This window comes from Perognathus longimembris, chromosome 11 (assembly GCF_023159225.1).
Source record: "Perognathus longimembris pacificus isolate PPM17 chromosome 11, ASM2315922v1, whole genome shotgun sequence".
Taxonomy (NCBI): Eukaryota; Metazoa; Chordata; class Mammalia; order Rodentia; family Heteromyidae; genus Perognathus; species Perognathus longimembris.
The window spans coordinates 24,752,057-25,040,414 of NC_063171.1; the positions used below are offsets into that span (position 1 = coordinate 24,752,057).

General features: G+C 38.2%; 1 protein-coding gene and 1 long non-coding RNA gene across 3 annotated transcripts; both read right to left on the minus strand.

The window, feature by feature from the left end:
• Positions 1 to 1,214: 1,214 nt before the first annotated feature.
• On the minus strand, positions 1,215 to 235,025 carry Pappa2 (pappalysin 2). Of its 2 annotated transcripts, none has more exons than XM_048356418.1 (23): positions 234,844 to 235,025; positions 231,551 to 233,355; positions 210,783 to 211,842; positions 153,127 to 153,272; positions 140,535 to 140,828; positions 138,344 to 138,536; positions 136,037 to 136,158; positions 133,261 to 133,750; positions 129,554 to 129,682; positions 129,010 to 129,101; positions 126,191 to 126,381; positions 124,262 to 124,408; positions 101,027 to 101,162; positions 100,644 to 100,851; positions 78,361 to 78,532; positions 74,334 to 74,508; positions 72,977 to 73,190; positions 52,913 to 53,081; positions 50,550 to 50,685; positions 48,522 to 48,631; positions 36,128 to 36,199; positions 4,583 to 4,681; positions 1,215 to 2,327 (listed from the first exon to the last, which is right to left on the minus strand). In XM_048356418.1, exons 2-23 carry the CDS (start codon positions 232,458 to 232,460, stop codon positions 2,253 to 2,255), a joined length of 5,340 nt encoding a protein of 1,779 aa, XP_048212375.1. In that variant the 5' UTR covers positions 232,461 to 233,355; positions 234,844 to 235,025; the 3' UTR covers positions 1,215 to 2,252. The 2 variants fall into 2 exon arrangements, with proteins under 2 accessions (XP_048212375.1, XP_048212376.1); XM_048356419.1 differs by lacking the exon at positions 234,844 to 235,025 and adding an exon at positions 233,853 to 233,930.
• On the minus strand, positions 201,055 to 202,635 carry LOC125358995. Its single transcript, XR_007212468.1, has 2 exons — positions 201,460 to 202,635; positions 201,055 to 201,127 (listed from the first exon to the last, which is right to left on the minus strand). It is a non-coding gene; the product is annotated as an uncharacterized LOC125358995 (long non-coding RNA).
• Positions 235,026 to 288,358: the final 53,333 nt, after the last annotated feature.

Consider the following 288,358-nt stretch of genomic DNA (forward strand, 5'->3'; position numbering starts at 1 on the left):
AACACATCCAGGAATTTGGTTGGCTGTACCACTCCAGAAAAACCATTTTACAATGTGCTTTGTGTTTTGCTTTTTAAACAGAGAATCTAAAGCTTTCCACATTGTTTTCCATACTAAAGACTATCAGTATCACAGAAAAAAAGTGTTAATCATCTTCCCAGGACTACATAAGCATAGATTACATAGTGAATTCTACTAAGGCTATAGTTTCCTTTGTGGTTAGAAACAGACAATAAGGGAATTTCAGATGGACTAACTCTGTTCTTTACCTAGTGATTGTTGCTCTCATACCACATGCCTACAAGATGAATACATGTGTATGATTGTATCTTTGATTTATCATTCTACAATATTTTTCTTCATACATGATATTGTGGGTAATAATTTATTAGTAACACATAGTATTTCCTTTTTGAAAGGACATTGTTTCACTGTTGATGGGAAGAGTGAAACAACTTATGAGAACTAAGAGCACATTATGTGGAGAAACTGAAGTTGAGCTCTAAGTTTGGTTCTTTGTTTCTATTAGAAAAGAAACTGGGAGAGACATGGCCTATATCTTTTCTTAAGAAGGTGATAAGACAGGATGTTGAACAGGAACTTCTCCTTACTGTCTCTAAGGCCTAACTCCAAAACTGTTAAAAGAAAACAACTGAACTGATCACATACTAAAACAATTAATGAAAATGGAATGTATATACACAGAAGCAAGGTTAAAATGGCTGCGCCATATGTAGCTCATCTGAACAAGAGGAAAGATGACAAAATGGATCCTAAACAGTTGAAATTCTTCTTTCTCCCCACAGAGTGTCACCCTTGCTCCACATGTTTTCAGAATTTTCTCAACTTGAAATTTCTGGGGCACAGATGGTATAAGTTGTGTTTCAGTACAATTTATCTCAGCCTCTGCATTGCTTTGAGAAACCACTTTTGGTCCTCGTTGAAGACTTGGAACAACAAACAAGCTCCTTTGTCTCATTTTATCCCATTAAACTCAAACCTGGTTTCACCCTGACCTCTCATCGCTCTTTCTTTGATCTTATTTGGCCTGTGCCTCCCTGTCTTCCCACCTAGATATCATCTTATTTCTAAAGTACTTTCTCATAGAAAATCAACAGTTGGTGAAATGGCTGTGAATGATGGCCAAGGTTTGGACGTCTAACAAGGAGTGAGACCATCACTTGGTATGAAGATTGTGTAAATTCCTGTTTCTGGTATTTAGAGACTGAGTCCTAATAAAAACTTTTTGACTGGCCGACTACCTGACTGACACCCACACTTTGAAGAGGTCCAAAGAGAAGTAGAGAAAATATTGCCTCACCAACTCCAGCTTAGCATACTGAGAAATAGAGAAAATTTCATATGGAGATTTTATAATAGATACTTCTAAATCATTGTCTAGATCTCCTGGACCCATCACTAATGAGTTCTCATGCCCCATTTTCCATGTCTCTCTGAATTATTTTTCCAGCCTGCATATCATTTTAAATGGGTTTAGCTTTCTGCTTATGAAAAGATGATCAGCTGACATGCTAGCATCCTGAATTCCATTTATTCTCCTCTCTTCCCACTTCCCATTCAGCCTGCCAGTCTCTCTCTATAAAAAGATGGCAGGAAAACTTGGTGTTTGTGTCCTCAAAGCCTCAGCATTAATTTTGGACGTGGACTTCTCAGCAGCATGTGTGGAACAATGGATAATCTTTTTAGCTTAGTAAAGAGCAAAAAATAGAATATTTATAGAATTATGTTTAAATACTCATAAAGAATTAATAACTACCATTATTTAAGAGACTACACAAAAGAAAGAGAAAGGGCCAGTTTAGAGTAGACAGACCCTAAAAGATGTTAATTGATTTGAAGCCAGTATTAACAGTGTCCCTTTCAACTTCTCTCCTGATGTTTTGACATGAGTGTACACATTGGGTGGGGCTGAGCAATTGACAGGGTACAATTGGGGAGTAGGGAAAAAGTTGAGGATAGGGTTGAGTAGAATATAGTCAGGGGAGGAGGGTGTTGTTTATTATATTTCTCCTTCCATTTTTAACCCATTGACACTTAAAGAAAGTTTAGCTTATAATTCTTCACTATTCAGGCTATTCAATGTATTAGTTGGCACCTATACACATCCTCCTCTATTTCTAAACAAGCCATCCTATAATCTTCCTCCACTACATGGCCTCTTTTCTTCATTTGCCCTTTGTTTCCTCTCTCTGGTGGCCTCCAGGGTAGAGGAGGGAGGAGGTTGCTCCCAATTACTGATTTTCTTCTGCCTTGGGGTCTCGGCAGGTGCATTCATCCTGATCACAGTTAGCAGCAAATGGAATGACCTAGGGGAAAGAAAGGCAGGTTGAAATAATGCATTGTGTGTGTGTAAGAGTGCATGCACACGCGTACACGTACGTACACATGTGTCAAATTTCCTCCTTTTCAGCAAGTTTGATTTTCTCACTTAGTCTAGGAAGAAGTAGAAAATTGTTTGTTAATATTATGAGAGTTGACACTAACACTTGCTTCTCTCATTTATGCATCATGTCATTCTGGACAAAGTAAGCATCCCTTGCTTGGCTTTCTTTATATAGAAAGTGAGAAAGATAACAGATACTATCCCAGAGACTTCTTGTGTGGTTGAAATAAATGGATGGTTTTTTACATATATTGTCAGGCACTTATAATTAGTTTCTGTTCTAATATTCCTACTGATGTCTAATATTATCTTTGTTGCTGTTCTCAATATAACAAAATTCCTTTAAATTCAGGAAATATATACACTACTATTTTGTGTTTACTTAGAAGGCCGGAGGTTGAGTGGCTTCATTTAGAGTAATGACAATATAATGTTAAAGCTCAGAATCTACAGGCTAGTTCTGTGATTTTGACTCCTGGGCATTCTCTAGGCATTGAAATCATCTCTGATGCCCTAATAAGCATCATGTTTTGTGTTACTTGTGTATATAATACATTTTGGCTTTACTACCCTCGTTTTACATAATAATCCCTCTTCCATGCCAAAGATACTTCAGCAAAAGTTGGTCTTCTCCTGTTTACCTTGCTACCAACGCACCTCTTTTTTTCTTATTATTGTCAAAGTGATGTACAGAGAGGTTACAGTTTCATACATTAGGCACTGGATACATTTCTTGTACTGTTTGTTACCTCCTCCCTCATTGCCCCCTACACACCTCTTTTTGTGTGCCCCAAACTCCCACCAAAAAGAACTGGAAATTTTGGAAATATGATCAAAGTGGCTTGATTTCCATGTTTCACAAACATGGAAAAGTAGCAAAGGTTATATTCTTTGGGCATTGTCAATGAAATATGATTTTTGAAAAAACGGTCATATAAGACACAATTCGAATTCTAAATACATTTTTAGTGATGGGTTTATTTGCTGGTTGGGCATCTAGGTTAGAGAATGGATGGGGCTGTTTGGGGAAATTTCTAAGTATATGTGTACATTGACATAAAATGTGACTTAGTAGTTATAGCAACAATCTTGAATTTTGTATATATTGGCCCGAGGCACTGAAATCAATGAGCAGGTTTACAGAGTGTGAGATGGGAGAGAATTGTTTGCTTTCCTCCTAAGTGACCATGTCTTCTTGTACAGGAATGGGAGCCTTGACCAATTACTTTCACAAGTGAGAAGGAAAACTAGGTAGCCTGATTTCTCACCAGTTGTCCAACATCTTAACCTCTTTCTCTTAGGTCACAATTTATTGTTCTATTTTAGACAAAAGAGGCCCAGATTGGATAATGATATGAGAAACCATTATGTGCTCTGCTCTAAGTAAGTTAATGCATATATGTGTTCAGAATTGTGTCCTGCACATTGTGAGTGATCAATCAATATTTGTGAAAAAGAGAGTATTCAAGTCTGCTTATAGACAATCATCTTACGCATGTAGAGAAATGCAAGGAAACAGCATATGTCCATTTTTGATTCATCAAATTGTTTGGTCAAACAGCTTCAAATATCTTTGGAGTACTTGAATATCTACTCATATTAGTACAAGATTTCAGTCTACTTAATTTTGCAGACTTGACTGGAGACTCTCTGCTAAGAATAATGATTATAAAGCACATCAAGTAAAGGGCTACTGCTCAGGATAGGGGCCAATGAGTATTCTAGGTGGCTTGTGGGAGCCATTCATTCAACATGGGCTGTTAAGGTACTATCTAATGTTATTATGTTTAGATGAATAATAAATAGAAGCATTTTGTTGGCAATCCCGAATTCTCAAGCGGAAGAAGAGACCATTATTATTCTGGCCTACAGATTTCCCTGGAGTGAGTATGAGACTTCCAGCAGCAAAATTTATTGCTTTAGCATTGGGCCACTGGGTTGACAAATTAGGATCAGTATTCTCATACAGTGTTCTCACTCTCTATTTCATATTGGAAATGGCCAGAAAATATCAGGAATAAAGAGACATAGTACTAATGTTTCCTGAGGATTCACACTAAATATCCTCAATCCTGTCAAATTTAGAAGCTCCCATATTCATTCATTATACACCATAAAGGAGAACCACCCAGGTCCTAGAATCACTTTGCCTCCCCTGAGTCCCAAGTGCCATCTTACCTTCTTGGAGGAGAGTGTGGAAGAGCAGCAGTCACCCCCGTCATAGTGGCAGTAGGCCCGGTTGTTGATAGTGTCACACCATCCATCTGCTTGGAAAGGCTGTTAAGGAGACAGAGCCAGTGGTCTCTAAGTAGCCTCACTAGACCTCCCCTTTCTTTCCCACTCACCTCTACCACCCTCCAACCCAATCTGTAGAATTCCAGACAGTATGAGAGAGTACCCAAGGGCAGGATGGATTCTCAAGAAGCGGAAAAACCTTGAAGTAAAAACCTGGGTCTCCAGAAATGCCCAGTTTCAATTATAGCATGAGGTTCTGACTTAGTGTAAGGTCTGGGATGGGTGGTTAAACTCCTTGACCAATCATTTTGCTTTCTTGTAGTAACTGGTCTTTGGAGTTACATAGATTACACATAGTCTCACACATTACAGCTCTTACTACCTTCAGAAAAAACTTGAGTTTTAGGTAAGATTGGTTTGAAAACTTCTATCTTATTTAGATGCATGGAGATGATAACTCTAGGTACTGCAAAGCTAGAATTAGACAGAATTTGGCACTAGCTGTCATATGTCTTGGCTTTGAGCTGCTTCTATTAAGCTACAACCTCTAGCCCTTTGCCTGGTGCACTGAAGCCTTTACTTAAGGACTCTAAAAGTATTTAAAGGCTACAAAGACTCAGTTGGTGCCTGTCTGCAGTGTGTTGTCCAAAAGATGAGGACACCAAGGTTGAAACTGGAATATCCCCACATGTGTCACCACATGACTCATGGACGCTAGTCCTAGGGTTAGAAGAGAAAGAGCTAATACTCTTCCTATTGCTGCCAGCTGATGGGAAAGAACGTGGGAAAGGCATCTAGGCTACACCAGAGCTAATGGACTGTTTCACCCCAAAAGGGAATGTGTGATAAGAACAGCAACCAGCAGTTAAAAAAATAGTTCAGCGGGGATGGGAATGTGGCTTAGTTTTAGAGTGCCTGCTTAGTATACATGAAACCCTAGGTTCTATTCCTCAGTACCAATAAGAAGAAAAAGCCAGAAGTGGTATAGTGGCTCAAGTAGTAGAGTGATTGCCTTGAGCAAAATATATTGCAGGGAAAGTGCCTAGACCCTAAGTTTAAGCCCCAGAACTGGCAGAAAAAATTCAGTGGTGCAGTACATTGCTTCTACACAGACAGGGCTATCTCCAAAGAGAAACATGATCCCACTACATCCAGGAGGTTTTATTATCCAGTCCATCTCTTCCAAAACATTGGCAGATCATCTTTCCAAGCAAATGCCCAAATGCAAAGCCTCAGGAAAGGTCTTATGGTCAAACACTTTGGGTCCCAGAACTATAGCATTCTGAGGTTACTTTCTAGTTTACATGTTCCATTCACTTCTCTTCCCTGCCCTCCTTAAATGTCAAATAGAAATAGTCCACTGTGCTTTGAGGAGATAGATCATTCAACTAAAAAATGGCCATTAAATAATTTTCAGTAATTGAGTTACATCAGAACAAGCTCATCCAAGTCATTACTTCAATGTTTGATTTATTCTATGAGGTCCTGAAGTCACTTGAACATTTCATTCCAGTTGTATACCAGTTTGCCAACCACTGAAAAGCTGCTACTTGTGGGTAGGTCCCATCTCAACAGCTATCCCCCAGCTGTACAGCAATGCTCATGAGAAGGAAGAAGCCAAATGAACTTTTTTCCACACAGGCTTCACTGGGATAAAAGACAAAGATTCTGAGATAAGCATATGTCCTTAATACTTGAGCCAGTTACTCTGGCTTTAAAGAACTTGGAATAACTATACAGTCAGGACGTAGGTCCAAAATTGCAGCCGGACAATGAGAGATGAAATAGAACTAGTGCATCCTTAGCATCTAGGGGTTCTCTGAGAGGACCACCTACATTTTCTGAGGTTTTTCCAGTTTCTTTTCTCTTTCTCAAAGATGTTGGGAGTGTCTTTGACACATCCAACATGACATCTGTTACTTTTCTTCCAACCTTGACTGACTCATTGGCAAAACTTAATCCATCCCTCCTTTCTGTCCCATGCTATTATCTATAAAAATCCAAAGGAGCTCTCAAAATACTATTTAATACATATATAAATATGTTCTTCCTAATGTATTACTAAAGGTACCTAAAGATATATTTTCATAAGAACAGCCTACACCTTTGAATAGGTTTGGTAAAGAATCCGGGATAATATTTCTTTGCAGAGTTTATAGCATGAATGTTTTTCATCTCGAAAATACGAAGAAAGCTATGTCAAAAACAGCAATCACAGCCTAGGTGACCTTCCCAAGATTCCACTGAGCTTTTACTTTGAGGCCCCCAAATAATTTCCTTCCCTTCAAGGATCATCAGGAGAGAGAAGAGGGTTTATAAAAGACAAAAAATACAGAGAAAAGATCAGAAAGTCCCAAGTGCCTAATGCACTCTATACCTATTAGTATTCATTGATTCCCCACCCTTGAACCTGCCCAAAACAACCACTCCACCCTCAACAAACACAGTCTCCTATGGAAACATATACCTGGGAAGTCTGACATCTTGAATCCAAAGTTACAATGGAAAAAAAATAGGAAGGGAAACATGATTAATTGATCCAAAATTTGAAAGTATCTGAAGGCTGAATGTAGAGGAGATTTTAAATCTTAGAATCCAAAAGGTGTCGGATTTAGGTCATCACTTCTCTTGCAGGAAACATTCCCAAGAGAGGATGTCAGGCTTGGTTTCTAGGTCCATAGTGCATGGGGGTGAATTTTACCATCCACTAGTGCACCTTACTTACCCCAAAACAACAGAAAATGATATTCTAGGTGAGTCTATGTTTCAAATTCCCTAAATGAATAAACTTCTCACTTTCATTGTATCTATGCTAATGAAAAGAAAACATCTTTGGAAAATGTCTGTTAACCTGACATTTAACTACTTACACAAAAAAGAAGTCACCAAGATGAATATTTATTATTTTCACTATATTGGTAGGCAAGGCTTGATAAATGTGCCTCTCACCCACATGTACTCATATACACACACAGACAAACACACATAGACACACATGCAGATATATACACACATTTTGTGACTTATCTTTGAGGCAAAACTTTTAAGCCCTTAGAATTTAACAAAAGTGTCAGATGCAGGTGGCTCATGCCTGTGATTCTAGCTACTCAGGTGGCTGACACCTGAGAATTGTGGCTGTGAGACTCATATCTCCAATAAACTATCTACAAAACCAGACGTAGCACTGTGGGTCAAGTGGTAGAGCCCCTGCCTTGAACAAAAGAAGCTCAGAGACAGTACCCATGCCTAGATTTCTATTCCTAGGGTGGGGAAAAAAAGAATTTAGAAAAAGTAAATAAATCCAAGAGAGTACCTGGACTACCATCTTATGATGTATAAACTTTACACCTACTTTAGGTGTTACTGTAAAGCTCATGTTTCCAGCCTCCTGGGGGAAGTTGTTGCCTAAGAAATTGAGACAACAAAACAAGTGACTATAAAAGATGAAGCAAAAAGAGAAAAAGAGGAAATGGTTATCCTATATGACCTCCACACCCTTGGAAATTACCAAAGATGAACATAATTTCTTCTTCATGTATAAATGCTATTATTAGAGGAGAGAACTTTTATGATAGGATAAATTCAACCCTTCTCTGTCCAATGACATTTCCTTTTTACAGTGGTTATCATAGTGACAGCCTCAGATATGGTGGCTCTCTCTGTTTTCTCTGCTTATACTAGTTATGTAGTTGCTCAATATTCTTCACTCCCTATCAGTGTCTATACCACGTACTGTTGTAAAGATAAAAAGGACTTTAAACATGATTCTAGTCCTTGAGGAAACCCACTGAAGCAATCTTAGCTGAGTATAGTAGCTCAATGCTAACACTAAGACACAGACATGAAAAAAGGATCTAACCTACATTTCTTAAGGAGGAGAAATCTGCCTTAAGAGATTGCTTCAGTTATATCTAGCCCCTATATAGAATAGCATAGCACTACATGGTTTTGTAAGAAACAGGAGTATGAGAAAACTCCTTAAGGGAAAGAACAGGATTAAGAAAAAAAAAAACCAAAAGGAACAGGTCTTTAAGACTAGCTACAGAAGCTGGGTGGTGGTGACTCCTGCCTGTACTCCTAACTACTCAGAAGGCTGAGATCTGAGAATCATAGTTTGAAGCCAGCCTGGGAAGGAAAGTCTATGAGACTCTTATCCCCAATTAATCACACAAAAAATCAGAAGTGGTATTGTGGTGCAAGTGCTAGACCACTAGCCTTGAGCAGAAAAGCTCAGGTACGGTACCCAAGCCTAGAGTTCAAGCCCCAGGACCAGCAGAAAAGAAGAAAACGACTACCTACAGAGTCCACTCTCAGAAAAGTTCCATAAAGGTTGACTGATGATTGGTAATATCTCTGTTCCTTGAATCAGACTAAGAAGATTATTTTTTTCTATAGTTCACAATAGAACTCAAGACCACAGGTATATTGTAGGAAGACAGTTTGGACTTCAGACCTTCTGCTCTGATACCTTGCCAGTTGGAATCTAAGCCAAAGGGTTCTGAGTCCATATTGGTAAAGTTTGAAGCCAATTCTTACTTTATTACCTTGAGGAGTATCTTAGACTGGAAGATGTTATGTAAAACTTTTCTTGCTAGCAAAATTTTTTTTCTCTCCATATTATTTTCAAACAAACTATCACATTATGAGAATGAAAAATCAGACCCTCTCTATTTATCCATATTGTTTGGGCTACACTATGCTCCAAAGGAGCTCATTTCTAAAGAAGCTCGGGTGCAACTCATAATAGAGCCCTCACAGCAGAAAAAAGCTGTGTACATGGAGACAAATCAAGGTACCAATTTACGGTTGTTTCTGAATCTTCACCTAAATGATGATATCTCATCTGATCTTCATTTTCTTGTGTTGAGCTTGAATATTTATTTCCTCCCAAACCAATCAAGTATTAACAGGTGAGACCTTCAAGAGGTGACAGGGTCCTGAGGGCTCTATTCTAATAAATGGTGTCAGAAAAGAGTTCTTCACATAATGACCAATTGGCCTCTTCTCGTTCCTTTTCTCTTTGTCTTCCCCTTTCTCTGCCCCTTTTTCACTTGCTCTGCTGGGAGTCAGTGGTTCATGCCTGGAATCCTAGCTACTAAGGAGGCTGAGATCTGAGGAACACAGTTAGAGGCCAGCTCAGGAAGAAAAGTCCCCGTGAAACTCTCTTATCTTCAAATTAAAAACAAACACACAAACAAACAGAAGTGGTTCTGTGGCTCAACTGGTACAGCACTAGCCTTGAACACAAAAGAGGCTCAGGGACAGTGCCCAGGCCTTGAATTCAACCTCCACAACAAACAAAAATATTAAATAAATAGATAAATAGATAAAAAATTAAAAGGTACCCCCCTCTCTCTCTCTCTCTGTATCTTTCTCTCTGTCTGTCTTCCTCTCTTCCATCCCTACTCTCTTCTATCTTCTACCATGAGATAATGTACCAGAAGGATCATCAGCCCATGCTGACTCCTTGATCTTGGACTTCTCAGCGTCCAGACATGCTTTCAACCAATAAACTTTCATTCATTATAAATCACTTGTTCTTAGTCTCTAGATGCAGATAAATAGACCAAGACTCTATAGTTCTGCTTAGTATGATCATTTCCTGAGCTTCATACCCAAAGACTTTAAAAATCACAAATATTGAAGACCTGTTACAAGCAAACATTGGGAGGTCTTTGTACCTCTCACTGATGCCTTGTTACTAGAACCCTACCTGCTTATCATTAACACAAAAAAAGATAAAACATGCTGGCAATAGATATGGGGCAGAGGGAACTATTTCCTGTGATGGGAACCTGACTTTGGACAGTAGTATGGGGGTTCCTTGAATTATCAGGATTCAGCAATCCCACCACAGGGTATATGTCAGGAAATGAAATCACAATGTTTAAAGAGAGATTATTTTGCTTGTTTGCTTGCTTATTTATTTTAAAGGAGTATGCACAGATGAAATCCAAAAGACAGAGGAGATATTGAAAACTACTCAGTACAAAATCTCCATTTTACAAACGACACAATGGAGCTTTGAAAGGTAAACCATCTTGCTTTCATGGCTCATTAGTGCTATCTGTGAAAAGAGCCTAGATCTATTCTAGGGTTCTAATATTCTCCTTGCTATAGTATACTCCTATTTTCTGATGATTGTAGTCATCTCAAAAAAAATGAATTTGCTTGGGCCCCTCTACCAAAGAGGTTAAGGTATGCACCCATTAACTGAAAGTGAACACAGCAATCCATTGTAAAGATAAAGAATAGGCCATATAGTTAATCTCAATTCTCCTGCACCCTCACAACATCACTTCTCAGTGCCTCAGCTGTGGGCTAGATTTATCCTAAAGAGGATCTTAGCACTCTAGTTACTCTGAAGTTTGGCGCTGGAGAGACCCATATTCCCTGGAGCTTGGCATTCCCAGGAAGAAGCAACACCATGCTCCAAGCACATGAACAGGTGCCTGCAACACAGAAGCATTGACTTCTGGGACTCATAGCATTAAAGTAAAGCTCTTTTCTCCTCACCGCAGTCATCTGACAAAATAAATAAATAGAGTTGTTCTACTCCTCCAGCATTCACCACCTTGGGATAGGAGGGCTCACATTTGTAGGATTGCTACAGTCATCTTGTAGAATGTTAAATATTTAAAATAGATATCATTTTGGTGTGTTTTTCTGAATTCTTATTTATTGTCAAAACGATATACAGAGGGGTTACAGTTTCATATGTAAGGCAGTGGGTACATTTCGTGTACACTTTGTTATCTCCTCCCTCATTTCCCCCCTTTCCACCTCTCCCTTTCTCTCTCCTCCCATGACTTGTTCAGTTGGTTTACACTAAATGATTTTGTAAGTATTGCTTTTGGAGTCATTTGTCTTTTTATCCTTTGTCTCTCAATTTTGATATTCCCTTTCCCTTCCCTAGTTCTAATACCAGCATATACAGTATCCAGGGTACTCAGATGAGATACAGTGATAGCACGGGGACAACCACAGGAAGGGGATACAAGAGGATCATTAACAACAACAAAAGCTACGGTTTCACATGGCATGTTGAAAGTAATTACAAAGGTGATATAACACTCGTTTCCATAACATGGGGTTCATTTATTTCACTTAGCATCATCTTATGCGTTCATAAGGGCATGACTATTGAACTCTCGTGATCCTCTGCTGTGACTAACCTGTGCTAATTATTCCCTATTAGGGAAACCATAGAGTCCATGTTTCTTTGGGTCTGGCTCACTTCACTTAGTATAATTTTTTCCAAGTCCTTCCATTTCCTTACGAATGGGGCAATGTCATTCTTTCTAATAGAGGCATAAAATTCCATTGTGTATATGTACCACATTTTCCTGATCTATTTGTCTACTGAGGGGCATCTGGGTTGGTTCCATATTTTAGCAATGACAAATTGTGCTGCGATGAACATTGTTGTGCTGGTGGCTTTAGTGTGTTCTTGCCCCACTCTTGGGCATCTACCCAAAAGGTTACAAATAAAATAGATATCTTGAGATGGATCTTGCAGGAATACTTTTAGATATCACCTCTGGGAAAATTTCATCTGCCTTCTTGCATCCAAAGAGTTCTTCCAACCTCGGGGTTAAAATGGGATATTTTGTGCACATGTGCTGCAGACCTTCGTATTATGAAAGACTACTGCAGACTCTGGATCCTATCATCTTTGTAGTTCCAGCCAATAATGCTGTGCCAGACACAGCATTTTCCCAGAAAATAACCATTTCCATAACAGCAGAGTTTATGACCAGATCACTCCTTTTCATTATTCCCCTAGAATGATTCTACTAGGCATGTTGTTTTATGACGATCACAAAACATAGACTCATCTCTAGGTTTTTTTGTTTGTTTGTTTTTTGTTTGTTTGCCAGTCCTGGGGCTTGAACTCAGACTAGCACTCTACCACAGCACCACTTCTGGCTTTTTCTATATATGTGGTGCTGAGGAATTGAACCCAGGGCTTCATGTATATAAGGCAAGCACTCTACCACTAGGCCATATTCCCAGCCCCTATATCTAGCTTTTAAGAACATCCAGTACTGTGTTTTTTTTCATTCTTGATCATAAATATAGATAATAAATATAGAGTTGAGAAAGATTCATACACATGCATATTTTAATTGTATAGGTGTGTTGTATATTTATGTATTTTTTACTAGAAGCAGAGTACTGGTATACACCTATTTCTGGAGGTAGGAGGAAGTAACTGTATACACCATCTGAATATTCTTCCTCTGTAAGCTATCTTTTTTTTTTTTTTTTGGCCAGTCCTGGGCCTTGGACTCAGGGCCTGAGCACTGTCCCTGGCTTCTTCCCGCTCAAGGCTAGCACTCTGCCACGTGAGCCACAGCGCCGCTTCTGGCCGTTTTTTCTGTATATGTGGTGCTGGGGAATCGAACCTAGGGCCTCGTGTATCCGAGGTAGGCACTCTTGCCACTAGGCTATATCCCCAGCCCCTCTGTAAGCTATCTTAAACATGTGGAATAAAATTTAGTAAGCACTCAATAAATCAGCATGATGAATGTTTCAGGGAAACTTCCACTGCTTTTCCTTTTGCATGCTTGTATATGAGTTCCCTGAAAATAGACTCTAGTCAGAAAACACTGGAGATTCTGTCACCAGCACCTCAGAGGCAAAGTCATGTGTTTTGTCATCTTTGATAGTCTTCTGCCCATTTGTCTCAACTATGAACACACATTTTGTGAAGGAGCGTGGGTCAAGTGCATTGGAAGTGAGTCTAGGACGTGGAAAAAATGAAGCCAGGGAAAGCCTGCCTAGGCTCTGGGAATTAGGCCAGTCTTCAAAATCATAAGGATTACCTGGGTAATCTTAACCTATGCGAAAATACAAAACATCACAGGCATCTCTTCCCTGAAAGACACCAGAGAAAGACAGAAATAAAACTTTCTGGAATTTACTTTCCACCCCTAAATAATCTTCCCCTAGCCTCTTTCATGTAGCTATAGTAGATAGAGCTCAGTTACACAAGTTCCCCAACTCAGGTCCAAATACACCAACCTACTCCACATATATAGCCCAACAAAATCCAACATGACTGGCTTTTGCCTACTATTAGGCAGGGGTGGGCAGAATTGGTTATTAATGGCAGCAAGGACAGGATAGTTAGGGGGAGGTTCTGATGGAGCCCACATATGTCAGTGCCAGAACTATGTTGCCTCAGCTAGCATCCTGCTTCTTTAGGTAGGCAAGAGAACAGCATATCCCTCCACATAGTCACACACAAGTCTGAGCAGTCTTTGTCCGTCCTTCCACCGAAAGCCCTGCTGTAAGCTATTACTGTGAGGCTCTCCCAACACCCAAATGATCACTAAGGAATGCTCTTCCATACCTTTTGCCTTTTGTCACACCCCACCTGTCATTAAAACTTTACAGAATATGAAAGCACCCAGTGCTCCATTCCCAGGCCTACTCCATTCCTTATACCAATCTTCATGATCACTGAGTCACTTCTTGGCCTTTCTATAATAAAATCTAAACTCTATGACCTAAAACAAACAAATAAAAAATACCCCACCCAAACACCGTTTTTCTCTTTCAGCACTAGAGCAGTGATGATTTCCCTTTTATCTGGGGCAGATGATTCCATACACTCAAGTATAGATTTATGCCAAAGATTCCTCATTCTTTGTCATCAAAGTCTTTATGGTAGGATCATCCTCTCTCCTTGAACCACACAGAAATATTTCTCAAAATGTTGTCTAGTAATGGCTGGCAGTAGACCTTCAGGTGGCCTGATTGTTGTAAGAGGTCTGAGGTTGAACTCACACAAGAATTAACAATGGCACACTGTCAGAGCTCTATGTTGTCTTGCTTGTGAAGATGGCCAGCCTACTACTTCTCATGATTTTGTTTTTCTTGTTTTCACAACAGATGTAAAATGGGCGTCCTGACACTGTCTTGCTGCATAGCATCTGGCTTTCTTCTTTAGAAGAAAATGGCCTAATGACTGTTTGTTCAGGGAGTTTTCTGCCTCCAAGTAGCAAATTGAAGTCAGCCTACTGTGTTTCTAGGTTAGAAATAGAGACGTTGAACACAGGAGGTTCTAATTCTGAAAGGACCAAAGAAGCAAGGTCATGGCCATGTTGCTCTCCCTTTTTCCACTCCTTCTTCTCTCCATCTGCACTGAGCCATGTGCATCAACACTTACCTGACACATTATGGTTGGTGCTCAAGGAATGTGTGGGAATTTTGGAAGAGTGGAATCTCCCCAGAATCAACTATGTAAACTAACAAGTCAGTTTTTACTTCCAATTCATCTTACCTTCCCATTAGGACAAGGTTACTTCTCCCTGTATTGTCCCATAACCTCCACAGATATTAGATTTTATTATTAATAATTATCCCTAAAATGCATTTGACCTTCCAGGTCAATCAAAGTAGACTTTTACAGACACCAAGCTTAAAAATTCAAACTAAATCTCTGCGTTGATGGCTCATGCTTACAATCCTAGCTACACAGGAGACTGAGATCTGAGGATTGCAGTTCAAAGACACCCCAGGCAGGAAAGTCTGTGAGACATTTGTCACCAGTCACCACCTAAATCTGTATCTGTGACTGGGAGTGGTGGAATGTTAGCCTTGAGCACAAAAACTCAGAAACAGTGCCCAGGCTCTGAGTTCAAGCCCCATGAGGAAAAAAAAAAGCAAACAAATGAAACATACATTTCAGGTACTCTAAGCACCTTGCTGAGAGGGGTGGGACCTTCTGGTGCCTGCTTCTGGCCACTTGTGTAAGTGGCCAATCCTTCTGCTCCTTCTTTCTGGTCCTTGTTCAGTTATTCTCCATATTCTTTTTTTTTTTTTTTTTGCCAGTCCTGGGGCTTGAACTCAGGGCCTAAGCACTGTCTCTGGCTTCTTTTTGCTCAAGGCTAGCACTTTGCCACTTGAGCCACAGCGCCACTTCCGGCTTTTTCTATATATGTGGTGCTGAGGAATTAAACCCAGGGCTTCATGTATACGAGATGAGCATTTTACCACTAGGCCATATTCCCAGCCCCATTCTCCATATTCTTAAAACATTTAAGGACACATGCTTTGCTCAGGAACCCATGTCACTGTGGGATGCATGGATGATAGGAAACCTGAGAAGTAGGCGTAATTCAGAGTTACAATCCTGCCACAGAGGGACATAAAGGAAAGTTGTGTGGGCCTGGAATCAGGCCTAAAGCAGGCTCTTAGGGTCCTGCATGGACTTTGAGCCTATACTTCCCTGAATCTGCTCTTCTAGATCCTTGGACAGCCTTCAGTTTATGGGAGATTGGGGCAGGCTGAACTGGCCACTGGAATGTTCTACCACATCCCGGAGACATGTGCTTGCCCCTTGCCCCCTTACCACACATACACACATGCCAGGCAGCTTTGCGTTTCTTGGCTCCCCAAGTCTGCCTGTGGAAGATGACTGGGGATGCAAACTGTGGGAGAAAATGACATTATTCATTGTTTGGATTAAATATTTTTCTTGGCTAGATTTCTGTTTGCTGAATGTCTTATTTTTTCTTTCCCATTTTCTCTTGTTCTTTCCATCCTTTTCTCCTCTTGCCTCTCTATCTTCCCAAGCAGGCAAAACCACTAAGGGAAATACTAAGTTGAAGGTAAAGATTCCTAGGATGAGAGGAGTTGCTGAAGGAAACCAAAGTAGTTGATTTCCCATTTTTCTTCCATAGCCAACTCTCCACAGATCACCATGTTCTGCTTTGGGTAGAACCACATTTAATTTCTTTGAATTTTTGTGTCTATTGCTCATCATAGTACTCCTTTTCTTTCTTCTGTTCTTTCATATATATGCAATACATATATGATATGTACATATGGAATCGCATGTACATATATGCACATATGTGTATTGAACTCAGGACCGTTGTGCAGTCAACTACTTGAGGCACACTCTTGCCCACATGTTTTTATTTGACAAACATGTATATACACACACATACACACATACACATACATACACAATTTCTTTATAAGTCCAAGACATAAGGAACAAACCTATCAGTGAAACTATTTAAACAAAATATAAAGCATCATATATTTTAATTTCCTATGTGGCATATGCTGTATACTATGAATCCTTATAATTATCAGTGAAATGGGCACCAGGATTGTGCTTACTTATATGTGAAAAGACTAAGGACCAGAGCTATAAAGGAATGTGCCTGTAGCCAAGATATAGAGCAACTGTGATGTCCTGGCCCGTACTAGCACCATTCTGACACTCGTACTGCCTCCAGCATTAGTCTTCTAAGTGGTTTATATTTGTTGTTGTTATTTTCAATGTAGCATATGAAATTATTTCTTTTTCTTTTGTCTTTCTTCCCCATGGTTTTACCCATGATGTCACTGTAATTGACTTTGGTACATTGGGTATTGTATGTACATTTATCAGAACTAGGGAAAGGGAGCACCAAAATGGAGAAACAAAGGGTAAAAGGTGAACCAATGCAAAAGCAATACTTACAAGACAATGTGCTGTAAACCAACTGCACAACTCGGGGGAGGGGAGGGAGGAAACTGGGGAGGGGGGAGAAAAATGAAGGAGGAGGTAACAAGTTTGACAAGAAATGTACTCACTACTTTACATATGAAACTGTAACCCCTCTGTACATTATTTTGACAATAAATTAATTAATTTAAAAATACACTTTGTTCTGTTTCTCAGTACAGCATACATGGTCCAATCTCTCACGAAACTTACATTTTGATGTTGCCCCCTTCCATCTTAGGAAAGGTTAATGTCTAGAAATTCATGACAAATGTATAATGTAAGATATTTAATGGCAAAACGTCTATGCTGAGCCCAGCATGATGTTCCTCATGAGAATCCTGGGATACTCCCTCAATCCAGGCTTAGTGACTCTCCTGTACATGCCATGGTGGATTCTATTAATGATAGTGTCTTTGCCTTGAAGTGGCTTTTGTAGCATGAACTCTGAGTAAGATAGAATTTGGACATTATTTGATATAGAAGAGAAGAAAGCACAAACAAATGAAGGGTACATTATCATAGTGATCAATGGCATCACTTAGAAGAGCTATTGAAGTACCAAAAGGGACAAGGCATAATAGATGGTGTCTTGTATGAAAGCTTTTAAAGTATATGGGATTCATGCTAATCTTTGAAGGATGGATAGGATTTGGACAGAGAAGTGAGGAGAATAATCCCGGCAGGAAGGTAAATATCTGCCAAGATTTGAGATAGACAAAGAAAAGATATGTCTATAGTTTTCTGCTTTCAGTATTAATGATCAAAGTTGGGAACTATGTCAAAATCTCCATCCAGAGGAATCATAGCCATATGATGAAGACAATAGGAAGCAACTGAAGCAACGTTTGAGCAGAACAACATGATAAGAGTTATGACTCAAAGGTTGGCTCCAAGGACAGAAAATATTCAATAAAAGAATTCAAGGGGCCCAGAGCAGGTAAAAGTTAACTTAAAGCAATTCAAACTAAGAGCAGAATTGGCTGCTTATAATATGGTACAGAAAAAATGGGAATCAGTGTTGTGAAGTAAGATCATCAATAGTGTTGAGTACTTATATTGAAATATAGTAATATTAGAGAATATGGATGGAGACTGAGGCTTATGACACTTGGGCTATTGAAACTGTCATGTACTTTCCTCAGAAAAATTGCTCACTGAAAAATGAACTAGAAAGAATCCTGAACATAATCTGAGAATGGAGTCATGAGACAGATCACAATCAGACAACAGACCCTGTTCTGGCTCATGGTGAGATCCTGTATGTGTTTTGTTTTGTTTTGTTCTGTCCCATAAACAGAAGTCTAGAGGGTCCCAGCATATGCTGTTTGCCCACAACTTAGATGGACTATTTGATCATCCCCAGAAATATCCAGGTCCAAGCTGAGTTGAGGAATGGCGAGAGGGAGGTGTCATGTTTATTCTAGAAAACTTTCTTGCCAATAGTCTTGTTTCTTTTAGCCTCCGTCTGTTTTGTAAGCTCTTGTGTCTATGCACAATTCAATTTGTGAGGCTGATTCTTGTGGTTCTCCTTTTCAACCTGTCACGTCATCCTGGGTTGTCAACCCGGCTGTTCTGTTTTCTGTTAATTGGTTGGTCTTTCCAGCCTCACTTTCACCCATATGGAACCTATTCTCTGTGCAAGTGTCTTGTTTACATTCCCTTTATCTACGGGATGCTGGTCTGTGTATCTTATCCACTCATCTTCTGATCAACTGCATCTGTTTTTACAACATGTGCTCTTGTTTCTGATCCTTGCTAAGCAGAGTTCCTTGACATACCTCCTCTACCCTTTCTTCTTCTGTTTTAAAGCTTTCAAAGACAAGGAAAGTTCTTGAGCAAGTAATCAGCACCCCAAATTCTTCTAAAATTTCACATTCCTAGTTTACATTGCATGCTTTCATTTTTTTCTAGTTTGACTCCTCCTACCAGTTTAGGAATGGGCACTTTAGCAACCAGACTCCTTGGTTTCATCGATTGGTTCCACATTTTCTGGCTCTGGTGCTTTGGGAAGAAAAACTTATTGCCATCTACTCAGTTTCTTCATCTTTGTAATAGTTCCTCATTAAATGACTCTGACATAGAGAAAACACTCAATAATGCTATTAAGTTTACCCTGTTACCAGTAGCAAATTCTGCCATCATTTTCTGAGCAGAGTAAGCCTGGTGAGATTCTGAGTAACACTGGCTCGTTGCCTAGGAAGGTGAAACACAAACCTCATAGGGGAGGCTGCTATATATCCTCCCCATTCTTCCTCTCTTTCCTATGTTCTGTAACTCACAGATACTACCATTTGCCTTGCTCAATATAGGGCAGAGAATAATGCATGAAATAGACATTAGGTGAACAAAATTCTTAAGCAAAGCTCTGTATGGAAAGTACTGAGCTTAAGATTGTGTGCTCCATTAGTTACAGTTGACTATCAGCAGCAGTGCTGTATCAAAGTTTGTCTGTCATCCCTTGGCCTCTCCATTGTCCTTCATCACCCCACTCTCCACATTGGACTCTGCCCCTCTGACAATTTTAATAACCAATTGATCCATCCCTGTCACTGTATCTGCTCTTCTCCCTATTTCTCTGGAAAGGAGCTAACTAAAACCTATCTGCAACTTAAAGAAAAAGGTAAGATATTAAGGCAAAAAATGGCTTTTATATGTGGTACTTTCTGAGTACCCTATCAAGAAGATAAGGTTTAGGGGGGAAATGAGAGCACGCATAACACTCTCAAAATGACGTAGAAGTAAATATCTTCTATATAAAGCTGGAAAACCTAACTCTAACTGGCAGGGTATTTCCCACTAATTGATCATGGGCCAGAAACATGAATAATACAGTGGATTTATCATTTTAGCTATTTCTCTTATTTATCAACTTCCCAACTTTCAGTGATGTGTGAAAAATATGAAAAGTTAAAAAAAAAGAAGCAGAAAGCAAATGTCAGAAGTAAAATGACCCTTGGATCCTATTATATTGTTCCTAAGCCATTTGGGATGGCATCTGGCTAGGCTTAAAACCAGGGAAGGGAAAATATGGCCAATACAGGCAGGCTACAGGTACCCTCATCTTAGTTACAATGATGTTTGGGTCACAAGTAGGTCCAGAACTAGAGACCCATGCTAGAATTATTTTTGTTTACCAGTACTGGGACTTGAACTCAGGGCCTGAGCACTGTCCCTGGCTTATTTTTGCTCAAGGTTAGCACTTTACCACTTGAGCCATAGCGCCACTTCTGGCTTGTTCTATATATGTGGTGCTGAGTAATCAAACCCAGGGCTTCATGTATATGAGGCAAGTGCTCTTGCCACTAGGCCATAGTCTTAGCCTCATGCTAGAAATTTAACAGCATTTCAGACATGCATCACTAGCTTCAATATTTCTCACATTAGAAAGACTTCAGTTGAATCTAATCCCATTTTTAATTAGTTATCACATCACCTGGTGAGGCAGATTAATTTCATTATCCATTTTCCATTGATGGTAAAAGTGAGACAAAGGGTTGTGCCCCAAGGTCACTTGGGGAATGAGCAATAGAGTTGAAAATTAAGCTTACACATTTTAAACTTCTGAACAACAAGGTAGAGGACATTGGCATATGTTTTATCTTTCTTTGTTCAGAGCCTTCACATTTGCATTATGCATATTCAAGATGCTTCTTGGCTTCTCTATTAATTCTAATACTACTTTTAAATCTGAATCCAAATAATTCTATTTTTAAAGCTGAAGGCAGTTACCAACAAATACATGATAAGAACAGCCAAAAATGAGAATAAAATGAGCAATACGTAGTCAAATGGGAATATTTATGGAATGCTTAATACTAAGTTATCAGTGGGGAATGGTTATTAACACAGAAAATTAAATATGACTTCTGCCCCCTAGGAGCTGATGTGACCGGCCATTCAAAGTACGAATATCAGGGTTGGAGCAAAGCTAGTGGAAGTGCACATGCCCAGCATGCATGAGGCCCTGGGTTCAAGCCTTACATTGCAGTATACATACATACCTTTGTATATACGTGTGTGTGTCTCATATATGCACAAATACATCTATTGATACATAATATATACACATATTATGAGTATTACACATACGTACACACACATTAATAAAGCACTAATATAGCCTGGCACTGGTGACTCATATTTCTGTAATCCTAACTGCTTAGAAGTTTGAGATATCTTTGTTCAAAGCCAGACCAAGCAGAAAGGTAGCAAGGCACTTCTCTTCAGTTACCTAGGAAAAAGCCAGAAGTGGATGCATGACTTAAGTGGTAGAACACCAACCTTGAGAGGAAAAAAACAACAAGCATTTGTGTATATAAAGTACTGCAACCATATTCACTGTTATTTCTCCCTCGTCCACTGACTTCTTGTCTTGCAGTGGTGGCTTCTCCCACCATTCCTGTCATACATTTTAGTGTACATCAATTTTACAAAGGAGTTAGTCACACTGTGAAGTTTCACGCGTGTATATATTTTATCCTCCCAACACTCTGTTACTGAGGAATTTTCAAGGTTTTCCCTATGTCATCTTTGTACACAGGTGCAAGGTATTTCAATATTATTCACTTTGCATTATTCTCTTTCTCTTCCATCTCCTCAGAACTGAATGTCTGCAAAGCTTGGTATAAACATGCATCCTACAATCAGTTCTCCATGGCTATTGAGAGTCAATATTATGGAGTTGAAAATTGCTTTATTTTTTTAATACTCCAATCATAAAATTTCTCTCTCCTGTCTTTGTCCTCTGTCTCTCTTGTCTCTGTCTCTCTGACTTTGTCTTTCTGTTTCTCTCTCTCTCTCTCGCTTTCTCTTTCTCTCATCCTCCTGCCCCCTCCCCTCTAGCCCAGGCTGGCCTTGACCTCATTAGTTCCTTTCTTCAGCCTCCCCAGTGCAAAGATTACAGGTGTATGCCACCATATCTAGGAAGTCATTGAATTTTTAATAGTTGATATCCCCTCCCAACTCTGCTCATTCCTTTTTGTACGCCTTATGAAATAAATGTATTATCCACCCACAAACCCTAATAATAGTCCCCATGTCTCTTTACTCAAAGTAAATTATACATTAATAAATATTCTGACCTACATGTTGTAACAATATAATTAAACCATTTGTCAGGACCTTTGATTGGGTGGGGTAGTACATAGTAGAACCTTGCAGTTAGTAAAATGACTCCTGGAAAAAGCAGTCACATTGCTGACCAAGAGAAGACACATGAGCAGAATAGCAAGTTAAATCTTGAGAGAGACAGAGAGAGAGGGGGCAGAGAGACAGAGATAGAGAGTTAGAGAGAGAGGAGAAAAAAAGAGAGACAGGGATGGAGAGAGTTCTTAAAAAGACTTACAAATATAATTTTTGGCATATGAATTAGACTAGAATTAAAATATGAATACGCCATAAAGCTTGTGAAGAACTAAGTTGCCAAAATCACCATTAACTTGGATTAAAGGAGATTTACTGTAAGAGAACACAAAAAGACCTTTTCTGTCTTTTGACAGGAGAAAATAGATTGACAAAACTGTTCAGCTTCTCAAAAGCTCCATTTATATGACCAAAGAGGATGAGAAGACAAGAGCAACTTCCAATACGGCAAAGACAAAAGCCAAGAACCACGAAGAATGATCAACTGGGAGCTGCACCCAGGGAATATTGAAAAGTTATTACCCTTGAAACACCCCCTCCCCCCACCCCCTCCCCCCACACACAACAGAGGCTTTTGCAACATTTGCTCAACAGAATTTCAGAATTTCTGTAAATCAATGACTTTCATATGACTCTCATTACTCTTCTTGAATGGGAATGTTTATTGTGGTTGTTTTGTTTCTGCTCTACTTTGTACCTGGACTGAGTGGGAGACAGGGAGTTCGAAGTTTCACCATGGAGGATCCAGATAAAGAGAAAGACCACTGAACCTGATGTCAGTCTCCTGAGTCTAGATATCAAACTCAATTCTGAAACTTAGTAAGGATTTTACAATGTCTTGGGGTGGAATGGATTTGATTCTACATCGATTTTTGTGGCTCATTTGTGAAGCATGATTATAACAGAAAACAATAATACCTCAATGTCTTCTTGATGCCATGTCCCACCTCATTTTTAAATTTCTACATGCTCCCAATTATCTTTCATTCTCACATCAGATGGTGATTCTCTGTAGGTCCTTCACCAAGTCATTTGGTTAAACTCTGCTTTCTTCTCCAGTTTCATGTGGATTTGGTTCATATCTTTGGATTTTTACTGCTTAGATAGCAAGCTTATTAGTCTTTATTGTATATACTGTTTTGGAAACCTCCTACTCACTTCGATAATCTAAACCCGTAGTAGGCACCCAGAAAATACTATTTGAAGTGACAAAATGAAGAAATGGCCTTGAAGAAGTGACTGTAGTTTTGTTAACATGGAGTGAGTTAGGAAGAGAGAGGCAGTGACATTTCATACCTCTTAGCCATGGTGAGGAACAGCAAACTTTGAGACTAAGAATTTGTATGAGGTTCATACCAATGAGGCTGGGAACATTTGCTTTGCTGTGTGCTGGAATTTGGAGCCCTGTAGCTAATCCTAGAAAGGTAGGAATATATTTCCCATGCATGCATTATCATAAATTTCTGGATTAGAACATGAAAGCATCTAATGTGTGTAATAAGAATAATGACAATAAAAATTTGAGGTTTCCCAGTATGAATCAGGAGAGAATTTGTATAGACAGTGGGTATAGGGAGAATGAGAATGTGAGGGCAAAACAGAGAGTGAGGGTAGAATGGAAAACATAGTTATCCAAAGTTAAAAGACATGCTATACATGGCATGGGTTGGCCCTATGGATACTGACATCTCTTGTTTTCATGAGAATCCCATGTATATGTGTGTGTGTGTGTGTGTGTGTGTGTGTGTGTGTAATGAGACACCAGGCTCCCTGCTGTAGGAAGGCTGCTGTTAGCTTTAGATTCACTAGTCTGAAATGCAGCCTCAGTGTGTGTGTTAGATTCACTAGTCTGAAATGCAGCCTCAGTGTGTGTGTGTGTGTGTGTGCCTGTGTGTGTGTGTGTGTGTGTGTGTGTGTGTAATAAGACACCAGGCTCCATGCTGCAAGAAAGATGTTGTTGGCTTTAGACTCTCTAGTCTGAAATGCAGCCTCAGTGTGGCCTCTCACTATGGTTTAAGATCTCAAGCCAACTTATTCTTGCAAAGCATCTTGTAGGCTAGAATCGGCTGTGGAAAACACGCTTGGGAAAAGCCACAGGGGCCTCCTGACCTATTGGAATGATTCTCCTGCCAAGTTTTTAGGGCTGATCTTAAATAGGGTGGAAAACAATATATAAGGTTGAAGAAATCATGAAGAACCTATTGGTAAATTAATATCTCAGTGTCATTGGGTTAAGAGTATTGAGACAAAGGACAGACAATAAGACTGACTCTTGCCCAAATAGGTGCATGGGTATTGTTTGATTAGTTTGGCTTGACTAAGCTTTCAAGGCCTTGTTTTTCTCTCTTGCTACTCAGTTTAAGGAACTAAAGGCAAAATGTGATGAAGAGTGTACATCTGGGGATGGTGACACACTTAAAGGAAACTCTATAGGGAGCTGTTTGGTTGATGCTGAGATGCTACTAGGAAGCCTCAGATTGTAGCTGTCATGAGCCAGATTAATCAAGGTCTGCTATACAATTTGAGTGTCTGCCTATGTACTAATAAAATCAAAGAGATGCAAAAACTGCCTCACAGAGGTAAGACTGAGAGGAGTCTGATGGAGTTGAAAGGAAACAAGCAGGATATCTGTTGCCCCTGTGTGTCCTTGCTGTAGCTTCTCATGCATGCCTCCTGCAGACCCTTCTCTTCCTTGGCAGAAACTGCCAGGGGGTAGCATGAGTGATATGTTACTTCAAGAATTGCCCTGTCTCAGCCTTGGCTTGCATTTAAAGACTTCTCACACACAGGGATGATAATAATGATGTTGGTCCAATACATGTGTGTAGCATTTTACAGTCTACACATACTTTCACAAATTATACATCATTTGAGAGTCAAAAGAACTTTCTAAGACAACTGGGAGAGATTCTTTTCCTATAGGAGTAAAATGACTTTGGTGTGGGTTATGCAGTCTGTGGGAATTATGTCCTCTTCGTCCAGTACAAAAACAGTCTTCAAAAGAGCTGAAGGGATCCTGGGAATCTAAATTTCACCCCTACCTCCCAATGTCTTAGCACAAGGAGATACTAACTCTTAAGAATAACATAAAAAATGTGGAATAGAAAAGGCATTTAAAGGAGTCATACAACTTAGGGTTTCTTGGCAGTCTTTATTCTTCACATGTCAGCAAAAGTTTTTCTTTGCTCATGCTTGCTAGGCTGCTTCTTAAGATTTTTTACTCAATCGAGAGACAAAGGATAAAGACAAATGACTCCAAAAGCAATACTTGCAAAACCATTTGGTGTAAACCATCTGAACAACTCATGGGGGGAGAGGAGAAGGGGGATGGGGGAATGAGGGAGGAGGTAACAAACAGTACAAGGAATGTACCCAAGGCCTAACATATGAAACTGTAACCTCTCTGTACATCAATTTGACAATTAAAAAAAGATTTTTTTACTCAGATGCCACCCTGTGGATATTCTTAGATTATCAAACTCACTTGCTCAAAAAATTATGGGCATATTCTATATGCTAGTCACTATAGTGCCCCATTAGAGGATTAATATATACCAGTGAATGGGATTAAATAACATCTCCCCAAGAAGACACAGTGGAGAAAACTGACATTAAAGATAACAACAAATGACATAGGAGGTTAGAAAGTAAGATATGTAGCAGTGTTAGAAATTCTATGGTGCTATGTGTTAGAAGATAGGCAGAGAGGAAGGGTGAGAAATTGTTTTGGTCAACAAATGATCATTGAGGACATTTTTGGTGGAGTGATATAAGCCATTGTAAGGACTTTGGCCTTTACTCCCGATGAAATAAGGACTTGTTGGGTCTTTAGTAGAGAAGTGCTGTGACTTAACTTACATTTCAGCAGGATTTTTGGCTACTATGTTGAGAGGAATGTATAGGTAATCAGAGGAGTGACACTAGCCAGGAAGATTTATGTTGATCTAAATGCCGGTAAAGCTAGTTCACATCAGGTGGGCAGTAGCAGAACAAGAGAAAAGTAGTTGGATTGTGGAACAATTGTACAGGTACAGTCAGTCCAGTGAATAGGACATGGAAGGTAAAGAAGATAGAAAAATGGTGTCATCCTGAGCAACTGGAAGGCGAAAACTGTCAAGAAAGATGGGAAAGTCTATCCAACTAAATGAGAAGCTGTTTCACATGCCATATCTGGCTGGTATTTCTAAATTTTACCTCCTAGTTTACCAGCTTTATAGTAATTGTTATGCCCTTCCCATGAGACTCGGAAGCAGTAGTATTTGTAGTCCCTTCCGTCTCCTGTACCTTTGGTCTCCATGTTCTCCACCAGATTGACACCAATAGCCAGTAGGTGTGTTCTCATCTACCCTAATCCAAAGTCTTCCTAAGGGACACTGTTTTACACTCATTGCTACTACTACTACATTGGACAACTTTTTAGGGGAAAAAGATTCTTCTTGCTGCTTCTCTTTCTTATCTGTTTGTCCAATGATAACAAGGAATAAAAAACAGGAATGCACACAAGAGACCAAAAGAAATGATGGTAACCAGTAGAGAATTCAACATTGAAGAAACTTAAAAATGGATGGGCAAGGGCTGGGGATATAGCCTAGTGGCAAGAGTGCCTGTCTCGGATACACGAGGCCCTAGGTTCGATTCCCCAGCACCACATATACAGAAAATGGCCAGGAGCGGCGCTGTGGCTCAAGTGGCAGAGTGCTAGCCTTGAGCGGGAAGAAGCCAGGGACAGTGCTCAGACCCTGAGTCCAAGGCCCAGGACTGGCCAAAAAAAAAAAAAAAATGGATGGGCAAGTATGGGCTGACATAATAGGTTCAAGGAAACGAGACCTAGGGATTTGAAATACCAAGTACCCACAAAGGCAGGATTGTGTGTGTATGTGTGTGTGTGTGTGTGTGTGTGTGCGCACGTGTGCACATGTGATGATTTCAGAGATAAATTTCATCTTTTGCATTGTGATGTCAGTAGATAAATCACAATTTCAAACTTGTAAAAGTATATTACATGTAGACAGAGAGGTAGACATATAATAAAACTTGTATACTAATTTCAAGGGACAAATATAAGAAGTGACAAAAGAAAAGCAAAATATGTGAAATGTGATCCCAGGGAAGGAGACAGAGGTGAGGAAAAGGAGCAGGGAGTGCTGGCCCTTTAAGTAAACCTAGGAAAACAAACAATTTTCAAACTTGATGTATGTATTTCTTTTATAGAATTAAAACTAAGTTAAAAGATTTTACAACTAAATATGTCTAATATGGGTGGAGCTGGAACTAAGATGGTTCAGACCTGAAATGTGCATTTGTCCACTATAAATGCTGTTTTCTATAGTGTGCAGACATCTCTAATCAGTGAACGGTATCTATTTCTCTTGTCAGTCTACTTTTGTTTTGGTTAAAAGAGCCAATATATAAATATACACATATGTGTACCTATGCACATACACACACATGGGTGTGTGTGCATTTGTATATAAACATATATAAACATATAGTGTTGTCGTGGTGGTGGTGGTGGTGGTGGTGGTGGTGGTGGTGGTGTGTGTGTGTGTGTGTGTGTGTGTGAGTTTGTCAGTTCTGGTGCTTGAACTCAAGGCTTGGGCACTGTCCCTGAACTTCTTTTGCTCAGGTAAGTGTTCACTCAAACACCTGAGCCACAGTGCCACTTCTTTGAACCACAATTCTACTTCTTTGAACCACAATCCTCAGATCTCAACCTCCTGAGTAGATAAGATTACAGGCATGATTACAGCCACTGGTTCCTGGCTATAAAAATATTCTTTATATTTCTAAAATTGAAGTACAATAGAGTCCAAGGTTTTGCGAGGACTTAGTTGTATAATAGAAATAATTCCACTTGAAAGCATATCTATTATACCAGATAATTAGAAATTCAAATTATACAAATTTCTGAAAGACTTTGTCTATAGGACCATTTAATGAAGGAGTGATGCCAGTTACTCTGATGGTAAATGGAAGAAACACTTAGTGCTCTAGAAGATTCAGCTATTTGTGTCATGGTTAGAATGCACTTAAAATACGTTTTGAAAACAAATGTCTTCATGGAGCAATGTACTAATGAAAAATGGAAAGGAGAGAATGATTTGTAGATATAACTTAGTTTATGGCACATTCTTACAAGCATAGAATAATCTTTGAGACATAGTTGAAAGGTCTGGCAAACTAAATACAAGAAGAGTGTTCCTAAGATGCCGAGCTCCAGGTATTAGTATTAAATATTAATTCAATACTTAAATGATCTGCAAGTATGGGCTAGAAATGGAAGGGCAATGAAAAGAGACAGAACAGAAATATGAAGGGAAGAACAGAGTACCTGATACAAAGGGTAGAATGAGAAAAGGAAGAGGGATGATCTGTGTCTGAAGAGAGAGAAGAGGGTGAAAGTAAAGTGGTCCAAGGACCACCAGGATGTCACAGCAAGGCTCCAAGGGAGGTTTAGACAAGCACAGCCTTTCATAAAATGTCCTTCATCTAAATGAGGTTTTACAATTTGCATGGTTGTGCTTTTGAAGTTTTACTTAAAAAAAAAACCAGTGAATTTAAAACACACACACACACACACACACACACACACACACACACCACAATGGTTTTAAATTTCAAAGAGAAAATCTAGTCTTAATTAACATTTGGAGTCATATTTTTAGAGATTCCAGCTAGAGACTCTGAAGTGGAGCCCCAAACCGAATGGGAGTCTGGATAAGCCTAAAGACATGCTTGGATTCTCAGGCTGGTGCAGTTATTGCACAAAACTGGCAGCAAAATTCACAAACAAATCTCAAAGGGATTGGAATTTGGCAGCTAGTACTCGTGGAAGACAGTTCCAACTTAAGCTAATTTTCAATTTCTCTTTGGATTTTAACATGTCTAACACATATTTAGATTTAGATCTGTCAGGACCTACAGTATCTGAACCAAAAATCTAGTAGCTGTTGCCATTATTGTTTTCTAGGACATTATCATCCCAACTCTAATGATCATTTTTCTAATTCCTTCTTACCCACAGATCCTAAAGAACTTGGCATGAGTTAAAAGAAAATCATGCCCAGAAGATCTGCCCTCTGAGAAGCAGGGAAGAAAGAGTTATAATATCTGGTTTGTAAACAGCTAAAGCATAACAAAGAGAAGTTTTAATTTTGTTGACTATTATTTAACTAAGAATATACAAATAAAGAGGAAGTAAGTTACTTCGTAATTATACAGGGCAGAAGTGATAAGGGCAGAAGTTAGAATAAAGAATTTGACTTTCTTATATCCTACATATGAGTCATTTTTTTCTCTTTTTAATACAGAATTCATAAAGACACACTCAGGTAAGAGTGCTTTCTGAAAGATAAGTAGTAATTCTATCTGCTCACTATCTGAATTCTGTTTGAGGTTGTTCTAATACTATCAAGCCATGGTGTTTGTTAAGAGTAATTTGGGATAACCAGTGAGGAAAATCATATTAACAAGGCATAGTAATAAAGATAAATATTGAAAGTAGCAAATATTATGAAAACAAACAACATTTGAGCAACTTCACTACAAAGCTGAGCAGAAAAGAGAACAGAGAGATCTGGGACCAGAGAAGGATTGTATTCTTCATTACAATTAGCATTGTATTCTATTTTCCTGAGATGGCCTTGGATACAATGGAAGGCTTTAAGAGTGAGGAAGGACTATACCTCTAGATTTTTGGATTAACAGGTCCAGGGGGAAACCTAACAGGTTTTCAGATGGGGCCGTTGTCCTATATGGGAACCACATCATAGTTCTAGACCATTCTGGTTCTTTGTGGACCTAGGTTGTTCTTATTCAACAGTCATGTGTAAGAGATCCATTGTTGAAATGTAGAGCTATCTGCCTCCCTTGCCATTTTGAAATATTTAGTCTTGAGAAAACTTCATGCTTTCCTCGAGGTTTCCTCAGGATTACTTCTGCTGTCACAGGAAGGCAGCGCAATGAAGTCTGCAGGCACTTATACATTTCAGCCCTGCTTTTTGAACAGAGATCTCAAATTCATGGTAATTTTGACATCTTACTATGGAGCCTCACATGGTCTAATAAGAACACACACACACACACACACACACACACACACACACACACACACACACACACACACACCCCATCTTGTCTTAAAAATATACTGGACCAGAACTCTAACAATGCCCTTCTTTCAAAAGGACCTTAAAATGTAGAAACCCACAATCACAACTATTCACCAAGCCATATCTCAAGCAGGTTTCGCCTTATCTCTGGCAGGTTTCCCTGTCCTCACTTTTCACTCTTTCTCTGACTATGCCAATTCTACATCTGCATGTAGATATGCTGTACCCCCAAATAAAACGTATTCCCTAAATTTTGTCTTGTTATTAGGATTTAGCTAATTTCTTTTTTCTTGCCCTGTGTTGGCTCAGATTCTGGGTGAGAAAAAATAGTGCAAGAAAAATACAATTTTCATGCCACTGCTTTCTACCTCATGAGTTATATTTTGGTCTCTGTAACCAAAAGATACAAAGCAAGAAAGCTGGGCAGTGCCCCTGAGTGAAGAAGAAGCCCATATTCTGGATGCTAACAGGACTGCCATCTGGAGTACAAATAATAAAAGAGAACAGAGAGATGTCCAAGACAACAAGAAGAAAAAATCCAAGGAATGGTGTAGCAGATGGAATGAATTAGTGATGGAAGCATTGTTGGTATGAGCTACTAAATGTGTAAAAACGCTACAACTCCCCACCTAGGTTTTAATAACACAGCTACTCAAATGGAGTTAAATTTGTCTCCAAAGCTCCATTTTTCACGCCCAATTCCCTCTTGCGTATATTCTAGTAGAAGTAGTACTGTCATGGTAATGACAAATAAAAAATATAGCAACTAACTACTTTAACAAAACACAATGTATTTACATTAAAATCCACAATGTTAGTCTTACAGAGAAAGAGAATAGAGGCTTTCTTGTTTGAGGCAGGAGGAAGTACTTATCCATGTCAGAAAAAGAAGAAATGAATCTCTTTCAAACTCTCCAAAGACTAGTGTACTTTTGAAACATTTCCATTTATAATCCTGTAACAAGGTTAAAACATTCAGGTTATCCTCCCACAGATTTATTTTTAAAACTTAGTTCATTCTGTATTTAAAGTCTACTATTTTCTGCTCTGTTTTTATTGGGGCAGGGATGACTGTTAGTTTTGCTCTACATAAAATATTTACTATGTTACTCTTTTTCTTTCTTGTTATAGGCTGTAAAAATACCAGTTCTTTTGATTATTTTACGCTAAATGTATTAGCATCCAGAGTTTCATACAATTTTTATTAACTCTCGCTACCTCTGTGGTTTCCACTGTCTGTGGAGTGGAAGCTAGACACTGAGAAAATGAAATTGGTTAATGATGAGAATACTGATATACAGGGAAGTGTGCAAGCTTTCTGAGAGGCCCACTGAAAACCTCTTAGTATGCAGTTTGTTATTTGAAGAATAGAGCTATGCTATTCTTTTCCCAGGATGAACCATAATCATTTTGTTTCATTTTCTAAAAAGAATCAACCATATTTTAAAGCAACCTATCCTTTTCTGGTTTACTGCAATACCAGCCTTAACCCTATCTCTCAGATGTTTTTACCTCTATCTTGAGCCCTCTAAACTGTATTTTATTTCAAGTAATTCTAAAAATTTATTCTAGAACTCTTGTAAGAAGTATTATTTTTTCCCTGGATATGAGCTGGAGTGAAATGTGAAAACAATGGGGAGTTCTTGAGCTATTTTGTAGCAAAAAAGAGACATAACAGAAAGAATTATGTTGTAACAATAGAGTAAGGTGAGGGTATTTTTTTTGCCAGTCCTGGGGCTTGAACTCAGAGCCTGAGCACTGTCCCTGAGCTTCTTTTGCTCAAAGCTAGCACTCTACCACTTGAGCCACATTGCTACTTCTGGCTTTTTCTTTACATGTGATGCTGAGGAATCGAACCCTGGGCTTCATTACAAGGCAAACACTCTACCACTAGGCCATATTTTCAGGCTCAGATATGTACAATTTTTAGACACAAGTCTTAAGGATGAGGGAGAACTGCTGTTATAGCTAATGTGAGCAAGGTTAAGGCCTAAGTACAAGTGAGTAGAGTTATTTATTCATAGTGAGATGTTAACTACTTAGTAAGTGGCTGATGTACACAATAGACAACTAGTTATCTCCAAGTGACTGGTGAATTAAAAATCTCAGCAATTCTAGGTGGAAACTATTTCCTGTTGCTGCTCATTTCCTTTCTTTGAGTTCTTTTTTCCTGATTATATTGAGGCCATGCCATCAGCAATGCCCCGTTTTCTTTTTTACTTATTTGGTAAACATTTACACCTGGCTAATTGCTTACAACAAATGATACCACTTTATAAGGGCTAGACATGACAGTAAATGCATTGTGCATGTTAATTTCTCCTAACAAGTCTTTAAAATAGCATGGTGTCTCACTTCCCAATCGAAATCAAGTCCTTGAGGCTCATGCCGCTAGTCAACCCAGGCTATGAATCTGGATTTGTTTGGCTTCCAACTTTTTGCTGTTCTTGTCCATTTTCAACTTAAGAAAGAAACAGAAAATACAAGGCATATTCAGGTCAAGAATGTTAAGTAAAGCAAACAGAAAGAACCTGACATATGAAAAGATTTGTATTGCAGATGTGTAATGCCCACATATTCTTGCTCAAACAATGGAAACACAAGTCACAATAAGAAGAGGAAATTATTTCGACAAGATTTTTAGAGGAAGCCCTATAGGTGCCTCTTAAAGAACCCAAGAAGCACAGTAGTGGAAAATAGGATGCACAATGTGTATGGCAAAGGAGAAAAGGCACAAACAGGGTAGAAGAGACAGGAAGCAGCCAGTGCACTGGGAACAGTGAGGTGATGGACTAAGTGCCTTGAGCTTCCTGGGAGAAATAATGAATGACACACCCCATGCTTACAAGGATGAGTGGCTAAAGGGGACATCTCAGAATTATTTTCAGCATTGGAAAGCAAAACAGAGAATCCCCTCTGGATACTAGGTTGCAAAGTGTCTAATTTGAGCTCAAATTTCTAGGCTGCTTAAAAAATTTTTTTTTAAACTTCCTTTTGCCTTCCAGGTCTCTTTTGCCTTATCTTGCTTCAGGGCTTGTTTTCCTTCTGTCTGCTGTTGATGCTTTTCAGTTCTCCCTAATATGTTTAGCTCATTTTTCCAGTAAAGAATTAAGAATCGGCCAACTTGCCCCTTGTACATGCCAGTTTCAGCCTATTTTCTTCTTTCTTGTTCTCCCTGTTCACATTTCTTCTTGTTTGTTTCTTCAAAGCTGTTTCTCTTCTTCTCCTGTCCAGGTCCCTTCCCTTTCCTATAGGTATGAACTTTCTTTTTATTTGCTTCTTCCTTCTTATCCATAAGTGAACTTTCTTGTTCCTAGCTTTGCTGGGTAAACTGAAGCCAAAAAACAGACTTTCAAATCTTCCTGACACAGGGAATTGGGAATAACAGTGTAGAAAGAATCCAAAATAACATGGAGAAATCAAAATGTAAGTAATATTGGCTAGAATTATTTGTGGACAATGAAAACTTCCAAATAGGGGTTACCTAGGTTAGGAATCTTCCTGTCTGCTCCCACAGTGATTAGGTGGTAGTTCTCTAACTTTGGTGGTCGGAGAATCCTCCAGTGGGCCTGCTTGTTAAAATGCAGACTACTCGGCTCCATGCCCAGAGTTTGTGAGTCAGTAGGCCTGGGGTGGGGCCTGAGAATGTGCATCTTTAACAAGTTTCTTGATGATGCCAGAGATGCTGGTCCAGGGGCCACACTCTCAGACCCATTGGTGTAGGGGACTAAAACCTCTCAGGAGGTTAAAGATCAGCTGATCAGGATATGGGCAGGATGGGGGGGTATAGGAGAAGCAAAGGGGAAGGGAACTTTACTCGTTGTCAGAGCAACATAAGGTATAGAGCAGCCTGGGAAACTCAGGATGAGAGATCTGGACGGTGTACTGGGATACAGGGTGGAGGGGAGGACAAATGGGGAAAGCGTTGTATCATAACCTTCTGGGAAACACCAAAGCCAGCTCCAAGCCCTGTCATCCACCCTCCTGCTTGCCATCATGCATAGAAACAGCAGAAGGGAATTCTCAGGATCCCTTTGATCTCTTCCCAGCTCCCCAAGTCCTCTGTCTGTTTATCTCCATCTTTCCCTGGCCTCCTCTCCCCTCTTCCTGCCCCCTGCCCAGTGGATGATTCACTCCCCCTCTCTCCCCCTCCCCACCTCACTGCCATCTGTTTTTCTAATGATGGCAGAAGATGAGCTGTTTTGTTGGCCCACACCATAAAGCACACTCTCTGCTAGCATTTTCCCCCATGCACTCGCAGAACATTATTTTATGGGTATCGCTCCCCCCACCAAGTTTTCCCTTTTCCTTCAAACCCTGCCCTTTCTCCCTTTCTGGCTTTGTGTGGATCTCAGTTTCCCAGAATTAGAACAAGAGACACAGAAACACAGAAGAATAGAGGGACTGACATGCATGTGGTTGGGTGTGTTTTGGAGGAGGATGTTGGAAATCAATGGCAGTAAAACAGCTCTCACTAGTACACAAGGAGGGGCCAGAACTATTAGAACATTGCTGCTAAAAGACTTATTTACTTCCAGAGAGGTTTGGATGAAAAAAGAAAAAAAATTCTGATGTAACTGAGACTAGAATATTTGTATTTGTCATTGGCTATAAGGTGTGTGTATCTTCCTACTCTCTTCTAGATTCCTGGATCATCTTTTCCCTACAAGGTTTTGCCTTATTCTTGATTGTTCTTTGTTAAGTTAGTTCCAGACAACCTAGCCAGGAACTAAACTAACCTAAGCCAAGATCTCCACTGGGATGAGCATCCAAAGTAAAGTAGATGGGATTTCTTGAGGGACTTAAACTCTAGTCTGCATCACTGAACATAACATTATAGATCTACCCCGGGGGTTGCAAACATAGATGCTTGTAGGACTTGAGTGGGTAACATAAGGAGGGAAGTTCTCAGGTGAGTGGGAAGGAGTCTGCTAAACTAGAACACTTTCCCCTCTGAAGTTGCAGCTGCTCCTCAGCTCTAACTCACTGTGGCCATAACCACTTTTTTAAAAGAAAAATTTTGCCCAAATAATTTTTAACTCATTTTTATTTGTCATGATGTGTATAATACTATGAATGTGCATCTGAACTTTATGTCAAAAGTCTCAATTTTTAAACACTTGCAATTGAATTAAAGCAGTTTTAGACACCATGCTACACCAACAAAGGTGTCTGTGGGACATTTTTCATCTGCAAAAGCCTAATATAGCTACATTTAAACAACACTTGCTTGTAGAAACTCAAAGCTGTAATTCTGACTTACCTTAAACTTACATTTTTTTCCTTGCCAGTCCTAAGACTTGAACTCTTTACCTGGGCACTGTTCCTGAGCTCCTTTGCTCAAGTCTAGTACTCTACCACTTGAGTCACAGCACCAATTCTGGCTTTTTCTGTGACTAATTGGAGATTAGAGCCTCATAGATTTTCTTACTAAGGCTGGCTTCAAACCATGATCCTAGATTTCAGCCTTCTGAGAAGGTAGGATTACAGGTATGAGACACTGGCACTTGGTCTAAGCTTACATTTAGTAAGTCACTTGAAGTGGAACCCTGGAGATCTTTCTAAAACTAAAACGTCCAGAATCCTAACTTTTCTAAACTTGGGATTATGGACATAGTCACATTTTAGAAACCACAGAAAGAGCACAAGAGTAGGCGAGGGACCTGAATGGCGGGCTGGCCAGCACTCTCTAAACTGTGCTTGAGGAAGAGGATTGCTTACCTCACATGACTGGATGCAGTAGACCAGGGAGGGGTCTGGGTACCATTGGCGTTGGCCAGTACACACGATGCTCTAAAGAGGAAGGGAAAACAATGGCACAAATAAACACATCTTGTCTGTGAGACCAGCGTTCAGACCTGCACTCAGACCAGCAATCCAACCCATTTTGTCAGTAGCCAAGACTTGATTGTGTATCCTATAGAGGCCTTGGCATTCCTGTAGAAGCTGCTAATTCTGCCAGATGCCTTCAAAGCATAAATACTCCACATAGGGTATTTTTCCTGCATCTTCTTCCTCTTCTTACCTTTCTTAAAGTACGAAAATATCAATTATTGCAGATGTGAATCCAAGTCAACATTATATTGCATTTTATTGGGTCTGAAGCACAATATAGGTGGCATTTGGTTTGAATTTTTCAATTCTGTGATATGATATGTGAGATAAGAAGCACCATAAGCTCTTTTTTTTCTTTTTAAAAATTATCTTTAAGCAGTTGTATAAAGGAGTTGCCATTCAACAAAGAAGTTTATGAATGCAATTAATCCTGATAAATCTTGACAATCATCTTTCTCAACCCATTCTTTCCTTCACTTTGGTCCATTGTGTAGGATATACATTGAGTTATTAACTGCTTTCCACTCCTTCTTCTCTTCTACCCTTTTCCCCATTACGCTACCCCACCCCATTTAAGTACTCATTTCCCGGTATTTATTTTGCTGAACTATGAATTTTGGCTTTCCAAAGAATTACACTGAGCTCTACACTGAATCTATTGAATTTCAGTCAATACATTTGTATATATTTACATACCACCTAACATAGAGGGTGTACAGAAGTCTTTTTAACCAAAAATGAATGGAGTTATTTGGACTTCTTTTGACTATACTTCCAACAGGTTTATGTGCTGGAGGTTTGGCTCCCAATGTGGTAGGGTTTAAGTGAAAAAAAAAAATCTTTAGCAAGTGGGGCCTAGTGAACAGTGATTAGGTTAGAGAGCTATCATCCTCATGATGTGTTCTCTGGGACTCTGGCTAGTTTTCTTGAGAGCCAATTATAAACACAGCAACCCTGGTACATAAGTCTCTCTGGCTTCTTGCTTTATCATTTGCTCTCTCTTTCTTGAGGATGCTCCTGTACAAGGCAAACACTATGTTGAAATGAGGCCAGGAGACGCTCACTGGGAAATTGGTACAGTGTTAATGGGATCCTCTGACAACCAGGATCATGACACAAATAAATCTCTTATTTTATAAGGTTCCCAGCCTCAGGTATCTTATCCCCCTCCCTCCTGCAAAAATGGGCTAGTACAATGGATCAAAGAAATAATAAATCATAAAATACATGTGCCCTAGCTGGGACCAGAGGCCAAAATACACTCTGTGAAATTATTGTTAACACCATTTAGACTTTCCTTACTCGAAACAGGACATACTGAACAAATAATACTGTTGGTGTCAGCACTGAAAATGGCACCAAAATGAAGCTGGGGAGTGGTAGGGTGTAACATGAACATCTTCATTTTGAAACACCAGTGAATGGGCACTGCTAATGGTCATTTTCAGATGCACACTTCCACAAAAGTTTAAGTAGCAATCTTATCCTCAGTGACCTTTTAACTATTGTTATTTGCACTCTAAACCATTAAAGATATGCTGTAAAAAAAACAGAAAGTCTAGTAGCAGGTTTCAGGAAAAAAGGGTTCTCTAAAGCATGCAGACATTTTCTCTCACATTTCAATTAGTTCAATGAAAACTAAGTGCAATACTAAGAAATGTGACAAACAATGACATATAAGTCTTACTCTAAGTCTACAGTTTCTAGAAACTAGACATTCTGCATTTTAGGATGCATAATATTAGATATTATGCGGACAGTCTTACTCTTTCTTATAACACTGCCTTTAGATAGCATGCATTCTAGAATAGATTCTAGGATGTATACATCCTGTAGTTCAGTGAGAGCTATTTACATATATTAATATTTTAGATATATAAAATATACGTCATGGTCAGCCATGAGAATAAGAATTTGTAATATTTTAGGGAGTTTTACTACTAAAATTCCAAATTATTCTTCATATCTCCCCTAAAGAGGAAATAGAGTAAATTGGCGCAAAGTCTAATACTCAAATTTCCATACTGACATATATTATTAGAAAATGACTTAATTTGTTATTACTGCAATGAAAAAGAGATTGTTAAAACAATTATTTAAAGTAAACACAACAAGGATAAAAAACAATAGTGTACTAGTTTCCTGCACATAAAGCCATTTGAGCAAAACTACTTACATATTAACATCATCTCTGGTAACTAGAAATGATGTTGATTTATGTTCTGAAGCACAGTTCACTGGGTTTCCACTTAGGAGTGCTCATGATTATTACTATTTCATGCACATTGCTGTTTATGTTTCTCTGCTGACCTCAGATAGTGGGGAAAATGCACTAACTTGTCCCCTTGAAAGGCAAGGCAGATTCTAGCAGTCGTATTCCTTCCTATAATAATACTTCCTTTAGAGGTCTCTCACCCCAGAGCAGATGAATAATACAAGACTCACTTGTGAAGAGCCAGATTTTCAGTGAGCAAGTAGATGTATAAACTCATAGTGCTGTCCCCAAAGAACTCAAAAGTTTGGATAGAGGATACTTAAAGAATACCAGTTCTTCTAAATAAGGGAATCTTGCCCTTGGCAAACTCACATGGCCTTGACAGGCAGAAATTACCAGGATATTCTGATCTGTTTGCATCAGATTCTCTTATGCCCTTCCCACCTTCAACTTGTTCAGAGATTTTATGAAAATGCAGTTTTGTCTTCTAACAGTTCATAAATTTGATATAATATTGTAAAAGAAAGGAAAGGAAAATAATTTGCTTTCATATCTAACTTTTCCCCCAACGTTCATTTTTCCTAATTTTCTTACTTCCAATTTCTTTGGAAGTATTTGTATTCTAATGCAATTTATTTTTTATTAAAATGTAATAAAATGTTCATATAATAAAATATAAAAGGCATAAAATAACACAGCCTTCTCTTACTACTCTTTCCCAACTACCTAGCTTCTTCTATCCAAGTTTATTTTTTGAATCATACTGAGGAATTCTATGCATGCAAAAATGTATAATACACTATATATGTATAGTATATATTACACATATTATGTATTCTATACATAATTTGCTACACAAACTACAGACTGCTATAATTTTATTTTTTATTTTGGCTTATTATTATTGATGTTTTTATGGCTTTACTTTATCTTATGGCATAAATGTTATGGAGTTCTGTTTATTTTGTTATATCTGAGATGTTTTATTAAATGAATAGATATTCATCTCATAAATATACCCTAACTTATTTAGCTACACAAATGGATATTTTGTCAGTTTTTGATATCTTGCTATAACAGTCAAAGCTTATGTAAAATCATTTAACTCATAAAGCTATATTTATGAAACAAACTCATATAAGTAGAGTTGGCACCCATCTCACCAATATTTCAATGCTGTATACTTCAGTCTTGAGACAAATTCAAATGATACACTCCTAATCATTATTATAATCCTTTACCAGAGTACAAAACCCTTGGGAAAAACAACATTCCTACTCCTTACCTCTGACTTACAAAAAGACACTATTTTATAAGAATTTGCCAACCATGACAGGCAGTGCTAGATCTCTATCTTTTTCCTGTTCTGGCCTATGAAAGTCAAACATCCCGTAAAGACATCCCTACTCTACAAAGATATGCTTATGCTCTTAATTGAACTACTAGTTATTGATTCTAATTGGAAGGCAACTGTAAATGTTTTTCAGGGCTGAATTCTACAGGCATGCTTGAAAGACAAGAGGATAGTAAATTAAGAAAGGAACAGAGGGACAGACAGAGGAGAGCTAGCTAGCTCTCTTCTGGTGAGAGGGGAATTTGATTTTCCTTTCTGGAATATTGTTGGCAAATGACCATTACATGGATTGCATTTGGAAAGTTATAGAGAATAACAGAAAGAACAATTAAAAATCCTCTGCCCATCTTCACCAAGCCTTAACCTTTTCCTCTTTGAGCTTCCAGAGTGCAACTCATAGCAGATTCCAGTCTTGACTTCTATATCTGGCCCTCTATTATCATTCTCCATCTTTCCCCCCTATTGCTACACAACTATTCTAAACCTAATACTATTTCTAGTATAGGTATATCACTCCTATGTTATTAATAAGCAACTTCTTAGATGAACTGATAAGGAATAACTTAGAACAAAGGATTTGTTTTGCATTTTCCAAAAGGAAAATATTCATGAGCAAACCAGTTAAAATACTTTCCTCTGGTTGGGCCATATGAAAATTTCTTTAAAATGAAAGAGAGGTAGAAGGAGGAGAAAGGAAAGGAGAAAAGAAACAAAGGAGAGAGGGAAGAAATGAAGCAACAGTTGTAGATTATTTAGGATGGTCATTAGATATTGTGAAGGCAGTTTACCTAGTTAAATTTCTTGTAAAATGTCACACAACTGACAGTTCATTAAGATATTACAACCTAATAAAATGTCTCAGTTATTATTAGTAGTAATAGTTGTTTTTTCACGAATAGTTAAGTAATAGGCTGCTAGTCCTGTCAGGTTACAAACTTTTACATGTGCCTTGGCCTTCAGTAAATTGCTCATGGCTATAAATGTGTATGCCCCTAAATAAAACATAGTATCATTTGGCCTGTTCATCTGGCCCAAAACAATTGGCTTTTTGGTTTTCTTTTTCTAAAGTCTGTCTCATCTGCTCCTCCTACTGATGGGAAGTTGATGATTAGAGAGAATGGTCCCATGCTTAAAAGGAAGGAAAAACAAGGAGTTTCATGCCTCATGTCCTGTATGCACTCATTTGTAGCAGTGTCACTGGGGCTCTTACATCACTCACACAAGAGGACACTTTGGGGGCAGGATTCAGAACTAAGCCAGAAATATTAAGTACTGAGTACTAAACATCATGAAGTTGAAAGCTACATCTTTACGGAGGTACTACCTTCACCTTTTTTCCTTCCTTTCTGTTCTCATTACTCTATTCTATTTTTACTTAAAAAAAAAACAGTCCTTTGAGGATGAATTTGGGGAAAGAAAGTAAAAAATTCAGTGTGACCAGACCATTTTGTTGAAGATCTGGGAAGCAGAGAGAGCTTTCACACCGCATTAAAGACTCTTTGCAAAACTATCCTGTGCAGACACAGGAAAATCTCATTAATTTGGACCTAATTCATAATGATGACATTACTAAAAAAAGAACACAACAACATTGTTCAATCTATGAAAAAGGAATTTATGAAGCAAAATAATAGGGGAAGTGAGAGGTTATGATGCATGCCTTTGTACTTCAAGAAACACTTTCAAATACAATTTAGGCGATCTCATTTACAGACAAACTATTGCCACATTGTTTTTTTTTTTTTAAATCTCATGAAATCAGTTTCCAGAAGGATCACTGCTTTGAAATTTAAATTTCCTATTTCAAAGTCATAAAATATAATAAAGCACTCTTCTAACATAGTGAGTAAAGACAATCATAAAAAGTTCAACCTGACAGGTTTGGGTTTTTTATTTGTGTGCTTTTTTTTTTTTGTTTTTTTGTTTTTACCTCAGTGGTCCCACGGAAATTCTTCCTTTAATAAAAAGTATATTATTCATTCACACACAGTGAGACCAAAAGGGTATAGAGAGAAACAAAAAAGCATAATGTCTGCATGCCTCTTCATATATAAAATTATATATGTATAATATTTTTGATGATTTTGTCTTCTTTTATTTATACATGGTGTATTCAAGTATATATTTTTGTGAGGGTGGGAGAGGGTACAGAATTCCAGGGAAAACATGTTAAAAAAATGGAGCTCACTGAACAGTTGAATGTCAACGATATAACTTGTGGGTAGAGATGTGAGGGAGGGACTAGGAGTGAGGGAGGGAACAGATGACACAGAATGAAAAGAAATGCACTTATTAAGTAACTTATGTAACCTCTGTACATCATTTTTATAATAACAATGAAGTAAGTTAATTTTTTTAAAGTATTTAAAACGTATAATATTCTATGTAGGATTCTGACAGAATTTGCAGGAATAGATATCAACAGGAACCCCAATAATGTCAAATAAACTCTGTAGACATCTTTATAAAACAAATAAAATGACACATTCTGTCAAAAGAAGAATACTATTATATTTTTCTTCAACTGTCTTGCAGCAAGTTGCTCATGGCTATATATGTGTGCCACTAAATAAAACATAATATCATTTTATCTGTTCATTTGGACCAAAACAATTGGCATTTTGTTTTTCTTCTCTCAATTCTGTCCTGCCTGTTCTTCCCAGTGAAGAGAAGTTGACTAGAAAGAATGGTCCCATGCTTCAAAGGAGAAAAACCAAGGCATTTTTCTATTGCTATTATTTTTCTTAAATTATTTTTTCTTAGATTTCATGTTGGTGGGAAGAAAGGCTAGAAAATATATGGATGAGAAGAATGACTTACTTTTTATTTGGTAGACAAACTAACTCCCCTCGCCCCCAGGCCAATAACATAAAGGGTGATGTAGATGGTGTCATTTTCAGCTTGGAGTCAGAAGGGTTGATTACACTTCCTACTTCTTAGCAAATGAAATCTTGGACATATTATCTAACAACATGAAATGTATATGTAAAAAGAAGATAATAAAAATCTCTTATTCATGTGTGATGAACTTCAAAAACAGTAACACATAGGACTCTGAAGACAATAAAATATTATCCAAATATAAGTTACCACTTTTTACTATAAAGAATAAAGTCATTGGAAGCAGAATAGAGAAAATGATGCAGTTTGATCCATTGCTCTAGTCTTGCCAGAAAAAAATAGGCATTTGCAATAAGATAGATAGCAGTGATTTTCATGACATAGGCAAATACTATTCGTAAAACAATCGAACCATGCTCTAAACAGGTGTGCTCATACTTAAATCATTTCTGTTCTAAGTATTTTATTTTGTAAGTGTAGGGATTCTCAAAGAAATTGCAGTAAAATTACTTGGAATGGTTGTGAAAGTTATACAGTCCATATCATTCCAATGTTTCAAATGGAGGAAGCTATACTATTCCTTATAGAGTCCAAGTGACTCGAGGACACCCAAAGCCAGATGTGGTGGTGCATCTATAGTCAAAGCTACTCAGAAAGCAGAGGCAGGAGGATTACAAGTTTGAGGCCAGCCCAAGGAAATCTAGAGAGATCCTTATTCAGAAAGGAAACACAAGAACAAAAGTGATGGAATGTGGCTTAAGTGCTGGAGCTTTTGCCTAGCATGCTCAAGGGAATCTAGGTTTAAATCCTAGGACCACAAGAAAAACACACCTAGATTTAAGGTTTGAGTACCATATGAGACCACCCCAAGATAAGGCAATTTGAATGATAAAGATTTTGATGCATTATGGAGTTTCATACAATATATCTTCTTTGGTTTATTAGGAACTTTTTCCTATTTATGAGGGAACAATTTGGTTTTGTAACTCTCATGAGCCATTGAGTGCCATGGAGTAATAAACTTGATGAGCTCAGCTGTGATTGGGGTGCTGCCTCATTTCAGACATCCTGAAGATCTGATCATTTCCATCACCTCCATTGACTTCCTTGTTTTTCTTTTACAATAAAGTTTGGGTCTTAAATAAAAAGCATCTTTGCAAGCAAATTTTTGTCAGCAATGTTCCTTAATGTATTATCAATGAAAAAGCTGAGCCCAGGCAACAGCCTGCTTTGTTGCAGTATGATAATTTGTTACATTATGGTAATTATGATGAACTTTGTTTATTTGGTTTGGAAATAGGGGATATTCATTTGGGGTTCAGGAACACATAGAAATTTTATAGTATTTTTCTTTTACTCTGTTTCTATTAGCATGTATTAATTAGAAGGGTTTTATTGTGATTTTCCATGCATGCACATAATTTACTTTGATCAAATTCACTTCCTCTATTGCCCTTTCTTATTTTCCCACTCAAATAAGTATAATTGGTTTCATTATTATATTTTAATACATGAATATGAAGTACTTTCACCCCGATCCCTACTGCTGGTCCCCACTCCCACACACTTACCCTCTTTTACACTAATGTCATCCTTTATTGTTTAGTTGAGATTATACACATGAAAGGCAGAATATATTTGTCTTCCTCAGTCTGTATTATTATGCTCACATGAGTATTTTCAGTGCCATTTATTTTCTGACAAACAACTTAGTTTCATTATTTTCATGACTGAATAAATACCCTCTTGCATTTACATACCACATTTTCTTTATCTGTTCTTCAACTGATGGACACCTAGCTTACATAGTTTGACTAGGTGAATATTGGTGTGAGAATCATGACTATGTATGTATTTGTATTGGATGTTATCTTACATTCTTCCAAACATCTGCTTAGGAATTGTAGGGCAAGATAATATATTTTTAATTTTTTGAATATTTTTAATAATGTGATATTTTAAGTTTTTAAAAATAATCTCCATGTTGATGGACATTGCATATATATCTTCAGTGCCTTTTCTTATACTTTCCTCTAGTAGTTTCAAAAATTAAAGTCTTCCCCATAGATCTCTAATCTAATTAACTGAATTATTATGTAAAAGGAAAAAGAGGGTCTAGCCACTCTCTTCTACATGTGGATATCCAGTTTTCTCAGAACCATTACTCCAAGGTATTTGTGACATCTGTGGTGTAACAAGATTGCTGTGGATGTGTGGGTCTACTGGTAGGGCTTCTATTCTATTCCATCAATTTTTGTCTGTTTTATTGCTAGCACCATGTTGTCTCTGTTAGTATGGCACTCCAGCATAACTTAAGCCAGATATTATTATATTTCAGCATTGTTCTTTGTGCTAAAACTTTGATTTGAGGGAATCTTTCCTGATTCCATATGAATTTGAGGGTTCTTACTGGAAATAAGAAATGGAAATGGCATTTGGATGAAAATTGCATTGAATTGCATTGAATTTTCATATTGCTCTCAATAATATAACACAGAACTGTTTTCACAATACTAATTTCACTGAGCCATAAACATGGTAGTCCTTTCCATCTTCTAGTCAACTTTTCAACCTCATTCTTCGAGGTTTTGTGGTTTTGATTAGAAAGGTCCTTCAGTTCCTTTGTCAGTTTATTTCTAAGTATTTACTGTTTTGAGGTAATTGTGAATAGAATATTTTCCATAGCCCCTTTGTTGGTGTTACATAGTAAAGCTACTGGCTTTTATATATTGATATTGTATTCCACTATTTTGAAATTGTTTATCAGATCTAAGAGTCTTTTGGTAGAACCTAGGATCTTCAAATATAGGCTCATATCATCTGCATGTAAGGAGATTAACCTCTTCCTTTCCTATTATATACCTGTCATTTTTCTCAGTTTATTGCTCTGGCTAAGAGTTTGAGCAAAACATTGCATAGGAGTGGAGAGGGTGAACACCTTTCTTCTATTATTGACTTTAGTGAAGATGTTGTCTTGCTTTTCACTATTTAGTGTGAAGTTGGTTGTTAAGTTTATTGTAACTAGCCTTTATTAGGTTAAGGTACATTCCATTTCTTCCTAGCTTCTTCCAGGGTTTTGTTAGGAAGAGATAGTGAAATTTATCAAAGGTTGGTTTCTGTATCTATTGAGATGATCATGTGATTTTTGTCTTTGATTATTTTTATGTCCTATATCAAGTTTATTGATTTGCATATATTTAACAATGCTTTAACTGCTGGAGTAAAATCAACCTAATAATGATATACTATTTTTCAATGTGTTCTTGAATTCAGTTTGCCGGTATTTTACTGAGGATATTGTATGTCTGTTTTCATAAAGGAAATTGTCCATATTTTCTTTTTTATCTCAAGTGTTTATCTAGTATAATGTATTTATCTGATATCATGTGTTTATCAGAGCAATACTGGCTACTGAGGATGAACTTGGTAGGGCTCCTTTTTTTCTTTCCTTTTTATTTTATGGAACAATTTGCTTATTATTGGTATTGGTATTGGATAATTATTAGTTTAAGGTATAGTAGAGGGCTAGTGACATGGGCTAACAAGCAAAAATACTCAGGAGAGTATTGTCAAAAATAAAATAAAATGAAGGTTTGGTAGAATTCAGCAGTAAATCTGTATAGTTATGAAATTTTCTTTGTTAAAGAGTATTTATTAAATGTCATTGAATACAATGGATATATTTAACTGATTTTTATCCTCTTGGCTTGATTTTAATAGAAAACATGAATCTAGAAAATTACCCTTTTCTCCTAGATTTCCCAGGTGATTAGAATATAGGGTTGTTTTTTTTGTTTTTGTTTTTTTTTTTAGAATATAGGTTTTGGTAATATTTTCTAATAGTCCTATGAACTTCATTGGTATTTCTTTTTTTTTTTTTTTTTTTTTTGGCCAGTCCTGGGCCTTGGACTCAGGGCCTGAGCACTGTCCCTGGCTTCTTCTTGCTCAAGGCTAGCACTCTGCCACTTGAGTCACAGCGCCGCTTCTGGCCGTTTTCTGCATATGTGGTGCTGGGGAATCGAACCTAGGGCCTCGTGTACCCGAGGCAGGCACTCTTGCCACTAGGCTATATCCCCAGCCCTCATTGGTATTTCTTGAAACATACATTTTTCTCTTTTCATTTTGTTAATTTGGTTCTTCCCTCTCCCTGTTTTTGTTGCTTAGTTGTCAATCTTGTTGGGTCTTTTCAGAGAATTGTGGTCTCTTTTTTTTATTTTTCTTTTAGTTCCTCTGTTTTTAATTTCTAGTCTATCACTGTTCTCCATTTCCTATTTCTGAATTTGGCTTGTACTTGTTTTTCAAAGAGTTTGAAGTATATCATTGGGATATTTGTGATCTGATATTTTAATGAATGCCCTCATAACTACAAACTTTTGCAGTGCTGATTTAGTGGTCATGAATTGCTTTAGTTTTTATTGAGGAAGTTATTAAAATGTCTCTTTTAATTTTGAAGGACAGCTTTGCTGGGTACAGTAATCTAGGTTGGTGTTGGGATTATACCCTCCATTGCTTTTTTTAGGAATCATCGCATGTTCTCTTGTTTTTAAAGTTTCTTTTGAGAAATATACTGTTATTTGGATGGGTTTAAAAGCATTGCTGGAGTTATTACAATTCCAGTTTTACAGTTCCAGGCTTTAAAGTTCACTACAGAGCTATAGTAAAAAACAAACAAACAAAAACCCAGCATGGTACTGGCATAAAAACAGGCCTGAAGACCAATGAAACAAAACAGAGGGGATTGAATAACTATAATCTTGTAATATTTGAAAAGTTAGCCAGATACATAGATTGGGAAAAAAAGACAACTGCTTCAACAAATTTTATTGAGAAAACTAGATATCCATACCTCTTTACTAATAATAATTCAAATATGCATCAAGGTCCCCAGTATTAGATCTGAAACTTTGAAGCTACTACTAGAAGGAGTAGGAGAAACATTAGAATATATCAACGTAGGCAGGAACTTTCTGGGCAGAGTAACAGGGGCTCACCAAAACAAAGAGAAATGACAAATGGAATTGCATCAAATGAAGAAGTTTCTGGGGGCGGGGAATATGGCCTATTGGCAAGAGTGCTTGTCTCCTATACATGAAGCCCTGGGTTCAATTCCCCAGCACCACATATATAGAAAACGGCCAGAAGTGGCGCTGTGGCTCAAGTGGTAGAGTGCTAGCCTTGAGCAAAAAGAAGCCAGGGACAGTGCTCAGGCCCTGAGTCTAATGCCCAGGACTGGCAAAAAATAAAAAGAAGAAGAAGAAGAAGGAGAAGGAGAAGGAGAAGAAGAAGAAGAAGAACAACAACAACAACAACTTTCTGCACATAGTTAATAAGCTCAAAAGATAACCTACAGAATAGGAGAAGACCTTTGCCAGCTACATTTCAAACAAGGGCCTAATATTTAGGATATTCAAAGAGTTCCAGAAACTAACCGTCCCCCCCTGCCCCAAATCAATGATTCCATTAAATAGAAAAAAAGAAAATAAATATTTCTAATTCATCACTCTAATGCCTTCATCTTTTTATTAAAATATTTCTTATGTTTATTCTAACTTTTATTTTTTATTTTTTTAATATTCTAACTTTTAATGTGCAGGTTCAGTTAGTAATTGTTTCCTTCCCCATTCCTTGTATCTCTGAAAACTGTCTTTGTACCTTATACTTTTAAACTTTCCTTCAGATATGGGGAATTGCTTCCTCTTTTCTCCCTCCTTTTTCTATCTGACTGTTTATCTTTGGTTATACGAATGGTGTGTTTGCCTCAAGAATGCTTTGAAAGGCTCAAAATTGCCCCAGGAAATAGCCTACCAGTTGAGTACTGCTCAGCAGCCTTAATGTCTTTTGCACCCAAAGGTACTCCCTTCTTTTCTTACCTCAACTGTGACCGGTTCCATCCAGTGCTGCAAAGTGTCAATAGTGATGTTGCTAGGCAGTGTCACAGGATCTCTAGCGGGCATTACACAGGAAGGAAAACACACTGCACCTAAAGAAGTAAAGAAGTCAAAGCGGAGACATTCATTTCCCAACTCACAGCTTTTTAAAAAAATCTTAAATCAAAAGCTTTGATTTTTCAAAAATGGTATGAGTCATTATGGGTCATCAGTTTGTGATGCTTAAACTCAGGACTGATATTCAACTACTACATATGTTCTTAGGTACTTGTAGGAATATTTTCCATACATCCATAAAGAGTTACTATCAGAAGTTAGCTTTCCTTGCCCAAATCTTCTCCCTCTCCCCACTATCTAATGCTGAATATCCTTTTCTTTAAGACCTCATAGTCTCTCTACAATCTAGCAGTTAAAAAATCTATTCCTGAACCAAGAGGCCTATGCATCCCCACTCTCTAGCACTGACTTGCCAAACTCTGTAATGATTGCCAATGTCTTTTAAGCATAGTTAATATCGTTCCTGTGTATGTGGTCTCCTGTTAGCTTATCATCATCACAATGACTACTACCTAATAACTCAAATGTCTGAAAGAAAATGGTCCAACAATTACAAAATTACCCTAGAGAATATCCTGCCTGTTGATATAATAAAGATTGTTACATGGACAGCCAAGAAACCTACGTGATTGAAGAAGGAAGCAACAGAAAATCAGAAGCAGAGATTTTGGCTGCATGTTGACTCTCAAAGGAAAATTTATTTTCCTGTTCATTGTCATATGGGATCCTAATATATCCTAAAATTCTATTCAAAGATAACATATTTCCAGCGTTTGCTATTTCTTCATCTATTGATGTGATGTTATCCATGCTTCTCAGATCTCACTGACTGTATATTTCTAGGTAAATGTTATAATAATAAAAATTACATTACACTTTAGGGCCATGGATATGTAAACATGGTAGTCTTATGCAAAAATTAATAGTTCTAAGGATGAGAAATCTGTTCATGAAACATGACATAACATATATGGAGCCTCTTGATTCACCAGTTTTTTTTTTGTTGTTGTTGTTTTGGCCAGTCCTGGGGCTTGGACTCAGGGCCTGAGCACTGTCCCTGGCTTCTTTTTTGCTCAAGGCTAGCACTCTGCCACTTGAGCCACAGCGCCACTTCTGGCCATTTTCTGTATATTTGGTGCTGGGGAATCGAACCCAGGGCATCATGTATATGAAGCAGGCACTCTTGCCACTAGGCCATATCCCCAGTCCGATTCACCAGTTTTTTACCACAAGATACTATATATAATGCAAAACACTTAGAATATAGTAAGGAACCTGAACATAGTAAAGAACCATTTCAGAAATGAACAAATATCCTAATTAACACAAATATATTTATTGGTATTATATAGGTTTCAACGCCTTGTCTTCTTTGCCAATGCTATCCAGAAATTACAAGTACTATCCCAGTGCTTCATATAAACTGTTACTATTTGCTACAGAGTACCAACCTAGGCAAAACTGGGGCCAATATCTGTTTAAGTGAACCCTGGCCACAAAGACCTGTACTTGGAATGACTTAAAATAAGCAGCTTCTCACAGGCTTTGGAGCTTAGCCCCCTATAGAGCTTAATGGCTGAAGAGAAGCACAAGTAAGTACAATGTCAAACTGCCTGATTCAGGAATTCTCTGAGCCAGTAACATCTACAGAGAGAAAGGAGGAACTCAGAACACCTGTGGATGTGGCTTCATGTTCTTAACTTTCATCTTGGAGTTACTGACCTGCCACAAACCTCAGCTCTGGTAATCTGAAAGTTAGTTTAGTAGTGATAATGACATTGTATTTAAGTAGAACAATTAAGAGTACAAATTTGCTACAAATTTCCTTCTTACTGAAGTAGAATCAGTTTGCATTTCTGTTCTTTCCTCAGAGAAAATACTGATTCCATGATTCATCTGGGCCCAATAAATGGATGACTTTTGATCAGACACCCCCGCCCTTCCCGTCCTTACCAATCCCATATCCATCTTCACACTTGTACTCCACAAAATTCAGCTCTGAGGGTGGAGGGGGGCATTCCCCTTGCAGATTTTCACACAACTTGAACTCTTGAGCCCACTTTCCATCCTTATTGCAGATGATAGGAATCTAGAAGATCAACAGTAAAGCTCATTTCCATTATTGTTTTGTTAACCACATTATATATAGGGGGAAATGGTAGTATGATTAAATGATAAGATGCGTGAACGTCTAGTACTTATTCCAACAGACTTTATTGAGCCAGACATAGGGGACCAAGCCTGCAAACTCAGCTTTGCCTTAAATAGAAATCAAATGACTGGGGAGAAGGCAATACTGGGCAACAACAATGACACAACTGTAAACATATCATGAGGCTTCATTGCCATGAACGGCAGGGTATGGCAATGTGCACCTATGATGTTACCTGTGGAGGATGGCAGTTCATGCTGGCTCAGGTACAAAGGGAGATCCTATCTCAAAAAATGAATGAATGTAAAAATAGCTGGCAGTAGTGCAGTACCTGCCTAGCATGTATGAAGCCCCAATTTCAAACCCCAGAGCTTCAAAAAAGAAAGGAAGGAGGGAGGAAGGAAGGAAAGAAGAAAGGAAGGAAGGAGGGAGGGAGAGAAGGAGGGAGGGAGGAAAGGATGGAGGGAGGGAAAAAGGAAGGAAGGAAGGAAGGCAGGAAGGAAGGAAGGAAGGAAAGCAGGAAGGAAGGAAGGAAGGAAGGAAGGGACAAAGAAAGGAAGAGAGAGAAATGAAGGAAGAAATAAAAAAGGAAGAAAAATTTTATTGAAATGGCTTGTGTTGGAAATAGCAAAACAAAAGAAATTTTATACTGCTTCCATGGGAAGAAATCATGAACAATTTTACTATGAATGATATTTATCAGCAATGTATTTTTTTTCTTTGTCAGTTCTGGGGCTTGAACTCAGGGGTCTAAGCACTGTCCTTAGCTCAAGGCTAGCTTTTTCTATATTTGTGGTGCTGAGAAATCAAACTCAGGGCTTCATTATACAAGGCAAACACTCTACCACGAGGCCATATTCCCAGCCCAGCAATGTATATTTCATCAGATAGAAACCTATTATAGGATGTTGATGATATTCTGTATATTTTGAGCTATTTTTGGAAGATTTATCCAGATGGTATTCTTTTTTAGTTATTTAAATTTATTTATTTAATATTTTGTTGTAAAGGTGGTGTACAGAGTGGGTTACAGTTACATGAGTCAGATAATAAGTTCATTTCCTTTTGGACAGTGTCACCCCTCCCTCATCCTCTGGATGGTAATATTTTATATTAATTGATCCATACTCTTAAACTAATACTGCCAATGGCAAGTGTCACTTTTTTTCAAGAAAAGTTACTGCCATTGAAACTAATTCATAATTTTCTTGAAGGTGTGTTTTTGCCTTTCTACTTACACAAACACAGCACAGTTGCTTTTGATCTCACCAAAGGTTAATTTCTTTCTCCACATGTTTGCTGGCTTGTGTAGCTCTTGGCTTCGCAACTCAATAAACACAAAGCATATTCTAGATCACAGGGTAGTAAAAACTAACAAAAACCCAAGGAAATAAGATTTTAGAAACTCCTTTATCTGGCCAATTCCTTGGTCTTTAACCAATCAGCGCAAACAGATGGATGTGTTTGATGTATTAGAGTGTCATTTGATGGCATACTCCTTTCACATCTGTTGTAGTGCTTACCTTGGAGTGCTAGGTACTAAGGTAAAGACATATGCCAAGGGAATAGCCAAGATCATTGATCTTTGCCTAGGAAGTCTGTTTGACTTCCTGTCTCATGCATGTGTGTGGTACTTAAAAAGATTCTTAAAAAAAAAAACTGATTTTAGTCACACAACCATGATAAGGCTGTGGTTTTCATTTGATACTTAGTGTGCCAAAATTCTAGGGATTATAATAGTCCAAAAGTGCTTTCAGCCCTGCTTAGGAATTTGTGTTTCTGCTCAGGATTCTGTTCTATTAAAATAATAATAATAATAAACTATAAAACTAGCACTCCTAGCCAAGTTAAATTATGGTCACTTATAAAATGAGATTGTTTTACCAAATGAGAATTGTAGTAATATTTGGGATGTACCAGTATCCTACTCACTAGATTCTTATTTTTTCCCCAAAATGCTCTCAATTGGAGAGAAAGTATTCCAAAAACATGGTATCTTATCTGAGCTCCCTATGTAACAATATCAACATCCTCATTTAGAATCCCAACTGAGTAAAGCTTTGCCTGTTGGGATCCTTTCTGTTAATTTTTACTTAGCATTCTTGGCACAGCCAAGATCCAAGTACAGTTTGATCCAAAACAAAGCTCAAGGAGCCTTCCTTACCCGTTCACTTTCCTGGGTACAGTTGAGTACACACTGGCTGTCCAGATTGAACCCATTGGTACACTCATACATGCCCTCAAAAACGGGTGATGGAGGCTCGCACACCACAGGGATGCAACTGCCTTGCTTCCAGAGTCCACTTTCCAGACATTGTATATTCAGAAACTTACTGATGAGACATAAAACAAAATAGACGTTCTATCAGAGGAAATTGGCTTCTTAGTTATATATGAGAAAGATAGGCAAAGGGGCCGATAGGCAAATAGTTCTCTAAGCCAAAAGCCCTGCCAGCCCAGTCTGAACTTGAAGTTACCAAGTTAAAATAACAATGTCTACTGATTATCAATAACCATATTTGGAACATCCCTCTCAAAAGATTATGAAAAATTCTGAAGTATCTAGAATGTTTATAGTTAGGTTTTCTTTGAGATTTTCATGTTGGAGAGGTCTCATATGTAAGTAGAACAGGGAAGAGAGAAGAATTGTCACACAGATATTATATTGCTGTGACAATAATGTTGTTCTATTATTTACTGGTTCTTTGAAGAGGAGAAAGGTACAGCAGTATGAGTATTGTTTTAAAACAGATTCACTCTTATCTTCAGAAGACCAATAATCTCCCTGAGGTTAATAAAATTGTTGTTGTATATTTACATGGTTGTTTTTCCTTGGAAAAGATTTCATACTTTTCAATAGATTCTAAAGCAGATATGACTCAATACTGCCATGAAAGATTGCTCCCCTTCTTATGTGCACACATGGCCTCTAGAGAGGTTCAAGGTGGATGGAAGTCTAAAGAATTAGGGTTCATGTGCTTGCAAATTCCATTCCATTCCCTTCTGATCAATGCAGAGTGAAGGTGGCCTTTCAGGTTTATGGCTTTCTGTGTGTGTGGTGTGTGTGTGTGTGTGTGTGTGTGTGTGTGTGTGTGTGTGTGTGTGTGTGTGTGTGTGTTTACCAGTCCTGGGCCTTGAACTCAGGGCTTGAGAACTGCCCTTGGCTTCTTTTTTGCCCAAGGCTAGCACTCTACCACTTGAGCCACAGCACTACTTCCAGCTTTTTTTTTTTTCTATATATGTAGTGCTTGGGAATCGAACCAAGGGCTTCATGTATATGAGGCAAGCCCTCTTGCCACTAGGCCATATTCCCAGCCCTCCAGGTTTATGGTTTTAATATGCCCAATTCTAATTCAGACTCTTGGGGTTACAGATAAAACTGTGCTTCTCAAATAATAAATACCTTTTGGCCATCATAGCATGGTGGATATTTTTTTCATTTCTTTGTTGTCAAAGTGATATACATAGGGGTTAAAGTTTCATATATAGGGCAGTGCGTACATTTCTTATCCAACTTCTTACCTCCACCCTCATTTTCCCCCACTTTTCCCTTCCCCTTTCCCACCCCCCCATGTGTTTTACAGTCGCTTTACACCATACAGTTGTGGGGGTTTTTTGTTGTTGTTTTTTTTTTGCCAGTCCTAGGGCTTAGACTCAGGGCTTGAGCACTGTCCCTGGCTTCTTTTTGCTCAAGGATAACACTCTGCCACTTGAGCCACAGTGCCACTTCTGGCCTATATATGTGGTGCTGAGGAATTGAACCCAGGGTTTCATGTATACAAGGCAAGCACTCTTGCCACTAAGCCATATTCCCAGTCCCTACACCATATAGTTTTGTAAGTATTACAAAACTGTTGCATTGGTTTGTCTTTTTGTCCTTTGTCTCTTGATTTTGTTATTCCTTTTCCCTTCCCTAGTTCCAATACACATATATACAATATCCAGGGTACCAAAATCAATTACAGTGACATCAGGGGTAAAACCACAGGAAAGTAAGGCAAACGGCATAATTTCACATGGTATGTTAAAAATAACAACAACAATGATAAACCACTAGTTTCCATAACTTGGGGTTCATTTCACGTAGTATCATGGCAATATTACCAAAAGCTATCTACAAATTCAATGCAATACCCATCAATATCACAACACCATTCTTTAATGAAATAGAGGAAGCAATCCAAAAATGTATATGGAATGATAAAATACCCCAACCTGCAAAAAAAAAAATCCTAAGCAGAAAGAACAGTGCTGGAGGAATTTCAATACCAAACTTCAAGCTGTATTACAAAGCTACAGAAATAAAAACAGCTTGGTATTGTCACAAGAACATGGTGGATTTAAACTGCCATTTTCTTATGCTGTGATTTCCCTTCATAATTTAGATAAGACTACCCATTTCAGGCTTCTCACTAATAATTGCACACTGATATGTGTCTTTTATTATCTTACTTTATTTACATTATTCATATTGTTTTCTAAGCGTGAATATATCAGTCTTTGCCACTAGACTGGAAGTTTCTACAAGGTAGAAGATATGTCTTGTTGTTTTTAATTTTAGAATCTAAAATAATATCTGGCTTATTTTAGACACTAAGTAAATATTTGCTGAATTGAATCACTTTCTTGAAATTAACATCATCAGGCATATTGAAAGAAATTGCATCATAATAAGTGGATTAATCAAAACACTCCTAATACAGCCGTTTTTATTCCTACTTTGTAGATAAAGAAACACACAAAAAGCTTTTATGTTCTTTTTCCAAGATCTGAATCATGAAGTTGTATCTGATTTCAAATAGTTTTCATAATAACAAAAATACTTTAATAGCTTAACATGTTAATAATACCTACTTAGAAATAAATGGAATGTTAAATACATAATATAATATATCATTAATATATGGTAATATATTTATATGTATTTTACATAATTAGGAAATTATTTAAAGCCAGCCTTTATTTTCAAGACTATTTTAGGATGAAAATATTTAAGACTATGATTCTCTATCATCATAGGTGCAAATTTACTGTTTATTAACAATAAATACCATTTTGAGCAATATTTCCAATTACTTGGGAAAAATCCTATGCACATTATATATTTGATTCCTTCAAACAGCATTTAAAGGCAAATGTTATTCAGTTTTTTGAGAATACTGAGATGTAAAGCTTACGCACAAACCTACAGCAAAACCAATAGGCAGGATGTGGATCTCTGATCTATGTCTGCTTGGTGATGAAGCCGGTGGTCCTTCTGTGCCACATGAATGTTCTGGGCATTTTCTAATTCTCCCACTGATTATTAACAGTATCTCTATGTTACAGAACATCCCAGATGCCTTTTATGACAGCGCTACATGCTACATCCATAAGTGTGGCAGAAAAACAGATTACTGATTTACAATTTTGAAGTGAATAATAAATTATACACAGATATATACACATTAATATAGAGCTTGAGGGATTCTACATGTGAATACAGCTTGGTAACATCACTGGGCTCAAGATCCTGAACGTTTTCAGCTCTGCAATATTCCTCTTTGTGATCCTTCCCAATAAAATCTCCCACAACATTAAGTATTCTATAATACGAACATTCACAACCTAGATTAGCTTTCTTTGTTCTTGAATTTTATAGAAATGCAATAGCATACTATATATTCTTGGGCATGTGGCTTCTGCTGCTCAAGAAAGTCCTATCTAAAAAAAGTCTTATCAAGTCTGTTTCAGTGAAAGCTTTACAATTCTTTTGCCATAGAAGGCTCCTTTTTCTCTCTCTCCTAAGCTAGATATTTGACTCTTACTTGACAATACTGAGTTTAAACCCTCCCAGGAACTCTCTCCTTTCTTCCACATCCCACAGATGAAATCCTTCTTCTGCTTCTGCTGAATTGACAGCCCCCAGATGGAGAGAGCAGGCAACACCATTGACATCCTGGGAGAATCCCGGGAGATTTTACAGCAAGGCTGTAAAATCATTGCATATCAGCATGATTGTAAAGGAAACCCTTCCTTGGCCAGGATGATTATGTTTTTACTTCATGTGGTATTTCTCTCTGAATTGGTTAGAACACTTCATCCATGGAAATAGTCTTCCCTTGCCTTGCCCAGTGAGGGACTATTCAAGAATGCGGATTTCATATATTTCATTGCCAGTTAAATAACCTCAGGGGTGAGGGTAGACAAATCAAACTTGGATTAAAAAGACTGCGTCTGGGTGTTTCGACTGATGTCCAGACAATGTGACAGGCCGTGCACTTCAAACCAACAGCAACATACGGCAGCAAGAGAACAACACAAGCCATGTTGGAGCCTCTCGATCAGAGAGAGGAGGTTCCACGGGAGAGAGGAGAAGCTGGGTCAGCATGCTGATATCCTAAGAGATGTTATTTCCTTTTAACAGAAGCTGCTATATTCCATTCTATCTTATGAAATCTCCTTAAAGTTGATTCTCCCTTGTAGCAAAAATGGTCTTATAACAGCTAGCTATCTAGTGATATTTCACAGTCTCCTCACTTCTCTCTCATTTTTTTCATTTAAATTTTATTGTAAGGTGGGGTACAGAGAGGTTAGAGTTACATAACTCATATAATGAGCACATTACTTTTTGAACAGTGTTATCCTCTCCTTCATTTTCTCCCACTTCTCACTCCCACATTCTCCTTCCTTCAAGTTCTAAAGTTCATTTCCAACATATTGTCTGTTAGAATCGCTAATGTGTTGATTCGCCCTTTGTCCTTTGTGTCACCATTTTGTTGCTCCCTTCCCTCCCCTTTACCAATTCAGGAGGTGAGCACTCTTGCCACTAGGCTATATTCCAGCCCTTCACCAATTCAGATAAACATACATATAGACATAGGGTACCAAAATCAAATAATGATAACAAGGGATAAACCAAAGGAAAATATGAAAGAAAAACTTACTTCACACAGTGCATTAAAAACAACATCAACAAAGAAAAACCTCTTTTTCCATATCTTGGAGTTCATTTCACTTAGCATCATCTTATATGATCATATGTACATAGCTATTGAGCTATTGTGATCCTCCTTCTAGGACTATCCTAGACATACACTAATTATTACAAATGAGAGAAATCATGGAGTCTATGTTTCTTTGGGTCTAGCTCACTTCATTTACGGGAATGTAAATTTGTTCAACCACTCTAGAAAGAAGTATGGAGGTTCCTCAAAAGACTAAACCTAGAGCTCCACTATGACTCAGAAATCCCACTTCTGGACATTTACAGAAATGTCCACCCACAAGGCCATTCAAAATTACCAGCACAACCATTTTCATTGCAGCATTATTTACCATAGCTAAGATATGGAATCAATCCAGATGCCTCTTAGTACATGAATGGGTTACGAAACTGTGGTATATATACACAATGGAATTCTATACCTCCATCACCCCATTTGTAAGGAAATGGAAAGACTAAGATAGAGCCTTTTTATGGAATTAATGCTCTTAAAAGAAGAAGCTCAAGAGCTTTCCTTCTTTTCATTCACAAAAAAAAAACCATGAAAATCAAGACGAGTACTTTCAGTTGACCTTGGGATTTACAAACTCTGTAACTGTGAGACATAAATGTTTGTTGTTTAAGCCAATAAGCACATAGTATTCTGTTAAAGACACTTAACTGACCAAGATACAATAATGGTAGGACTCTTGTCTTCAATGGTGCTACTAAAATAAGATACATTTACCTTTTTCCTAGCTTAATATTGTTGAAAACCGACCTTTCACTTCTTTAAGGCTATTACTTCTGCAAATCAAGAGCTAAGAGACCTTAAATTCACGAGGTGAATGGCTATACAATTTAAAGAATGGTGACAATGCACACATGTAGTTCTTTACCAGAACAGAGATGTCACGACTTCTCTGATAACCCATTCCAAACACCTTTCAAATGGCACATTCTACTCCAGCCTATCTATTCTCTATCCTTTCAAAGTTTTCAATTTATAATATAACATCCCAACCATGTAAGCAATTGCTTCCTAATGGAATTTTCTTACCACAGCTATGTAGAAGCTGTTTTTGAAAACCTAGATTGTCAAGTTGACTGAACCAAATCTTCTGGGACTGGCTCAGGATTCCATTTTCTTTTTGCTTCCTTCTGTTTTCTTCCATTTTCTTCTTTCCCTTCTCTCCCCTTTTCTCCCTTTTCTCCCTTCTCTTCTCCCATCCCTCCCATTTGGATACAAACCCAGAGCCCTCCAATATTCTCTACCACTGACTTATATCCCTAGTTTAAACTCCCTATTTTTAAACTTGCCAATAGTTTTTATATGTAATCAAGTTGGAAAATACAAAATCTCTCTTCTTTAGCTAGTAGAAATAACCTATGAGTGTAGAGACCAAAGTAAGATCAAGCACGTAATAAGTCTGTGGTCATCCTGTTTGGTCTTTGATGAGCAAAGGCTTTTTGTCTGGGGTTATAACTTGAGCGATATTGCTGTATGGTTTCTTATTTTGTAAGTAGCATTATGAGGAGCTGGAGTTGGTGTAAGGTTTGTATTTATTTTTCCTCATGCTTCTCCAGACAAATTACTACAATTTCCAAGTTAGAAGGTACTTTCCCAATTTCCAGAACTTTTGGTATGAACCTCGTGCTGAAAATCCAGCTGTGCTTTTTCTGCTTGCTACATCATTGCCAGAAATAAAGATCTTGTAATCAAAAACTTGGCTGCAAGTTTGATTGATGTTGCTTAAGGCACACATTAGTCTACCCCATCTTTCTACCACCATTGAAGGTTTTTCAAAAGTAATATTAATTTTCATTGGAGAAAATAAAAACAATGATTTGTTGAGTTTGAGGGAATTATCGTGTCTTTTCCAATCAAGGGCATCTGGTGTCACTGATGGGTTTTCCCCCATGAAGAGTAATAATCACAGAAAAAATAAACTAAGGTATACATCTAGGTACTAGTCATGATGTACAAAAATACGTATCTATATAATTTGATCCTCAAACCCAACTTGATAGAGACTATTATCTGAGTCATTGGCTCCTATATCTTTATATATCCCCTTTCTTAGTCATCACCAACTCAGTAGATGGTAACACTATCTACAGTGTTGCTCAATTTAGGAATTCAGGAGACAGCACTGTCCTATTCTCTCCTTGTCTTACCTGTTCCTAAGGCCCCTATGATCTCATAACATCGACCAGGCAGCAATCTCACACCTCAAATATTTCTGGAATCCTCACATCTTTTCCCATCCCATCAGTTGGACAAAATATTCAAAACTAAGAAAATCAATTAAATGAGAACATTTGGAGTGCTTCTGATTGCTAAATAAATACATATATAAATAAGTAAATAAATTTAAACTTATCATGTTACACCAGTGAGGCCCTGTAAAATATGATCCCATATTCTCTGACTTCATCCCATTTCATAGTCACCTTCTTAATACACTTAACCACATCAACTATGGTGCCCAAGTACAAATCAGCATCCTCCCCATCATAGGATTTAAGTATCATTCTGTTTGCCCTACTTTTTTCTTCTTGTTCATCTCCTAATTGGGTCCTCCTATTTATTTCTCTCTCTATTTCTTATCATCCTTATTTTCCCCCCTCACTTAAAAAAATAAAGCATCTTTTCTCCTGTGATGGAATGTAGAGTCTATAATGTTTTTATTTATTGATTATTCTTGTTCATTAGCAGCCTTGCCTCTATTGTAATATCAGCTTAATGACATTATATACCATCTCTTCAGCTCCAAACACAATGGCTTGTACATAGTAGGTGCTAGTACATTTTCTTCAATGAATGTATAGAAGAGACAATGTGTAGATGAGATAATTAAGGTTTAGAAACTTAAGATAGCTTGCCAGGGGTAATCAACAAGTCAATATACCATGTTCATTCTGTTACTAATTATGGCATTATAACATTATGGCACTATTCCACTCCTGGAAATGAAGTTGCAAACAATTTTCCTTGCCTTGCACTTATGCACATGTTCGGTTCTACACAGGAGCTTTAAGAGGAAGAGAAAGCAGTGTTATTTCTATAGAGGTAAATACTGAAGTATTCATTGGCCAAGTGTATTTTCCTGCTACAGAGTCAGTTCGTGGACCAAAATTAAAGTCTCTTTATCTAAAATACAGACTGGTCCCTTACTACTAGCATTATATCTAGTAGCATTGCAATCCTTGAGAACTTCTAAGAAATACGTTTTAGGATATATCCCAAACTGATATATTCAGAATCTGAATTTTATGAAGTTTCTCCCAAGAGATTCCTATACATTTAACAGTGTCAGCAGTACTGATCTATCCCACCCTCATCCCTTCCAAGTTCCATGCCAATTTTCCTTTTTACAACTTCAGGACTGTCCTTAAAGGACAGCAGGCAGACATCAGACTTCATAGTCCAAAGCTGACCACAGTAACTGCAGTTTGCCGTACCAAGCTTCCTGGTGGCCTGCCCAATCCCTTTCTCCTAGAAAAAAAAGTGGTATCACCAGGATCATAGAAACGGATGTATTGGTTTTGGATTTCCTTTCTTCTTTAATTCAAAACAAAATGCTCCATTAGTAAACTACCCTCCCAACAAAACAGAGCACATCTGTCAGAATGAACAACTTGCTAATGCCTAAAAGTACATGGGCTATTTGTTCTATTTCTATGTACAACTCTTCCTTTCTGTCTGCCGCTAAAGCTTAGATATCCAAACTGATAGGTGCAATCGCACTTCTGTCACTACCATCGAATGCCACAATTCAGGGTTCCTTCTTTATCTTGCATTTCCCCTGTGTACCTCAGCTATCCTCACTTTAAGTTCAACAACTCTCACTATATCTTTTTCCATGGGTACATTCTCTTTCCATGGTACATTCTTCATGAAGCTGACAGAGTTTTTCCTGTGTGGGTTGCTCTCTGGCCTAAAACTCCACAAAGTAGCTAGTTTCTTCAGTGTATGCAAAATTTAAAGGTAACACAAAAAAATTACTGCAATGATTCCTCAATTCCTGTTGGTACATGTTTGAGGGACTTGAGAATGCACTAAAAGGCAGGGCTTAATTGAACCTAAAACAAAGAAACCATCATCACCATCTTACACCACTGAGTTATCTATCCATTCATATGTATATTCAGTACTTATTCACTGGGCACTTAAAACATCCCTGTGTGCTGGTTCAGGTCTTTCTATTTTAGAATCAAATAGAAATTCTCTTATAATGCTAGGTTATTAATACCCAGGAATCCAAAGGGACAGTATCTAACACTTCCTAAAGCTGTGAAGGATTATCAGATAAAAAATACTATGAGGTATAATAATCGAGGAGACAGACATGTAACTTGCAAGAATAAGTGTACATGTAAGATCATAGAGGTATAACAGTTAACACATATACAAGTCTTGGCAAAGTGAGAGTGACCGTTTTTCTCCCTGTAATAGAGAGGAATCAGTCCCAGAAGAGAGCCTAGATAGAGCCCAATGGAATATAAATATAATTCTTGCAGAGAAGGGCAATGAACTTTATGTACTCATTCCAGATCCTAAGTTCTCTCATTTTTTAGCAATCCGGTGGCCATATTAAAAAGTTTCAGCACAATTTTTTTTTTTAGTAGCAGAATTCTTCAAGGCATAGAGGTATCTCTGTTGGTCAATTCCACTCAAAGTGAAATGTTATTGGAAGTTCTCACAGGTACATGCACAACACACTCTCTCTGTCTCTGTCTGTCTGTCTGTCTCTCTCTCTCTCTCTCTCTCTCTCACACACACACACACACACACACACACACACACACACACCTCACTTAGTAATTAACTCATCTACGACCTAGACATTACAACCTTTGATGTTTGATGTGGGCTGAAGAGAAAAATGGATGATGAGCATTTTCTTTGCCAATTTTTCCTGTCTGAAGAGGAAAAGTCAGAAATCACAGCAACCCTTCAGCAGGCTTTTAGTGGCTATTCTGGGTGATTGTCTTCAGGAAATGTGTATGTCAGAGTGGCAGAAATCACATGCTGTGAAATAAAATTAATGCTAGAACTGTGGTCTAGGATCTTTATAAATCGCTAGCTTTAAGTAAATTATTTCACCTCTCTTGTCATCCATTTTCCTATCTAAAAAATACATACATCCTTAATGGCATTATTAGAAGATCATGTAAGTTAGTATACTTAAATCAGCACTGCATTTAATAACACATGCTCACCAAGCAGCAGAAATCATTATCCCTGATAACCAAAGGATCTATCTGCTCAGCCCCATACGACTCTTTCAGCCTATCTACCCATCTCTGTCTCTCTGCGTGTCTGTCTGTCTTCTTTCTCTCTCTCCTGTGTGTGTGTGTGTGTGTGTGTGTGTGTGTGTGTGTGTGTGTGTGATGAGTACAAGATGTTAACATTCTACTCAGTGTTCCCACCCTACTCAGTTCTTCAGATTTCTGTCACACCCAGAATCCCCAAGGGAGACAGTTTATGAATCAGTTTGGTCTGGTATGACTTCATCTTTAGACAGCAATGGAAAGATTACCAACAAAATGCTCACACATTAGGCTGAAGAAAGTGTTAGCAGAGCCTGAAACGCAGGCAAAGCAAGAATTAGGGGAAAAGTAAGGGAAACCATCAGAGTGTAAAGTTCTGGGTTAAGGAAAGTCTTATTCATTTATATGTAACAAACTCCTTCTCAAGATTCATTTTTTGATTAGTAGAAAAATGTACAATCAACATAGAACAGAAAATTATATAAGATGCTCTGTAGCTTAGGACCAAAGGTCAAAGAGACATTTACAAGTTCAGCAAGTGCTGTGTTAGAAATGAGGAGCTGTATGCCAATTGCCAGCCCCACAAAGCCTGCAGCTGGGATCTGGCCTGTGCCCAGGTGTGCATTTGCATAGCCAAAGCTTTGAACAGAGTTTCAGGCACTGAAATCAAACTAAGTTGCAATAAATTAGCTCAAAGCTCACGCTATCCTACAATGGCAGGAGAATTAAGAATTCCAAAGATAACTTTGAATGTATTTACTCTAAACACTAATTATAAAGCCAGACAAAGTCTTAATGGGCAGAAAACAAATTTATATTTCCTACAGATGCATGACCAAACAGGGATCAATGTTTTACTTTCTTGGAAAATCATAGATAGCATGCACATACTTATGCATGCATAAATGAATGTACATATGTATGCATACAAAGATATACAAAAGTTTGGCATCTATTCACATATATATGCACACAATATCTATGTAGCTATATTGCTGTAGCAACTTTTACAAGTTATAAATCCAGGATATTTAAATTTTAGTATTACCTTGATGCTGCTTTTGGTTTCATTGACCAACTGTCACTTCTTGCACTTACTATGGTAGCATAAAATCAACTGAACTTTAGAGGTTCAAACTATACTCCAAAAAGAAGAAGAAATTAAAAATCTGTATCACATATCTAAGACCCGTTTTGGTTCCTTGCCCTCCAGTCAAGCCTGACTTCATTTGCTACTTCAATTATTAAAGTATGTCCAGGTATATATTTACATTTGTTTAGATTGTTTTCCTCTACTTTATTCCTTCCATGACCACTTGAAGCCAATATAGTACTTGTACAACTCCTAAATTGACAATGGCTTAATATAAAGCATATAGAGAGGGTTCTTATTGGAAGAGGAAAGCACTTTTTTTTCATTTAATGAACTTTGTGCTGGGATGTGTATTTCTTTTAGGAAGGGAGACCAATTTTTCCCTTCTGGTAATCAAAGACTTGTACCCTCTTCCTTTGAATTCCAGTTCTGTCTTTCTGATCTCCATACTATTGTTCTATACTATAAGAACGAACTACCTTGGGAGAGAGAAGCCACTGATAAAAACACTAACAAAAAAACATAGCTGAGACTATTTCTTCTTAACCGTTTAACATCAGAAGCCTAATCTAGTAAGTAAAAGTTATTTTATAAAGGCCATTCATCTGCTGAAGATTATGTTGGTGATTAACAGATGGTAAGGATTCTGATAATGTTGGAGCATGTAGTGGTGGTAACAGTGATGACACTAATGGAGGGGGAAGTGGTACTGAAGATGTGCTGGTGTCACAGGTGGTAGTTTACTCTTAATAGTGGTGGTGATAATGGTGATGGGGGTGGGTCAATAATGATAATAATCATGATAATGGTTGTGACCAGGAGGTTTCTTCAGTATTTTTTGTCTCATTTAATTCTCAAAAACATGGACTCTATGGAATAGAGTCATAAGGAATAATTAGCACAGGTTTAGGCTAGTCACAGCTGAGGATCACAAGAGCCTAATAGCTATGCCCCTATGAATGCATAAGATAATGCTAAGTGAAATGAACTCCATGTAATGGAAATGACTGTTATATCACTGTTGTAATTACATTCAACATGCCATGTGAAACCGTAGCTTCTATTGTTAAGGATACCTCTTGTATCCTCTTCTGCACTATCACTGTATCTTATCTGAGCACATTGGAAATTGTATATACTGGTATTAGAACTAGGAAAGTGAAAGGGAATACCAAAATCGAGAGACACAGGATAAAAAGACAAATGACTACAAAAGCAATACTTGCAAAACTGCTTGGTGTAAACCAACTGAACAACTCATGGGGGGAGAGTGAAAGGGGAGGGGGGGGGGGGAATGAGGGAGGAGGTAATAAACAGCACAAGAAATGTATCCAATGCCTAATGTATGAAACTGTAACCTCTCTGTACATCACTTTGACAATAAATAAGGAAAAAAAACTGGTAAATACTCCTATTATCTCAACTTTGTAAGTAAGAATAATAATGTTCACTCTGTATCAGTGACTTACTCACATCCAAGAACTAATACATAGCAGAGTTAGGATTTAGATTTACCTCTCACTAACTCTAAAGCCTGTATAATTAAGTAGGCAGGATATAAATCTTGAAAAAAAGAAATTCTTCTTACTTTGACTACAATGCTTCTTTAGAACTTTTTATTGGGAATGGATGATTTCTAGACCCAATTCCATGAATCTCAAAAATTTTTCCTAGTAATTCTATTTTTCAAAGGAAACCTAGATCCCTTCCTTTTGGATATGAATGGAGAATAATTCACGAAAGTAAAGCCAATGAAGAAAATAAAATATTGTTTATTTAGACCAATAGTTCTCTAGGAATTATTTTAGTACTCTAAACATTTTCTAATAATTTAGCATTGAAGTATATAGTACTTGTATTTGTTACAATCACTGTTTTTTTCTCATGTTAATAAAGTATTATGTCAGTTATCTCTAATATGTTATAAAAATGTGCTGGAGTATCTTGGTTTACATAAATAGTTGGTTCTTTTCTGTTTTGTTGAGGATAGCCTCAACAAAGGCTGATCCTCCTAGCTCTGCCTCATAGGTTTTGGGATTATGGCCATGAAGTACCATGCCTACCTAATTTAGAGAACCTTCTCCTTATACATACCTATGTAGTACAGGATATTGGACCTTGGCCACATAGGCAAGCTCTACTGGATCGTCTTATTTGCTTTGTTGATAAAGAAAACAAATAAGAAGAGCTAATAAAGCTCTACTTGCTAAAAGTGTAATAGAACAAACTTTCAGAGTAGCAAGCCTTCAAGGCTTTGTTTTACACATGAAGGAAAGAGGTTCAGAGAAATGGATTGAGATATTTAAGATAAAAAGTATTGTAAGACAAAAGCCTAGGCTTCTGAGTTAAGATGGTTCAAAGCCTACATTTGCCATCTGTTGACTGAATGATCATAAGAAGGGTACTTGCATACCCTGAATCAGTATTCTCATATTCATTGGGGGATAATCATAATACTCCAAAAATATTATACAAAATGATATACCAAAATGTATTACATTACTACAGAAAGTTTTGCTAAAATTTCAATAATAAAATGTAACATTGCCATGAGAAATATATGGGATAATATATATGTACATATATATATATATAATATTTATCACACATAGCACACAGCAAGTTAACATCACTTCCATGTTTCTCAACAAACAGAATAGATGCCAAGATCTACATTTTTAACCATCTGCTGCAATAATTTGTGTGCATAGAGATGGGTCAAGGACATATGCAGGTTCTTCTCCTAAATTAGATCAGACAGAGCTCTAGTGAAGGCTTTCACCAGCTGAAAGTATGTTCAAAAATAAATAATTGTTGTTTAAGGCCTACTGATCCGAGTCTTAATCTACAGTTGTGTTTATAGAACTTGGATGGATTTGTATGCATTGGAAAAGTACAGACTAGTAGGAGAAACTAAAAAAGTATGGCTATTGCCAAGCAATGGTGGCTCCCACCTGTGATCCTAGCTACTCAGAAGGTTGAGATAGGAAAGCCAGAGTTTGAATCCATCACAGGCAGGAAAGTCCCTGAGATTATTATATCTAATTAATCACAGAAAAAACCAGAAGTGGCACAGTGGCACAAGTGGTACAGTGCTAGCTTTGAGTAAAAGGAGCTCAGGGACAGTGCCCAGGTCCAGAGTTCAAGTCCCAAGAACATACAAAAAAGAAAAAAAATTATGACTGTTTATAATTGCTTTTAAGAAGATCTGACTACTACAGCATCTGCGGATGACATTCTGATAAATGACTTAGGGAAGAAGAGAATGTCTATGTAAGTGAGAAAGCTGGAGTATTTTCTTTAGAAGCTACATTAATTATGGGCCCTAATGAGGTTAACCTAACCTTCACATGTAAAGATAACGTGTAATGAGAAAAAGCAACCATGAAAGATAAGAGAGAATATAATATGGTCCTTTTGATAAAATATAAGCCAAACACATTCCTTTTTGTGTCCTAGAAAGTCAGGCTAATGGAATTACAAAGGAATGATTAATGTTGATGTGTATGTGGAAGTAAATTGCACTGAAGAAAATGGAAAAAGTCTAAATGAAAGTACGTGTGCATTATATATTATGTAAAGGAGAAAGCTCCTTACACATGAATTTTTGCAAGCTTATTGGTTCCAGTTCTATTTGTATTTTCTCTGTTACCTTCAAAATAGGAATCATAAAACGTACATGCCAAAATCTGCTATACAAAAGGGCTGATACACTAACTTTGAAAATAGATGGAAGTTTAGGCTTTCCTTTAAAAAATGATAGTCAAGATCTGGGAAAGAGTGACATTTTTTAAAAAAAAATATACTTTATCTGACTTAGATAACTGTAACCCCTCCATACATCACCTTAACAATAAAAATAAAGAATTTTTTAAAGTTTTTATTATAAAACTGATGTACAGAGAGGTTACAGTTTCATATGTTAGGCATTGGATACATTTCTTGTACTGTTTGTTACCTTGTGCCTCATACCCCCCCTCCCCCCTCCCCCTTCCCCCCCCCCGAGTGTTCAGTTCACTTACACCAAACAGTTTTGCAAGTATTGCTTTTGTTGTTGTTTCTCTTATTTTACCCTTTGTCTCTCAATTTTGGTATTCCCTTTGAATTTCCTAATTCTAATACCAGTACACACTGTTTCCCATACACTCAGGTAAGATTACAGAGATAGTGTAGATACAATCACAAGAAGGTGATACACGAACATCATCAATAGTAGAAACTACAGATACACATGGGATGTTGAAAGTAGTTACAACTGTGATATAACAATCATTTCCATAAAATGGAGTTCATTTCACTTAGCATCATCTTATGTGATCATAAGGGTATAGCTATTGGGCTCTTGTGATCCTCTGCTGTGACTTGCCTAAACCTGTGCTAATTATTCCCAATAAGGGAGACCATAGAGTCCATGTTTCTTTGGGTCTGGCTCACTTCACTTAGTATAATTTTTTCCAAGTCCTTCCATTTCCTTACAAATGGGGCAATGTCATTCTTTCTGATAGAGGCAAAAAATTCCATTGTGTATATGTACCACATTTTCCTGATCCATTCGTCTACAGAGGGGCATCTGGGTTGGTTCCAGCTTCTCGCTATGACAAATTGCGCTGCAATGAACATTGTTGTGCTGGTGGCTTTACTGTGATTTTGTTTGTGGTTTTTTGGATAAATACCCAAAAGTGGGGTTGCTGGGTCATAGGGGAGTTCTACATTTAGCCTTCTGAGGACTCTCCATACTGCTACTGCTTGCCAGAGTGGCTGAACCAGTTTACATTCCCACCAACAATGAAGTAGGGTTCCCTTTTGGCCACATCCCCTCCAACAATTGTTATTGTTAGTTTTCTTGATATAGGACATTCTTACTGGGGTGAGATGGAATCTCAATGTTGTTTTGATTTGCATTTCCTTTATGGCCAGTGATGTAGAGCACTTTTCATATGTCTCTTGGCCATTCTCATTTCCTCATCAGAGAAGTCTCTTTGTATGTCTTTAGCCCACTTGATGTGTGGGCTATTAGTTCTTTGCGGTTTTGTTTTGGAGGAAGGTAATTTTTTTAGTTCTGCATATATTTTAGATATGAGGCCTTTGTCCGTTGAATGGCGGGTAAAGATCTTCTCCCAGTCTGTGGGCTTTCTGTTTATCTTGCAAGCTATGTCCTTTGCCGTGCAGAAGCTCTGCAGTTTGATGCAGTCCCATTTGTCCAACCTTTCTTTGATTTGTAGACTTTCTGGGTCTTTGTTCAGGAAGTTCCGTCCTGCGCCAAGGAGCCCCAGTGTTTCTCCTACTTCTTCCTTTAGTGTTTTCAGGGTGTCTGTTTTGATTTTGAGGTCTTTAATCCATTTGGAATTGATTTTGGTGCAGGGTGATATATAAGGATCTAGTTTTAGTTTGTTGCATGTGTTGAGCCAGTTTTTCCAGCACAATTTGTTAAAGAGGCTATCTTTCTTCCAAACTATTGTTTTAGCCCCTTAAAATAAAGAATTTTTTAAAAACCTCATGAGAGATCGTGTTTCAGAAGAACAAATTTTCCTTTATAACAGTGGTTCCTGATTTTATTTACACATTGTGTTGGCAGAGGAAGCTTTTCAAAATACTGCTGCATTGGCGTCAAGATCTGATAGAAAGATATCCTTTGACTTACAACAGGCTTGTAGCCCAATCAACCCATTATAAAAATTGTAGGTCAAAACCACATTCAAACACCAACACCTATAGAACATCACGGTTTGCCCACACAGTCCACCGCAGAGGAAGAGCTGTAGACTCTAGTGATGGTTTACTATCGTGAGAGGGCACTATAGATGCTCAGAGTATCTTACCACTTACTATATATAGTGCAGCAAAAGAAGACTATTGTTTGTATATAAAATGCTCCTTCAGGAGCTCACAGGATGAGATTTTGATATCCAGATGTTTGTGCTACTTAGTTGAGTGCTAGAAAGTTTAGGAGGTGGGATGTGGTTGTTTGTGGCTGAGGGCAGGTGCTTAGAAGATGCAAGGGTGATATACAGAGGGGTTACAGTTTCATAAGTCAAATAATGAGTACATTTCTTTTTGAATAGTGTCATTCCTTCCCTTGTTCTCTCCCAGTTTTCCCCTCCTCCTTACCCACAAGTTGTATAGTTCATTTTCAATAGTGTCTAGTGAGGACCACTGCTGTATTTGTTTATCCTTTGTCCCACCCTTTCTGTGTGTCCCCTTTCTCTCCCAAAGACAGATAAACTAACAAATAAGACTCTCTCTGTATGTGTGAATGTGTATGTGTGTGTGTGTGTGTGTGTGTGTGTAATCACACAACTGAATTCTACTCTTCCATTAGAAAGAATGTACGCTTCTGAAGGAAATGGAAAGACTAGGAAAAAATTATTCTTCCTTCTTTTACAAAAAAAATAAGCAAGGAGCTAGAGCATGGCATATGTGCTAAATTTCATAATTTATGCAATGATTTTGGTGAATTAAACAACTACCAGACTCAAAATAATGCTGCTGGAATTCATTTCTATCCTTTATATTAAAGAGGCAAAATCCAAGACACTTGAATGTTGAATAAATTGCTCAGTCATGTAAACAAGTTGTGAATTTAGCCATCAAGTAATTGTTTTCTCCCACTGTATTGTAGAACTGCATAACATAATCATACACTTGATCTCTCTGAGTTGATTCCTCTGCCCACTTCCTTGCACGCACTCATGTCCTAGAAAGAATTTCAGGGCCCCATCTCTACAACACTGGGCTTTTTCCACGTGGGAGGAACAAGGCTGACACAGTCTGTTAGGTAAACATAAGTGACAAGTGACAGTGATTTACACCCAACTTGTACACTTCTGATTACCAATCCCTCCCCTGTTACGTAAACAGGTGCAAACTAAGATTTAATCAGTTTACACAGCACAGTAAATAATTTAATCTGTCTTTAGCACAGTACTTGCAAATGTAAATGTTTAAGCCCTAACTGATGTTCATGTTGTGATGCAAGCGTGCACTTTCTCAACCAGAAAAGCTGTGTCCACAAAAGGCTCTCAAGTGCCTCTGCCCAGGGGGATGGACGAACAGGGTGAGGCAGAAAATCCAGAGGTCTGGATAGAGACCTCATTGTTCCCAGTATAAAGGCCAGCTCTCAGCTCAGAGAACTGTTGTTCATCTCTTAATTCTTCCTGATTCTGACATACCTCTGCTCCTCTTAATTATTCCTACTTCACTGTTCTGCAGATATCTGAGATGGCTGCTGGTCTATGAAAAGTGAGGCAAGAAGAGAAATGAGGTGGAAAAAAGCAAGAAAACTGCAGTCCTCAGGCCATTTGCAAGAACCTCTGAATATGATGTGCATACACACTTCCTGCCAGTGTGCCAAGCAAGGCACTCTGCTCCTAGAGCCTATGAAACATGTATTCAAATGTGCCCTCAGCTGTCAGCCTGCTTTCAATACCTGCTAGACTCCACTGAAGCAGAATGTAGCCTTCTATGTCTTTTTCATCAGTATTACTCATGTTCTCTTTGCCCCTGAGCTGGGAGAATCAGAAAGGGACTTAACACTTCATCCCTTATGCTTCAGCTATGGCTTTCTCTATTGTGGAAGACCCTGGGCCTTGCAGTGATTCTATGATAGACCCCATGTTAATACATCTGGAGTCATCTGGAGGAAGGGTGAGTGTGCTTCAGAGAATAAGATTCCTCATTTTCCTGTCTGCTGAGAGAAGACTAGTTTAAAGCAAAGTTTATATCTGCTGGCATCATTGGTAATGCTATGGATGAACCTTGTTGCTATTTCAAAGTAACCAACAAAAAGTTTAAAAAAAAAGAATACCTATTTGTCTTTTGACTAAGGCTTGAGTAATAGATGGATTTGATTTTTTGCTGTAAGTACATTATGAGTGGTAGGGAAAGAATAGCTCATATTTACTAAAAGCACAGAGTTTCTTTTGCTGAAAATTATTATTATTACTACTTGTTACAAAGTCTCTTTTCTGAAACCATTTATTAAATAGTTAGCATAAACCAGGTGCTTTACTGGATATGATTATCTCATTTAATCCTCAGCTCAACACTTCAGGGCAAGAGTGTCATCATCCATTTACAAAGGAGATTGAGAATCAATGTTAGGTAACTTGCCAGGAGTTATTCAACTGGTAAAGGAAGATTCTCTTGAACATCCTTAATCTTAACTTGTGCTATATATCCTTCATTTCTTCTCCCTAACCCTGTGCCCTCTGAAATAAATCTCTCCTCTGCATAGCTCTCAGAGTAGACAGCTAGAGATCAAGGAGAAGAAGGCATAAAGCTTATGATCACAATGCAAATGGTGTTGTGTTTTCTGTTTTGAAAATTAGCTCAGTGACTTTTATGTTTTCTACACATTAATTCAATGAGTCTCTATATCAGCTTTATCCGGTAGAATTTATTATCATCCAGATGTATAGATAAGACATTGAAACAGAGGATGAAACCTTCCCAGCATCATACATTTACTAAGTATCTGGGCCAAGCCTGGCATCTTCCCTGAAGTGGGATTGTCCTATAGATGGACAAGATAGTACTAGCACAGGATTGGATTTAGATGACAGGCTAAACACTCAGAAAGTTCCTGACACTTCCTTTGAAGGAAAACAATGATTAGGGCAGAAATTCTTTAAACTAAAACACCTAAGTGACACTCTGAAATTTCCTATGAGAGAATATTTTCAAGGAAAGCACTGGAGATCACTTTCCTGTCACTACTGGTTAATATATCTGTATTGGAAAAGAGACATTGCACAGACAAAAATGCACAAGGATTGAACAGCCCAGGAAATCTCAGTGTCACTTCCAGAACAGTGATTGATAATTTAGACATGACGGTAAGAGGGTCAAGGACACAACAGGTGAAGACTGTGAAGGTCCAGACAACTACAACTTACTTCTTGGCTTGACTTTCTGCACTTTCCAACACGTAGTAGCCAGGTTTGCATTCATATTTGCAGATGGTACCCACGTCCTGGTTGTTCTTGAGACAGTGAGGCAGGAGTAAGTCAGCATTTGGTATCACTGGGGGAGCATCACATTCCAATTTGCAGTAGACTTCAGGGAGAGACCAGAGCCCATCTTCAAGACAGGTTAGCCATGGATTTGGTCCTGATTCCAGAAAAGAAAAGCACAGAGTACTCAGAACAAAGAGTTCAGCAAAAAGAATAAAATCCTATAGATATATCAACATTCTTCAAGTCATCATATTGTTCTTTGCTGAGCAGTGCCTCCAAAATCTTGCATCAAACATTCATCTTATGTGTTGTTAGCCATGGAGCACCCAATGTAGAAGTCACACCTTGTGTAGAAGTCACGTAAGTATTGAATTTAATGAAAGAGTGTAGTTAGAACCAAATCATTATCTTCTTTGCTCCCTCCCACAAATAATAAAAAATATTGTAGTGGCAGTAACCACAGATAATACTAAATAATAGATGACACTTATATAGTGGTTATTATATCTTAGCCACTATTAATATATTAATTTGCACAGACTTCAAATAAAAAAACATATAAACTAGATTCAGTCATTATTCCTTGTTGTGTGGATGATGAAATTAGTTTAGTAACCTGCCTAGCACATGAAGGGTAGAGTTAGGATTAAGCCAGGCAGCTTAAATGCCAGAAGCCTCAGCGGTCTTCTCAGTTTCCCCTAGTACAAACCATGGACTATTCTCAATCGCCAGCCCACTCCAGATCCACTAAATCAGAATGCCTCAGAATAAGACTTGGGAATCTGCCTGGGTAACAAGTAATTGTTAGACACATCCAAATCTGAGAGGCCTGGTAAGAAAAAGAGCTAGGTGGGAGGAAGTAGGAGCAAAACCAATCCCATCTTCATAGTAGCAGTGTAGCCTGGGACAAGTTATATAACTAAATTCTTCTCAGTTACAAAACACAACAAAGCACATCCAGCCCATTGAATGATTGCAAATATTTAATTTTAAAGCAAACATGGTACAATATACCATGGTTATTCTTCTATAAAGACAATTGAGCTGCTTGGTTTGACTTGGGGAGAATATGAAAAGAAAGGAAGTCTACGTTTCCTCCATGTATGTGACCTTGAGCCTTCTAGATGATCAAGGACAAAGAATGGTTTGTCTTTTCAGACTTGCCTGGTTATCAGGAGGATGTGTGACAGTAGAGCAGGTAGGAAAGAAAGATGCAGGGATAAAGAAAGAGCCCCCCCCCCGCCCCCCAGTAAGAGACTAAAGAGAATTTGCATGCTCCTGGATGGCCAGACAATACCTTGGAGCTTGGCTGGTGGGATACAGGAGATGGAGCAGCGTTTCAGATACTCGGTGCCCTCAGGGCAGGAGAAGTTTGCAAAGTTCACCAAGGATGAGTCTGGAATACCACAGTCAAGAAGAACGCAGCTCACATTCCGATCCCAGTGCCCAGAGAAACATGTGAGCACAATCTCCTAGAAATAAGAGAGAATTTGTTTCTTTCAGGATCACACAAAAGGGGTTATGCTCCACCACTGAGCCACACCCTAAACATAATTTTCTGTCTCTGAAGAGCCCTAGTGATCATTTATGCCAAAATCTAATATAAATAAAACTATCATCCCTTTGTCTCTTCTTATGTCTCACCATTATAATACAGCATCTCACAACACTTGGGTGTAATGAGAGGAGCTATTCTGAACAAGAGAATCATTGGATGACAGTGCTGTTCCAGGACAACCTGCTGGCTTGCACTTGCACGACCAGATATATATCTGCCCCTTTCTACCCACCTCTACATGCAAAGACACTAGCTCCTGTAGGCTTTATGCTTCTGCCTTGTATTTATTTCTGCCCTAGGACACAGGGGCAGGAACCTGGAGAGGAAACTTGGTGCTTATTCTTCCTGCTTTCTCCTGAGGAAGTGTCTGCACACTGGGTCACCCTTGGCTATCATCTCTATTCAGCTGCTGTTCTTTCTCCTCATGGGCTCTGCTGTTTCCCACGGCTGACGTTTCAGGTCTAACAGTAACAGCTGAGCCCTTTATTCCCTGATTACTGTATATCTCCTGGATCCTTCCCAGACCTTTAGAAGAAGTCTTTCTATTAAATGTTCTCACGTTACCTGCTTTGGAGCTTGTCACTCATTTCCTGCGGGTACCTTATTAATGAGCCCATTGATAACAGTACATAGTGTCTAAGAACAATTGAACTTAGAAGGCACCCAATGTGGTTAAGTGGAAGCAAATCCAAGTATGTCCTGGGCCTGCCATTTCAGTCAGGCAGACATAGACCATTAATTAAACAAAGAGATATTTATTACATAGCTTGACATGGCAAATGTGTCATATTTAGAAATATGACTTCAGGAGCTAAAAGTTTACCAGGAGTGTAAATTTCATGCTGAGTAAGTGGCTAAGAATATATCTAAAGAAGAAAAAAGTTGGAAAGTGAGAGAAAAGGAAAGAAGGCAGAAAAGAAATAAAGAAAATACCACAGATATAATTTTATTTGTTATAAGGTAGCCCCTGCTCCTTACTATAATGCTTGGAGATAACAGAATATAAACAAAGCAAATAAAATAAAAAGAGGAGAAAAATGGAATTCTGAAGAAAGTAAACATAACTTTGTGAGGTCAAGCCACAGGCTATGATTGTGTGTGGCATGGAAGAAGGCACACAGTGGGAGCTGGAGGAGAGACAGTCTCTCCTGGGCAGGGAGGGAGAACATTTAGGGGAGTATCACTGAAGGAGCCACAAGGGACAGAAGAGATGGAAGAAGTAGGTATATGGAGTGGAAATGAGAATGAACAGGTCCTAGAAGCCAGAAGTTCATTGTTCCTTTGAGAAAAGCACAATAGTCACTTGAGAAACTGGGTTAAAGGTTAAAAGTGGAAAGGGGAGTTCCTATGCCTGAGACAGCCATTCTGTCAGGAGTCTACCATGGTACCAAAGCCAAATCCCCAATGACTGCTGAAGGCACCTGTCACTCCTGACACCAACTCCTGGCAAGCTTTTCTTCACTGCTTCCCAGTGTGTCTCTATTGTCTGCCAGAAGGACCCAAGTGAAAGCCAGACATATTTTTCTATTTAGCTTCAGTTCTTGTGTCAACAAAAAGCAAATGTCCCTACTGTCTTGTGATCACCAGCCAGGATTGTATAATTTCCTTCACGGGGCCAGCTTTGGCTGAGAGAGCAGCTGGTCAGCTGCAGAGCGCTGTTGCTGACTGTATCACATGGCTGGCAGAGGGTGACTGTCCATCTTTCTCCTTCCAAATGCTTCTGCTCCTTATACAGGAAATCTGGCTCAGCCCACCATAAGCCAGGAACCATTTAAAGATCATCACCAAATCCTGCAAAGATTGCTTGGGTGTTTTGACTTTGTTAAGACATGTCCATTGATCTTAATTTTAATGCGTTGCAAACATCACCTCCTCTCAGCTCTTCATCAGCCACCACACATTCATTCTGTCCCTACCTTTTTTTTTTTTTTTCAATATCTCTGCTTTATCTTTAGTGTGTACATACTGTTGTCTGAATTGCAAAACAGATGATAGATGTTCTTTTTTTTTTTCAACTAAAGCATACTACATCAAGGAATTGATCCCTCAATATAATTAAAATTGATTCTGTCTAGACAAGTATGAAGCCTTCTGAAACATAAGTAGGCCTTCCTTTAAATTCTGACCATCTCTAAGCATATGAAATTCTTGCACAGGTTTACCACCTGTTAAGCAATCAATTGCATAAGGTAAACAAATTTCCAGTCTTACAAACCAGTAACATCTGACCAATAATCATGGGTTCATTCTTTTCTCATGATAGTACACATCTTCTAATTTTCTACTTAAATACCATTAATCTGTGCCTGAAATAACCTTGCTTATGTATGTCTCATTATATTCTCATGTTTTTCTAAGAGTTGTGTCCCTGTTTAAAACTTCTGTGTATAGTATTCTAAACTCTCTAAAGGGAGTGACAGAGAACAAAGCTCTTATAGTTGGGAATATATAATCAGGCTCATAATAATGGCAACACAACAGTAGCTAGTGTCATTTTTCTATCAACTTTTAAATAACTGCCATTTAGGCACCATAGTAATCAATGAGTTAAATACTTACTTTCTGACTATTTTACAAATAAGTTTGAAGAGATTAGTTCCTTTTGTTTGCTTTTTTCCCCAAAATACATACCTACTACTTAGGGGAGCCAAAATTTCATCCAAATTGGTTTCTAAGTAATGCTCATTGTTGGGGCTGTTTCTCTGCTCCAGCTCAGATGCTTATTTCTTTCTCTCTTATTACCCTCGTATCGTCCTCTCCCCTAACCCTCGGCCTGCAGGTATGTCAAGGTGGGACGTAGGGGTCACTCCAGCCTGGCGTGAACGTGACCTATGTGGTAATGTGGCCGCTATCCTTCCCTGGGAGCTAGCGTACATAGACCACGGAGTAGGCTTCTGAGAGCGAACTAACTTTATTGAGGGAAGGTCAAGGGGAGATGATTCCTAAGGAAGGGGGTTGGCCAGGATTCCGATAGGCCATGAGCTGTCACGTGACCTCCAAGGGGCTGGGTCACTTGAGCCCACCGAACCCGGGCAGGGTTGGTGGGCGCCCGGCTGGCTGGCAGGTTGGAGGGCTGTTGGCCCAACCGGTTTCTCTGGATTCCAATCTAGAGGGGGTAGCAGGGCCGCATTCCCCAGGGCTGGGGGAGGTGCATCAAGCCCCTTCCATCTAGGGGGGAAAGATGGACCCCAACAGCTCATAACCAACATATTCTACTACATCGACCACACTTGAGATCTTGGAAATGGGTCAGAAGAAATTTGGGATGGGACTTCTAGAACTAAGGAAAATTCAACCAAAACTAGTATCCTGATAGAATCTTTGCCTTTGTGACATATTTAATGTGTTTGGAGAGAAATTCATCTGCATTTCTCTATTTTTATAAAAGAGAAGGGTGATAGTAGGAACAGTCAATGAATCATTGGCAAGTTAATTGCAACTGTTTTTCATAGAAATCATACACACATTTCGCATTTTCATCTTGAAAGAAAAAAGGAGACATACAATTTCTGAGTGGAAGATATTTAAAACAAAGGAGAGTGGAATGCACATTCCTATGTATTGCCCTCCTAGAGGGTAAATTTACATCCCAGTTAATCAGATTCACACATGCTGCTGGACACTTTACATTTCTTTGAATCCATACTTTTCTTTACTTGTTAGAGCAAAGATTTAAAACACCTTCTCCTCCATGGTCCAGCCAGCGAGAAGTGCATGAATAATTTCGGGAAAACCTGGTCCTACTAATCAGAGGATTCCAACTCACCTGCATAGGCTTGAGGTACTGCCCCCTGTTGGTCTGTAGGACAAACCCCTTTTGACAGGTGATGGCACATTCCAGGTGACCAGGGCTTTTAGAGGTGCAGTTCACCTTTTCCATATTCTCAAACAGTGGTGGTGCACAGCTGCGCTGGTACCCACAAGGCCGATGGACACAGCTAGAATGATAGAAACACAACATCTCAGGACTGGGTTAGAACCAACAGGCAGCTGCAAGGATTTCAGTGGTTCCTCTGAGAAATGCCTCTAACAACTTATTTTGAACAATGTATCCTTCAAAGCTCCATTTAACTAGTCATTTTCTCTGGGATTACTTGGAGCCATGACCCATCACATATACAGTGCCAAGTCACAATTAATTAACTTATGATGGCTCTTCCAGGAGAATCAAATGGTGATGGGATGAAGGAGAAACAAGATTCTAAGAGTTCTGGTTGATCTCAATTGGGGATGATATTCAAATTTGAACCAACAGAATGGATGGAGAACAAGCTAAGGAGTGGATCCTAGAGACCCTTTGTTGTGTAAACATCAACCTTTTAGATGCTTGATCACAGGTCTGCCCCAGGGTTCCTATAACAAAGGTCTGTGTATATGAAATGACAAAAACCATCTGCTGACTGACTGACATGGAAATATTTGGACTACTTGTATAGCCCTAGTAGTACACACCACTAAATACCAGTACAAGCTACTAAGAGGAAACTTTCACGTATTGAATCCCCATCACATGCTTGACAACGTGCTAGGTACTTTGAGAGACATTCCCTCAGCAGAAAGCTATTTCCTGGATCAGTAGGGCCAACCATCAAGAACAGGAGAGATAGATAAACTCCCTAGGGTTCAAGGAGGCTCATTCTGAACCACAAGATCAGTAAGAATGCAATACAGCAAGAAAAGGACAGCCTTCCTTCTATAGCCAAATCAGAGACTGGAAATTAACATAAGGCCAATGGGTTTGAATCCTGATTCCACCATTTACTGGAGAGAGTTACTCATTCCCCCAGTGTTCCACATCTTTTTTTTTTCTATAAAATGAAATAATTAGAATAATAAAGTTTTATTCCCATGTGAGTTCTATTTCTCTGCTACTCTACTGTCAATGTCTCCCCAGTGCTCTGTTGGCTATTTGCCACCCTGGCTTTTCAGTTCTCTGACATTTCCTTACCTTTGTTGGATTTACTGAAATTTCTTTCCTTTTTTTTTTCTTCAAATTTTTATTATCAAACTGATGTACAGAGAGGTTACAGTTTCATACGTTAGGCATTGGATACATTACTTGTACTGTTTGTTACCTCGTCCCTCGTACCCCCCCACCCTCTTCCCCCTTTCCCTTTCCCCCCATGAGGTGTTCGGTTCACTTACACCAAACAGTTTTGCAAGTATTGCTTTTGTAGTCGTTTTTCTTTTTTTACCCTGTGTCTCTCAATTTTGGTATTCCCTTTCAATTTCCTAGTTCGAATACCAGTATACAAGGTTTCCAATATACTCAGATAAGATTACAGAGTTAGTGTAGGTACAACCACGGGAAGGTGATACAAGAACATCGTCAATAATAGTAGCTACAGATACATATGGGACATTGAAAGTAGTTACAACTGTGATATAACAATTGTTTCCATAACATGGAGTTCATTTCACTTAGCATCATCTTATGTGATCATAAGGGTATAGCTATTGGGCTCTTGTGATCCTCTGCTGTGACTTGCCTATACCTGTACTAATTACTGAAATTTCTTAAAAGGCCTTCCTTCTGCAAGAATCCTCTTCAGCTATCTTCCTTCCATGAAGTTATAAAAAAACAACTGCTTTCTAAGATCTCTTCTACTTTCTGTTGTACTATATGTTATTTTATTGTTCTTCAATTAACTTCTTTTCTTAATCCACAAGATAATTTATATCTGAATGTCTCCAAATCTCCTATCTGGAGTGTAAACTTCTTGAAGAGAAATATGCCCTCTTCCTCATTTTTATATTCACCACATACCTTCCTGAAGTAGATATAAGAAATATTTACTGGTTAATTTGTTTGTACCATATTATAGATAACAGAGTAAGTTCCTAGCTATCAAAATGGAAAAAAAATTAGATTACATTTATTTCAAATGAGGATCTGAAATAAGAAAATTATCTAATAATGAAGTGGTCTATTACCTCACTCATACATTCATTAATAAACAGTTACTAAGCACTTTATTCTTTTCAAGTCATTGATCTCAGCACTAGCGATATAATAAGGCCTAAAGGAACTCGCAGTCTAGTGAAGGACATTAACAAGGTGTTTTCTTGTTTTTTATGTCATTGCCACTGGTCCCAACTATCCATCAAATTGATAACCACTTGTCCACAATAATGTGCTGTTTGCTCCTAGATTGTATTAGTCAGTGATTTTATCAATGAGCTGGGCAGTAATTTAAGAAATTGGAAAGTAAAATGTCACTGGATATGCACATAGTGGCTTAGATAATTGAGAGTTTATTAAAAATGCAGTATCTTCCAAAGGGCAGATTTGATCTGCCTGTGATTAATTTGCTGTCCTGGACCTTAAACTATTGGATTTAAATCATATTCCAGGGACATTCTCTTTCTTTTCTTTTTTTTCTCAACTTTTTCCCCTTTTTATTACTATTAAGTAGTGTACAAAGTAGTTGTCATTTAACAAAGCAGTTTATGAATACAGTATATCTTGGTCAATGTCACTTCTTTCAATATTCGTACCTATTCTTCTCCTACCTACCCCTTCCCTCAACTCTTCTTTTTTTTAAAGTTTTATTATCAAACTGAATTACAGAGAGGTTACAGTTTCATACGTTAGGCATTGGATACATTTCTTGTACTGTTTGTTACCTTGTCCCTCCCCCCTCCCCTCTCCCCCTTTCCCTTCCCACCCCCACCCCGCTTTGAGTTGTTCAGTTCATTTACAGCAAACAGTTTTGCAAGTATTGCTTTTGTAGTTGTTTGTCTTTTTTTACCCTGTGTCTCTCGATTTTGGTATTCCCTTTCAATTTCCTAGTTCTAATACCAGTATACACAGTTTCCAATATACTCTGATAAGATACAGAGATAGTGTAGGTACAACCACAGGAAGGTGATACAAGAAGATCATCAGTAATAGAAGCTACAGTTACACATGGCACATTGAAAGTAGTTACAACTGTGATATAACAGTCATTTCCATAACATGGAGTTCATTTCACTTAGCGTCATCTTATGTGTTCATAAGGGTATAGCTATTGGGCTCTTGTGATCCTCTGCTGTGACTTGCCGACACCTGTGCTAATCATTCCCTATAAGGGAGACCATATACATACTTGACAGGTAGAGAATGTAAGCATTGGAGGTAAGTGATATGGAGGAATTTTTTTGGTTTTGTTTTGTTTTTTGCCAGTCCTGGGCTTGAACTCTGGGCCTGAGCCCTGTCCCTGGCTTCTTTTTGCTCAAGGCTAGCAGTTTCCCACTTGAGCCACAGCACCACTTCCGGCTTTTTCTATTTATGTGGTGCTGAGGAATCAAACCCAGGGCTTCAGGTATACGAGGTGAGCACTTTATTACTAGGCCATATTACCAGCCCAGGAGGAATCTTTTTTACTCCTTTATGTTCTAGCTTTTCCTTGTGATGGTACAGTATCAATCATGGGACCTGATGAAGGGAGAGAGATATGAGTGGAGGGAGAGAGGGCTCTTATGAGTCAGCATATTTCCCCAAATCAAATGTTTATTATTGGGTATAAAGTATGGAAGGAATGTAAGTCTTTAGTGATGCAAAGAACTCTGAACTCCATAGATACTAATGACTGTTATGCCCAAAATACAGTATTTTCATCAAGTTGAATGGGAAGCACCAGAAAACCAAGTCATTAACACTCTGCTTCATATCAAATGATTACCAAGTAATTCCCGTGAAAGAGAATGTGCTGTTTTTAGTGACTTCATCTAATTAATCCACATAGTTGCTGAGGACAAACACATGCTGTGATAAGACAGAAAACAAACACTGCAGGAGCTCTCTCCCATGGATGAGGTGCTAAGCTGCACTGAAGCCTCCAAGGATGGGAAAAGTCCATCAATATTGATAGCAGGGAAAGAGCAAGACAGAAGTACATAGGAGAGGAAAGTGGCATGAAGTTTGACTAAGGCCAGAGAAAAAGAGAGTGAGAAAGATAGAGGAGGAACCAAAGTCCTATTTATGAAGTGAGAAATGGTTTTAGGGCAGTGGCTACAAATTCTTTCACTAGCTTATATTTCCATTTGCTTCCTTTTTTAAGGAATTTGTTTTATGAGGACGGTGTTTGTCAGGTCGTTAGTTTCTGGTGGCATCTGGTACCAATTGTAGACTTCTTTCCCTTGCACCCCAACCCTAAACCCAATTTTGTGTTTCTTTTGCACTACAAAGGCTGCTTCCAGAATGAGTATATTGTGTTCTCTTCTATTCCATCTTCCTATTATTCTCTCATTGTTCCTAACTCTATGCAAGTTCTAAACATGTAAAAATAATGTTAGCAGTACAAATCATTCACCTTACAATTCCTCTAAGAAAGTATTCCTATGGTCTTTTTCATAAAGTAAATGAAAGTGGCAGAAATGACACCTCACAATGCCCCCAGAGAGGCAGGAGGTTAGGTGTTTATCTTCATCTAATGTATGAGGAAACTAAAGTCATCTGGAAACTAGATAGAGGACCACACAGTGAGCCAGAGAAAAATTCTCAGGCTGGATATCAGGTCCTCTCAATTTCCAGGACCAGATTAGGGTTGTCTTCCTAGGTTGCCCTTCTACTGCTTTCTGTCCAGCTCAGAAGCAAGCATTATCAGCCATGTGAACCAAGGATCTCAGATTTAGAGGTAGGCAGGCACAAGCAGGGGGTATTTATTCATTCATCTTAGTTTTAAGCAGTTTTATATTAAAGTATAGCATTACAAAGTAGAAATATTTGTTCAAATGTTGCTACCTGCAAAATGCCCTGATAAATGCACTTCCTCCATTTGTTTTTGCAAAATCTCCTCACCCTTCCAGCCATTCTCAGCTCCTGCCAATCAGATAGGATTCACAGATATTTCCATTTTAACAAGTGACAACATTTCAAGCCAAAGGGTTGAATTGCTTATGTGATGAAGTTTTAAGTCAGGAGGTCCTTTGGAATCACATACAGAGAAGGCCACCAACCAATATTCTAGGTTTGCTCTCTCTCTTTGAATCCTCTATTCTCTTTCTTCTAGTTCCTACTGCAAAGTCATAGGATATTGTTTTGTTATTGGTAGTGGTGGTGTTCATGGAGGTTGAACTCCGGCCTGGGCTCTATGCCTGACTGTTTTTTCCTCAAGGCTAGTATTCTGCCACTTTGACCCACAGCACCACTTCTAGTTTTCTGGTGGTTAATTGGAGACTAGGGTCTCATTGATTTTTTCCTGCTCAGGCTGGCTTGAACTGCTATCCTCAGATCTCAGCCTCCTCACTAGCTAAGGATTACAGGTGTGAGCCATAGAGCCAGGCAGGATGTCTGTTGTTGTTGTTAGTTTTCTATTTTCTTTTTCTTAAAGGGCACTTAAGTGCAGAATTGCACTTGTATTTTACCTCCTCTTAAATGAATTAAGTTTCCGGTTCCCTATTCCCTTCACATCTTAACAATATCTTACAATAAATAACGATGTGTTTTCTCCTTGGCTGGTTGGGCATGCAAATTATGCCTGGATTTCAGAAACTTCTATGGGCATGGTTCCATGAGTGAGGCTTTCTTCACCAGAGCTATATGAGACACATTTATATAGCTTTTGCAAACACTGTAGTTGCTCAAGCTTTATTCTCTGGGGACTTTTGTGATGGGATGCTAGTATCTATGATGTTTTCAAGTATCAAAGTCTTATATACTTACTAGAAGAGAAATCCAGCTCATTAAAGATCTGGATATATGTAACCTCAAAAATATATGAATGAACTTTACAGCTATTAAAAGCTTGTCTCTAAAAAGGGAAATGGGTCTCACTGCTTTATCATTAAAGTTTAATATATTAACTAAAAATTATGTAGAAACCGCAGGGGTAAGTTCAAAGCACAAAACATACCTCTCTGTTTTATTTATTTATTTGTTTATTTATTTTATTTATTCATTCATATTTATTTATTCATTCATTTTTAAAGTGAAGTACAGAGGGGTTATAGTTTCATGTGTAAGGCAGTGAGTACATTTCTTGTTCAACTTGTTACCTCCTTCCTCATTTTCCCCCTGCCTTCCTCCTCCTCCTTCCCCACTCCACTTCATGAGTTATACAGTTGGTTTATACCAAATGGTTTTGTAAGTATTGCTTTTGGAAAGGTTTGTCTTTTTATCCTTTGTCTCTCCATTTTGCTATTCCCTTTAACTTTCCTAGTTCTGATACATGTATATACAGTATCCAGGGTACTAAGATCAGATATAGCAATGCTTTGAAAAGAGAAAAGAAATAATGTGTTACTTAAATTCATGATTCCTTCAGGGAAAGTTTTTATCATTACATTTGACTTGACTTACTGTGTGAGTAGGCTATGTGAAGAGCAAAGAGATGTCCTATAAAGTTCTTTCTGAGGCTTTATAGAAAGAATACAGAGAAAGGTATCTAAAATTATGAATATAGCACTAGTTAACCCATCACTGTTAAAAGAATCAAATTCAGCATACGTAGTCCTCTTAAATTCTCACTAACAAATTTGGCCAATAAAACCATGTCTTATGGCTCATGCCTATAATCTTAGTTACTTGGGAGGCTGGTGTTAAGAGAACCACTGAGGCAAAGCAAAAAATCCTCTAGACTCAATTTCAACCATTACCAAATTAGGTCCATGCTATTCTAGCTATTAAGGAAGCATAAATGGGAGAATCAAAGGTTAGGCCAGTGCAGCAAAGAACAAGACTTTGAAAATTAAAGAAAACTCTAAGTAGCTGATGTCTCTCAACTGGTAAAGTGAAAAGTTCTAACAAGTGCCAAGTTCTCAGTTTAAATCTTAATACTGCAGAACAACAAGAACAACAAAAATCTCAGTATTGACAGGAATCAAGATCTCTGTCTAAAGATAGACTTACAGTCAGACTCTCAAGTCTTCCTAGGGTTTCCATGGCAAGTGAAAAGCAGGTTAAGGCTGGCACCAGATGACAAATGTCATTCTCTACAGGTAGACTGGCAAATTCACTAACAAACTCATCAAAAGCTGACCCCCAGAAGATGCCAAACCAAGCACACCTTATTAGTTTTCCATTCCTTGAGGCCACTGTGGGGAGGTTGGCATCACTTACAGCCCAAGTTCACATTTGAGAAGCTGGGTAGCTCCTGAAAAGAGGGGGTGGGGGTGGAATCCAAGCTGTTTCCCTTCCAGCTTCCCTGAAGCTTTGGTCTACATTACCTCTGAGGCTCTGGGCCACCTTGGCCAAACCTCAGGAGGCTAAGTCAGTATTCCAGACTCAGCGAGTCAAAACTGAAATTCTTGAGTCTCTCATGTAAGAGTTGAGAAAAGTTTATGGCCCAACCACCCCATTTCTTATGGTGAAAATGGGAGGTAGGGAAGATATTTAATAATAGAAGACTGGTAAAACTGAAATGGACTTGAAAGACAATGTAACCCAAATTTCCTCAGTTTAGAAAGAAAACTGAGTCCCAGAGAAATAATGGAATATTCCAGCTCTTCCTACAGCACTAAGCACTAAGTAAACATAAAAACAAAGATTTACTAATCTTTGGCCCAAATTCAAAAGCAGGATCATATCAGCAACTAAATGTTTCTTAAGTCAATATCCCACCCTCCCAGGTTGTTCAGATATGTCTGACAGAGATTTATTTTGTTTTTCTTAGACTTTAGTTTAGTGAAAAGGAAACTTCCTGGCTGGGATCTCTACCACACTTTTCAAGAAATCGCCTGGTATGATGGAGAAAGCAGGAGACAACAACCATGTGACATTAGTTCTTGTCTTGGCTTGCTCCTATTGACCTCTATGACCTTGGGCAAGTCTTTCAACCATTCTGGCCCTCCATCCACAAATTTTAAAAATGACAGGGCTAAACTCGGTTCTATGAAAAGTCCTTTCCAGCTTTAACATGGTGTTGAATTTCACAGATGAAGTGATGGTGGTATTGGGGTGGGAGTACAGAAAACCTGTGAACAGACAGGATGTGGCAGGGAACTCAAGAAAGACTCTCTCATAATCTCTCTTGCCCAATATAAATCTTTTACTTAATGTCTCAATTTTTCAGTTGCTTAGTTGAACAAAATACTCCAAGACCTTTATCTTAAAAGTATCACCATTGACTAAATAGCAACCCCAGTGGTTTCTCTAGAATAGCTCTGTTGTGGCTAAATAATAAAAAAGTGGGATCAGATTTCCCTCCATTTTGTTGATTCCTATTAATAGAAGCAGGAGTAAGTTCAGAAGGAATGCATTCTCTGGATTTGGTCACAGAGGAGGATGTACAGAGTGCAGAATGGATTGGCAGAGACAGAGCTCTCATTAATCTTTCTACTACTAACTGCAAAACCTAATGTAGTAATAACAGCATTCATTCTCAGAGAAGGTTGCTATTCCTCAAAACCATTCTAAGCAGTCCTCACTTTGGCTCTCCATCTCCACAAGCTTCGTCTCTGCTTTGCAGGACAGGAGCTAGATTAAATGTTAAATACATTGCTAACAATCGTCTTGGACAAACCAATGATGGTACTTTGAAGGATCAAACCAATTACGAAGGAAAACTTGATTCAATTTGTTCTCCCCAAGATTTTATTCTCACGTGAAGAAGATAGGATCTCTGTGATCATTCTGATTATTCCTTTACAATGCAGATAAATAACAGATGCCTGCACCCTTCTGTTCCTGCCTCCCTAGGAAAGTGGAAGTTATCCCTGATCATTTATTTACGTCACAGCCCACAGTTGGACTCTACCATAACTCTGTTGGGGCATGTCATTCTCTCCCTAGAATGTGACTTACATTACTTATTTTTAAGTTCAAGACTGGACATTGGTGGCCCCAGTCCTGGGTAATTCACTTGGCTCATTTCTAATTCTGGGCATAGGTCATCATCATTATTATTATTTTTTTTTTTTTACCATGCCTGGCAGTAACACCAGAAGTCCCATCCAAAGGCCCCTGCCATTTTAAAGAGAAACAGCCCAAAGTGCTCCATTTCAAAAGCCATGCCTCATCAAATTTCAAAATTTATCATTTTCATGTTTTAAAAAAGATGTGGAATACCAGAGAAAGAGCAATGTAATTCAGTTACTGTCTTACCACACAGAGATTGTGCTTCCTAGTACTTGCCCAAGGAAGCAGAATCACCCTTGTGAAATGACAAACACAATCTCCATGCACATATCTCTAATTTCCAAAGGCAATAGCTGTCTTCAGGAGAGGTATTTCCTAATATGTAATCACCACTGGAGCCCCCTGCCCCCCAAGGACTCCACTGTTGACTCCCCCTCCCCCTCAGACTCCCATGCCTATGAGTCATCTCTGGGTTCCAATGAAACAATGAATTCAGGAGTGACACTTCTGCCTCTGCCACTGCCACATTCACAGACTGACCCTGGGGAATTGTAAAACATGTGGCACTAAGTAACAACACTGATGAAATTTAACAGGTATAAGTTTCTGACTTTGTTCCTCCTAGAATGGCACTATCAGGAAGGAAGGCTGGGGAGCGTGACTTATTTGTGGTCTAAACTCTAGCTAAAGGTAAATGGAGATCTTGTGCCAGTACCTTCCATAGCTCTCAAATTCACATGCAGTAGTGGAACAACAACGTATGCTAGGCCATTTGGGGATTTTTTCCTTAATAACTTCCTGGTGCCCCCCTCCCCCACCAGAACGTCTTGCTTTCATGATCTACTAAGTCCAGAATTTGCCATCACTTGGTTGGGATCAGATTTGGAATATTATTGGCTTCTGTTGTTTTGCTCTTCCTAGCACTTTATAGCCCTGAAACATTAAGAACAACCTTCTCATAGAGAAATGAAGCTCAACAAAGAAGAGGATAGTATTGAAGTCATGTGGTAGGATTAGATATTATAGCTTAAAGTAATACGAGCGAGGGATGTAGACACTGGCCATTCCAAATGGAGCTATGGTCAAATCTATCAATAGGGTCTGCCCATTTGGTGGGCTGGAAAAATGACAAAATGCTAGAAATATTGGCTTGGTTTTGTTTTCTGTGTTTTCTCCATCTGCACCATCTTTCATGAGAACAGACCAAACTGAAACTGCTAGCCTTAAACTGGCATTTTTTAATTCATATTTTATTCAGCACTGTTTATCCATTTCCCATTTTCTCCCAAACTTCAGACTACATTTAAATAGGACCTTGATCTATTTGTGTGAAATGTAAGTGTCCATGGGCAAATACCTTTGGTATATCTAGTTGATAAAGACATAAAATATGTTCACCACTAGCATATGGGTCTTTACTGTTTTAAAGAGACTCTTAAAGGTTATCAAGCTTTTATATAAATACTTGCTATTGGTAATATCTATGATACTGTGGTTACTCACTGGGGAGACACTGTTTCAAACATATTGCTTTGAAAGAAGATGATTCTTTACGGTCAGATTCTAGCCCCAGGTCTCCCTAAACTGGTATACCAATTGCTAATTTGACTATAAGCTGTCGGTGAACTAGCTCTCAGAATGTGTCCCACTAAGAACAATCTCAGATATGTCAGTGCTTTAGTTTTGATCAAAGCTATTCTAAATAGTCTTTACCACATTCCAATAAGTTTCAAATGAGACGATGTCCATTTTTAAATTTTTTTCCCCTGTATATTGCTATGGGATAAGTCAGTCAAAGAGACTCAAAACGGCTTAGTGTGTCTCCTAATGCAGACCTGTTGTCCACTGGCCAGGGGAATAAAAATCTTCTCTACTGGGTTCTCCTGATTCCCTCTGATTTTATGGGTAAATCATTCTGGGAAAAGAAAGTTGGGCAAGAAACCGAGGGAACAATTGAACAGCTATAATTCTTTCCTTGCTCAAAAGAAACTGGGCAAAACTAAAACAGCTTCAATGTTAATTTGCTAAACTGCTCTGGGGAAGAAGATAATCAAATGAGTAGAAATGTAATACATAGTTCATTTCTATAGTGCCTTTCCCAGCATCAAGGAAGAACATTTCCCATCACTCTAGAACATTCAAAAGAAAATCTCTGCTAGAAGTAAAAAGTGAAGAGCCAAAGAATAAGCAAAAGTTTGAATCTACAAGCCCTAAGCAAAAGAGAGAAGGGAGCTCTTCCTTCCATGAGGCCAACAAAAAGGGAAGTAATCTGAAAATTGTATGTAAGATGAGCAGAAGGAGAGGTCTGGCAAAATACTGGGATCTGAACTAGGCATACCAAGAAGGAAAAGAGCTGGCATTTCAAATCTGATCTTCACATATTCAAAGCACAATATAAATTGACAAAGGAGCAGACAAATTCTGGGGAATAATGATAGTTAGTGAGATGGACCCCCAAACTGATCACAATAAGGACAGCAAGCTAGGGTAATGACCTATTTTAGCTTGCCCACCCTGGAGTTCAGCAGCTCTGTCACCCAGCCCTAAATCCTTCAAGAAGAAATATTTTCACACCTGAACCCCCTTGTCTCCTGAAGAGAAAACAAAGCCCTCCCTCCTAGAAATTCTCTGGAGACTAGTAGAGCAGTAAAATGAAATGTGTGGAAAAATTGCTTTCATTTTTACCACTGTCTTCTATGCCCAAGCTGAATCATAATTCTAGAGAGAATTCTCTGTGAACAATGAAAGGTAATAAATAACTTATCACTTCAAGTAGCAGACCTATCATTTTTTCAAGAACAGCTTTCTAGGTTTAAAATTTCCTTTGGGTAACTAGCACAAAGGTGCCATTGACAGGGGATATGAAAACACCAAGTGACTGGGTAAATTAGGTTAAGAAACCATGATAAATAGCAAGTCTCAACCTGTGGAGCCTGAGGCATTCTCACCAAACCAAATATATATTACATACTGATTGTTCCTTTTCTTAGAAAAACTACCTGCCTACATTCCTGTTTGTTTTAGTTGTTATTGTGATTTTGTTTTGTTTTTGGTACCTGTATTTGAACTCTGGGCCTCCAACTCTCTCTTGGCTTTCTTTTTTTTTTTTGGCCAGTCCTGGGCCTTTGACTCAGGGCCTGAGCACTGTCCCTGGCTTCTTTTTTTTGCTCAAGGCTAGCACTCTGCCACTTGAGCCACAGCGCCACTTCTGGCCGTTTTCTGTATATGTGGTGCTGGGGAATTGAACCCAGGGCCTCATGTATACAAGGCAAGCACTCTTGCCACTAGGCCATATCCCCAGCCCCTGTCCCTGGCTTCTTCCTGCTCAAGGCTAGCACTCTGCCACCTGAGCCACAGCGCCCCTTCTGGCTGTTTTCCATGTATGTGGTGCTGGGGAATTGAACCGATAGCTTCATGTGTAGGAGGCAAGCACTCTTGCCACTAGGCCATATTCCCAGCCCCTCTCTTGGCTTTCTTATAGCTGGCACTCTATCATTTAAGCCATGCCTCCAGCCTGACTTTTTACTAATTAGTAATTGAGTCTCATATACTTCTCTACCTACATTGGCTTCACACAGTAATTTTCCAGGTCCTCAGCCTTCTGTGAAGTTAGAATGACAGGCTGGAGGGAGCCACTGGTGCCCAGTCTGAATCTCTTGTTTGTACCAGCATAGTTAACCATATATGGCAAGAATATTAATTACACACATGTAGTTGGAAATTTAAGTTTAAGTTCACTGACTGCAACAAATATGCCATTATGATGGGGATATTGATAATAAGGAAAGCCACCCATGTGTGAAGGCAGGAAGCATATGGGACAGCTCTACACTCAGTTGTGTTGTCAACCTAAAATGGCTTTAAAAGAATAAAATCTTTGCTACTAATAACAGCACTCTTTTGAAATGCACAACCATTTAAAAAGTGAAATCATTTAAAAAATTAATTTTCTAGTTCAATGCACATTACATTAACCTTTATCCAAAAGATTGCTTGGCATAAATGTGAAACATTCTCATTTATCATTATGAAGAGAATCAAAATACAGATAATGACTAAAACATTTCTATTTTTGAATTTTGAGGATGATTTTACAATTTTATAAGGGAAAGCAACCTGATATTACTGATTAAATATCACTTTGATGAACATGATAATCATCTCAGTTGAGCCATGGGGAAGGTGGCTCTGGAGCATGCTAAGCAATAAAGGAAATGAGATGTACATAATTCCTGGAAAGAGACCTTTCTTAAGATGGATGGTATCTGGATAATAGAGTTTAAAAGGACAGTTTCTAAGGTGTGATGGCCTAGACAATTCACCAACCAACATCTGGGGAATTCCTATGGGAAGGCTTTTCCCTTGGAATCATTACTTTACATTATGATTTGTAACTGTGTGCTACTTTTTCTTCTGTTGTTTGTTGCCCCAGCTGTGAGTAGGTTGTATTTCATCACTGTGGTATATGGATAGATCATGATATGAGACAGACACAGTTCTATGCTTATAACTCCATGGGTTATGTACACATTCACATAGCCTAAGCTATTATATTGGGATCTGACCTTTCCTTCTCAGAATCCATGCCCTTGAAGCCCCCTCAACTTGAATGTGGTTGGGAAAGTGACTTTTTTCTAGCTAACTGACAAGATGTTCCTCCTATGTAATGTTTTTTGTTTTTTTTAAAATATTGTACGACCTTCTTGCTTAGAGATTGACAGTTGGTCTCTGGCTATGAAACTAGATGCCAGGCATAAGGTACTCAACAGAGAAGGATATATGGCAAGGATGTTAGCAGGAAACTGAGATGCAGTTTGACAGTGATTTGGAACCAAATTCTAACACCCAAGTGAACTTGGAAGTCTTCTTCCCCAGTCAGAATGTCAAATGAAAACCTATTCCTGGCTGACACCTCATCAGTGCCTCCAACTGGACCCAGCAAACCTTGCCTACATGTCTGTCAGAAGATTCAAAATACATTGGTTTAAGATGCTACATTTGTAATGCCATTACACATGAATAGAAAAATAACCCATACACAACCAGGCTTCAAAATTTCTCTTCCTGTATTTTCTACACTTCTCATAGAATATTTTTAATCAGATTTTGTCTTAAGAAGGAATATGTACCCAAATCAAATACAGTAACAACAGAGGATAAACCATAGGAAAGAAAAAAAATTGCATAGTACATTAGAAATAACAGCAAGAATATAGAACCTCTTGTTTCCATATTTTAGAGTTCATTTCACTTAGCATCATCTTATATGATCATATGTACATAGCTATTGAGTTACTGTGATCCTCTGCTAGGACTATCCTAGACATTTACTAATTGCTACCAACGAGGGAAACCATGGAATCTGTGTTTCTTTGGGTCTGGCTCACTTAACTTAACATCAAAATGGTGAGACAAACGATAAAGGGCAAACCAATGCAATAGCCATACTCAAAAAACAATATGTTGGAAATTAACTGTATAATCGGGGTGGAGGGCACAGCTTGGTGGGAGGGAATGTAGGAGAAAAATGAGGGAGAGTGTAACAAGTATGACAAGAAATGTACTCACTACTTTACGTGTGTAACTGTAACCCCTCTGTACATCACCTTGGCAATGAAATTAAATAAAAAGAAAATAAATAATAATAAATTATAAGCCATAAAAAAGAAGGAAGATAATTTTCATGTGAGTCAAGGTCTCACAGAACCTAGACCAAACCTTATCTTCTCCCAGTAATTCCAATATTCCTAGAGTACCCTGCACTGTATTGTATATGTCATAACTTTCTGCAGTAGTCCAATGTATAGTCATAATTTTGTTCTTCACATGAAGGATAAATAACTTGATATTACATTGCAAGTATATATAGGGTCATCATAAAGAAACAAACACTGATAATCAATAGAAGTAGAAGGAAGGAGAGAAATAGAAGCTATAAATGAGTGAGTGGGGACTAGAGAGAGGGATTGTGCTGGTGGAAAGGATAAAAGGATGCTATTAAAATCGATTACTTGCAACATTGAAAATGAAACAAGGAAACTTGTTGGAGAGACAATTTTTAGAAAGACGGGGACAGAGATTTTGATAAAGGGCATGAGATTGTTTGGGCCATAGTATAAATGTGTGGAGATGTAACCATGAAATTCCCCCTTCTATAACTAATACAAGCCAATAAAAGAGTACATTCTTTATAACCCACCCCATCAAATATTTCCAACTCATAATACATGTAGCCTCTTCTTTAAAGGTATAACTCATTAAAGCACTGAATCTAAGATGCAGGTACACTTTGATTATAAGCCAGTTCAACTCTTATTATACTAAACCAAATAGAAGGTAGGGAGGGTAGTTGAATATCTTAAAAGATGGCAGACATGAACATGTTTTTGAAACAGTTTTCCATTGTTGCAATAAAATATTTCCTAATTAGAAATAAATTGCCTCAATCATCATCTTTACTACACATATATACATATATGTGTGTATATATACATCCATACACACACACACACACACACATAAACACACGAAATGAAATGAGATACATGAAATGAATCTCATTGATTCTAGTTGTAGTTTTGTTAATCTAAAATAGGGTGAATCTGTGAGTTTCCATTTTCTTAGTTGTGATGCCTGGCATTTTGAGGCACTTAAATATCTCCTTGGATAGTCAATAGTCTACTGTCTTTGTATACCCAGATAAGAGTACCATATAGAGTAATTTGATTTATAGATAAATTTACATTAAACTTTTCAAAGTTACTAGAAATGAGCTCAAGGTGGTTTTCTTTTACTTGAAATAAAATAAAGCAATGTTTTCATAATGTGTACAGACACATCCACTATAACAGATAAAAGTTGTTACAAGAAAAATCAATTCTCAAGTATCCACAATGGTAAAAAATAAGGATCAAAGCATGCATAAAGGTATAGAGAGAAGACAAAAAAAAAGCTTGGGATCCCACATAGATATTTATTTGGAACACTAAGTATACTATTCAGTTTTGTATTAGAATATTTGGCCTTGATAAGCTCTACTTTAAGGTCAACCTCAGTCAGCACTCACAAGAAACTTAAATTTATGAGTATCTGTTATTTGTTTTCCATTTCAATAACAATGTATGCTTATACTAAATAATCTAATGAGGTATTTATACTTTATGTCTGCCTTGGACTTAAAATAAGTTCAAATCCTTAAAAGAAGGAATTACACATTTCTAGTTAGCTCAGTCTGTTTAGATGTTACATTAAAAATAGTCAAGAACATAAATTCCATCTTGAATAAAAGGCAGTCTCTGCTACTTATCAACTTACTACTCCTCAGCTCCAAGGCCATGTCCTGCTTGGATACTAGAACTGGGCCATGTAAACATTTCTCTTTAGCCAGCTAGTATGACGCCCTTCTTTTTCAAAAAGAGGGATAGATGGTGCAGGATGAAGGAGAATGACCCTTTCCTGCCTATGTGCTCTCTTCTTGCTTCCCCAGTGCTTCATGTACAGCCATGTGAGGGACAGACCACTGGTGCTCATCACCAAATAAGTGGTGACAATACTCTGCACATCTCAGTAAGTTTCACCCAACCTAGCTGGCATTCCAATAAGTTGGAGTGGACCTAAGTGGATGCTTCTCATCAAAGTTCATCAGTGCCTGGGAAATATACTCCCAAGAAGATCTAGCAGCACCCAATGGTTGCTTTCCAGCAAGTCCCATCCCTAAGATGTAGTTTCAGAATCAGCTGCTAAGAGCAATGCCCAAGGATTGGCTAAAGATCGCAAGCATCATTTTTTGATTCCAGCAAACGTCTCTACATTGTGTGTCACAGCCTTATCCTCTCCAATGGGAACTGAATAGTACCTTTGGGGTTGGAGCCTTTCCACATTTGTTACTTCCTTGGATAAGCTTCCATCCCTTCCCTAAAGTAATGATTGCTCCCTTTATTTACCATTCATTCAATGGGATCATCTTTATTCCTTAGCAGTTAATCCCTGTTGCTAAATTAATACTAATTTATATTAAATATTCAATGTTCTAATTATGGTGACCTGACTTAGCCCCAATTGATAGAGAATGCTATTGAGAAAAGTATGGAACAAAAATTCTCAAATATGGGATCTGGGGATCAATTCGGCAGTGCTTTGGGCTAAGCTCCTTGCCAATGGGAAATGGTATGCAAATACTGTATGGCATCACAATTGAACTAGCTATTCATCACCTTTAGTTGACTGTGAACAGCTAACAAAAACAAGTGCTTTGGAATAGCGCAGTGGTAAATGATAACTTTTATTCAAAACCCAGATCCAGTATATTACAGTGACAGTGATAAGGGTAGATATGATTGAAAAGGAGAGGCATGAAAAATAAAGAGAAGTGGGTAGCAACTGCCCAGAATGTTGCTTCAGCCAGAAGAACATATTGCTCTCAGTTAAGCTCATAAGAAACCTTTAAAGTAAAGTACTCCCTACTTCCAGCTTAAATTTTGACAATACAAAAATTAAAAGCAATCAAAATCATTTTAAAAAAACCAAGAATGATAGCAAGAATCTCTGCAGATTTTGCAAGCATATTTTTCCTTTTCTGAAAGAGAAAACAAGAACAGAACCATACTAAAGGAAAAAAACAGGTAACTCTTTTTTTTTCTCCTTTTAATCCTAGCTTCATTCTTCATTCACTGGTCCCTGTAAATACCAGATAAAATGAATGCTGTGTTATCTTAGTCAGAGATCTAGTCTCTGTCCGTTACTCCCATTAGCACCACACTCTTTTTACCCATATCAACAGTTACATAATATAACATGACAAAATCTCAAAGGCAAAATTACTATGGAGTCCTGAAGGATTTTAGATACTTAAGTTTCGTGAGATAAGTTTTCAGAATAAAATCTTGGAATAGTTTTATATGGCACTACTAGTCTTTGTAAACAGTGCTGTGAAGCAATATGCCCTGGGCTCATTGGCACTGAAGATAAAGAAACGTTGAAAATGAAAGAGGCAAATATTTATCATACAAATACAAACAAAAGGGAAGCAGGATGGAAATTTTAATTCCAGATGAAGCTGAATTCTAAGCCAAAAGCATTGAAAAAGGCAAAAAAGGTTTGGCAAGAGGTATGATCCTAATAAAGACCAGTCACAAAAAGTTATACACCTAATTATATAATGTCAAATTAGAAAAGGCAGAAACTGTTGGAAATGCAAGAAAGAACTGACAGAAGCACAATTGATTGGAAGGTTTATACCACATTTTCACCTTTTATAAAGCAGTTAGAAAAAAGTCTAGCTAAATAGAAAGGGAAACACAAATGCCATAAAGCAGTAGCATTTGAAAGTTTCCACCACTGCCACCAATTCATGTACTGGAGAATTGGACAATGTATTCTAGCTCCAGAAATCTTGTAAGAGATATTGTGTGGATATGCCATCACATAGTGTTATAGATGTTACAATAAATACTTATACCCTATCCTTGTGTCTGAAAGAACAAAATCCCTCCCAACAATTCATGTCTTACTAGTAACTTCTTTCCAGATTGACCTCGTGAGTTTCCAAAGTTGGAAATAAAGAGTCTTTATTGTCTGCAAATTAACATATGTGCCTGGATTCTTTCTCAGACACATTCTGAATCCCATTTCAGGAACTGAAAGGATAGCTTCACTTCCTTGAGTCATCAACACAGTCCTAGGAAAGCTGAGGTCCACCATGTGCTGATGCTATGGCAGGCTGTGCAGGACCTTCCTCGAGAGCAAACAGGGCTCAAACCCATGGGAGAGTGAGAATGATCTGAGCTTGTATTGACCACACATGACCCAAACCAAGAAAACTAAACTTGATTTCCCCAACTAATAATCAGTAGATTAATTTTGAAGAGTCAAAAATCAGGAATCCATTATAACAGAATGAGAAACAAGACTAAGAGATACATCACAGAGAAAGGAATGCATCTTCCCCCTTTCCTTCTTGTCTTCCTTGCTTTGCTTCTAAGTCCACTGCCATCTATGACCTATTTCTCAGGTCACTTTCTTTCTTTCTTTCTTTCTTTCTTTCTTTCTTTCTTTCTTTCTTTCTTTCTTTCTTTCTTTCTTTCTTTCTTTCTTTCTTTCTTTCTCTTTCTTTCTCTCTCTCTCTCTTTCTCTCTTTCTCTCTTTCTTTCTTTCTTTCTTGTCCTGGGGCTTGAACTCGGCCTGAGCACTATCTTTGGCTTCTTTTGCTCAAGGCTAGAACTCTACCACTTGAGCCACAGCACCACTTCTGGCTTTTTCTGTTTATGCGGCACTGAGTAATCGAACCCAGGGCTTCATGCATGCTAGGCAACACTCTACCACTAAGCCACATTCCCTGCCCAGTCACACTTCTTAATTAGCTCTGCCTTGGGTTAGATACAGAGTCTGACTGTCTCAAAATGGTTCAATCCAAACCCTTTTTCTTCTTCCTACATCTTGACTATGACTCAGTTTTCCACCGTAAAGGAATGAAATCACTATTCACTTAAAAACCTCCCAAGGGGCAGTGGATGAGGAAACAATGATTTGTTCCCCACTTCTCTTTAAGTATAACCCTGTTCCTTAGTTGATGTGTTGTTTGTTTCCCAGACTACAACAAGCATATGGTTTGTTATCCAAGGATGTTTTCTAATTTACCTCACATACATTTTTTTTCTTGTAGTTAGAAGGAAATCCAGCATGACTCTGAGGGCCAGATTTAGGTTTGGTTTTGGCAATAGTTTCCATATTGATATTTGCCTATTGATATTTCAGTAGGAAGCAAAAGCAATTACTTGGTCTAAGTAAGTTAAACGTTGTAGATAACACTGGAGAGTTAGAGTTGCATTTAGTAACTTTCTGCTGAGATTCTGTGGACCAAACTTGTTAAAGGTACACTGTAGAAAGACAAGCCAATGGTCATCAAGAGTTAAAGACAAAATGAATAATACAGTGACCACTAGACATCTGTCAGATCTCTTGTCTGTGGAAGTATTAATGGAATTCAGGTCAAAAGGGGTAAGGAGTCAGAAATTTCTTTCACTATGCCCAGAATATGAGGGTTTCATATTATAGTACATCTACATATAAAACTGTGACTGCCACAGGACTGTAAAAAGACTCCTATTTTTGAAAAATCCATAAAGATTGTGATTTAAAATATATTCCTGACAAAATATAGGAGATTTACTAGGTTTCCTGTGTATACAATTTTACTATATTGTACCAATCTGCTAGCTGAGAAGGAAAAAGCAATTTGCATGGCTCCTGTCAATCACATGTGGTTTGGAAATACTTCTGCATTCCAGATCTACTCTGTAAACTGGAGAATCATATCCTATTTCCACTGGTTTGCATGCATGCATGTAAAACTTGTTTTCCCACAGCGCCACATGAAAACAAGTGAAGAACTCGCGGCAGTGCTCACAATTAATCAATTTCTTGGTTGAAATTTCACAACTGTGATCTGATGGTGAGGGAAATTCTTATCCCTCACAGCTAGAGAGGCTATCACTTCTACTTTGTTGGTTTTCTTGTTCAGTTCTGTTCTAACTTTAAAGGTGAAGTCAACATCTGCCCTTCAACACATAGTTTCTGTTATCTAATGATGTGCCAGGCCCTCTGCAAAGCACTTGGAATATATATATATATATATATATATATATATATATCCATACCCATATATACGTTTATATATACCTATATATATATATATATATATACTCTTTTGGATAAATACTCATATGGCATGAGGGGAATATGCCAGAAATAATAAGCTACTATCTCTATAAACATTCTATTATAAAAAGATTGTGTGGTTTCCCTTTTGGGAAGTCTATTGTGTCTTCACACTTTCTGGTTCTCTTTTCACCTTGGATCATTAGCTGTCTTGTATGATATGCTTGACTAGCATATGGAGAGGTCCACATGGCAGGGAATTAAGCCACAACTATGTGAGCATGCTCACTACCAACAGCTATGTGGGTGAACTTGGGTGTGGATTTTCTGACGCTACCAACAATCACACTGATACGCTTAGCAGGAAATTCTGCAACTCCTCTTTAGTCTTGAAGTAACTGCACACTTGATTACCAGCTTGACTGAAACTTCAGAAGAGACCCTAAGCCTAAGGCACTCAGCCAAGATTCATCTAGATGCATCACCCATAAGAACTCTGAGGTAATATTTGTTGTGTTAAATCACTAAATTTAGAATCATTTTTGGTGTAGCAAGAGATACTTAGTATTCTCTAACAGCACTATCTCCACATTCCTCTCAAAGCTGAGTCTCTGGCATATTTTCTGGTATAACTAAGCTTTTGTGATCACATTCCTGACAACCTGTAATAAGATGGTAGTCTCATCTCCCTCCCTGAGATAATAAACCCTGCTACTTTGGTCCTACGCACTTGATTAAACCCTTCTTAGAATGATTATACTTGAGGTGTGGCACATACTGTTGGGTTTGGACTGCTCCCCATGTCCAGTCTTAGGCATACCAACCTTCTAGCTAGACAAGGGACCTTTATCTGCTTAGATGATAACAGTCACAAATGTCCAAAGAAAGACACATGTAGTTAAAATATTCTCTATTTCCACATGTAATCCTAAGTGGATATATGACATGACTTACCAAATTGTTAAATTTGCTCTATACACTGTCCAGGTGGGAACAAGTGGAAAAATATACATTTCTCAGAGAACATTGAGTTTTTGGCAGAGGATTTTTGGCAGTTTATATAACAATGTTGGTTTGAAGTCATTGGTTTTATGTAAAAAAGATGTTAAGGCCTTGTAAGGATGTTAAATATTTATATAAAATTATGCACAGCTAAGAAAAGAAGAGAAAAATAAAATATTCAATGGTGCTTCTACAAGTTGTTTGCTTGCTTCCTAAGACTGTTGTTTTTTTTTGTTTGTTTGTTTGTTTGGTGTTTTTTTTTGTCAATTGTGAGGCTTGAGCTTGGGGCCTGGGCACTGTCACTGAGCCTCTGTGTGTTCAAGGCTAGCACTCTACCAATTGAGCCACAGCACCACTTCTGGTTTTAGAGTGTTAATTTGAGATAAAAGTTTCACAGGGACTTTTCTGCCCTGACTGGTTTCCAACTATTATCCTCAGATCTCAGTCTCCTGAGTAGTTTGGATTATAGGCATGAGCTATCAACACCTGGTCCTAACCATCTGTCCATATTTTCAGTTAATAATTAAATACATATTACTTACCTAACAACTAACATGATATCATAGCTACAAGAAAAAATAAGGAGGAAAGGAAGAGGGGAGACTTCGTACCTCTGTCCCTGATGATCTTGCTCTGAAATGCAGTTGCTGGGAGCTGTAGGACTGACACCCCCTAATGTCCTTAGAGCCACCGCTGAGATGCCCACCAATGGGGATGAGAGATTTAGCAGCACAGATGTGGTTTGGTGGAAGAGGGTATTTGCATGATGGGTCACATTAATAACCAGTGGATTATGCTGGCATGACAGTTCATGGGTTCCTGGAGAGGCACAAGGACATGGATAATATTTTAGAGGTATTCATCCAGAACCATGTTTACATGTTAGTATTCATTTTATCTACTATACTGTGTGATGTAGGCACCTCTCCAAACAATATCAGAGATAAAGTAGATTATCATCTAATGGCTGTAAAGATATAATTCTCATACTCACCAAGAGAGTGGTTTCCTCCATTGACGTCACCCAGGTAAAGGGTCACTGTTGGCCGCTGATGTTCCCCAGATGCCAGACCATCAGATGCCATGAAAATGAAAACTGCTGTGGCAAGTCCTGGCCTATTGAAACACACCTAGGCATAAGCACATGCATGGATAAATCATTATGTCTACAGGCAATTGAGGTATATGCTATCCTAGATCTAAACGCCCAGATAGCTTTCTATGATTCCTTCGTGTGTGTGTGTGTGTGTGTGTGTGTGTGTGTGTGTGTGTGTGTGATGTATGCATGTCAGTCCTGGAGTTTGAACTCAGGGCCTCATAATCTTGCTTGGCCTTTTGATTCAAGGCCTCGAGGCTATTGCTTTACCACCTGAGTCATAACTCCACTTCAAGGTTTTTGGTAGCTAATTGGAGAAAGGACTTTTCTTCCTGGGTTGGCTTCAAACCTCAATCCTCAGTCTCAATCCTCAACTTCTTTATAGCTAGGATTTAGGATTACAGGCATGAGATACCAGTGCCTAATTTCCTTCTCCTTTACAAATATATACAATATCACACACACACACACACACACACACACACACACACACACACGCACATGCGCATGTTCACAGTATAGGCATAGAAAAGTAACCAAAGTAGCATCAAACACTGAGATGGAATGGAAAGAAGATAATTTTCAGCTACTGTGGTTCTATTTTTTTCTGAAGCTGCTTACCACAACTGTTTATGTCAGTTGGACTTGTCACTCTTTAAACTTCTCAAAATAATCACTCAGAAAGAACATTGCTGGAGACAATAAGCTACCACTGAGCTCATCAATACTTCTTTCCATTCAAGTGAGAGAAGTGGACAAGACAATTACCAAGCCAACATCTAAGTTAACAAGCCAAGTTGTTGTGAACAGCCATAGCTAGTTATCCTTCTCCATCTCTCTCTATACCTTTTCTGGCCCCCAATTTTTCTCAGAACATCTCATTTAACACAAACTATAACATAGATGGAAGACAGTTGCAGAATTCTTTGGTTCTGAGATTAAAACCCTGTCAAACTGCTTATTTATTTCATGTTTTCCTGGTATCCCAAGATTTCCTATGCCTGACTGGTAAATAAATCAACATAGAGGCATAGAAAAATTCAGTTGTTTATAAGGAGTACTCTACATGGTTAGGCTGATTAATACTATAACAAAGTTTCAATGTAAACTACAAACATTTCGCCATGGAAATTCATCAGTAGAAAATAAAACTAATGAGACTCATGGATAAAATAAAGCCTTTTTCCCCCTACATGCCACTGTTAGGAGTCCAGACCTTATTTTTCCACGCTGTATTTACTTGATGGAGTATTCCTGATAGTTGAATTACTGGTACTTCAAATTTCTGTTGAACATAACTCCAACTTTTCCTGAGGCTACATGGGTGCTATATTCTTAGAAACTCTATGTGTATTTCTCTGACTCTTTATCAGGTTCTAAGGGCGAATATGGCCACATGAAATATGTTCTTGGTATAAAAGCAGGATCTGACTTCCAATGGCAGGGACTACTTTGCAAGTGGGCAGCAGGAGAGTAAAACATGTTTTCTACTTTAACAAGTATTCTTTCTTGCCCACTGACTGGTGTTTCCTGAGTCTTGGCATTGGGTTTATAGTGTCCATTACACTGCTGGCTTAATTAGGGTGTTTTTATGATTTGGGTGGTCAGAGCAATACAGCTTTCTCTTCTTCTCTTCCTTCTTTGAGGGAAAAACCAGACACACTTGCTTTTTACAGTGTCTTCACCCTGTGCCTTCCATTTCTCCCTTTTGAAGTCATAAATATTCCTTCAAAACTGAAGAGACTTCCAGACACATAGATTATAGCATTAATATGAAGTTCTCTGTGTCTGTCTGAGTGAGGGCTGAACATGAAATGAATACTCAGGAAACCAAGAGCCCAGCTCACAGCTGTCGACCCCAGCAGCAAATGGCATCAAAGCCCCTAGGGAACTCTCATAACCTCTTCCTTTCCATATACCACAAAAGAGACATGAGCACTGGAAGAAATCTGGGGTCATTTCCTGAGACAGGAACACACAACATCCAAACAAATAACTTGTGGCTTTACCTCAGTAGGTCTCAGACCTAAAGGGTAGGAAATATTCATGTCTAATGGGAGAATTCAATCTCTGTACATTCTGTTGGGTTCCAAAATAGATATAACTTACTCAAAACTAGTTAGTAGAAGGGAGAGCGTCTCTTGCTGAGAGACCATGCCCAATCCTTCCAACACAGTCTCCATCTCCTAGTAATAATCTCCTTTGTTCTTGGCCTCTTTGAATACCAAATCACCTTAATATGGTCAATGGTTGTTTCTCTGTGCCATGATTTGTGGGGAGAGATTTTTATAGGCTAAAGCTTCAGTAGGAATAATATAGGTGAGGCTTGCAAAGTACCCAGGGGCAGAGAAAAATCAGCTACACAAAAAAAAAAGGCACATGTGTATTTGATCAAGTAAATGGGAGATGGAGCCTTGATTGTATGATTTCTAAGAATATGACATCCATGTAACACTGGGAAAAACTCAGATTTATTCTCAAAATTAGGAATGACACTAAGCTGTCAGGAGCAAAGCAAAAGTAGAATTACTACATCAAACAAGCCCAGTGGAATGAGGATAAAGGAGTCCAGTTTCATTCTCACTTGAACCCAAGCATGTCCCATGAAATAACAAGAAGTAGTAGAAGAAGAGGAAAATTGTCTCACTAGCTTTTGGCAACTCAAACTGAGACTCATGGAAATCTGCCCATATGCACATTATGAATCCTAGTAGGGGTTAAAGGAATCTGAAAATTCACTGTCTAGAGAGAGAATAACTCTGAGTTTGATTCTCAAATGAATATTTATTAGCTAGATAAATCTGAGAAATCCTTTTTTCTTGTTTGGTCTTGAGGTTCTTCTTGACAGTTGAGAACTAGAGAAACTACTTATCTAATGGTTAGTAAAATCGAAAGTTTATTTCTTACTGAAAATGTTTTAAATATTGAGGAAATAACTATATACTTATATTTAATATATTCTAATACATTATTTTAATGTATTATGTACTACATAACATATGGTATGTAACATATTATATAATATATATTATGTGGTACACACACACACACACACACACATATGCCCAAACTATTTTTACTATATGTGGAAGAATGAATTTCATGTTCTTAGATGTGAAAGCCAAGATGTAGCTTGGCCAGAACATTTGGCAAGTGGAATCTCTTTACATCTATGTCACGTGGGCCACTCAGGAATGGCACATAACGTGTGTGCCTCAGCTACAGAGGTCCTGTTTAGGATAAAGCTCACCCAAACATCCCAGGGTCTACTCAGACCTGAGATGTGCTCTAAACACTCTTCTTGAGAAAAATACTAATGGATGGGCAATCAGAAAGAACATTTGCTTTGTGTAAAATATTTTCTTCTTTGTTTTAGCAAGGATATTGCATTTGTGAACATTATAAAAACTATTTTGAACATGTCCACAGAGAAGAGAAACTATGATTGGATAACAAAAAGGAGACAAGAACTTTCAAAACAGCAAATGAATCTGAAGTCTAAGGAATGGTTTCAAGATAGAGTGTCAGTAAAATAAAGTTAATGAATCTATCACAAAGTTATTTGAAACAAAGAAAAATATAAAGGAGAGATATGATAGGGAGATAGGTAGGTAAATAGATTATGATAGAAACAGATGATTGATCTTTATCAACTAAGTGATAGAGATTTAAAAATATAGGACTGATATAGCTAGATCTTGATAATAAAGTTAAACAGATTATAGGTATGCTAGGTAGCTAGATAGGAATGTAGACAGATGGAAGATAGATAGATAGATAGATAGGTAGATAGATAGATAGATAGATAGATAGATAGATAGATAGATAGATAGATAGATAGATAGATATTGACAGAGATTTGGGAAGATCCAGCTATTCATTCAGTTGCTTTTTCATTCAAAGACTACCCACTAAGAACCCAGTTTGATTACTGGCCACTGGTGAAGAGTAAGAAATAAAAAAAAAGTCTCTCTAAGCCAGAACTGTTTGGGCTTAAGAAATCCCTCTCCAGCTGGCCTGCTGGGCACTGACACACTGAATATTTACCCAAACCAAGCATTAAAAGTTCCAGGTCATCCTTTGTGGGGGTCACTGGATAGCAGACCCTGAAACTACACCACAAACTTGACAAAAATCTTCTCTGAGGTTTTAAAATGTTTTTGGTTAGTTCTTGGGTTGTTGTTTTTCTGTATCTTTCTATTTTTGCTCACTATGGCACTTCCTGATTCCAGAGGGAAAGGGAAGCCTTGGCTAAGGAAGGCAGAACCTACCTTCTGTTTGCATTGGGGGATTGATTTCATGCTTTGCGGGAGCTTCCTCTACCAAGCTCAGTGGAGTTTGATTCCTACTGGAGATTTTTTAACTTTACTATCTTTGGGACACATAGATTTTATTATAGAGGAGTCTGAACAAAGATTCTGAAAGCCAAAGTGAGTTTCCCCTAAGTAAATCCAAGAGAGAAAGCTGAATTTTCCTATTGTAATATCTCTATCTCTTTATTGTTGTTTGATGGCACTAGTATATTTAATTTGAGATGAGCAGGAAAACTGATTCTTTAGAAAATTTGTTGGTATATGAGATCTCTCTCCTCCTCCTGCTCAAAAAAAGTCAGTTAAACACTCAGCCATGAAAGTTTTATGCAGTTTTAAAGAGCTGAGAGCGACTTTTGAAAGGCACACATAGTCCAATTAGAGTCATCAAGAATTAGAATAATAATACTTGTACTATTGGTTCAACCATATATTTTTTCGGTAAATAAAAATTGTATATGTCACAACCTAGTAATATTGTTACTTTTTTAGATTTTAGAAATGTTCCCAAAGTGGAGATTGACTTCTAAGGTTCTGGAAGGTCTTACCTAAGTTCCAAAGTTACTAGACATAGGGAAAGTATATGGCACCCAAACTTTGTGAAAATCATCTGGGTTATTTGCGGGTTTGAAGATGTAGGTGGAAGTGGAGCTAGGTCTCAAGTCTTATTCACCTTCTTTCCCAAATCAGAGTCTCTGGCCTACCATTGATCAAAGACCAGATTATTTTCCTGTATTATTCTTTTATAGTACAAGGAAGTCAATGAACTCCATGAGTTTATGGTTACCACAATGTAGGGGCAGATAATAAAAATATGTATGATTTGGCTAATCCATAGAAGAGGCTTGAAACAATCAGGTCACAAGCTCAGGTTCTTATAAGTATACTTTCTCACTTGTGATTTTAGACATCAAGAGTCTACAGAGATTTTTGAAAGAGCTTATGTGATGTAGGAAGTGGGTGAGAGAGTTCAGAGACCATATCTCTAGTGGATACTGTAGTGTACCAACACCACATTCTGTATTTCATGACTGTGGCACTTGGCACACAGCCAAGTCTTGCTGAAAGCTGTGCTTCAAGAAAAACTGTTCTCCTTGTGAAAGATTATGCCACTTCCCAGGAGTTGGGAGTGGGGGGAGATGGGCAGCCCTTGCCCAGTGTTTTATGGTGGCGGCAGGGGGATGGTACAAGGTAAGACAACTCTAAGGTCATCCTAGCTCCCTAGAGAACTACTATATAGGCCTCTTTCCCACTTCCTCACACATGTGAACAGTACTGCAAGTTTTCAATAAACTTCATCTCAGACCCTGGGTCCTAGGAAGCCCCCTTTTTGAGATAAAACTTGAAAAAAATGAGAAACTTTGTTATGGACTATAGCTGGAGAAGGTAATCTTCAACATAAGAATGCATAACCAAGAAGACAATGGCAAATGTCCATCCTGCATGGGAAATGCCACTTTTTCATTCATTAGTGAATTCAGTGTCTGTGAAATGTCCATATTAAGGACTGGCAAAAGCTTCCACATGAAATCAATATAAAATTAAGCATGCACATTAGTGGCAATCATATTAGAAGAAGGAAAATTAGTGCTTTACCCTCTGGGAACTGATTGCTCAGTCACTGGCAATGGCATTCTTTTTAGAGTGCTAGGCTTTTCTCTGATGGAAAAGGAAGTTACACACATAGACAATTTTGCTTTTTTGCAAAATCACCAGAGATAGTGGGGATTCACAAATGTTAATATCTCTAACAAAAGATTTTTCTTTGGAAGCCAAGGACTTTTTTAGAAATGTCAGTCATGACTATAAAAAATATCTCCAATTTATCATAGGAATATTTCTGCCCAATAAAACTAAAAATTCACTTGATGCATCTGAAATAATTTTTCACTATCCTGAATACTAATTACTCTTGTGAATGCTAAGTTAATGGTCTTATGAAGCAGTGTTTCTCAAACTAGAACACACATCCAAATTGCCTAAGAATCTTGCTAAAATGCAGACCTTGCATTAGTGCAACTGTGATCCTGTAGTAGTAGCAGACTTTGTGGTGACAACCATATATTAAGAAAGGTGTCTTTGCTCTCTGAAGAAGAAATGAGAATGGCCAAGAGGCACATGAAAAAATGCTTAACATCCCTGGTCATAAAAGAAATGCCAATCAAAACAACATTGAGATTACCTTACCCTAGTGAAAACGACCCTTATAAAGAAAACTAATCACAACATATGCTTGAGGGGATGAGACCAAAAGGGAACTCTACTACACAGTTGGTGGGAGTGTAAACTTGTTCAACCACTCTGGAAAGCAGTGTAGAAGTTCCTCAGAAGGCTAAACATAGTGCTCCCTTATGGCCCAGCAACCCCACCTTTGGGCATTTACTCAAAGGATCACAGGCAAGACCACACTAAAGCTACCACACCATGTTCATCACAGCACAATTAAACATTGCTAAAATATGGAACCAACCCAGATGCTCCTCAGTAAAGGAATGGATCAAGAAAATGTGGTACATATACACAATATGCTTCTATCAGAAAGAATGGCATTGCCCCATTCATAAGGAAATGGAAAGACTAGGAAAAAAATTATACCAAGTGAAGCAAGGCAGACCCAAAGAAACATGGATTCTATGGTTTCCCTCTTTGGTAATAATTAGTGCATGTCTAGTATAGTCCTCTCAGATGATCATAATAGCTCAATAGCTGTGTACATATCAACACACAAAATGATGCTAACCTAAATGAACTGCAAGTTATGGAAGTAAGTGGTTTATCACTGTTGTTGTTATTTTCAATGTACGATGTGAAATTATGCCTTTTTCTTTGTTCGTCTCTATTGTTTTTACCCTTGTTCTCATTGTAACTGATTTTGGTGCCCTGGGTATTGTATATATGTTTATCGGAACTAGGGAATGGAAGGGGAACATTAAAATGAGGAGACAAAGGGTAAAACTTGAACCAATGCAATAGCAATGCTTACAAGATGATATTCTACTGTACAACCAGGAACCAGGGCTGGGGGTGGGGGAGGGATTTGATCAGGGGGGAAGGTGGGGGAAAATGAAGAAGGAGGTTAAGTACTCACTGCCTTATGTATGAAACTTTAACTTCTTATGTATAAAACTCTAACCCTCGGGCTGAAACTATGGCTTAGTGGTAGAATGCTTGCGTAGCATGCACGAAGCCCTGGGTTTGATTCCTCACACCACATATACAGAAAAAAAGCCAGAAGTGGCGCTGTGGCTCAAGCAGTAGAGTGCTAGCCTTGAGCAAAAAGAAGCCAGAGACAAAGTTTAGGCTCTGAGTCCAAGCCCAGGACTGGCAAAAAGAAACAAAAACAAAAGCAAAACCCTATAACAAATCTGTACATCACTTTGAAAAGAAATAACTAAATAAAAAGAAACATGTCTTTGAAGGTATCAAAAGACAGCATTGTTTTTCTCCTTAGCAATTGGTACTCTTAAAACTTTACTTCTGATACTCCTTGCATTTGTTTATCATCTTCTTTTTAAAATTTACTGCCAAGCTTAAATCTTAGTGAAAACCTGGAAGGAATCATGTAGTATAAACATCTCGTTTGAAAGAAAATTAAAAAGAAAACTGATTCCTAGGGAGATTATATGATTTGTATAAAGGTTACTTGACTGACTAATGATAAAAGCAGAAATTAAAATTTTGTTTTTCTGAATGCATATATTTTTCTCATTTCTTGTTGGGGTTCAGTTTTGGCCTTGAAGGGGAAGGGCAGAGGAGAGCGCTCCCGAGACGCTGCCCTTCCCCCAGCCCTGGGGGAATGCGGAAGTAGGCCACAATTCTCTTGGTCCGGAACCAGAAGAACTGGCTTTGCAACCAGCCCCCCAACTTTCTTGCTGGCCCATGTGCTTTGCCCCTGGGGTGGTGCCATCCAGGTGACGTTAGCTCATGAGGGGGTCTTATGACAAGCTCGCCAGCCTATCTCCAGCTCTTGGTCAATCACCCCTTTTCTCATCACCCCTACTATATCAACTGTTAGCCACTCCCTTATTAAATCAGATTTGCTCTTGAAGCTGTCTCCGAGACTCTGAGTACACCTGGCTTCCTTCAAGGGTAAGGAGGGAGGATAAGCGATCTCATAAGGCCACTTCTGCACCTGAGGTCTTTCCTGAGCCCCCCACTCCACTCTGGCCTGACCTGCAGGTCGGGTGACCAGGGGAGAGGGTGAGAAAGGGAGCGATTAGAGTAGAGTAGAGCCTGACCCCCCGTGCCAGGGGAGGCGACCCGAGCTTGGCAATTTCTAACCCACCTATTTTATCGTTCCATCTCTAAAGTAGATTGAAAATTCAAAGAGCTCATATTGCCAGAAAAATCTTCACATAAAGGGCCTTATAAACTTTCCTATAAACAATAAGCCAAAGCAGACTTAATGCCTTTCATACATGCATTTTATTTTATTTTATTTTGCCAAATTATGAAAAGGTAGGCAGCCTCCTATGAGGTATAAGCCACCTCTAAGCAAGTGATTTACATCTGAATTGTTAAAGAACAAATAAATAAGTTACCAGGCTAAAAGAAAAGTCCAATGGACAATATCTGCCTAAATTTGATAATCTAAAAACCACTAAATGTTTAATATTTATACATATTGTATGGATACATTTAAACTAAATACCATATACCACATATATGAATTTTAAATTAAACTGAATGTTCCATTTTTATAATTCAATGTTGGAAAATATAAGAAAGCACTTGCATATGGTTGATTATGATAATTATGTTACAATATATAAATATATTGAAATATTTCCTGGTTATACCTGCAATTGTGGCAATTCAGAAGGTGAGGCAGAAGTATGTATCAAAAATACTACATCAAATTCAAAAATGAAGAGATAATATGAGGAGGAAAATGAAGAAAACAAATGATCATGGAACACAAATAAAGAATTTGAGGAATGAATGAAAGAATTTTGAGTTTATTTGAGGAAATAAACAATATATAGATGGGAAGAAATAGTAAGAGCAGTAGAGAGTTTTTGATGAGCCAATGCAGTGCACATTTTTATTATGGACTGGTCATTAATTCTTGAATGAATAAAGACTCACAATTTATCTGCTTCTAAGAAAGTATAGCACCAAAGGCAGGAAAAAAACTAGCCTTTAATAATGTCTTAGCTAGCATAATAAAAATACTACTATGATTTGAAAAAAAAATCAATGCTAGACACAAGCAAAATGATATTTAAAATCCAAGATTTCAAAAAGGAATTATAAGTAAAATTACTCATTCTGTAGAACCAACTGATAATAAAACCCTTATATGTCAAAATTTGTTAAATTTTATTAAATCAAAATTTAAATTAAGTTTAATTTAATTTAAATTTAAATAGTATTTAAAAGGAAAAACTTAAGGAGAAGAAAAAATAAATCAGCAAAGTATTCAACACAAGAGGCTAAAATAAGAACATCAATGTAAATAGAGAGAATCAAGAAAAAAATAAGAAAGATCAGGATAGAAATCAATGAAATAGAGAACAAGTAGGACCAAAAGAAATATGAGAAAAACAAAAAATTCTTTGAATGCACTAGTCAAATCTCATGTGCAATCTAGAGAAAAAATAGTTGAAAAACATACTCTATAATGAAGTGATAACTGTACCTGGAATTAGAAAGTAACAAAAGTACGAAAGGAACAACTGTCAGCAATAAATTTGAATAGATTGAGCAAATTAGTAACTTTCTAGAAGTATGTAATAATCTAAACATTTTTTTCTGTCTAACTTTTATTTATTTTATATATATATTTATTATCAAGCTGAATTACAGAGAGGTTACAGTTTCATACATTAGGCATTGGATACATTTCTTATACTGTTTGTTACCTCGTCCCTCATTCCCCCCCTCCCCCTCTCCCTTTCCCTTCCCCCTTCCCCCCATAAGTTGTTCAGTTGTTCAGTTCATTTTCACCAAACAGTTCGTAAGTATTGCTTTTGTAGTTGTTTGTCTTTTTTTTACCCTGTGTCTCTCGATTTTGGTATTCCCTTCCAATTTCCTGGTTCTAATACCAGTATACCCGGTTTTCAATATACTCAGATAAGATACAGAGATAGTGTAGGTACGACCACAGGAAGGTGATACAGGAATATCATCAATAATAGAGGCTACAGTTACATATGGCACGTTGAAAGTAGTTACAACTGTGATATAACAATCATTTCCATAACATGGAGTTCATTTCACTTAGCATTATCTTATGTGTTCATAAGGGTATAGCTATTGGGCTCCTGTGATCCTCTGCTGTGACTTGCCTAGACCTGTGCTAGTTATTCCCTATAAGGGAGACCATATAGTCCATCTTTCTTTGGGTCTGGCTCACTTCACTTAGTATAACTTTTTAAAAAGTAATAGAAAATGAATGTACTAATAAAGATCAAAGAAAATTTAGTAGTAACTATAAATATTACATCAAGTTTAGAAACAATTGTTTTTACACACAAATTCTGCCAAATTTTGAAGGAGCAGATAATACTTTTTTTCTTTGTCCTGGTGCTTGAAACTCAGGGCCGCGGCAAGGTCTCTAAGTCTCTTTGTGCTCAAGGCCATCCCTCTACCAGTTAAGCCACAGTCCCACTTCAGGCTTTTCCTGAATAGTTTATTAGAGATAAGGATCTCAAGGACTTTGCTGCCCCAGCTGGCTTCAAGCCACAATCTTCAGATGTCAGCCTCCTGAGTAGGTAGGATTACAAGTGGCTGGCTACATAATCTTTATACAAATGTTTCAGAAAACCAAAAAAAGGAAAATTGCCCAATAAACTTTATTAGATATAAATATCTGAATATTCAGGACATTAATACACTGATAAATGCCACTTACAAACACAAGTGTAAAAGTCCCAAATAGAAGATTCTTCTATAAATCAATATTATATTTAAAACAAGAAATACAGCACACATCTAAGTTGCACCATGAGGAAAATCATTGATTGATATCTAAAAAGAAAGCTCTCACAAAACACGATGATGGATCAAAGGAGAAGAAAAATCACAGGATCATACCAACTGTTGAAAATCAAGTAGTTATGTTCAGCACACATGTATGTTTTTCAAGAGGCAGAAGAAATGGCTGAAGGCCTATTTTAAGAGATATGGGTAAAATGAGTGTTCATGAATAATGAACTGCTTTATTTTGAAAAAAGACATGTGAAAAGGAAAGGCAGGCATGTTCTACCAAATTCATCTATATAATGAAATTTATAATAATATAATCAGTGCCTCAATATATACAATGTAATCAGTATATATGCATATGTATATATGTATAACTATACATATATTATAATCAGTTAGTGTAAGGAACAAGAAGAAAAGACCAGTAGAACACAATAGGGAATTATAAAACAATACTGTCCAGGATTGTATGTAATATAAATTATCAAAAAAAGAAGATACTTTAGTGTTAAAAAATTGGCTTATGATTGGTTTATAAGTGAGTCTATATGTTATGCTATAACAAACCCAAATTTCAACAATTTGAAAGGCTAAAATTTGAAAGCCAAAACTTCCATAAATTGAAAGTAAGATCTCTTTGCTCTTAGCAAATTCTAATCATTTGCCTATATAACAAAGTGAAAACAACCATAAATTTCTAACAAGTTACATAAAAGAATGCTATACTGTACTTATCTCTAAAAACGTAAACTATGTTTAATAAGAGAAATCGTTTTGTGCCCTCTATATTTATAAATATACATAAAATAACTATATGTAACTACAAGTGGCAGTAGAAACTAAGCTAATTTTCTTGAAATTATTAAGTTACAGTTGAAGTCAATATATTCATATTTGTCTGCTTTGAGAGTGTATTTCTGCACCTCCCTTTTCCATTGAGTGACCTGGTAATAGTTATGTTTTAATCACTGTAATTTTATGATATATTTTCATACTTGACAAGATCAGACCTCCAGTAGTCATCCTTTTGTAATCAGCACAAAAATATCAAAATCAATTTTGTAATTCTTAAAATCCTGTTAGGATTTTTATTAGGACCATATAATGTTTAAAGAGTTGGGAGAAAAAAATTCATGTGACATATGTCAGATATCTTCCTTTATTAAACTTATTTTTTAAATTATCTTTAAGTAGTTGTAAAAGGAGTTGATATGTAACAAAGCAGTTTATGAATACAACGAATCTTAATGAGATTTCTTTCTATATGTGATAGTTTGAGCTTTTTTTTTTTTTTTTTTTTTTTTTTGTGGCCAGTCCTGGGGCTTGGACTCAGGGCCTGAGCACTGTCCCTGGCTTCCTTTTGCTCAAGGTTAGCACTCTGCCACTTGAGCCACAGCGCCACTTCTGGCCATTTTCTGTATATGTGGTGCGGGGGAATCTAACCCAGGGCCTCATGTATATGAGGCAGGCACTCTTGCCACTAGGCCATATCCCCAGCCCATAGTTTGAGCTTTCAATTATTCAAGCTTTCATTGTGACTTCCAGCAGCATATTTTTATATGCAGCTTTCGATTCCTTTACGTTTATTCATGTTTTTTCCATTTTGATTGCTACTGTAAATATATTTTCCTTAATCATATCTCTTATTGGCAGATGTTTAAAAGTAGAGCTATGTTTTCAAAATCTTTGTGTGTCGCTTGAAGTACTTTTCAGGTGGTTACTTTCCTTTTCCAGATATTAGCTAAGAGGTAATGAATTGTTAATTGTTTCATCTTTTATGTTTGACTTCTTAATCGAGTGTAAAATTAAAAGTCTAACTGTATGGCTTACGTTGCCTGAGAAAGTATCCATTAATGATTTAGTAGTAAATGTTGGAGTGTTTTCTGTTTCACTGACTTATGCTGTACTGTGCTGTTTTAATTTGGTATTTTCTTAATTAGATAATAAGGTAACTCTTAGTTTTACATCTTCTTCTTATGTAATGTAGAAACATTTTTAAATGTCTTTCCTTGTAAGTATTTTTCAAATTTTAGTCTACCAATTTTTATCTATTTCATTATCTTTCAGTTCAAAATGCTTTATTTCCATGACAAAATCTTTGGCCTATAGATTATTTAGAAATGATTCTCCTAGTTATACAAATAAATAATTGCTAGATATCTTGTTATTCATTTTTAATTTAGTATTCTTGATATCAGAAGAAAATATCCCATATAATTTCAATCATCATAAATTTATTGAAACTTGCTTTTTGTTATAGTGTATGTCCTACCTTGGTTTAACGTGTTATATATACTTCTCTGTGGTTTAGCATAATATTTCTAAATTTGTTAATTAGATCAACATATTTGATACTGATTTAGATATCATATATGTTTGTCCCATTTTCTTTTTGTCTAGTGGTTATATTTGATACTAAGAGATGTGTGATTTAAAAAATCATCTGATACAAATTCTTACTCTTTTTCTGTTCTATTTAAATTTTAATTCAGGTGCCCTAAAGTTATAAAAAGATTGTCATATCTTTTGATAAATTGACAGTGCCCCATTATTAAACATCCCTCTTTATCTCTGGCTACTCTGAAGTTCATTTTATCTGATATTATATCAACTTTCTTATTCTTGCATTTTATAGGATATGCAACTTTCTCTTTTACTTTCAATCTATATGTTTTATACTTGAAGTATGATCTCAAAATAACATATAAGTAAATCTTCTAAATTATAGTTTCTCTTTCTTTTTTTTTTTTTTTTTTTTTTTGCCAGTCCTGGGCCTTGGACTCAGGGCCTAAGCACTGTCCTTGGCTTCTTCCCGCTCAAGGCTAGCACTCTGCCACTTGAGCCACAGCGCCGCTTCTGGCCGTTTTCTGTATATGTGGTACTGGGGAATCAAACCTAGGGCCTCGTGTATCCGAGGCAGGCACTCTTGCCACTAGGCTATATCCCCAGCCCCTCTCTTTCTTAATTCTTGTAGATGCATCAAGTTATTTTCTTCTTTTTGACTTTTAATCTACAGTTATTCATGTCTATGTGCCTTCTTGTGATTGCTCTAGAATTTATAATACACATCTCTATCCTGTTATAACCTAGGTTCAAGCAACATTACTATCTCAAGAATAAAATAAGGAATGCGTTAGTACCAACCATTGTTCTTTCCTTTGTGACAGTGTCCATCAGTTCTCCACAGAGGGGTATGCTGTGACTATCATTAATGATTCTCAACTTTTTTGTTCATCCTCTCACACTTCCTTCTCTTTTTACCCAAATATATGTTGGTTCCTAGGCTGTTCTTTAATAAATCTCCTATATGCACAGTTCTATCTCAGATTCTACTTTCCAACCCTGTCACAATCAATTTTCCCATCCTTAAAAAAGTTCTCCTTGATGTAATATTTTAGCCCCACATTTAAAAGTTTTACAAGAAGAAGTGTTTTACTTTTATTTCTGGTTTTGGTCAACCTTTTCAATCTAGCACCATCTGATTTAGTAACCTCTAGCCTTTGCCATAAATAATTTCAATGTACTCCAATGTGCCGAAGTTAAAGCCTAACACACCATCATTTATTCATTCATCAAACACATTACTACAACAACAATGCAACAACCTGGCTTTGCACTCAGTACTAGAACTACATTCAGGACCAACAAATGGTTTCTGTCCACACAATCCATACAGTTGTAGAATGAAGAGTAAATAAATAAGAACTGTGAAGTATATAAGCAGTCTGGAAAAGCATATTTTGAGAAAGAAGTTGAATATGCTGTCTAACACTTGGGAATGCAGTTTAGAAAAGGCTCCATTATACAAATGACACAATTCTTAAGTAAAGTCTTCAGAGGTATGTGTGCATGTATTAAGGAGACACAGTAGAATAAGCACTATAGAGAAAAAAAAAACATTTGCACCTTAAAATGTAATGGAAATAGGAAAAACCTGGTAATTTCCTGTACAAAATGCAATTGGCTATAACTGAAGTGTGTGTGTGTTTGTGTGTGTGTGTGTGTGTGTGTGTGTAAGAATATGGAAGATGTGATAAATAGGAGAATGAACATAAGATAAGCTTTATGTCTGTTTCTCATGTCAAGTCAGTTTTCAGAACATTTGAGTCAGTTTTGTACTTTACTGTATATGTATCTGTAGCATATGCTTACGCTATTTGTCCTCCACAACATCAGTGTAAATGAGCTGACTGCCATATATGCACCTTAAGATTGAAGATGGTTTCCCATTCATTTCTGTATCTTCTACAGCAAACCATGTTGGTGATAGAAGGAAGTGTTTATTAAATAAAATTGAGAGGATTTTATTTTGCTTTTTGGTTTTCAGTTTTTGATAATTCTCTCTTCTCTAATGTATGGCATATTCACATGTATATCTTCAGGAGGATGGGAATTCCAGGGGAAAAGGGCCAAAAAAGTTCAATAGTGGAGCTCCCTGGACATTGATAAGTGAACTACATAACTCATAAATAGGGACAAGAAGGAAAGTTTGGGAGAAAATGAGGGAACAGAAGACACTGTACAAAAGGAAATGTACTCATGACTGTTATCCTTCTGTACATTACCTCTATTATAACAATAAAGTAAATTAATTTTTAAAAAAAGAGTGGATGTTGTCATAGAATAGGTAGAAGATAAACATTCAAAATATTCGCAACATAGAATAAGAGTTAGCAAATTGTAACCCATATGTTAAATCTGACCCATTGTCCATTTTTATAGCTTATGAGCTAAGTTTATTTTCATTGCCAAAAACGATATGAATAATGTGAGAATCACCCAAAACTCTGACTTCGGTGTTCCTAAGTATAGTTCTATTGAATTACAGCCATACACATTCATTTACAGATTGTCTTGGCTACCTCCACACTAAGAGCAATGTTCAATAGTTGTGATATTGGCAACTAACCCAAAAACTCAAAATATTTAAATCTAAATAAATATTTTAATCTAAATCTCTCTACACACAAAATGTTTCAAAACCCTCATAAAGAGTAGAAGGACCATGGGTTTTGTAGAAATGATTTCAATTTCAGTCCTATCTGTATTAGTTACATTACCTAAAATATTTATGCATTTTAAGATTTTTAAAATGAGGGAAAACATATTTTTCCTTTTTATTGTTATTATAAAGGTGATGTACAGAGAGGTTACTGTTTCATAAGTCAGGTAATGAGTACAAAGAGAAATCATATTTCTGTTAGGGACTTGTCATGAGAATTCATAATAAATAAGTGAAATTCAGTCCAGTTCAATAAACATAATTCTTCTCCATGCATAAAGTGTTCTCATCTTTGGAACCCATTCAACCTAACATGCACTGTATTCACTCTTAAGGATTCATATTCAGTGTTTGGCTGTTGAACTCAAACAAAGGGCAGAAATTATGGTTAACAGGCAGTAGGCTTTATGCAGCAAGGGTTTCCAGGCAGTGGTCCATGATTTATAACTCATGTGGAAGAGGACCCTGGTATTTAAAATACTGTGAGCATGTGGTAGTTTGTGTTGGGATTGCTAACCAGTCCAGTCTGAGTGAGACCATTCCAAATTGGAGACATTTTAAAACAATCATGAAAATAAACATGAGCATATGATTTTGCATATGTTCACTGGCTCCCTATGAACCAAACAAGAAGCAGTGATGTGGGTATCTGCTTCTCACATGGCTTCATATGATGTCTACTGCTTAGATCCTAAGTGCTTCTTGGAAGAAATGGTGCATCTGTTTGTTGGTTTCTCATACCTGGAGTTTAAAATAAGCATTTAATAAGCTTTATGACCATAATCTACTCTTTATAAATGAATGATAAGAATATATAAGAGGGAAAGGGGGAGAGGGGAAGGGAGGGAATGAGGGAGGAGGTAACAAATTGTACAAGAAATGTACCCACTGCCTTACGTATGAAACTGTAACCCCTCTGTACATCACTTTGACAATAAATAAACAATTATTTGGGGAAAAATAATATAAAATAAGTTTGGTTTTTGGGTTGTGGTGGAAGTAGAAGGGGAGAGGTTGAATAGAAAGGGTATTGGGTGGGGATGAATATTGACCAAGAACTCTATATACATCTATGAAAATGCAGCAAGGAAACCTGTTGAGATCCAGGTTGTGAGAAGGGAGATGAGAGGGAGTGATAGAGGGATGGATTTGATTAAAATACAGTGTACACATTAATGGGCATGTCACTATGGAATCCCTTTGTACAATCAATGCATACTAATGAAAATGAAAAAACAATCCAGGTGCAAGTGGCTCAGGCCACAAAAGACTGATTAAGGTTCAAAGACAGGCAAGCAAACAAATCCAAGAAACTCTTACCTCCAATTAACCAGCAAAAACCTGGAGTGGAGGCATGGCTCAAGTGACTGAGTGCCAGCTACGAAATATTTAGAAGAAATCCAGCAGAAGGCAGGAAGTATTTTTAAGTCAATTCCACACAGGTTTTCATTTGGCTACTTGCTCATCTTTTGCCCATCTCTAGTCCTTAATTCTGTACTTGGCATATTGGAAATACTTAATAAGTTTTGATTGATGGAACAACAGACGGCAAAGGATGAACATGAGATCGAGTCCAGAGGTCAGAACCTGAACTTCAGGCTTACTATCTTATTTTTTTTCTTTCAAATTTTTATTATCAAACTGATGTACAGAGAGGTTACAGTTTCATACGTTAGGCATTGGATACATTTCTTGTACTGTTTGTTACCTTGTCCCTTATACCCCCCTTCCTCCTCCCCCTTTCCCTTTCCCCCCATGAGGTGTTCAGGTCACTTACACCAAACAGTTTTGCAAGTATTGCTTTTGTAGTTGTTTGTCTTTTTTTACCCTGTGTCTCTCAATTTTGGTATTCCCTTTCAATTTCCTAGTTCTAATACCAGTATACATGGTTTCCAATATACTCAGATAAGATTACAGAGATAGTGTAGGTACAACCACAGGAAGGTGATACAAGAACATCATCAATAATAGAAGCTACAGATACAGATAGGACGTTGAAAGTAGTTACAACTGTGATAAAACAATCGTTTCCATAACATGGAGTTCATTTCACTTAGCATCATCTTATGTGTTCATAAGGGTATAGCTATTGGGCTCTTGTGACCCTCTGCTATGACTTGCCTAAACCTGTACTAATTATTCCCAATAAGGGAGACCAGAGTCCATGTTTCTTTGGGTCTGGCTCACTTCACTTAGTATAATTTTTTCCAAGTCCTTCCATTTCCTTACAAATGGGGCAATGTCATTCTTTCTGATAGAGGCATAAAATTCCATTGTGTATATGTACCACATTTTCCTGATCCATTCGTCTACTGAGGGGCATCTGGGTTGGTTCCAGATTCTAGCTATGACAAATTGTGCTGCGATGAACATTGTTATACTGGTGGCTTTACTGTGATTTTGTTAGTGGTCTTTTGGATAGATACCCAAAAGTGGGGCTGCTGGGTCATAAGGGAGTTCTATATTTAGCCTTCTGAGGACTCTCCATACTGCTTGCCAGAGTGGCTGAACCAATTTACATTCCCACCAACAATAAAGTAGGGTTCCCTTTTGGCCACATCCCCTCCAACAATTGTTATTGTTTCTTGAGGGATATAAAAAAGGCACTGTGGATCGTTGATTTTTTTTAAAAATTTTCCTCATCTATAAAACAGGGGACCCCTAACTTGTGAAATGTATGAGGATTGTAAAGATTAAAAAACATGCAAGAGGGGCTGGGGATATGGCCTAGTGGTAAGAGAGCTTGCCTCGTATACATGAGGCCCTGGGTTCGATTCCCCAGCACCACATATACAGAAAACGGCCAGAAGTGGCGCTGTGGCTCAAGTGGCAGAGTGCTAGCCTTGACCAAAAGGAAGCCAGGGACAGTGCTCAGGCCCTGAGTCCAAGGCCCAGGACTGGCCAAAAAAAAAAAAAAAAAAAAAAACATGCAAGAGAGTGCATTTTTAAGCAATAAATGACTGTAAAACATGCTTATTATTTCCATTAACAAAAAAACAATTTACACCTTATGCTATTTAGGAAGCTTCTTATGGTTTATTAAGCTCAAGTTAAAAAAATTTAAGAAAAACTAAAGGAATATTAGACTCCAGTAAATTGTGAAACAAAATACTAGAAGTCTTTGGGGTGAGGGGGACAAGTAGTATTTTACTAAATGAAAGATTTTGGAAAGGCAATTTTAAGGAGAATGTTTTCTTGTACTGGTGTTTCTCTCAAGTGCAATCAATTGTGCACTGATCCATTCCATACAAATCATATTTGTGTATCACATCAAAATTAAATTACAGTGAAAGAAGAATGAAGTGTCAGAAATTCTAAACTTGTCAAAAATTTTAAAAGGCATAAAAAGTCTAACTAGTTTATTTTTCAAAATTACTTCTTAATTTATTTGGTACATTGTGGGGTTTTTAAAATATATGTTTTATTAGTACATATTACAGACTAATGCAACGTTCAGTGATTTTATTGAGTTTGTTTTCTTTTCTTTTTCTTTTTTCTTTTGCCAGTCCTGGGGCTTGAACTTAGGGCCTAAGCACTGTCCCTGGCTTCTTTTTTTGCTCAAGGGTAGCACTGAGCCACTTGAGCCACAGTGCCACTTCTGGCCTTTTCTATCTATGTGGTGCTAAGGAATTGAACCCAGGGTTTCATGTATACAAGCCAAGCACTCTTGCCACTAGGCCATATTCCCAGCCCTGAGTTTGTTTACTTAATGCAAGAATTATTCTTTTTGTCACTCATAAGAACAGGTTATTAACATAAATATATGAAATATCAAATTGATATGTCATTCCAGTTGGAAATACCTCTTTCAGTTATGATAGAGTTATCTTGTAGCAAAACAAACACCTCTGGCAAGGGTAATTGTAAAACGTGAATTACATTTAAAAAAATCAATAATACTTGGAAGCATTTGAGAACAATCAAGACAGTCAGGACCTAAGTTCACAATGTCTCAAAAGGAAAGAAACAATATTAGAGAAACTCAACATTTTGTGCCTCTGAAGTACACATCCCCAACTGTGCAGTCTAAGAGTATAGAAAGCCAAGCAAAAATTGACTACAGAGAAGCTAACAACTGTATCTGGATCATTGCCGGACATGTACAGTCGAAGAAATAGAAATTGCATGTCAGAGATCACAAAGTGGAGGGTCCAATTCAAGCTTTTCATGTAAATCTCAGAAGAGCAAGGAAGAAGAAAAACTGAGAAACATATCAAGGACACAAAACAAGAGCACATATTGAGGTTCTTAATTACTTTTTTGGATTAAGGTGACCTTCCTCACATCTTAATAAATGTCAGAAAGTCACTTTGAAAAGGAAATAGAATTAACTGGAAACTGTTCAGTGTATTCAATGTCTGATATTCAATGAACACATCATTTTTTTAATGAACTAAGACAAAAACAGTCAATGTAAACAGAACTTAGGTCACAAAGATACGGGTGCTATCTGACATGAACTTTTAAGTTAGTAAGATTAACACACTTTAAACAGATTACAAGATAGAGCATTTCAAACAAAATAAGTGTAGGGAAATTAACTTGCTATTATTAGAGAGAAAAGTTATTTCTTTGTTAAAAGTGACAAATTACTATGCTGATAGACAAATTCTTAAATTACATACTCACAGTTTCCAATTTATACAGTTATTTTGACACACACACAAACAATAGCAATCTGCATTACTAAATATGTCATTCAACAAGAGTATTCAAATTTCAGTTGGTAAAGTACTCAGAGCAAATGCATAAAGTAGAAATTTTTACTGCTATCCTTTCCATTAAAAAATGACCAGGTGTGAATCATGACTGTGACCAATTTTACCACTCGTAAAGTATCAGCTAGTTTGGGCCACAAAGACACAGTCAAGTGTTATTTCTGGTTCTCCTATGATAAATCTACAAGACAATTCACAAAAATGGACATCAGAGGAGGTAATGAACAAGGCTGAAAATGAAGCAAAGGAAAGATAAATGATGGTACTGAAGTTAAACTTAGTCAAATAGTTGACTGAGAGGATGTACACATCAGTGCCATTGAAAACTCTAGATACATAGCCAGAGAACCTCAATAGTGGAAGGTTCAACTGTAACTTTTAATGAGAAAAGTGGTTTTGACACAAAGGATGAAGATGTATTAGAGGAAGTGATATCAAGTGCAAACTTCCTGTTTGATGAATACTCAGAGATGTTTCACAACAAAGAAAGAATGAATGATAAACTATTGGAGCTGATAAGCTCAGTGAGGAATAAGAAAATTCCTAGATACATAAAAATTGCCTGTTTTTTCACATAAATCAGAAAGAGAAAAAGACAATCAATGGGAAAACTACTCTTGGCATCTTTTTTGTTATTTACAGAGAAATTTAATATTTTAATTCTGCATGTTCTTCTTCATGCTTTAAATTAGTGAGACAAGAAGGTTTAAGAATTACTGTTTGTTTCATTCATTTACATATGCTTAATGAAAAATAACAGCATTTGGTGTAAACATGTTAGGAGCCATGATACAATTGTAATGTTTCCCATTGTTACTGTTTGCTTTGCATAGTTTCACAGTCAGAACCATTTTGTGGTTCTGTTCTCGCATGTAGAGGGCTGCCTACATATTTATTAATACAGCACCAAAATTTATGAATCCAAAAACAACAGAAACAAAGGGAAAGTAAAGAAAGCCAAGATTGTGTTAGAAGAATTGCATCCTTGTAAAGCACTGCAAAAAGAATTGGGGGAAATGTATACTTAAAATACAGATGATACAGGAAATTTTAAAAAGAATGTGATGTACAAACTTGACCTATCAAGATCAATGTAGCATCTAACAATTGCAAATCATGCATTACTTGTATGTGTAGTAGTTACTAACAATGACTATATGCTGACCAATACTCATGTGAATTCAAGGTTCAACACATTTCAAAGTATCGAAATACACAGTAAACTTTGGACCAACACCTAGCTGTAAATAAAAACAAAACCCAAAATTCTAAAAATATCTTTAAATTAAATAGCACACTAATAATTAACTTAATAGTCAAGAAGGAAATCACAACAAACATTTGAAAGTATGTGTGAACCAAATAACAACAAAAATAAGATGGAAAATGTTGTGAGATATAACAAATGTCAGGCTTAGAAGGAAACTTAAGGGCTTTGATAAGTTGAGCTTTTAGTTACTTTGTCCTTTTAAAAAATCTCAAACATGCTATGATTAAGTAAAATTGATATCTCAAGATCCTAGAAAAATAAGAGCAAGGGAAACTCAAAATTAATATGTGGAAAGAAATAGTGAAGATAAAGGCAGAAAAATCACTTGATGGAATCTCAAATAAAAAGGATCAAAGAAGCAAAATTTTGGTTTTTTGGATATATAAATAAATTTGATGAATTCTTACCCAAACTAACAAATGGAAGAGAAGACTCAAATTAATACCATTAAAATGTAAAAGGTATTGCAATAATAGCTATGAAATGCAGAGGATCAGAAGGAAACACTTCAAAAGTAAAATGGATGAATTTCTGGACCCATATAACCTACCAAAATCAAGCCATGAGGCTATAAGCAGCCTAAACAGATCTATAATTAACAGTGAGATTGAAGGAGTAAGAAGGAATCTCTCACAAAAGAAAAGTCTGGAACAAGATATACTTAAGCATGGAGGCACAAGGCTGGAGTTGTGGCAATAAGTATGAGGTCCTGAGTCACAACTCCACTGTCATCTTTTTAAAAAAAATATATATATATAAACTTGAAATAACAAAATGTAATCTCTGACAAGTCACTGAATGCATTTACACACAAACAGAAGCACACACATGCACACACACACACACACACACACACACACACACACACACACTCCACCACTTACAAAAATCAAGGCCACTTACTTCAAGCCATATCTCATCATTCTTCTCCAGGCTATCCTCCAGCTGCTCACTGTCTTCATCCTGGGGTCTTTTCCCTCTGCTGACATGAGGGAACCAGCCAGTTAGGGGCTGATGTTTGGGTAAATCTGGATGGTATGATGTGCAAATCTGAAATGTAATTTCAACAAAAACTTAGGTGCAGAGTATGAGTGATAAGTAAAGACAAGCTCTTCTGTATGAGACCAAAGTTTTTGGCAGGAAACAAACAAAAAACTTCTCAATCTTTTCAATGTCAGTAACTTCTCAATGTTTTCTGTTGATATTCATAACATAACATTACAAAGTTAAAAACAAACATATACAACAACTCAGCCCACTACTGGCAAAGGGAACTTGCACAAAGAATAGTCCTGACATATTTCAGGTAACAATTCCAAGGATTAGCCAATCCATTCTTTCTAAAATTGTGGATAAATTCTAATCATGCAACTTCATCTGGTCCCATGTTGGAAGCTACTGACTAAGGAAGCAACCGGGCATTGGGTTAGGATAAAATTTTCTTCTTTGGAGAAGAAAAACAGAACTCCAGGAAAACTTTGCTCATTTCACTTTGGGAAGACAGATTAGACCAAAACCTACTTCAGAGAGGTATCGTTAACCAAAATTTCCTAACTTTCCTGGCTTCCAGAGAAAGATGCTATGATTAGGCTGAGAGAGTGTGGCAGAAAAGGTAGTTGCCTAATCACATCTAATTCCCCTTACTCTCTTATTAACAAACTCCAATGTCGCTTAAGGTCACTAGTGACATAAAGGGCCCATCTTCTCAGAGTTCCTTACAAGTAAAGGGAAGAAGTGACCTGTATCTGACCACTATAATGTGGGTAGAAGTCTATAGTGTTGGACTTCCAAAAATGTTGCCATTTTCCTAATGAAAAGGAAATACTCAGCTGGCATACTCTAATTTCCCTTTGGCTTGCTAAATTCTTCCTCCTTGAAAGGCTGATTCCATGCCTGGTAGAGAAGGAGCCATTTAGAAGGAGGGGAAAACATTCTGCAAGCCAAGGGTGGAAGACACAGGTGTCTTTGAGGAGAGGCGTGAAGTAGAGAAGCAGCTTGAGTGGATCTAAACCACAATTATTTCATCCTGGCTTGAATCAATCAGCAAGCTAATACTTCTATGAAATACTGATTTACCCATTGTTAGGAAGTATTGAAGAGTCTATTTGGCAATGAGAAGCATCTGAAAAGTACCCAAGAGCCTTTAATCTTCCTTCAGTATTCAAGTATAAATTATAAGTATTATTAGTGTCACATTTCAGAATCTATAGAGGATCTCCCATCTACTTAGGTAGATGTTCAGGGGAAACTGAATATCTCTAAGAGTTCTACAAGAATAATTATTATTTACATATAGTTCTCCTTTGATATTTTACACATAAGTTACATCTCATTTGACCTTTATAATACATCATTCCATTAAATACAAAAGATAGTCGTATATTCAGTTACATATGAGAAATTTGGGAAATAGGGAGGTTTAGGGACTTGTCCAAGATGATATAATGGTAATGCTAGGGAACTGAGTGGTGTACCTGAAGATTTCTGAGTTATTACTGCCTCATTTTATTCTTTTACTTCAAAATATAGAGGTTCAGAGTAAGTTCTGATACATGTATTTGTAAATAGAGTTTGGAGATTCTGTGTGTATACTGTGGACTCAACCAAGGATCAAAGTTTCCTAGACAAAAGCCACTGAGATTGGGTGGAGGTGAGTATGAGTTATAGGGTTTCACTGCTAATCCATGAGCTTTTCCACTTGTTCTGAGATCAGTGAGGTTAGAAAAGGAGCCAGAGTACCAATATCTGGAGAAAGCTCTCATTTTGATACTAGGGGTGTAACTTCACAATCTTGCTTCACAATTGTGACCCAGTTCACCTGTCTTAACTTACCATGGAATAAGGTTCTCCGGTTACCAAGGCAACAGGACACTTTTTGTCTTCATGAGATGAGTAAGCCTGGGTTGCCCACTGATCCAAATACCCTTCAGGAGTGTGGAAGCCACAGTCTACAATGCTGGTTTCCTTCTCAAAGGGCTCACAGATTCCATCTCCTTCATACCTGTAGCAAAGACTTGGCTCCCCTGACAAGAAGCATGCATTTTATTTGAAAATCTTGTTATAGTTCATGGGGAAAAACTAGCATGGCTGTGTTCACTGCATTATTCCTCTACCCCACCAAAGTAGATCCTGTGATTTCCTTCCAGCTCAATCCTCACCTCAAAAACACCACACTCACAACCTTAAGAAAGAAGATCCTTTCTTCACTGGGAAAGGGTTAAAATTCACCCACAAAATAAGGCCAAAGGAAGGGCTGGGGCAGGCAGAGAAGGGATGGGTGAGGAAAGCAGCTGCAGGATGGATAGAGGAAAAAATAGCTAGACACTAGGGAATGTTGGAGATGTGAAAGAGGTAGGAAGGAGTGGAAAGAAGATTCAAATGATATGTGTGTTACATTATGTTTTTTAATCCTTTTTACTTTTTAAATAATAAAATAATTGAGGGGTTTGTTCATTGAGTTGTGTTTCAACCACTCTTGTCACTGAATTCTATTTTTTTGGCTAAGTAACTGCTCTGAAAAGAGAACTGGAAAGCAAGCTTTGATTGATTCACTGGGCAAGCAAACTATTTGCTCACAATATAATTTCTCTTAAAAAACAGAACTGAGTCTTCATTGACAGATATGGAGACTCATTTGCTTCAATATACAAGATGAAAATAATGATATTCTCTTTATAACCCAGGCCTCCCTGTTTCTTGTCTGCTTTTTTTGTTGTTGTTAGTTATGGGGCTTGAACTCAGGGCCTTAGTGCTGTCGTGCTTTTCAGCTCAAGGCTAGCACTCTATCACTTGGGCCACACCTACTCTTTCTCTTGTCTACTTTTTATGCCATAGAATTAAAACTTCTTTTTATCAAATTCGTCTGAAAATAACAGACCACTTAAAAATACATTTCAAATGCTTCGAGTCTAATCTTTTGAACAATAATAAAATACAACTATATGCTTAACATAAAATGAACTCAGTACTTACTGAAAACAATGTCTTAGTGGTAGAACATTCCACGTTAACTATAGCTGGTAAATAATTTAAATAAACTCTAAGCATAGTATTTAAGTACAGTTAAAATAATTTAGATATAGTCTTACTGGAATTAGAATCTGAGGAAATATGAGTCAAACTTCATGGGATCAAATGTGATAGAAAAAAAAAGTGAAGTTTGTTCTTAAGTTAAATGAGACTTGCTCTAGACAGCACAGTGTTTGGAGAATGTGTGCTTATTTTCATTATGAGACCACTGTGTGGCTACCAAAAAAGAAAGGATGCAAACAAAGGTGGCATTAACCAATACTTCTGCAAAGAAGAGGGAGGTAATCCATTCTGTACATTCTGCACAGCCAAACCACATCTGGAGTATTAGATTCCTTTCTGGGCATTGACTATGTAAAACATGCCAGGTTGAGGTAAATAGGAAAGGGTCTGGAAACCTAATCACATGAGGGGATGTTTGGATTGGAAAGGAAAATAATAAGGACACATTTCAAATATCTGAATGGTAGTCAAATAAAATAGGAAAAATGTATTCTCTGTAGCTTCATAGCAAGGAAAATGCTCTTGACTGAGTACAGAAAAAGTTGGATTCAGGAATGGCTCTACAGTGGCCTTGTTGATGTTGTTGAATGAGTCATTCAAATGTTCTGAGCCTCAGTTTACAAACTGAAAAATGGGAGAAGTATCTGTAGCAAAGTCTTCTTTTTAAAGGTCTAATTCAAAGTGCATCTGTCACTGATAGAATTATGTAAACAGAAGCTATAGGACTCCCAGGATTTCATAAAAGTGCTTTCTAAAAGAGAACAAAGTTGAATGCTAAGTCACTGCTAAAAAGGAATAGGTCTCTATATGGCTTTTGGTACATGACAAATACTGAATATGTGGTGGGACTACTAAATACATGGTATATTTGGGTATTTGCCTGTTAAATCTATGAATGATGTGTGGATGGATAGAGTAATGGCTTGGATGGATAGAAAATCAACGATGCTAGGTCAATATGAAATAGTGATTGGCATACATCAAATGTTATCATCATCATCATTAAGCTGTATGTTCCAGGATATCAAGAACTCACAAAGTGATACACCGAGACATCTAAAATTAAGATAAATGGAAAAACTTGGAAGAAAATTGTATTAAGTGAAGCAAGCCAGATCCAAAACAAACATAAGTTACATGGTTCCCTCATTTGGAATAATAAGAATATGTCTATTCTTACCAGAGGATCACAATAGCTTAATAGCTATTTGCATATGACCCTATAAAATGATGCTTATTGATGCTTATTGATGCTTTCTTTCCTTTTCTTTTTTGGTTTATTCCATGTTGTCACTGTTTTTGACTTCTGTACCCTTTGTCTTGTATATAAATTCATCTGATTTGGGAAAGGGAAGGGGAATCACAGGGTGAACCACTGCAAAAAATGATGCTCAGTAGACATTATGTTGGAAGTGAATTTTACAATGGGGTTGGGGGGGCGGATTTCGGGGGCTGGGGGAAAGCAGGAGAAAATGAAGGAAGGGGTAACACTATTCATAAAGAAATGTACTTCTTACCTTACTTATGTTACTGTACATCTCTGTACATCACCTTTACAGTAAAACTTTTAATAATCTATATAAAAAGATATAATGCTAGGTAGGGATTCTTAAACTCACCTACACAGTTGAAGCCTTCCTCTAGTTTACATGCCCTTGAACATCCATCTCCATTCAACAGATCTCCGCCATCACACTCTTCTCCCAGGCTTCTAGACATACACATACAAACACACACATAACAGGATTGTTGTTTTTATTGTTGCTTTTTTGGTGTGTCTGTGTAGCTACCATCATTTTCAATGTGTTAAAATTCCTCCTTAAGCAGTACATAACGGAAGAGTAGGAGCTAAAAGGGTACTTTTTGGAAAACAAACCAACACATAGACATTTCAGATGGGGGTGATGATCGCTTCTGATGTTTTGGCTAAAATTAAGCATAGGCTAAGGATGTAGCTCAATAACCTAGGATGAGGTATAAATCAAAGTGGATTCTTTCATAACTACACAGATATGACAGACCTCTTAAGATGATCACAAAGTCCCAGATTTTGTAAGGTAGGTTACCCTTTCTAATTCCAAACAAGTCAACCTCAAACTGGAGGCCAAGAGTCATAATCAGATTGGCCTAACATATATTCATACACACACACATAAGACTCACCCTGTGACCTTCCCATCACCACAGTAAGGAGCTCCGTGGACGTGGTTCAGGGGAGGTGAAGCTTCTCCCACTTCTCCTCCAGCCTCAGCTTGGACTTGGTATTCATACATCTGCCCAGGTGTGACCTCCCTGTGGAAACCAATGGGTTAATGACCATGATATCCTCAAAATAAAGCCTGCACTGGGTCCTTTGCAGATGGCTCATAAGAGATTTAGAAAACAGTGATGGAGCACAGATACTTCGAACACACAGCCTTGTCTGCAATAAAAACCACAGTGCTGACTTACAGAGCAAGACAATGTGTGAATCCACATTTATCTCAGTATTGCCCATATACTCCATGCAGTTAACATGGAATAAGTGCAGGATGAGTTAACATTAAACATAGCAGTCCGAGATAACTTAGGAAAATGGTATGGTATGAGTTTTCACTGAGTGAAAACAGGACAATTACTGAAAAAAATAGTGCTCTGTTTCTATAAGTAATCAGAGAAACTGGAAATTGGGTTTCAAAGTGGGGCTCAGTTAAAGCCCTTCCTATGACTGTGGATCCCAGCTTTCTTATCTCTCAAGAGAATTCTTGTCTGGAAGAGATTAAATCCTTAAAGGTAAGAGCAGCTACATTGCATCAGGAGATTGCAACATTTCCCATTAATATGTGGGAGAGGCACAAAATATTCCATTAGAAATACATTAGATTTGTTTCTTCATAATGCTGGAATTAAACTCAAGGTGGATATTTTTCCCCTTACATTTTTTGTATCTATAAAAGGTTGGAAGTGGGCTTTTGTAACAGTTTATGTGAGAAATGGATTGGACTCAATAGAGCCCTAGTGCCGTGATCAAGAAGAGACCAGGAGAGACAGGCATTTAGATGACGAAAGGGGTCAAGAAGGGAGGCTGCTAGTTCCAAAGATAAACCCTACTTTCATCCAGTGCTTTGCCTGACTTGAAAAGTACTACCAAAGTTAAGCTAGGATGCAAGTTATTTAAAAGGACAAAATCTCAATGGAGTTTTTGGGACTGTCTTGCCAAGGCACTCTTTTCTCTGAAACTCTTCAACTGGACCATGAAGCTTCCATTTGCTCACCTGGTGTAACATGCCCAGCAAACAGGAAATATCTTGGGGTTTCCCAAATACCTCTATCCTGGCTTTTAAGAAATTTTAATAGGAAAGTTACCTAAATTTTAGTGTCATTTAAACTTCCAAATTAGCTTTCTTTCTTGAGGAAGCAACCCTCACAACAGTGCCAGATATTTCTAAAGCAAGCCCAATTTTATATCCTAGTCAATTTTGATGGTTCCCCTTTACAAGGTGGTTTCTCCAGGGCTTCTTGTCCAGCCGTGCATAAAAGTCTTACAGTGTTCTTTGGCTGGGAAAAGGATTAGATGGAAATGTCAGTATGTGTTTACTCTTCATGGGGTGGGAGAATCTTAATGGCAGTTAGCTCAGGCATTCAATGATCTCTGAGTTTGTAAAAGTCAATGTGCTACTGAGCAAAGAGAATGGAAATGAGATTCTTTTGGAAAATTGGATTTTAATCACGAGTCTGTCATTTATTTACCAGGTTAGGCAACCAAATCAAGTGCCTGTTTTCTATCTATAAACTGGGAAATTGTTGGCCTTAAAAGTTTATGTGTAGGAACAAGGATATCATTAGGTAACAAATAACATATTAACTTCCTTACCAGAGAAGCTAAAAAGTGCCATTTTCTTACTTATTAATTAATTAATCCATCCATTAATTTGCTCATTCCCAGTGGTAGGGATTGAACTCAGTGCCTCATACTCTTGTCCAGCTTTTTTGCTCAAGGTTGAGTCTCTACCACTTGAACCACAATTCTACTTCAAGCTTTGCACTTGTTAGTTGGAGATAAGAGTCTTACAGGCTCTTCTGATCTGGCTCGCTTTGTTTTGTTTTGTTTTGTTTGCCAGTCCTGGGGCTTGAACTCAAGGCCTGAGCACTGTTCCTGGTTTCTTTTTGCTCACGGCTAGCATTCTAGCACTTGAGCCACAGCAACACTTCTGCCTTTTTCTATATATGTGGTACTAAGGAATCGAACCCAGGGCTTCATGTATACGAAGTGAGCACTTTACTAGGCCATATTATCAGTCCCTGATCTGGCTGGCTTTGAACCTGAACCAAGGTCCTCAGATTTCAGCCTCCTCCTGTATAGTTATGATATGGCTATGGTTATATACATGAGCCACACCAATACCCACATTTCTTTTTTTTTTGTTGTTGTTCTTTTAATTTAAATTAGCCCTGTGATCTATCTTTCTACTTGAAAAAAAGTTGATCATTTTATTGCTATCTCATCCTAGTGACAAAAGCCAATATGGGAAGAAAAATGCACTCCATCACAGGCAGGAATTTGCTTTTCTTTTTGTAAGTTATGCTAGATGCCAAAGGACCACTCTAACCAGGCTGCACCTGCTGGGATCTGACTGCTGTTTTGCTCATGGAAAGAACCCATTTATTTTGTTGCCCCTCGAATCCAGAATTAGCTGAGTGGCTCTACCGGGAAGGAAGCCCATATTAAGAATAATGTGAAGCACAGATTTGGAAGACACAGGTAATGTGGGACTCATTCCCCTACTGCTGGGAACCTTTCTACCACCAAAAAGGGAAGACTAGGCCAGAGCCAGAAAGATGATGAGCAAAGAGGCCCCATGCTAGCTGCCTCAGCTGAGGCCTCCAACAGGCACAGGAGATCAGCTAGGGTCATCATCTGGCTCTGGACAAGATATCTGAGTGAGAATGTCAGCCCACCCTCAGAACTGTGAGAAGTAACATTTATTGTTTTGACCCACTACATTTTGTGATGATGAATAATATAGCAAAAGCCAAATGCTATAACACTTTTGGCAAGACTGTCTCCTCCTAGTTCTGCCCCTGGATCATTCTCTAAGAAAACTAGTGGCTCACACCTGTAATCCTTCCTAGATACTCGGGAGGCTGAGTTCTGAGGATTGAGGTTTGAAGCCATCATAGGCAGGAAAGTTCATGAGACTCTTATCTCCAATTAACCAGCAGAAAACCGGAAGTGGTGCTGTGGCTCAAAGTCATAGAGCTCTAGCCTTGAGTGAAAGAGCTCAGGCTTGAACCCTGAGTTGAAACCCCATGACCAACAACAACAAAAAAAAAAAAAGAAAGAAAGAAAAGAAAAGAAAATTATGAGGTGGAGGGACGTTCTTCGGAGATACCAGCCTCCTGTAACAGACACTAAATTCTTTATAATTCATAGCCTTTCTGCTGGGTATAAAAAAACTAACCATTTACTCTGTTACAGAAGCTGTGGCAGAATTAGAGTCACAACAGGAATCAGAAATTAAATTGTCACCAGATTGAAGACTGCCTCTGGTAACTTATCTGTGGCAATTTCACTGAGTTTAACTGAAAGCCTTCAGATAAGTAATGTCCCTCCCCACCATCATCATGGTGACATCCTCCCTTCCCCACCCCCTCACCATCATCATGATGACATCCGCCATAAGCTATTTGTTTGTCTCCTTTATGGGAAGTATTTCATTCGTCTTAGATATGCCACTTTAGAATAAAATTCTCATTTCCTGAAATCCCAAACATTTCTCCAAGGGAGGACATAACCAAACAATATAAAGTCAAAATAGAGGAGACAAAGCTGACCCACCCCTAAGGCTTAGGACGTCCCACCGCTTGGAAGGCCCTTTTGCACAACTCACATGTCTGTGAATGTCCTGTGAGGATGTGTCATCACCACCGGTAAGCCACTGGCAAAGGGGGGTTCTCGGAGGACCTGGTAGCTCACAGGCTTGCAGGCAGAGCAGAAGGGACTATGGGGCTGCGAAGTCAGGAGTGCTGCGTCAATCTCCATCCTCTCATCTAATGTGTAGACCTTCACCCCCAAGACTTTCCCTTCCATGGGTAATTTGACGGTGAGTGGTGTGTCACAGAAAGTGTGTAAAGGGCCCAGGTGCACAGACTCCTGATTTTCCAACAAGATCTCTGTGTCTAAGAGTGCCATGGAGGACTTCACAGAGAGGTAGGTGACCCACAGGGTAAGAGTGTCAGCTTGCACGGGGTATTGGAAGAGCAGCTCCAGACTACAGCCATCTGTGGGGCAGGGCACAGTCATGTTCGTGTTGTGCAGGTGAAGCTCAGGACTCCAGGCCTGTAAGCTCGGCTCACAAGGCTGATCCACATCAGGAGGCCCTGGTGGACATGAGCAGAAAGAGACATCAGCAGTTATGAAGAAAGGTCTGAAAATGAGTAGCTCATATTAGCAGCCAGGATGAGAAATGAATAAAGGATCTGGAACACTTATGGAAGTCGGTTGGTGTAGTGGCTTATGTCTTAAATATTACTAAGGATGGCGTAAAACTAAAACCAGTGACACTCTTGCTCCTCTGTCATCTTTACCAAGGGTATTCAGCAGGAAATTGGGAATGGGACAAGCAGAAATGGTTCTTAAAGGTCATATAAGTAGAGAAAACATATGTATGCTGAATTTATTAAGCATTTATGATAAATTAATGCTTCTGAGGCCTAATTTGAATTTCCATTTGTCTCTGTGCTATTCTTCACAAAATTCCCTTTTTTTCTCTAAAATCTCATTTTGGCACCTCAGCACCTTGACAATTAGCCAAACATTAAAACCATATATTATTGAATTTGGGCATGTATAAACAGGTAAGTAACCACAGGGAGAAAACTGAAGATAGGAAATAGAAGAATACATGATTGCATAAGAAAAAATGGAGTATTAGTAGCCAAATAAAAGTGCAATGGTGAAAAGTCAACTATCACAAATATATTAAAGTCATCTCTGTGGAAATAATCCATACAAGTTTGTTGTTGTTTTTTAATAGCACATGAAAGGAATTAAAGAGACAGTAGTGAATTAGAGAGCAGCTAGGTGAGCTTTTGATTGGCCCTGAGCCAGAAATTGTGTGGCTATGGGAGGCCTGTCTTGATTTTCCTATTTAGAAATAAGTACTAATATGTAATCCCCACCTTGCTAGAATATATATGCATATATATACACATATATATACTAGAATATATATATGTATATATATATGTATATATTCTTTCTCCTTTTGGCAAAGGAACACTAGTTTGTTTGATTTTTAGCAGAGTTTTCCAATGCTCTCCCTCAAATACTAGCTAATTAAAGGCCCTTTCCAGGAGCCCAAAGCACTGTTAGAAAGTTTTTACTAGAAGCTTGTGTGAAACATAAGGTAGAGGACTTCAAAGTTGAGTTTGTTTTCCTAAGGATACAGGAATTAGAACCAAGAAATTCTCATTCTTTTTACCTCTACCACCAGATAACTTTGAATTCTCTTACAAATTAAGAAAAAATGGGCATTAAAAAAGTTTTGGATCAGGAAGGCAGACAGACATTAAAGCTCTAGCACTGAACAAATTGTTTACTACAGAAAATAGATTTTTTGAAGTACCAATTTCAAAGTGCAGTAAATGTTGTATCCACTTTTCTTTATCCCCTGAAAAGCTTCATTTAAATGCATCCTGTACAGTCAGTCATGGAATGGTCTCCCTTTAACCCTGTCACTGAAGTTACTGGAAGCCCCAGATGGTATTACTCAGGTACTATGGATTCTTAGTCCTCAGTTTTCCTTTTGATTCTTATCACAACCAGGACTATAGGTTAATTCAGAAAGACTGAATCCACCACATATTTCTAAGCAAGTTTTTGGAACTTAATAAGTATAAGGGAGGGGGAGCAAAACCAACAGATGATGATTGGGAAACACTGAAGAGAATGGTGAAGGAAGAAGTCAAGCCATTCATCACCAGGTGCTAAAAGTCATGTCAGTAACACTTTCTGGATTGGAACTGGGAAAAGATTCATGCTGAAATTTCTCCCTGGTTCCTGACAGAAGTATGTGAGTATGTGACTGAGAAGTGAAGGGAGGGGCAGGAAAAAAGATAGCAAAAACATCTTCCCCCTCCTAGCGCCTAGCTTAGATCATATCCGAAGCACAAGTAGTACCAGTATTAATAGACTCATAAAATAGCATAGATGAGAACAATCCGTGTGGAACACCTAGTCCACCCCACCCCCACCCAGACTCGCCAAGCCAGTGAATGAGTGTTCCCTGCAATGTGTTCTCTATTATCCTCCTGATAGAGGAGAGGAGGAGGTCAGCTTACTCTACCATGTGCCAAGGGTGCTCCAGGGACAAGTAGGCATATGGACACATTGGGGCCCTGACGTCACCCCTGAGTTTTGGCTGACTTCTTTATCCATGTGTTATAGGTTGACCTCTGCTTCAACACAACCATTGAGTATCCACATTGAAGCATATATGGGTTATCTGACACCCAGCAGCCTCAGGAAGCCCTTCTAAGGCTGGGTATATACACAGCAACTCATATGCATTGCCTATTCCTCCCCATGCTATCCCCCCACCCTCCACCCTCACCCCCAATCTCAGTGGCCAATAACATTTAAATCAAAAAGTCATGATACTCTACCAACAGCCTCCTCTGGGGTCCAGTAACCTGAAGCGTCACACACTCGCTGGGAGGAAGCTTTGTAGACATACTGACGGAATGTCCCATCTTCAGTGCAGGCACCACACATGCTGCCTGGGGTCCTGGGAAAAAGAAGGATGAAGGTAAGAAGTGGTCCTCAGAAGAACTAGAAGAAGGAAATCAAGAAGACGTTGAGGAAAGAGGATGACACGGCATTGGAGGCCCTGGAGAGCCAAAGGAAATAGCATCATTTCTCAATGGATTTCCTTCTTGTGTAGATATTACCTTCATAAAATTCACAGCAACGTGAACAGCTCAAGGTTTTAAAAGAGAAACAACTTAAGGGAGACCTCGTGTGATGCAAGGGAGAGGTTTCTGCTCTAGGGAAGTTCAATATGACACAATCACAACCTGGGTCAACATGGAGCTTCTTTTCTTGGTGCCTCTCAAAAAGTCATTAAAGACTCCACCCCAAATACTGACAAGAATGTTCAGAGTAATGTTACTGGTTATAGGGATCCTTTATGAGAACTCCTTACTTTTAATTACATGCACAAAAGCCATCTGAAACATGTTATTCCTTAGATGTCTGCTACCTTTGGAGAGAGTTCATAATTCATACCAAGATGGATCTCAAGTGAACTCCAGCCTTTCCTAATGCAGTTACCCCATGACTTTTGTGTTTCCATTGCAATGAACACATCACCATGCCCTGTGCACAACTCCATAAGATGTGCTGGGCTTCTGGCCTTCAAATGGCCTTTCTAAGCTTCTCAGTTTTTTATATACTTACCTAAATGCTCTTGACAATATGTTTACCTTCCTCTTCTGAGAACTGAGACCCATGCTTCTGTGCTCCCACCATTCCTATCTATTCCCTTTGGAATTTGCTCTGTGGTGTTAAGCATTTACATTCAAATTTTCCCCTTTGGACACTGCTCTGTGGTGTTAAACTAACACCGTTGTCCTTCTGTCCTCAGCACTTAGTACAGGGACTGGCTTCCACAACCCTACTGAGTGATGACTCTATAAATGTCCATGAAATGATCAGGACAGTGTAGAAAGAGCTCCATAGGTACCTCATTTGGAGTAACCAGAATAATAGGAATAATGATAGTCAAATAAGAAGTGTGCATTTTATGAGTCTCATCATAGTAGAAATATTTTATAGAAGTCCAATTGTGAACAAAAATATATTTGAAATATAGGCATCAAATCAGAGAGGTTCATCAAGTAACATACCAACAGCACATTTTAGTATTATATTACTATCTTATAAAACGCTAGTAAATAGTAGAACAGTGCTGTTAGGTACAGGTAGTAATTAAAACATCAGCTCCTATTTATTAAAAATCTCACACACCTAGCCTTGGGCTACACATGTTTTTCACAAATTATTTCTAATCCCTATACTACCTCACTTATTCTTTTAATGAGAACATTCAGGCTCAGAGAGGTTCATTAAATTCCCAAAGATAGAAGTTTATTAATTCCTTCGAGCAAATGCACCAACTTCATACTGTCCCATACTCTGGCAAATAAGAGGAGTAGTAAAGGTCCACCCTCTGACTCCAGTCTGCCTTCACATCTTGTGCGTACACTGCTCCAAACCACATTTCCCTGATGTACTTGGCCCTTCCGGGCCTGCTGCTGAGTGCGTAGCTAGGGCTCCTCTCTGACATAGGATTCCAAATACCTACTGGGTTGGAGTAAACACAACTCCAGACATGACACAAATCGCTGAGTATGTGACGTGAGTCCACCCAACACACGTGTGTGAGGAGGTCTCCAAGCAAGCCCACCTCACTGAGAAGAGGAAGCAAATTGCTGCCCTTTCTGCCAACAGACTCTCAGTGGAGCCAGTTCTGATGTCTGCTTTATCGTAACATTTGTACCAGAGAAAGAATTGAAAGATTAAATTGTTTATATGTGTTACATAAACGGATGTAAAACTCCAGTTTGCACATACCCACAGAGGAATTACTGTTCAGCCCATCTGACCAAAGCTGCAGAAGGTCACACTTGCAGCAAGATGATTCTTCTACACATCGCATATGTGTGCTGACTCACCAAAGGGGGGCTATGAGAGCCCCTGGTGCCAATGACAATGCAAACTATTTTGTAGACTGTGCTGAACAACTATGCTAAGGAGCTGAGCATAGAGCTGGCTAGAGGAGGCAGCCCTGAGAAGTGGTACACCCATTCCCAATTGCAAATAGGGGTCCCTATTTCTTCTCACATAAAAATTCTCACATAAAATTCTGCAAAGAAAATATATCATCTCACCCACTGCAAGACCTGTCTCACCTGTCATATATAATTCCACTAATAGGAGGCAGCCAATGAATTGTGAGGGACTTCTGGGTCTGCCCAATGACCATGGGTGGGATGGGAATGGGGGTGGGCTTTCTGCTTTGACTCCATTGCTGGTATACAAGGTCCAAATAGCAGTGCATGCGGGCCACTTGGTTTGGGGTGAAGCTGTCAGTACAGTCATCATCTGTGGAGACAAAATTAGAACACACAAGAAATAGAGGAATTACACCTGTAAAGTCTACCAAGGTAGTTGATAAATTCTGCCCTTGTTACCAATACCTTGTACTTACTAGTCTCAATAAACACTTGTTGAAAGAGTAAGTGTATTCTGTTTCAGAAGATGTCTAAGCTAGAAGTGAGAAAGAGAAGGCAAAAGCCTAGCCCTTGCTTATCTCAAAGGCAAGGGCATTGATTTAATAGTGGGGCTGATCCAGGGTGAACCTGGCACTCAAGTGAACTACAGGGTTGCAAAGTTAACAGTTGCTTATTTCGTAAACCACAAGATGGCACTGTTTCAACAGAGGGCCTTTCCACTTGTGCATGCTTCAAGTAGCAGACACCTGCTTTGCTTTATTGCCCTGTGATGCCGGCCAAGACTAGTGAACATTCAGTGGAGATTCTCAAGGAGGAGAAAACCAAATGTCAAGGAAGCAGTCTGACTTTTGAAGCCAAACACAATGTTTTCACAGTGCTGAAAGAGGATTTGTTGTTGTTGTTTGGGTTTGCTTTGTTTCCTGATGAGGAACTGGGGCACTGAACCCAGGAATGCACATATACTAGGCAAGCAAGCACTGTACCACATGAATTATGCCCTCAGCCCCAAATGAGTTATCTCAGGATTGGAGATATTTCCGATGAAAACATGCCAGTCACATATTAGCTCATCTTTTTTTCTTAAATGATTCTTCTGTAAATGTCAAGGGTGATACTTAAGGAGTTCTTACCTCTACTTTCATCATCTGAACTCTAACCCTGACAAAGGGCACCATGAGAGAAGGAAGAGGTGATGGTGCTTATGAATTGATTACACCTTCCTTTTTCACCTCAATGGAACTTTAATAGATAGAAATATCTTAATAGGTCACCAGCTCATCACTCTTTCATCCCTTATGCATTGTCCTTTGGGGGATAGCTCTAGAACAATTATGTGGAACTATAAAACATTTTTTCATCATTGGATTAAATGGATAAACTCAAATTAGGCCTTAAGTTTAGGAACCACTTTAAGTCTACCCTCAGGAGATTGGTTAATGTCACAGTTTTCCAGAAACAAAGAAAGTATAAGTGAAAGACAAGAAGGATAATCTAGGGCCTACCTTGAGGAAAGACAAGAACAAACAGTGCAGTGACTCTCAAGACACCATTTATCTTAAGAGTACCATTTTCAGCAGGGCATATGGAGTGGAAGTCAAGAATCAGTGCATAGCTAATGTTAGAACAAAAGAATCTGACTTTTGAACTGCAGAAAATGAATCCTGAGCTTCAATTAACCAGACCCTCATGTTATTCACCTGTTTAAAAAAAAAAAAAAACAGAACAGGGGCTTGGAATACAGCCTAGTGATAAAGTGCTCACCTTGTATACATGAAGCCCTGGGTTCGATTCCTCAGCACCACATATATAGAAAAATCCAGAAGTGGTGCTGTGGCTTAAGTGGTAGAGTGCTAGCCTTGAGCAAAAAGAAGCCAGGGACAGTGCTCAGGCCCTGAGCTCAAGCCCCAGGACAGGCAAAAAAACAAAAAAACAAAAAAACAAAAACAGAAGAACTGCATTGACCCTAAAACCTCTTTCACACATCACTATTGGATTCTCCTTCAGAGTGGATGCTTCCAAAAATGAACAGTATCAAGCATCACTAAGTCCTATAAGTTCACTAGATCTCAGGAGGGCTTTGTCTTTGTCTTATTTTTATAAACCCAGAAAGAAATGTATTTTTCTTTTTAAAACTAGTGAAAGAGAATTCAGTCAACAAGGCCTCTAATATTTCAGTAAACTTCAAGCCTTCCAGAGCTTGGGATGGAGCAGGGGAGTGAGGGGAAGAGAACATCTCACAATATATGCGGTTAAGTTCTTTGACACAGTGTCTACTCTGTAGTCTGTGTAGCTCCTACTCCTGCACTCTGAGAGTCTCCAGAGTAGAGGTGATCTTTACAGGAAATCACATCATGAAGAATTGTCATACCTGTGTAGCTCATGTAGTTGTTGAATGGGGTTCCTGGAAAGTGAGCAAGGCCACAGGTGTCGTTGGCAGGGTCTGGGTCCCGGCACAGCTTACTCTTGGGAGTGGGGGCGGTGTCGGCACAGAGATCCCCCGTTTCCATGGATGGTACTGTCTCCATGCAGGGGTCATCACAGGATTCTCTTTCACTAACCCCTTTGAAGACATGGTAGAGTCCCAGGACATGTCCTATTTCATGGATCATGATGTTGGTATGGCCAGGCATGCCATAATATGTGGGATTGAGGACAACACCACCTACAATGGATGGTTTAGAAAACATCTCTGAGTATTGAATGCGTGTCAGTCCTCTAGTCCTGAATTATGTCTTCTGATATACTTCAACTATTATATTTCAGCCTCTAAGGAGACATTTTATGACTTCTAGTTGCAGAGTCATTGTATTGCCCTCTTGTCACAAACATGCTTAGAACTAATCAATAAACACTTCTTTATCCCTTCCATGGGTGAGTGTGGTTGTAGATATGTGTATAGGGATATGTGTATAGACAGAGCAATATGAGTGTGTAACATGATGACTTGGTTTACTCAAGCTCAGGATTCATTTTCTACTATGAAATCACCATCATTCCACCATGATTCTCTGGCACTACCCATGCTATAGAATACCCTGAATAGCATTAAGTAAAGTCTCCTAGACTTCCATATTTACTAAATTACTCTGCTTTTGTTACCCTTTATCTCATTAAATCAGATTATTCTGCTTAGTTTTGAAATCATACTGCAAAGTCACTTTATAAGATTTTTTTTGTGTGAATTCTTACTTTCAATGCTTTGGTTCTATTCAAGTATTAGTAGAAGGAAATTTCAGTTAATGGAAATAAAGTTGATGGTGATATTCTCTTTTTTCTTAAGTCAAAGGTGTCTTTTTTGTTTTATAAGTACTGGGGTTTGAATTCAGTACGTGCTTGGCAGGGGCTCAACCACTGAGCCACACCCCCAGAAATGATGATATTTTAAAATGGAAAAAAAATCAACCAAAGGAGTGAAAAAGTAAAGACTACCAGGCCTTCCTGATAAATTAAATCGAAATATTTGTATTTAAATAAAAAAAAACCTTACCAAATAAAGGACATTGTTCTAGGTAAAAGTACATAGTGCTAAGAGCTGTAGAAATATAAATCTACTACCTGGCCTCTCATTACACCAGCTAGTAAAACTAGATGCTTGTCTGATTTCCCATAACTCAGCATTGTTTTCTAGAAAATGGAGGTTAAAACACTAGCACTTGGTGGGACTGGGGTTTGAACTCAAGGCCTCTTGTTTTCCTAGTTGACTTTCTACCTGTGAGCCACACCCCAGCCTGGCTTTTTGCTAGCCATTTTGGGGACAGATTTTCATAGATTTTTCTGACCAGGCTAACTTTGAGCACCTCAGGATGCTGGCTCTCAGCATCCTGAGAAGGATGGATTACACATGTGAATCACCAGCACCCAGCCAGTTTGACTTCTTAAAAGGGGAAAGGCAAATGTCCAAGCATCTATCCCTCTGGCTTATTAAAAATCGACTCCCACTGGGTGCTATGGCTCATGCCTGTAATCCTATTTACTCTGTAGGATAAGATCTGAAGATTACAGTTCAAATCTAGCCTGGGTAGGAAAGTCCAAGAGACGCTAATTGCTATTTAACCATTAAAAAGCTTGAAGTGGAGCTGTGGTTCAAATGGTAGAGTGCTAGCCTTAAGCAAAGAAGCTCAGGGACAGCATCTAGGCCCTGAATTCAAGCCCTAGGATTGGCACAAAAAAATCCATTCCTTGTTTCCCTCTTCCTTCCATAACTGAAACATTTTACTTGGCTATATTTCTTTCATCCTCAAAATTCTTGGGGTCAAGATGAGTCTCATCTCTGGAGCCTGAGATAAGAATGTCAAGAGGCCTAGATTAATCCTCTTGAGCTCAGTCACCCTTGGCTGTATTCCCAGGCTGATCCTGCCTTTGTGACCCAGTCTAATACTAGTTTCTAGGGCTGGATTCATTCATAACAATAGAATCTTCTCTATCTTATGGTCTTCCAAAGCTACCTGCCCCTACAGAAGAACTGGCAAACTTACTCTTTTATTTGTACATAACTGATAATACATCAGCCCAAGATCAAGATTAATGTAACTTGAAATCAGGTCTTAAAATCAGTAGCATCTATTGTTGAACTAAATTAGTGAAATGCAATATTCCCACTTCCCAAGATGGCTACCATTTCACATCATATAAGTAATAAGAGTCATTATCCAGGTTCAGTGCTCTAGCACAAATATCAATATTTACATCCATGAAGATAATTTAAGAAGGCAGTTTTCTGTTGTCTCCCAGCTGCTTGTCAAGTGCTTTCTTCCTTGTCCTCCTTCTTGTGTCATAGTCCTTTCTTATTTTTACACCTAGTGCTTTTCTTGTAGTCCCCTTACCTTCTCTTCTTCTCTAGATAAGTTTTGAATAGCAAAAGCTAATATACCAGAAGGAATACCTTAAAAAATGCAGTTCATCTATAAGGCTTAAGTATCTACATTGATCAGTTTTTCCTACATTCATAAATTCTGATGCTGGCTGATATTCTGAGGAACAAAGTGGCACAACTGCTTAAATCTACTGGAGAAAATTGCAGTATGCCATAATGGTGAAAATTCACAAGATCCGTGAGAATTGTTACAATAAAGGCCCCAGACAGTTTGTATAACCCTTTGCTGACTAGACATAGTTGAACATAGAGCCTTTTTGACATTTTTAGAATATCACACTTCTTAGAGAAAATTCTGAGAATGCTACCAAAAATTAAGGGAAATTGTAATCAATAGTTGTTGGCTATCCATATGTCTATAAGCAAACATTCAGTGTTCCCTCAGTTTATACATAAGCCAGCCCAAGTCTTTATGCGATTTCCTCACTTTATAGATAAAACAATTACAGATAAACAGGTAGAAGGCTCAAAGAAGAAGGAATAGGAACAACGGCATATATCAAAGAAGAAGGAATGGCCAGTAGTGTGACCTTTTGAACCCTTCAGGAGAATATAGGTAAGATCCTTAAAATAATATGCTTCTTGTCAAACTCTAGAAGCCTCTGTCTCAATTCCAAATGAGAAATCCCTTGTCTGAGTCTATTGTGAAATAAACATTCAGCTTTCAGTAAACCATCTTATATATAAGTGTGGAAAAAAAGCATAAAAAGGGAAGCAAATTCCTTCCACATCCAGGTCATTTGGCCAAAATGCTCTTTCACTGCATGCCTCAGACTGAAGATACAGTTCAGCAGACAATGTGTTAATTCTAATTTTAAAAGATTAGCATTTAACCCACATTTACATCAATTTTTTATTTAAGAAACTTCTGATAAATATTATCTCTGTGTTATCACTATCCTCTAAAACAATGACCTTAGTAATTATATTATCATATTTAGAATGTTGCACAAAATATAGAAATGTTGCAAGTGCAGAATGACATCTTGATCTGATATAAAGAAAAGTGTTGTTCAGACCAAAACACTTTAAGAGAAAAGTCCAAGACCCCAGACTCATGAAATAACTCTACTGCCAGTGTACCATGTCTTAGAGTCACTGGAACTATGGAAACTTGGAGTCTAGCTCTATAATCTTGGCTTTCCAGCTTCTCCTGAATGAGAGGCTCTACTGTCTTATTAAGATTTCTCCCCGGGCACCGGTGGCTCATGCCTATAATCCTAGATACTCAGGAGATTAAGATCTGAGGATCACAGTTCAAAGCCCTCTTGGGCAGAAAAAAATCCATGACACTCCTATCTCCAATAAACCACCCAGAAAACTAGAAGTAGTGCTGTGGCTCAACTGGTAGAGTTCTAGCTTTGAGCTGAAGAGCCCAGGAACAGAGCCCAAGCCCAGAGTTCAAGCCCCATGACAAAAAAAAAAAAAAAGAAAGAAAAGGATTTCTCCTATTTCCATGTCTATAAGTGGTAACATGCAGGTATTTGTAAAATGATGATTAAAGCATGGTGTACAGAATTGTGTGATCATGGGCTGTGCTTATCTCACTCTCATATTTTATGTCCCAAGATTCCCATCTGTCGGGTGCTTGGAGGAAGAGTCACATATCCTATAATCATGTCTACTGTAGATTCTTCAGCGGTACTAATCCCTTCTCTATTAGTCCTTGCCCCTGCCCACCAAGTGATACTTCCCATGCCCTCTCCTCCAACCAGGGTTCCCCCGCATTTCTTCACATTAATCCTTTATCTCAGCTAAAACAACATTAGTAGAACATTAGGGGAATTGGTTTGAATCACATGTGTGTGTGTGACACACACACACACACACACACACACTGGTGAGAGGGAAGACATTAAGTTATTTCATGATTTAGTTTAGAAAAGTTCTTTCCTGTCATAATAATAATAAAAAAATGACAAATACACAAGTGTGTATTCAGGCCAATGCCAGAGTGAGGCATACAACTTGGTGCCCCAAAAATCTAAAAACAGGCATGAAAGGACTTGTTTTCATTAAGAAGAAACAAGACATAATAACAAATAACAATTAAAAAACAAATCCCCAGAGTGTCAACCTCTCCCTGCCCTCTCAGACATTTGAGTCTGGCCAGGGAGGGGCTGAGGAGCCATGTCTACCCACTTTTTCAGAGAAATGTGTTGTTATCCTTTCTCAGAAGCAATAATGTGGAAATGATGAGACAATAGTATGACATGCTGCTTGCCAGAACTATTTAATGGTAATATTCAAAGAAACCAGAATTATTGTTGGAGGCTGGTGCCTACATCACACTCTTCCTTCTGTTTTCCTTACCACCAATGGATGGCTAAAATTGGGGTTTACATCATGGTCTAGGAAGCTCTTTCACAAGATAATCTTGAAGTGACCGGGGTGCCTTTCTTCTGTGGTTGTGGATACTCACTGGAAATCTGTTTATCCTTATTTTGGAGATATCCCTTAAAAGCCCTTAGGGACTATTTAATGATATAATCAATTATTATAGCAAGAGTTCTGACATCAATGGGTTGTTATAAAGGTTAAAGTAGTAAGGTCAATAAATGAGCAGCTAGTTTATTTCCTAGAACAAAGTCACTTGAAAAATAATATTAGCTAGTTTTTCAGTATGGATACCATTCTGTGATGCAGTGTGCACACTCATTTCCCCCCATACTTTGTGGCTTTCCTCTAACCATCTTCATTTATCAAGAGAATAGGAGCAGAGGATTGACCACAAACAGGATAGGTCTGTTAGGAAACACAGTCATTGAGGTAAGGTTGACTAACAGCACCACACAAGGCGCTCTTAGTGACCCTCAGATGCTCATCCTTTGCTTCTATGTTGTTCTGATGCTGAGATCATGGGCACCCAGAAGACGACAAGATATAGGCAAATAGGCAAATGCCCAGGTCATCACATTGGAGTCTGAAAGTCACTTGGAGAAGCTCAGCTTGAAAATTGATTGGGAGGATGAAATAAAATTTTACAAACTTGAGATATTTAAGCCAGGTATAATTTGACATTCCTATAATCCCAGCACTTGAGAGGCTGAGGGTAGACTTTGAGTATAAGAATATCCTGGGCTACATAGTAACACTTGGTTCTGTAATACAGATATTTAATTAAGAAAGAATATAGTCATGATTTCCCATACTCAAAACTCACTGCTCTTTCTCAGTTTTCCTTTTTGAGACAAAATTTTGTGTCAGAGCTAAAGCTAAAACACAGATGGGATTCTCTCACCTACAACTTAATTTATCCTCTTGCGCTTTCTTTTCTCATCTGCCCCTTTGAAACAGGAAGGAAAAATATACAGCAGTATAACTCTTCTCTAAGTAGAGACTCTCCCCAGCCACCTCCACTCCCCAATCTATATTATCACACAAGTCAGTTGAGAAATGAATGACAACCGAGAACACCTACTCAAGGCAAATGGAAACAACAGTGTAAAGGGAAGCAGAACATCCTGGAACTATAGATACCTTATGCCAGGTTTTGTTGTCTTTCCCTCCCCTCTCAATGCAGGGTTCCAGAATCTCCTGAATTTGTTTCTTTACTAGGAAATCAAAAGCAGAATGAAACTAAGGAAAGAGAAGATGTCTCTTGAGGGTGGAGTTCTGAAGTTTGTGCCTTTGAGATACTGAGGGGACTCTGGTTTAGCCATTATGGCCTTTATACTACCAAAATACCCACTACTACATTAGCCTAAAAAGACCCCAATCATCCTCTCAAGCTGAAGAAAAAGAGATTAAAAGGGAAATTAATTGTAATGGGTGGATGGCTGTGGTTCCATTAAAATTGACTGAACTCTGCCTTCTGAGAATAAAAACCCTAAACAGGCATTTATGAAGATCATGCTGATAGATTCCTGAGTAACTGGCCCAGCTGTAGAGAGGAATGACTGATCAGTGAGGTATAGCCAGAAGAATGTCACAAAGCCTGCCAGAGATGTCCTGCTCTTGTGAGAAAAATGAGGGTCATCCCAGGTTAGCAGCATCACTTGATGAGTAAGGATTAAAACATACCATTTCCTCTGGGGTCTTAGATTCTGCATCCCTCAAAAGCATGAGGTCTCTACAAAATTAAGAAGAGTGAGGGGCGTAGTTTGGAGGAATGGGTGGAAATGTTAAAAAGGTGACATTGATCAAGATGCAAGAACTTCTTTGTTAAATGTCAACCCTTTTGTACTGCTACGTAAAGATAATAATAAAATAAGTGCAATTTCTATCTGAAGGAGAAATAAATATTTTAAATGTTAAGACATTTTAAACACATGTTGTCAAATTTTGTATGGTATTAACATTATTATTATTATTATTATTATTATTATTATTTTGCCGGGCTTGGGGCTTGAACTCTGGGCCTGTGCGCTGTTTTCTGAGCTCCTTTTTGCTCAAGGCTAGCGCTCTACTACTTGAGCCACAGCCTTTTTAGCCACTTCGGCCTTTTTAGATTAGTTTATTGGAGATAAGAGTCACACAGGGACTTTCTGCCCAGGCTGGCTTTGAACCAAGATCCTCAGATCTCAGCCTCCTGAGTAACTAGGATTATAGACATGAGCCACTGGCACCCAGCTTGGTTTTATTATTTTAATAATTACATTTGTTTATTCAATCAATATTTCCATTAGGTCCATATGACACTAAGATCTATATAGAAAAATATAAGTGAAATACAAACATTTTTCTGTTCTATAAAGCTTATACTTGGCAGGGAGTGAAAATAAAAGTAAAAAAAAACAACAACCACAAGGACTCAAAATAGAGATTAAACTTAATTCTGGATGAATCAATGTACTTGAATGTGTGTACCAAGACTTGAATTCAATATGGACCCAGTACTATAAACTTGCACATGGAATATGTAAGGTCCTCCCCCAGGAGGGCTCCATGCAGATGCTCCCCACCTGGTTAGGTTAGGTCTCCACCCAGTCACCTGGGTAACCAGCATACCTGGGGGAGGGGCATCTGCTTGGAGCCCTCCACAGGGAGGATCTTACAGAATATTATAAGCAGAGTTCCCTGGATTTAACAACTGGTGACCATGTGTGCCACAGCTGCTCCTAATGGGCTGGCAGGGAGAATGCAAATGTGCCTTCTCAGAAGACCTTTCAGCTTTGATTATGAAGAACAAGCTCCAACAATAAGAGAGTTGTTGTGTGGTCTAGGGGATAGTGCAGAGGAAGCAGAGAGAGAGAGAGAGAGAGAGAGAGAGAGAGAGAGAGAGAGAGAGAGAGAAGTTGTTGATTAAAAGATGAAATCCTAGCAGCAGACAACTGAGCTGCCAAAGGGATGCTCTGTTTCCACGTTCTAACTGGTTTTCCCCAGCTTTGACACAGACCACCAGAGTAGCTCATGAAAGAGAATAATTCCTGAAGACTCTCTCTCTCTCTCTCTCTCTCTCAAGAAATTTGAGAAAAAGACATTGGTTGAAATGATTTTTAAAGTGGCTCTGTAAAAGTTTTAGGGTTGAATGTTATATGCCCATAAAAAGGGGGATGAGGGCAGGTCTGCAGGTGTCTACATAATAACTTCCAGCTACTGGCTAATATACACTCCCTCATAATATCCTCTGCACAAAGAAGAGCAAAGCTATAAAAGGATGTCTTGCAGTCCAAAGAAGGGAAAGTTTCTGGCAGGACAAAAAATGAAAATGGTATACGTGGATAGACCAAAGGAAAGGGGGGAGCAGAAGGGGGAGGGGGAGGGGAGGGGGAGGAGGAGGAGGAGGAGGGGGGAGGAGGAGGAGGAGGGGGAGGAGGAGGAGGAGGGAGGAGGAGGAGGAGGAGGGGGGAGGAGGAGGAGGGGGGAGGAGGAGGAGGGGGGGAGGAGGAGGAGGAGGGGGAAGAGGAGGAGGAGGAGGAGGAGGAGGAGGAGGAGGAGGAGGAGGGGGGGAGGAGGAGGAGGGGGGGAGGAGGAGGAGGAGGGGGAAGAGGAGGAGGAGGAGGAGGAGGAGGAGGAGGAGGAGGAGGAGGAGGAGGAGGAGGAGGAGGAGGAGGAGGCCAATTTGGGCAATTATATATAAAGCTATGGAGATACAGATAGAAGTATTTGAAATTGAACCTGTATTTTCATTTCTAGATCAACAATAATTACTGGATCATATACTTGGAATTATTTTGTTTAACAAGGTATTTCCAAAATATTCAGAGTACCATGCCATACCACTTCCCCACCAGCAAAGTATGAGAGCTATTTCCATCCTCACTGGCACTTAGTATTGTTTCTATGCAGTTGAGTTCTACAGATAGAAGCAGTGACACATCATTGTGATTTTCATTTGCATTTTCCCAGTGTCTAATGGTGTTGAACATCATGAGATGTGCTTATTTTCTATCTCTATAGCTCTGGTAAAATGTCTGCTCATGTCTTGTCCTGTTTCTAACTGAAATATTGGTTTATTTGTTTTATTGTTCTGTTTTGAGAGCTATTATATATATATATATATATATATATATATATATATATATATATATATATATATATATATATATACTAGATATACTAGATGCAAAGTATTTGTCAGAAATGTGCTTTCCAAAGTTTGTTCTTTTGTTTTGCATTTAGTAGTCCGTGAGGAAAAAGGATTTAAATTTTGATCAAGTCCAATTGGTGAGTGTTTTATATTTTCTAAACTATTCTTTGGGCATCCTAGATAAGCACTCTGTTTAGTCTCACCCCAAATACTTTCTGCATGTATTTAAATTTTTTCTACAGCTTTTCTAGGCGCTGGTAGTTTGTTCACATCTATAATCCCACTTACTCAGAGTGCTGAGATCTGAGAAACATGGTTCAAACATGGTTCAAAGTCAGCCAGTACAGGAAAGTACATGAGGCTCTTATCTGCAATAAACTATTCAGAAAAAGCCAGAAGTGGTGCTGTGGCTCAAGTGGTAGTGCACTAGCCTTGATCACAAAGAGACTCAGAGACATTGCCCAAGCCCTGAGTTTAAACCTAAGGACAAGAAAAAAATGTCTACAGTTTTGCCTTTTATGTTTAAATATATGAGCTACATTTAATTAATTTCTGTAAGAGTTATGGGGTTCAGTTTCTTTTGCCTCTAACTATTCGAATGCTCTAACAGTAAAGCCTGTGAATATCTTGTTGTATATGAAAAGATGTTACCTCTTTCACTCTTCATAGTGGTAATATGTACTTTTCCTGAGTAAGTCTTCCATGTCTAAGTCTTTCTAAGGATCTAGAAATACTGTGTGTGTATTTTTTTTCTTTCAAAGGCTTTTTCCTTCATCCAAAGAATTTTTGCTCTATTAATTTTTTTCTCATGAAAGTTTATTCTCTACTATGTCTTGTCTTGTTTTTATTATTTCCTTCTGTCCTTATTCTTTGAGCTTAATATGATATTCTTTGCTGACTTCTTAAGCTGGATAATTAGATCAGACTTTATTCTTTTCTAAAACACAAAGTTATAAATTTTTCCTATGTGAGTCTGCTTGTATATACAAGTCTTGATATGCCATGTTGTTATGATCATTATGTTTAAAATATTTTCCTATTTCTATTATAATTTGTTCCTTGAATCATTGGATAATTATAAATAAATTGTTACTTTCTAAATAAAAGGGGATTTCCTCATTTTTATTGTCTTGTTATTGATTGCTAGCCTATTTCCAATGAAATCTGAGAACAAACTTTTGTGATTTCAATCTTTTGAAATTACTTTAGAACAGAACTCCTTTGATAAGTCTTCCAAGGCACTTGAACAAACAATTTATATACTGTTCTGTGTAAACACACTGGTTTAGTTATGTGAAATGAGTCAAAATTGGTCATTGTGCTTTCAAATATTCGTGTCTTTACTGAATATTTATTTGTTTAATCTATCAGTTTCTGAGAAAAATTAGTTAAGACCCACAACTATGATTGTGGGTTTGTCTGTTTCTTTTTCACATTTTTTAAAATCAATGTTGCTTTAGATATTTTAGGGCATATTATTGGTTATGGCCAAATTCATCATGATTGCAATGTACAATTGAATATACTTTGTCTTCATATAAATAGTCTCATATATATGTATATATATATATGGTAATGCTACCTCACAGTGTACATTATCTGGTATTAAAAAAGCTATCTTGCTTTTCTTTAGATTAGGACTTGCCTTTTATATGTTATCTCAACCTTTTTCAACTGTCTGTATCTTTTTATTTAATATGTAGCTATTACAAATACACTAACATTGTTTTCAGTCTGACAATTTTTGAGTCTGGATTGGTATCTTTTGTTCAGTAGTTACAAATGTGGGAGGTTTGAATCAATACCCTACGATTTATTTCTCTCGATTGTGATTTATTTCTGTTTTCTTGTCCTTTGTTGTCTTGTCTGGGCTATTTCCTCATTTTTCTGTTAATGATAATTCAATGATTCTATAATAGACACCAAAGATCATAATATTAATATTTATTTATTAGTCTCTAAAATTATCTAAAATCAGATATGAGCAATGGAAGTTGTTAAACCCTTTAAATTTTTTCTCATATTTTAAAGCCATGAAATAGGTCATCAATACAAATAATGCTCTTGCCTTGTGGACTCAGATGACCAAAAATATCATAAGTGTCTCATCCCTCACAGTCTTAGAACCAGAAATAGAAAGCCTTGTGGTAAAAGATAGTTGCATGAGCATTGTGTACCATAGTCAAGATAGGGAATCAACTCAGATGCTCCTCAGGAGACAAATGGATCAAGAAAATTTATATATATATGTGTGTGTGTGTGTGTGTGTGTACATGCACAGATATGTATGTGTACATATGTATGTATCATATACATGTATACATGTATGTATATATCATATATATGTGTATACACCCACACAGTGGAATTCTACTCCTCCATCAAAAAGAATGATAATGTACCACTTCTAAAGAAATGGAGAGACTTGGGAAAAAACTATATTAAAAGAAGTAAGCCAGACCCAAAGAAACATAGGATGCATGGTTTCTCTCATTTGTGGTAACTAGGATGAAGATATAAATCTACAAGTAAACACACTGGTTGGTAAAAGACAAAATACATTGGGACATGATAAATCATACAGGTCTCTAGAATATTCACACAGTGAAACCAAATGTGGATATTCATAGGAGAGGATCACAAAAGCTGGATAGCTATGTGCATATGATCATAGAAGATATTCATGGAAATGAACTCCAAGAAATGGAAACAAGGGATTTTTTTTCTTTGTTCCTGATTTTGTTTGCTGTACTTTTTGTTTTGTGTGTATGTTTAACTATTTGGGGGAGAGTAAAAGGGGACACAGAAAAGGTGGGACAAAGGATGAACAAATGCAGCAGTGATACTCACTAAACATTATGTTGAAAACGATCTCTATAACCAGTCGTTGAGATGGGAGGGAAACACTGGGAGAAAGTGAGGGAAGGAGTTCAAAAAGATATGTACTCATTACTTGACAGATGTAACTGTAATCCCTCTGTATGTCACCTTTACAATAACAATACGAATCAAGCACTCTTGCCACTAGGCCATATTCCCAGCCTCTACAATAACAATAATACATGCATATATTTAAAAAGCCTTTACAATAGATAGAGCTAGTATCCTATCACTTAAGCCACAGTGCCACTTCTGGCTTTTCTGAGTAGTTCATTGGAGGTAAGAATCTCATGGACTTTCCTGCCATTTGAACTGTTGTCCTCAGAGCTCAGTCTCCAGAGTAGGTAGGATGACAGACTTAAGCCACAGGCACCCAGCTTGGTACAGTATATTTTGTTAAACAGTTTTCACTATCTAGCCATGTTCTTCATAGATCATCCACTGGGAGATCTCTAAGATTTAAATAAATCGTATACCAACAATTACTTCACATCTGGATTTTAGAGTCTGTCTAGATTATCCTGGGTATTGTGTACTGTGTCTCTAATGTCTCTTACTTGCCTGCACTAAAACATTTGATAATCTCGTAAAAGGCATTCTTAATCCAAAGTTGTGAACTGTTAATTCATTGAACAAATTTATTTTTATCTTTCTATTCCTCTCTCCAACTCACTTTCACAAATGCTTTCAGACTTCCTTGATGTTTCTACTGTGTTTAGCTTTTCTCTCACTTACCAAGGTGACTGACAGCTTCCTTGTCCCAAGGCCAGGTGGCTGCACCTGCCAGGTCTTCCCGCACAGAGCTGGCGAAGTAGATGTTGAGGAAATGAGTACTGTTGAGCTGCAGGGTCTCCTTTAGCTCCTTCATGCTCATGTATACCCTGGAGAACAGAAGTTCGGGGAGAATGTCACACCAAAGGATTGACATGTAGCGAACAACACAGACAGACTTGATTACTCTGATGGCCTTTCCAGACAGCATACCCATTTGAAGGGGCAGAAACAGACATTGAGATCAGCCTATCATGAAGACCACTAGAAAACAGACACTAAAATACACATTTGATATATTTGTTCCAATATAAACAATACCCGGCTTTAAAAGAATACCTCCATATCTCTACACATATTTAGTATTTGACATCTCTCTTAATTTTCCACTTATACCCAAATTCTTTCTTCAAGATGAATCCAATGATATTACTACTTTTAAAAAACTTTTTTGCCTTAAGAATTATCCTCAGGTCATGCATGGTGAAAAACAATCTTCCAGCTCTCAGTCTCTGCTTCTTTCTAACACAGTACACAATCTTTATGATGACAGGAAGTCCACTTAAATCTCCATTTTGGTTTGTGTTTATTGCAGGAATCAATTTAGGGGTATGTGCTGGTACTGAGGCTTAAACTTAAGGACTGAATGCTGGTCCTTAGCTTTTTCTTCTTCAAGGATAACACTCACTTGAACCAAAGCTCTGCTTCTGGTGTTTTGGTAGTTAGAGGTAAGAGTCTCATGGGCTTTCCTGCTGGGCTGGCTTCCAACCATGATCCTCAGAACTCAGCCTCCTAAGTAGCTATGCTTACACGTGTGAGCCACTGGCACCAACTACAATTTAATGATTGCAATGTTTATTAAGGAAAGAGAAAGTAGTAGCTAAGAAATAAATTATAAAAAGGTTAAGAACAGGGAGGTTATAGACATATGGGATATTATAATGATACTGTAAATAATGCACATATAATGTAAATAATGTACATACCCATTTCTCAACTCTTAAACCAAATAAACTCGTGCCCTAACTCCTGCTACTTCATCATACTTACCAATACCTTTATTGGTAGCCTGCAATGTACTAAGCAATACAATGTTTGTATTTGTTTGGAGATTAAAGATCTATTAAAAACACGTGTCCTACTATTTCCCCCCCCCCCCCAAAAAAAAGGGAACATGTATTTGGTCTCTGTAAGCTGAAATACAGCCAAATGCCTTCATTTTGAAGGCATAACTATCATTTGGCTTGGCACTGATGGCTCACTCCTGTAATCGTAGTTACTCAAGAGGCTGAGACGTGAGGATCACAATTCAAAGCCTGACCAGGCAGAAAATTCCTTCAGATTCTTATCTCCAATTGACAACAAAAGAGCCAAAAGTGAAGTTGTGATTCAAGTGGTAGAGGCACTAGCCTTGAGCACAGAAAACAATGGGACAATGCCCAGGCCTGCAAGCCCTAGGAGGATCAGTACAAACAAACAAATAAACAAAACCCAAAAAGCAATGATTTAAAAAAAAGAAGAACTGAGTCAAAGTTCAGTAGCTTCTTAACTTCCGAGATGTTTCCCATAGGGACCACGATTTGCCCTTGCAAGCAGAGGTATGTTCTTATCATAGCTTTAACTGGAAAAACAAACCACTCAGCACAAATTGGAAATTCCACTACATAGTGTTAGTGGTTGCAGTTTTGCTAAACAACTGAAGGCAAATGAAAACGCGGAAGCTCATACTGGGACAGCATGACACTTTTCTCTTGCCTCCCCTGATCCCAACCATGCTATTGATGATATCTTGGATGTATTGTCAATGAATACCTGTAAACTAGGGATCCCCCAAAGAGACTGTTTTTGTGTTCATTGGAACCCAAGGAAACAAACAAACAAACAAACAAACAAAAGATCTTGCTTTTGAGCCAAGGATGTTTTGCAGAAAAGAATTTTAAAGTAGTTTTATGGACATATAATATCTTGGGAAAATAGTTCTCAACCACAAGATAATATCTAAACTCCATGATCTGGCATCAGATATGATCCAAGGGATATTCCTTCTACTGCTTTCCTGGAGACACATTGTTTTGAGACTGTTGCTTGGTTTATCCTGGACATGAGTCACACTTTCTCTTTCTTCTTTATTAAAATAATATATGTGTGTGCACACCCATTACTTATCCTACAGATGGTTTGAATTTATGACATCAAGTAAATCTTCAATGTGAAGAATAGAAGAGTAGGGAGAAGAAAGGAGAGGAGAGCAAAAGAAGACCTACACACTGAGCCTCCTTTCAGCTCTGGGTACTCAGGAAGAAAATTGATACTATTTCTCTGTTCCTAGGCCAGATTTCCAATTAAAATTTGGAATTGGTATTTTTATAGTTCTCTTTGTTTTGGTCTCCCTAACTTCCCTCAAAATTCTTCTTTTCCTGGGATGGTTTTCTTGAGCTATCTGTGTGATACTGGCTTCCCTGCCATTTACCAGTCTTGGCCACCAATCCTTTGTCCTCCTTCAACCCAGCACTTCTGCTCATTTCTCTTGAGCATCCTCCAAAAGACTTTTCCACCAACCTCATTAGTGGGTTCCACTCATCTCCCTTTTCTTTGTTGCCCAATTCTTCCCAGTCATAAATCACCCTTCCAGATGAGAGTGTTTATGTCATGCTGGTGGCAAACTGGGTGTGGTTGCTCAAATTCTTGCACTCCACAGAAATATAGATAGAAGTCAGTGTGACTAAGGTTGCAAATAAATTGTAAAACACTAGAGACAATTGGAAGCAGCTAATTGAATTGATAGGGGCAAGTTTTATTTTGCTGGAAACAAAAACTAGAATCTAGATTATTCTCCAAATCTATGAGGGTGAAAGAGTAAAGGTCAATGTCTTTTTTGCATGCAAATCATTTCAGAAGTCAATCTTAGCTAATGAAGACAAATGCCCTTTCTACTTAGCTAATATGATCACAGTCTGGCTTAGAGCAGGGAACAATGGATACAATTCTTAGTTCAAAGCTTAACATTTTGCTTTAGAAATGATTAGTTAAGAAACAAATTAGGGTATTATTCCGGGGAATATATAAATGCAGCAAAAGACCTAAGGTTCATAAGTGACCATAGTTATGTATTAAAGGGGTAAATAGCTTCTATCTGCTTCATGTTTGCCAGCAAGTGCCTCTACTTCTATTCTCCATAGGATAACTAGAGATGTTTTTCACTCTTCTTCCTAAAGATTCAGTTATTTTGCTACATCACCAAATCATTTTGAAGTTTCACTATCCTACCCCTGATTACTCCATGTGAATTGACCGCATCCACTTCTGACAGTCTCCCACTTCACCCTAGCTTCTCTATCTTTACTATTAGGAGACTTAAACATTTCTTTATGTGAAACAACCACTTATACACAATCTTATTCTTGTTTTCCTCTTCTCTCCTTTGGCCATCCATTCTCATGTCTTTCATTTCTTAATTTTTTTCCTACTTGTCTGTACTTTGACTTTTTAAATAATTATTTCCTCTCCAGGGACAATTTGCAGTATTCAATATTCTTCGCTTGCCTCTATTGGCTCAGTTACTTATTCCCTTGAACCTTGTTACTTTCTTCGATAATAAAATTGGGGCAATTCATTTTGAACACCATCACTCCTTCCAATACACACATACACACACACACACACACACACACAAACACACACACTTAAATTTACTTACTTCTTACCTATTTTTATTCTCTTTCCTTTGGTCCCACAAGATGAAGTTTTCTAAGCAAACCATAAATAACACCCTCTCTTTTCCTTCTTCCTTTCCAATTCAAACTTCCTAAGGGAATAATTTCCTCATCTGCAACTCTCTTCATTCTTCTATGTGTTGTTAATATAATCTGGCATTCATTTGCATCACTTTATCAAAATCACTTTCATTGACCTTGTCAGTGAAATACCCATTTTCCTCTCCATAATATAAAGGCATTCGGTCACCCTCTTACTGGAATCCTTTGTTGCATTTTGTACTATTAGTTACTTCTTCATTTTTTCTTAGTCTACATTTTATTATAAAGATGATATACAGAGGGGTTACAGTTACACAAGTCAGGTAATGAGTACATTTCTTTTTGAACAATGTTACCTTCTTCCTCATTTTCTCCTATTTTCCCCCTTCAGATTCCCTTTCTCTCCAAGTTGTCAAGTTCATTTCCAACATAGTATCTTGTGAGTATCACTATTGAATTGGTTCATCCTTTTTCCCATTGTTTGTTTCTGTTATTACCTTTATACAACACAAAGTGTACAGAAATCAAAACCAGTGAATCAGGGAATAAACCAAAGGTGAGGGGAAGAAAAAAGAAATAACTGCAAACAGTACAATTAAAAAAATTAATTTCTGTTTCTTGGAGTTCATTTGTAAGTATCATTTTATATGGCGATATGCACATGGCTACTGAGCTATTGTGGTGGTCCCCTCCTAAGTATATCTGTAGCAGAAGAGCACAACAGCTCAATAGCAATGCCCATATGATCACATAAGATAATGCTAAGTGAAATGAACTCCATGTTGTGGAAATAAGTGGTATATCATTGCTGTAGTTAATTTCAACATACTTAGTGAAACTGTAACTGTTGCTCTCTCAAATTCCCTTCCTGTAATTTTACTCCTACTATTACTGCAATTGATCTTAGTACCCCAGATAATGTATAGTCCTGTATTGGAACAAGGGCAAGGAAAAGGAATACCAAAAATGAGACAAAGGATAAAAAGACAAACCTTCGACAAAGCAATACTTACAAAACCCCCTGGTGTAAACTAACTGTACAACTCATGAAAGAGGGAACTGGGGAGGGGGAAGATGGGGAAAAATGAGGGAGAAGGTAACAAATTGGGTAAATAATGTACTTGCCTTACATGTGAAACTGTAACCCTTCTGTACTTCACTTTGACAACAAAGAAGAGAAGAAAAAAAGAATATCCTAGTCATATTCTAGTTATTACAAATGAGGGAAATGGAACAGACTATGTGTCTTTCACTCTACTTACTTTGCATAATATAATTTTTTCCAAGTGTTTCCCTTTCCTTACAAACAGGGCAATGCCATTCTTTCTGATGGAAACAGAGATTTCCACTGTGTATATATACCACATTTTCTTGATCCATTCATCCACTGAGGGGCATCTGGTTTGATTCCATATCTTAGCTATGGTAAATACTTCTGCAATGAACATGATTGTGCTGGTGGCTTTAGTGTAGTCTGGTTTTTGATCATTTGGGTAAATGCCTAGGAATGGGATTGCTGGATCATAGAGAAGCTCTATGTGTAGACTTTTGAGGATCCTCTATACTGCTTTCCAGAGTGGTTGAACAAGTTTGCACTCCCATCAACAGTGTAGTAATGTTCCCTTTTTGCTGCATCCCCTCCAGCATCTGTTGCTATTATCTAACTGGGGGAATTAGAACCTCAATGTTGTTTTGATTTGCATTTCTTTTATGGCCAATGATGTCAAAAATTTCTTCATGTTTCTATTGGCCATTTGTATTTCTTCTTTGGAGAAGTCTCTCTTTACATCTTTAGCCCACTTATTAATGAAGTTGTTGTTTCTTTGAGGACTTGTTTTTTGGAGTTAGTTTTTTTAGCCTTATACTTCGTTATTCTGAAAGTTCCCTACTTCCTTTGCTTCATTGCAATGTTCTTGCCTGGTTTCTTTCATGTGTCTGAGTTCTCAATCCCCATGGTAGTTCAACTTCTCAATTCTAATACTTACAACTTATTCCCAAGGTCCTGATTGTGCCCCAGATTTTTTCTCACTTTCCATGGCCACCATTGGCAACTCTTCTATTTTTAAGTTTTCAAACACCATTACTGAATGACTCTCAAATATATAAATGTATCCAGCCCAACTTTTCCTCCAGGATGAGATTTTTATCTCCCTTTAGTAAGTGGATATCTCTACCTGGTTTATCTATGGAAGCTTTGGAATCAACATGTCAATGTGATGAGTGATTCTACACAAGTACAACACAAACTAAGACAAAGTGAATTTCAATGTATCAGAAATAGTGGTCCGTCTGGCAACTCAACAGATACATTATTTCCATAAATAGATCTACAAGAAAGGCTGGGGTTTTGGTTCCATAAAGAGGAGGCATGTGCCTGTGTTAATGAACAGATAAAACATCAAGGATAAAGGAAAAACTGCAATGGAATTTCATCTATTACACAATTTCACAAACTGGGCTCTGGGTATCTTGGGAAGAAACTAAAAGAAACCTTTATAAGCAAATACATGAATCCCACAATTCACAGGCAATTCTGCTTTAAGGCCCAATAAAAAATGATAGCATTAATTAAGGATAAGGGTCACTCTCTCCATTGTTGGCAAGAATGAAGGGATATCAGCACCATTCAGGCACTTAAGAATTTTACAGCCTTGGGCCACACTGGATGCCAGCTCTCCCCCAGAGAAACCATAGGGGCAGAACATCATCTGGAAACATTGATCATCAGCAGACATGGTAGATACTGTTGCCAGAGATCAATGGAAAACAGTAGAACTGCCTAATGTGGTGGACACAGATTTGTAAGTCATGTTCTTTTTAAGATCCCAATAAATAATAGGGAGGGGGGATAGTCCATGAGGATAAGATTGTGTAGTTATGAAATGTAATTTGATAGTTATTTATCCATACCCAAAGATTATGTGGGCTAGATAATATGAAGGTTTGCTTAAGCACTAAATCCACAATCTTCTTATGCCTATGTCTTCTGGTGACTCTCTAAAATGGTGCCATCTTTATTATATTCTCATTATACAAATAAAAAATCCAGTTCATTTCCTTTCATTCTTCTCCCTCACTAACCAAACATCTGATAATAACCCAGGATGAAGTGTCTGTTGTTTTACTACTGTACCTAAGACTAAAGTAGGACTCATTCTGCTGATTGAACAAGAATTATCAGTGGGCATTGTGGATAATAGAGCAGTGTAATAAGACTGAAGACTGAAAGATATTTTAATTTTTAATACAGAGAAAAGGACGGATTTTGAAATTAAAGATTAGTAATCTTTGATAAAGGAGCTAAAACAATAGCTTGGAAGAAAGATAGCCTCTTTAACAAATGGTGTTGGCAAAACTGGCTCAACACATGCAACAAAATAAAACTAGATGCTTATATATCACCCTGCACCAAAATGAATTCCAAATGGATTAAAGACCTCAAAATCAAAACAGACACCCTGAAAACACTAAAGGAAGGAGTAGGAGAAACACTTGGGCTCCTTGGCGCAGGACAGAACTTCCTTAACAATGACTCAGAAAGGCTACAAATCAAAGAAAGGTTGGACAAATGGGACTACATCAAACTGCAGAGCTTCTGCATGGCAAAGGACATAGCTCACAAGATAAACAGAAAGCCCACAGACTGGGAGAAGATCTTTACCAGCCATTCAATGGACAAAGGCCTCATCTCTAAAATATATGCAGAACTAAAAAAATTACCTTCTTCCAAAACAAAACTGCAAAGAACCAATAGCCTCCTCATCAAGTGGGCTAGAGACTTAAAAAGAGACTTCTCTGATGAGGAAATGAGAATGGCCAAGAGACATATGAAAAAGTGCTCTACATCACTGGCCATAAAAGAAATGCAAATCAAAACAACATTGAGATTCCCTCTCACCCCAGTAAGAATGTCATATATCAAGAAAACTAACAATAACAATTGTTGGAGGGGATGTGGCCAAAAGGGAACCCTACTTCATTGTTGGTGGGAATGTAAACTGGTTCAGCCACTCTGGCAAGCAGTATGGAGATTCCTCAGAAGGCTAAATATAGAACTCCCCTATGACCCAGCAGCCCCACTTTTGGGTATCTATCCAAAAGACCACAAACAAAATCACAGTAATGCCACCAGCACAACAATGTTTATCGCAGCACAATTTGTCATAGCTAGAATCTGGAACCAACCCAGATACCCCTCAGTAGACGAATGGATCAGGAAAATGTGGTACATATACACAATGGAATTTTATGCCTCTATCAGAAAGAATGACATTGCCCCATTTGTAAGGAAATGGAAGGACTTGGAAAAAATTATACTAAGTGAAGTGAGCCAGACACAAAGAAACATGCACTCAATGGTCTCCCTTATTGGGAATAATTAGTACAGGTTTAGGCAAGTCATAGCAGAGCATCACAAGAGCCCAATAGCTATACCCTTATGAACACATAAGATGATGCTAAGTGAAATGAACTCCATGTTATGGAAACAATTGTTATATCACAGTTGTAACTACTTTCAACGTCCTATCTGTATCTGTAGCTTCTATTATTGATGATGTTCTTGTATCACCTTCTGTGGTTGTACCTACACTATCTCTGTAATCTTATCTGAGTATATTGGAAACCATGTATACTGGTATTAGAACTAGGAAATTGAAAGGGAATACCAAAATTGAGAGACACAGGGTAAAAAACGAGAAACAACTACAAAAGCAATACTTGCAAAACTGTTTGGTGTAAGTGAACTGAACACCTCATGGGGGGAAAGGGAAAGGGGGAGGAGGGAGGTGGGGTATGAGAGACAAGCTAACAGTACAAGAAATGTATCCAATGCCTAACGTATGAAACTGTAACCTTTCTGTACATCAGTTTGATAATAAAATTTGAAAAAAAAAGAAATTAAAGATTAGTGAGATCCATGTCAATTTCCAGAAATATTTTGTTTTATTTCAAGCAATTTTCATTGCTTAGACAAGAAAGCAATGATTATTGGAACCAGCATAACTATGCTCACCAGGAGGAAAAATCATACATATTTCCCCTGATGTTGCTTTGGTTGTTTAGTTGGATTCCTAGAGAAAAACCATTCCTTAGAAAGAGTGCAACTTAATATAATGGGACCTTAGATAAAAACCTCATATGTGATGTTAGTAAAATGGGTGGGAATATTTATAGCTCTACATTTATAACAACCTTTGCCAAATCTTGGGACTGCCCAACTAGCTTTGTTTTGGTCCAGATCTATGCATTTAACCTTATCTCATTAAGTAATTGAATCAATATCTTTCAAGAATTCATATCATGTAAGTTTATCAAATTTGAAAGTTGTATAAAATTAAGGACAGTAATATTGGATGGCAAAAGAGGGATTTAAGTATATCTCCAAAATCTGTAAATATGGAAAGAATACCAAAGATAAAATTCAAGTTTCCAAAGTAAAATCTATGTCTAAGCATAAGTGCAAAACTAAATAATGATGATTGCTAAAATTCACTAGTAGGAACTCTATGTGACATATTTATTAATAAGAAAAACTACATACAGACTTCAATTCCTCACAATATTATAAAGTGCCACTGTGGGTAAGTAAGTGCACAGACTCCTGGTGTGCAGTAGTAGGCAGGAGCAGTACAACCCCCATAAATTGGTCTGGGTGTGGTCAGCGCATCATTATTTTTTAAAGTCATTGGAACTTTAGGTCATAAGGGTCAAAAAAAGAAGATCGGGTAACTATGTTATATAATGATGACAAAAGAATTGGGTATATGTAATCTTGATGGCAAGGAAGGAACAGCCTGAAAAACCGCTTAAATGTGTACAATTCAATTACATGAAAGGGCTTGTGTTGAACCTGGGTAACTGCAGTCATAATCAGGACACAGGGGATGCAAGGTGAGTGAACCAATGCATACTTTATTCCAAGAGGGCCAGGGTTTATATAGGGTTAGAAACCAATTTTACAATTACAGGGTAAAAGATCAATACAGCATGACATTTGTCTCAAATACAAAAGTGGAGGAAATTTCCTACTGTGAGGGCAGGAACTTGGTACAAATGCCTTTCTAATTACAGGAGGTAGTGACTACAAAGATTGTTGATATCAAAAAAGGAACTGTATACAATTGAGGTAGAACTATAATTATCTCCTAGCTACTATCTCCTTAAGGCTAGATATCATCAATCTTGACTTCTCCAAATACTTGTGAAATAACAGTGAGGAGACTTTCCTGTTTATAGTGAGAATCTAACACTAAAGGCAGCTGGTCAAGCAAGTCTCCTTAGGGAGACTTGCTAAGCAGGGGGAAAAAGGAGATTCTCACAACAACAGGTGGCTTCCTTTGGCCCACAAACACCAGAAACTCCTTACTGGGAATGTGTTCCCAAGGGCCTATTAGTGTGCTAATGAGGCATTGGAGTAACCGTGCTGGGGCTAAATTTTTCCACTGGTTGGAGACTTTAATTCTCCAACAGGCTTGGCTATTTGTGACTCCAGAGGAAAGGGTTGGTACGAATGAGCAACAGCATTTGGTGCCATATTTTCCCTGAATATAGAAACTCATTTTTAATAAGGAAATGACTTCCCCATTACTATAAATACCCAAGCAGAAGTCAAATCCGTTACTTTCAAAGATATTAAAAAGGTAAATCTTACATTAAGCAGAACATTAATATGAACCATCATCTCCCATAACTCTTAAGGATCCAATACATTCTCATTATTTTGAGGATGTATTAATACATTGATACAGCTGATCTGTTTGTGCCTGTCCCATTTTAATTTTCTCACATTCTTTAAACATGGACTGGGATGAGCATTTTTATGTGTTGAATTGTGTCATTCTAAAAGGTGTTGAAATATCTGTGAATGTGATCTTACTTGGAACTGGCTTTCTTTGTAAATCATCAAGATGATGTCAGTAAGTTGGGGTTGTCTTTGTGAAACGAGAGATGTAGACATAAAGATAGACATATGTGGAGGAAGAGGATATGAAGACACGGGACAACACATACCATCCTCAAAGTAAGGAATGGCTGGAGCTATCCTAAGGTAGGCATGAGGATTGAAACATGGTCTGCAGAAGGAACCAACACTGCCAACACCTTGATCTTGGATTTCTGGCCCACAGTGCTACACAACAATACATTTCTGCTGTTTTAGGCACATAGTTGTTACTTTGTTATAACAGCCCAGAAAAACTGCTGTAGCTCTCATCACCTTAATTCCCCTAACTTCATAGATTTATTCTTTCCACCTGACCCAAATATCTAGTTTAAGTTAATGTTATTATTCTGTTTATGTAATAATAGTTTTACTGGTTGCTTAGCGTTAAACTACAGCTAGACTTCTAATCGCCCAATTCATTGCCAAATTTTATACAATCTTCTTTCACAAAGTCTTTAAAATACATCCCAGTCTTTCCAGTCTCACACTCATCATCTAGAAGAGATCTTTTTCACGTTAGTCTGATGTTCTAAAATGCCTTCTGCAGTGGGGGTGTCTCAGGCCTGTTGACCCATCTACCTGGGAGGCTGAGATAGGAGAATCACAAGGGAGGCCACTCTGGGGCAAAAGTTAGCAAGACTTTTGCCTTAAAAACAAGGTGAGCATGGCAGTACATGCCTATAATGTTAGTAACTCAGGAGCGAAATGCCAAAGAATGGCTATGGGAAAAAGCACAAGAATGATGATATCTCAAACACAAACTAAAACATTGTTTGTAAAACTAATACACTAAATGAATTCAAAAAAAAGAATGAATGGAAAATAGACACTTTGGGGGAAGACTACAAATAGGACTGCGGAGGACTAATAAAAAAGATGAGTGAGGGTAAATATGATCCAATTAGTTTTATTTGCAAATATGAAAATAAAACAATGATCCAGGCACCAGTGCTCACACTTGTAATCCTAGCTACTCAGGAGGCTGAGATCTGAGGATCATGGTTCAAAGCCAGCCCAGGAAGAAAAGTCCCCATGAGACTTTATCTCCAATTAGCCACTGAAAAAACTGCAAGTGACAGTGTGGCTTAAGTGATAGAGCACTAGCCTTGAGCACAAAGAGGTTCAGGGACAGTGCCCAGGCCCTGAGTTCAAGCTCCACAACTAACAAAAATAAAATCCTGACCTTCGGGAGAAGATGGTAGAGGAGCAGCAGAGCCCTAGCTGAACTCCCTCCAACATCGCAGTTTTTCCACCCCAGAGAAACTTTTACAGCTAGCTAGACTTCCCAAATAAGTTCTAATGAAGTGCCAGACTTTGAAGTCAGGTCCCACTTTACTGAACCCCACTTTACCACATGAACCCCACTTTACCACGTGAACCTGAGATAAGCAGGCCCTGTGAGCAGACCCAGGATAAGCCCATTAGGGCCCAGTCGGTCTAGAACTCTAACCACTGGGAATGCTTAACTCTGACCACCCCTGGGGTGCCTCGAACCCTGAGCCAATCAGATTTGTACCTGTGTCCTAATCTTGCTTGCTTGAACACTTGATTGTTATAACTTTGTTCTTTGCCTTTATAAGCCCTGTGTAATCACAGCTCGAGACTCCCTCCTAACCTCTGCTGTGTCATTGGGTAGGACAAGGCCCGAATTGCAGCTCGCTTAAATAAAGCCTTGCCTTGCTTTTGCATTTCGGAATGTCTGAGTCTTGGTGGTCTTCTTGGTGGTGGTTTCACAACTTGGCACAACACTAACAGTACAGGGATTCTGGCAAGGAAGGAAAAATCAACTTTGCTGGTCTGAAAACACAGATTTGAGCTCTGGGCGGTGTCCCACCGCCACACCAGCTCAACGGAGACCAGGGAGAAATTCAACAAACCGCAGCATATGGACAGATCGCAGGATGAGCACAGATGGGCTGAAATCGCAGAGACAGCGTGAGTACCCCCACAAAAGACACTCTCACTCGTGCCCATAGAGCAGCTCCTTCTCCAACCGCCAGAGCAAAGCGCCATCTTTGACACTGGCAAAGGGTCAGACCAGACTGGAGCTAAAGCCCGCCTGGGGAAAGCGAGGACAAAGCGGCTTTGAGAAGGGCAAGAGGGACCAATCAGTGAGAGCCAGCTCCGCCCAGGAGAACGCCCCCTGCCCAGGTGGTAGGCTTGTCCTGGGGGCTAGAGGTGCCCACCCAGCCCACCGGAATTACTAAATTAAGAGCGAAAGCGGCAAGCAGCTATCGGCGGCACGAACAGCCACATGGGAGAACAAACTTCCCGAAACAGATAAATGGTCCCATTTAGAAGCCCAATTCCCAGCCCGAAACGGAGCTGAATTCCATACCCAGCTCTGCCCAGGAGGCCGCCCTGCCCAGGAGGGAGGAACCTCCCCCAGGCAAGTGACTCTCAGCCAGGTAAATAAGGCCAGAGGCGCCCCGCCCTGCTGAGTCCACAACCTCTTCAAAGCCAGGCGTTAAAGGCAGCGGCCCCACAGCAGACAGAGGAGCCACAGTTCCCGAGACTGTTCATGTCCCCATCTACAGAGGACGCCCAAGGCCTACCTGCTAGCTGTGTGAACCACAGAACCCCAGGATTTCACTAACAGGGGCGGGGGATCAGAGCAGATTCACCCCCTGCGAACTGAAAGTAAGTCAAACCAGCCAAGTGGCAGAAAAGACTGCAGACCATCGAAAGGACTGTAGATAGCCCACCCAAACAAGGAAGACTTTTTGTTTGTTTGTTTTGTCTCAAAAGTTTTTTAAGCTTTCATTTTTATTTTTTTTCTTAAATTTTCATTTCTGAAACATCATTGGTTTGTTTTTGTTTTCCATTTTCACTGATGGTTCTATCAAGTTTTTTGTTGTTGTTGTGGTTGTTGTTGTTATTTTTTTTCTCTTTTCTTTTTCCGTTTTTTTTTTCCCTTTTTACTTTTTAAAATAAATTTTCTCAGTTATGGGCATCTGTCTTCCAGTATTCTTTCTTTATTTCTCTCTATGTACTCTCTTTCTTTAAAAATTACTTTCCTATCAATAACACCTCCACTCTTTACTGCTAACTCTCCATTGTCTATCATTTTAACCTTGTTGTTTCTACTGATTCTACACTCCTCCACATTTCCACGTCACTGAAACTAAACCCAAATCATCACCCCCCCATACATTTTACTCTAGTTTCTTTACTACCTCTAACTTACCCTCCTGACTTACTTCTAGGTCCTCCAGATCCCAATGACTCCAGGTTATTGGATAGAGGGTATCCCTGCTTAATTCAAGTGAAACAAAGGGGTTCATAGAAAAAGCCAGTCCAAAAGGAACTTAATATAAGAACAAGAATTGCTCATAGGGTTGTAACAGTAAGTAAGTAACTACTGAATACATGGCTCAGGATTGGTTGTTATATTAAGACTGTATTCTTTAGGAACACCAAACCTAATTTTTTACACAGCTATAAAAGGTATTTGAATATAATTGTGAACTTCTAAGATTTACACAACAGTGCTTGGTAAGGTCTGCTTTGGGTCTTAAACGGTGCTCACAGGTGCTTGTAGATTGACATTACCAATCCAAATGGGCAGAAGAAACACAAGAAAGATGGCAAACAATGAAGTCTTATCTCCCACTCAAAACAAGCAGGAAGCAGAGCAGTCAATCAAAGACATAGAAGAGATCCCCCAAAATGCTCTACAAAGTCTACTGATAAACATGATAAATGAAAAGTTTGAATCTCTTTAGTCAATTATTCTAGATCGTGAGGAGGCAAAGCAAAAATTAATGGAGAATTTCATGGCCTCCACAAATAGAAAGATAAATGAACCTCAAGAGTCAAATGAAAAAATAGCTACCCAGCTAAAAGATTTGAGAGACAACACTCAAAATCAAATGAATGAAGTTAATGAAATAAAGAAGTCCATACAGGACCTAAGAGATAACATGGAAAACATCAGGAAAGACCAGTCAGAAGGAAAATAGATTCGAAATCAAGTAGCTATCCTATAGTCCCGACTAACTGAAGCAGAGGATCGAATCTCAGGAGCTGAATATTCCCTAGAATCTACGGAGAAAGATAAAAAATTAATACAAAACCAATCCAATCGACAAAGCAGATCGCTCCAGGAGATTCAAGATACAATCAGAAAGCCCAATTTAAGGATAATAGGTATTGAGGAAAACCTGGAGAAGGAAGTTAATGGAATAGGCAACCTATTTAACAGAATATTAGCCGAGAACTTCCCAAATATCCAGAAGGAAAGGCCTATACAGATCCAAGATGCATTTAGAACCCCAAACTGACCAGACCAGAATAGGACATCCCACCAACACATTGTGATCAAAACAGGATCAGTAGAGTCCAAGGAAAGAATGCTTAAAGCTGTTAGGGAGAAGAAAACAATCACATATAAAGGAAAAGCAATCAGAATTACCCCAGACTTCTCAGCAGAGACCATGTAAGCAAGGAGAGACTGGAATGAGATATGCCAAACCCTAACTAAAAAGAACTACCAACCAAGAATAACTACCAACTACAAGAATAGTGTACCCAGCTAAACTCTCATTCATAGCCGAAGGTCAAATAAAAGTCTGCCACAGTAAGGAAAAACTGAAACAATATATCTCCACCAAACCAGCTTTACAAAAAATACTCAAAGATGTACTATACAGAGAAAATAATCAAGATCCCAATACAGACAGAGAAATGAACCCTAAATAGTAAACCAGAATAACAGATCAACAAATGGGAAGACTCAGCCTTTAACAAGATAGGGATAATGAAAGGAACAAATGATCAGCTCTCAATCCTAACTCTCAAGATTAATGGATTTAATTCACCAATCAAACGACATAGGCTCATAAGTTGGATCAAAAATCAAGATCCGTCTTTCTTCTGCCTCCAAGAGACTCATCTATCCAGCAAAAGTAAACATCTTCTAAAAGTGAAACCTGAAATCAAATCTATCAAGCAAATGGCCCCCATAAGCAGGCCGGAGTTGCAATCCTAGTATCAGACAAAATTGACTTCAAATTTAAAAAGGTAAGAAGAGACAAAGAAGGTTACTACACACTAATAAGGGGATCTCTCCTACAGGAAGATATAACCATCCTAAATATCTACACACCAAATACAGGAGCACCCAACTTCATCAAACAAACACTACTGTCTCTAAAAACACTCATAGACCCAAACACATTGACAGTTGGGGACTTTAACACTCCACTGTCACCTCTGGACAGATCAACACGCCAAAAACTGAACAAAGAAACCACAGAACTAAACAATTGCATAGACCAACTAGACTTAATCGACATCTACAGAATATTCCACCCTGCAACAAGAGAATACACATTCTTCTCAGAGGCACATGGAACATTCTCCAAAATAGATCACGTCTTATGGCACAAAGAAAATCTGTACAAATTCAGAAGTATCAAAACCATTCCCTGCATTCTCTCAGACCACAATGGAATAAAATTAGAGCTCAACTCAAACAGCCACCACAGAAAATCCTACAGTTCATGGAGACTAAACAACACACTGCTGAACCATGAGTGGGTCATTGACAGGTTTAGGCAAGTCATAGCAGAGCATCACAAGGCCCAATAGCTATACCCTTATGAACACATAAGATGATGCTAAGTGAAATGAACTCCATGTTATAGAAACAATTGTTATATCACAGTTGTAACTACTTTCAATGTCCTATGTGTATCTGTAGCTTCTATTATTGATGATGTTCTTGTATCACCTTCCTGTGGTTGTACCTACACTACCTCTGTAATCTTATCTGAGTATATTGGAAACCGTGTTTACTGGTATTGGAAGTGGGAAATTCAAAGGGAATACCAAATTTGAGAGACACAGGGTAAAAAAAGAGAAACAACTACAAAAGCAATACTTGCAAAACTGTTTGGTGTAAGTGAACTTAACACCTCCGGGGGGGGGGGGAGGGAAAGGGGGGGAGGGAGGAGGGTATGAGGGACAAGGTAACAAACAGTACAAGAAATGTATCCAATGCCTAACGTATGAAACTGTAACCTTTCTGTACATCAGTTTGATAATAAATATTTGAATAAAAAAAGAAAAAAAAAGAAATTAAATCGGAAATTCAAATGTTTATGGAACTCAACCAAAATGAGGACACAAAGTTCCAGCTCCTTTGGGACACATCAAAGGCAGTACTCAGAGGAAAATTTATATCTCTGAATGCATACACCAACAAACTGGGGAAACAGCAACTCAGTCATTTAAGGAAGCACCTTAATTTCCTTGAAAGAGAACAACAAGCCAAACCCCAAGTCAATAGATGGAAGCAAATAATTAAAATCAAATCAGAATTAAATCAATTAGAGACTGAAAAAACCATCGAAAGAATCAACAAAACAAAGAGTTGGTTCTTTGAAAAAATCAACAAGATAGACAGACCCCTAGCAAACATGACCAAAAAAATGAAGGCAGCACACTCAAATAAATAAGATAAGAGATGAAACAGGTAACATCACCACAGAAACAACCAAAATTCAGACCATAATAAGGGACTATTTTGCAAACCTTTATGCCAACAAATTCGAGAACTTGGAAGAAATGGATGATTTCCTAGAAAAAATTCATATCCCCAAACTCAACCATGAAGAATTAAACCTTCTAAACAGACCCATATCCAGAATTGAAATAGAAAAGGCAATAAGTGATCTCCCAGCCAAGAAAAGCCCAGTTCCAGACGGATTCACTGCAGAATTCTACAAGTCCTTCAAAACAGAACTCACACCAATATTTCTCAAACTCTTCAATGAAATTGAAAGAGAATGTTCACTACCAGACACATTCTATGAAGCCCCTATAACTCTCATCCCAAAACCAGGCAGGGACTCATCACGGAAAGAGGACTATAGACCGATCTCCCTGATGAACATAAACGCAAAAATTCTCAACAAAATTCTGGCCAATCGACTTCAACAGTTCATCAAAAAAATCATACATCACGATCAAAGTGGATTCATCCCAGGGATGCAAAGTTGGTTCAATATACGCAAGTCAATTAATGTAATCCACCACATCAACCAGAGTAAGGTAAAGAACCACATGGTTATATCACTTGATGTGGAGAAAGCGTTTAATAAAATCCAGCATTCATTTATGCTAAAAGCCCTGGAAAATCTGGGATTCCAGGGAACATTCCTGAATATAATAAAGGCAGTTTATGACAAACCAACAGCAAGTATAACTCTAAATGGTGAAAAACTAAAGCCATTCCCTTTAAAATCAGGAACAAGACAGGGATGTCCACTCTCTCCCCTTCTCTTCAACATAGTACTAGAATTCCTAGCCAGAGCAATTAGGAAAGAAGAAAATATAAAGGGGATCCAAATAGGAAAAGATGAAGTTAAACTTTCTCTCTTTGCAGATGACATGATCCTATATCTAAAGAACCCCATAGACTCTACCCCCAAGCTACTAGAGCAGATCCAAAACTTTGGCAAAGTTGCAGGATATAAAATAAACCCTCAAAAATCAACGGACTTTCTCTATGCTAACGACCCAAAGACTGAGGCTGAAATCAGGAAAGCAACTCCTTTTGCAATAGCGTCAAAAAACATAAAATACCTAGGAATAACCTTAACCAAAGAAGTGAAAGACCTCTATGATGAGAACTTTAAAAACATGAAAAATGAAATTAAGGCAGAACTAAGGAAATGGAAAAACCTCCCATGCTCCTGGATGGGGAGGATTAATATAATCAAAATGGCAATGTTGCCAAAGGCGATCTACAAATTCAATGCAATACCCATCAATATCCCAACAGCATTTTTTAATGAGATAGAGGAAGCAATCCTGAAATTCATATGGAACAATAAAAGACCTAGAATAGCAAAAACAATCCTAAGCAGAAAGAACGGTGCTGGAAGAATTACAATACCCAACTTCAAGCTGTATTATAAAGCTATAGTAATAAAAACACCTTGGTATTGGCACCGGAACAGGCCTGAAGACCAATGGAACAGAATCGAAGACCCAGAAATGAACCCACAGAACTACAACTATTTAACCTTTGATAAAGGAGCTAAAACTATAGTCTGGAAAAAAGATAGCCTCTTTAACAAATGGTGCTGGCAAAACTGGCTCAACACCTGCAACAAAATAAAACTAGATCCTTATATATCACCCTGCACCAAAATCAATTCCAAATGGATCAAAGATCTCGAAATCAAAACAGACACCCTGAAAACACTAAAGGAAGGAGTAGGAGAAACACTTGGGCTCCTTGGCACTGGACGGAACTTCCTCAACAAAGACCCAGAAAGGCTACAAATCAAAGAAAGGTTGGACAAATGGGACTACATCAAACTGCAGAGCTTCTGCACGGCAAAGGACATAGCTCGCAAGATAAACAGAAAGCCCACAGACTGGGAGAAGATCTTTACCGGTCATTCAACAGACAAAGGCCTCATATCTAAAATATATGCAGAACTAAAAAAAATACCTTCATCCAAACTAAAACCACAAAGAACCAATAGCCCCCTCATCAAGTGGGCTAGAGACTTAAAAAGAGACTTTTCTGATGAGGAAATGAGAATGGCCAAGAGACATATGAAAAAGTGCTCTACATCACTGGCCATAAAAGAAATGCAAATCAAAACAACATTGAAATTCCATCTCACAAATAAGAAAAACAAGAGGCACGTCTGTCAGATAAAAGCACACCTGTGCAGCCTATTCCTGCACTAGAAACCCACAGAAATGTTCCCAAATGGGCTGAGGGTAAAGCTCACTGGGGGTAAAGCTCACTGGTAGACTGCTTGCTTGCCACGTGAAAAAGCTCCCTGGGTTCCATCCTCTACAAGGCAAAGGAAATGTTCTATATCAAGAATGTTCTATATCAAGAAAACTAACAATAACAACTGTTGGATAGGATGTGGCCAAAAGGAAACCCTACTTCATTGTTGGTGGAAATGTAAACTGGTTCAGCCACTCTGGCAAGCAGTATGGAGATTCCTCAGAAGGCTAAACATAGAACTCCCCTATGACCCAAAAATAAAATCCTGGGGAAATTGTTTTAAGAAGCGAATCAGATATGGGGAGTGATGGGGATATGAGGATACATTGTCTACATGTGTAGAAACATTACAATGAAACTCTGCTTGTACAATTAATGTATAATGGATATATATAATATCAAAACAAATATTGGCTGAAGTTATGGTTCAATTGGTAAAGCACCTGCCTAGAAAGTGTGAAATCCTGAGTTCAATTTCAAGGACTGCCAAAAAGAGGAGAAAACCCCACTTTCTTATTTTTCTTTCTCAAATATGAATCCATGTAGAACATCAAAACTGGTGACTCCAGTCTACTCTTGTATTTATCTAATAAATTTTAATAGATTTCCTTGAGTTGCAACTCAAAACCCTTTTATTCAGCTCTAGCCTACTGTCCCGCACTACTATGCTGTTAATTGAGCTAAAGTGATTTATGCACTGACATTAATCATGTCGCTGACTCCTTTTCCCCTATTCCCTTTCAGTGCTTTGTACATCCTGCCTTCCCTTCCAACTGCAATGATAAAAATTCTATTCTCATTCAAGGCTGCTTTCCTGTCTCACTTCTTCCAACATGCCTCCACTGGTAATTGCAGCCTAAAATTAACCTCTGTATATGTACCCATATATCATTTAGAATCACCCCTACTATACAATGCAATTATAATATGTATGCCTTATTGTTAATTATTGCCAACAACAGAAACACTGCCTCTAGATATTTAACTTAATATCTTAATTTGAATTTGATATACACAACAAGAAAGCACCATGCAATATTTTTAAGAAAAAGTACAGTGTACAGTAACATAGCAACATGGAAGCCTATGTATTGATAATTGAAGTATGTGATATTCCTGTCATAAGATCACTAAAAATGATTATATAAACCACTGTTTATTAGCACACCAAACACCATTGTTGTTGGTGTTAGTGTGCCTATATAGGTTAGGTGTTAAATGGCCTATGAGAAATTATTCCCAGGTGACTAGATATTAAGTAACTGGCTCTTGAGCTCACTCTTTCTTTTTCTCTCTCTCATTCTCCTTCTCTGACTCTGTCTCTCTTTGTGTCTGTTTCTTTCTCTCTTTCCAGTCAGGGCCTAGGCACTGTCCCTGAGCTTATTTTGCTCAAGACTGGCACTTTACCACTTGAGCCATAGTGCCACTTCTGGCCTTTTCTGTTTATGTGGTACTGAGGAATAGAACCCAGAACCTTATGCATGCTAGGCAAGCACTCTACCACTAAGCCACATCCTAAGTAACTGAGTGCAAGGCTCTTAGAAGCTTCATAGAGCATTAGGCTTGTTTGCCCGTCTACCTTCTAGCATACCAGAGCACAGCTCATCCCCTCCAGAGAAGGGACCATGTTGGAAGCACAGAACTGCTCTCACCAGACACCACACCTGCCACCTTGATCTTTCTGGCTTTCCACTCCCCAGAACTGCAAAATGTTACTCAGTCTTGGGTATTTTGTTACAGTTACAAAAAGACAAAGAGAGTCACCAATGTTATTGATTGAAAAAGTAGATAATATGACAACAAGTATAAGGTAATATTATTTATCTAAAATTGTATTTGTTGGTCAATCTAGATAGACTTCAAGAAGGGGAAGGGGTAGTGAGATTTTTAAGTAATTTGCTCCTCTTTGTACTCCCGTGATCTTTTTATTGAGTTTTTCTTTAAGAAACAAAGCATTTCCCAAACAATATATGTATGCACCTGTATGTGTATGTGTGAATGTGTGTATGTTTGGACATTTCTTCTATTAAGTACACAAAGTCCTCAGAAAGCAAGTATTATGTCTTTCTCAGTACAACGGGAATTTGGTATATCATTTGCATGTAATGTGTTTATTCAAAATTAGCTGTTTATGTTAATGGTGAAGAAGGACTCACAATGGAAAAGAAAACAGAATACTTGATTCTTCTCCCTCTCTCCAGATTACTGATACAACCTTCCTGAAAACCCCCCTACAATGTAGGGTTCAATTGCATCTGAAAAAGTGAACTTTGAAAAGTAGTATGTAAGTAGCTGCTCTCATAAGCAGGAAGAGATTAAAATATATACAAATCCAAACCTCTCCTCTCCCTGTACTTTCTCATTTTCCCTTTCCTACCTCTCTCCCTCTCCTTCAATCTTTTACAACTGTATATAATGACTAAAAGCAGAGGTCCTTGGCAAACACACTCTGTAATGATACACTCTCAGCTCCTGGGTAAGAATGGGCAATGTAATGTCACAGGCATTACACTGCATTTAAAAAATAGGCAGCTTTTCCCAGGAGGAGTGGTCCTTCTGGGTAACTGGAGCAGACACAATGTGTTTCAGTTAATGGTAAAAAGAAAGAAAGGAGAAATAAGCAAAGAAAAAGCCACGATATCACTCAATACTTTAGTCAATTTTGTGTTTCTTTTCTCTATTCCTGAAGCACTTTCCTCCATTTAGAACATCTTAAAGGTTTTTTCTAATCCATTTTTCTAGCTAAGTATTATTTCTGTAATGTCTGTCACACGGGCACACACACACACACACACACACACACACACACACACACACACACACACACCCCTCTCCCAGAAGGTAGTTATTTTGAAGCACAAGCACCAAATTAAACTGAATTTTCTATCTTACTGGCTTAAAAGATATTGATAAATAAAACAAAATATGTTGGTAATTAATCAGATTAGGTAAAATTTAAAAAAAAAAAGAACCCCAAATAATTCCTAAGCTTCTATATGAGCAACAGGAGAGCTCAGCCACCCACGGTTTAGGGGATAGATTCAGGTCCCTACAATAATCAGATTAGAGATGATTATAGACCAATTGCATACCATGTCCTGTAGATCTGCACTATATGTACATTTAAAAAGCATTGACATACAGATGGCAATGAAGTTTGTGAGATGAATCAGGTAGTCATTATTAGCTTCCTAATTGGCTGTCAAGTATATGTGGATAGGGAACCACCAGAGAGAAAGAGAGACACAGAGGGTGAGAGAGACAGAGACAGACAGAAACAAAGGTAGAAACACAGAGAGAAACAGAGATGAAAAAACAAACAGAAAAGAGAGAAAGTGAAAGAGAGAGAGCTATAAAGAAATCATTTTCCCTTGTTAAAAAAAACTACTGCTTAATTCAGTTTGATAATAAAAAATATATAAAAAAAAGAAAACTACTGCTCACCTTTGAAATATACATCATGGGACAGTAAACAGGAGATCATTCTAAATTTGAAAAGCTCAGTCAAGCTGAGGAAATTGTGTATGAAGTGAGTAGAGAGAAGGCAGAGGATAAACCTTGGGGAACAGTAACTTTTAAAGGATAGGAGGAAGAAAAGAAATTGGCACCAAGGCCTGAGACAAAATGATGAGGTAGGAAGACATCCAGCATAGTTGGCTTCTCTAAAACCAAGGGAGAAGATCATTCCAAATGTTCCTGGCAATGGGAGTAAGAGAAGAACAGAAAAGTGTCTATCAGAAGGAGAAATAGGAAAGGGTTGATAACTTTGACAAAAGTAATTGCAGAAGAACTTCAGAAACAGAAATCAGATTGCAGTGGGTTGGAGAGTGAGTATGGCATGTGGAAGATGATGATGGTACAGACAAGAATCTTAGCTGTAAAAGAAGTCAGTGAGTCCAGAAGGAAAGATAGCAGCATGGAGAGGGGATGGAAAAACTTTATTGTACACAGAAAACAAAGGGGCATGATCTCCTTGATATATGACTGTTAAGGTGGGGGGAGGGGAAGACAGTAGAGACCAGGTCTGTGAAACCAAAAACTTCTTGTCAAATGGTATTTCCCACAGGTTTGGGTCAGTGACCCTACATTATGTAACTAAAACCAAACAACTACTCAACATATAAAGGCCAAAAATAGACCTCTCAGTGGATCACAATAGCTCAAAAGCTATGTATGTATGTTCATATAAGACAAGGATAAGCAAACTCTATTGTTGATGTTACATTTAAAGTCCTAGGTGAATTTCCTTTGGCGTAGGCCACGTGGCTACTGTATATGTTTTTGGTACACTGTGTAATGCATATATGTCTACCTGATCTAGGGAAGGGAAAGAAAAACAGGGTGTAAGATATCACAAGAAATGTATACACTGCCCTATTATGTAACTGTACCCCTTTTGCACAACACCTTGTCAAAAGAAATTTGTTTAATTAATAAATTAAGAAAAAAAAGAAAAAAATTTATTGTAGAGACATAAACATTATGAATTTCACTTAATAGAGAGAAGCCAGTAGGACAGAGAATGAAGAGAGTGAGAAAAGAACACAGATAAGTGAGAGAAGGATTAGAGCCTTGCAGGTGAAACATACCATAAATAGATAGCATCGTGGAGAGTACTGTTAGGGTACCACCCAAGGAGATACCTCCATTCTTGAGCTACTTTGAATAGTGGCTGCTACCAGTTGTCTGCCCTTTCTCTGAAGAATTCCCTTAGCCCAGTAGCTGGAACTCCAGGAGATTACATTGCCTACTCAGAAGTAGCTCACAGCCAGTTCCTAAGAGCATTCCTTTTACCTCAAAGTGGGACTAAATCAATAACACACATCATGCTTCAGAGCCCTGTGACATCAGAGAGGTAGACCCCAGCTAACCTCACATCTCTGCCTACTATTTTCCTCTGACTTATCCTGTGAAGTGTTCAAAAAGAACCCACTGCAAGTCACATGACCTCCAATCCCTGACCCTTGGCTCTTCATTGGACAAAAAGGAATGAATGTCACTTTCACACAATGGGAGGAGAGAAGGGAGGAAAAGACAAAGACAGAAAGTATTGAAGGTCGATGACACAGCACTGAAAGAACTTTATTTGATACTATCTTAATAATTTTCATTAGGAGATGAGAGATCTACAGGTACAGCAGACTAGATAAAAGGCACAAAAGACTCAGAAGGTGTGAAGCAATGGTTGTGAAAGAACACAGAACAAGATAGAAGAATGTACTAGGCAAACACAGGAAGGTTAGGTAGGATTTATGAACTATAGTACTTCCATGCTCATATATACAGTTATAATTCCTGCTTAGAAGTACCTGAGAGTTAAATAAGATGGGTACCCTTTTGTCCTTACTGTATGTACCTCTCTAAAACACCTGTTACCATTAACCACTTCTGTGAGCGTGTGCGTGTGTGTGTGTGTGTGTGTGTGTGTGTGTTTATACACATGCTAGTACTGGGTCTGGAACTCAGGTCCTCATGCTCTTGCTTAGATTTTTTGCTCAAGGTTGACTAACACTTTACTACTTGAGTCACACCTTCACTTCCTACATTTTGCTAGTTATTTGAAGATAAGAATCTCCGTGCTTTCATTGCCCAGGCTTGCTTTAAACTTCAGTCCTCAAATCACAGCCTCCAAGGTAGCTAGAATTACATGCATGAGACACTGGTGCCTAGTGACCACTTGCTTCTTGAAACATGGTCTAAAGTGTGACTGTTTATTAAACATGGTCCCCGAGATGTCCCCAGGAGCTCAAACTCACCACATTTAAAAGTCAACTTGTGGCTCTCCTTAAAATTCTACCTCTTCTCTTTGCTGTCATGAAGATAAGTCACTCTATCTAATCTAGAATCCCAGAAGGGAGTAGTCCTAGGCCTGTTTCTTTTTCTCAGTTTCAAAACCAAATCACTCACAAAGTCCAGTATGTCCTATACAACTGTTAACTCTAAAGCCTCTTTTGACTACTCCCTCCAGTATTACTGTACATTCTTTTATGATTTGTTGAGTGAAATCCTTATTAACTTGCCTATCTCCAGTATTCCCCTATTCTCTTCCATTTTCCTCATGGAAATCAGATTCAGCCATTCCTTTGCTCCAACCCTTCCAGAAGTTTCCTGTGCAATTAGGATGGAATCCATTGTCTTAATAAATTTTCAAAGCCCTTCTGGTTCCACTCATCTAGCTTGATCTCTGGTCATTATTCATCTTACATCCCCAAAGTACTTTCATCTCTCTGGCTGTGTTATGTTCACTAATGAGTCCCCAAAATTGAGCAAATAATTTTTTATGCATAGAATGTTCTTTTCAGGTATGATTTCATTCTAACTACCCATCTATCAGTGGTTAGTATAGATATCACCTCTTGCAGAATGTTTTTCAACATCCACTCCAACCTCTGAGTTCACATTTTGTTCCAAGCCTAGCTACTCTTTTTGTTTACATATGGTGTCCCTCCAAGACAGCACCTGTCAAATAGTAGAGGTTATAGGTAGAAAGTGGACCTAGATCCTTCTGTCTCTAGATTTCTTTCTCTAGCCATAATGTCTGTGCCTCTACTACGGACTACATATTTCTCAGTAACGAATCTGGAAGAAATTGAAATAAATCCTATTGTGATATTTATATAGATTACAATGCAGAAAAGGACACTTTTTGAATCTAAATTTGAGTTATTGTGGTTACACAAGTGCAAAGAAAAGTTTTATAATAAAACAAGAGTCTAAGTAAATATCTCAGCACTCAGAGACACCAGGGCAAATCTATTGGCTGAAATACAGCACAGAAAGATACTCCATTCAGTCCTCTCTGAAACTTTCTAAGGGTTCTTAAAACTTCCCCAGAAGGTGCTTGAACATGAGTCACAGGCTTACTTATTATTCTGCATCAGAGGACTGCTATTTTCACCCTCTCTCCTGCTAGATTCTCATAAGCCACAAACTCCTTACAAATATTTAGTATGCTTGTCTCCTTACAAAGACATAGCTTTGGTTGGGGGAGTACTTGGGCACAAATATTCACTGGTAAACTTTAGCTTTTCTAGAATGCTCTCAGGACTACCTTATCCATCTGAAAGTGTTTTGATGGCTGGGGAAAAAGAATTCTGTATGCACACACAGACCGCCCCCCCCTCCGGCCCCAATACCCTCCCTACTCTACTCCCTCCTCTTCTTAATCCTTCCCATCTCCTCTCCTCTGATAGGGTCTAGAAAGGCACAGCCTTTCAGCCACCCTCCTGTGCTTTCTTTTCCAGAAGGACTGAGGCCACGTTGTATCTAGAGAATACATTTCCTCTACTCAACCCTTTATACTCTCCCACCACTGACATTATTAATATTTTGAAGCCATCTGAGGATCATTTGTTGGCCAAGGGATGAGTGCAGACCATGGCCTAGTGATGACTCACACTCTTGTGGTCTCCCTGTGTTTACCATGGATACTCAATTCCAGCTGGATTTCCCTTTTCCCAGAAAACCTAGAGTTAAGATATTTTACCAGTTTTCTTTTTCAGCCTTATATACCCTTTAAGCTACCAATGCCTCTACAAGAATTGTGTGTGTGTGGGCATGCATGTACAGGTGTGTGTGTGTGTGTGTGTGTGTGTGTGTGTGTGTACTTGACCCAGAATTTGCAAATTATGGACGATAATTAAAATCTAAGCCTTGGCTAGTTTTTGTAAGGCCTATGAAATGAGAACGATTTTGTTTTACATTTTTAGAGTTGTAAAAATGACAACAACAAAATAAATAGAAGAAAATATGAGATGTCATATGTTATATATGACCAAGATATCCACACGCCTAAATATTTCCTATCTAGCCATCTATGAAAAATAATTTGCCAACCCTGCTATATATAGTAAGGTATGTATTTAGACAGAGGTATTATCTCATGACAGATATAACTTAAAGTTTAGCTCTACCACCTACCAGTTGTGTGACTGAAGCACATTATCCAGCCTCTCTGACTTTCTGTTTTCTCATCTCTAGCATTAAGGAATAATTATCCCAACTGATGTACAGACAAAATACTAAGCACTAACTGTAACCTCTCTGTACATCAGTTTGATAATAAAAAATTGAAAAAAAAATACTAAGCACTTAGCATAGTGCTGTTATTGAAAGGAAAAGAAAAATAGTATTTTGTTGTTATTATCTTTTTCATTCACTTAGGACAAATACACTTCTTATGCTCATATAGGAAAATGTAAGCCAAAAAAGCAAGCTACATTCTGAGCACTCTATGATTGCATTTCCTTGCTCTCAATAAGAAGTGTTCTTTAGAGAATAGAGGTAAGACAAATAGTCCCATATATGGCTCTAGGATGTCTCAGTGAGATAAATTCTCAGAACTACTTCATTCTTGAATGAGAACTTGGTAACTATCCCTTCTCTTCCATATTCCTTTTCATAATTCACATCCCCTCAACTATAGAAGCTTATCTACTTTTTCCTAGTAATTGTTTTCAACTCCATCACCTTTACTCTAATGCCGATGCCATTGTTACCTCTTGTTCAAACTATAACTGTAATCTTTTATCTTGTACTTAACAATTTCTTCTGCCCCAAACTGTTTGCCATGTAGCTGCTAGAGCAATCCATCTGAGCCATGAATCTGAGCAAGTGGTCTTGCTTACAATTACTTCATCTCTTGTTATTATCAAACTCATTTTTAAGTTCTAGCAGCATTAATCAACTTAAACATATGCAGGTGACTGTGATGGCTAGTGATTTTGAGCCTTCTTGTGCTAGTCTTCCTATATAACCCCTTCTTTTTTAATTGTAAGAGTGCGTATGTTATCAATAATTTAGAATATGAAAAAGAATGAAAGATAAACTATTTAGTACTTAAATTCTAATCTCTTATGTGCTACTGTTCTTGATATTTTGATATATTTGCTTCTATTATTTTGCATCATATACTTTTATGCAATAATGAGCATAAAAAAGATCATTTTATTCCTTTGAATCTTGATGTGCTGGTAATTTACTATTTGATGACCTGCACAAAATTCTTCTAAACTCAACCAAATATGCAACAAATTATCAGTTGCAATTTAAATAATGGCAAATTATAACCAATCAACAATTATGTCTTCCTTTCTCATTCATTCCCTGAGGCAAACATTCGTCCATTTAGAACCATTCTTGTGGAAGAAAAGATAGTTTGGGCCTTTCCTAGGAAAGTGGAGTACTCACTGATTGAAAGGGGAACTCTGGGAGCTGGAAGTCTTTCTTCTTCACAATTTTATCTAAATGTGCTTAGTGAAAAGTATCAATTTGGTTAAAAATAGTTGTTCTGGAAGCTGTATGAGTATTTGAGCTGGCTTTGATGTGAACTTACACACATGGTGAAACCTCTTTGACTTTTTATGGTGTTCCCATATACATTTGGAAGTATTAGCCTGACTGGAAACAAGCATGGGAAGACAAATGTGATGGTGAGGCTGACTCACACTAGGCTGAATTTTATGAGAAATAATAGTTTCACAAGATGTTTTTCATAAAGAGATCAGTGAGATACATTCCCAGCCTCATTCTGATTGCAGATAATTAAAAGTTATAAGAAATGTACCCAAGGCCTAACATATGAAACTGTAACCTCTCTGTACATCACTTTGACAATAAATAAGAAAAGAAGAAAAAAAGTTATTAAAATGTCTCTATGAAACAACTAAAGTCTATTTAAATACCTACATGATGGCATAAAATGGTTGATAAAGATCATATCTCTAAATTAAAATGCTCTGGGTTTATCTGGGTTTGGCCATTCCTTATGAAATGATTTGGGGGAATTACATAACAAGGTTAGCAATCAGTTTTATGATTATGAACATGGCTCTTAAAAGCAAACATAAAATAATCCCAAACACTTGAATAATCACAGTATCAACTTCCTAAAATAGACAAAGATTAAAAAATGTTCACAAAACACATGGCAAAACACCACATATAGCTGATCACCACTGGCTCATGCCTACAATTCTAGCTACTGAGGCTGCTGTGCTATGAGGATCACAGTTCAAAACCAGCCTAAGAAAGAAAGATCCTGAGATTCTCATCTCTAATTAACCACCAGAAAACTGGAAATGGAACTGTGACTGAAAGTAGTAGCATGTTGGCCTTGAGTACAAAAGCTCAAGGATATCACCCAGGCCCTGAGTTCAAACCACGCAACTGAAGAAAAAAAAAGGAAACGACAAAAAAAACTCCACATATAGACAATTGTTGTTTCCATAGAATTTTAAAGCAAATTTGAAAATGGCACACTTTGTATTGTTTTAAAAATGGTATCTTTTTAAAAGCCAATGAAGCATACTTTCACAAAGTGATCTAAATTCAGAATCAGGCTTGTTTTCATACATTGTGGAAAGATGGAGGGAAAAACAGGCAGGGAAAATGGAACAAAGACAAAATTTACTACTATGTCTCTCCTGCTTGCAAATTTACAAGGATAATGTATTACATTTAGAAGAAATACTCAATTTTTCAAGAAAAAATTGCTTGGGTTGTAATATTCCCTTGTACTATGCAATCTTCAGATGCTGGCCCTATAGCAACCTCAAAGCTGAAGGAGCAGGAAGCACAGACTATAAGTCAGATTCTGCAGTGGCCTTGTGGACCTGTGCTTCTTTCTCTGTATCAGAGGCAGAATTTAGGCTTCTTAGTCCCTAGTATTCCAACCCTACTCTAAAGTTTGGAATGAAAAAGTAGGGTCAACCAATAATAACTAACAGAAAATACAAACACGAAGCAAAAAGAACCAAGTGATTTCATCCTAGCTTTTTATTTTGGAATTTCTCCCAAAGACACTCTTGGAAAGCTAAACAGAAGGACGGATAAGTCGTCTGTTTAGACTCATCCTTTATTTAAAAAATTGAAAAAGAAAAGAAAACATCAGCATTTCCAATTCCAGGATCTATTAACCATATATTTTTGACACTCAGACACTCAGAGTTCTCTTTTGTTACACACACACACACACACACACACACACACACACACACACACACACACACCACTTAATTTCTTAGAACCCAGATTTATTTTTAGGCTAGAGATTAGGCATTCCAAATCAGGGCTCTCTGCTCCTGAGCAGACATTCTAAAAAAAGCCTCACTGCCAGATATAAAAAGGCCACTGTATAATTTATTAGAGGAACTTTCAAAAAGCTCTGATTACTTTTTAACCAGAAGGGGGAAACAAAATTACAAGTATACTGATAAGCTCCAACCATGCACTTGGCACTTGTGAATGTGTAGGAGCTACACAGTCTTAGCTCCTCAACTCTTCTGCCTCCTCCTTTGCAGCATGCCATGAAGGAGGATTCAAATTCACTGACATTCAGTCTTCTCTCTCCCTTTCAAATGTGCAATTCCACTTCGCTAAATAATGGGAGAGACAGAGCCAATAAAAACTCAAAACAATACATTTGCTTAATAGCTCTAATGGTTCTACTGGGGCTGGCCAATGAAAATGCTGGCTAAATTGTTCCAGAGAGCATTCTACCAGAACTCAATAACACTTGCCAAATCTCTACCCACCAACTCATGCTTCCTGTCACTCAAGTTGGTTATTTTTTTTCTTTCCTCCTTTTTTTTCTTTTCATTTTTGTTCTTTCCAAGATGAATATGGAAAAATGCCCCAAGAATGTTCTCTTGTCATTATGTATTATGTCTAGGGTACATTTACAGGTTTACTTTCCATGGGCATAGGGAGCATGTTTTCAAACCAAAAGTGAATGTATTGCTTTTTAGGATAGGGTGTTTATAAAACAGTAAGATAGGACATTGGAAACCATTTTGAAAAGTTGAGTCAACCTTCATTTGTAAGAATATAAAACATTCCTAAAATTGAATGTCATATTTTCTCAAAATATTTTTAAAATAATTTACTGTTGTCTTGTACTATGCAAGGCACTTGTGAAGATATTGAGCTAGTTTAACTAAAAAGAGAAGTTCTCTACTCCAAACAATAATTAACAACTTATCTCCACCCTCTTTTCCCAAGGGAAAGGGTCGTAGTGACCTTTGTGAGCAGTCCTAAATGAGAATTTCAAGAGAGAAGAGAAAAGGAGAAGGAAAAAAAGGAATTTCAGATTAGAATATAAAATAAAGTAACAAGCAAAAGAGTATAAAAGGAGAAAATAAAAATAACCCTAAGATGAAGCCACAATTATTCAATAGAGCCAATATCATCTACCAAGACTCCTCTTAGCCACCTTTGTATAAGGAAAAACAACTAAGATTGAAGGTGGTCGCTCAAGCCGTTAGTGATAGCTTACATAAGAGGCCAAGATCAAAGGTCAATGGTGTGTGTTCAGTCCAGGAATAAAAACTCATAAGACTATCTTAACCACTGGCTTAGTGTGATGGTATGCACCTAGCATCCCCAGAAATATGGGAAACCCAAGAAGGATTGCAGCCCCAGCCAGCACATACATGAAGCAAGACCTTGCATAACAATTACCCAAAGTAAGAAAGGAGCTGGAGGCATAGCTCAAGTAGTAGAGTACCTACCTAGGAAGCAAAAGACCTTGACTTCAATCCCCAGTACTAACAACAAAACTAAATCAACTTAATTGAGCTAGAATTTGAGCTCATATCTCTTTACATGAAATTATAAACCAATAGCTATTATTTTTTCAAATTCTTTTTATTTTTCATTACCATCCTAGGGCTTGAACTTGAGGCTTGATCAATATCCCCGAGCTTTCTCATTCAAGGTTACTGCTTCACCTCTTGAGCCTCAGTCCTACTTGTGCCTTTTTGGTGGGGAATTCTAGATAAGAATCTCCAAGACTTTTCTGTGGGCCTGGCTTCAAACCACCATGCTAAGATCTCAGCCTCCTGAGTAGTTAAGATGACAGGCATGAGACACAGAAACCCATCAAATTCCTTAAGAGAATAAATGCTTTTGCCATGTTTTGAACCACAATCTTCAAGTTTTCTCTTCCAATACAGTTGTTATTAACACTGCAAGAGTTCCCTATTTCTAATACAGTTCATGTGACACACCAAACAACTATGGTTCAATATTTCTGTCCACACAAGCACTGAGATCTGAAAGAATTAGTCCCACTAGTTTAGAGATTAGCAAGGCAGAGAAGGAAGATGTGGAAAACGTTGCTGGGTGGGTACATTGTTACAGATGAGAGACCCCAAGCAGGCCATGGAGAGTCATTAATCTGAATCAACACAGTGACTCTTCCAATCAATCTATTCTTACTCAGGTTGTCCTTCCTCCAACCAATCCTGAACCCAATGCAAGAAAAAATTTTCAAGAAATCAGTTTTAGTCATGTTAGTCTCTGCTCCTCATGGCCCAATAACTACTTTTAAAAGTGTTAGTTTGATGCTAAATACATTAGCACTCTTCCTTTTGAGCCTTCTGGTACTGCCCCAATCAAGCTGGATGGCATGATTTGTGATGATGCTCTGATTACACCTCTAGATATAGAGGTCTTGATGAGTTTCACTTCCTTCATAAGTATCATTTCACTCTTACTTCCTTACTCTGATTGTACTATACGTAAAATGAAATTCTATACCTCCTTTTAACACATATTTACCTTGTTAATATGAATATGTGCATGTGTCCCCATACCACACTGTGAGTTCATTATATTAATGTCTTGCAACATTTTGTCTCCCATGAAGTAAAAATAGATTTCCAAAGATTATACTTCATTATTAGTATTTTATAAAATAAATTAACTACAGGGGCTTTATGTTCCAGAAATGTATCACTTAAAGTTTTCCAAGAATCAGTGAGATTGCTGGACTTGTGGATTAATATTTAAAATTAAAATAAAATATTCTCTTTGCATTTACATCTGTATCCTAGTATGAACTCTAAGCTATGAATAGTGTAAATTATAAACTTGTATAGGCTTTGTAATTTCCTATTGTAGTATAATAAATACTAATGTTTGTAATGATACATATATGCATACATACGTGTGTGTGTGTGTGTGTGTGTGTGTGTGTGTGTGTAGGGAAACTGGAGGAAATCAAAGGACTGACTTTGTCCAAGAAGAAAAGTACTCATTAGGACTCATTACCTGACTTAAGGAATTGTAATTACTCTGTACCACACCATAATAATAAAACAAACTTCTATTAATATATATATATATATATATGTTAGTAGAGTTAGAACACCAGTTTATTTTTAAGCTGATGATTCTGTTGACAATTCTGATACACCACAACTTTTGAGAGCAAATCCCACAAAGTGGTAATGATAGAAAACAATTTGACTTAGGGATCTTAAATGATCCCGAACTAGTTCAACTTAGAACTTGAAATAAGTCCACCAATTCTACCAACTTTCTTATCTGTAAGCCATATGAACAAAATGAAAATCACATCCCTCAATCCCCTGCCTCACTTTTGATTCAATTGATTATCCTAATTGATTAACAGATATAGCCAAACTTTTTTTTGGGGGGGGGGGGGGAACTTGGGTCCAGAGATATTTGGAAGCTACTTCAATTTGGAGCATATCCAAGACCACTACTGAAATCTAGTCCAGACTGTCTAAATTAGCAACTGGGCAACCTTAATATAAGCAACTTCAACTCTTGAGCTTCAGTTTTCCCAATAGGAAAACAAACCATACAAACGCAAAGCCAGTGCTTAGAATTCTCAAATTATCACTCTAAATTGAAGATGTTTCCATTGACATTCTCCCAAGCACTATTGTGTTTAGTGATGGGGTCCTTTTCAACTTTATAGCAGAGAGCAACCGCAGGAAGCCATTGCACGACGGTGTGAGGGGGAAGCACGGAGACATTGTTGTTTCATGTTATTTACTCCGATTGCATGGTTTCAGAAATGATGACAAACTCCATCTGGCATTCCAGGATCTGTGGGTTCTGGGTCTCCAGGATTCATTCCTGGTAATGTCAGGTTAACTCAGGGCATTTGGCAGCATTGCTGGAGGTGCTGTGAGTAACATCAGTTTTGCAACCTCATTTGTCATGTAATTAAATTATTATGTAATGAAAACTATGTGCCACACAATAAAGTGTTCAGTTCTCATAGTGTGGTACAGTATACTTAAGCATAAAACAACCACAAGGGAAGATTGAAAATGACATGGAAAGGTCAGCCTTAAAATTATTTTAATTCATTTAGAAAAAAATAACAATAAAAAGAAGAACAAACCCAGGAAGAATTAATTTCTCAAACCAAAGAGACTGAGGAAAGTTGAGTGAAAAACAGGAAATTAAGGGAGAAGAAAACAAATCTTGGGTCAGAGAAACAGAAAGAGAATGAACCTTAAAGATGTGGTTATTGTAAAAGTTTCAATTGAGAGTCATCGATAGTTGCTTTTATTTTAAAACAACTAGACAAGCCTGAGAACTCACAGATTGTCCATGTTGTCCTAGTACCTTAACATCTAAGGGAAGATTTGAAAGAGGAAATAATTTCAAGTACTTCATTGTAACTTACTAAGCAAAAATAGTTCCATTTCTTAAACAAGGATGGAAAAGCCATCTCCCAGACTACTAGCTCACTATGGACACCATCAAATTTCACTTTTTTACCCTATATCTGGTCCATACATCATGGTATTCATTCTTATTGACATTTGATTCTCTGTTGCTGATTGTTTTCACTTTGTTTATTTTTGTTGGGTGTTTTTAATACTGAGTTTTGGACAAAGAGCCTCATGCTAGTTAAGCAGGTGTTCACTCTACCACTTAATGTATGTCTCCAAAACTTCTGTGCTTCAGTTAAAATCGCCCTTCATCACTAAGCCATCTACTAAGCCAAATTCCACTTAACCTTAACAGATTCCCATCTTAATGGGAAAATAGAAGCTACATGTCCTGAAACTTATTCACTGCCAGCTGCAAGCCGGATGAGTTTTTATTATATTTTATTTTATATAATAGAACTTTAATTCAAGGCTTTGCAGTTACAAAGCAGGTACTCAACTGTTTTAGACATTCTTCTAGATCTCTGGTTGCTGCTTAACCTAGGTATATTTCTGAGCATTCCTAATTTTGTTAATTCAGTGTTGATGTTATTATTATTCTTATACCCCATTTCCATACAAGTTACTTCTCCTAAATTATTTATTATCATGAATGATATTCCGCCATGTGTTTATCTGTGTCTTAAGTACCTATGTCTTTCCTTTCTTGGGCTCCTCCCATTTTTAATCAGTCCCAAAAGTCTTTATCATTCTTAATGCCTCTCATTTATTCTTCCTCCAATTTTATCACCACTAACTTCTATTAGCTTAAGCATTTGTCATTTATCCTGAGAATTTCCAAAATAATCTCTACAATGTTTTGTCCAAAATATTCTCTATATTTTGATAGAATTTAATTTTATCATATTATCTTAATAACCTTCAATGGCTTCCTTTAGCTGCTGGACACATAAGTCTCTTCCTTATTCTTGCCTAATTCTCTATCATAGTCAGCAGCCGTTCCTCTAGTGCAATATTTTTTCCAGATTCACAAGGCTTGATTGTCATTGTGTGAGCTTTTTGGACAAGTTTAGACTGCTTAGAATTCATACCATATCTTACATTTTATTTTCACCTTTACCAAGCTAACTATATCTTTAACATCACCAAATGTTTCCATCACTGATACTCCATCATTTATTATTTTCATCTGTCACTAAGTGATCAACTGGACAACATTTTTCATTTGGTTGAAATTATGAAATTAATGCTCTAACTAGGTAATTTAAGACATTATCAATCTGATGAGGAGCCAAATTTGGATAGAAAATTTTCTTTGAAGACTGGAATGATATAACCCTATGAACCCACACACATTAACTTACTGCAAAGGAAGCTGGTTCTGATGTTTTGTATAGCCACCTACTAACATCAGAGTTATTGGAGAAAATGTGTCTCCCTGAGAAAATTCTAAACCACAACAGATAGGGGTCAGCTTGGTCTGTTTACATCAGTTCTTGATTGCTTTTCCATTTCTGGTGAAGTTCTTAAGTTTTATGGGTAGTATAAATTGCAACTTCAGTCTAGGATTCCATATTCAGCTTTTAACATAAAAGACCTGTCAAACGCAATACATCTTGTGAAGAGCAGAGCCAGAAAGGGAGATTGAATTTCTTCTGTAAGCAAGCGCTTTAAAAACAGGAGTCTACAAACCCATACTCAACACTCAGAGACAGTTTCAATATTGACAATAAACCAAATGAAAAGGTAAACACAAGATTGTGTTTTAAAAGAAACCTTAAAAATCATTCTACACAGGCCATGATATGTATCTCTGTTTTGCTTGGATTTATCTTCCATATATGTCTGTACTAGTATATGTTCAACACATAGCGATCACTAGCAGAAAATACTCAAAAGTCAATTTAAATAATGACATCATAAAACATACACACACTGACAAAGGGCTTTAGTTTCTTCTTTTATCCTATTTTACATTGTATTTTATTAATGAATGAGTTTATAAAGCCCTTTAGATGGGATTTCATGACTATGTCGTTATGTATCTCTCACTACTTTTAGGAAGTAGTAGAAATATATGACTAACAATGAATTTCTAAATTAAAAAGGCATGCATTCAAAGAGTATGTGTGTGTATAGTATGTACATATATAAATTAAATTATATAAATATAAATTAAAAGGCAAGCACTCAAAGTTTATATATATATACACACACACAAAGTGCATAACATATATATACATATATGTGTGTATATATAGAGAGAGAGCCATGTCTTATATCTCCTGCTGAAGACAGATCTAAATTGGAAAATAGCTCTATAGGACATAAAGATTTCTCAGGAATGGCTATTATTATCTCTAATTATTAGATCATTCATTAGCAAATATTTTCAATGCTTTTGACTTGGTTTTTTATCCTTTTTTTTCTCCCTTGGAAAATCCCCAAACATATTTAAACCAACTTTTCTAAAACCTGTGTACACTCAACTATTTTAAGATGACCACAGAAAAACACTTAGACACTTTGTGAATTCAGTTTACAAGTGCAATCTTTTGCCTCAAGAAGGTCTTTATACCATCCAGATCCTACTACATTTCTCCTTTCATGGCTTTTCACACATTTGTTTCTTCCATCCAAATCTGTAACACGTACCTTTTTTGTCCTCAACTAATCACACTAATGTTTCTTTAAAAAGGAAATAGAACTGAAGGGTTGGGGATATAGCTCAGTGAGATAGCAATTGCCTTGCCTGTACATGGGACTACATTTGATCCAGCACTCCAAAGGCAATACATTTAAGAGGAGCATTTAGATATCTCATCATCATACCTATCTCATCAGCTCATTCATAAACACAAAAATTAAGTGAAAACTTAGACTGTAGATTTATCTTTCCTGAGAATAAAGAGAGCTAGGTCTAGGCATTGTCTCTTGGGCAATTCAATATTTTTTAATGTCAAAATATTGGACAAAGGGATATTTATCATTTCACCCAATTCTCCATTTCTTATCTAAAAGTTTCATTCTTTTAGTTAGCTTTTTAAAAATGAGTGGATAAGAAGAGTTAAATCAGCCCAAGTAATTATTTCCAGAGCTTGTTAACTAATATTAGTTTGGGTTTGATGCCAAACCAGTGGGCACACATCTACACATTCTGAGATCCAATCCATACAGCTGAAGTGAGTTGAGTAATTATCAAAGCTAGATCCCTCAAATAAAAAGAACCAGCATCAGTCTTTCATTTGGTGCCAGTGGTGTATGTCTGGATGTACAGAATGGAATGATTGAAGACATAAATAGAAATAATGGCTACAAGAGGAAAAGCAGGTGTGATCTGCCAACTGTCCACATACCCAATCCTATTGCCAAAAAGTGCAGTATTTTCTTCTCCGAGCACCTTACCTTGAAATGTAGCAAGATTTTTTGTCAGCCTGTACTATCTGGACCTGGAGTTGCCAGTTTTCCTCCCTAATCCTAATTCTAACGACCACACTCTTCTTTGTTCTATACCTCAACTATAATTTCTTTCGATTTCCATGTAAAATCAATTGAGGTATAACTCAATTGTTAAGAATTTCTGAACATAAGATTATATTTTTAATTCCAGCATGTTTTAAAGTGGCTTTTATGGTAAATCCTTTCATAAAACAAATAACCACCTTTAATGTTTGTTTTGACTTTTTTTTTGGCAATACTAGAATTCAGGGCCTCATATTTTCTAGACTGGTACTGTACCACTTCAGCCATGCCTCCAACTCCTTATTACGTTGGTTCTTTTCAAGCAGGCTCTTACTTTATGCCCAGGCACATTGAGCTGGCCTCGTGCTTCCTTGTATCATTGGAGATGACAAATATATGGCTACTGTGCCCAGTCTTGTATTTTGACTGAATTCACTGGACAATTTCTCACCCTACACTGGCCATAGATTCCTCTTGCAGCTGAACTGCCCATGGATCATGGCCCCAATTTTATCTGAATGTTCTCCCTGAATGTAGACCCCACATTTCTCCATTATGGAGAAATTACGAAAGGTTCTGTAAACCTTGATTTCAATGCCTTGTGAAGCCTATTGCTAGCACCCACCTGCTCACATCCTCTGAACATCCTTCTACCTTTTGTCATAAAAGTTTACCCTGAAACCTGGTAAAGTCACTCAGCTCCAACTGCCAAATACTCACTCTTTCCACCTTTCTCCTGAAGAGTCTCAGTAGACTTGTCTGCTCATTTCCTAAAATCCACCTTACACCAATAGAGTTGCCAACAGACTGATAAAAAAGTACTGGGAATATAAGAAGAAATAGATAACTAATCTGGGTCCTAATAAGTTTACCAAAGAGAAAAGAGATATCCCGGGGGGGGGGGGGGGCGTGGGGATGGCTTCTTCAAAAGTATAAATATAGAAAGCAGTTTGATCTATTTGGGAAACAAAAAAATGTGTATACTCAGGAAAGAATGAAAGATGGGTATAAAACAACATATAAGAGGAAAATAAAGGCCTTAAATACCTTAAATATAAAAATATATCCAAGTTGGTCTGAATTTAATAGAGTTTGACCATAACAATGACAATGTCACTAACAGACATGAAGCAAAATAATCTGTTCGGTTTTTGGAAATTAATATGGGTTCACTTGTCATGATTTGCAAGGCTTAGTTTGCAGGGAATTCTGAGATTTATTAGTTCTATTACAATCCTTGGCTCTATTTACCTAACTAGATGTCAGAAGCAAGTAGAGCACCTTTCCAAAATCTACTGTGTTTTTCGTGAGCTTATTTAAGGTCTCTAAAAAAGGTGATGTTCAATAACCATTGGTGAATGTCTTTGAATTGAATCAACCACAGAACTGAATGTTTGGGAAATCTCCCCAGAATTTTACAATTTGTCCTTCTATTTCTTTGAGTGCCAGCTCTCTGTCCTGTTCTCTGTAGGAATGGCAAGCTGTTTCAGAGAGGGAGGTCTTTAACAGGGACAGTCCCAGGTGAAATGAGGACTAGCTGTTTTCCTGGCTCAACCATGGTGAAGGTTGGCTCTAACTCTTCCTGGAATTGCTAGAGTTTACACTATTCATTTCAATGTCTTGTGACTGCCAGAACCTCTTCACTGCCCAGCAAGCCATGTGGCCAACAGTGAATCATCAGAGACACAGGGACCTGCTCACCTCTCTGAATTAGAAGCACACTGACTCAGCTAGCCAAAATGACTGCTTGTAACAATAGAGAAAGGGAAAAAATACTGAGCCCCAGGGAATAGGAAGAAAAATGGAAATTCTTAAGATAAATGTAGAATGGTTTTATAGCCATAATGTAATACAATGAAGAGAACAAAATATTTAGAACAAATAATTTGGTCAATGAATTCCCTTACCATTTACTATGTCAAAATGTCTGTGTCTCTCCAAAATTCCTGTGTTGAAACCTAATGAGGAATTGGTTATAAGGACTCTCAGAAATGGGAGAAATGCCATTCTAAAAGAGGCTGGTAATATCTTCCTTGTCTCTTCTTACTACATAAAGGCATAGAATATATCATCTATAATAGCATCATGATATAATATATCATCACTAAACATAGCCTCCATAACCCAGGCCAATAAGTCTTGGGTAATTATTCAGTATCTCTTATAATCATTTCCTATATTAACTCAAATGGACTAACACATCGTTTTGCCTCATTTCTATTTCTCTTGGATTTGGTGGGATCACAGAGAGTGGTATGATTTTGGAATTCCCATTTTACTATACTTTAAACACACCCTCATGTTTCATACACTCTACGTACCGCAATTATACCCAAAGTCAATATCCCAGCCTCTCTTAAGGAGCTTTCCAATCTCATGGTTTATTATCATCAATGTAATGACATTTGCTTCCAAAACTAAAAGAAATCTGACTAATAAGACATCAGCTTAGGACAACTGTTGCCCTAGGCTGATCATTCTAGCAGCCACAGGGCTTTGAAAACCCTTGGCCTCTATAGGTAAAATTATTTACATGTATATTTCCAACAAATGCATTTATCACAAACTTATTAAGTATGTACCATGTTTTCTCTCTTAGGCTGTACAAGCCAAACTGTGAAATATTCAAGTTGTTTTGTCCTTCAAATTAGGATAAAGATGATGAAGAAACATTCATCAGGACAACAGGTAAATGCTAAAATAAATATAAAAATAAAATAGAAAATACACGCCCATGCCTAATACAAAAATCAGAATGTAGTAGTCTTGGGACCCTTCCTTGCTTTCAGGGAACACCCAAGTTAAGTCCTACTTGAGATCACCCAGGGCTCAAGAAATAGTATGAACTGGAGATGAGCCTCAGTTACCCACTCCTCACAGCCCTGGGAACTGCACTCCCCAACTCTCAACACTGTCAATAAGAACAAAAGCTTTCTCCTGAATTACTACTCTTCCAAACTCTATCACCCCCTTAAGGTTGCTAAATTAAAAGAAAATTTTGGATCAAGTGGTAGCCTAGGAAGTATGAGGCACAGCCCAGTATCACAAAAAAAGGAAGAAAAGTACACTGACAAGAGTGTGTTCTATTGTATATAAATTACCCTTTAATAGCCCCTCTGTAACAGCACTTTGACAATAAAGGAATGAAAAAAAGAAAGCCAAAAAAATTAAAAAGAAAGTTGTGGATTATTTTAAACTTTAATATTTTTTTAAATTTAGGAGAATCTCAGGAAGGTATTCTCAAATGATGATAGACATGAAAAAAACCTCTAGCCCTACACACTTAATAATTTGTAGTAAGGGTTCTTAATTATTATTTTTAAGAGGGAAAGGCAAAGAGAGTAGTTTCCTGGCATGTGATAGAATTGTGTTTACTAGAGGCGGTTACTACAGCAGACAAACCATTGACCCCGCTCCACTCCTCACTGAGAAAGCAGGTGCCTCTCGGGAGCTGTCGGTGCCAAAGAAAAATCGCTGCCATCAGCTGGTCCGTCCTGGAGTTGTGAATGGAATTTTGATCTCTACTCCCATGAAAATGACTTCATCAAAAACAACTACTATTGCTTTCTTTCTCTTTTTACATTTTTCAGGTTGTTTTTAATATCAGATCTGATGTGCTAAATTATTTGAAGAAGAAAAAAAACAGAAGAAATGATGTTTGACTGGGAAGTACAGACTAAAGCTAACAGATGTGTCAAGCAATCCAGACATTGGGTTAGGGAGCCAGGATGCCAAGAGTGATGACTGAGAACAGCACCTTGGTGAGAACACATGTCCCTTTGTCCATTCGTGAGCCCCAGGTCTCACCTGGGTTTATTTTGTCACTGTTCCTGTTGGTGGTGGTCAGTACTGAGGCCTGAACTCAGGACCACACACTTGCTAGGCAGGCACTCTACACTTGAGTTATGACCCCACTCCTTTTTGTTTTAAGTTATTTTACAGATAGAGTTTTTGTCTGGTTGGCCTCAGACTACAATCCTAATACCTACATCTCCTGCCCATCTGGGAGAAGAGATGGTTTATTGATTGAGATCGTATTTGCATGGTCTGGCTTCAAATGCAATCCTCCAACCTCTATCTCCTGAGTAGCTGGGATTGTACCTTCATGCTCAGTTTATCTCGATTTTACAATGAACCCATTCCATCTTTCTTGGTTTTGAGCTCACTGTGCCTTCTATTAATTACAAAGAGTATTAAGTTAAGAGAGAAATAAACCAAATACTAAATATGAGGATAGCTCAGCAGAACTTAAATATTTACCAGATGCTCTTAAACTTAGAATGCAGATTAAGACATTAATATATTTATGAAGCAAATTTTCTTCCTATCAAAACTAGGTTAGTAAACCAGGTGCTGTTGACTCATGTCTGTGATGTTAGGTGCTAAGGAGAGGCTAAGATCTGAAGACCATGGTTCAAAGCTAGCCTGGGCAGGAAAGTCCATTAGACTCTCATCTCCAATTAACCACAAGAAACCAGGAGTGGTGAAGTGTTAGCCTTGAGCAAAAACGAGCTCAAGAGCAGTGCCTAGGCCCTGAGTTCAAGCCCCACAACCACCAAAGTAACAAATAGATTAGTGAAGCTCTCTTTCAGTCTTCCAGTAGCTTCACCTGGCCACGAGTTTTCTCCTCTGACCCTTTAAATAAACTGACTCTTCAAATGGATTGTTCATGTTCTTAATGTTGAATTCTAAAAGTGTTTTCAATACATATTTTAAGTAGTTGTACAAAGGAGTTCTCATTCAGTGGAGCAGTTTATGAATTTAGTACCTCTTGATCAAGATCACCCCTTTTTACATTCTCACCCATCCCTTCCAATCTCACTCCTTCCCTTCCTTCACCTCTCTTGACTTTTAGGTTATTTATTGAACTTTTTGTCATTTAAGAAAGTAATTAATGTGTACAGTACATCTTGAGCATATCATCCCTTCCACATCTTCACTCTCCTTCCCCTACCCCATTTTCAGACATTCTGTTGTCCACTTGCTCTTCCCTCCTGCACCCATGTGGAATATTTTACTTTATCACTATCTCTCTGGTTTCTCTAGACATAAATGGAGAGAAAGTGGGGGAAATGATTATATCTTTATTAGGAGATTCATGATTAGATCTTTATTAGATTTTATTAACTGTGGGAAAGGAGAGATTTGGTTAATGTCTTCCTCAAGACAATGTCCCATGAATTTTAAATGCAAAGAGAACTTTAATTTAGTGCTATGTCCCTATTGAGAATATTTGATTATAGAGCAAATTTCTTTAAATTGAGTCTCACTTTCAGTGTTTTCCCTTTGATTTCAATTTTCTAAAGAAAGTTGAGGATGAGGGCACCAGCCTGACATCTCAGAAATCAACTGGGTAGTCCCTCTCCCTTGTAGCCACAGAGATATCAAGGTCACCAGGAATAACTTAGAGGCGGACACGGACCCACTTAAAAGTACTTTCATGTCTCCTAAAAACTCTGATGCTTAGATATGGATAAGAAGATATGAATATTTAAAGTAAAAATGAATTAGTTGGGTAAATGTGCTCCCAAGAGCTTCTTCTTTACCAAAGGAGGTATTAATAGAAATATGGCAGTAAAAGTCTTCCAGGAACATGTGCTTAGCATTTCTCCTGTGAGAGTTGACAGAAAGCATTTTCCTTGAGTGACCTGGCCCTCAGGACATATCTGTCTATATGCAGGGTCCCTTTCTTTGAATGGTAATAGAAACTCAAAGTGCCTGCCTGTCTGTTGTGAAACAATAGCTTACAGCATTTTTGAAATGCTTTGCAACGCCATCTATGAAGTCTCAATTAACAGACATATTACCCATTAGGAGACTAACTGGATCAATGACTAGCATGTGCTTTCCATGCCAACTGTGAAGAGCTATGCTGTTTGGCTATCATGCCAACAATCACTCGAGTCCCCAGCCATGATCCTCACAGACAGTCCATTCCACTTTCCAGCCTAACAGCTCTGAGCTTTATTATCAATGTGAATTTGTTCTCATGAGTTTTCTAATCATCCTCCTTATTTTTCTCCATCTTCAATAGTATCTGCTAGATGAATACCTATACTTTGTTGAAACTAGAAAATCAGAGCAAAAGAATCCATGAGTTCCAACTTGTCCTGAAATTGAAAAGATGATTTAGAGATCATAGAGTGAAGCATAGGTGAAGACTGAGCCAGCCGTAGAAACTTAGATCTGAAACTCTCTTATCTACTGTTCTTGGCCTCTTGTCTAACACCTTGAGTGGTCAGATACTATGAGGGAATAAGCAGAAGTCATACAATCCTGCCTATGGTCAGTCAACCAGACAATCAGATTTATGACTCAAAACAGGCCTCCTCATCTACAAAATAAAGTAAAACATTTGATCTATGCAGTCTTCAAGGTTACCCAGAGGCATTCTATATGTATCAATCTGAACAGACTTAGTGCATCTCCCAGAATTTACCTGGGCTGCACCAAATTAATTATCTCTTTTAAGTCTTAAGTATCTCTTTTAAGAATCAATGTCCTTCATAATAATGAAAATGTACACAAGGCTGTTAAAAAAGGCAATTATGAACAATTTCCACCTTCCTCAAGTTGCTACATTGATGACAATTCTTTCCTCACGGGATAGCTGCCTCTTCTCTTCATGACAATCTGGCTCAAATCCTTGCTCACAAGCCAGCAATTCACAAATCTGTATCCACTTTCACATCCTTCCTTCTGGTCTAAGGGAATGATGTGTGCATTCCTCAGTTCACAACTACCATTAGTGCCGGAGTTCTGAGTCCTTCCCTTTCTATTTCCACCAGGAGGCTTTCTCTTCATTATTCTTCTTTATTAAACAATTACTAAAGTGACAGCCTACAAAATAGGAGAAAATCTTTACAAGATATTCACTGATAAGGGACTAAGATTCAGAATACATAAAGAACTAAAAAAATTAATACTAAGAGAAAAATTAAATGAAAATTGATGAATAAACTGAACAGAAGTTTCTCAAAAGAAGAGATAAAATGGCCAATAAAGCATATGAAGAAATGATGTACAGTATATTTAACCATAAAGAATAGGCAAATCCAAACTACAGTGAGGTTTTGTCTCACCCCAATGAGAATGGATATCACCAAGAAACCCAAAAGCTGGGTGCCAGAGGCTCATACTTGTACTCCTATTGCTTAGGAGACTGAGACCTGTAGAATCACTGTTGGAAGCCAGCGGGGCGGGGGGGGAGGGGGAGAGAGAGAGAGAGAGAGAGAGAGAGAGAGAGAGAGAGAGAGAGAGAGATGTGAGAGACTCCATCTCTAACTACCCATCAAAGATGATGGACTGGAGATGTTGCTTATGGGGTAGAGCAGCAGCCATTAGCAGGAAAGCTAAACAAGAGCAAGAGGCCCTGAGTTAAAGTTCTGTTACTGGCAAAATAAGAAAAACAAAAGAGGTTTAAAAAGTAAACAAATAACAAATGTTGACAAGAATACTAGAGGAAAAAGAGGAACATTTACACACAGTTGATGACAATGTAAATTAGTGCAAATAAATAGAAATCAGTATAGAGTTTCCTCACAAAGCTTAAAATGAAACTACCATATTAGCCTGCTACCCCACTCCTGTGTATATATTTGAAGGAGTTGAAGTCAACATTTAAAAGTTCCTTATTTAAAATTATTGTACTATCTGAAAATATAAAAAAAAACTACCTAGTCTTACCTGTTATAATGTACAATATAACTAGCACCTGAGCAATGAATAACATTTCTTCCAGAGCACCATTGTTCAGAAATATGTATACAAAATCCATAAGGATTTCTCTCACCATAAAAATAAAATCCAAATATATTAGTGTCTAAAACTAAGAAGGGAAGTGGATTAAACCTTAGAAAAGGATTCCTTAATTACTAGGTTTTGCATTATTCAAAATAAACCCTGAGAAAGATGACTCTGTCAAATTAAGTGCATAAACATTCTTTGATGACACCATGATATTGCTAAAGATCCATCCTCACTATCTGTCTTCAGGGAAAAAAAAACTTAGGTAACTTAAGCTCCCCAGAAAATAGGAAAGGTTATGCTATGTATTTGCTAACCAAGGATATATATTGATGGAGAATGGTACCCAAACAGCAGAAGTAAGGTTGATGGTATTTTTCCCCATTATCTTGAAATCCATGGAAAAGAAATAGACCAAATTACTGAACAGAATAGTCAGGTATAACTCGAAAACAACTTCTAACTGAAAGCACCAAGAGTCACACACAGTCAATCTGAGTAATTTTCCTAACATTGCACTAAAAATGAAATGCTGCCCTAATGTCTGAGTTAATGCATATGTCATTGAACAAATAGTAGTTATTAGTATGGTTATTTTCCTAAATTTTATACTCTCTGCCAGGTACCAGTTCTCTAATGATCTTATCACCCATATAATAAACTCTTCTTTCTGTTCCTGGATACACTTTCATGAAGGAACCACTAGAAATTATATCCCTTCTCAGTCTGAATCAATTTTTTTTTTGTCAGTCCTGGGGCTCAGACTCAGGGACCACTGTCCCTGGCTTATTTTTTTGCTTAAGGCTAACACTCTACCTCTTCAGCCACAGAACCACTTCTAGCTTTTTCTATTTCTGTGATGCTGAGGAATTGAACCCAGGGCTTCATGCACGTTAGGCACGCACTCTACCACTAAGCCATATTCCCAGCCTTGAATCCTTTTAGTTGGGAAGCACTGAACATATAAATAATTCTTAGCATAAAAATCCTGATGACAGGAATTGAAAGCTAATTTGGAGTTAGGGTGGAGGAAGAGTGGAAGTTAAAGATAAATTGTTAATTGCCATAGAAACCCAGACTCAGGAGGCCAAAGCTGAATAGAGACGGAACTGGACTTTACCGTACTCGAATCAATTTTACATATATATGTATATAAACATATATGCCTCTCTTCCTTATGAATAAAGACACAGATAATATCTGATGTCCCTTGTGTATGCTACTGTGTCTAAACCATGATAGAGATTCAATAAATAATTGTTATAAGCTGAATGAGTTAAGCGAATGGGTGAATGGAGTGAATGTGATGCAAAAGAAGCCTTAGTGACTCTTCTGTTTTATTCCCTTTATATTGACCCCTTAAACAGGTTCACAGACATTGAAAATTCATATTTGAAAGAGAACAAGGTCATTTTACCATCCTGATTATCTCCGCTCTCTCTCAAACCTTGGACCTGTGTCAGATTGTTGGTCCTCATAAAACCAGCTACCTGGAACGGAGTACAAACTCCAGGCAGACTCTGACTTTGAGCCATGTGTAGAGGGGGAACATCCCTTCCACTAGTTTGTACACTTTATCCTTTTTAACAGAACCTAAGATTGTTGCCATATATTTAGTGACCACATCATACTTTTCACTCCATGGTTATTTTTATATTGACTACTATAAAGATTTCTTTTGCCTTGGCTTGCATGTTTTTTGTATATTAAACCCTACCTTCACTGTAAATTTATACAGTATTGCACTGAGCACAGTCTTTAATATTTTTTAAGTAATTTTGAATATTACTTCTTTGTCTTAGTTTTCAATGTGGTGACTTCATCCCAAACTTGGTAACATTCACTTTAAAATTCTGAGTACCTGCACTATCGCTGTATCTTATCTGAGTACATTGGAAACTGTATACTGGTATTAGAACTAGGAAAGTGAAAGGGAATACCAAAATCGAGAGACACAGGATAAAAAGACAAATGACTACAAAAGCAATACTTGCAAAACTGTTTGGTGTAAACCAACTGAACAACTCATGGAGGGGGGGGGAGAGTGAAAGGGGGTGGGGGAGGGGGGAATGAGGGAGGAGGTAACAAACAGTACAAGAAATGTATCCAATGCCTAATGTGTGAAACTGTAACCTCTCTGTACATCAGTTTGACAATAAAATAAATAAATAAATAAATAAAAATTCTGAGTACCAGCTAAGTACCAAGTATAACCAAAGAGCATATGCCTTTCTGAACAATATTTCTTTTTTGAAGAAAGGAAATAGAAAGGGGGATAAAAAGGTAGAAAGGTAGTTCTCATAGGAAGTGTAAATAGGATTGCAGTCCAGGCTAGCTGGGGCCTAAAGCAAGGATTTAGCTCAAACAAGAGCAGGAAGGGCTGAAAGTATGGGTCAGCAGTAATGTACCTTACATACAAGTTCAAAGCCCTATGTTTAAACCTCAGGACAACAAAACAAAGTATGGTATATGTATTTCAACTCTAAAAAGAAAACATAAACAACCAGCTCCCTCTACCCAGAGTGTTGCATCATATGACAGAAAACTGCTCTCTGGGGCTCTTAGGACCTCTCAAGTATCTTTTGTTTTGACCACAGTTGCTAGAACTCAAGGCTGGCCAGAAACCTGTAACTTCTGACCTCACATGTAAAGACAAATTAGGCCAAATACACATTGAACTGAGGCAAATATTGCAAAAGGCTACTGCTATAAGCAGGAGGATATGAATCTGAAGAGACTTAGTGAGATTTTTTTCTTCAGGTGAGACAGCAAGCTGAAGCCATGTTTTCAAAATCACAAAGGAGCAGGAACTATGAGTATCTAGTAGAATGTGAACAAGATATGAAAGTTGCAAGATAGTAAATTGTGTAGAACTATGAAACTTTAGAAAGAACTCCAGAGCCTGCCTTTGTTGTCAGTACCTTTTTAGCTCTACTTCCATTCCCATATGTACTTATATAATAATTGCATTTTCTTTGGTTAATGACTACAAATTTCTGTTCTTTAGAGCCACAAAAGCCTACATAAAATGATTGGTCCGAGTTTTAGCTAATCTGTGACACCATTTCAAAGAGATGTTATGTACAGAGTAACCTCCATCTCTTTTTTGGAATTGTTTTTCTTTTTCATTTCATGAACTGCCCTCACCTCCCAAGCAAAAATAAGCTATTTTACTTCTTGGCTCTTATAGTTGACCATTTCTCTGCTCATCAAAATATACCCTGTAACTATGCTTTCAGAGCCCTCTGGAGGTCCAGTCATTCAACCAATAAGGACATGAGTAGAATGGCTTCAAGCCATTTCCTCCTTAGCTAGTATATTCACTTTCCAGAGGCATCTCAGTTATTTTATTTACTTCTTCATGTGGCAATTCTGACAAAATGATGAGACCAATAGGAAAAAGGCAATCAAATATAGATTGTCAACACCCTTACAGTTATACAAAGTAATGTTTTCTGCTTTTAAATTTATGCCCTGCTAAGGCCCTTGTTCAACACTACCATTTACCCTACATCATTTATATATATATATATATATACATATATTGTACAAACATATATTTATACATATGTATATTCATTTAAACTATATTAAATGAGTACTTCTTGGTTTCTTGTGATCAAAGAATATGAAGTCTTATACAAAAGATGAGTAACAATGGATAATTATAATATAGTATGACAGACATGTACTAGGACAGGGATTGGCAAACTTCTTTCAAAAGTCCAAATAGTAAATATTTTAGGGTTTGTGGGTCATATGATCTCTGTTATAACTATACAACTCTTCTGTGTGAAAGGAGTCATAGACAATATGCAAGCAAGTGGGAGTGGCTGTGCTCCAAAGAAAATTTTATTTACAAAAACATTGAGCCAAATTTAGTCCATCAGCCACAATTTCCCAACCACTGTGCTAGAGTAAGAACCTGCCATTTTCAACAATTAGTTTTTGACTACTTAGTCTGTTCCTTCTGTTCTAGGTGCTAGGGTACAGCAGTAACCCAAACACACAAAAACCACTTCCTTAGTGCAATTTACATTCCAGTGGAGAGGAGCAACATTAAGGCAAACAAACCAAATAGCATACTGGTGATAAAATTCTAAAAAGAAAAGTAGAGCAGGAAAGAAAGCATGAAAAGTCAGGGTAGTGAGTAACATTATCCATGGGAATCATCAGGGAAAGCCTCAAACAGAAGGTGATGCAGGGAATGATGAGAAGAAGGTAGGAAAGTTAGCCATACATCAATCTGGAGGGAGAGCATTCCAGCAATTAGCCAAGCCACAGGAAAAGTTCTGAAGAAGGAGTGTGCCTGGCAAGTCTGGGGATAAAGAAAAGGAAAGTATGGCTAGAATTCAGTGAGATAGAGTAGTATGGCAAGAAGAAAGGCACAAACACAACTAGTTCAAGGTCAATTAGGCCCTGAAGACCACAGTAACACTGCCCTTTAGCTTTAAGACTTGAGTGATCTAGGGACTACTGGAGAATTTGAGACAAAAGAAAGCCATGATCTGAGTCATACTCTAATAAGGGCTGTTGAAGATGACTCAAAAATAAATATAAGAGTAAAAGTAGAAGTTCAGTTAGGAGGCTCTTACCATAAACTTAGGTGAGAGGTGGCAAGTACCGAACTTGGCTATTGGCATAGGGTAGATAAGTAATGGTTCAAATAAGATACTCAGGTCTTATTTTTAGACAAAGGAATGTTCACAGGAAAGTTGAAATAATACTCTGGTTCTTGATAGACAAAAAGGCCTTAATATCCAAATTCTGAGCCTAAGGAATCTGTCCAAGTGTCTCTGGAAGAAAATAAGAGAACCTTTTAGAGTTCAGAAAATTAATTAGTCAGCAGCATTGTGGCTGGGGGATACTGTGATGAAACACAGAAAGACCCCCAATGGCCAGAAATCCCTGTACTCAATCAACTACCCAACCAACATCTCCAAGATCAAAGGAAATAGCGTCAGGGTGGAAGAAGATCTAAAAACATGACCTAACATTTCTATAATCAACAAAGTAACTTATAAATAAGGTTCTTGGAGAACAGGGGGTAATTTGTAAATGTGCAGCTGTCTTTCAGTTTCCTAGGTGTAAATCCTAGGAATGGCCATCTAAGTGAGAAGAGAAACAGACTGGCAACTGGTCAGGGTACAGAGCTAACACTCCAACTCCCAGGAAAATTACCAACTGTCTTGAATGACTAACTATGGTTGGCTGTTAGGGTCTTTCTCTTAAAATTTTTTCTACAAGGAAATATTTGTAGACCAGACAGACCACATGGCTTATTCAAAGGTCTGCATATTTGGCCAAGAAATAACCACAAAAAGGAGAAAAACAGCCTTCCCCCACTCACCTGGAAAGGATATCACCCTCAGCCAGGTAAGCAAGAAAACTGGAATCTATAAACTCTGTAAGAGAGTTCCCAATGGAATAGAGGGAAATATTGTATCTACTAAAATAGACAGGTGGCATTTCTATTATTTAGGTAACTTTCCCAAGCCTATCTATATTCTCTTATTTCTTCCCTCTGGTATCTCTGCCAAGTGACATGAGCAAGATAAAGTGAGGCTGGGCCCTTTATATTCTGCACACTTTGCACATGTTGAAGTAGAGGAATTGAAAAGTTTTCTTGCTGTTCAGTTTCAAAATTTCTCTACCTTTTATTTTCTCCCTGCCCTCTACTATGCCTTACACTTGTTTTCCTTGTCCATGTTATTTTTGGCACCAGAAAACTTGACTCTTGACTTCAAACAAAATCTATAATGAAAACTCACTGATGTTTAACAGACTCACCACTGCAGGTCCTAGCTCTACCATTCCTTTGGCTCAACAGCCTCAACATGTGGGTAAACACACCCCAGCGAACACCTCCTGGGTATCCAAGTTTGTGAAACACCAGCTTCTTCACCTGTTCCCTTTTATTCCACATGCATCTTCTCTCCTGTTCCAAAATACACCCTTTCTAGGCACAACTGTAGATGACACTCTACCTCACACCTGTTAAGACATCCCCCAGTTCACCTTCTGAGGGCTTTTTCAGCAAGAAATGAGCCAGCTGCTGGTGTTCTTTGTCTAACAGACCTCTGCTCCTGAACTTCCTAGCAATATGACTCTGAGAAGGTGGCAAGGATGAGAAATGGAGTCACCAGGACACAGAAGTGTTGGCTCACAAAAGGCCTCAGAACATGAATGCTATCCCACTGTCTGTTTTATAGCACACTTTGACACTTGCTGAGTGACAGCTTTAAAATAAATCTGTGCTCAGCCATTTGCTTTTAACATGGTAATTTTCCTCTCTTCAACAATATTTTGAAAGCAAAGATACAGAAACCAGAGAGGTAGGGGGAGAGCCCACTGTTCCAGATTTCTTTGAATACTTGATTCTTAGGAAATGGAGAAAAGGTGAAGGATGGAAATTAGATTGAGTACCAGCAGTGAAAATCTTTCAGACATAACTTTAGAGGAAAAAAAAAAGAATTAATGATCAAATGAAGCTTATGCCTGTAAAGGTCAAGGAAGTTGTGTTCACCTTGCAGCAGAGATTCTTTTTCCTTGATTCCCTAGAATACACCATAAGGAATGGTTAAGGATATTTGTGATTTGTAATTTTACTGAATTAGACACTGAACTCTCTTCCTTTCTTCAACTCTCTCTTGCTCGCTCTCTCTCTCTAATCTTACTCTCTCATACACTCTCTCTGTCTGTGTGTGTGTGTGTGTGTGTGTGTGTGTGTGTGTGTGTGTGTTGTAGCTAGTAAGTAGAAAGAGACATCTGGCTTATGCAGCCCTCCAAATCCACAAGCCAAGTTCTTCTATCTTGGTAATCCTATTCAACTGGCTATGTAACATATCTATAATTCATATCTCCCCTGACCAGTCCCAAGCCTGAAAAATACTCTCCCTTTGATAGACCCATCTGGGTTACAGATGTTTGTAAATAGATTCCTTAGGCTCATTCCTCTTTCCAGAACCTTTGGGAAAGAAAGAAAGTTCTTTGAGCTAGATTTCTGGTTCTCACAGGGTGTGGTAAGAAATGTTAAGTAGAATTGGGAAAAGAACTATCATCAATTACTAATCGATTACTAATGCATGCTAGCTATCAATCTGCCTCTAGGTTTTTTTCCCCTCTACTTTCCATTACCCACCAGTAAACTTAAGCTCCTGAGTAGAAGAACTGTGTTCTTCAGCACACTGTGTATTCAATAAATGTCTTGCCAAGTATTTGTTGACATTGGATCCCTTAAGAAAAACATTTTGAAGGAATTAAGGTCTATAACTTAATTGTAATGATAAAGATGCTATATATGGGTAATTTATTTCAGAAATGGTCACTAACTTCACCAAATCCAGGGTCTCAGAAAACCCCAGAGATCTAAGTCTCTAAATACAGTGTTGTCAAATAATCCAAACCACAGTATAGAAAGATCTACACAAAGTTCTTCTTTCTGTACCTCAGCTTAGATTGGCATATTGGAAGAACTTGATAAGTAATAGATTTTCAAAATATCTTTCCTGCCAATGAAAACTATAAAACACTCAACATTTTTAATAATAAAAATTTATCACAGAGCATTTAAGGCAGAAGAGAAGTGACAAACAAGATTCCATAATGAAATAAATATGAGGGACATAAAAAAGAAAATTGTACACCTCCCCCCATACTTTTGCCTTCAGATTTATTCTTCCAAAAGGAGAGACTCACAGAAAATTATCATTTTTCTCTCCAGGTAGTAGACAGAATTGTTGTTATGACTGGGAGTTGAGCACTCGGCACTTGAGAAAATGCATTAGCATAAAAAGTAGATACCATTTGTTTAATTTGATTTTTACCTTTAAAGTAATCATAGACTAAATAATGAATACAAAGTTTTTTGCCTGGTACCAGTGGCTCACATTGGTAATCCTAGCTATTCAGGAGGCTGAGATCTGAGGATCATAGTTTAAAGCCAGAGGCTAAAATCCGCAGAACTCTGTTCAAAGCCAGATTGTGCAGGAAAGTCTTTGAGACATTTATCTCCAGTTAATAACCAGAAAACAAAAAGTGGCGCAGTGGCTCAAAGTGGTCAAGTACTAGCCCTGGGTGAAAGAACTAGGGGCAGCACCCAAGCTCTGAGTTCAAGTCCCACCAAAGAGAAAGAAAGAAGTCTTAAAACATGTTTGTTAAGATTAAAAAAGTAATAAAATAATTAGAAGTTAAAAATCAAAGAAATCTCCAAAAGTAGAACAACATGAAAAAAATTTAGAGTATGCTGGAGAACAAATTTGAGAGCTTCATTTCCAGCTAAGGGAAAGAAAAAGATAACTGACAAAATTGAAAGAAAAATATGTCAAAGTAATAATTTTAGAAAAATTTTCGTAAATAAGGTGAATGAGTGTCCAAATTAATAGGGCACATTAAGTGCATAGTGAAAGAATAATAAAAGGATCTTTTTAGATCCTAAGAACAATTATCATAAATTCTCTTAAACCATAGACAAAAGATAACATTTTAAATAAACCCCAAAGAAACACATAAATAAATACACACACAAGTGTGTTTATGCGTCTCTAGGTGAGTCTCTACCTCTCTATCTCTCTATATATCTTATACACATAAATATATACATAGAAAGAGAGAGAAAAGATGGGGGAACTATCATAGAGCTGTCAGAATGGAAATTAGAGACAATTGATAAATTTCTTCTAAGTTTCAGCAAAAATGTTTTCAAACTCAAAATTTTACACAAAGGAAGGTTATCTATTTCATGTAAAGGCCTAAACAAATTCTAAGAAGTCATTTTCAGAAAAGTTACCTAAAACATCTTTTTACCAGATAGTCACTTAAGGACATTTCCCAGTAAAATAAGGTTGTAAATTAAGAGATATTGATGCAATTGAGGACACAGTGGCTCTAATCCAAAAAGTGTAGTGAAGTTCCACACTGATAAATGAACTATGGGCCTAAAATAACTGGTCAACATTAGAAGTAAACAAAATGAACTATACTGGAGAATGCCAGAAGATGGGTGTAAAACAAAACCATTTAAAAGATGTATTCAATAAATGAGCATGTATGAAAAAGCATTTGGAAACATTTGTGCTTATTGTGAAGGAAGGAAGGGACTCTGGTGGTATAAGAAGAAGCTGAGAAAGAAAGGAAATAATAGAATGATACTTTGTCCTGCAACAAATAAAATTTCATAGTCATAATGTTGTAAATACACATACAGTCAGCCTGCATTCATGGATTCTGTCTCCATGGACTGATGGAATGGTGGGTGAAAAAAAAGTTGCCTCTGTACTGAACATGGGTAGTTTTTCTTTGTCAATACCAATATAACAACCGTTTACACAGCATTATATTGTATTGAGCATTACAAATGCTCTAGAAATGATTTAAAGTATAGAGAAAATGTGTGTAAGTTACATGTAAATATAACTTATATAAGAAACTTGAGCATCCCCTGATATCCAAGGGAGTCCTGAAGAATATTTCCCGGGAATAATAAGGGATTGCTACAATTGCTTCAACTGAAATAGTAAGTAAGTATGTTGGAAAACTGAAAAAGAGACAGGATGCAATGTAGTGGAGTTACTTCTTATCTCTATCTCAAGAGTAAGTCAATGGATAATGTTTAAAACTGATCAAGAAAAATGTATTTAGAGACAGGACCATAATTACCAAAAGAAACAAATAAAGGAAATAAATATGATTGTGGGAATAAAAGCTAAAAAAAAAAGTGGAGAAAAAGAGATAAATTGGTATCAATACCCTGAATTTCAGAATATTTCACTCTTTCTCATTCAGCTTTCTAGCTAATGCTTGGCATTCTACCACTTGATCCAGCCTCCAGCCTGGCATATATTTGCTTATCTTGGAGTCTCTCAGACTTTGCTGTTCAGAGTTACTTCAAACCTCTATCCCCCTAGTCTCAGCCTCTTGAGTAGTTTAAGATTGTGGGTGTGAACTTGGCTAATTTCATTTTTTACATGAGTATCTATTACTCTGATTTAAACACTTTAACGTTCAAAACTTCCAAATATTTGAGTCTTACACAAAGAAAAGTATAAGTATTTCCTTTAATTCCACAAAGCAGGAATAAAGACAAATGTATGTGAATGAAAGTCCACAACACTTCTCTGCCTAGGGAGAATAGAATGAGTTCCCATGTCAAGTCTAAGGCAGTGATGGAAATAAGTGCAAAACTCAAACAAGGTTAGTATAGTAGGAACTTAGAGACAAAGGCCACTCTGAGGAACAGTGCCTGACTACATTCCAAGACTGCTGTTCAGATTGGAATAAGTATACATGTTATGGTTTCAGTGAAATGTCTTTCACAGATTCTTGTGTTAAAGTGTTGGTTGCCACTGATGAGGCTTTTCGAAGTGATAAGATCACGAGTACTTGGACTTTATCAATGGATCAATCCATCAATAGATTCATTATTTGATATCATTATTGGAAGGAAGTAGACAGGAGGTGTGGCCAGGTTGAAGCAGCATGTCACTAGGCATATGGTCATTAACAGTACAGACAAGGCCTTTGATCTCATGGAGCTGATATTCCAAACAAAAGGAAAATAAGCAGAGGAGTTCAAGAGAAAAATCATCAGAAGTACAGGAAGTGAATGTTAATTGATGTTAACATGATTGAGTAACTGTTTTAGACTGGAAGATCAGGAAAGGCTCAGAAGTCAATCCTTAGGTAGATATTTGAATGGTAAGCCAGAGCTCCCTAAAGGAACACCAATGGAAAAAGAATTCCAGGAAGATGGAGCCACTTATGCCAAATCTGAGGGACAGAAACAGGCTTGACCAGCAGTCAGCCAAGCTGTGCTGTATGCATGAGGTCATTGGTTGCTTATAAAGTTGGAAAGTGGGCAGGAGCTGATTATAACATAACCTGGGAGTTAGGTAATAAGTTTATCCCTTATTTCAGGGCAGCATCAATGGGAATAGCAAGCTTTGATTCCTTGTTTCCATAAGATCCTTCCATAAGCTCTGTGAAGAAAGGAGTCAATAGGAGGTACATAAAGAAATAGAAAGACTTGCATCCATGCATCCAATGAACTGCTCAAACTGTACCAAGAACAGAGATGGAAACTTTCTTTGGATCCCCATGACAGTGCTGAGAACCTCTGCGGACAGGTAGAATGAATAGCCATGCAGAACTTGTGTTCACTAGATTCAATTACTCTTTAGAATGTCTATTCTGGAAGATTCCTTGGTTTTTCCACTGATAAAGAAAGTAGTTCTTCTTTCCCTGTACTCCAGGCTGCTGGTGCACACAAGTTGTCAGTGCATTGCATACTGGTGAACACACACAGACCATGAGTTCTGTGAAGGCTGTCCCTTTCCATAGTTACCAATCTGCCCCCATGTGCCTGGCAAAGCACCAAGTACTTCATGATAGTTCCATAGAGTCTGACTAGGGGTTGGGAGGGATGTAAAGAATGCTTTATCTGGGGACTATGTGAACCCTATTTCGTCTCTAGAAATAGAAAGTGTAGCACAATAGTAGAAATGTCCCCAGCTCCTTACCTCCTGGACGATTCAGGGTCAAAGCAGTTCTTGTGCACATCAGTCACATTGGGCTCACAGCAGTCTCCTTCATCAAAGTCATTCAGGATGTTGTTGCACTCAGGTTGACACACATCATCCCCTCGGTTCCAGGAGTAGCAGCGGCCCTGCAGGCGGCAGTCCCCCCCATCATAGCCTGTAAGAGGGTGCTCACATTCGGGGTCACAGTGGTCATTGCCAATCTTACTGGGCTCACAGTTCACAAGGACCACCCGGTGACGCAGGGTGGAGTTGTGGACCTTGTGAACGCTCAGCTGCCAACTGATGTTGTAGCGACTGAAGGCCTCCTTGAGCGCTTCATGCTGCCTGCAGATCTGTTCCTCAGTTACCGTGGGGTGCAAACCCTCATCATCACAGATGTTTACCACCCGGTAACGGATCATTTTCTCTCCCCGAAGAGGCCAGTGCTCATTGTACTGGGAGATCAGCTCCACATTGTCACAAGCTGTTTGCCCACAAGGTGGGGGGTGCAAAGGTGACAGAATCTCGGGCTGGGGCTCTGATGCCTTGAGAACCTCAAGCTGAGGATATTTCTCATCTTTGAAGGGGATCCATTGTTCCTTCAGAAGAGCAAAATTGGCTGTCAGCATGAGGGTGGTGAAGTCCTCTGCTTGGCTTGAAGGATGCAGTTGGCTTTGTGAGAGGGCGGTTGACCAAATGACCAATGTGCCCAGATGTCCACGGAAATAATGCCCATTCTCAGTGCCATCACCACCCAGGAGCAAAGAGCGACAAGATGCCATGAAGAGGCTGTTCAGAGGACCAGACTGGTCTGTACTGGTAGCCACCTGGGTACCGTCCACATACAGGACCATGAGCTGTCCGTCATAAGTGGCTGCCACATGTGTCCACATGCCTGGCTGGTAGTGACTGTGCCCAGTCACAAGCGTAGCTTTCTTCACACGGTCGGTTCGGAGGGAGAAGAAGAAGCGAGCATCTCCCTTTCCCCTATCTTTGCCTGTGCTGATCCCCAGCGCCCAGCCCTTGTCACTGATGGTGTGGGAGCAGTTATCAAAGACACCTGGGAAAGAAGGAAGAATCCAAGGAAGAAACACCAAATACAAAGAGAATGGAGAAAGGAAGGGGAAAACACATGTAAATAGCAAGAACGAAAGATTTTTAATTGATATATATGTGTGTATATATATGTATACATGTATACATATATATACATATACATATATATATATATATGACACAAATTCTCCGCCTGGGATGCCTGTCCATACTCTTATACACTCATATTGGACCATGTGGCAGCTCCTCAAAGGACTCTCACTTGAACTTCCACCCAGTTTAGTTTCCTCACATATTTAAAATACCCCAAATGAAAGCTGGGAAGTGTAGAGCCAATGAAACTGAAGGCCATTCGTTAGCACTTCATCAAGAATATTCTTCATTTGAATCTCTGTCCTTCCCTCTCTGACCCCAGCTCCTTTATATCCTGAGAATTCATGAGGGAAACATTAGTCATTTACAAGTGATAGTAAATCTCTTGTGTCCTTTCAAAAAGTCATTTCCTCCATTGAATACAAAATGGTTCCCAAAGGTAAAACAAGGAGCGGATGGAAGAAGGAAGGGTCTCCTGGAGAAGGTTATCACTTCTAGACTTTGTTCCTGGATCATTACCCCCTATGATTAAAGAAAGACCTGTCATCTACAGGGTAAACTGTTGCCAAAGAAAGCATAATGGAATAGCCTCAGCTCCAAAACCCAGAGAGTCATTTACAAAGGTGGTTATCCTACATCCAACAATACCTACCACATTACACAAAAAACTTTCTGGGTAAAAGACGGTCCCTCTACTGACATCACATCCATTGCTCAGAAAAGCCATGGAAACAAGAAATACACTTGATAAACAATACAACACTTGTAGATAGCAGATCATTGGCAAGGTAGTAGTAGGAAAAGGTTGTCACATCAAATGTGGCAGAACTGCAAACAGAAGGGAACCATGAGATACAGTGGAGACCCTGAACATTCCTGGTATCCCATTGGTGGATGATCTTTCTTGGGTACCCCTTTTAGGATGTAGTGTCAAGATCAGACTTTACTTGTAAACTACATGAAGGCATTCATATATGTTCTTCTCTCTACACAGATACGCTTAATAAATATTTCTTGAGCTGATGAGTGAATGATAGTGATTTGATATTTGTAGGACCAAGTGCTTGAGGTTCACATAAAGAGTGCTCCACACCCCCTCTAAGAAACAAGAATTTTGTGTATTCCTTGACTTACAGAGTTTACGCTAACAGCACTTGTCAATGTGTGTTCTGGATTTCTAAATCATGAGCTTCTGCTACTGATGACACCAAAGGTTTTATAAGTAGCCACATTTCTATAAAAATGATCATTATAAATAGCTTCCTTGTGTCTAACAAAAAGTAAAAACTTGCACTTAAGAGGATTTTGTTATTTTGCTTTTCATTTGGTTTTTGTTTTGGCTTTTGCTTGTTTCTCCTAGGTTGCTGTTTTTGATTTCTGTACTTTTTGTCTTGTATGTAAATTTATCTGATTTGTGGAGGTGAGTGGGAGCACAGAAATGGTGGGAGAAAGGATGAACAAATGCAGCAGTGACGCTCACTAGACACTATGTTTGAAAATGAACTATACAACTTGTCCGGGACGGGGATTGGGAGGGAAGAACTGGGAGAAAACAAGGAGAGAGGTGACACTGCTCAAAAAGAAATGTACTTATTACCTGACTTCTGTAACTATAACCCTTCTGTATATCAAATAAATAAATTTAAAATAAATAAAAAACCAAAACAACCCCTACCTAGTAATTATAACAATTAGCCATTAAAATACTGGTAATGACTAGCTATGATGAAATGGGAAGTGTCTACTATTGTTTTTGTTGTTGTCTTGTTTTCTTGGTTGTATGCAAAGTTTGTCAAAGAAATTTATGAAATATTGCTTTTAAACCTCTTCTATTGGGTCAACTTTCAAAAAAGAAGACAAAACTGCATGGTCAATATTAAGTTTCCCTATCCCACATTTTCTTCTTGGTTAACATATTTTAATAAACACTATAGAGCCTTAATTATGTCTTCCTGTTGAGTTATGAACAAATGTGCTATAGTATTTCATGAGTACCATAGAGTTATGTGTCTGTCACTTCAATGCTGGTTTTTAAGAGGAAGTGTACATTTTGATACATACACAGTCAGTGAGTTGGGATATAAATTACTAGACTTACCATATAAATAACTAATTAACTTACTTGATAGGTATCTAGTTTCAGTTGTGAACATTTCAACATCTTGTCCTTAGACTTCTGATTGATTATCAATAAAATAATTATTTCTCCATATTTATACCAAAGGAAGCTATAACCTTTGTAGTGAAGTGTTAGCCAATGGTTGTGGTGTATATTACTCCCACAGTGGCCAATTACAAGTTACCACTATGCTGTCACTGTACATGGAGGTGGGAAGAGAAATGTACAATTGGCCCTGGTGATCCAGCAGGAGCCGGTTTCAGCCCTTCTAGACTCACAAAAGGAAAGCAAATACAAGCTGCCAGGCATTTCAATTTCCCTCTCACTAAAGTAGATAGCCTGCTTTGCTGAAGATGTAACCTGTTGAAATGAAAAGGGAGTAAATAGTGCCTCCACTTTGGATTTTGAGCTTTATGCTGTTTACTAGAACACTCTGTGACCAGCTGCCCCTGCAAATAAATTCGGTCCAACTGTTATCACCGAACAGCCAGCCCAGCTCTCCACATGCCCGCAGGAAGCTCTCCCTTTGCCCGCCTCCCTCCCTGACCTCATTATGCAGAAACAAGATGAATTTCATTAAAAAAAATACAGAAACTTCCCTTTCTGCTCAGTATGGCACAGCAAGGGCTGACAGAACCCACACAGTCTAAGCCAATACAATATACGTGGTGAAACTCTGAGCTTGTGCAACATTGAACTTTTACAACTTTGGATGTACATGTGATAGAAGCAAACACATTACAACTGTTGTTTGTTCATCAAAACCACATTCCTGGGAGGAACAGAGGGGCCAGATCAGTAATATGATTTATGAGATCATTCAACACCAAACTGAACTATGATAGCCCATGGTTAGAAACATCAGATCCAATGATGTAACACAAAAGATGGTGGTGAGCTTGAAGCCAAACATTTGGACCATATTGTCTTAAAACCTTATGAATAATTTTTTCAGTGCTTTCATCCAAACTTCTTCTGGTATATATCAATGTTTACTAAATTTAAACTTGTTTGAATACCTTGCCATCTTTTAAAACTGAGTTTGGAAAGAAAATAAAGTAAATTAAAGGAGCACATCTTGTTCATTTTATTCCTGTTTTCAACTCTAAAAATTCTATTTAGAGACCACAGGTATCTTAATAGAACGATAGACTCATGTCTGTAACAAAAATTATTTGTATCTACTTCTCTATTATTACAAATTATCAGGATTTGGGAGTAAAGGATCCAGCTCCAAAAATCAAGCCCTCTCAGAAACATAAATGTTATTGAAGACTATTAGAAAAAAAACCTATAAAAGTGTGAGCCTCATGATTTACAGGGTCACAAATAGCTGTTCCATTGGGGGGATTCTAAATGTAGCCCATTGTAGAGAAGTAATTCTGTTTCCCTTTCTTAAATTCTGTCTTTTAACTTGTGTGTGCCTTAGAAGACATAAAGAGAGTTGACCTGTCCTATATTGGATGTCTATTGCACCCTAACCATGGACTATGTGCCAGCCCTAGTAAACCATACCACAAATCCAGTTCATACTGGATTTTAGTATCTTCTCTTATAGGCCATGAACTAAGAATTAAGCCATTACACAAGCAATTCACAATCTCACATCCAGTGAGTTCAAGGGACAAGAATCAGAAATAATTGTCCTTTGTACTACACTGAAACATTTCAAATACTTTATAAAATTAAGAGTTCCTCGGAAGAGAGTTTTATGCAGCCTGTGAGGTAGACTAGTAAAAATGGCAGTAATGATTGGAAGACGTACTTTCTTTCTTTGCATCTTGAAGACAGCTGTGATCTAGTTTCTCAAAAGAAACCACAACCAGAAACAGAGAGAAGAAAAAGTGAATGACTGATGTAATCATTTATCCTTCACTATTGAGTAAAGCATAAATTGACAGACTACCTTGTTGAATAGCTGGTCACATTTCTGGGTAGACCTCCCAAGTTCTTCTATGACATGTCATACTCATTAATTAGTTCTAGAGAACCCTAGGCAAAAGGGCTGGTGCTCTTGGTACCGTAATGAGTAGGAAAGGTGTCATCTACCTCAGTAGTTACAAAAATCAACTTAAAAATGTGGATAAAAATAGGGCCAGGCTTGGTGACACACAACTGTAACATCAGCTGTTTGGACACTGGAAGTCAGGAAGTTTGTAGTTTGAAGCCACCCTGAATAAAAAGCAGCAAGAGTTCCATTTCAACAAATAAAATAGACAGTCATATAAACTAGGCTGTAATCCCAGCCATACAGATTGAAGAGAGAGAGAAAAACGTCTGATCTTGGGAGGACTCTCAGGAAACTCATTGTCTTTAGTATTCCTATTTTATGGTGCTGACTAAAGCAAAAATAGCATCTATACATTTTTGTTTCTCAAAGCAGAGGAGTGTCTGTACATATTTTAAGAGCATTGTGAAAAGTTCTTTTAGAAAAATCAAATAAATATTTTTTTGGAAAAAACAATGTTGAGAAGATGTTCTAACTCCGGAATTCCATTCTTTTCTCCTACTCCAATTCAATTTCCCTCCTTGCTCCACCTGTCACTTTCCCAACACCAACCATTCACATACAGTCCAGCCACACAAATGATATTATATCTGTCACATCTGAAATGCATTCTACCGCTGGGAGGCTGTTCAAAAACCAACCTCAGTTTCATCTTGTCTATGGAGTATTTGACCATGACAACCTACATCTTACTGAGCCACATATTGCTGGTATTTGTTTACTTCTTTAATCAAGCAGTTCGAGAGATCCTGGATAAGAAGACCCTGCCTTACATGTCTGTGAACTCCCCCACAGGGTCCAGGAATGGTGGGCTGTTGCCTCTACATTGCACCTACTGCTCTTGAAGTTGGTCGAGGGACTGTGGGTTGTCAGAAGCCTGATCTACAACAAGATCATCTCTGTCCATCTTGGGGGTGGCTAGAAACATGCAGTTACATGTGATATGGAAGAATGAACTGAAAGAGATCCAGCATGCTCCTCACTCTTCAACTACAAATTGACATTCTTCACTATTTTACCATTACCTTTCCCCAGCCATCACAGAATGAGCTCCTTGCCCTTTGATCCCACACAAGATGACAGCACATAGAAGAAAATTGTCTGGGAGGAAAACTCCACCCTGAATACAACATCAATCCATGGCAGAGTCTCACACAGAAGATCACTCCACAAGCCAAAGTGGCCCAGGTAAAAGAAAGATTTCCGCAGAAATTCTGCTGTTGGCACCACAGCTGTGGAACCTCCCTTTCCAGAAATCCCTGTGGCAGAGTTCTACTCTGCACATCTGGACAGCGAAGCAGAAATTAGAAGCCCTGCTTCTCCAAGAAGCCCCTGTAGCTTCCAAGAAGGTGTAGCTTCACTTGACAAAACAAGGAGTGCCACATAATATCATTGGCTGGTAACTTTAATTAAAAACAAACAAACAACAAAAAAACACCAGGCTGTGTGGTACAAGCTTGTTTTTTAGGAGGAAAACTGAGCAAAAACCAGGGCCAGGTGAAGTCATGACCATAAATCAGCCTGATACAAGAGAATATCCTTTCTCAGGATATTCTGCCTGGGGAGCCTCACACCTGTATGTGCTGCCTTCTGCAGAAGTACTTACCCAACGTGAGCACATGCGCACACACACACACACACACACACACACACACACACACACACCGAGAGAGCATGAGTGCATAAAAAGAACCAAGGAGAAGAAAGAAAAAGCTATCCATTAAAGAAAAGACAAACATGGCAGAAACAGGAAAAGTAAAAAAAAAAAAAAAGGGGGGGGGAAGAGGGTGCCAAGCGGTGTTTTTCAGCTGTTCTGATAACTGTCCATTGGGATGGGATTAGGCTCAACTTTTCATCTGCAACTCCAAGGTTTTGCAAATTAGAGCACAGAGCAAGACGAAACCTCCTGGGGACCATCTTCCTAGCATCTTTCCAGCAAATTTTTCATTTTAGTCATGCTCTCATCACAGGCAAAGATGATAAAAAGCAGGACCAAGGCTTCCCACAGGCCACCCATGTAGAGGATGGGGGTCCATCAGGCAGGTTTGCAGGCAGAGAACAGCTTTGAAATTGCCTGAGAGAGCAGAAAAATAACACTAGCAGCAAGGTGTGGGATAAGAATCTAAGGGAGTTTACAACTATAGAAAATATGGCTTGTAGCTGACCCTATAGAATATAGTTAGCACAGTCCCTGGTCCAACATAAACTAGCTACTCTTCAAGTTATTATTATTACTATTACTAACTGAGAGAAGGGCAGTGTAGGGAACAAAGGTAGAAGTACCCACCATGGAGATAACTAACATTAGCAGTATCTGTCTGAAATTCAGGCTGCACATACTTAGAACTCCTGAGAGACTTACACCAGGGATTCTCAGTGTTTACTGTGGATATGAAAACACATATTGGGCCTTCTTTAGCAGTGAGTAAGAGAAAAGACTCACCTAGGGACTAATAGACAACACCCACAAGCACATCTCCTTCACTCCTATTTGCCCCTCATTATTTCACACACACACACACACACACACACACACACACACACACACACACAATGAACATGTTTGCTAGTGTCCATATGGTATACTACCAATTGCTGACATATCACCTACCTAGGAGGTATAAAGACATGAGTAGGGAACGAGGAAGAGGAGGAGGAGGTGGAGGAGAAGGAAGAGGAGAAGGAGGAAGAAGAAGATCGTTAAAAAACACAAATGAAGGCAAGATAAAAATTGCAGTCTTGATAGGTGACAATGAGGAAAATTGGTACTTGTCTAAAGATCAAGTGATACTGCAAAGGAAACAGTGCACTTGGGGAGACAATGTTGGTAAATCATTCTAGAAAAACACTTGACAGTCATTTCCTCAAAACCATTTATATACCCTTCAGATCTGAACTCCCATTTCAAGCAATCACTGCTAAAGAAGCAATCTAGGAGGTGTTCATGAGGATGTTCACAAGAGCATCATCTGTAATAGAAAACCAAACCAAACCCCTCAAGCAATACAATACCACCTCCCATTTAAATATCCTACTTTTGAAAGATAAGTCGTTTCTATAACCTATCAACTGGGAAACACCTGTCAATCTATGTCAAATGTCAGTTCTAGGGAGAAAGGTATCATGAGGTTGGTGAGCCAGTGACCACACACACCCAAGTACTTTGACAGGCAGAACTAAAAATCTCAAAGCCCTTTTGTTCTGCACTGTGAAAATCTGGGAGGATGTGGAATGTTTGCTCACAAATTGAACCCAGGTGAGGCTACAGAGGCCAGTGTTCAAAGGGGACTCTTAAAGTTGATCTTTGAGTAAATCCCTGCTATTGAATGGATTTGGCTGCTTTATCTCTGAATGAGAAATAGAAAAGACAGAGAAAAATAAGTCATCCAATGAACTTATATTTGTGTTAGAGAAGAACTAAAGTTATAAGTGTCCTTTTTAACTTTTCTTATTTTCTTCTGTTTTCTAATTCAAGATTTAAGTTAAGCTGAGGCATCCTGGAGGAGTTGAAATAAAGTCAAACTAAAAACTAAGACTTTGGAGCACCTATCATCCTCATTCTACCTTTTGTGACATCAGATAAATGTCTCTTACTCTATATGCCTAACTGCCCCATCAAGGGAGATGGGCTGTATCGGCTTGTCTGTTACATGAACAGAATATGCATGGAATATTAGTCTCTTGGTTCACCTTGATGGATTCAAGGTCATCATTCTGTTTCTTGTTACCCAATGCCTGTAACTGGAGCCACATGGAAAGGATTGAGCTGGTATCACAGTTAATGACATAGTTATTGACAAGGCTGTTTTCTGGATTCCTTCTTTGAATTAATCTTGTAATCACATACTTCCATCTCCTAAAAAAGTAGAGTAAGTAAAACATTATAGTCATTCTAGTTAGCTAAGGATACTTGTTAATCAAGTTTCACTACAAACAATTCCATGCTAAATTGTACTGCAAAGATGTGCATTTGATAAGGGCTTGAGAATAGAGAGTTTGCAGGAACTAGAATGTGCAAGAAAGGCCTTTAGGAAAAGGAATCTGAGCTGGACCTGGCAGCCCAGCCAGGAGTGTCCTGAAAGCAAACCCTGGGTTCTTGTGTTCTATGCATCTCCACAGAAGATGAAACAGCACCCGACACTGACTAAGCACTTACTATGCGCTGTAATTTACATAAATGTATTTAATCGTCACAAGTCTGAGAGAAAAATCACCATTTGCTCCCATTTATCCACCATGTACCACCCATCCATAGTAAAGAACTGCTGGTAAAGAAATTGAATCTGGAATACAGGTCCCCCAAGCCAGCATTTCAGCTCATTGAAGGAAGGAAGTATATTTAGATGAAGTTAGGACATTGAAGGAGAAGAGGAAACTTGCACAGAGGTAAGGAGCTAGTGACAGGCCGGAGAACAGGTCATCATCATTTAGAGGTTGCAGATCATGTGGAAAGGAGACTCAGGAACACAGTTCATATTAGGAGTCACGAGATGCCAACTTCTGTGCAAGAGACCTGATGATTCTCTAGTCACTCATTCAACCAAAAGTGCCCATCCGGGGCTGGGAATATGGCCTAGTGGTAAAGTGCTCGCCTCGCATACATGAAGCACTGGGTTCCATCCCTCAGCACCACATACATAGAAAAAGCTGGAAGTGGCACTGTGGCTCAAGTGGCAGAGTGCTAGCCTTGAGCAAAAAGAAGGCAGGGACAGTGCTCAGGCCCTGAGTTCAAGCCCCAGGACTGGCAAAAACAAAACAAAACAAAAAACAGAAGTGCCCACCCCACTCTAGGCTCTGCTTTGTGCTGGAGTGAACCACAGATGAATGAGAGCCAAAGAATCTCTCCAGGACCCTACAGGACAAAAGATGGCTTTCCCAGTTTAGCAAGGACACTTAAATTCTACCTTAAGCTGCAACTATCAATATGCATTTGGAGAGAAGGAAGGTTAAAGGCCAGTGGGAGATAGGATTGGGAAGAGTGACGTTCCCAAAAAGAAGTACCAGAAGTACAGCAGCCTCTTCCTTCAGTTCCTGGATTTCAGCAGCACACCATTTATGGAAAATCACTGCTCAGTTACCAGAGGCAGAGAAGGTGAGACCACCACCCCAGAGTCCCCTCCTCAGCTATGATGGTCCAAGAGCCTAGCAAGTCTGCCACACCCAGGGAGGGAATCCTGTGCACAATTACCTCCTGCTTCAGGATTCATGCCACAGGCTGGATTATAAGGATTATAACGATAGTTGATTATGTAATTATTTCAAGTTATTAATGTGCTTTGAAGCAAACAGTGTCCAAACTAGACCTCAGCTATGGTTTTTGTTTATAATTATTCTATGTGAAACTGGAGTTTATTTCAAAAGGAATTATTTGATACCTACTTTGTGTTCCATTAACATCTGTTGAATAAATGGACTAGTGAGTGAGTGGATGGATAAAAAACAACCTGAACTAGGACCTGCCTATAAGTATACTTTAAAAACATGATTTTATCCCCTCCCAAAATATTAATTAAAAAAACACTCCAGATTTTGAGAGTACCAGAGAAGAAACAGAAAGATTGGAAAGGCTTGGAACCCCAGGCCCATTCCCAGGCCCTGGTGGGCCTCAGCTGCAGGCTGGTAATACTCATCTTTCTCTAAGTACACACTCTTCTCACTAACCTACCTATGAATTATGATGTGAACAAACACACATTCAGACAAAAGCCCCATAGGAACAAGGAATGGACTGTACTTGCAAACCAGAGGAGACAAGTAAAGAACCAAGTTTCTGAAAGTTGAAAGATCATCACACTTAAATCAAGTTTTAAATTACGTGCTTTTTTATAGACTAGTTCCTGGTCAATATCTGTGAAATATAAACAGATGGGGCTGAAAAAGGGAGAGTTGAGGAAGAGGTTAAGAATAACTATTCCTTCTAGATATTATTCATGGAATCTTCAACCTCTTATCCATCTACCAATTCAAGAGGATTCAAAGATCACCAAGCCTTCCTTTTCCTAGTTCCAAAAGTGGACAGTTCACTTCATAATTTATGAGATTAAATCTCCATTTATTGTCTTGTCTATTCATTTCTTGTTCAAGCATTTATTAGAAGAGTTGTTGGCTGCCTAGGTATGAGGCACTACGGATTTAGTAATGAACCAGGTGAAGTGAAGGTTAGAGCCAACCTATTCTTCCAATAGAAATGGCAGAACACCTGGGACTCAAAATGTCTGATTAATAATGGCACAGTATCCTGCAAACAGCACAAGTGTGTTCATGAGGATATGTCTAATGGATAGAAAGTAAAATAGGAATTAATATCAGATAAGGTAGAGTACAGGGTTCCAGAAAAATCTATCAGAGAACAAAACAAAGAATCAATGTTTCCTGAAAAAAATCAAAGAAGATTCCCTGAAGAGATGTTCTAGCAACTAAAATCTCAGCTAGTGAAAACAAGAACAAACCAGATGGCTGTGGGCTTGGAGAGGTTTCATGTTTCTAGGCTCAGTACAGATGTGCATCTCAGTACAAGCAATGTGGTGCTCTTAGAAGTTGAACTGGAAGACACAGGTATACAATTGTACTTAAGCACGTGTGTGTGTGTGCGTGTGTGTGTGTGTATGTGGTTATATACATGTTCACATTCACATACATATGTGCATGAAAATGTGCCCCTATATGAAGCTTGGACACCAGTATAAACATCAGGAGGCAATGTAATAGAGTTCTAGTTGACACATGAAAGAAGCTAACTTTGTCCTGAGTGCACAGCAGGTCTTCACATGCATTTGAACATGAAAGTCACTTGAACTGCTTTCCATTTGAGAAATCTCCCTTTGGTCATAGTCACATAACTAGAGAGCCGACTGAGCTTTCTGCAAAAGATGTCCAGAAATACTTTGGCCACTATTAAATAAAATGTGATTAATATACCAAGGCCAAATTATTAGTGCAGAGGCAAACTAGGCATGATTAAGTATAGAAAAGCTATGCAAGTATTCTTGGTGTAAACTAGTTCTGCGTGGACTAGCTGTATGAACTTGGGTGGCAATGTCCTATTTCTCTCTGTGTTCCTGTCTCTCAATCTCCTTCCTCAAGTTGTCTTAAGGAATATTTGAGCTTATCTTTTTAAATAAACTGCTGTAGTGCCTGGCACAAAGTAAGTGTTCCAGAAGTATTTGTCAAAGAAATATTTCTGCAATCATTTCTTGGCATGATTAAGTTTGTATGTGCATGCTTTATATTTCTGTTTATTTGTATTGCATTGCTTTTCTTTGTTTATACTGACTCTTACTCTAGATTCTACTTCTTTAGTTTAGGTCTTGAGTTTTAGATGTCTCTTCACACAAAATAGAATCTCTCTGAACCTGTCTCTAATTGTGAAGTCCTCTTTCACAGCTCAGTTTCTATGCAGGTAGACAAGACCTATTATCCATTACTTTTCCTCTCATTCATAGCTCTACTTTCTGTGATCTTGATTCTTCTCACCTACAACCCTGGAGTGAAATTTCTCTCTCTCACATTATTAGTGGTTCCTAATTGTTAAGTCCAAAGCACCTACCTACTCCAGGCCTGTGGCTTGCTCCGTGCATCTAAGCCATCTGATATTCTGACATTGTCCTTCCTCCTCCCCCAGTTCTGCTGCCTTCCAATCTTTCTTCTGAATCTCTGGTGGCTTCTGCTCATACCCGCCAGAGTGGCTACTCCCATGGTTCTGGCTCTAATCAATTTTAAGAAGAGTCCTACCTGACTGTGATCACCTTCTTAGCACAGCGTCTAACTTAACTCATGTCTGTTTGTTTTTTTCTTTATTCTCTAGCATGTGACTGCATGCCTAATAATTCACCCAAATGAAACTCGGGAAATGTCAACTGAGTGAATAAATGTTAAAACCAATGAATGAACCTGTCTCCCCTTTTCATAACCCATCTAGAATGTGCAGCAATTCTTCCCAAGCAAGTTAGCAACTATTGAGTCATGACGCAAAGGGTTGCTAACTGATTATTCTGACTTCACTTTTGATCAGGTAACTGGCCTTCTAATCCATAAATGAGCCCTAATTGCTGGTCTTGACATCCCAACTGGTTGTCATGGCACTGCAATAACTTCAAAACATTCTGAGATGGTGGGTTCCAATTCCCATATTGTATATTTGAGCAAGACCACTTTTACTCACCACTTAGTTCTGACTCATAAGAGAACTAGGATGTTTTTGTTTGCCCGCTGAGCTTTATTTCCTGGCTCTTTTTTAAGGATAAAAAAGCATATTTTTTAGAGCAGGTAGTAAACATAGAAGAAGGGGAGAATGCTGTTCTTTTTGGACACAAACTTGGCAGAGAAATATGCTCTCTGGAAGGTGCTAGAGTGAGGGTGTGGGTGATGTGAGCAGAAAGAAACTTGATGGGCCCCCAGAGTCACCTAATTCCATGTACTTGAACAGAAGCAAGGGATTTATGTACTTGTTTATGACCTCAGGAACTGAAGCTAGTGGATATCCAGAGCACACAGGCCCAGGATCCAGAGGAAGGTGTTACCTTCTTCTTAATAAACACCAAATAAGGTGTTTATTTGGCCTCCTCAAAGCATGGAGTAAAACAGGAAAGAGGCAGAGCCAGACCTCCTGGCACACACATTCTGAATGAATCAGATGGTCAGTCCCAGAGAATAAGAACAAAAAAGTTCACAAAGGAGGAAACAGGAGGTGAGGAAGGGTGAAGTACTGCCGATGACAGGCCAACAGTTGAGTTTGTTTGGGGTGCCCAAGGTGCTTCCTACTTTCTAGCCCTGCCTCTGTCACTCCTAAAGATTTCCAGTCCAACAACCTGTGGCCCACTCTAGAATGACACCCAGAGACACCAAGAATCCCCTTGGGTTTTCTTCTCATCCTGGAGGACTGGGAGACAGAAGTGGCAGAGAAGGAGCTGTAAGAACCAATGGTGCCCCTGGTCACTCAAAGCTTCACTCACACAGGGAACTGGGGAGGTTCCATGGTTGTATGTCCTGCTATGGCACATGAAAAGATGAGAGATAGTGATGGTTTGTTTGTTCCTTTCAGAACCAGGCAACCTCCATACCAACTTTCTTCTGGAGGGTAGGAAAGCCACATCATGGAAATCCCCCTTTACAAAGATGCTAATCCACAACCAGCACAGCAGATACCTTGTTCGGAGAAGAAAACTAATGTACCACATCATCCTCTGAGTCAGTATGTATCCTCCTACAGAGAAAAGCCACAGGCCCACATGTCACAAGTTCTGTGCTAAGGGCATATACCACTACACTACAAGGTCCTGATCCAGGAACTGCATGTGAGGAGCTGAATGTCTGCTAAGGACAGACTCTCTGAATTTTAGCATTGTTCCCTATAGGGAGAGGTAACGGAGGACAAGGATCATGGAAGGACATCCTCAGAGGAGCCCTGGGAAAGGAGTATGAAGTTCTTCCTCTCCTGTTCTAAAGTTCTGTTGCAAGAAAGCAGCTACTCCACACACAGTGCCCCTCCTTCACCCGCATTCTCTTGACTTAAATTGGCCTTCTACAAAGCTCCATATTGCATGCAGGCTGGTTTGAAACCAACAGCGGCAGAAAAGTTCATGAAATGCTTATCAGCAATTAACCAGCAAAAAGCTGGAAGTGGGGGGCTGGGAATATGAACTAGTGGTAGAGTGCTTGCCTCATATACATGAAGCCCTGGGTTCGATTCCTCAGGACCACATATATAGAAAAAGCCAGACGTGGCACTATGGCTGTGGTAGAGAGCTAGCCTTGAGCAAAACGAAGCCAGAGATAGTGCCCAGGCCCCGAGTTCAAGCTACAGGACTGGAAAAAAAAAAAGCTGAAAGTGGAAGTGTGGCTCAAGTGGTATATCACCAACCTTCAGCAAAAAAGCCAAGAGAGAGCATTAGGCCCTGAATTCAAGCCCCAGTATGGGCATGCACACACACAAAAGCCCTCTTCTTCTTCTTTTTTTTTTTTTTTTTAGCCCTCTTCTTACTGAATAAAAAACTGCTTTTTGTAGAGAAGGGGATATCACAATATCCTATAAAATCCCATTTTGTAGCTTTCACTCAAAACAGAAAAGTTGTCAATAGGCTCTAAACAATGACCTAATGCTTAGACTCTGGCCCTTAGGAAACCCAGACAGTTCTGAATATTATGCAAGCCATGTAAACATGAACATTTTTCTAGAGACTAAGCAGAGATTTAATCAGATTTTCAGTAGAGTTTATGGCTCCATAAAAGGTTTAATACCTTTGTTCAATGTATTTAAGAGTACTGCCCAGGCTAAAAGAGAACAGATGATGCTGGAAATAAAATAAATGAGTCCTTTTGAAGCTGATTCTAGTGTTCTCATCTTGAGACCATTTCATGAGAGAACGAACCTATTTATCACCTTTCCAGTTTGAAAAATTAGCAAACTAAATTCCTAAGAGATCAAAGTTAGTATCTTCTCTAAAGGAAAATCAGACATTATTGTGTTTACCAGAGAAGTATTGGGGAAGACACCCTTCTAGTGTGGATTCCTCACACTGTTTAATATCTTTTATGTTATTAATAAATCCCGCAGGAAGCTAGGCATCAATAACGTGCACCCAAAATCCTAACTACTCAGGAGGCTGAGATCTAAGGATCCAGGTCAAAGCCAGCCAAGATAAGGAAGTCCATGAGACTCTTATCTCCAATTAACTACAAAAGCCAGAATGAAGGGTGGTCAAGTGATAGGGTACCGCCTTTGAGTGAAAATAATTAGGGTAGCATGCAGGCCTGGAGTTCAACCCCCATATTGGAAAAATGAAAGCAAGCAAATAAACAAATGAATGAGTGAACAAATGAAACAAAATCTATAGGTCAAGCCCAGTGTTGTGTACCATATAAGTCATGTGACTTACTTAATCTCACCATAGCTCGCAGGACATTTCGTTCATCCTCTCTCCTTCTCTCTCCCTCAACCTCTTCTCTTTCTCAGTGTTTTCAATTTATTTGAATTGAATCATCCATTTATATAACGTCTCCTTTCTCATTTTTTTCAATGTGTGAAAATCAAAGCTCAGAATGCTCAATGGATTGCCAAAGACTGTAGTGCTGATAAATGTTAGAGAAAGGATCTGATTCCAGGTCAGTCTGCCTTCCAGGTTGCACACTGGGACATGCTCTTAAAACCTGGGTCCTCAGAGGTGGGGAACTTGCCTTCCTGCAGGGACAATTTCTTAAACATCTTTGTTTTTCCCACAGTGACTTGCTCCATTTTACATGGCAGGATGAGGATGCGTGATAAATATTTGTTGGAAGAAGAAACCTGGGCTTGGGCTCTAGTTCTTCCATGGGCTTTGTGACTCAGTGACTCAGTCTTCTGTAACTTGGATTTGCAGGTGGTTACTCAGCTGGGAGAATTCAGGGAACATTTGAAATCAATTACGGGTGCGGAGGAGCCTCTTATATATTTTTTCCTTTTGTGTATGCTGGGGTTGAAGGAGAGGAAAGGAAGTGGAGACAGGGGGAAAGGTACCATATGGTTTGGGGAATATGTGCTGAAGCTTAAAGAAGTCACACCAGAAAAGGACGAGATCTATCTCATTTCATTCCCTGGGCCCTGTGGCCTACACAGATGGGCTCCTGACCTCAGGTTACTCTTAGGAAGCCACAGAGCCCTGACTTGCTGGACCCCTGGCTAGTTACTTTTGGGGAAAATACAGGAGTGGAATGCTTGCATACTGTTCTTTCTCTGACCTTGGTATATTTTCTTCCCTGGTGAGCTATATAAAGTGTACAACCTGAGAAGATACACCTCTTAGGCACACTCATTACTACTCTAAGCACCTTTAGCATCTTCCCTTAGTCCACTCCCATCCTGAGAAACCCTTCACATCTATATGCGTGAGCCCTCATTTGTTGTAGATTCTCAATAAAAGTATTTTTTTCCAATCTTTTCTAAAGTCCAACTTCCTATGGAAGGATGTGGGAGTTGAGGTGGTGGCGCAAAGGGGTAATACTGGTTCGTTTTGTTTCCACTTGACAGAGTACCTGTTAGTCAAAACCTCCAAAGAAGACATTTCAAAGAAAAAGGGAAGAATGACTTATATGAAGCTGATCCCAAGGGATGCCTACCAATAACGTTCTGGGAGAAGATGATTAAATCAAACCAAACCAAGACCAGCACAGGACACCACGCCAAGAAATCTGGCATTTCCCCAGTGGCCTGCTTACGTTCCAGTGCATGAAGCAACACTGCCACCTAGTGCCAAGTGTTGAAAGTATTCCCCAATGCCCCAGGTCTGGGGCAAGGGGCTATCCCATAATGATTGGTGTGGCTGAAATGCTTGACTCCTCTGCTGAAGAGGAAATAATCCAAGTTTGGTAGGCAGAGAACTTTGAAATTAGAGTCGATGAAAGATGAATATTGAGAGCTTTTGGAAGGGTGTGGGAGTAAAGTCTTGGAACAGTACCTTGTTCTGCCATCAGTAGAGTAGCAGAACTGTTCCACTTAAAATGTATGTAACTCCCAGGATCTGGATTCTACATTGTCATACTGGATAAGTGAAAAACAGGTGGTGACCTGCCCAAGGACTGGTAGCAGGGTAAGAGAGTGAAGATGGGCAATCAGTGGGTCTGAATAAAGTAGTGCAAATTGGAGACCTTAAATCTTTAGGTCCTAGCATGGGTTCTATGGAGTCTAAGTGCCATCAACTAAGACAATGAGTAGGCAAAAAATAGTTAATTTCTCAGAAGCCCTCTTACTGGGATCCCAAAGAATGGGAATCTTATTTGCAACCTCTTCCTTTCACAGTTTTTTTTTTTTACCCTAAACCCTCCCTAAATCCTTCCTGATGTATGAAAAATGGAGAAAATTAGAGTGGAAGGAGAAGAAGTTATGCCTGTGTGGTCTCTTCCCCAAATTTTCCTAGAGTTCTGAAATATCTAAAGGTGAACTCCCAGAGCATCATCAGGGCCACTTTGAATTTAATAATAATAATAATAATAATAATAATAATAATAATAATAATAGAAGGAAAGAAAGAAATCTCAGAAGGTAGACTATCTGCAAAAGATTCCCTGCCTGGTTGTAATGTTTAAAGAGGTCTAGAGATTTCATATGGAGCACTAAGGAGAAAGATGTGAGCATGTATTCTTGTAGTGTGGGGACAGTTGATTGTGATGGACAGGTGGCAGAGGCAAGGAGACACATGGGGTGAGAGTATGTAATGCAGCAAAGAACTGGAATCAAGCCATGGCACTACTCTCTTCTATGCAAAGTATGCTATAGAAGAACATGGGTAGGGCATGATAGGACCAAGGCACCAATGGTCCTAAATCTCTTTCTTATATATGCGCTTTAAAAATACAAAGGAGTGGGAATATGGCCTGGTGATAGAGTGCTTGCTTTGCATAGATGAAGCCCTGGGTTTGATTCTCAGCAGCATATAAACAGAGAAATCCAGAAGTGGCACTGTGGTTCAAGAGGTAGAGTGCTAGCCTTGAGCAAAAAGAAGTCAGGGACAGCACTCAGGCCCCCAGTCCAAGCCCCAAGACTGGCAAAAAGAAGAAATGCAAAGCAGCCAGGTATCCCTGGTGGTTCACACCAGTGAGGCTGAGGCCTGAGGATCACAGTTAAGATCTGTCTAGGCAGATTTTGGCTATGAGTCTGTGAGACTCATATCTCCAATTAAGAAGTGAAGCTGTGGCTCAAGTGGTAGAGCACCCGCCTTGAGCAAAGTGCTAAGGGACCGTGACTGGGCCCTGAGTTCAAGTCCCAATTCTGGTACCAAAAACACAACAACAACAACAAAAAGACAAAGCTTCTCATATATTCTTATTAAATCTTTCCTTAAGTCTTCTTTCTCTAATTCCTAGAATCTGTTCTAGGTCATTAAAGTCTAGGTCCCTGTGTTGCTAACTGCAAGAGGAGGGGTCAGCAGAGTGGTGGCTGTGCATCTAGACGGCAAGTATGCAGTTTCCTGGGCAGATGGGTACTAGCAAGCAAGTTTAAGCAGAAAGAAGATGTCATGGGGGGGGGGGCGGACTGTGAAGCTGCCAACTCTGAACAGATAATCATCTCATTAATTCTTTCATTTGGCCCCAGAATAAGGATTTCCTTCCATTCTTTCTCTGCCTCCACCTAATTTAGAGCTCAGCCCCTTTCCTCTCCCCTTCCCTCATCTCCCTCCCACCCAAAAATAAAATAGAGAAAAACCACAAGACTCAAGAGTGCTCAGTGTCTGGGAATCCCAGCTCCCAAAGAAGAAATCACAGCCAAAGATGGGGAGACAGAGTGTCCAGAAGGAATGTTCCAGCAATAGCCCACTAGAAGAGGTTCTTTCCTTCCTCATTTCTTTCCCTAGTCTGAAATTTATTTGAAGGCATCCATTTGCCTGACAAGATTTTAATTTGGAAGGCTTGTCAAGCAATCCAGGGGCCCTGGAGTTCTATGAGACTTTCCTCTAACACAACTCTCATTGCCTCACTTTCCTCATCAATGTAATGGGTCCAGCAAACATCACAGTACATTATGGCTAATCCCAATCAATAAGATTAAGTGGTTCTACTATTAGTCTCACCTCTTGTACATTTATATAAGGGATCCAAAAGGATGAAGAGATACTCAATGGTAAAATATAAATCCTAATCCTTCACCCCTTGCTTGAAATAAACCTCCTCCAGAAGGCAAAAAGAAGCAGCTACTGCTGATTGCCCTCTTTTCTTTGCCCTTCCAGATGACTTTCCACAGAAGGAAAGATCAAGGGATAGGGAGAAAGAAGTACAGAGAATATTCCCAGGTAAGGACTACTGTTGAACAGCCCAGAGTTCTCTGCCAGGATTCATCTTAAGTCTCTCCTACAACACCCGGGGCTAGAAGCCAGAAAACTGGCTGGTGGGTGCCCACCTTTTCCAGTAGACCCACCGGCTGTTTCTGGGCTGTGTGCGTGGGACAAAATGAAGGTGATTTAGAAAGTGGAACAGGTGTTGCCCTGCTACCTTGTTCCAGAGATGCTGAAAGAACAAGCAACCAGGTAAAACCCAATGACTGTACCAGGCAACCATGTTCCCTCCCTGCCTGGACCAGCCCAGCCATGATTCACTGCCAAGATCATTGGACTCTCCTCCAGTTCAAAACTGCCTGGATGCCCCATACTGGACTATAAGAAAAAGTGTGAAACCCCTTCCCCTTTGATGAAAAAAAAAATCAGAGTTCTTTCCCTTTAAATAAGATAAGAAAGCCCAGCTTGAGGTCTCCTAAGAATAAGGAATGCATAGAAAAACACAGTATCAATATGTGGACAAAATGCTGTTATCGTTCATGACTCATTACCTTCTCTATGATGGTGCCTAGAACACTGCTATGCTAGTATATAAAGCCCTTCTCCCACTTCCTCCTCCCTGGCTTTCCAGCTCTGTTCCCTTCCCCTCATGGCTCCCTATGTCTAACCCCAGCAGAAATGGAGTCAGCCCCCCACCCCTGCTTAGCCCACCCCCGCCCTCTGAACTTCTAAAAGCCCCCAAGTTGGTTATTACCTGCTATGACGGCGGGGTTGTTCTGGCCTCCTTCTGGCCTCACCCAGACTTCCACTGTGAACGCCTCCCTGGGAATCTCAGCCAGTACTTCTGGTTGCAGTAGCAGCCGCTCCCGCCTCCCCGAGAAGTACAAGGCAGGCAGTCCTCCTTGGGGGTTAGAGGTCTCTGCTTCCCTGCCAAGGCTCCAGCCACCATCTTGGATGATGCTATCTTTCAGGGGATGGTTTCGAACCCCATACCTAAAGAGGTGCTTAGGCCAAAGCTGGAAATGTGGAGGAGAGATCTGGGGTTCTTCTGGTTCCTCCTTTACCTGCCTCTTGGTCACTTGGTGAGGCTGTGGGGACATGGCCTGTTCCTGCATTTGTGTCTCTGCTCTGGTCTCCTCCAGGTGTGCAAAGGTGGCAGTAAGCGAGGCAGCCGTGGCTGAGCTTCCCCCTGTCTCAACTTCACCTAGAGACGCCTGGAATCCTCCATTGCCAAGATAAGTGCCATCATCTGTCAGCAGCTCAGAGTGTCCAGTAGGACCTCCCTGTACCCACAGGGCAGCAGGCTGCTCAGCCTCGCTCCTCACTCCAGGCAGGTCTTGGGGAGCAAGGCTGGCAGCCTGTCCCTGGGTGTCTGGTTTACTGCTTTCTGCGTGGTGGGTTTTCTGCTCTCTGGCTGGGTAGGGCTTCAGGTGATTTCCACGTCTGCTGGGATAGACCCCAAAGGGGTGATGCTGGGGAGCAACTCTGGGTCTTTGAAATTTGGTCCCCAACCAACAACGTTCTCCTTCCAACCGCACCTGATTCGGGCGAGCCCTCGGAGCCAAGGGTTTCTTGGCTGTCCAACTCAGCTCAGAGCTGCCAGTGCTGAACACCCACCCAGCCAGGATCACCAGGCTTATTCTCACCATCTTGAGATACATCATACTTCCCTCAAGTCTTCTCACTGAGCCTGAAATCAAGTTCTGGGTACCACACCAGAATGATAAGAAGAGGGAGAGACAGCTATAATGGATTTGCAGTCACCAGGGAAACTGCTTGCTTCACAAACTGAACTTTTTCAAGGAGCCCCCAAAGAGTGCCTCTTGTGGATACCTGTGCAGGAAGCTCTGCCAGCACCTTGTGCCTTCTCTGCCCACTGTGTGCCTGCTCGGCCCTCACTGGCTCCCTTTTGGTGTTTAAGTCCTTGAAGAATGGAGTTAATTGCTCTTAGTTCCTTTGAATTTCCTCAGGTTTCTTCTTCTGTCTTCCTTCTTCAGTAACCCCTCCCCTCACTGAAGGAAGCTTATGATACACACCAAATTCTCTCAAATACACTCTCGCAAGCACATGATGCTTTGCTACCTGAAGTCAGTAAAAAAAAAAATCTTACTCTCCAATTCTCTTTTCTCTCTCTTTCCTTCCTTCCCTGGGAGATTCCTTCTCTTTCTGTCACACTTAAACCAAAAATATGCTCAGTTGAAAACAAATTGCTAGAAAAACTTTTCTACAGAGACATACAAATTGGACACTTACTATCTAAAAATGCAACCACAAAAAAATCTAGGGGCACAAACATCCAAGCTTGTACTTAACTTTCACTCTCCTGGAGTCCTCAGTCAGCTCTCCAGCCAGCTCCCCAAGTGCCCGTGCAGGTTAGAATATTTCCCTCAGCTGGATGCTTGGGATTGTTGATTGTTGAAGGTTTTCTGAATCCCCTTCCAACTTGTTGGTGTGTTGGAAGTCTCTGTAAAGTTCTCCTCTGGCTTGCCTGTCTGCTGTTCTTTTGACCAGATGAGCCTGAGAACCCTTGAATTTACCTCCTGGGAGCCTCGTGAGTTCCTGCGAAGATGAAAACAGAGCAAAAAGAACACATATTTCAAGGGACCTGGCCCCTGCTGTCTCCCCTTCTCTGCCTGTCTCTCTGCCTGTAATTATCTTCCTGTCTGTCTCATTTAAAGACAATGATGATGTCAAAGCTAATAAGTTGGGCACATCACTCCACCTACTCCCTGTCCCCTCCTCCCTTCCTGAAAACCTCCCCACCTCACTAAGGCAAAGGGGACAGAGGATGCTCTGGTTTGCCCAGTAAACATCTCGGGCTCTCTCTTCCAGCAGCCGCAGCCTACACAATCAATAGCAAACAATCAATACTGTTTTGGAACACTCTTTTTCTGTGTTCTCTCTCTCTCTCTCTCTCTCTCTCTCTCTCTCTCACACACACACACACACACATACACACACACACACACACACATACACACCTGTTTAATGAGCCCATACTAGTGGTCCTTTGGGGGGACCACTTGCCTTTTTTGGAGGGGGAGTTGTTTTGTTACCATTATGTATTGTTTCTAATTTCACTCATTTCAGATTTGAAAGAACAAGAATCCAGATTCCCTTCCTATTGGACATAAAGAGGAAAGAAGCAATCAATTATCCTACTGCGAAAAGCAGTAAATGGAAATGGCAGGCATTCATAGGACAGAGATCTTGTTTTGTTCTAAGAAGTTTCTTAATCTGAAGTTAGTAAAAGTCACCATATGCTGAATGAACAAATAAACAATTGAGATGTTCAAAATAAGTCATTTACAAAAATGAACATTGAAAGTCAAGCAAGTATTTTCTCTAATTGACTTGTCATAAATGATTAGGATAAGGAACTAATACTGTGACCTTAACCACTGTCCTGTTTGATCAGGTGCTAGCTTTCTCAAAGGGTTCCTATCCCTTACATGCATGTGTATGTACACAAATGCACACACACACACACATGCACACACCTACACATGGACATATACACAACACACTTCAGCTTGTATTGCTCCCCATCTACAACATGCTGTTCATATAGTTTGGGGCAAGATCACTCTGTCTCCCCTCCTTTAGGGCTTCTTGTTATCTTCTAAACTTTACTTCCCCAACCAGTTACTGCCTTATCTGCTTTAAAAATTCTATACCCTATGCCCTCTATTCCCAGTATGCTGTTTCTCCACGTAACCTCCTCTGGAGCCACAAGGCCAGTCCCCTGGAGAAACACGTGGATATTACTATGCAGATAGCCTTCAGCCCTTGAATGTCCATTTTTTTTATCATTTCCTCAGACCTCCTCACTTTTCTATCTCAATTATTTTATGAATAGAAATTGAGGCTGGGGGCTCATACAGAGAAAACCAGAAAAGCAGAGGAGGGAAAAAAGGAAGGAAGAAGAGAGAGAAGAGAAAGGGGGAGAACCTTCTTTAAGAAAGGGAAGACAGGTTAGAAAAGAAGAAATTAAATTTCCTCCTCCCCACATGCCATCCCAAGGACCCTCAGAAAAAGGTTTCCTACCATTCATTTCAGGAAGGAGGGAATACACAGCAAGAAAGGATTCCGCCTGCTTTTCTCCCCCTTTTAGTGTGTAAGTGATCTTGAATCCCCTATAGGTCTCTCCTGGCTCCCAGCTGCTAGTAATCCATTCATAAGGTTTCAAGAGGCAACACAAAACTCAAGCTTCCAGTTTAGTTTCTCTCTCTCTCTCTCTCTCTCTCTCTCTCTCTCTCTCTCTCTCTCTCTCTCTCTCTCTCTCTCTCTCTCTCTCTCTCTCTCTCTCCCCTTCATTCCTCTGCTCACCACTCTCCTTCAGCTCTTGGCAGCCCAAAGTTTAAAAAAAAATGTTGAACCATTTCTGTGTTTTCCTCCTGTTGTAACTTTGGCTGTGACATCATAACCCTGCCCACCAACACCCCACCTCTCTCCCTTTCCATCCCCCTCCATCAGCCCCATGCCCCCAAACACTCCCCCTCTCACAGGCAAGAAGGGCTCCTGTCAGTTCCAATGTGTGAAAACACAAAGCTCCTGGAAGGTGCCCCCTCCCTTCCCTCGGTGCCCCTCCTGCCTCCCCCTCCCTGTCTTACCCACCGCTCCGCTCTCAAGGCTTTTAACAATGATCCCATCTGTTTGACATGTGCGGAAAGGTGGGCTGGATTCAAATAATCTGTCAAGTGAATCAGATCCAAAACACAGCATTCCCCCTCCTCAATTCCATCACACACACACACACACACACACACACACACACACACACACACACCCCAAACCCCAGCAAAAGTGTGAGAGAAGTCAGACTTACACAGCACCCACACTCCATGCCAGGGAGAAAGACACCAAACATGACAAGGGAAACCCAAATTTATACATATATAAATTCTGTTGCTTATTTGTTTATGACAAACACCCACACCCCAAGTCCTCAACCTCTCTCCCTCAAACCCCTACCACTCCGCAAGTGCACAGATTTGAAAGCTGGTAGAATTTGTTTTGAAATCTCCAACGAGAGGGTTTTTCCCCCTTTTTTTTCACTCCAAAGCACTATCTGTGGCGATCAGACTGAAGCAGGGTTGCCAGCAAATGCAGGAGGCCCCTTCTAGGGTACAGGCTTTCAAACCAGCGAAGCTAGAGGGAATGGATTTAAGGACACACAGCAGGAGCTGGCTGAATTCATTTTATTTTGACGGGGGTAGTTGGGGGAGGAATATCATTTCTGAAATGCCCAAGGAATGAAAGGAGAGAATATGGATTTCTTAAACAGTTTTGCAAGAGGAGCAGTCTCTTGTTTTCCAGGTAAATCTATAAGGCAAGAAGTTAGAGCTTACATACAAACAAGGACCTGGACTGAGAGAGGGGGACAGAAAGGGAAAAGAGTAAAGAAAGGAAAACGGATAGGGGATAGAGGGATGGGAGTGTGGAGAGAGGGAAGGAAAGGGAGAGCAGAAAAGGATAAGGGGGAAAGGGAAGGGAAGGAAAAAGGAGGAGAGAAGAAAAGAAAGGGGAAAAGGGAAGGGAGGGAGACGAGGAGGAGGGGAAACAGTAGGGGAAAGAACTGAAATGGAAGGAGGCAGGAAGACAAGGGAAATGAAGTCTGAGAGGACAGAGAGGGCTAAAAGACAGAAATAAGGAAGAGAAGAAGGAAGAATGGAACAGAAAAGGAGAAAAGGAGAAAGAAATAGTGAGGCACCTAAAATATGGAGACCAGGAAAGGCAATCAAATCCATGATGGGTAAACACTGAACCATCACAGAGGCTAGTGAAAGGAGACAGTGCAAAATGGGCAGAGAAAACAAAGCTCATGCAGTGGAGAGATTGCCTCTTAGGGATGTGACACACTTTAAAAACTTAGATGGTAAGGCTTCAACACTGTTTCCTAAAAGAAGATTCTATTCCTTCCCCCTCTTCTGTCTCATCACCTCCTCTGACATCCATCTCCATCTTTCTTACAGTTTTGTGTTTTCATGATATCTTCTAGAGAATGCATGAGAATCAAATCCAGATACCTACCCACCTACCCTCCCACCCTTAAGAGCTCCTTTACTTGTTCTGACCACAAAGATCCTCTTATCTAGTTTGGGCTGTTTGTGACCATCTGCGCTTTATTCATCCCAAATTATGGAGGTTAAGCGTGTTTTCCTTATATGTATTGTCATGGAGGGGTTAGTCAATTACCATTCATTATTTGGAGGCTTTAAGCAAGGACAAGGTCTGGTCTGTGTGTATTCACCTGCAGCATAAAGCATTGACAGAGAAAAAGAGAGTGAGAGAGTCCCTTAATATGGTCACTTATCCTCTTTAACTTTCTAATTCCAAAATTTGATCCCTTGTGGGAAAAGCTCTTCTGGGAGGGAGCCAAGGAGCGTAGTAATAAAAGCCTCCTAGAACACAACCAAATGTAATATCTATATATAGGAGCCAGATCTGTTTTAGCTACTTGCAATCTAAAATGACACCTGGAAACAAACATTTCAGCAATATGTTTACTGGAATCTTATTCAAACTAGTCCTGGAAAGAGTGAACTTCTCTGAGGAATTTTACTCGAAGGCTTAAAGTGGTTGTTTATTGCACCCCTTGCCCTGGTTCTCCAAACTGGGTGTCAGTGGCCCTGTCCTTTATGGGGTGGGTATCTGGGAAGTTTCCTTCAGTAGGACATACCACAATTCTGTCTTTTAGAGGTGAGGCAAAGTCACATAGCTAATGGCAGGACCACTTATGACAACCAAGTTTTCAGGCCTTTTTCCTCTGCAAGTAGTATGACTCTACCTGTCTTTTTGGTCTGCCAGGCACTTAACAATGGATGGGAAAACAGAGTCAAAGACTGGCCTGACCTAGGCTCCCTATCCAGGTAAAATTGCCCAGGAAATACATGTTGGTCATATGTGTACTGTAGCTCAAATTTTACATAGCTATCAGATGGAAATGTAAATCTGGATCTTGTTCTCCTCCCTGCTCCTACCGAGCCAAAAGAAGCCCTATCTTCTTGTCAAATGATTTGGTGCTCCGTATGTTAGATAAGCTTCTTTTTCTTTTCCAAATACAATTACTAGGACAAATTATTCATGATGCCAGTGATTTATTTGGTACTCTGCCTTCATCCAAATAGATGCAAATATTTCACAGACAGGTTAGGCTTGGTAGCACCTGAGGGAAATGGTATGACAGAGGCACTATGCCATGGATCACTATCCTCTGGTGGCAGTCCTTACTGTTTCCTGTAAGATTTTGAGTCTTGACACCAGCGTGGAGAGCCTGTTCCTGGAGAAGAACTTGCTGGATGGTGCCCTGCTGAACAGACAAAAAAGGCAATAAAGGATTGCTTTTGTACCTGAAATCGGGTTCAAAGGGCAAGTTCACAGCAGGAACAAGAAAATGTACGTACATGCTGTTTCACCTTTTACCTAAGGAACTGTTATATGCATTCTTTCTTCCTAAGCCCCTGGCCATGAATGCAAGCTAAGGATTATGACCATTTTACAGATAAGGACACTGAGGATGTAAAAGGCTAAACAACTTACCCACAGACCTGAAGTCAGTAAGAAAATAACCAGAAGAAGCTTTCAATCCATTTATGCTAAGTGAAAGAAGATAGACACAAGATGCTACAAACTAGAGAGTTCCATTTCCCTGGAAGGTAAGATTAAGGGAACAAAATGTATTAGTGGGAGATTTTGGACTTATGGGAACATTTTTGTAATCTAGATTATAGTGATGATGCATGACTATACAAAATGGTCAAAATTCTAAACATTATATACTAAAATATTGGAACATAGGGTATTAGTATTAAAATACTTAAATAGGAGCAGCTTTTAAATTTCATATTGTACCTAAATTTTAAATTTCGGTTATTTTCAAAAGATAGTAATGATATCAACAATAATAAATGGCAGCAATTATTAATTAAAATATGACAGGTACTGTTGTGGTCACTTAATGTATATTGATTGATTCAATCTTCACAGGATTTCTATGAGGTGAGTATTTCTATTTCCTCATTTTTAAATGAAGACTAATAATAGCAGCTAACAACGTAACACCATTGTAAATCTACTAAATGATGTATATATATATATATGAATATATATACATTTATATAAATTCAATCCAACAGCTAACCTATGAGACAATTCCATTACCACTTTTTATTTTTGGATGGGAAACCCAGGCATAAAGAGTTCAAGCACATGAACTCATCCCCCTGGAAAAGAATTGCCTCCAGAGCCCTCAATCACCATTTTCACTGCCAGTTCCTGAAGGACATAAAAACACATAGGTTATAACTTTACTCTGAGCATGACAAAATCCACCTTTGCCTAATGAGAATATATCAGTGTTTTTGCTAGAGTAGTAGAAAGGTCTTTTCCTTAAGTCTCCTTTGGGTGAAGATCTATGATCTCTAAGCAATGTGTCCCCAGACAAAAGCAGCAATCAGTGCAAACTTTACTTCTTGTCAGAGATAAGGAACTTTTCAGAGATCCTCTACCCCTGTTCTCCAAATACATAATGTCCCCACTGACATCTAAGCTACAAATAAATATCCAACTATATAAATAGAAAATTAATCATTCCCTTAACTCATTAACTCTAGCAGAGTGAAGTCATACAAAGGAGATAAAGGTTATGTTGTTTATTTAACTAATACTGACCTTTCATATTAACAACAGCTATTAGTTATTTGCCCAGGAACTATCATTAAATATATATATTATTTTTAACTTATTTAAAACCGGATATAACTGTCCCTAACGTACCCCTTCCCTTCCTTCTAACTCATTTCACTATTAGTCAGGGTTCACCAGGTTCTTTTATAGCAACAATCAGTCCTAAAAGCTTAGAGACTTGCATATAAGATTTATTTCTTACCTGTCACCTGTATTCACTGAAGTTATGCTCATCATAATATTTTTAATTGTAAAATCAAGAATAAGGAACCCCTATATGACATGCCATTCTTGTAGAAAAGCAATAGTTCTCAAGCTAGAATGATTTCACCCTTCAAGGGACATCTGGTAAGTCTCTTATATATCTTTAGTGTTGCACCTAAGAGAGGATACAAAGAATTATCTGCCTAAAATGTAAGTCGTGTTGAAGTTGAGAAACCCTAGGTAGAGGAGAAATGAGCAATAGCATACCATGTTTCAGTTTTCTGCATTTCTGTTTAGATGCCACAGAATCACTTCTGTCACTGTTCCACTGCACCAAGTAAGTCAGGAGCGAGATGGATGTCAATGAGACAGGGAAATAATTCCTTCACACCAGAAGGTTCTGCAAAAGGTCCTAAGGCAATCGATATAGTTATATCATTTTACGCCATGAGCAGGAAAAAAAAATCATTGGAAATAATAGGGAAAATTACTACAATATTAACTGATTTGAGATAATGAATGCAAAATTAGGCCCAAGGGCTTTGAGCTGTCCCAAGAGAGTTGCTCTGAGGGTGGCAGTAAAGTACAAAGGAAAGCATTCTTGAGTCAAATCGATGAGGAGTTGGACCTTTAATTGAGATACTTATCCTGGCTGTTATAAAGTTTCCACACTAGAAGAAAGGCGTTGCTATTACCTATCACACAGATTGTCCCAAAAGGACATAAAACCATATATGTGGATTTGCATTCATTACCCAGTTTTCAGCATGGAGAAGTACATGAGGAAAGTGGCTATAAACTGGCTTTCACTGGATGATTTACACATGAAAACCAGCAGCTCAAAATATTTGGCCCACTATTTTGATCAATTCTGACCTTATCAATTTGACTCACTCAATGCTTTGGTTCTGGTGAATACTTTGGCCTTATGTTATTAGGAGAAACATTTAAAATTTACTGATTCACTTAATAAAATAAATAAAATTAGTATTACTCCAAAATGCATTATGTTTCAATAATTAAATATATTAAGCCATTTATCTCTTTAATCCAATTCCTATCAGCATTGCTAAATTACTTCTATTATTTCATAGTTACGTTTATTTTATTAAAATAAATTTCACTCAGATAAATTCCTAGTTGTTATCTGATGAGGATAAAAATGTAATGTACAGATAATCTTTTCTCCACCTGAGACTTTTATCAGTTGCAGCTTCCAGGGTCAGTTTTACTTTGTAGCAATTATTACTACGAAGTCCAGTTTTCCTTACACGAATTTTTCACATGTGAATTTGACCATGTGCAATCTTATTTTTCATAAGATTTATCTTTCAGTAACTATTTTATTGGTAATATTTATTATGAGTTGAGGACAGTTTTGGCTGCCTGAATTGATTTAATTGGTCCAATCATATAAAATTTGAGCAATTTTTCAAGCATTTTAAGATTTTCCCCCTGTAAGGAATGACTGGCCAATCTAAATTGTATCTAGTTACTTTGTATAGGATAACCTAACTACCCACACTAGGAAGTGATTAATAGCAACAAAAAGTTCCAGGCATCCAGTGGTTGTGAAGGGATTGGGACAGGAGGTCTATATCTTAGGGCACAAATGGGTGACAAAAATTAATTTGACTTAGCAAGGGCCATCACAGATTTTACAACAGTGTTTCTCCAGTTTCTAGGAACAGTCCTGGACAAAGAAGAGTAAATCCTATGTTCTTATCAGTAAAAATAAATAATTGTGCATTTAACTCTATAATCCATCCATACTTACTATGAAATTAATAAATATTGAGTAAAATTGACATTCCAGGAATAAATGCTATCTTAATCCTGTGTTCTTGCCTTTCTTTTGCATCTTTCCTGGTTTCAGAAATGTGGTTAAAAGAATACAAAGAAATTATATCTCCACCAAAGGGACTAGTCTGTCCATTAAGAATTGAGCACAGATAGTATGAGGGACAGGGTAACAAACAGTACAAGAAATGTATCCAATGCCTAACGTATGAAACTGTAACCTCTCTGTATATCAGTTTGATAATAAAAATTTGGAAAAAAAAAAAAAAGAATTGAACACAGGAGCACTAACTGAGGTGCAATAACATGGCTCCTGACAACAAAATGAAGGAAGAAAACAATAATGAATGGGGGGGGGGGGGGCGGGGGAAATGAAAGAAACTCTAATTCAGTGATCATTTAAAGAGGTTTATGTTAGTAAAGTGGCTTTTAGGGCATGGCCTAATTGCTAGAGAAATTAACTATTTGATTACAGGATTAGAATTTCTAATCCCATTTCTATGACCTCCAAGTAAGAGAAAGAGACTGGAGATAGGCTTAATCACTAACGGCCAGTAGTTAAATCAGTCATGCCTATATAGTGGAGCATCCATACAATTCTTCAAGTGATCAAATGATGGTTTGGAGACCTTCCAAGTGGGTGACATAATGTTGGAGAATAGTGTGCCTTGAGGGACCTCAAAACTCTATATCCCTCCCTTAAAACTTCCCTACAGCCTCTCTTCTGTGTGGCTGTTCCTGAGGTGTATCCTTTATTTATTTATTTTTAAAGGTGGTGATCAGTAAGTAAACTATTTTCTTAAATTCTGCAAGCTGGTCAAGCAAATGATCCCACACAAGGAGGGAGCTTTGTGGGGACCTCCAATTTAAGGCTTTGTGAGAGGTTATGAGTAATGTGGGGACCCATCCTTCTTATCAGTATCTAACTGTGGGGAGGACTATATCCCCAACCTGTGAAATAGGTTCTGAGTACTGTAGATAGTGTCAGAATCAAAGTGAATTGTAGGACGCCCTGTGGATGTTCTCATAGAGTTGGAGAACTACTTGGTGAGTGAAGGCTAGAGGCACACAATCAGTAGCCAGAAGTAGTGTGTGTGTGTGTGTGTGTGTGTGTGTGTGTGTGTGTGTGTGTTTAGAAACAGTTGTTTTGTTTTATTCAAAACCAGTTGAAGGAGGGGAAAATGTTGTTCAGAAATGTCATGAGTACTACTCAGTATTTATAATCTTGGTTAAACTCAATGTTTCAAGTCAGAGACAACTTAAAGAAAATAGAACAGTGTTTCTCAACCCAGTGTTAGTCTAACAGCTAATGTGTATAGAACATGTTTTATTCCTGTACAAGTCCAGCATGACACCCACAAAGGCAGATGTGATCATTGTCATTTAATGAATATAGGTGTTGATTGAGATTTGGACTCTTCAAGGAGCGTGCTTTAGTCACCCAAGACAGAAAGTGCTAGGACTGAGATAAATCAGTTCTAAATTATATAATACTTCTAAAAGATCTAGGGTCAAAACTTTCCTTAGACTGTAACTATATACACACAAACTTTACACATAGAGGTTCAATATTTGGTGTACCTGAAGCTGCATCAGGGAAAAGCCATCTGTTCTAAGAGATAAATCTCCAATTTAAGTGCTTCAGTGGTAGAGTTTGTTTCTTTCTGATGATTAGTGGTGACTCAATGCCCATCAAGGTCTCTACTTTCTGGGCTCCAGCGTCTCTCCCTTATAGTCTTTAGCTGGTAAGTAGGGGGAAAAAAAGGTGCCCCACTTCTTAACCACTTCAATTTGGAAAGAAATCAGAAATCACACTTCATTGGAAACAAATAGTCACCTGGAAATCAAAGGACTGGAAACAATTTTTTGCTTAAAATAGCTTCCTTACAACTCTATACTGTGGAAGGGAAGTAAGAAGCCCTGAAAGACATCGAACTGTGCTTGCAACAGAGAACTTGCTCAAGTATTCCATCCACTCAGCCTATGTCCTTAAAAATCTAGGGGAAAGGGAAGTGAAATTCTGACTGGGCATTGAAGTTGTAAAAGGTTTGTGACAGTTCCTCAAAGAAATCACAATAGGAGTACCTGAACTAAAGCTCCGTACAAGACACACATGAAAATATTAGAAGGCAAACTGTGGTCCCAGGAAGTTCCAGACTTGAAAGACCAGATGTAGAGATGAGGCTGGAATATGGAGCCCAATATTCAGCAAGAAGAAATAAGAGAACAAGGTGCTTGAGAGAGATTTGAGGGAGAGATTTTCTTAAACACAGGCTACTGCTTAAACCAAATCAGTGGAGGGAAAAATCATTGAATTCAGAGTGGACTGGACAGCAGCACTTTCCTTCGACACACATATGGAAGTCTAATGAAGCCCAGATGGACTCTCTTCCAGGGGCTGAATGCCTCTTCTCTCTGCATGTGCTTCTGAACTATACCACTCCAAAAACTACTGGGGCCCTGAAGAAGCCCATTATGATATTTGGAATGCATTTCCCTCTGTCTGAAATAGGGTAGCAGAGATGTGGTGGGTGGCTATGGAATTCCTCCCCTGCCTTGAATATGCAGGGAAAGGAACAGAGCCACAGTCCAGAATCTGTAGAAATTACAGTTTTAAAATGTACTTTTTCTTAATATTATCTTTAATTGTACAAAGAAGTTTATAAATACAAATATATCTTGACTGATGTCACCCCTTTCAACATTATGAAACTAAAGTAACTCCTACATTTGTAGAACATAGAGCACTGTAAATATATTTTAAAAGACATGTCAAATTATTTAAAATACTTTAAATACATTTTAAATAGTGAAAGAAGTTCCTGTTGAAGGACTGTGTCATTAATGATTTTTTTTATTGTTGAAATTTGGTCCTGGGAACACCACTGACCAGTAGTGGGCCTGGGGTTAAAGATATTTATGCTACTGAAAACCCTAACCCAACCCATAGATGAACCAGAGCCACAAGATGGAGAAGGAAATCAAACCAAGGGTCTGAGGCCCTTGTCAGATGTCTTATAAGCCACACAGAACAGGTACCAGGAAAAGTTCAAGTTTCTTTTGAATAAACGGAACTCTGACTATGTGGCTTAGCAAATATAGAAGGCGTTGTAGGCTAACAGATGTGGTTTCTTAACTGGGTTCTGCCCTCAGCTTGTGTGGTATAGACAAGTGTTAAGGCTTGAGGACATGCTTGAGTGAGACTTTTCATCACTGTGACAAAATACCTGTCATAAACAACTTAAGAGCAAAACGAGTTGTTTTGGCTCACAGTTTCTGATGTTTTCATCCATAGCTCTTGTCTCTGTTGATTCAGGGCCCATGGTAATGCAGAATAGCATGACAGCAGGAACATGTAGGAGAGACTACTCACCTTATGGTGGACCAAAAGTCAAGAAAGAAGGGACAGGAACCAACCATAATCCCTTGTCCCCAGTGCCACACAAATTTGCCTCAAATTATCATTGTAAAATATTATTTTCAGAGGCCAAGGCCAACATGTGCCCTGAGCAGTTCTTGGACTACTGCAGTAAGAGCTCAGTAAGATCTTCCAGAAAGTGGTGGATGCAAAGGTTTTGGCTGGTGATTAATATTTTACCACATAATGCTTCAACAGCAAACAGGTGTCTGAGTTCTTATTGTTCTTGGCCTGAATTGAATAAGTCAGTTCATCGAACAGCATAGCTTAGAGCTTGGTGTATATGCTATATTTTATCTTAATTCATTATTTCAATTGCATCTCAGCTTCTGCTTCAGGTTTTTAAGGAAGATGCAGTTAGGCCTTCCTTATTACAGCTTTCCTAACCTTCCAGCAAACAGGAGGAGCCTTCAAGGTACCACCTGCCACACAAGATGTATGCTTGATAACAGTACAAACAGTGCTCTGTGTTGTCTTGCAGACATGCTAGGGCCAAGGACACAGGTATGAATAAAGTGTCAGATGTCCCTATCAGCGATACTCTCAGAAGTTTGAATAAAATGCTCTCAGACAGCAAAGATAAAGCAACTCTTTTATAATACATTGATTGCCTAGATAGATGCTTTGGAACAGATCTTAAGTAAAGATTAGTAGATCTTAAGTGAAGGGCCTTTCTAGTGCACTTTACTCAAGTCTTAGTATTAATTTCAATACCTTGCAGTTCATGTGTTTCCTCCCAAGAGCAAGGCAGTTGGTAACCGAGTGTGGGGACTGTAAATATCTCTGTAGCCCTGGCTCAATTATGGAAACATAAGAAAACGTGGTATTGGGGGGGGGGGGGAAGATTCACAGAAACTAATGATAATCTCCTTCCTTCACTTCCTATGGAAGATTCTAGAGCCCTTGCCAGCACATGAAGATCTGACAGGGAAGAAAAGGGTAAGAGCATATCCCACAGCTCTCCAAGAGATAAGGAGTGAAAAGTATCTACATAATGAAAGGTTATCTGCCCTTCAATTGCCTTTCCAATATCAGGTTCAGACATGATCCCACCTGAAGGGAAAGACAGACAAAACCAAAAGTGTTCTATGATTTTCTGGCCAGCATGAGATTTCTGACTACCAAGTAAGACTCACATGGCATCCCAATGAAATGAAAGGCATGACATCAGGTATTCAAACATTCCTGTTAGGCTGATGAGGAGACTGCAGTCCTGGAGCAGTGGGGTTTATTTTCTAGTGAATAAGTCTCCTGTCCATTTGCCCAACACAAACCATGCACATTGGGAAAGTCCCACAGGACACTCAGTGGCTACTACAACTAACACCCTGACCATTCCTCTCTTCTGAGACCCCGAGCTTCTTAAGAGCATGCACCATTCCCCTCTGTGTCCCTAGAGCCTTATCCAGGCACTGTACTAAGCTCTAAGGACACAAATGTTTGTCCAACCAAACAAAAACAAAATACATGTGTGAAAGAACCCCACTGTTGAGAGTGGTACCTGTGGTTCCCATTGAGTCAGGCTGATATGACCTGGGTCTATGCTTCCTGGAAGGAAAACCTTTACCTTCCATCTGTCCTCTGCAACCTCCTTAGTACCTGGCTTCCATATAATTCATACAGCTCCGGCTCATATCCTACACTCCACACCAAGCATGACAGCACCATAAGAAATGGGAGCAAGTCAAGTTCTCTTAGCTCTATTGTCCTGATTTTCCTTGTCTGGTGACTTAGTATAACTTACCATTTGAACTGAAAGTGTTTTGGTGAGTGAGGGGTTTATCTCACAGAAATGAAGGCCTTTGCTAAGCTTCTAATAAGCGTGGATTTCCATTGTAGTCATTGCTGGACCAGCCTCTAGACCAGCCACAGTATTAGCATGTAGATGAAAGGAAAAGGGTACAGGATGACTGAAGCCTTCTCAAGAATCCAAGGAATAATCCATAAAGGTTATATAAACAGTCATAATTTTAACCAAGACATTTTCAACCTGTGAGGCCAAACAAAAGCATACTGTGAGACTTTTAGATCCAGAAGCTCAGCTGGCTTCTCTTATGAGTCTGCCTTTCAAAGACTCATGAATGAAGAGCTGGCAATCAGGTTTATAGCTGGCTTGAGTGTGTAAAATGGTGTCTAGTGATGAGGTAAAGCAAATTTAGAAACAGATTGCCTTGAGTGTGAATTTTTCAGGGTAAAGTAAGACCACCATGGTAGAGATGGAAGGAAAACACAAGGGAAGATATGGAGAAAAGCAAAGTCATCAGAAGGGGAATGAAAAACAATTAAAACATTTGTTTCTCCCCCCTCACCTCTGAAAGAACTATGGGAGCTTGTGCAGCAGGAAATACAACTTGGTTTGGTTGCAGGAAGAAATGTGTAGTAGAACACAATGAATCAAAGTACAATTCTTAGTAAGAGTCAGATGTGCTTCTGGAGGATGGTATTGTCATTTACTGTCAGTTTGAGTCTGGATAATGTTTTCTCTATCTCAAGTCTTTATGTCTACTTGTATGAGACAGTAAAAAGAATAGAATTGATCTCATGTAGTATTATATAAGGACTAAATTCAAGGATGAATGTGAAATGCCAGGTTCACTCTGGACACCTCTCACATGTTCAGACCATATAAGAATTCGTCCTAGGAGTTTTCTACCCTATGAAAGGAAAAATATGAAAGGGAACTATTCAGGAGGCAATGTTGCCACTTGGAAGTGTACACACTATGACATGTTGGCAGGACAAGGTGAGCTAAAAACAATATTCATAACACTTTTCACTAACTTGATTGGATGGATAGTCAGATTTGAAGCAAATCTTCCTCAAAGACTCAAGATCTCAATGGAAAAAATAGGAAGGGGAAAAGACGGAAGGAAAGAAGGAAGGAAGGAAGGAAGGAGGGAAAGAAGGAGGGAAGGAAGGAAGGAAGGAAGGAAGGAAGGAAGGAATGAAGGAAAGAGAGAAGGAGGGAATAGACCAAGATTGAATGAACATAGTGTGTCATGGAGGCTAAGTGCATTGGCTGTGGAGGGAAAGATCTGAATTCCATGTGTCCTCTATCAGACATTAAACATATGCATCTGTTAAACCTCTTTCCTCATACACAAAATCAAGGTGGTAAATGTAGCTTTCCACAAAGTCACAGGCAGCTACAGTGAATTCTAAGAGGGGAACCCCACCCAACAGAAATTGTACAGGACACACAGACAGAAACAGGAAGAAACTACAATAGCCAGAACCCAACAGAAAGAACAGCTCACTAAAGACAAGAAAAAAAAATAGAGGAAAAACAGCCTAACAGGAAAATGGAAGGGGAAAAAACACTCTTATCCTTGATCTCTTTGAATCTAAATGGTATAAACTCTCCGATAAAGATGAGCAGACTGGCAGAGTGGATCCGCAAACAAGTGGCCATCTGTTGTCTACAAGAGACCCATCTTACAGCAAGGGATAAAAACAGGCTCCAAATGAAAAGATGGAGCAAGATCTTCCAAGCAAACGCACCTACCAAAATGGCAGGAGAAGCCATCCTGATCTCAGACAAGCTGGACTGCTCATTAAAATCAACTCAAAAAGACAAAGAAGGACACTACATTTTAATACAAGGAAAAATCCAGAACCAAGACATCACGGTGATAAATGTATACTCACCGAACAAAAGAGGTCCTACATATGTCAAGCAAATTCTCACAGAACTACAGAACAAGATAGACCCAAAGACAATCATAGTGGGTGACTTTAATACCCCACTCTCTCCAAGAGACAGATCCAACACCCAGATGATTAGCAAGGGAGCTGAGGACCTAAGTAACACCATATACCAAATGGATCTGACAGATCTATACAGAATCTTCCACCCTACAGAGACCCAATACACCTTCTTCTTAGCAGCCCATGGATCATACTCCAAAATAGACCATGTCATAGCCCACACAAAGAACCTCAGCAAATACAAAAGTATCGACGTCATCCCATGTATTATATCTGACCACAATGGAATAAGGGTAGCCCTCAATAACAACAGTTACCACAGAGGCTATACACATTCTTGGAGGCTAAACCCCTCACTGTTATCTAACATTTGGGCCACAGACCAAATTAAAGATGAAATTAATGAATTCATAAGCCACAATGACAATGAAAATACATCACAAAGGAACCTATGGGATACAGCTAAAGCAGTACTGAGGGGCAAGATCATTGCCTTCAGCACTCACATTAAAAGAATGGAAGCAGAGCAGGTGAATAACCTCACGATGAAACTAAAACATCTGGAGAAACAAGAAATGATCGAATCCAAAATGACTAGGAGGAGAGAGATCACAAAGATTAAAGAAGAGATAAATCTGATTGAAAATAGAAAGACCATTCAACAAATAAATAAGACTAAAAGCTGGTTCTTTGAGAAAATAAATAAAATCAACAGACCCCTCGCAAGACTTACAAAAAAAAAAAAAAGAAGAGAAGAGACTCATATATGTAAAATCAGGGACTCCACCGGAAAAATTACAACAAATACACACGATATTCAAACAATCATAAGGAACTATTTCCAGAACCTCTACTCACTAAAAAACAATAATTTTACAGAAATGGATCAATTCTTAGAGAAGTATAAACTCCCCAAACTGAACCAAGAAGAGATAAGTCAACTAAATAAACCAATAACTTACAGCAAATACAGGGGGTAATCAAGAGCCTCCCAACAAAGAAAAGCCCAGGCCCAGATGGATTCACCAACGAATTCTATAAGACCTTTAGTGAGGTGCTAATACCAATACTCCTCAAACTCTTCCGTGAAATAGAAACAGAGGGAGAAATCCCACACTCATTCTATGAAGCTAATATTATACTCATCCCCAAACCAGGCAAAGACCCAACAAAAAAAAGAGAACTACAGACCAATATCACTAATGAACACAGACGCAAAGCTCCTCAATAAAATATTAGCTAACAGGATCCAGAAACTGATCAAGAAAATCATAACCAAGTAGGCTTCATCCCATAGTCACAAGGATGGTTCAACATCCATAAATCAATCAATGTAATTCACCACACCAACAGAACTAAAATCAAGAATCACATTGTTATCTCAGTCGATGCCCAAAAAGCCTTTGACAAAATACAACATCCATATTTATTAAAAGCTCTGGAGAAAACAGGAATAGATGGAACATTCCTCAAAACAATAAAATCCATATACAACAGACCAACTGCTAACATTGTATTAAATGGGGAGAAACTAAAATCATACCCCCTAAACTTAGGAACAAGACAAGGATGCCCACTCTCCCCACTTCTTTTCATTATAGTGCTGGAATCCCTAGCCACAGCAATAAGGCAAGAGGAGGATATCAAAGGGATCCACATCGGCAAGGAAGAAATCAAACTATCCCTATTTGCAGATGACATGATCTTATATCTGAAGGACCCAAAAAACTCAGTCCCCAAACTCCTACACCTAATAAACCATTTTGGAAAAGTAGCAGGATACAAAATCAATCCACACAAGTCAGCAGCTTTTCTGTACACCAGCAATATATAAGCAGAAAAGGAAATTATGGAAATAATTCCTTTTACAGTAGCCAAAAAAAGAATAAAGTACCTAGGGATCAACCTAACCAAAGACATGACAGACCTATTTAATGAGAACTATAAAAATCTAATAAAGGAAATCGAAGAAGACACAAGGAGATGGAAAGACCTCCCATGCTCATGGGTAGGCAGAATCAATATAATGAAAATGGCCATATTGCCCAAATTGTTATACAAATTCAATGCAATCCCCATCAAAATCCCAGCTACATTCTTCACTGAAATAGAGAAAGCAACCCATAAATTCATATGGAACAGCAAAAGACCTAGAATAGCCAAAGCAATTCTAGGCCAAAAAAGCAGTGCAGGAGGTATCACAATACCAGACTTCAAGCTCTACTATAGAGTCATCATAACAAAAACAGCCTGGTATTGGAGGGGGTTACAGGGAAAGAGAAACCCTCCTTCATTGTTGGTGGGAGTGCAAATTAGTACAACCACTTTGGAGAACAGTATGGAGGTTTCTAAAAAAGCTCAACATAGACCTACCCTATGACCCAGCCATACCACTCCTAGGCATCTATCCTGAACAACACAGGTCCCAAGATATCAAAAAGACATCTGCACTTCCATGTTTATCGCTGCATAATTCAGAATAGCCAAAATATGGAAACAACCCAGATGCCCCTCCACAGATGAATGGATCCAAAAATTATGGTACCTATACACAATGGAATACTACATAGCAATTAGAAATGGTGAAATATTGGCATTCACAGGGAAATTGTCAGAACTTGAACAAATAATGTTGAGCGTGACAAGCCTAGAACACATAAAACAAAGGGCATGATCTCCTTGATATATGACTGTTAAGGTTGGGGGAGGGGGAGACAGTAGAGACCAGGTCTGTGAAACCAAAAACTTCTTGTCAAATGGTATTTCCCACAGGTTTGGGTCAGTGACCCTACACTATGTAACTAAAACCAAACAACTACTCAACATACATAGGTCAAAAATTGACCTCTCAGTGGATCACAATAGCTCAAAAGCTATGTATGTACGTTCATATAAGACTATTGTCGACATATTGTCTATTGTCGACGTTACATTTAAAGCCCTAGGTGAATTTTCTTCAGCGTAGGCCACGTGGCTATTGTATATGTTTTTGGTACACTGTATATTGTATATATGTCTACTGACCTAGGGAAGGGAAAGAAAAACAGGATGTAAGATATCACATGTAATGTACACACTGCCCTACTATGTAACTGAACCCTTTGTGCAAAACACCTTGTCAAAAAAAAACCTTTTCTTTAATTAATAAATAAATTACAAAAAAAACAACAAAGTCACGGACAGACTAAATGAGCTAATTTATGAATAGAGCTTGGTGCAGTGGCAGCATAGGATATGAATACCCAATCTTCTTTGTATTTCATTGGCTGGAAAGTGTTGGTAAATTATTTCTCTTTCCTGCTGTGCCCTAGCCTGGAGAACATGCTCCGTTTAACATGATGGAGAATGAGAACCAGGAAAAAGAGATGAATAAGATCCCAATAATCCTGGCCAAGGTCATTCTAGATCAGCCAATACTAGCAAACTGTGATCAACAGAGCTGCTCAGCCAAGATGCCGCTGACCTTGGAAACATGCATTGGCCTAACCAAGATCAGCCAAGACAGATCAACTAACCCTCACAAACTCATGAGCTAACTAAATATTGCTGTCTACCACTGAAGTTTCATTTGATGCAAGACTGTTGTGTAATATTATCATAACAATAGACAATGGTTTGTTATTATTGCTAGTATTATTACTGTCATCATTTTATAATCATTTCCTTTAAGAGAAGACCCCCCAAAAGACTCACAACAGGTCTTAACTAACTGTCAAAAGTAAAACATGTTCTTCTCAAACTGTTTATTATTTTCCAAAAGAAAAGAACAAAAGAATAAAAAAAGCATGAGACCAAATGAGCAGGTGGCTGCTTTTTCAGAACTTTTTGCCATGTTTTCCTGACAGGTTGTTGCTAATGATGCTATTATTTTTCTTGTGTGTAGAGATGTCCATGACAGCATAACCTCACAGGCAGTTCTGATGAATTGTTAATTAGTTTAATTAGTGAAGAACCTTTCTCTCATCCACTTAGATTCTAGCCTGTTGTATTCTCACAGGGGCTTTATGTTTTGAGGCCCTAAGAAAGCACATATCAGGAGGCCATCAAAATCAAATAGTAAGACAGCCTGTGTCTCCCAGGGCTTGCTCACTTCCCTTGCAACCATTCACAGGTAGCATGTATTCTGTGTCACATGTATCACCACACTTGCACATCACAAAACAAAATTCAAAAGGCACAAATTAGTATTATCCCTGGTCTGTCGTATCTCATTCTCATAAATGCTGTAGGTGCCGTCTTTCTGACCCTCTACTTCACTCTCTCCCTTAGACTTGGTGGTCCTCTGCAACTTCATTCTCCCTTTCAAAACCTGCTCTCAGAAGAAATTCAACAGCCCCTGCACGTCTCATGTGCCTTTAGAATGCTGCCTTCCTCCAAGTCATTTCCATGGTGTGCCTCTATTATCATAGAAGTGTTATAAGTGCAAAGGGAGAACAAACTCAGGTAAGTAGTAGATGGAGACAAGGTGGAAAAAAGTGTTGCTTAGCTGTTAATAAATGGAAGCTATAACCAGCAAACTAGGCTAGATATGGGCTTCCCAGTTATGGAGAATCTGTTTTCCTTCTTTTTAGATCTTTAACCTCCACATGTGCTTCTGATTCATAGTCACTGATGAGTCTACCTGTTATCACATCCATATTCCAGCCAGCACTGTAGCCAGAAATATTTCTCCTATTTCTTTATTTTTCTTTGATGTCCTTCTCAGCATTTCACCCAACTTGCTGGTTAGCTAGTTTATTCCTCTCCATTCTTCACTTTGTATAACAACATTCTAGAATATCCCTCCTATTTTCTGATATTCAAGGGAGGTTGGAGCATGAGGCATGTGCTAAAGAGCAACTGGGATCTCCTTGCACCCCATTAAGCAAGACATTTAGCAACATGCAAAAGATAATAATCAAACAGGATATCATCTAAGGAATATAATCTAAAGTATATAATCTGAACAGGATTCCCAGAAGAAATCATTTTCATCTCAACAATGTGCTGTACCTCATACTTCATTCTTTTTTCCAAATCACCTCAGCCCTACATACCTAGGTGTTTACAGCTGAATCACATGTGATAAAGTTTTGAGAGGCTGAGGTCACCAGTTTGGAATAGATACTCAAGAGTTCTGAATCTGGGAGCTCTCTCTAATTCCAGATATAACTATTGTGCATGCATCATTTCCCTCAGGTACACATCTATCACATCCCCAGGTTCAGATAAGCCACAGCTCATTTTAAAACAGGCTTTCCTGTAGTTAACAACCCTCAGTAAAATGATTCCTTTCTAGTTGTAAGCTACCAAATATTTTATATGTGTTTATCATTTTTTAATATTTTCTTATCTAAAAGCAATCTGATACAGCATCTTCTCTCTCCTTTATGAGCAGGCAGAATGGTTCTTCCAATCTGGAAAGCTCCAAGCTACCATGTAGATGAGACCAAGAGAAGCTATGAATTATGGAGATTGGGAGAAAGGTCAGGACTAGAATAGAAAGAAAATGAGTATCTTGGGCCCAGAGAGGACTCAGAAATGAACAGCCTACATTTTCACATTAGGAGCCAGGGAAAATTGTTAGGGAACCAATGGGAATAAAACCTGGGGCAACAGGGCAAGGGGTCCCAAAGCTAAGAATAATCCTGGCAGAAGTGACTGTCTTTTTCTGTTGCTTCCATAAGCAAAATAAGTCAAAGCTACCCATTGGAAATATAGCATAAGCTATATATAATTTTAAATTTTCTTATTTCTCTGCTAAAAATAATAGTCAAAAGAAACAGGTAAAGGTGGGAGGCATGGTTCAAGTCATATAGCATCTGCCTAGCAAGCTGGAAACCCTGTTACAACACCAGTACTGAGAAAAACATATATTCAAAATAACAATAAAAGAAACATATGGAAATGTTTTGTTAAAAATAACTTATCTGTGTGTGTGTGTGTGTGTGTGTGTGTGTGTGTGTGTGTGTGCATGTGCACGCAGGTGCATATTGGGGTTTGAACTCAGGGCCTGGGCACTGTCCCTTAGCTTTATTGCTCAAGGCTTATGCTGAATCACGAGTTGCGTCACTTCTCATGTTGTGGTATTTAATTGGAGATAAAGATCTCATGGACTTCTTGCCTGAGCTCACTTTCAACTACAGTCCTCAGATCTCAGCTTCCTGAGTAGCTAGATTATCAAATGTATCTACAATATTAATATTTCTGAATTATGTCATTAGCTTTAATAATTAATGAGATACCTTATATTCTTTTAATGTACAGGGTCTGTGAAATTTGGTATTTATTCTTAATGGAAAGTTGTTGCTGGGACTAATTGCATTTCAAGAGCTTGGTAGCCACATGTACCTAGTGGCTGCTGTTTTGGACAGAGTTCAAATGTGGTCCCCAAACTAAGATCAGAATTATTGGAATTCCTGAATCTTAGGTCTTTTCACTGAGGCAGAATCTGCAATTTAACAGAATGTTCAAGTCATCAATCCTGTCAAGTTTGAGAAATGTTATGGTGGACAAAAGAAGGAGTCCCTTAGAAGAAAATTTGAGGTGGCAAATGACTACGAAAGTATAAGCTTGGCTATAGAAGAGACAGAAAAAAAAGGGAAAATTTTCTCATTTCCCTGACTGGCTCTTCAAAAAATGTTTATTGTAATACTATTAGGCTATTATATTGGAGTAACAAATCAGTGTAATTTGAGTGGTTTGAGGAAACACACCAGTTACTAACTTTTCAGCAGCTGAAGACCTCACAGGAGTTCATACTCTGGGCTCAGCTTTAAAAAAATGACTTAAGTTAATGGTGAATGGGACAGAACTCTACCAAGGCAGAATCTCTGTACAGAGTGGCTAAAAAGATTTCAAGCAGCACCACTGTCTACCATGTAATAACTACTTGAGTCTGCCCAAGAGCCTAAAATGTAGTTACCATTTAATTTTATTCATACCTTTGGTATTATTTCTAGAAAACCCTTGGAAACATAAAAAAAAACTCATGTCTGAAAAGGAGTAACCAAGGTAGGTCTACTTATACCATACTGAAAATTTGTTTGTAGGGCACATACTGAAGGGATTGAATGCAGGAGAAATTTGAGAAAATGCCTCCATTATAGAGGGTACTGGAGGGAGCACAGAAGCTTCTAGTCCAGTTGGAGAATGCCCCTCAGAAAGTGTTTATATGTGTGGAATTGAACCATTATGTTGATGGAAGTAGAGATAAATCCAGAGGAGCAGAATCAGGCATGGCCACAAAGAAGACATGATGTGGATATATGAATATCTGGTATGCTGGGCAATGGTCAGCACTACCCCCTTGTTGTCTTTGAAGTGAGGTATGCCATTGTATTGGCTCATCTCCACGTAGATACAGAAAGCAGTTGCCTTTCCAGACCCTGATCTGATTAAAGGTGAGTATTCAGGAAGGCTATGCACGTACAACTTCCTCTAGCACACATTTGTGACCCGTGGCCTTGATGAGAATCAAACAAACACTGTTTGAGCAGGTGCTCTTTTCTGAATGAAATTGCGTGTGTTATTTTTAATATCTCTTGTCCATCTGCTTTGGTTGTTTTCTCTGACTCAGAATGGAAGGCTTCATCGCATTACCTGGACATAGATTTGACCATGTAGTCACCTTCGCAGAGCAGCAGGGACGTGCTTCACTTTCCTAATACACAAACCCCAGGATGTATAAATAGAAATGTTGCTTTTATTTGCAGACTTAATGCTTATGTGGAAGCTGGCTCAAAGGCATAAAAGCTTACCTCTTCCAATTCACTGAACTTTGGGTCCATAATTCTTGCAGTTCAGAAAATTAAATAGAGGTCAGCAATTTATGCCTAAGGTACCGGAGGTAGAGAGAGGGAACAGGGCTATTAAACCAAGCAAATGTGCTTATGTGTTTTCAATTTTCTCTTGTTGTTTCTGCCGGGGTCTTCCACAACCAAATTGCTGCTAGTTTATGGACTGAAAAACCTTGGAGTGAGAGACAGCTTTTCTTTAGTGCTACTGCCAGAATGTCAGGCCAGCTCTCAAGCTCCTGATAGCCAGTACACAGGCATTTCTGGTGAACCCAGTTCTCAACATATAAATGTGTTGCCACTCATATCAGCCACCACTCAGGGCCCCAGAATACCAGGGTCCAGCTCATGTACAGCATGAGTTCCATAAAAAAAACTAAAGAATACTCCTTTGAGATTTTATTTGTGATCTATGCTCCTAGAACTCTTCAGAAAGGAAGAAAATTTTGGAGATTAGTGTAAAGAGAAACACTGACCACTAGACCCTGAGATCAAAAGTCACACTTCTGGGATTGTTGATCAGAGACCTTTAGCACATCCTCGTAGGAGCCTCACACAAATGTTAGAAAGAAAAGCAGCTCTCCCTTATGAAGGTAGCACAGTGACTAGTCTGCTTGATAAAATTAATAGAGTGAGAAAACTTGAAACTGGAAAATATCTCGTTAGAAAGCATCATTGGTTCTATATCTCCAGCACCTAGGATAAGTTTTCAATAAATACTGAATAACTGTGATAATAATTCCAGGGTTACGGCCATCTTTATAGCATTAGTATGACCATTCTAAACATCCATGAGTCTAGACAGAGCCTATCCTCAGATCCCATCTTGGTTCAGGACATCATGCCTGATAGCCACCACCTCCGCCTCTGACAGAATACACTAAAAACCAATTATGGTGAGTGTTGACCAACCCACAGGAGCTAGCTGGACTGACTTACATCAACATTAATGCAGAGCTACTGGAATCAGGCTGAGTCCAAGTCGAAACTGCTGGGAGCTTCCTCCTGCTAAGAACCATGTTGGTGTGAATATTCTCGTGAATATTCCCGTTCACATCAGAAGAGCTCCATATTTGCTTGGCAAATAATTCAATATAAATTAGAACATTCAGTTCCAGTTTGGCCTGGAGGCCACATGTAGGTGGAATGAAAACTTACGTTGTCTTTTATGAACCACTAAAGTGGCATGAGATATCAGGCCTAATGAGATTTTCATGTGGTCGTAGAACTGAGTCTCCCAGTTGGAAGCAGGAAGTACAAATGTATGAAAGTGAGAAGAAAAAGAAAAGGGAAAAAAGTGCATAGACTTCCTTAGCCTAATAATGTTTTCAGTTCCAACTCCTAGTCCTTGTTTTCTATATCAATTCAACTCTAATCTCTAAGAGAACCTTAGGAAATACGTGTCCCTGATATACAAGCACGCTTTTTATTCAGCTTATATAATTTGGAAGTAAAGAAATGAATACTCAAGGACTTTAAATGACTTTTCCAAGACCACAAGTTATTTGCTGGAAGTCTCTGTTTCTTGGTCCCAGCCTTCTTTACCACACAATTAAAGGGGAAAAAGAGAATCTTCAAAAGGATTTTTAAAAGAGATGAATATATTTTAAATACTCATCAAATTTTATTGTCAAATTTTGAATATGTTTAAAATGTACCCTTGTTGAGTGTTCTTCTTTACGTATACTACACCTAGATTTAATTTTTTTTCTGGTGATAAGGATCAAATCTAGAACTGCATGCATGAAATCTACCACTGAGCTACACTACCCTTATTCTAATTTTTGAGTACAGAACCAACTTCTTGATTCAAGTCAGGTAAACCAAGACTTAGAGCAAAAAGCCTGGGGCCCTTGCTACAGCTTCTCATGCTAGGACACACAACACTAACAGAGATTTGAGATGGCCATGATTGCTAATCCCAATCTCAAATAAAACTTTCTTCACACTGGGACTTTGTTTCAAGAGTGAGTAACTTCAGGGATTGTTACTTTTCCTTTTTTTTTTTTTTTTTTTTTTTTTTTTTGCCAGGCTTGGGGTTTGAACTCAGGGCCTGCACACTGTCTCTGAGCTTCTTTTGCTCAAGGCTAGCACTCTACCACTAGAGTCACAGTGCTACTTCAGACTTCAGCTTTTTCTGTTTATATGGTACTGAGGAATTGAACCCAGTGTGCAGAAAGAGTGAAGTTTTGCTAGTTTTACTTGAGAATGGGATTGGCAGTCATGGCCATCCCAAATCTCTGGAAGCCTTGGTTCTTATAGGATGAGAGCCTGTAGCCTCTTACTGTAAGTCCTAAAAGCAAGTAGTATATCAGTCTCTTAGGAGGGTTGAGCTATGAGCCCTGTTGTCTTTTCTGCTACAGATCACATACCTACTTATAAGAAATTCTTTATTAAAAGAAGAGGGAAATGTTTCCAGAATGTGTGTGAAGTAATGTCATTGAGCTTTTTAGCTAGGCTTGGTGCATCAAGCTTTTGGAATTTCTCCAACCCATTGGTACTACTTCTTCTGGCATCAAAGAAAGGATTAGAGAAGAAACACTCTTAAGAAATACGGCACAGATGGCAAAAATCAGGGAAAAGATACCCTGGCTTCAAAAGAGTTAGTAGCAACAAGGATACAAATATGCTGATAAAAAAGGCAAGCAGCCATCTTAAAGGTTTTTGTTTAAGGTTTTTGGTGGTTTTTTGTTTTGTTTTAATTCTGGTGATGGGTCACCATGCTAGCAAATGATCTGTGGTTTTGAAAACAGAGATCACCACAAAATCACTTTATCTCCAGGTGTTTTGTTTGGGTTGGAGCACATTTGGAAGAGATATGTGTGGTAAGAGAGGCAGAGCTAGCATCTCACTGTGCACTTGCTCCATGGTGGCTCTCTGGGGCTGAGAGCTCCTCTTCTTTCCTCCTCCTCCCCCCCACCCCAGGACAGAAGATGCCATGTAACGTTATGTAACTCACATCCCCTGGACTTCAAAGTGCAAGCCTAGGTAGACTCGGCAGCCAAGAGATCTGATCCACACTGCTCATTCTCTTGATTGTCTGCCTTCACTGGTTTGTGGTAGGCTGGAAGAAGGGCCTCGAAGTGGGCTCTCAAACCACAGGGAGGTTTGTTCTGACACTTGGCTCGAGGTCAGTGAGATCAGTCCGTGGTTCCTTCTGAGATTTTGAGGGACACCTAGAGTAAAAACAGGCTGCTAGTTATACTCTCTTATCCCCCCCTCCCCCTCCCCGTCTATCACGGTCTGATTCAGGATTAAATGTATCACCAGGGTATTCAAATTTGAATTTTAAAAGCAGAGATCTAGAGAAAAACTTGAATGGGTTGGCTACCAGGTCAATGACATTCTTATCTGCCCTATCAAAGGCCTGGCCCCGACCCTGACAGATCTCTGTCAGGGAGCTGGAAGAAGCTGTTAGTAGTCAATGGACTTGCTATTACCATCCCTTCTGTCTCTCAAAACCAAAACACCTGAAGAGGAGTGGAGCGGACGGGGGCGGGGGGGGGGGGTGTCCTTTTGCATACTTGGCAACTTTGGGGAATTAAAAACAAAACAAAACACCAAACAACTCCAGGAACAAAGAAGTCCAGAACTTTGCATACCTATGCTTAGCCATTTTGCTTATAGGTAAGATGAAGAGAGTGTGGGGGAGATACATATTGCCCTTTTACTTCACTGAGAGATAAATCACTTAGCCAAAAATGTCCACATTGGGTGAATGCTGTGTGGCAGATACTGTACTATGTGTTTGGCCTGCAGCAGGGAAAAGATGAGTTCTTAATTTACATTCTGTCATTATCCTGAAGCAAGAAAGCAGAAAGAAATTTGCCTCATAAAAACAACAACAAACAACAAAAATCCAGCTGCAAATCATCCATACAGGTCTCAATTTCCTCCTCTCCAAAGTGGAGAGAATAGTACATAACTCACAGAGATGTCTCAGTGTCAAATGTGATAATGCATGTAAAGCACTCACCAGAATCTGTCACACAGTTCTCAGCTCAAAATAGTCACGGTGGCATCTTCTAGCTTTCTGGACTTGCTATTTGAAGCTACAGATTGTTGCTCTGATACTTCATTTAACTTCTCCTAGACTTGAAGTGTATTACTGAAGAGTCTTCAGATTTAAAAACACTTATTGAACACCATTGCCAGGCTCTTTTACATGTGTTATCTCATGTTATTCACATTTTGCAGTATAAGAATCTTTGGCAGAATAAGCAATTAGTGTAGGTCACACCATTAGGCAGAGAGTGAGGACTGAAACCCATCTTTTCCAACTCCAAGTCCACATGGCTCTCTTTGTAACTCCTTTGAAATAGTTCTTTCCTTTATGCACTCATTTGGGGAACTCAGATATCAAAAGTGGACATTTCTGCTGTAGAGGCTGTGGAAGAAAGGTAAGGAAGCTTAATTAACCAGGAGATGCTGACATACCGAGTCAGTGGAAAACTTCAGCATCTTAAAGCATAAAGGTTTGTTCCACACAAGACTCTAATGAGGCTTCATACAACCATTCAAAAACCATCTCATTCTTTGCTAGTGTATTGTTTTTCAGTCATACAGGACTTCATCTGCTGCATTCAGCCTGCAGATAGGAAAAGAGAAAGGACATACAAGATTACATTAAAACTTCTTCAGAAACTAAGCATGGGAGTAGAATTTGGAATCAATGGAATCAGTTGCCTATATTTTATCAGCGAGAGCTAGTCCCATGCTCATTCCTAACTTCAAAGGTTGATGGGGAATGTACTGAAGCTCTGTACCCAGGAGGGCAGAGCACTGAGGCTGAATGAACACAGAAGCAGCTTGTGCCAGAGAACAAGTCCCAGCCTTTATATGGTAACCACCTCCTGAAGATAATCAACTCTTGCAACATCCCATCCCAAAATGGAGGACTCCAGAGACTATTTTCTTTGAAGAGTTGTTGCAAGCACTGAAGAAATACTTACACAGCTCCAGAGACACTGTAAGCCCTGAGCCAATAGTCAACAGGAAGAAACAGTAGGGTGTGTCAAGACAAGCACAGCCTCACGTTACCTTCACCAACATTGTATGAAACTATATCTCAAAGTTAGGATTCTAGTCAATCATTTCTACTCATGAGAATAACATGGAAGATTACTTAAAAACTAACCCACATTCTCCAAATCAATAGCCACTTATATCCATTCAAGAAAGAGGCTAGACTGACAGTTAATATAAATACAATGTTAGTGTAGGACCAGAGAAACACTAGTATATTGCTTGGTGTACTTTAAAGAAAGAGAACAGAATATATACATATGAAGACAGAGACAGAGACAGACAGACAAATAGGTGTAGTTATTGATATATAGAAATATGTATATTTATAAAAGAGGATATATATTAGCTCACTTTACACAATTGGAGAGTGCATAATCCCATGATGATTGTGTGAGGCCTGCACACCACCTAGAGAATAGCTAGTGTGGTGTTAGGTGTTAGTGCTGAAAGGCTGAAAAGCTAGACACTGATAGCAAAAGCAGTAGAGACACTCACTCTGGAAGAATGGAGCTTGAATAGTCTCCCTGGATTGCTCCCTTTCCTACTTTTGTACCAGCTGGATCTCTATCTATTAGATGGTTTTTCCCCCATTCAGGGTGGGTCTTTCCACCTCAGTTGCTATTCCACATTTCTACTATCACTCATTTCTGCAAATGTCTTCATAGACACACATAGAAACATGCTTTACTACTCTCCTAAGCATCTATCTAGATTAATCATCACAAGTAGGTAATGTTTAACTTTCAAAGAGACCAGTGCTTTCCTCCCATAGCAGACTATGGCTAACTTCAGGACACTGGAGCCATATGGTCCACTTCTAAAAGATAACCAGTAGCTTAGATTTTGGAACTTTAATCATATTTTAAAGTTCAGTGACATGGCTTTCAAATTGAGCTATCTATCAGAATTATTGTTGAAAAATTGAGACTACAGAGGAAATAAGGCCCCCAAATCTAAATTTAAAAATATTCTCCAAGTGTTTCTAAAATAGTCAAACTGGCCTGGTTCCATTAACCTCCTTAAGAACCACTACCCATCAGCCTAAAGGAATTCCTGAACACCTTTTGTATAATCCCGTTTATCTACTTCATAATTTGTTAAATAAAGTAGAATGTCTTTCTCAATATGTCTTTCATAGTGTTGAACTACACAAGTAAATACAATACAATGTAGGTATAGACTTACTTAAAATACAGACATGATATTGGTAAATAACCAAGAATCTTATTCAGTTAAGGGGTTGATTCACTCAGCCAATTGAGCAAAATGTTCTTATAAGCTGATTAAGATGGCACAAAAGACAATGAGCATGGGCTAGGGATATGGCCTAGTGGCAAGAGAGCTTGCCTCCCATACATGAAACCCTAGGTTCTATTCCCCAGCACCACATATACAGAAAATGGCCAGAAGTGGCGCTGTGGCTCAAGTGGCAGAGTGCTAGCCTTGAGCAAAAAAAGGAAGCCAGGGACAGTGCTCAGACCCTGAGTCCAAGGCCCGGGACCGGCAAAAAAAAAAAAAAAAAAAAAAAGACAATGAGCATTTATTATAGCTGTTCTGTGGAGAAAATGGAAATTACTTTATTATTTACTACTGAAAGTAGGAGGCACCATGACATAGAATATGGCTATATCCACAGCTGAAAAGTATTATTGGTAAGAATTCATCAGTAGCAAGGCAAGCCAAAATATTTTAGCAATGACAGTAATTTCAGGTTCAATTTGAATTTCATATCCTCTTCGTACATCTCAAATTCCTAATTAATTCTTCTGATCACAAAAAGACTGCTTTTACTGGTAGAAAGAATGAAACTAAAAGAAGATTTCAGTTTTGTATTGAGGTGAATATTATGTGAAACAAAAACCACATAAAAAGGACATTGGTACCAGGAGTTGGTGGCTCATACCTGTAATCCTAGCTACTCAGGAGGCTGAGATGATCACTATTGGAAGCCAGCCTGGGCAGAAGTCTGTGAGACTCTTATCTCCAATAAACCACCAAACAAAAAAGCCAAAAGTGAAGCTCTGGCTCAAGTGGTAGAGTACTAGCCTTGAAAAATAGAGACCCAGGTACAGTGCCCAGGCCTGAGTTCAAGCCCAGAGACTGGCACAAAAAATAAGATTTTTTTTTTTAAAGGACATGGGGGTTACCAAAAGAATTTTGAGGAAACAAGAGTTTGAATCCAGAACTAATGAGGAGAAATTCCTCTAAAATCTTAGAGTAATCCTAGAGAGTCTTTCATAGGCAATAGAGTTGGAAGTTCAAACCAACATTTTTAGAACTCAAAGAGTTCTAATATCAGAGCTATAATAGTGACAGCATAGCCTGCACAGGTTTCCAAGTTCACATCTACGCCTTGTGGCATCTTGCCATCTCACTTTCACTTCTATCAATGTTTACAAATCTTTCTTAACATCCTGACCTCGGCATTCAGAGCCACTCCTCCTGTTATTCTAGAGTAAAGGCTATCCACCACACATGATGACCATTACTTTTTACCTTCCACACTTGCTTTGTGAAAATAGCCTTTGTTGATAGCTAGACTACCTTCTTATCATGGGTATCCTAGTGGCTGTCCTCCTTCCTCTAACCAAAATGGCACTCTAGTTAGATTATTCCTGCTTAAATATAGAGATTTCAGAAATTTTAGTTATTACTGTATGATAAACCAGCTCAAAACTTAATGATTTCAAATGCCAATTTGTTTCTTATGATCTCATAAGTTGACTGAGCATTTCTTCCATTTCATGTGGTATTAAGGAGGGCTGTTGAATGACTAGAAGATCAAAGAAGATCTTGCATCACAATAACTGGTAGTTAATGCTGGCTGTTGATTATAAACTCAAATCGGGGCTTTTGCCTGAAGCCTTGGTTTCTCTCCAATAGGGCTCACCATGTGGTTTCTTGAGATTCTTCATCATATGATGCCTTAGTTCCAAGAAGGAGTATTCCAAAAAAGGTGAAAAGAGAAGACATAGAGGTTTCTTTTTTTTTTTTAGACCTGCCCTAAAAGCACTAATAGATACATTCTGGTGGTGAAATCTAAAAGGAAGTGAAATAAACTTCTCTTCTTTGTGGGAAGAATAACAAAAGAAGGAAAGGGGGTGTGAAGGAAAAGAAGCAAAGGAAAGAAGTAGATAGGGACTCTCTTTTTCTCTCACTGTCTCTTTCTCAAACACACACACCACACACACACACACACACACACACACACACACAAATGCATACATGATCACTCTAATTGAACTCCAGAGCATGTCTCTACAGCCAAACTTTTGCAGAGAGATTCTTTTAAGAATCACTTGATCTGTTTCTATTGGCAGCTCCTTAAAGTCCAGGAGAGTCTGGCTGCATGACAATTGTACTGAATCAATCTTCCACTGCCAAGCAGTCTTCTTCCTAAATTCCATTGGTTGTTTTTTTTTTTATTCACCCACAATTCTCCATAACCAGTACATTTAGGAAAGGTTTCCCATGTCCTTTTGAAATGCTAGTTTTAGACACTCACCCAAAGAAGAATGAGTTCATCTTAGAAAAATACATGTGTGTCATCTCTCTTTTTAAAATTCATTTTATTTTATTTTTATGTGTCATCTTTCATAAGAGGCTCACTACAAAATGCTATGCTATTTATCCAACACAGGTACAGATGACAAGACCTTCGAAGTGTCTTTGGTAGCCATGCATCACTGACAATTACCCCAAACTAAACTCTAGATCATCAGTTCTGTTCTTTCAAACATGATCTCAACTCTTAGAGGCTTGACTACTCAAGAAAGATTCTGAATCAAATTTCCAAACTTGTCTGAATTGCGGTAGCTCTAGAACTTTGCGGTAGTTCTCAAAGACTAAAAGGATGAAACATTTCTCTCCTGAAGCAAATTCTGAGCACACTATAGACCCATACCAGCCTTGGGTATATCCAAGACTAGCAAGAAACAGAGTTTCAAGGGTAGGAGACAGAGTAGAAAGAGCAGAAAAGAGATCAAGGAAACATTTTCAATTCCTTTAGCTTCCCTGGTCTAGGTTAAACTGAAGGTTACTAAGGCTGAAAAGGATAGCATTCTTCCTAACTCCTTTCCATGCAGCCAGATTCTGACCTTGGCCAATTTCTAAGACTTTTCCCAAAGACAGTCACCGATTATACTCAGTCCAGCTTCTCCTCCTTCCCTTATAGAAAAATAAAAAATGTGATCAAGGAAAAGAGCCACAAAGAGCCAATGAAAGAATTTATTCTTACTATATTTTCTAGACAAATACTGACTGTCAGTTTTGCTATCTGCTTATGAATGTTAAAAAGGGAAAAAATACAATCAGCAAGTGTGGGTTATTGGTAATAAATCACCATCTTGTCTTATAGTGATTAATTGCAATTCATTATTTAGACAGGTGAGGAGCATTCATACTGTTTCCATTTTGTGGAGATGATCATTGCAATATCTTCCAAACACCTCAGCAGGAAACAAGACCAACTCAGGACTGTGAACAGTAGGTTTCTAAATACTATTTTATTAATTCTTCCTATCATTCTCTCATAAAGAAGCAAATTTATTTATTTATTTATTTCAAATTTTTATTATCAAACTGATGTACAGAGAGGTTACAGTTTCATACGTTAGGCATTGGATACATTACTTGTACTGTTTGTTACCTCGTCCCTCATACCCCCCTTCCCCCTTTCACTTTCCCCCCATGAGGTGTTCCATTCACTTAGACCATACAGTTTTGCAAGTATGGCTTTTGTAGTTGTTTTTCTTTTTTTACCCTGAGTCTCTCAATTTTGGTATTCCCTTTCAATTTCCTAGTTCTAATACCAGTATACATGGTTTCCAATATACTCAGATAATGTTACAGAGATAGTGTAGGTACAACCACAGGAAGGTGATACAAGAACATCATCAATAGTAGAAGCTACAGATACACATGGGACGTTGAAAGTAGTTACAACTGTGATATAACAATCATTTCCATAACATGGAAATCATTTCACTTAGCATCATCTTATGTGTTCATAAGGGTATAGCTATTGGGCTCTTGTGATCCTCTGCTGCAACTTGCCTAAACCTGTACTAATTACTCCCAATAAGGGAGACCATAGAGTCCATGTTTCTTTGGGTCTGGCTCATAAGAAGCAAATTCTTTAATCAGATAAAGAATTGCAAGATAGGATTTCTGCTAAAGAAAAAAAAAGAGAATAGAACAAGAACAACATACTATTGTTCTAAAGTCTGAAGGTCATGCCCTATTCCCTCCTTGCTTCCTTCCCTCTCCGCAAATTCTTAGCTTGTTCAACTCATACTAAGAATCTATTGTCTCTAGAAGTTTTCCCTGACACCTAATACCAAATGCTTCTCTTCTGTCCTCATTTCTTTCCTGTGCACATCTCACTATTGTACTTATTCCATATCACTCAAGTTACCCACACATGTGATTCTTAGGAAGAAAATGCAAAAGAAAGAGAATGCAAAAGGATGACTTATTCTGCTTTGTATCAATAAACTCTAGACCTATTTCGGCACTTGGAAGGTATTGAGTCCACATTGAAGTGGACTGAAGAGATATTTTACATACTGCTGTGTAACTTTCAACATCTTCTTTATGATCCTCTGTTTTACCAAATAAGTTGTATTCATATACCTCATACTCATACTGCATCTCAGAATTACTTCAAGTCTGAATGGCTTAAAATTTCTTTCCAGACCAATGTTTGCAAACACTTATATCAGTATGATGTCATAGCAGTGGTTTCCTACCATTTTTGGATTGCATTCCCAGTAAGAAATATTCTTTGTTAAGTCAGGCACATTCAAATCCTCTACTGAATTTCTTCTCAACCAAAGGCAGATAAATGTTTGTGAGATGTGTCTCCTCTGGAAATGCAGTCTCATTACTTAGAAGAACCAGCTTATGCCTCCACAACCCTTTGCATATATGCCTGCATACACATACAGATCCATGTACAAGAATGTGCCCAACTGAGGATGATTTCTGAGTTTAGACTTGAAAACCCCACATCAAGTTTTATTAAAAATCACAGGAGCCTTGGATGAATTTTAAATACATATAATTCATTTTTCACTACACCTTAAAGAATTTTTTTCATAATTGACAATTTCAAACTTCAAGATCTGCATGTGTTCAGATGTCTTCTGGTGAGTTTCTTGTTTTATCTTTTAAATTTTCCTATATAAAAAGTATCAAAGTCTTGCTGCTGACATTCCACTTGGTACAGATGGAGCTTATCTATTCTCTGCGATTGAACTGAACTATTATGGCCAAGTCCATGGATATATACTCTCATGATTATAAAAGGTGTATATGTGGTATGTCGTACTCCAAATTCTCTCACATGTATACTTAAAGTTAGAAGTCTTAGAAAATCCTCCAGATTATAAATATCGACATCTGTGAGCTAAAACACTTTACAAAAACAAATGGTATATGAACAGGTAAGTAGGTAAGTAGATAGATAAGTAGCTTGCTCCATAATAGATAAGTACGTAGGTAAGATAATGAGGTATATAGACAGGTATACAGAAAGGTTAAAAGTGGATAGGTAGGTAGACACAATAGATATTATATGTAGGTAGAAAACACAGGCAGGTAGAAGGTAAGTATGTATATATGTTTGTATGTAGGCAATTAGGTAGATAGGTTGACAAGTAGGTAGGTAAGTAGATAGGTAGGTGCTATTCCCACAAATGAATGTAATCCACTTACACAACCACAGGCTTTGGGATCATGGCCTTTCCTTACAAATTTTTCATTCCAGTCGGGAGTGTCTTATGCTGTCCCATGATGAGGGCTAAAGTCACCAGGGATAGTCAGCAAGAAGATACGTGAACACCTCACATTCAGATCAGATGACATTGGCTGATTTGTGTCACTCACTAAGCCTCATTCAAAATATGGGAAAACAATCATTCTGTCAGAAGACTGGTATGAATAAACTAAGAGAAGCCTTAATATGCTGATTCCACTCACATGTAAACTGTGAAAGGTCATGCAAAGGTGACGGCTAGATAGGAATGTAAGTAGTAAGTAATGTATGTAGGCAATCAGATAGGTAGGTAGTCAAGTAGATAAGTAGGTAGATAGGTAAGTAAGGTAAGTAAATAGGTAGGCAAATGGTAAAGAAAATAGGTAGGTAGGTAAATAACATAAGTAAAACAGGTAGGTAGAGAAAGAGCAAAACACTATTTCATTACCAAAACTCCTGCCTGGGTCTCAGTTTTCAGTTCTCTATAATGACATGTGTTGGACAAGCTGATCACTAAGTTCTGTCTTGACCTTTCTGTCTAGCAACTCATGATCAGCTTTCCTTCTGGTTCATTTTCTCTTTTTCCCCAACTTCCTCTTCCATGGATCCTTCATGGTGATTCTGGCCTTACTGACTACTGCATTCTTAAATTGCCATGCTTTATTGCCTTGGAATGCTAAGGTTTTCTCAGTTTATGGCTTCTTCAACTATGGTAGGCAGTCACCCTTTATTCTTTAAATTTGCTTCATTTTAACAAGTTCCATAGAAAGGCACTGACTTCCTTATTTCCAATGGTGACCTGAAAAGTCAATGCAACTTCCTTAAATGCCTCACTCACTGACCTGCAGAGAAATGGCAGCTCTGGCTGGCCCTGGCTCACTCATCCATTTGAAACTGAATCAGTCCTGATATTAGCCACAGGCTTTAGTTTCACAGCTTGGAATGAGCTGTGCTGCTTTCCTCACACACCACCAGCCTGAGAAGAGCTGTCATGGATATCTCTTCACATTAATAGTTTTCTCTTTAATATTTATAAACACAAAAGTATTTTTCTCTCCCCCACTTGAAATGTATATATTCATTCATTAAAACTCATTGACGTTGCTAAGGTATTGGCTTGTTGACAGATTTATACCAGGAACCATTGCACTGCCCGCAGGCCTGTACGTTTTAATATAATTAAAAGGCTTCTGTTTGGAATCTTAGCTAATTAATATTCATGCTTCTCCCTTTCCACCTGCCATTCCTGATTTGCTGTCTTTTACCAGATTGACCATAGCCCAATTAATGTCACCACCAGTCAAAGCAAGGCTGGCAGGAGAAGAAAGGAAGATACTGCAGCAGAATTGACATCATAATGAAAAAAGAACATTTTTACTAGTGGAAATCTTTTACTGGTTTATTTTTTAATACTTTTTGTTTTGTCTTATAGTTCTTCTCTTGAATTTTCTTTTCTGGGTATAATGTGGAAAGTAGAGGAAGAGGCATTATAAACTTGGCAGGAAAGGAACAATTGAAAAGGGGGTTCATTCGGTTTAAATCATTTGTGCTGAAAATGAACTCATCTTAAAGAGCTTTTGTACGTGTTATTTGTGCTACAAAATGGGAGAGATAGATATCAGTATTCAGTAGCTGAGAGCCATATCCACAAATGAATGTGATCCACTTACACAACCACAGGCTTTGGGTTATGGCCTTTCCTCACAAATTTTTCATTCCAGTCAGGAGTGTCTTATCATACAGTCCCATGATGAGGGCTAAAGTCACTAGGGATAGTCAGCAAGAAGATACGTGAACACCTCACATTCAGATCAGATGACACTGGATGGTATGTGTCACTACCTTAAGCCTCATTCAAAATATGGAAAAACAATCATCCTGTCAGAAGACTGGTATGAATAAACTAAAAGAAGCCTTAATGTGCAAAAATTCAATAAATACTAATTCCACTCACATGTAAACTGTAAAAGGGCATGTAGAGGTGACAGCTACTTTTTGGTGAAGAACATTTTTTTTCTAGAAGGAAGGAAGGGTGACTAAGAACTCCTCTTCTTGGTCACAGATGTGTATACATAGATATATAGAGAGAGACATATAAATAAAATATATGTCTATACACATGTGTATATATATGTATATATATATATATATATATATCAAGTACAAAAAGTCTAAATGGATTTTATTATACCATTAAGCCTCTCTTGCCCAGTGCATTGGGTATTAATAATGGAACCAAAGGGGTTTACAGAATCATGATAAAAATAAAGCAAGTGCACCAGATTTATGCAACAGGTACACGGAGTTTGTCCTGTTGATGAGTCATTGGTCTGAGGATCCACTTAGGTTCAGCAGGAAGTGCACAGACAGCTACAGTTTAATTGTCCTTCCACTGCCCCCAAACTGTTGTTCCATTGTGAGTTTGGGGCTCTGTATTTTTAGAGTTTAGGTGATCATCCTTCCTGGATGAGATCATGTAAGGACTAAATTACTAACCTAGCCAACTCCCAGAATGTTCTTTTATATTTTCTAACTATCAAACTTCCATTCAACATTCAGGCCAGCTCAAGTGGCCCTTCCTCTAGATAATCATCTTCATTACCTGGTCAGAAATAATGGCTCCTTTGTGTCTTTTTCTATCAGCATTCACAAGTCCCTCTTCCTTTGTGTAAATGATGATGATATTTGCTAAGAACCACTGAAGACTTTCCAACAACCACATACTATGTATATCCAGACATTTGTGGGCACTAGTTCCATGACTTCTGGTTGGTAGTTATTTTAATCCTCCTCTTTGAACTGAAGATTGAAGTCTAGTGAATATCACAAATAACTTGTCCATGATAACATAACTGGTAAAATAGGATGTGCTAATTGTTCCCATTCATTACCAAGCAGTGCTAATTGTTCCCATTCATTACTGTCTTTCCCACAATGCTTAGTGGACATTAGGTGGTCAAAGAGAGACTGCTTACAGGATGAGTGTCAGTTTAGATTTGGCAAACTCTATTACAGATGAACAGGAGATGGAGGGTCTCCATCTTTGTTATCCTATCTCTACTAAGAATCTTTTTGTTCATCTTGGCACTGTCCAAAATTTTATTTCAATTCAAAATTTCTTTGCAACAGATTCATTTCACAAAGAAGGCTATGGAGGAAGAAGTTCATGCTTCTTTTCTTTTCTATTTTTTTTTCTCTTTATTGTCAAAATGAGTACAGAGGGGTTACAGTTTCAGTTCAGTTACCTCCTCCCTCATTTTGTCCCTACCTTCCCCCTCCCAATTTCTCTTCCCTCCCCCCATGAATTGTACAGTTGTTTACACCAAATGGTTTTGTAAGTATTGCTTTTGGAATGGTTTATTTTTTTATCCCTTGTCTCTCGATTTTGGTATTCCCTTTCCCTTCCCCTACATAGTTCCAATACACGTATATACAGTATCCGGGTAAGATCAGATACAATGATAGCAGGGGTAAAACCACAGAAAGGGAATATGCGAGGGGAAAAAAAGGATATGGTTTCACATGGCATGTTGAAAATAATTAAAACTATGATATACCACTTGTTTCCATAACTTGGAGTTCATTTCTTTTAGCATCATCTTATGTGTTCATACAGTCATAGCTATTGGGCTATTGTGATCTTCTGCTTTGACTAACCTAAACATGTACTAATTATTCCCTATGAGGGAAACCATAGCATCCATGTTTCTTTGGGTCTGGCTCACTTCACTTAGTATAATTTTTTGCAAGTCCTTCCATTTCCTTATGAATAAGGCAATGTCATTCTTTCTGATAGATACATAGAATCCCATTGTGTATATGTACCACATTTTCCTGATCCACTATCTACGGAGGGGCACCTGGGTTGGTTCCGTATTTTAGAAATGACAAATTGTGCTTCGATTACACACTAAAGCCACCAGCACAACTATGCTCATGCCTTTTTTCCTAAATCTTATATTTTGTCAAGATGTTATTGTTAGGGGTTGAGACAACATGATTGAAAGCCTGAGTAATTTTTCTATAGATTTGACTTGTTCATCCAAATCCCTGAGGTTATGGGAAAGACCCCAGGAGATGAACTGGGTTCAGATGAGGTATTTCTGAGACAGACAGCCTTGAAATTGTGGATTCAAACAATTCCCCACCTACTCTTATTGAAACCATACAGGTGAGAGCCGTGTGTGTGTGTGTGTGTGTGTGTGTGTGTGTGTGTGTTGCTTTTTGAAGAAAATGATTACTGACATGACTCCCCCAGTATATATTTCCTTAAGCTGCCTGCCTTTAAATCAAGCCCTAAAAAATGTCTGAATACATATTTATTCCTTTCCTGAGCTACTATCTGGACTAATAAGAGAAATGCAATTTATAAATGAGAGATAAGTAATTATGAGGCTTCTTTGAGTTCTTAAACATTTTAGCAAGAATTGACTGATGTAAAACCTAGAGAAATCAAGGATGTACTAGAAAATATGTCCTTTAAACTGATGTATAGTGAATTAAGAATGTAAAGTATTTCCATGTATGTACTTCCTCACTGTACAGTTATGTACTTCCTTACTTACTTTTTCTAATGGGCCTCATACAAATAATATTCACAGAAAAGACAAAGACCACAATGGTAATGAAGATTTGGTTTAGAAATCAGGTTTATTTCATTTAACATATAGAATTATACATTTTTCCTATACAAATAACTACAAGACTTTAAGTGGACTTAAAACCTCATCTTCCAGGTGAGGAAATGAGGCCAAAATCAGACTGAGAAGTAAATGATCCAATGGTATATGCCCTATACATAATCCTTCACAATTTGGAAAAATTTGAAAAAGTTAGCAATCTCCTGTAGCATATTTGATGAGACTTGCAGAAACATTGTTTTTTTTATTTTTTTATTTTTATTATCAACTGATGTACAGAGAAGTTACAGTTTCATACGTTAGGAATTGGATACATTTCTTGTACTGTTTGTTACCTCATCCCTCATTCCCCCCTCCAACCTCCCCCTTTCCCTTTCCTCCCATGAGGTGTTCAGTTCATTTACACCAAACAGTTTTGCAAGTATTGCTTTTGTAGTTGTTTGTCTTTTTTACCCTGTGTCTCTCGATTTTGGTATTCCCTTTCAATTTCCTAGTTCTAATACCAGTGTACATGGTTTCCAATATACTCAGATAAGATTACAGAGATAGTGTAGGTACAACCACAGGAAGGGGATACAAGAAGATCATCCATAATAGAAGCTACAGTTACACATAGCACGTTGAAAGTAGTTACAACAGTGATATAACAGTCGTTTCCATAACATGGAGTTCATTTCATTTAGCATCATCGTATGTGTTCATAAGGGTATAGCTATTGGGCTCTTGTGATCCTCTGTTGTGGCTTGCCTACACCTGGGAATGCACATTCTTTTACTTTATGGAATATCCATTGTTCAGTAGTGTTCACTCTCAAACTGTTCTCCATGAAAGCAAGAGGGTCACATGGTATTTCTTTTCATCACCGTCACCCCAACGTATCTCCAGTAACATCGAGCTTATCATGTGATGGGGCGCAAATTATACTTGATCAACCAGTGAGTGGAGGAGTAGGTCTATCATTTTATCTAGAGCAAAGCTTTAACAACGTTTTTATGAGGGAAAATAACCCAATGTATAGAAAGATGGAAAGTTTTTCAAATCATCATATAGACAATTAAATTCAATAATAATTAATATTTTGTCAGTTTTTGCAAGATCTACCATCTTGTCTCTGTTTTCATTCCTCTCTCCTCTCCAGTTTTAATACTAAGTCATTTAAAAATAAGTAGCTGATTTCACTTCATTCTACCTATTAAATACGCTTAGCACAATTCTGAAAAATAAGGTTCTTTTGTACATAACTCCAATAGCACTAGGCAGACTTTAAAAAATGTAGCAATAATTCTTTTCTCTTCTCTAGTATGTAGACTCTACCCAGATTTTCCCAGTTGACATTTAAAGTTCATTTTCTTTTTTTTTTCAAATTTTTATTATCAAACTGATGTACAGAGAGGTTACAGTTTCATACGTTAGGCATTGGATACATTTCTTGTACTGTTTGTTACCTTGTCCCTCATGCCCCCCTCCCTCCCCCCCTTTCTCTCCCCCCCAGGTGTTCAGTTCACTTACACCAAACAGTTTTGCAAGTATTGCTTTTGTAGTTATTTCTCTTTTTTTACCCTGTGTCTCTCAAATTTGGTATTCCCTTTGAATTTCCTACTTCCAATACCAGTAAACACGGTTTCCAATATACTCAGATAATATTACAGAGATAGTGTAGGTACAACCATAGGAAGGTGATACAAGAACATCATCAATAATAGAAACTACACATACACATAGGACGTTGAAAGTAGTTACAACTGTGATATAACAATTGTTTCCATAACATGGAGTTCATTTCACTTAGCATCATCTTATGTGTTCATAAGGGTATAGCTATTGGGCCTTGTGATGCTCTGCTATGGCTTGCCTAAACCTGTACTAATTATTCCCAATAAGGGACTTTGTTTTATGACCCAATAGTGTACCTCTTACATTTCTTGCACTAATTTGAAGCAATGTTGAAATATAAAGGCCAATTTGTTACTGGTATTTCTGAAATTATAATCAGGTTTGAGTTAGTTCAATGGTAGAACAGATGCTTAATGTGTATAAAACCCTAGGTTCAATCCCCAAAATAAAAATATGTACATTTTTAAACAACTTTATTAAATAATGATGATTTGCAACAATTAAAATGCCCATATTGAACACACACACACACACACACACACACACACACACACACACACACACACACAGTTCAGCATCCTTACTTCAAAAACCCAAATCTGAAATGCTCCAAAATCTGAGACTTTCTGATCACCTACCTCATGCCACAAATAAAAATATTCCCTATCTACTCTAATGTGACAGATCACAATGGAACTTCAGGTACACTAAAAATATTCTTTTAAATTACCTTCTGGCAAAATGCCTGAGTAGATGACACAAGAATTCATTAACAGACTTGCTCTCTCTCTATAGACAGATAGATAGATAGATAGATAGATAGATAGATAGATAGATATAGATAGATAGATATACATATATATTCTCTGTCTCTGTATGTATATATATGCAAATACATAGCATATATGCAAATGTTTCCAAGTCTGACAAAAAGTGTGAATTCTGAATACTTTTGGTTCCCAAACATTTTATTATTTTCTATTTATTTATTTATTTATTTATGCCAGTCCTGGACCTTGGACTCAGGGCCTGAGCACTGTCCCTGGCTTCTTTTTGGCTCAAGGCTAGCACTCTGCCACCTGAATCACAATGCCACTTCTAGCCTTTTCTGTATATGTGGTGCTGGGGAATCTAACCCAGGGTTTCATGTATATGAGGCGAGCACTTTTACCACTAGGCCATATTCCCAGCCCGATCCCAAACATTTTAAGCCACAGAGATTTTCATGTGCTTGTGTGTGCATATGCACTCATGTCTAGCTTCTTTAATGCAACATAATGCTTTTGATGTTCCTCCACATGGTTGTATTAGTAGTAGTTCTTTCCTTTTTAATGCTGAGAGTTGTTCCCTAGGAAGGATATATCACAATCTGGTACCAGATGATGGATATCTGAGGCTATGATGGTTTAAGTTGCTATAAATTGTCATGTAATGGTCTATGGTTTTCATTTCCCTTGAAATGAGATTGTTGAATCATATGATAAGGGTGTGTGTTACTTTATAATAAATTACCAAATGATTTTCCAAATTGGTTGTACCATTTTACCTTTCCACTGATGTCTGAGAGTTTCAATTGCTCCACATTTTTTGCCAGGACTTGATGTGGTCATTTTTCAAAAACAAAAAAACAAAACATGTTAGTTCTGTTAGAGATGCAGTGGAATGCAATTGTGGTTTAAATTGCTTTTCCTGATGAGAAATTATATTAAATATATATAGTCATTATCTTATTGGCCACTTATCTGTTTTCTGAACAACTATGATCTATGAACCTAGTGTTCATGACAAAACTAAGGATCAATGCTATTTTTTCACATTAATACACAAAAGCTCTGACATCATTTGTTTAAGAGGCATTTTCTCCAATTCACTTTCCTCAGTTCTTTTGTTGGTTATGTATGTGGGGGGAAAGTTGTTTATTTGGATGCTATTTTCTTTTCATGAATGGTCCTTACGTAAATGCCATGCAGGATTGAATACTTTAGTTTTGTAGAAAGTAACTCAAGCAGATAATAAAAGTGTTTCTAGTTATTTTTCAGAATATTTTTGGCTATTCAAGGCCCTTTTACATTTCCACATCAACTTTGAATGAATATTTTATTTTATGTTGAATGGCCTTTGGAATTATAATCGGGATTCCATTAATTCTGAGATCAATTAAGAAGAAAAGTGATTACAATATTGAGTTTTCTGACCCACAAGAATGATAGAGCATCAATGTTTCATCATTTTCATTGCATCAATATTGAAAGATTTTGCTGAATTACCCTTACATGTTTGTGATATGTTGTTGGTATGATAATGCTATTATATTATTGTTGGTAGTTGAAAGAAAAGATTGCTTTATATATATTGATCTGTGCTGTATTGCCTTGTTATATTTACCAGGACTCATGTATGTGAAAAAAAATTAGGGACAGGTGCAGTGATTCATGCTGCAATCCTACCTACTCCGGAGGCTGAGATCTGAGGATCCTGGTTTAAAGCAAGCTCCAGCAGAAAAGTCCCAATGAAACGCTTATCTCCAATAAACTACTCAAAAAAGCCAGAGGTGGTCTTTCCATATCTTTACAAATGGTACAATATCATTCTTTCTAACAATTAATAAAATTCCATTGTGCATATATACCTCATTTTCTTGATCACCCACATTAGAATGGCCTATATCAAGAAAACAAATGATAATAGATGCTGGCAAGATTGTTGCCCAAAGAGAATCTAATACACTGTTGGTGGGAATGTAAACTTGTTCAAGCAGGGGCTGGGAATATGGCCTAGTGGCAAGAGCACTTGCCTCGTATACATGAAGCCCTGGGTTCGATTCCCCAGCACCACATATACAGAAAACAGCCAGAAGTGGTGCTGTGGCTCAAGTGGCAGAGTGCTAGCCTTGAGCAAAAAGGAAGCCAGGGACAGTGCTCAGGCCCTGAGTTCAAGGCCCAGGACTAGCCACACACACAAAAAAAACTTGTTCAAGCATTCTGCAAAGCAGTGTGGGGGTTCTTCAAAAAAATTAAACATAGAACTACCCTATGATCCAGCAATTCCACTCGTGGAAAGATTACAAACATGTTACAGTAAATTCATCAGCACAACCATGTCTATTGCAGCACTGTTCAACATAGCCAAGGTATGAAATCAGCCCAGATGCCCCTCAATGGAAAAATGAATCTAGTATATATTTTTATAGTCAACATACATAAAACATGAACAATAATAAGATCTTACTTTTTATTCTATTGTTAGACCTTTAATTGAAATGGTTAAAGGGTTTACATTGTTATCATTGATGTTTACACTGAATTTAAGTGTTGATATGGTTTTGTTTGAGCTCACTACCTTGATAGTATTTGCTCTTGTTCTGTTGATTCTTTTTGTTTTTTCCTTGACTTCTTTTCGATTAAACTAAATAGTGTACGCTTTTTTGCCAGTCCTGGGGCTTGGGACTCAGGGCCTGGGCACTGTCCCTGAGCTTCTTTTGCTCAAAGCTAGCACTCTACCACTTGAGCCACAGCACCACTTTTGGCTTTTTCTGTTTATGTGGTACTGAGGAATCAATCCTAGGGCTTCATGCATGCTAGGGAAGTATTCTACTGCTAAGCCCCATTCATTCCCAACCCCCAAGAATATCTTTTAACATGGCAAATCGTTCAGATCTCAAATATACAAATTCTTTTTTCTTTTGTCTAAAAATTCATTATTTAATTTCTTTTTCAAATCAAATTCTATTTTTTCTAATTTACGTCATTGTTTTAGAGGTCCTATACAGCAAGGTTACATTTACATACATCAGGCAATGAGTACATTTCCTTTTGCACAGTGCCATCTGTTCATTCATTCTCTCCCATCCCCTCCCTCCCATCTCCATTCATGAGTTTCATAGCTTACTTTCATCAATGTCCAGTGTACTCCACTGCTGCACTTTTTCACCCTTTTTCTTCAGATTCTATGCCCTTCTCCCACCCTCCCACAGATGTGTACGTGAAGCTACCATATATAAGGTATAGAATACAGAGTCATCAGAAAAAGAAAAAATAAGAAAAAAGTCCTTTGTTTCTATATCTTTGGAGTTAGTTTCAGTATATTATTTTATATACATATGAAGAGACACTTTGGAATTGTTCCTTTGTAATTCTCTCACTGTATATGTATAACTAGAATCCTGTGTAATTTGTCACATCCCAGTGCGTTTGAGATCTAACTTCTGCATATCAGGGCGAACACGCACCATTTGTCTCTCTGATCTTGGCTTACCTCACTTAACATGATTTGTTCCAGTTACACATTTCCCTGAAAATGGAATTATGTTATTCTTTCTAGTGGCTGAGTAAAATTCCATTGTACCACATTTTTTGGATCCACTTATAATCTATTGTGGGGCATCTGGGCTGTTTCCATATCTTGGCTATTGTGAATAGTGCAGCAATGAACATGGGTTTGCAGGTGTCCTTATCATATCCTGGTTTATGATACTCAGGGTAGATGCCTAGGAGTGGTATGGCCTATGTTTAGTTTTTCTAAAGAATCACTAGAGTGGTTATAGTAGTTTGCACTCAAACCAGCAGTGCAGTAGGGTTCCTTTTGCCCCACATCCCCTCCAGCATTTGTTGGCCAATCTAACTAGGGTAAAATAGTACCTCATGGTTGTTTTGATTTGCATTTCCTTTATAGCCAGGGATGATGAGCATTTCATGTGTTTTTGTGCCCTTTTAACCTCTTCTACTGAGAAGCCTCTCCTTAGCTCCGTTGCCCATTTAGTGATTGGTTTATTAAGTTTGGGAGGGGTTAGTTTCTTGAGCTCCTTGTATGTACTGGATATTAGGCTTTTGTCTGATATATTGCTGATAAAGGATCTTTTCCCAATTACTTGGCTGTCTTTCTTGCTTAGCAGCTATGTCCTCATCTGTGCAGAAACATTTTATTTTAATGTAGTCCCACTTGTAGAGTTTCTTTCCTATCTGTTGTGCCTCCTGGGACTCTATTCAAGAAGTTCTTGCCTATATCTTTAAGTTCTAATGTCTCTTCTACTCTCTCTTGCAGAAATTCCAGAGTTTTGGGTCTGATGTTGAGGACTTGGATCCACTTTGAATTGATATTGGTGCATGATGATAAGCAGGTATTCACTTTTATATTTCTGCATATGGCTTCCCAGTTTACCCAACACCAAAGATGCTATGATTTTTCCATTGTATGTCTGTGGCTCCTTTGTCAGATGACTGTAAGTATGTGGTTTTATTTTTGAATCTTCTGTTCCACTGATCTTTGAGTCTATCAAATCCTATTTTTACAGAGTTTCTTTGGGTTTATTTTTACTGAATTGATTGAACTCTGATATGTGAGCTTATAATTTTTATCAAATTTGTAACACTTTGATCATTGTGTTTTCAAGTTTTTTCTAACCTATAACCTATATTTTTCTGGAATGACAAATAAATAACACATACGGAGATAACTAGGTAGACATATCCATAGATAGGTGGGTAAGTAGGTAGATGTTAAAGATGTAGATATAGATTCACATATGCATATAAATATATGTATGATTATTTGAAAATTTCACCCTAATTCAGAGGCTTCCTGTAATCATTATTTTTTCACTTCTGTTGTTTTTCTTTGCTTCATTGTTGATAGTATTCCTGATTATATTTTCAAAATTTACTTTTCTCTTGTACAATCTAATCTGCTATTAATTCTACTCAGATTCTTTTGTTGTACCTATTTCACACTCTCATTATGCTCATATTTTGTACCTATCCTTATTATATTATTTATTTTATTATTTTAAGTGGTTGTCTGAAGGGGCTTCAATTCCACAAGTCAGATTATGAGCACAATACATCTTGATCAATATCATTCGTTCTATCATCCCACCCCCATCTTTCTATAATATGTTGTTAAACTCCCTTTTTGCTAATTTCATCATGCCTGTCTTGTGGCTATATTTATATTTTAATGATAATATAGGATATTTTTCTGCTTACATGTGATTGTAATTTCTAATTGAATGCTCAACTTCGTTAAATTTATGTTGGTGAGTGCAGGATTTTGTGATCTTCCTTTAAAGAAGATTGCATTTTGTTATATTACTTGAAATCAGCTTTATCTTTTTTTTCTTATTTATTGTCAAAGTGATGTATAGAAAGGCTACAGTTTCATACATTAGGCCTTGGGTACATTTCTTGTACTGTTTGTTACCTCTTTTTAAAAATTGTTTGTAAGCTATATAAAGTGGATTTTGAATGGCTTTAAGGATACTTTAGTCCCACAATTATGGCATGACCTCTCTGCAGTTTCCTCCAAATGCCCTAAGTTTTCAACAGGACTTTCCCTTCTGACTACTCCAAACTTGAATATCTTCCAGTCCTGTGTGGGCTCTTGGTTACTTTTCAGCTTCCAGCTGAACTGTTTGTCTTTGTAGGGCCTCCTCCTTTTTATGTAGAGATAAGTATTCATCCGGTTATTTTTGAAATGTTTCAACCTTTTTTCTCATATATATAACATATAATGTATTATATTATTAAATATATTATAATATTAAATATTATATTACTATTAATATAATTAATATTAATATACTATAATCTATTTAATATATCATATAGTACATATTATGATACAATATATTAAATAGATTTTATATATATATTAGTTTCACTGTAACACTTCCACATAGGTATATAGTGTATCCTAACCAATCTCATCCCCTCCATCACTCTTCCTTACACTTTTTCTTTCCTAATACAACCTGAACCAACCCTATTGCTCTATTTTCAAACCCACTATGTCAACCATCTCTATCCTCATTCACTCTCCTGGTTAAACCAACCCCCCTTTTCTCTGGTATCCACCCATCCAACAGAGCCTGTTTCTCTTTACCAGCCCCACCCCAACCACTTTTCTTATGAAATTCCATTCTCTCTAAATCTCTACTGGATTACTCCAATTCCTCATCTCTCTACATGCTCTCTCCCTGAAATGGGAATTCTGCAGTACTGTACTGAGGATCTTCTCTTTGAAGTAGATAGAGGAAGAACTTCCAGTCTGCTTGCTCTGGTATTTTTCTTCCTATTAAACCTTCCTGGTATTTTGAAATATATAAGTAAGTTAAAAAATTTATCCTAATGTACATTGAAGAAATTGATATCAACCAATTGATTTTCCCAGTGGTGTTCTAATATATTACAGAGATTAAAGACAGTACCATAATGCAGAAGGATTGACCATAACAGAGATCACAGAGTTTATCAATAATGAACTCTCAGAATTACTTCACAGAAAATCCTTCACAGACTTTCCACCTGATAAAAAAGAAAAAATATGAAATAAAAATTTTAATTACTTCCTTAAGTGATATTATGTTTTTTAATTCTATACCACTCAAGAAGTTTAATTTATAATGCATTCATTCCAGAAACCAGAATTTAATACTTACTTGGGCCTATTCTCTCAAATACATGAGGGGAAAAACCCTAACACTTAGAAACTATTCTATCTTGTAATCTGAAAAGGCATTCTGCAACATCTCTCTCTCCCCTAATTATGGGAACATAGAGAGCTTTCCAGAACACTAAGAGCCAGTTCTGTGTCTAAACCTTGCAATGAAACAGATACTACTTTCCCTATAATTCTCCTATCACAGTATTGAAGTTGCAGTTCTTTTATTTAGGAATAAGATCACCATGTTAATAAACATATAGACTAAAAAATTCTTGTTTTTAATACATAAACCAGGAAGCTTCAGAGCTATAGCTATGGATATGTTTTATTTTTTGAAACATTCTTGAGATTCCCTTCTTTGTGTGAAAGCCTGAAGATTATGCACCTTAAAAAATGCTAACCCTAACAAGTTGAATAAGAAATGTGCACACTTCCTTACGTATAAAACTGTAACCCCTCTGTACATCACTTTAATGATAAAGAAATATAAAAAATGCTAACCCTGGAATCTATTAATATGTTATACACTTGTTCATAACTAAAAGGATTGGTAGTATGTTTGGTACCAAGTTGCAGAAACAAATTCTCATATGGAAATGAAGATTGCCAATGAAATTACCATTGCTGATCAACTGATTTTAGCATAGGAAGATTGCTCTGCACAACCCAAGTAAGCCCAATGTAATCCATTCTTGAAAGAGCAAATGGGAAACAGGAGAAGAATCACTGTCAGGGTGATGAAATATAAGGAAGCCTTGACTAGATACTTCTGGCTTTAGGACTGGAAAAGGGCCAGCAGTTAAGGAATGCAAACAGCCTCTAGAAGATGGCATGGCAAAGAAAGTGATTCTTCCCTACAGTCTCCTGAAGGAACACAGACTTCCTTTGTAGCTCACTGATACCAATGACAAACTTCTTACCTACAGATTTATAAGATAATAAGTTGGCATTCTTTTAAGCCACTAAATGTATGGCAACTGGTTTCAGCAGCAAGAGGAAAATAATACAGTATGTTTCTTCCCCAATGTTAAACTATATGGCATTAGAATCATACCCAGGACATAAATTGCTTTTATTAATAAGCCTATAAGCAAAATCTAGAACGTAGACTCTATATACACAGATTGATCACGTTGTACTGTCTCCTTGAAATTAATTAAATGTTGGAATTCCTCTTGATAAGCCATGCAGTTAGCATGTACCTGTCTTTTTACCTGGAGATATAGTACTATTCACATTGTCATCTTAATAGTTTCCCCTATCACCTGAGACAAAAATACAGCCCATTTTTACTTGAAAGTTTGATCCAATGAAACATGTAGAGTGGATCATTTAGAGTGGATCAGATTAATTGCATTGATCATTTTAGGAAAAGGGTCTTTAGGTAGAGAAATTATATCAGGATGGCAGAGGGCAAAACTAACTCCAACTCTACTCTCATACCTAATAAGTTTCTTGTATAAAAATACCAGATACAGATCCCACTATATTTAAGTTTAAAGATACATGGCTAGAATATGGTCCCAGAAATCTCTACTTTGTACTGATGGTCTTAAACAAATTGAAAGATGTTGCAGAAAGTCTGAAGTGTCTTGAATCATAGGTTTGGAGGACATTGAAATTGTAATGGCTTTCTTCTTGCTACTATAAAGATCATTCCCAAACTCAACAATTAATGTTAGTTTCTCTTATATTAATTTTTAAGAAATCAGCATCCAGACTTAACAGAGTACTTACCACAAAAGTTACTTTTTATGATAGTCTGTGTTCATCGTGTTTTCCCACATACCTTCCACAAGAGATTGTCTTTTATTAGCAACTGTGACGTTGAACCACAGTGCATTAATTTTATAAATGAGATGTTGGCATCACTATCACAGAAGGTTCTGAAGAAGGCTGAAGAATGTTGCATCACCATGGAGACCTGATGTGATGGGAGCACCCTGGGGCAATGGACCACAGGAAAGCCATTATGAAGCTGTCCTTGGGAGATGGCTTATTGTTTTTTACTCAACCACTTAAGGAATGATCAGGACCACAAATTCAAGGAAGTAATCATTCTTCTTTGACTATGGCAGAGAATGAAATAAAGTCTCTGGGCTCCTCTATAACCATTTATACTGGCATAACCTCAAGAAAGGCTTCCCCGTTTCTGACCAGAAAATTATATTACTAAGAGAGAAAAGATCTTACAAACACCAAGGGATATAGTAGTTCATTATTAGCTTGTTTAGTCCCATTTTAAGTTCCTATAGCTTTGTGTTACATTAGATTGAACAAAAAAGAGGGTGTGAATTGGGTATTTGCAAGAAAGTAGCCTGGGGAATGAAATTGAGAATAAAACTGGACAGAGAAACTTTACCTAGAACAATTCTGCAATAATAATAAATTTTCTTACAAAGACATGCCATTCCTTATTTTCTTGTAATTACCATTGAAATTCTTAACAAATTTATTGTTAAGGGGCCAACTCTAAGATAAAAAGATACTTATTAGAAAGCACTAACTTTTAAGAGATAATAGAATTGTGAGAAAACACTTTCATCAATTTTGAGAGCTTGCTTTGTTGCTGCTGTTTCTGCACTTTTAACTTTTTGATTCAGTAAATTAGGAAGGTTAAAAGACAAAAGTTGAACTAATTCAACAGTGATACTCACTAGACACAACTTGGAGGAGAGGGGAGGGAGGGGAAAACTGGGGAAAAATGAGGAAGGGGGTGATACTGTTCAAAAAGAAATGAGCTCATTACCTGACTTAAGTAACTGTAACCCTTTGTACATCACCTTTGCAATAAAAATTTTTAAAGTACAGTTAATGTTAACCTAGCAGCATTCTAGATAGCAGCAGACTGTAAAAGGAAACCAAGTAGCTCAGACCATTAGCAAAGTAAAGCACACGGTCAATATTTTAAATGAGTTGCCTGGGGAAAATTCTCAAGGACATGCTAGCCAAACATGTTAGACAACCAATTAATAGCACTGATGTCAACAATAACCATGGTTTAGATTTATGCTATTACAAAAATAGGTTAGGGGAAATTGGTGTTGAGTCATTATTGAAGATTAATTCCAGTAAGAAGTGATTATATTTGTGATAAGGGAGACTAAATTGCTATGACCACTATCAAACAGTAAAAAGCACCTAAGTCAACCAGACACAATGTGAGTTAATTGTTTATGGTTATTTTTGCTCATAGACCTAGAGGACTAAGTTTGCTTCAAAATGTGTTATGGTGAAAACTGTTTAGAAATAAGAGATAGCAAGGAATTAAAAACAATTTTTAGTAAGCTAAAGTTATTTTTCTTTTCTTTAGGAGCAAAAGCTATGTTTGCATTGTCCTTAAAATTGCTTTTCTTACTTTTGAAATGTAAGCATCCAGGACCAGAAACGTATGTAGGAAAATTTCCTGATTTCAAGAACATGGAGGAAAAATAAAATATCCAGAAGATATTTCATTTTTAGTAAGTGAAGGCTGACCACTTTCTACATACATTTACATATTTATAAATGTGACGTTTTAAGGACACCTCTATTTTGACTTAGGTGTATTTGTCCATGTGCCTCTAAACATTCACTTAGTATTTTTGTTTCTAATTAAATTGCAAAGAGTTGTAAATATTTCAAACCTAGAGCAGGGTGTTCTCATTTATTATTGAAAGAACGAGGTGATCTCCAAATACATACATACTCAGAGAGACACATCATGGACTCAGACCACTGCTCAGTTATGGAAAGCAAGAAGACCAGTGGCCTGCTCACAAACCCAAAAGGTTTATTGACCACACAAGAAATTAAAGCATGAGCTGTCCAATTGTCCAGAAGGGATAGACTGTGATAAAGCTAACCTTAGGAAAGCTATCCTATTTGCAATAGTCCTTTTTGGCCACAGAACACTTTTTATAACTGAGAGAAGCCATGTAAAAGAGAGCTTTAAGGAAGGGAGCTCCAGCCACTGTCTTCTTTCTCCACTGTAAAAAAAGATCTGGACTAGATATCAAACTCAGGAATAACAAATTCACTCCACAGAAATAAAGGTTAGAAAAAAACAGCCCTGTCCTTTTCCTCCATAAGATTTATTGAGGTGTATATTTTCTGGCCCAACAGGAAGTACAAAACTACTTCCCCCAAAATGTGTGCTATGAATTATCTTTTGTAGTTATTTAAAATAAGTATGAGGCAGACCTTGAAAGGAGAGCAAGAGCCTACTATGATCTGCTCTGAGATCTAAGGGGTTAACATGCCTCAAAATTCTAATCAGTTATAGCAAACCATCATTTGATATTAACTTGTTTAAAAGTTGAAGGTAGTTGGTTTATAATTATTTCCCCCAACTATGCAACCTGGACAAATTACTACAGACTAAATATCAAGAAATTCACAGCCTTCCCTAGTGAAGGACAAGTTTCTCAGTCAAGTGACTATTTGTCCTTTTAGGCAATCAAATCACCTGAGAGTCTTTTAATATATTAGGTAGGATATTTTTAAGCTTGGTTGACACCAGGAAAAAGGAGATATACATCAACATAAGAAAAAAAACATTTAAAGATAAAAGAAAGAGCAATGAAAAAAGAGAAAGAAAAGAGAACATATTGACTAACCAAAAGGCGGAAAGAATTGGAGGTATAATTGGTACTAGAGACTTCAATTATACTTCCTGGTATTTTTCCTTGTGACTATAACCACTTCTTTCCATGTAGCAATGTCTTTCTGATCAGCATTTCTAATAAGTAGGGAACATTATGACCCAAAGCTTTAGATCTATATCCTAATGATTTCAAACAAAATTTCACAATGTGGTTAGAAAAGTTTCAAGAAAATCTCAGATTGTCTTGACTTATGATGTTTCATAATAGAATAAATCTCTGTGGTCAGGGAGAGAAGATGTCATAAATAGTGTAGAGCTCCCGAAGAAAAGAGAGGTATGCCTATTTGAAGGCAGGATGTTCTGTAGACAGAATAGAAAATGTTCATCTTACTGACTTAACACACGTAATTTTTTTAATTTTAATTTTTTGTAGATTTGCATTCCTAGCCTGGGTAATATCCTTTGTCTTTTTCTACTCAAGGCTAATGCCCTATCACTTTGAACCACAGCACCACTTCTGGTTTTCTGGTGAGTAATTGGAGATAAGAGTCTCATGGGCTTTCCAGTCCCAGCTGGCTTTGAACTGTGATCCTTAGATCTCAGTTTCCTGAGTAGCTAGGATTATAGATGTGAGCCACCAGTGCATGGCCACACATGATTTTTATTTTCTCATTTAATTTTATTGTCAAGGTGATGTTCAGAGGGGTTACAGTTATATATATATATATATATATATATATATATGGTAGTGAGTACATTTCTTATCAAACTTGTTGCCCCTCCCTCATTTCTCTCCCACTTAACCTTCCCCAATCCCTCCTCCCAAGTTGTACAGTTAATTTTCAACATACTGTCTTGTGAAGATTGTTGTTGCATTGCTTCGCTCCTTGTCCTTTGTCTCACCATTCTGATGTTTCTCTTCCCTTCCCTAATTCAGGTAAATGTATATACAATATACAGGGTATCAAAATCAAATACAGTGAAGCAGGGGATAAACAGTAGGAAAGAAAAACAAAAGAAAAAGGAAATAATTTCATATTGTACATTAAAATAGCACATCAATGAAAAACCACTTGTTTTCATATTTGAAGTTCATTTCACCTAGCATCATCATATCTGATCATATGCACAAAGCTATTGAGATATTGTGATCATCTGCTAGGACTCTCCTAGACATATACTAAGTATTACCAATGAGGAAAACCATGGAATCTACACATGTGATTTTTAAACAACTGAAAAAGATAATATAGAATATCATGACTCCAGCTTTCCATCCAGTTCTATTTTAAAAGAAGCCTAAATCAATTGAAGGAGTTTCCAGACAGTATTGGGAAGAACTGAGATTTATCACATCACAAACAGAAAGACTTCAAACTAGAACAAGAACTTTTCCAACATGATACAGTAGCTATTTTTTGAAACAGTATGTGTATTTCCCTCAGAAATACAATATTAGAAACTGTCAATCATCATTTTGGAATATTATAGAGATAAAACCTGCATGAGGTGGTTAGAGAAGACCAGGATAAAGATCTACAGATGGGCTTTTATTAGCATATATTCACTTGTACATAGTAAAGAGTTTCATCCTGGCATTTGAATAAATGCATATATTTTGCTTTGTTTCGCCATCTCTGTTATTATCCCTTGTTGAAATAAACTCAGAAAATATTCTCTGAAAGTTATTCTAAAGAAATAGGAGTTAATTTGTGAGAACTATATAATCAAATTGAACTTTAGACATGTTTCTGAAAGACCAAAGAAAGGCAAAACAGCACATGATGTCTAAGTATAGGCAGGCCCACATTAAGGATATATTTGTTCCATGTCCTACTAATGAAATAAGATTGTGATAGATGGAGGTCCCAGTCTCTTTCTGTCTAGTTAAATAGGAAAAAGAACCCA

Excerpts from the sequence above, each read along its gene's own strand:
- Pappa2 (XM_048356418.1), bottom strand. The coding sequence starts at position 232,460 with ATGATGTATCTCAAGATGGTGAGAATAAGCCTGGTGATCCTGGCTGGG. Across the intron at positions 138,537-140,534 it reads CAACTACATGAGCTACACAG|ATGATGACTGTACTGACAGC; the intron begins GTATGACAATTC and ends TTGTCTCCACAG. Across the intron at positions 101,163-124,261 it reads ATGATGAGATATGGCTTGAA|GTGTGTTTCAATAGGCCAGG; the intron begins GTAAGTGGCCTT and ends GCTTATGCCTAG.